Source organism: Leguminivora glycinivorella, chromosome 9 (genome assembly GCF_023078275.1).
Source record: "Leguminivora glycinivorella isolate SPB_JAAS2020 chromosome 9, LegGlyc_1.1, whole genome shotgun sequence".
Classification (NCBI taxonomy): Eukaryota; Metazoa; Arthropoda; class Insecta; order Lepidoptera; family Tortricidae; genus Leguminivora; species Leguminivora glycinivorella.
In genome coordinates, this window is record NC_062979.1 from 16,639,467 (window position 1) to 16,919,470 (window position 280,004).

Consider the following 280,004-nt stretch of genomic DNA (forward strand, 5'->3'; position numbering starts at 1 on the left):
GTAAAGAATTCATTATACGCGATATAGGTAATCCGTTTCCATAGTTTTATTTTATGTTAGGAAGTTTCACTTCTTCCGCGCGGAGGGAGTACTCCGCGCACTGTTTTTTAGTACGAATGGTTAAACAACAAACTAAGCCCCTTTTTCTCTAAAGTCAGGTGCTACAGGAACCGCTTTTAAGACGATACAGGAGGGGTCTATTCTCCATACAAACGCTCTCGACTATTTCCTCCCTGGTTTTTGAAGATAGAGCAATAATTTTTTCAACACAGATTATTATTATTTTTATCTGTGTCGGGCCGTTTTGATTTTTTCGATATTCTTATTTTTAAAGACGCTAGAAAAATTACCAAAAACGGCCTTATTGATTATGGCGCAAAAAAAGGTTTGGTATTCAAAATTGGTAACAATTAGTCAAAAAAACTAAACGGTCCGACACAGATTACTTCATTTGTTATTCAGATTCTCAAATTTCGTTACGATTGATTAAGTTTTGAAGGAGGAAATAGTCGAGAGCGGAACCTCAATTTAAAAAAAAATTTCGCAGTATCTTTTAACTGAGTTGTTCTGAATGGCCTATTTTTTTAGATAAATCTAGTTGATAACACTAGTATCATCATCCTCCTTGCGTTATCCCGGCATTTGCCACGGCTCATGGGAGCCTGGGGTCCGCTTTGACAACTAATCCCAAGATTTGGCGTAGGCACTAGTTTTTACGAAAGCGACTGCCATCTGACCTTCCAACCCGAAAGGTATCTAGGCCTACCCGAAAGGTAAAAGGTAAATAGGCCTTACTGGAATTAGTCCGGTTTCCTCACGATGTTTTCCTTCACCGAAAAGCGACTGGCAAATCGTCACTACTTTGAAATAATTTTTAAGAAAAAAAAAACCGCCTTCCTTTGAGGTTCTGGTGATAAATACTTTCAAATGTTGGATTGTGTTATCAATTCGTCTGTATATTTTTTAATGTTTGTTATTCGATATCTCCGTCATGTCTAAACCAATTTTGAAATTTGGATGATTCTGAAGTACGTACAGATGAGAATGATTATCAGAACGGAACTCTAACCAGGGGCGGCTTACTCTTCATCAGCAGTTCCACTGCACCAAATGTCACTGTTCTGGACGTAAGTGCATGCTGTTCTTATAAAAATACCAAAGTCACTATAAGTGTGCCGTTCAGATTTGAGGAGTTCCGTTCTGACCATCATCAGGATTTCCACTGCACCAAATGACACTGTTCCGTACGTAAATGCATGCTGTTCCTTTAAAAACACAAAAATCACCATATGTATGCCTTTCAGATTTGAGGAGTTCCCTCAATTTCTCCAGGATCCCACTACCAGAACTGGGTTCTGAGAAAAATGGGACCAATCTGTATGCATATAAATAAAATAAAATAAAAAAGCCTTTTATTTTTTGCAGACTTAAATAATAACATGCTACAATTTATCTGGTCAATATAATTAATTAACTATTTAAAATATTATTATTTTAATTAGACACATTCAAATAATTTAGTAATTCAGATAATTCTATCATTCAATAATTTACGTTAATACAAATATTATAATTTAAACTAGTTAATTTTAGATGATACAGTTTTGGGAATTCAGCTAACAAAGATGTTGCATGGTATATTAACATAGGTAATGCATTTATTATTTGGAAGAAAGTAGTCATCAATTATTATATTATATGTAAATATGTAAATTTATGTGTATTATATGTAAATTTATGCAGAACAAACATGTCATAGTAAAAAATAATTGAATAATTAAAGTAAAAATAATTAATTAAACTTGCTGAATTCATGCATTATGTAAAATATTTATGTTTATAAATTATAGGTATACTTAGTAAAATATGTCAAGCAAAAACCCCTCCTTGAAGGGTGAATGCATATACATTCAATCAAAAAAAAAACGGAGATATCGAGGAACAAACATTTAAAAAAATATACAGACGAATTGAGAACCCCTTCCCTTGAGATTTGGAAGGCGGTTAAAAATCTCGTATCTCATGCTTCTCCTCAAAGTTAAAACGCAGTAAGTCTATATGCATTCCATACATACTTACTACAATTTTTTTTCATTGACAGACGAAGATACAAGTTTTTTGAAAAGTAGGTGACGAAATATCAAATGACATTTCGCACATAAGTTCAGATAAACTCATTGGTATGACCCGAGTTCGTAATAACACTAGTATATTGAACTAAAATTCCCAAATTGAAAGGGGAGCCCCCCTTTCAATTTGGGAATTTCCGTTTTAGCATTTTCGCTCCTGTAGCGTCTTAAACCTGCTCCAGTCTTGAAGAGTGAGGTAATAATATTCTAATTTACTCCTTACAGAGCCGTTTAAAGCAAATTTTGGTATTTACTTTATCGAAATAGGTACCTTTAAATATTAAATGATGTTCATTACTACCCAATTAGGACAAAACATTTTATAGAAGTTTGAAAACAGGCACCATCTGTTGAATTCAAGAGTGGTTACTCGAATTAGTTAAGTGGGGACTCTGTATAATTTACCAGGCAATTAGACGTTTCATCATTTTCGTTTAGAATAATGGGACAGTAAAAATAAATGAAGAACACTTCTGAAGTTTAGATTCTGAGTAAGATTTATAATTTATCCTTTACAGCGTAATAGAGCAATCGTGAGGAAACCGGACTAATTCCATTAAGGTCTAGTTTACCCTTCGGGTTGGAGGGTCAGATGGCAGTCGCTTTCGTAAAAACTAGTGCCTACGCCAAATCTTGAGATTAGTTGTCGAAGCGGACCCCAGGCTCCCATGAGCCGTGGTAAATGCCGGGATAACGCCAGGAGGATGATGAGAGCGTAATAGAGCAACCTTTATTTATTTATTTCCATAATAAATTCATTACTCCTCATGCGTTTTCTTTTGCAATTTCCAAACTTCCCTCAATTCTGAAACACCTTAGAGTGGTGTATAGAAAATTTTCGCACACATCTAACAGGCCTCCGTGGTTCTGTTGGTAAGGGCGGCTGATGCATTTTTTTATCCAAGACAAAATTTGTATCAAACTACCCGTTTTGAATAAGTATTACGCCTCACACTGCTGCATAATTCATTCGATTAGTCCGCTAAATTCCAATATTTAAAAAATCTCGTCAATATCGCATGACGGCATGACCCTAATTGCGTTTTCACATTATCCGATCCGATATCAGAAGTCGGAAGGATTTCAATAGAAATAATTTTTAAGAAAAAAAAACCGCCGCTTGGGGTTCTGGTGAAAGCTACTTGCGAATGTTGGATTATGTAGAAATGTGTGGGTATTTTTTTAAACTGCTTTTAATGCTTTAATTATTTGATGGCAACAAAAATCAATATACGTATACCGTTAAGGTTTGAGGAGTTTCCTGAATTCCTCTGGAATCCGATTATAAGAAATCGAAGCTTGACAAAATTTGACTAGAAAACTCAATATGCTTAACAAACATAACTAAATAAATGTTACTGTTCTGAAGTGTGCCACTATAAGTGTGCCCTTCAGATTTGAGGAGTTCGGTTCTGACCATCATCAGCACTTCCACTGCACCAACTGTCACTGTTCTGGACGTAAGTACATGCTGTTCTTATAAAAATACCAAAGTCACTATAAGCGTGCTGTTCAGATTTGAGGAGTTCCGTTCTGACCATCATCTTGAGTTCCACTGCACCAAATGTCACTGTTCTGGACGTAAGTGCATGCTGTTCTTATAAAAATACCAAAGTCACTATAAGCGTGCCGTTCAGATTTGAGGAGTTCCGTTCTGACCATCATCAGCAGTTCCACTGCACCAAATGTCACTGTTCCGTACGTAAATGCATGCTGTTCCTTCAAAAACACAAATATCACCATATGTATGCCTTTCAGATTTGAGGAGTTCCCTCGATTTCTCCAGGATCCCATCATCAGAACTGGGTTCTGAGAAAAATGGGACCAATCTGTATGCATATACTATCAATCAAAAAAATTTTTCAAAATCGGTCCAGTAACGACGGAGATATCGAGGAACAAACATAAAAAAAATACAGACGAATTGAGAACCCCTTCCTTTGAGATTTGAGTCGGCGGTTAAAAATCCAAGATGGCGCCTGTAATGTATGGGATATCGGTTCGACATCCGATATCGGATCGGATAATGTGAAAACGCACAAAGAAATGATATTTTCATTCATAGCCTGGTGCGTATTAAGAAACCCTTCAATACGTCTCTCATCTCATCCCGTCACTTTAAAAGGTACATATATTGTTAGGTACATATTCATTATCCGCTTGAATTATGATATGAGGTATTTGTAAATGGAAAATGTAATATTTTCCATTATTATTTTGGAAGATATGTTTCAATATCTTTTCTCCTCATACATTATGAAGGTACAGTCGAGTTCGTAAATATGTGTACATTTCTTCACCTAAACTCGTTGCAATAAGGTGACAAAATGTACACATATTTATGAACTCGACTGTACTTACATGTAGTATGAAAGTAAAATACATATAGTTAAATACCTACTCGGTGAATAATGTACAACTTTTCCGCTAAAACTACGTCATCCGGAGGCTGGAGGCGTCCTCATTTGAGATTGTGTATTCGAATAAATAATAGTACATTGTGCAACAAGGGAGGTAAGGGGGTTATTAAATACGAGTGTCGTGATATATTCACGACAGCCGCAGGCTGGAGTGAATATAGACACGAGTATTTAATATCCTTACCTCCTGAGTTACACACAATGTTTTTCATCACATTTGAGAGAAAAATACAGAGAAAAAAAATCATAAGGCAAAACCTTCAATGAATGGCGGTGTTGTACTGCCCGTTGCTATGGCAACGCGATCGAAATGGCCGTCACAATTTCCTGCCAGATTGCAAATTATAACGATTTATCTTCGTGAAATTTACAAAATAAATGTAAAATACACTGAAATAATTGTAAAAAATAAATAAAATGCATTTTTCATACCGTATAATATTTTTTTATAGCTTAGTAGTCAAATTTTAGTTGTGCAAAAAAAATCCTTGGCTGATTGAAACATCCTTTGCCTGAGGTATTGTACGGATAGTATTAATTTTTAAAACTAAATCCATTATTCCCTTGGGAATAAAATGGTACATTATACTTCAGTACACGTAGGTGCAATGAGACCTTTAAACAGCAAATGTGATGAAAAATAAATTTGTTTTCCCCTCACTAGCTCGGAAATACGTGTTTTGTTAATACCAGCGGGTAAAAACACATCCACTAGTGGGTAAAATAATTTGACCTTGAATAAAGTCTAATTAACTACTTTAAAGTTGATAAAAGTAGGTGAATCTAGTAATAAAGATGATTTACCACCCTTGGAACTACTGGAAGTAGTGATAATAGTTATTTGTTATACAAGGGGGCAAAGTTGTATTTTAACGCCGAGTGTGGAATTTAAAAACGAGCAAGCGAAAGGATTCTATAGTTGAACCACGAGCGAAGCGAGTGGTTCGAGAATAGAATCCTGAACTTGCGAGTTTTTTAACACACGAGAAGTAAAATACATTTGCACCCGAGTGTAACACAAAACTTTTACTTAGGCTGGAGGATACTTTTGATGTTTTCAACTATTGTCGCTTGCTTACAAACTTAGCATAAGACCAAAAACTATAAGACGAATAATGAATGAGCCGAAAAAAGACAAACAACTCATATGACTAAAGACAAAGACGAAAACAGAATACGTCGAATTCCAGAACTTTTTATTGAAGTTACATATGGTTACATTAAAATCGATAGCAGAAGTAGTTATCGAGATATTTATGTGACAGACAGATAGATAGAGAGAGTCGCAATTTGTTCCTTTTGTAATTTTTTGGTACGGTCCCCTAAAAAGCATTGATGGGATGATCCCGCACGAGTTGACACGACACTGGTAATTCACAAATTATGAAACATTGTCACGGATTTATTTACGAAGACAAGCATGTAATGACTTCTCGCGTGATTAAATCATCTGCAGGCACGTGGCTCATATTTGTGATAAGATGAGGTAAGATGGCTTACATTTGACATTTATTTGTAAAATTGGTGCTTAAAACAAATGAGTCGCATTTATTACAAGTGCGTTACGTTACTAATTCACAAAAAAAATTATGTTGTAAGTACACAATGTGTTGTCTTCTTATGAAACGAGCCGAAAGGCGAGGTGAGAATACAACACTCGTATTTTAATGGTTCTTATTATGCACTAGTCACATAACTAAATATTAGTTCGCTTATGGATACTGACTAGAACTTCTAACCAAAATCATAAAATATGTAGGCCTTTTTATGATTAACCATTTGTTTCTGATCGTTGTTATTATCCTTCATTTTTTATCTCGGATGACTTTATCAAGTAAATTACTCGTGCTGAATCCAAAGACATAGCCACCTTTGAAATTTGATAAATAATATTTCGTTTGTCGAACCGGAATTCCTTTCATCGCGATATTTCAAATTAAATAATTCTGCATATTTAATATAAGTAAGAAATACTTTATCCGACAAAAATGTATAAATATGTGAAATGAGAGCCAAGTTTGTGGTTGACTTCGTCGACAAAAGATTTTGAGATCAAGGGTGCTACGCTAAGTTCTATGAATAACATATTTTTTTCCAATATTATCTGAAATATTTACTTTAATGTACGTATCAAAAATATATCTTTATGATCATACTCAAATTAAAAAAAAAAGATGTTCTGTTTTTTTTCAGAAATATTATTGTTGTATTGTTTTTACTGTTTAAATATATGTCCAGACTAAGGAATTAATGTAATGTGAATATTCGAGTATACGGATGTACTTGCGTTTCACGCTTAAGGCCTGATTTAGACGGCGTGCGAACTCGTATGCGATTTTAGTTACATTGCGGGCTTGTTCATGTTAGATACAATTTTGCACACCCATCAAATTCCGCAATGTAATAAAACTCGTATGCGAGTTATCGTACCGTCTAAATGGGCCTTATACGCTGAGGCAATTTATTTTATTCTAAATGTGACACGGGAATAGTCTAAGAGAGTAGATCACAGAGTGTAGGATATAGGATAGTTTTTGTTTCAAAATTTAGAGTTTAAGAGTTTATAAAACGTGGTGGAATATTATAGAATATAAAAAAAAATAATCACTGACCCGACCCGAATGAAAAATAACAGAAACCAATATACATAATGAAACCTGTGCCTGTGGATAAAGACTATCCACGTCAAATCTTGATCCTGAGATTCTTGGGTTCTAACTTGGCTTGGATCTTTTACAATAAAATAAAAAACTCCAATTAATTGGATGTTTTGTATGTTCCCTAGGAATTCCTAAAGCAATTTGATTTATTTTCACAGAAAGTTCCAAAGTCGACAACATCATCAAATATTGTAGGTTTTTAGTAATTGGGAATTTTAGAATAGGCTCTAAATTTATTGGATTTTTACAATTCTTATTGGGATAAAGTTAATTACTTAATATAAAAAGATGCAGGGTTTTTGTGTCCAAGGTATTTACCTATAATACTTTGTAATGTAATATAATTAAAATTCAATTCTTTGTTCCCATTTGTTTGTTGTGTCTTCATGGGATACAGGCGTGATTGTATGTATGTATGTATTCTTTGTTCAATAAGTTATTTACTCAAAACTCTTTTTGAAGGCAAAATTAATATGTATCTCCAACAATGTCGAAATAATCTTAAAAAAACGATAATTTGCTAGCTAAAATGGCGTTCTCTGTACAGATGTTATGAAGTTCTTTAATAATATTACCACGGAAAATTGGTATTGCGGCCTTTTGAGAGGTGGAGCCGAAGCCAATAGAGTCCATTTTGACACTTAAATACAAGCGACGATATACATACTTAAATATATAAATACATACTTACTTATATACATAGAAAACATACATGACTCAAGGACAAATATCTGTGCTCATCACACAAATAAATGCTTTTACCGGGCTCCGCAGGTAGGGTCACTATCACTACCGACTAAGCCAGACCGGTCGTCAAATAAAATGTAAAGGGTTCCGAGTGAATGCTATTATTGCCGATGTACTCGTAATGGGAGGCACGCAGATCCAGCACTCGCACGCCAGAGTTCAGGGAATATGACTATGAATTTGGCTATTGGATGAAAGTGATGGACAAAACGGAATCCTGTACGAAAAATCCTACGTTGCAAAGCATTTAGTAGACAGTGGCCGTCCGAGAATCATTCTTTTGATATTTTACATAATCTATGCGAAGAAAAAATGCGTTTAGGAGTTTTGGAGCCGTTAAAAATTGTTGAATGTTGCGACATCATTCGTCGTGATCGTGATGTTTCCGAGATACTTACGTTTTTTCTTAGAATTTATTTATCTTATAACGGTGTACTTATTTATTTTTCTTTGATGTGTGGTGACCTCCATTATTTTATATGCATTATTTATTAGATTTAGAGTGTGTGAGGTGACGGGTAGAGAACTTCACCACCCTCTTTCCTCACGTGAGTGTCACACTTAGAAGTCGATTATAGGATAAGGGTGAAATAGTGGTGTGGGCGATTGTCTAACAACTTGTCACTGAAATATCACAATTGCGTCAACTTTCACTTCCCCTTAATTGCTAAGTGTGGGTAAACTTGAGCAGTTTCATAAGCTCTGCCTGTCCCTTTTGGGAATAGCGTTAGTTTATATAGTAAATAGATCTAATAGTTGAGAGGTCTGTGGGTTTCACCATTAAATTCTCGTTCATATTTTAGTAGATTTCGATGCCCGCAAGCTCTAGTTGGCAATTGGCACGCCCAAACAACTTAGGAAGCAGGTAGTGCATGAACATAATGTATGTTGAATACTTTATTCACACTACCTGAGCTTAAAGCTTAGTTATTTCAAGCATTATCATCATCATCACCATCATTGGCATTTACGTCTATTACAGAATATTAAAACAGTGTCTTATCAAGTAGTAGAGCGGCAGCGTTGTTCATGGCAATCATGGCTCTGTAAGCCAATACGGGAGCAGACAACTCGACCACAAGCCATGCAAGTATAATTTGCTTGGCATAAGGCGAAGAAGTACATATTTTGGGTTAGCGATGCTTGGCTCGCTTGAGTGCGAGTGTCTTAAACCACGCCTCATCGTCTCGCATTATATTGTTCCCAATAGTTGTGTGGTTAGCTCAAACAAATATTATGTATTATTTTTTTGTAATTCCATAATTGGAGTATATCGGCTAAATAGTACATTACATCAGAGGCCGGGAAAATGAGGATTTCCGGCCAAGTGGTATACCGGATAGGGATACGAGGCCGGGAATCCGTTTTCACGCCGAGGCATGTATAGTGCTTTTCTCAAACATACAATGAAATAAATAAAAAATGCTCTAAAGGACAATATTTTATAAAAAAAAGTTACTTTGCAGGCCTAGGCCTAAAAAATAATATGAAATCCCTTTACAGTCCTCTCGAGTTGTTGCGCCCGAAAAGCGATACTTCCCAGCCCATTTTAAGGAACGTAAAGACAATATTTCATTGCATGTTTGAGAAAAAGTACTTTAATGGCATGGGTTTTATAATTGTATCATGTTTAACAGATATCAAATAGGTAAATAAGCAAGAACGATTTAATACTGGACTGACACAGCCCATACAAAAAAGCGTACCTCTGAAATGTATGGGGCTTTTAGGCTTAAAACTAGATGGCGTTGTTCGCAGCCTGGAATTGGCCAAAATCATATTTTCCCCAAATATTTTTGCGTGTTTTTGTTTTTTATAAGAACAAATGATATATTTTTTATTATAAAATCATGATAATTAATATGTCAATAGGTACACATTTTGAAAAATTGTAGGCATCATCAGTGTAGTTATGATAGTATTTAATAGGTGGCGCTAAAAAATCGAAGTGCGATTCTTAGTATGAAGTATGTAAAGCCTATATAAATAATACTTGGTATAAGTATATATAAATCCAAGAGTTATCGTGAATGACAATAGACAAGAATACATACAACACACCTACATAATCTATAATATATTTTATAACAACTTAAGTATAGAGGTTAAAAAACAAAGAATGAAAAACAACTACGAGTAGGTAGAAGAAATAAATTCGTTTAGAAAAATATAGCACTTTTAATAGATAAGACATTTGATTGAAGTCTAATTTCATATGCAACTCGTTCTCTCATATTATTCAAATACCGAGGGCATTTTGAGATAGACGTTTAGAATACATACCAACATACTTAATACATGTTGTGACATGAGGAGAGGCATTCTTGATCACATTTTAGGACTGAAATGGTATTTTCCTTTTCCCAGACGAAGCAAGTAATTCTTAGAAAAAAAAATCAACACAGAATTACTAACTTTTAAAAATAACATAAAAGTCTTCTTTCAGCAAAATACCTACCCTATTTACAATATTTAAAGCGCTTTCCCTTCATGTTAGTTAGCAAGTTGATAGTAAATTACCGTACACACTGAGTGTTATTGCTGAAATAGATCAGGGTTATTTAGGATAGTTGTATAGGGCCCCATACATTCCTCGACTCTTTTAATCCCCAACAAACTCTAATGGCAAAACTATCGGTTTTACATGATTTTGGATTAAAGCCAATGTCAAGTAAATGAAACCGTTTGTTACCAAGAATCTGCGGTCGATGCAAACAGCTGCCGTCAGTTCCGTCGACTTTAAGGCTCTCACACACTACGCAGATATTGAGGTACCTACGATAATATTTTTCATCCATACACATTTCCTTATCACGCCGGTGGGATCATAAAGGGGTAGGCATAGCACATGAAACTACTCAAGTTTCAGGGCCACTCCCGGCAATTAAGGAGTTGAAAGAAATCGAGATTGTGACATTGCAGTAACAAGTTGCCATCAGCCTCTCGCCTACGCCACAATTTAACCCATATCCCAGTCGCCTTCTACGAGACCCACGGGATTCTTCCCGGGGTTAAGGGTTATAAATTTTTTCATAAAACATCAAAGGTCCTGGACTTATAGCGTTATAAGCTACTTGACCCTTTATTAAAGTCTGCCAATTAACTGAAATAAAATATTAGGTACCATATTTTATTATGACCTAAAAACAGCAAAAAATACCTCTATTGTTTGACATGAAGTAAGGTCGAATTCGATAACGTACACTACATCGCTGATAGCGTTTTCGGTGGCCAAAATAAAAATAAAATTACACACATACACGTAGTCATCATACACTTTTAACACCCAAAATCTATAAATATTGTTTTTTTATGTCAAATACCACAGAAGACAATCATTTATTGTGCCAAATTCGAATTCTAGAAGCCTATTGAAGGCCATCCTACACTATCATTGCGCGTCGGTATCTAGTCAACAAAAAAGTATTCTGGGTATGGGTAACTCATCATACAAATAAATGCCTTTACCGAGAATCTACATAGTTGGTACTCATTGACAAGACCTGTGTGCGTAGCCGAATGCACAAACGCTCACGATAAATAATATTTATTTCGTAGCTATCTCTACCGCTCTTGCGTATTGGCGCGACAAAGCCAGACTACATTTCTGCGGCGTTTGGCGTCGCAGAAATGCCATTTGGCTGCGGGGCCTGACGTATATTTTATATAAAACCACATAATAAATGATAGAACATATAAACAGAGAGGACACTTCATGTTTCTGATGAATCAAGTTTATCTTATTTGTGGTAGTGCATACAAAGGGACGTCAAGTTGTACCAACCCTAATAATTGTTATGTTACAAATTACAATGCTATCCGAACGAATCCACAATCGGCCGCTTGGGACAGTGTCCAACCACAGACGAAGCGGCCAGATAAGATTTCTGCCTATGCCCATTATACGGGTTCGCTGGAATAATCAACTTCACCCTTTGTGGGAAATTGATTGGAACAGAACGCCTGCCAGCAATTCTCTCCGAGAAAACCAATTTTAGAAATTAATTAAGCCGAAATAGTTTCTCTTCATGAATTATTTGGAGGAAGATTAAAATATTTCGATGGAAATCTATTGCTTCTATTAATTAAATATCCAGTTATCGGCGAACCAAAGTCAAAGTTTACTATCTGTGTTATATAAAAACCCATATTAAAATACGTGGAAACACATAGGTTAGTTGGTAAGTTGGTATTAAAGAGATTGATAGAAAAGTTATCTTGAGTTGCTCGTTCAAGCAAGAATCTGAACGGAACGGAACCTGCCCCTCTAGCACAGCTTGCCTTGTCGCGCGCGAGTCCATACTTGAAGTCGCACTTGATGTATGGACTCGCGCGTGACAAGGCAAGTTGTGCTAAAGGGTCTGTTCCCGTAAGATTCTTTCTTGAACGAAGAAAATAATGTTAATGAAACTAAACGTCTGTACTATCGCGTATATTCCTGAGAATAACTTTATAGTTGGGTTTGTTCAAGAATAAGGAAACATAGTACATTACGTATAAGTGCGGAAAAAAGGGAATTCTAAAACACGACCCAAGGAAGTGTTTTAAATCGACACGAGCTAAGAATTTCCTTTTCGCACGTAAGCCATACGACGTTTTCAATACAGATGAAGTTTCGACCTGACAAGAAATGACACACTTCTTGCACTAGTGCGTAAAAAAAAACACTATCTGTAGTGAAAAATACTAAACAAATCTTTGGCTTCGCCTGGCCCGACAATTACAGTGATCTGAGACATTTCTTACTCTTACTACTGTCACCCCAGATTAACAGCGCCCTTCTGACAATAGTCATATTTATTTATTTATGTAATCACAGAATATATAATAGTACAAGTACAGAAGGCTCACTCCTTTGATGTTCACAAAATGCCGCCGTTCTAAATTCTTACCTACATATATTTAACGTTTCGGCCAGGTTGCACTGCCAGGACCACGGCCAGTGCAACCTGGCCGAAACGTTGGGAAAAAAGGTAAAAATAATGTTAATTAATCGCGTTCGACCTGTGTGTGACTTTAAATATGTGTACAAAGCGCGAGAACTTAAAGTGTTATCATACCTACATAACAAACGGACCGCACGCGAGCACCCGACACTGAATTCTGATGCGCCGCGCGAAGGCAGTCACCTCTGAATGGGCCGCGAACTCGCGGCCGCCGGCATGTACTTGTAGCGCGGCGATCGGCGATAGAATCGCGGAGTGAGCCACCCCTGATGTAACGGAGAACCAACAGCTATCAAACTAACAGTATACAACAAGATATGATTCAGAATGCCAATTACAGGACCCCACAGATAAATACAAAGTAATATTAATTAAAATAATGCTAGCACTTACACCAATGCACACACATGCTCACAAAATATACAGGGCGTATTTTTGATTTTACCTCAAATTTTAACCAGCCCAAGATTTTAGTGCTAAGAACCCATACAAAAAGTAATTATAACTTTGGGCCTGGCCACATGGGCGCGTTGCGGCGACGCACCGCAAAAATTCTGCGTTGCGTTGCCGCGCCGCCAGTTTTTGCGGCAGGAAATCTGCGGCGCGGCACCGCGACGCAAGAACTCGCGGTGCGTCGACGCACCGCAAAAACTCGCGGCGCGGCACCGCAACGCAGAATTTTTGCGGCGCGTCGCCGCGCCGCCAAAACGCTCGATAACTATACACAGTGCAGAACTTCACGATCAGTCTTTATCCAGACATGGATCCCATTACGCGCATTCTGCTCTTGCTCGTATTACGGAGGCGCTTAAAAAAAAGATGAGATGGAGACGAAAAGAAGATTCTGGGTCAACCCATATATATATAAAATGAATAATGACGGAACTCATTTTGAAAGGAAATATGCGGCATTAAAGACAAGTGAAGTGAAGTTCAAAGAATATTTCAGAATGACAATAGCAAGTTTCGAAGAACTGGTCTTTAAAATCTCACCTCGAATAAAAAAACAATATATATTTAGAAAACCTGTCGGACCTCTGGAGATGCTGAGATTAACTAAATATGCCGAATACCGAATATTTACCGAATATGCGGCCCATCTCTAATGTGGACAAAGGACGAAAGGACAGCCTTATAGACAGCAGGCAGGCAATTATGGTCGCGCGATAAATGATAAAAGCCGTCCCTATCGCACTATTTGTAAGTGCGATAGGGACTAGGGACGGCCCGATGTTTTATCATTACCATGCGACCATGATTGCCCTGCAACTTCTTATTGCTATCGGTGTCGAGTACTTATCCAAGCTAGGTATCTATTTTAAATATGACGGTGTAATTGTGTGCAGTACAGTACCTACAAAAAAAATGGTACAGAAATTAAAAATAATTACAGTACGCTGAACCAAAATAATATATTACTTACAATACTATATATCATATCATTTTCCTCAGAGCATTTTTCCTGTCTTTGTGTATACTACCTACGGTTGGCAACCCTACGGCCGTTTTCACATTATCCGATCCGATATCGGATATAGGAAGGATGTAAAATGTAAGATTTATGCGCTTCCAGGTTTTTATTTATGTATTTAATAGATCATTTTATTACTAAAAAACGATATAAAACGCAAAAATTGCGGATTTAATGCAGATGGCACTCTCCTAGAACAGTTTTTGTCCGAGGCACCACCGAACTGCCGATATCGGCAGGACGCTTCCGACATTTTTGGCATGCCGGACCCCCCGCCAGCTGTCGGCCGATAATATTTGTGTGTGTGCGTATATAATGTAGGTATACGTTTGTAGTGTAGTGTGCGTGACAAAAATGGCGTCCATTAAACAGCTGCTGTTCTGTTAATGATGAATTTCTGTTGAAAACAAAAAGATTGTAATTCATCGGTCCGAATTGCGGATACTAATTTTTTCATCTTTTAGTAGATATAGTTAAATGTAAAATTATAAGTATTTATTTTACTTGCCGCTCTTGAGTATTTTTAACCCCCGACGCAAAAACGAAGGGGTGTCATAAGTTTGACGTGTCTGTCCGTCTATCTGTCTGTCTGTCTGTCTGTCTGTCTGTCTGTCTGTCTGTTTGTCTGTCTGTCTGTGTGTGTGTCTGTCTGTGGCATCGTAGCTCCCGAACGGATGAACCGATTTAGATTTAGTTTTTTTTGTCTGAAAGCTGAGTTATTATGCTCGTTATTTTAATTTTACAATAAAATATTTGAAATATAGTGCTTATAATTATTAAATATAAAACTTTTTAAAAATATTTTTTGATACAAAATCATACTTCATTGATTTGGAACAATGCGTTTTATCGGACCGACATCCGACACTATCGGAAGCGTTTATCGGATGTATGATGTCGGTCCGACACCCGATATCGGATCGGATAATGTGAAAACGGCCTACACCGCTCAATGTGTAATGCTTTTACACGGGTCAGCTTTGGAATAGGTACACTAGGCACTCGTTCAATGCGCTAAGGGTACAATATAACAATGCCTTTCGTATTTTGCTGAAATTACCACGTTTCTGCAGTGCGAAGGGCATGTTTGCTGATGCGAGAGTCCCTGACTTCTTCGCCATTCTGAGAGCCAGGTCAGCTGCATTCCGGGCGAGACTGATAGCCTCTAGCAATGAAATTCTGTCGCTGGCAGCTAGAGACTACAGTGACGAACTTAATAAACATTGGCGAAAATTGCACCGGTCTGAGAACGGCCATCTGTAGTGCATAAGTTTGTGAATGTTTTATTTCATTGTATTAGGTGTAAGTTTTACTTTTTATTTTTATTTGTATATTATTTATCACTTTATTGTATATTTTTATTGTATTTCTGGGTTTCTTGCCTGCCAAATAAAGAATTATTATTATTATATAATGTGGCATTTGCACGATACAGCAACGTGCCGCGGCGGCCGGCCGTGTCGCAGTTGTTAGCTAAGCTACCCTTGTGTGCGTGCGTGATGACTGATGACACGATTCGCTGGTTGTTCTTTTAGGTATTTAAGTACTTTTAGGTGTTTAAGTACTTTTAGGTATTTAAGACGCTACAGGAGCGAAAATGGAAAGGAAAGGGAGCCCTTTCAATTTGGGAATTTTAGTTAAATATACTAGTGTTATTAACTAGATTTATCGAAAAAAATTGTCCATTCAGAACAACTCAGTTAAAAGATATTGCGAAAAAATTCTTTAAAATCGAGGTTCCGCTCTCGACTGTTTCCTCCTTCAAAACTTAATGAATCGTAAGTGCGTTTTCACATTATCCAATCCGATATCGGATGTAGGACCGATATCCCATACATTACAGGCGCCATCTTGTATTTTTTCCATTGAAATCCTTATGACATCCGATATCGGATCGGATAATGTGAAAACGGCCTAACGGAATTTAATTACTAACAAAAATAATTGATTAGTCTATAATTTGGATGTTTAGATTATTGCAATACATTAAGACGCTACAGGAGCGAAAATGCTAAAATGGAAAGGAGTCCCCCTTTCAATTTGGGAATTTTAGTTAAATATACTAGTTTTATTAACTAGATTTATCGAAAAAAAAAATTTCATTAAGAACAACTCAGTTAAAAGATATTGCGAAAAAATCTTTGAAATCGAGGTTCCGCTCTCTTTTCCTCCTTCAAAACTTATTTAAACGGAACGAAATTTGAGAATCTGAATAATTTAAAATGAAATAATCTGTGTCGGACCGTTTAGATTTTTTGGACAATTGTTACCGATCTTGAGTATCCCTTTTTCGAGCCATATTGAAAAATGCCGTTTTTAGAAATTTTTGATTGGATCTAGCATCTTTTAAAATAAGAATAGCAAAAAATATCAAAACGGTCCGACTCAGAAAAAATAATAATAATCTGTGTCGAAAAAATCATTGCTCTATCTTCAAAAACCAAGGAGGAAATAGTCGAGAGCGTTTGTATGGAGAACTGACCTGTATCGTATCGTCTTAAGAAATCTGATTTCAAAGGTTTAGGTAGGAAATCTAATCATCAATATTATTGCAATGTAAAATTATTTTTTTCTTTTTTCTCCGTGTTTTCTAACGCGCTTATTTTTAGGAAGCGTTTTTTTTTCATGGTTTGTTTAAGGTACACACCGACATGTTGTAAACATTTTTTAGTTTTTCGTAAATTAGTCGTTAACGGTGGTCTACAGCTAAAATTGATCTACGACAGAAATGATCTGTACATATTAAAGTAAGTAGGGAAGAAAACCGCCATGCTGAAGTGTATTTGTGCATGCCGTCTGGTCTGTCGCATGCATGGTGAGACGACTTGGACGCCTTTATGAGTGACTGCATGGCCGAAAAAATAACACCAGAGGGAGTTGAGGAAATCAAGGGGAGAGGCCTTTGCCCAGCAGTAGGGCACTATAACGGGCTAATTAAAAAAATCTGTACCAGTTTAATTTTAATCTATTTTTAAGAAAATTTCCTACTAAAATGTAGATTCTAGCGAAAAAACGTACCTAGGTTTTTCCAGTTGAACATTATTTTTAGCTGCAAGCCACTATTTACGATTTAATCGATTTAAATAAAACTTGCCTACTAAATTATCCATTTGCATATTGATCGTAGTGAAAACACGTACGAAAACGACGTACGTTTTTCTGTTTTACTTTTTTAAAGGCACAGGTCACACGTTTTTCATCAAATTTATATCGTACCGTTTTGGTTTTTTGGCTAATTGTTACCAATCTTGAGTATCACTTTTTTTGCGCCATGATGAAAAAGGCAGTTTTTGGAAATTTTTGATTGACTCGAGCGTCTTTAAAAATAAAAATATCAAAACGTTCCAACACAGATAAGATTAATAATTAATAACATTCTGACTGGGAACAAATCAAATTATTTTATTGAATATTTTTTTGATTTGTTATTTAATAACCTAACAATAAAATTAAAATTTTGAAAAAACTCCCGACCGCGACATAGTGGACCGATTTTCATGAAACATGGCTAAGAACACTCCCGACTAACTCGGCTTTCAGACAAAAAAACTAAATTTAAATCGGTTCATCCGTTCGGGAACTACGATGCCACAGACACACACACACACACACACACAGACAGACAAACAGACAAATAGACAGACAGACACGTCAAACTTATAACACCCCTTCGTTTTTGCGTCGGGGGTTAAAAATAGTCTTTCGCTATATCGTAATGCTGCAAATGGATTCATATAGGAGGTGCAAGCACTAATTGTTGCCTTGGGCCTTGTCGTTTTTTCTTTCGTGTATGATGTCTATTTCAATTTATAGAATAATCTGTGTTGAAAAAATCAGTCTACCTTCAAAAACCAGAGAGCAAATAGTCGAGAGCGTTGGTATGGAAATTGAACCGTCCTGTATCGTCTTAAATATATATAAGATTTTCGATTTAGCCCCGCTCCCCAGCTGCCAGCTTGCGGACCTGAGGTTGACTATGATAAGAGAAGCATCTTAGCAGGTTGCCTCAAGGGCCTACTCCAAAATCCTGCCAGATTTCCGTCCATAGTCCATAATAGTGCGTAATTTTATTTTCACGAATTTATCGGATTCGGTTCGGACGTAGTTCGAAAGCGCTCTATTTTTAACGTAGGTACCTATCGTCATATATTCAGATAGAACGAATATTTTCTTTACCTATGTATTTACAAATTGTCAAATCTTTTGGAAATTACATAAAAGTCATAAAATTAATTTTTTAATTAAATTTTGAAAAAACCCCCGACCCCGACATAGTGGACCGATTTTCATGAAACATTGCTAAGAACACTCCCGACTAACTCAGCTTTCAGACAAAAAAAATCAATCTAAATTGGTTCATCCGTTTGGGAGCTACGATGCCACAGACAGACACACACACAGACAGACAGACAGACAGACAGACAGACAGACAAACAGACAGACAGACAGACAGACAGACAGACAGACAGACAGACAGACAGACAGACAGACAGACAGACAGACAGACAGACAGACAGACAGACAGACAGACACGTCAAACTTATAACACCCCTTCATTTTTTGCGTCGGGGGTTAAAAATGTTATTATTTAAATCTACCCATCGATGTACCCATTGCGGAAATATAAATTATAGAGGCACTCCATTGTCAATAAACCCTTAATTGCATGGTTTTACTTTTTTTAACAATTTACAGATATATGACACCATGGTGGTATATATGCTGAGCACTGGAAAAATAATGAAAAAAATCTATCACCATTTTTTTAATATGAAACAACGTAACTAAAAAAGATGATTTTTAATAGCATATTGAAAAATTCGAATATTGCTTAGTATTTTATCGTGAAAAACTGTACTAAATCTACTATTGATTCAATTTTCGTGATGCTTGGAAAAAAATTCATCACCAAGTAAAGAAGGGTTAAATATAAACGACACGAAGTTTAATTCGAACACAACAGTTCACAATTGCGAGCAGCGGTAACGCACCGCCAGTTTTGGCGGCGCGGCGACGCGCCGCAAAAATTCTGCGTTGCGGTGCCGCGCCGCGAGTTTTTGCGGTGCGTCGACGCACCGCGAGTTCTTGCGTCGCGGTGCCGCGCCGCAGATTTCCTGCCGCAGAAACTGGCGGCGCGGCAACGCAACGCAGAATTTTTGCGGTGCGTCGCCGCAACGCGCCCATGTGGCCAGGCCCTTTGGTCCTAACTGCCAGAGCGTAATTAATTAAAAAAAAGTTATTGAGCAGCAATGTATGAATTCATCATCATCCCTTTATCGCCCACTGCTGAGCATAGGCCTCACTTTGGTTTACTGACGATTCGCCAAAAAACGTTTCCCAAAGTTTCACATCCCAAACTATTATTCCCAAATTATCATTTCCCAAATAAACGTTTGGCAAAACAACTTATCGCAAATTGACATTTAGCAAAACTTTTTTTGGCAAGTATTTGTTTCCCAAAATATTTACTTGGTCAAATTTCATTTTACCAAATATTATTTAGTCAAAGGTATTGTTAGGCAAAATTTCCATTTCCCAATATATTGTAATGAAATGGCGCACTAGAAATTTGTTTGTTGATTTTATACTTCGTGTCCAAGATTTGTGTGAAATAATGTGTATGTCGTACTTTTTTTCCTCCTGCTGCAAGCTGCAAATGTCAAGGATGACATTTTCACTTACATGTCCGGATACATTCTATTAATAAGAAACCTTATGTTTTCAAGACCATTATGTTCTATTAATTTTTAATTACTTTAACCCTTAATTTGGCAAAGTCCGGTGGGACGGACAGGTGATAAAAAAAAAATATTTCGCTTTTTAGGTAGAATTTTATTTAATTTAACATATGGAAAGAGACTCTTTTATGATACATGCTTTGTATAAAAATACTATTTGACCACTGTCAACACTCGTTTGACAGTTACTCGTCAAGATGGCACCGCATCAGAAGTCAACTGTTTTTAGCAAAATATTTATGCGTTTTTCTTTTGGTTTTTGTAAGAACAGGGTATTTCTGTTGTATAAATAATAAAATATATTACATAATAGTTGCAAGTGGTTATGTTTTCAATTTATTTCTCAATTTCTAATACTCATAATCATCATCTAAACAAGTTGTCCGCCGCACCGGACAGTGCCAAATATATACTAAATACGATTTGTCCGCCGTGGCGGACTATGCCAATGTTGCGGTGACACGTGTTGTAACAAATTATTATATTGTTTTGTTTATTATTTTGATTTTCTTGTTTTGGTGGCCTGCTTTTATGCTTAGATTTTTTATTTAATCCAACAGCGTGTGGTGCTGGACCAAGCAGTTAAAATTTTGGCACTTTTAGGTATACGTAGTGCGCGGATATTGTGAATGTTACATGTCGCGCGAGGTGCAATAAACATTAAAGAAAACCGGGTAGATCAAAATTTATAATTTCTTTGTCTGCCCCGAACATTGATATAATTAATTTCGGGTAGTTTTGTGTTGTTTACATCTTCGACGACATTATGCTAGGACATCACTGTCACATCAGTCTGTCGTGATCACGGCCTGTGCAACCTGGCCAAAAAGTCGGAAAAAAGTTAAAATAATGATATTTGACTATAAATATGTGTCAGTTTGATTTTCATACAAAATTATTATATTTGTTAATTTTTAAAATAAATATATGTTAAGAAATACTTGTTTATTTTAAATGACCGTATGTTTGGCAGTGTCCGCCTCAGCGGACATATTAATTTATCCCAATATTTGGCAGAGTCCGCTGTGGCGGACATATTTTTTTTCCAAAACTAATAAATCTAGATTTTTTTTAATATTTTTCGGACGCTTTAAAAATACCTGTTATTCAATATATTAAGTAAAATCGGAAAATTTATGTCACCAGAGTCTCTGCCAAATTAAGGGTTAAAAAGCCATTTCCGGTTTGTCAACCTAACACGCTCCTCCTCGCTTCGCTCGTCGTCGCACCTAAACTGTTGTCATACACGAGTTTTCTGTTACAGTGCTAATAAAATTATTACATTCCATTTATGCCTTGTAATATTTATTGTCAAACGTGGTTTTGCATGGTGTAATTTGTAGAAACATTTTTTGACATAAAAATAGTTGACTAAATAATTTTGTCAAACAATAAGTAGGTAATATTGATTTGACAAAAATAAAGTTGAGTTGAGCAAACTTTTCGTGTCCAACTGAAGCCTTGGGAATAAAACTGAAATTATCGTGTTGGCAAAAAAATCTTCGGTAAATTAAATTAATCCCGTAGAAATGAAAATGCAAATGCCTAAATATTTTCGAAATTTGCGATGTGAAATTTTGACCAAACATGTTTTTGGGATATAAGTTTTGCCATTAAAAACGTTTGCGAAATAAAGTTTTGTCTAAATAAAATTTGACTAAGTAAAATTGTGCCAAATGATAATTTGACCAAACAAAATCATTGCGAAACATACCTTTGCCAAACAATACTTTGGGAAATGAAACTATTGCGATATGATTATTGGGAAATGAAATTTGACGAAACGTTTTTTGGCGAAACGGCAGGACACCCCTCACTTTTAGTAGTTTTAGTACGCCACTTGTCCCAATCGCAATGTATTGCGTGCACCTAAGTATTTGATATCTCGAAGACGCGAAACGAAAGCATTCATTGTGTGCTGAATTATTTTGTATGAAAAAATAAAAGTAGGTAGTCTTTTATAAATATGTAAATTATATGAAAATATGCTCCGCAGGGTATTATACTAGAAACTCTTTAAATATCAGGCTTTAATCTACTATTACGACTACATTGCAGCTACCTCTAGTTAAAGTGGCATTGACCAGACCATGTCAAACGTCTCCGTATCTTTCTATACGAACGAACTAACTGTACAGTCAACAACACAGCTGTGAATACAGACAAAGTTCTAAAAACATGTATACAGAACTTTATTGTCTGTACACTGTGTCTGTACATTAAGATGTCTATACATTTTTTGGTGATTTGTCTGTACTCACAGCTGTGTTGTTGACTCTACGAGCTAGATGTATGGAACGGAAATTACGTACGTATCGAATCTGTCAGTATCACGTCAATACCTAATTTATGTTATAGAGCAAGAGTATCAGCTAGAGCTTCCTAATTTTCTAAAGGATGAAACTGTAGGATAATGTAGAGTTAGTATCGACGTTTAATGTCTATTATAGTTAGTTTGACCCGACTGTCATTTTTTGCTACAAGGTTTTACAATGGGAGGAAAGGAGTGGTGAAATTCTTACCCGTAAATATAATCAACATTGGTCAGTTACTACAATATACCTTGAGCGTGCGCAGACAGAGAGCGGTCTGGAGTTCTGCGTTCCGCGTTCAGAGTTCTGCGTTCTTTAGAATGTTCCGAGTCTGTAGCAACAACGCACACAGCGGGCAGTCTGACCGCGGCGGTTAAAGCGGAACGCCGCGTTCTAGCGTTCATTTCCCGCCGAGATAGAGAACGCCGGAACGCGGGGAAGTCTGAGGTTGTAAACACAGAAAAAATAATGAATTATTTAATAAATAATTACATACCCTAAAAATAGAGCCAGCCTTTATTTTGCTCCATTAATGAAACTATTCATCGATATGCGAATATAAATATCGAATCGCTCTGTTCATCTGTAAGGAAAATTTGATAGGTGATATTTTTTACTGAAAAATACTACAAATTTTGCCTTGTTTTTCTCGCATTGTGTTTTATTTTACCTAAGCTAAGCTCAAGCTAACTACCTAAGCTCCATCACAAGAGCAATAATTCCTCATAGGAAAACGAACTTTCCAGTGACATGTTGCATGTACAAAGACAAACGAAACTAGAACGCGAGAATATGATTGCACGCCGCCTGTTTGCGTTGGATCTCTTGAGCGGTCAACGGTCACCAGAACGTGGAACTCAGACAGAACGCAGACCGCTCTCCGAGCGTGAGCAGACAGTCTGCGTACAAGCTTTGCTTAGTTTGGGGCTAGGTTGATGTGTGTAAGATGTTCCCCAATATTTATTTATTTATGTGGATAAAGCATCCGTCACGCTTTGGCAAGTATGTCAGTGTGAGAGTGACAGATGTATACTGTGTGAGAGTGTAGAGTGGATACTTAAGTGATAAAATTGGAAGCATAATACGCCGGCAGCAGAGGTGTGATAATTACCACAGTTACCAAGTAGACGCCGGTTGAAGCGTGGGCGATGAAGCTCAAGAATGACAAGACAACTTATAGTGGGACACTCAAAAAAGGAAAAAAATATATAATTATTTATTTTATCCAATTGAGAATAGGTATTTCCTCTGTATTTGAAATTAATCTTATTAGAATTGATTACTCTGGTGACAGACAACATTTCATGACTCGTGAACAATGTAAGGTACTATTTTTAGGTCCCATTGTCAATTGTTAACGATATCACTCGGACAGTTCCGTTTTCTGTAAATATGAAATAAAATTGGAACCCAGATGAAAAGGTATAAAAGTAGGTAGGTATGTATATCTGTGAAGTGCATCTAATTAATATTATTACTGTACTTTATGATAAAAACGTCGGCTAATTTAAACCCCAGGCTCAAGTGGGACAGGGCAGGCCACATCTGCCGTATGCCGGTTGACATGTGGGCAAAAACAGCCACCCGTTGGGTGCCACAATTTGTAGCAAGGCTTAAGAGGCAGACCATGTCAGAGTTGGCGGGACGAACTTGATTCATCTGACACACTGGTGGAAGACTTCTTAGGACTTCAAATAATAAAAGGGAGTCCTTGCCCGCAGTGGGGCAATATGGGCTACTAAAATATATAAAGTATATGTAATTGAAAACCAGCACTAATATCATAATGGCATCTAAACCTTAAAATATCGTGGTTAGCCTCAGCTGTATTGGCATGAAACGCACAATAATAATAAACGACATCATTCAGATTTCGACGAGCGTGTGTGGGAAACGTTATGAAAGTGTGTGAAGCGAAAGTGGTTTGTCAGGATCGAAATCCGTGATCTCTGCCTACCCCTCTGGGAAACAGGCGTGATTGTATGTATGTACCTATGTATGTATGTATCATTAAGATACCGTTCCGATATACGTTTACATTGGTTCAGCCAATGCGACATCATTTTCCTGTCAATTTTGCAGCAAGTACTTTACGAGTATTATGTAAATTGACTATAAGTTGGCAGTATACCAACTTTTTGTTGGTAGTTTCACATAAATGGATTCTGTTTTCGTTATAAGGCGCAACTTCACTTATTATAGGAACAAGATACTTGATTTAATCAAATTAATAGGAAGGTTAAGACAAAACTAACTTTGCCCTTCGCAAGTAAATTTTAGGTAATAACTTTACAAATACAATGGAATCGGCTTTACCAGTTTTCGAGATTTAGCGCTCTGCCTTAATAGAATATAGTTCAAATCCGGGTATATTCTTGGGCAAATTATTGGGAATACTTAACGTGCCGGCCAAATCAAATTTACACCTAATTACATAGAACGATATCTAAAAGATGGTATTCAGTCATCGTGCGTCTCGATAAGGTAAGCGGAGTGCCAAGCACACGCAAAATTAACGATATTCGGATGACATTCTAAATTTCAAGATTATCAATTCGGTTATAGGTATATATATATATATATATGTTGTTTTTTTTTATTAATATGTCCATCCTATTTATGATTATATTTTTATTCAAACCACTTTTCGACTCATCGTTCATTTACATGCTCTCAGATTTAATTCCAGCATTTTAAAAGCACAGTCGTTTGAGAAGTCAAGAAATATTCTCAAACTTTATTATCCCTAGTATTAACACATTTATCATTCGAACATCTACACAAAGGACGCTTTGTTACAATTACAATCTTAAATCTGAGTATAAAAGGCACTTTGGGTAGAAATCTCTTTTGTTACGGAGATAGATAGCATTATAAACACGCAAAACATGATTTTATATCTAAATCTGTACCATACTTCATCCCTACTGGTTGTCCAAAAAGTGTACCTATGTACAGTATACCAGAAACTTATCAGACTACTTGTCAAAAATATTTAGATAAATAAACAAATAATATTATAAGTAGGGCATCCTCACGCAGATATATATGTATAATAAGTCAATACGGGTATTAAGTGTGTCATAACTGTCATAAGGAGAAGTATGTCTGGCTTTCACATTTGGCCTGTTTAAACCAATGATCAGTGTTTATTTAGAGTTCATACATTACCACCAATCGTGAGTAGCAAGTAGTAAAAGTATAAACTCACAAAAACACCTGTGACAATGAGTAAAAAGGTAAAATGTGAAGGACACACACACTCCTCCTTATGACACACTTACCCGTATTGACCTTACATTCTTTAACGCCACAACATATTACATACACTTGGGAATACCGAAATTTAACAAAAATGGACGCTAAAAATAGGATCCCGACCAATCCGTGGTGCTGGTATCCATGGGGACCTGCTTTAGTGGTGAAAAATTTTCCATCACGAAACAGTGAGAGTTTTAAAATGATTCACGTTTCGTTTTGCTAGACTTATGTTTGTAGTACCGGGATATGTGTCCTTATCCGTGTCGCCACAAGATATTTCATTATACATCCAACTATGTATATTGAAATATCGGAAGCTCGACAAAAAAGTAACTTTGCTAAAGCTAAATGTTTTGGTGAATAGGTAAGTCGTTCTTGGTTTACCCACCTAAATTATAAAACGTGTTTTTTGTGTGAGAGAACCTTAAGAACATAAACTTTAGTGTCAAGTATCTGACGACAATTTCAAAATAAATAACTAAAATAACATTAGGACGGACGTAGTAAAGGTTGTCATATACTTTATATTTTTTATAATAACTCAGTAATAGTAATAAGAGTTAAGTACCTAGACTTGGCTTACGAGATAACCGCCATGTGGGATGTTGATTCGACGATCATTGTCCCGATAGTCGTTTCAGCGAACGGTCTCATAGCGAAGAGTCTCGACCAACATCTCGAGAGACTCTCACTAGGTGGTTGGATCAAGGGTCAGATGCAGAAGGCGGTGATCTTGGACACGGCGCGGATAGTCCGACGGTTCCTCTCTCTGCAGCCCTAACCACCGGCAGCTTGGGCCCTGCCCCGCTGCTGGCAGCACCCTAGTCCTAGGTTAGGTTTTTTATAATGTGTTTATATATTTTGTATTGTTTTGTATGTGGTTTTGTATTTTACTTTTAATAATCATATTATAAAAATACCTAGCCTAAGAAAGAAAACAAATACTGAGAATAATAAGAGTTAAGACACTATACATGCTAATTACTGCTTACCATCCTCAAACTCCTCCTCAAATGTGTCTTCATTCACATCAACATCAGCAATGGTAGCCGTGGGATCGAAGATACTCCTCAACACGGCTTTATCGTGATCACTCAAGCCTTCTATACGATTTCTTAGAGAAATTTATTGTATTTGACCTTCTACTTAAGTTGACGGAAATCAATAAAAACAGATTTTAGGGGCAGGTACGGTTAGTCTCTTTATAAGATATAATCTTATTATTGATTAATTTTACTTATATTACTTTTACACACAGATATTTTTAAATGATGTAAATAAATACTAAGTTAAAAATAAATAAAAGCGCGATGGTGATGATGATGCATAGGTATGTACTCTCCTAGCCACTCTGTTAAACTATTAGATCAAATATAAAAGATATAAGAGAATGTTGGGAACATTCGGACAAGTTGGTGTGAAATATTGGCATTCAGATTTCAATTTTAGATAGCTCGATCGCACAAATCTACGGCATGCCAAACCTATTTTTCTGCTGCTGACATGAAATATGCCGTCCACTAAAAGAATGTGGCGGTTGAGATTATTAAGTTGTCGGAATGTTTAGCCAATATCTGAATATTCATGGCGACTCCTAGAATGTTAGACAGGGATCCGAACGTGTGAGTTTTACCCTATTGGTTTAAATATCAAGGTCACTTATTCAATGATCAAAACTGACTACATGATTTTTCGCGCCATCCAAGTAAGTAAAACTGACAGGCCGCATACGAGGGATTAAAGTATGAACGACGCTAGGACTACGATAGATGTGTATATAATATAATGGTGTATAAATAAAACTTACTTATGTAGATATACGGCTTAGATAATAACAATTGACAATTTACAGAGGCAGACATCTGACGGTCTTGTCGCTAAAGCGACGTCGTCCAGTCAACCAACCTGGTAGCTACAGCTAAGTAGTTGTTTTTATTAGCTTCCCTTCCCGCGCGAATCACCTAGTGCGTTTTACTGTTGATATTTTAGTTTTCAAAAAAAAACCGGCCAAGTGCGAGTTGTACTCGCGTTGCAAGGGTTCCGTACACTACAAGAAGGGCTTAAGCGCCTCTTTTTTAATAAGACATAAGTCATTTTTGCGAATAATCGATATTTTGAACAATACGAAACAGAAATGAGTTTATATGTAATATTCAAATGCGCTCACACAATTTCAAGAGATTTGGTAACTATTTGCAGCGGCAGTGAGTGAAATTCGTAATTTGATTTTTTTTCTTTTAAGTCCGACTTACGCTTTACTGTAGAATCCTAATAGGTTTTCCTGTAATCTATAGATTGAAAACTATCTCGTGTTTTTTTTTGAAAATTTTACGCTTCTTTTCGGAGATAAGGGGGTGGTCATTTTTTGCCTATTTTCTTAAATTACTTTACTAAAAATTATGAAAAAAATATATTTGAAATACTTATCCTATAAGGGTTCCGTTTTTCCTTTTTGAGGTACGGAACCCTAAAAATGAACAAAAATTCTCAAGATGCTCAGGAATCTCAGTTTTTTTACTTCTATAAGTCGTCTTGGGAGAGACGCGAGGGATCCGACAAAAGACATTCCTTGTGATCGTAAAAACCACATATACATGGAAATATGTTCCGAGCGGGGTGAAATGGCGTAAAATAAAAATAAAAACTTTAACTGGAAACTCCAATCCTCCATACCGACACCGACACGCGTATTGTTATTATACTTGAAATTTATTTCACTGTACTTTTGTCATAGTACTATTTTTAGTTTGTTTATTTTGCAGGAATAATACAATTGTGAAGCAAATCTTAGAAATTGAGATACAGAGCAATTCAAAGTTTCAAATCCAAATTACTTTTGACAAAATTTATAGGTATATCTAAAACTTTCGGTCACGTTGTTGAGCTCCACACTGTGGCTCCACATAAATTACAACAACGAGTTCATTAAGAGAAAACATCGGGTTGTGGTCACTAACGCAACATGACAAATTATATCAGTAAAACAGACGCCAAAGGCACAAACCAGATAAGGTCAATACGGATAAGTGTGTCATAAGGTTTAGTATGTCTGGCCTTCGCATTTGGCCTGTTTAAACAAATGATCAGTGTTTATTGAGAGTTGATACGTTTACCACTAATCGTGATTAGCAAGTAGCAAAATAATGAACTCACAAAAACACCTGGGACAATGAGTTAAAGGGTCAAATGTGTAGGCCAGATACCTTATGGCACACTTACCCGTATTGACCTTAATAAGGAATATTACGCAAAACTTTACTCAAAAGACACCATGTGCACATTATGCAGGGCCTAGGAACTTATTCGACGTGTTGTCCCTTTGTCGCACTTGTAAATTTCCACGCAAGTGTGATAGGGAAGCAACCTATGCGAACTTAATTTAGTCCTGGCTTCCGATGCGAAAGCACGCAAATTCTCTCTCCGCCATTTGTCTACCTAGAAAAAATGTTATCAAACAGTCAATTACTGAACTTCCGTCGATGTTGTTAATTTTGTTGTAGTTTTATTCAAATTAAATATTTTTCCGTCCACTTAAAATTAAAAAATCAATCTAAATTCAGTTGAAAATGTTTTTATGAAAAAACTACTTTACTGATTCAGTGAAGTTTTATGATGGGCAAACTGGTAAGTAATTTGCTAACTCTGCAGGAGTCGTGGTAGCTTGTGTTGATAACTTTTTTTTTTTTTATATTAAGGAAACAAACAGCGTGGAATGATAAGTCGGGCCCTGGAGAGAACTACCTTCAATTTTGTTCTTACCTTAAAAGCTGGCTAATTTTATTTAAAGAAGACAGTCCTTTATTTTTAAAAAGAAACAAAACTGTATTGCGACTTGTCTGGCGTAGTCCGTAGTGACCCTGGCTAAGCCGCGGTCCTGGGTTTGAATCACATCACACAAATAAATGCCCGTACCGGGCACGACCCGGACATTTATTTGTGTGATGACCAGATATTTGTTCCTGAGTCATGGATTTTTATTATGTAAATTATTAATGAATGGTATAAATATGTAATATAATGTAAATAGCTTTAATTAATAACATTTGCATGCCTACTAGTATAAGGTATTGACATTATCTGGACATAACACTAATGAGTCATGGATGTTTTCTGTGCATATATAAGACACTAGAGATTCTAAGATATTAGACGATATATAAGTATGTATATCGTCGCCTAGCACACATAGTACAAACTTTGTTTGCCCCATTATTTATTGATTTATTCAAAGATTTTATTTATTGATTTATTCAAAGATTTTATAAAATCCTTTTGCATTATTTATATGTGGACTAAATTAGTCCCGCGGTTTAAGCAAAAAGAGGTAACACACGGATAGACTCATTTCTTCTTTTATAATATTAATATTTAGTAAGGATAAGACTACAATAGTTTAGTCTTAAATACATTTCGAAAGGCAAGTCTCTTATCTCCTTCGCTCGCATAATTATTATTGGGTCCCCCTAATCCCTAAACCTTTAGGTCGAGCTGACTTAAATTAATGAGTTGTGGTTAAATCCCTTGAGCAGTTCGGGTTAGCTTTGTTGCTTTCATTTATCCGTGACATTTTCTTTCCCTGGAAACCGTTCAGTAATGTATTTATTTATACGGCTAGGTTTATAATTAATGCGAGTTCATTTCAACGCGCCGCATTTGATAGACCGAATGAATTGGATGTAACCACATGTAACCAAAGACCTTTACAGGGGACAGCGGAATCACATTTTTGCCATACGAAATTGAACCTTATCACTGAGACAGAAAGTCGATCGTATCAGACTAGCGAAAACGGTCCACATGAGAGGGCATTGTTTGGGCTGGTGTCCCTCTCGAACGTGTGGTCAGTGTTAATGAGGTTACCATAGTAGTGGTATTTTTACCTATATATTACCTGCATGACTTTATAACTTCTTATATTATTTTAGGGTTATATTCAAACTAGGGTTTCGATATATTTCAAAGAATTGGAAAATAATTATAATGTAATTATTTTGATGCCAATAAATCAAAGATTTGTATAATTAAAAATACCTTCAATTGGGTACCTATTAGTAGATTTGGTAGTAACTTTGAAAATTTACTGGTATCCCCAATGTATGACAGTGATGACGTCACTGAATAATGTTGACGTTGTCAGTAAGTGCGAGAGGGACACCAGCCCAAACAAAAAGTGTTGGGCCTAAACAATGACCTCTCATGTGGACACACTTTTTGACCTAACTACACAATCTAGTTTAATAATTCTAAATCTATGGATGTAACCTCAATAGTCCGCAATGTATCTAATAAAATCGCATGCGAATGTAAATGGGCTGATATCTTAATAGAACATTGTTTACTTATATTGTTTTGTTTGAGATAAACTACACAAAGTAGATTTAAGATACAGCGGGACAAATATCGACTGGGGGGAAGATGTAACTGGTCCTTTTTTCCATGTTTTACAATGTTTGTATTATTAAATATAGTGTCCACCGGTTATATTATGGTAGGCGTGTTCAGTGGATACATGTAGAACTCAATGTCATAGTGTAATAATGGAAAAAATGGATTAGTTACAATTGCCCCCAGTCAAGGTTTGCCCCGCTGTACCTTAATTACTTAGGTTTAGTTTGCAATTAACTGCCAACGGCCTGGCCGAGTAGCCATGAATACAAATACAAATATTTCTTTATTGCTCACCAATATAACAAACCGATGAACCTACACGGGTAGCATGGTCGCGGGATAGACGATAAAATATCAGGCCGTCCCTATCGCACTATGAGTAAGTGCGATAGGGACGGCCAGATACTTTATCATTTATCGCGCGACCATAATTGCCTACCTCAAATCCCGGGAAAGACATTTATTTGTGTGACGAGTGTTGAGTGTTGTTTCTATATATTTAAGTATTCTCATTTATATGTTAAGATGTCTGAGTACTAACCATTATGGGTTAGTACTCAGACACAAGGAAATTAACGACATAAGATCTTTTTGTGATGTATTTCTATTCCCAGCTTCTTTTAAATTGAAAAATATTATAATTGGTAGATTTTTTCGTAATAAAATGCGTATATAATTTAAAGCACCTAAGTCTGTAATGTATTCTGCTCGTTCAGATAGCTATCTGAACCATCTATCCTAATTCAGTTCAGATATTAGTTATCTGAATTAAAATTTAATAATTTTAACACAAGTCAGATAAAGGATAGGGGTCACATTGTCAAAACTGAGGTTTTAAATGTTTTAAACTTGTGCCGAGAGATCGCTGTCACTGTAGCTTGATTACAAATTTAACTTTGACCAAAATCCTCCACATATATCCAACAATTGTGATCGTCAGATCGGCAAAATAGATATTTTTTTTTTGTGTAAAACGCGTAATTATTGCTATTTTATTATTTCAACAGGTGTTAATAGATATATTTATTCAATTCCATATTACTCTTGAACCGCTCTCTGAATTAGTTTGTGCTTCATACATATTGTGGAAGCACATTGCAAGCACTAACCTTAGGCAGTACTTTCACCCTTGAGGAGGTAGCCATTAGCTATAGAACTGGAAGTGCACCCGCCGACCTGACGTCAGAATGGCGGGTATCATTAATTTATTAAATATCTCTGGAGTTTAAGATAAGATAAGATAGAAAGATACATTCTGAAGAAGATAAGATACATTCAGACGATCACCAACAATTGGATAATTATAAAAACAAATATCCATTCTCTTTGATATGCATACCTAAAATATAACAAAAATGGCTGTACGCCAAAAATAAAGCTATAAGTAATATTTTTCTCCGCTTAAACTGTCAACTTCGTAATAGATGAACGCAGGAAATATGACTTCCTTTTCTTAAACGCTTACCGAAAGTAAGGCAAAGGCACTAATAGTCTACGAGGAAAACAATATAAGCATCTTATAAATTGCGTTAACTTTAAGGTGCTTGCTATTCAGATTAAAATAGGTACTTAATATCAATAGGTATTAGGTATAATCATATCAATCTATTGAGTGTACGAACAAGTATGACTCGTTTGTGGTATAATATACCTAGTCTGACTCTGTCGCGCCAATACGGATGAACGATAGAGATAGCTAGATAACGATATTATCGTAAGCATTTGTGCGTTTGACGACCGGTCTGGCTCAGTCGGTAGTGAGTCGCCTGCTGAGCAGCGGTTCTGGGATCGAATCCCGGGGTAAGTGTGATGAACACAGATATTTGTTCCTGAGTCATGGATGTTTTCTATATATATAAGCATGTATTTAAGTATGTATATCGTCGCTTAGCACCCATGGTACAAGCTTTGCTTAGTTTGGGGCTAAGTTGATCTGCGTAAGGTGTCCCCAATATTTATTTATTTATTTAGCTACATACCCTGTACAGAGGGACAAAGCCAGATTGCGTTTCCGTCGCCACGTATTAACGTCAATGAACACTCACTTCGGCTGGGGCGGCAGAGCCGGTTACGTTTCGTTCGCTTATTGTGACTTTGGTTTGAGGGTTTAGGAAGCGGAAGTGCCCCGACACTTGACCTGGGAATGATAAGGGACAATCGGGGGCTTATTTCGCTTCCTTAAATCTGATTCACCAAATTTAATAAGATGAAAAGTGAATAGCGTATTCATACAAACGTTTTCCTTCTTTACCTACCTATTATTAAACTTAAAATAAGTCAAATTTAGTTCTTGGTACTCCATGGTATGAAATTAATACTTTGTACTCTTGTGGATAAAACGCAACAAGAGATCATTACCAGTTAAATCCTGACCAGAAATTGACTATTGTCAAGAAAACAGTTCTAATGAAATTCCGTATCATTAAAACTGTCTGATTGTGTGAAAAGGGATGCAGAATACCCATGAAAGACATAATTATATAACTCCGTATAGACAGATCAAGTCATAATATTTAAAAAAAACCGGCCAGGAGCGTGTCGGGCCACGCTCAGTGTAGGGTTCCGTAGTTTTACGTATTTTTCTCAAAAACTTCTGAACCTATTAAGTTCAAAGTAATTTTCCTATAAAGTCTTTATAAAGTTCTACTTTTGTGATTTTTTTCATATTTTTTAAACATATGGTTCAAAAGTTAGAGGGGGGGACACTTTTTTTTCCTTTAGGAGCGATTATTTCCGAAAATATTAATATAATCAAAAAACGATTTTAGAAACCCTTATTTATTTTTAAATACCTATTCTAAAATATATCACACGTTTTTACCCTAACAAAACATTTTTTTTCAATTTTTTATTTTACCACTTTTTCGGCGTGATTGACATACATATTGGTACCAAATTTCAGCTTTCTAGTGCTAACGGTCACTGAGATTATCAACGGACGGACGGACGGACGGACGGACAGACAGACAAGGCGAAACTATAAGGGTTCCTAGTTGACTACGGAACCCTAAAAACGTACCTCAGTACCATACAGAAAAAGGTACGGTGGCCTAGATGGCATTACACCTTTGGGGTACGCTCAGCTAGATGGCGCTTATATTAATATTTGACATTTTAACACATAATTATCAAGCTAAGAATATGGGCAAAATTGTCAAAACTGAGGTTCAAATGTTTTAAGCCTGTGTCAAGAGATGGCAGTGATTACACATTTTACTTCGACAGTAGGTAACTCTCTATAATACTCGATCCTCTTTGATACTCATATGGTGTAGCTATAACAAATCTAGGAATAAACTAGATATAATTTAGTAAATAACTAATGTATAAGAAATAGCCAATATTGCCATGCCCTACCGGGGTGCCATGCGACCTCCTTCATACTGTAACATCTGTAATGTAATACCATGGTTTGCAATAAATGATATTGATTGATCGATTGATATTGATATTTACTGATTATCGACTTTGAGGTAGAAACGTGACTATTGTGAAACTACTTACCAGATTTATTAGGTATTAAACTTTATCAATTTAGGGCCACTTGCACCAACGAAAATGGAGGGTTAACCCGAGGTTTAACCCACCCCACAGCCCACTAACCCCGAGTTAAGTGTTTGGTGCAAGTGGACCTTAGGGGCAGTAGGTAACAACATTTCTGATAAATTCAAATTACTCGTAAACATTATTTACATTGAAATGCGAATTGATAAATTAACTCTAGATACTAACGTTTCCTGTCAGATATTTCTGTTCTATCTATTTCGAAAACAAATAAATTGAAATGAAGGAAATGGTTTGTTTAGAATAAAATTACAAGATAAACGAACAACATCGACGAAATTCAAACATGATTTTGAATTATTAAGTCGAAAAAAATAGCAAAAAGTTGAAAATAGTGTCTTGTGAGGCCGTTGCTTCTACTCCCGAACTGTTATTCGTCATTTACAGGGTCGTGCATAGATCTTTAAAACCCTACAAAAGTCTATTCCCCAAAGCCAGCGCCCGCGGCTTCCAGCGCAAGCGCGCAGTAACTAAACGCATTTTTCAGTAAACAGATGGTGTTTTTTTACGCACTAGTGCGAGAAGTGGTTCATTATATGTCAGGTCGAAACTTCGGAGGCTCATCTGGGTGCGTAGCCGAATGGCACAAACGCTCACGAAACACTCACGAAACGAAACGCTAGTAGATATCTATCTCTATCGCTCTTGCATATTGGCGCGACAGAGCCCGACTATCTGGCGCGGCGTTTCGTTTTCGTTTGGCGTCGGAGAAATGCCATTCGGCTACGGGGCCTGGCCCCGTAGCCGAATGGCATTTCTCCGACGCCAAACGAAAACGATACGCCGCTGGCTCTGTCGCGCCAATACGCAAGCGCGATAGAGATAGATATCTACTAGCTAGCGTTTCGTTTCGTGAGCGATTGTGCCATTCGGCTAGCCACCCTGGGTGCGTAGCCGAATGGCACAAACGCTCACGAAACGAAACGCTAGTAGATATCTATCTCTATCGCTCTTGCGTATTGGCGCGACAGAGCCAGACTGCGTTTCGTTTTCGTTTCGCGTCGGAGAAATGGCATTCGGCTACGGGGCCTGTACTGAAAAACGTCGTACGATACACGTGCGAAAAGGAAATTCGTAACTCGTGTCGATTTAAACACTCCCTTCGGTCGTGTTTTAGTCTATCGCCACTCGTTTCGGACTTCCTTTTTTACGCACTTGTATCGTAATGTACTATTTTAGCTCTGTAACCATGGCAAAGCATTGCTATAACGATACTGCGCGCGTGCGCGGAAAGCCGGCGGGGATGGCTTTGGGTAGTTGCGCTGGCAGTGCAAACCTTTGCGTCAAAATACAGGAAACCGTGTGATTTTCACGAAAGTTGTTCTAGAAAACTATTATAAACTAGGTGTATGATCGTGGAAAAAGTATGCAATTGTATGCAACAGTGTTTAACTGAGTCAAAAAATACACACACACACTGCACACTAATAAAGATTAACATTTTACGGTTTCGCCTCAAATTGTTACCCACGCCACTCGTCTTTTATGACCTCCTTTAAACGCCTGTTGAATAAAATACTATTATGTCACTGTGGTTGTCCGACTTGTCCGTTACTTAATAAAATGCTGCTTTTGTTTTATTTTGATCCCATACCAATTTTCCGATTGCGTCTCAGGTTTCTGTTTACCTGACAATTTGTTATTGTTTTCTCACACTATTATGTATCAAGACAGTGGTCATACCTGAAAATTTAAAGGTTTAAGATTTAATGTTTATTAATAATAATTAATGTTTATTTGGGTTTAAAAACTTTATTACTTATAAAGAACAAAAGTTCACTTAATTAAGCTTAGCTTGAGATATAAACAAATTTCTTAATATTTATAGTTTTATCCAGCTAGTCTTTGATACTTAAACATTATCTTATCACTGATATATTTTTTTAAACTTGGTTTGTTTAACAACTTTAATGATTTGCTGTCTTTCACGTCACTAGGTAAGTTATTGTACATCTGTGCTCCCTCGGACATGATGTTTTATGAACCGTAACCTATATAACCTATATAACCTATATTTGTCTAACAATGCGTAATTTTTTTTTACCTAATATAATTTTCGTATGTACTTCATTTTGCAGCAATTATCTTTATCAGCAATTTTTTATCATCTATTTACTCTCGTTTCTCTCGCGGGGCAGCAAGTTACGGTCCACATACCGCACATTTACTTACATACAATGGAGTAATAGTTATTTGTTTTACAAGGGGACAAAGTTGTTGTTTAACCGCACGTGCCAATATTGACACCCGAGTGAGCGAAAGATTCCAATATTGAACCACAAGCGTAGCGAGTGGTTCAAAAAGTGGAATCTTGAGCGTTGCGAGTACACGTAGCGGTGCACGTAGGTTAAACAAACGTTGCCGCCGAGTGAAACACAAAAATTTTCACCACACCAACACGAACAAAAGACTGACTATAAAACATTAAACTAAATTAAATCCAGCAATATTTATGATGCATAATAATTATTTATAGGTAAATTCTACCAACCAGCTCAAGTCAACAAGTTAAAACTTGTATGAAATTACTTTGCACTCTTGTGGATAAAATGCAATTTTGCTATGCGTTTTCGAATAGCAAACTTGATCTTTACCGGTGTGGTGAAATAGTTATTTGTTATACAAGGGGGCAAAGTTGTATTTTAACGCCGAGTGTGGAATTGAAAAAACGAGCAAGTGAAAGGATTCTATAGTTGAACCACGAGCGAAGCGAGTGGTTCGAGAATAGAATCCTGAACTTGCGAGTTTTTTAACACACGAGAAGTAAAATACATTTGCACCCGAGTGTAACACAAAACTTTTCCCCTCAATATAGCGAGGAAACTACAACGCAAAAAATGCGTTTATCACTGCTTCCAGTAGTTCCACAGGTGGTAAATCATCTTTATTACTAGATTCACCTACTCATATCAATTTTAAAGCAGTTAATTTGAGTTTATTCAAGGTCAAATTACTTTACCCACTAGTGGATAAAATGCGTTTTTACCCGCTGGTATTAAAGGACAAAACACGTGTTTCCGAGCTAGTGAGGGGAAAAGTAAATTATTAGATGTACTCGAATTTAAGAAAAATAAATACTATCTTATTATTCTACAATGTTATCATAACGTAATTAGCTCGTAGATTTCAGTTGAAATATGTATAAGTAAAAGGAATCGAGGTAGACAATGTTTTAAACTTCAAGTGCGCGGAATCCTTTTTCAATTTAACTCATGTTTACTTTAGCTAAATAAAAGTAGGTAATTACCTAGATTGCGATAAAAGTGCAGAAAAGAGGAAGATCGAGACGAGTGGCAGCTCATACCGTACATAATTATGATGCTACGCTATTACAATAGTGTGAGAAGTGACTGGTAAATTTATGTTCCTATCGAAACTTCAAAGGGTCATACTGGAAAACGTCGTACAATTCACGTGCGCAGCGGAGTTACATCGTTAGTATTTTAATTTATTGCCAGTCGTGTCGGGATTCCTCCTTTCCGCACTTTAATCGTAATGTAATATTAACACAGTAATTTAGTGCCAGGGTACGTAGCCGAATGGCACAAACGCTCACGAAACGAAACGCTCGTAGATATATCTATCTCTATCGCTCTTGCGTATTGGCGCGACAGAGCCAGAGTACCTTTCGCGGCGTTTCGTTTCGTTTCGCGTCGCAGAAATGCCATTCGGCTACGGCACCAGAGCAGCGTGTGCTGCGTGTTACGAGCGTAGCCGATTATACATGGGGAAATGCGTAGACATGCTTCGCACCTACGCATTTTACACCTACGAACGAAAAGTGCCTACGAACAGAGAATCTGATATCAAGTCACTGCACTGGTACTGTATGTACAACGCGTTTTTATTGATTTTCGTTAACTTTAAAGAAAAGTTCAAAACAATTATTTTCTCAAAGAAACTAGTGTCTTAACTCTTACTGTTGTCGAGTTATTCAAGAATGTATTTATTTATTAAACCGCACGTGCCAATATAGCTAAAAGTGGCACAAACAAAATAAAGAAAAGCTTTAACATTGACCACATATTATTATAACCTTATCAGTATCAAATTCTGATTTTAATATCATAAACAATGGAGTATCCTACTCAGCAGCGTAAACAGCTTAATCACCTAAATCCTCTCCAGCGGAATGACGGGCAACGAGTCAGCGGTGGCCATATTTCTCACTACACTATTTCACTATACAACAGTCGGAGGCCCAATTCAGGCCTTCAACACGACTGCTCGACAGCTCGACACTAATCCGGTTATGTGCTTTGTCTCTCCAGTCAAAAGGCTACTTGACCCTTTTTAAAAACTGTCTTATATGATTAGTTAATACTGTCCAATTAGCCGAAATTTATTATATCTTAAAAACAGCAAAAAGTATACTTTTACGTAATCAGGCGAAAACAACTCAGTCATGTTAATCTATAGATTATCTGTGCATCAGGTCATTCTACTCGAAAACAACATTTTCTGACATTTTAAGTATGAAGGCATAAAGTTCAATATGTCAGTGATTGTTTTGACATGCAGTACCTAAGGTTCTAATTCGATGACGTCACTACATCGCTGACAGCATTTTCGGCGGCCAAAATAAATAAATAAATTACAAACATATTTAATCAAAAATACGTAGTCATACATTTTTAATACCCAAAATCTATAAATATTGTTTTTTTATGTCAAATACTACAGAAGACAATCATTTATTGTGCCAAATTCGATATGAGTCTAGTAGCCTATTTAGTGCAGATTCGCGTCGACAGCATCCCATCCCATCGATATCTAGTTAGGCCGACGGCGTGGCGTACTTACCATCTTCCTAAAAAGACTGTTTTCACTACGCAATTTCACAAACAATAACAAATTGTAAAATCTACATCAGCTTACAGTATAACAACTTAACCGCGTCAAGTTGCTAGAGTTAAACAGACTGATATATTGCTCACGACTTTTTCATGCCTCAGGCGCCGTTTTATACAATCCGCCGCGACTAGCACGTGTTGTTTTCTTTAACGTTGTATTTTCGTTTTTCGTCATGGAATTTAGGATGTACCTAATGTCAACATTATAGGCAGTATTTTGTTTTCTGTATTAAAACTCAGGAGTACATACTTTAGGGTTTAGTGGATAGGCCCAAGATCCAAAAGCAAATTAGATTGGCGTTGGCGAAAGCTGACGCGTTACCACCCCATACAGAACAAAGTGGCGTGCTCTTGTGGTAAAAGGACACTCATTTTTGGCATCGGTGCCAAAGAAGTAATTTATTGAAATTTTAACACAATCAGAAATTGTCATAAATATGCTAAGTAGGTCGTCTAGTGAGAGTTGGGTTCACACGAACGAGTCCGCAACTTCCGCAAGATTTATGTCGTTGCGTGCAAGAATACGACTCTAAAGCCTAACTAGGTCTAATAAGATTTCAATATGTTTTACACTAGTTCCAATTTTGACTATCACGTGAAATACATTAAAATAGTACATTACGCGATACAAGTGCGTAAAAAACCGGCCAAGAGCGTGTCGGGCCACGCTCAGTGTAGGGTTCCGTAGTTTTTCGTATTTTTCTCAAAAACTACTGAACCTATCAAGTTCAAAACAATTTTCCTAGAAAGTCTTTACAAAGTTCTACTTTGGTGATTTTTTTCATATTTTTTAAACATATGGTTCAAAAGTTAGAGGGGGGTATTGAATATAATGATAATGAGATATTCGATAGAATCGAGTTGTGCCTAAGAGGCCACAGTACTGGCTGTTGAAGGAATACTGTCATATTTTGTATTTGGTATAGCAACCGATTCTTTGATATGTTTGTTTACGTTTTGTAAGTCAGTCGGTCAATAACAGTTCTCATGTAAACATTGAATAAATTCCTGGTGTACACTTTCTTGGTTTCCTTGTGCTATAGATCTCTGCTATATAGTGTTAGACCTGTGGGATATCCCCCACAGGGGGGGGGGACGCACTTTTTTTTCCTTTAAGAGCGATTATTTCCGAAACTATTAATATTATCAAAAAATGATTTTAGTAAACCCTTATTCATTTTTAAATACATATCCAACAATATATCACACGTTGGGGTTGGAAGGAAAAAAAATATCAGCCCGGCCCCACTTTGCATGTAGGGGGGGTACCCTAATAAAACATTTTTTCCCATTTTTTATTTTTGCACTTTGTTGGCGTGATTGATATACATGTTTGTACCAAATTTCAGCTTTCTAGTGCTTATGGTTACTGAGATTATCCGCGGACGGACGGACGGACGGACGGACGGACGGACGGACAGACAGACATGGCGAAACTATAAGGGTTCCTAGTTGACTACGGAACCCTAAAAAGGAAGTTGGACACGAGTGGCGATAAATTAAAACACGACCGAAGGGAGTCTTTTAAATCGACACGAGTTACAAATTTCCTTTTCGCACGTGTATCGTACGACGTTTTTCAGTACAGATGAGCCTCCGAAGTTTCGACCTGGCATATAATGAACCACTTCTCGAACTAGTGCGTAAAAAAACGACCATCTGTACTGAAAAGATTATTTCACAAGCAAGATGTGGATCCATATCAGTCGTTGACAAATCGGTGTCGCATGATATGAAAGAACTCGAGTGAAATGATGATACAAAAGAAACTCGCTGAGCCATAGTTCATTTTTCGTTACTCGTGGTGCTGACAAAGCATATTTTGCATACATGTAACCATGTAACTTTCTTTAATCTTGTGGGTAAATGAATTTCAAATGGGTACAGGCAGATCTGAAACATAGAAATCCAAAACATATTTGTATTTATATCGAAGGTTTGTTAACCGTCTACCGCCGAGTTCAACGCCCCTGCTTTTCCACCCAGCCGACAGCATACGGAAAGCTCGTTCCAAGGTGGAAGTATAATTTATTTTCACCACACCAACTGGTACGAACTCTCTTGATTAGGTATTCTAAAACGGATAACAAAATTGCATTTTATCCACAAGTCTTCATACGAATTTTAACTTAATGTCTTATAAGCTTGCTGGTAGAATTTATCTAAATGATGATTATAAATTGATGGAATTGATTTAGTTTCATGTTTTACAGTTAGTATTTTATTCGTGTTTTTGTGGTGAAAACATATAGTACCTACATTACGATACTAGTGCGAAAAAAAGGAAGTTCGAAACGAGTGGCGATAAATTAAAACACGACCGAAGGGAGTGTTTTAAATCGACACGAGTTACGAATTTCCTTTTCGCACGTGAATCGTACGACGTTTTTCAGTACAGATGAGCCTCTGAAGTTTCAACCTGGCTATTATTTATTATATAATGAACCACTTCTCGCACTAGTGCGTACAAAAAACAACATCTGTACTGAAAATTATGTTTCACTTGGTGACAAAGTTTGTTTAGCCTTCGTGCCTTGAAATCCTCGCAACGATCAAGATTCCATTGCTGACCGAATTATTTTGTATAGATAAAATTTTAATTCCAATTCTAATAAAAAAAATAAAAAAATATTGGGGACACCTTACACAGATCAACTTAGCCCCAAACTAAGCAAAGCTTGTACTATGGGTGCTAAGCGACGATATACTCGTACATACTACATACATAGATATACTTATAGCATACATAGAAAACATCCATGACTCACACTAATAAATACCCTTACCGGGATTCGAACCCAGGACCGCGACTTAGCAGGCAGGATCACTACCGACTGAGCCAGACCGGTCGTCAAGTCAATTGTAAGTAAAAGTTATCTAATTACTGATTACATTTCAGTACAGGTGCCGTAGCCGAATGGCATTTCTGCGACGCGAAACGAAAACGAAACGCCGCGAAAGGTAGTCTGGCTCTGTCGCGCCAATACGCAATAGCTGTAGCGATAGAGATAGATATCTACGAGCGTTTCGTTTCGTGAGCGTTTGTGCCATTTGGTATATGTATCCTATACCTACTCAGGACCATTAAGAAATTCTCCCGTCTCAGATTTACACACAGTACAGTACCTATGATGGCTATTCTAGGAAACCCTCTGGAGCTTTCTGCAGCAGTATCAACCGCGGGTTTGTAGGCAGGTAATTCAGTTTTAGTTGGTTGCGTGTTGGTCAGGAAACTAGTAGTTTGCTTTTGTTGAACTTTGGTTTTAAACACCGACTAACATTAATTGGTTAGCAATTAGCTACCTAGCCATAACAAGCTACGAAAGTTAGAGTAGCCCTTCAAACAAGCTAATAAATTCAGCATATTCACAGATGATAGTTCCCCAACTGGGGAAGTAACTCCGCCTTACAGAAGACCGCAGCCAAATAGCACTAGCCTCTACTCATAGTGTTGTATTCCTGCCGGTAAGTAAGGCTGACAGAGCTCAACAAGGATGCAGTGTGCTGGCGACGGAAGGACCTACGGAACTAATTTGTTCCGTCTATTGTCCTTTGAGTCGTCAGCAACCCGAACCCTCCTTAGAACTGCACTCCTTTTTGCTGTGTATTTAACACAGCAAAGGGGAATGTACAAGTTTCTAATGGGTTGGCAACGCGTATGTGACACTCCTTGAGTTGCAGGCGTCCATAGGTTACGGCGACCGCTTTCCATCAGGCGGACCGTATGCTTGTTTGCCACCGACATAGTATAAAAAAACATACACTGAGAGAAAATACAACCAATTTTCATGTTCGTTCAACAAGTTTTTTGGTTAAAATAGCGCCTACGTGCTCTTTGGTTCAAACAACAAGCTACTTGTCATTTGAATCAACAATATATTTGAATCACCAAGTCGATTTTATAAAAACAACCTGACACATATTGTTTTAAACATACTGATTCAAACGGATAAACCGCAACAAGTCGAACTTGTTAAATTCACAATGCAAATTTCTCTCAGTTTATTTTAGTTAATGCATTAAAATCCCGCATTAAAACAGTATGAATCCTTCTCACTCCTTATTTGGTCGAATCAGGGGCGGCCCACTCCGCGATTCTATCGCCGCGCTACAAGTACATGCTGGCGGCCGCGAGTTCGCGGCCTAGTCAGGGGTTGCGCGCTTTCTCACGGAACGCACGTTCGCACTTTCTACTGTTACTGTACGTCGCGAGTATATATTAAGGTTTATTATGCGATGTCCGCGCGTGGAATGGCTACTAATGCTCAGTTAAATAGACATCATGAATAAAATAAACACCATAAGCCATTCTTATACAGATCTACTATGAATTAAGTCACATGGAAAATTTCAATAACCCTTGTCATGTTGGAACTTAAACAAAAATATATAAATACTGCATATATACCTACAAAGTATCCAAGACTTGAATATAATAGTTTAACATTTTATCTCAGTATTAATTCGTCTTAATCCGTAGGCAACCCTAATCGTCAGTCGCCGCGCACGTGCGGCTGGTTTCTTTGTAAGAATTATGTAGGCACTTAAAAAGGCGGCATTTTGTGAACATCAAAGCAGTGGGCCTTCTGTACTTGTACTATTATATATTCTGTGGTATAGTACTTAATAGTACCTATTAGGCTTGCCTACTTTATTTTTTTCTAGCGACCCGCCTCGGTTTTGCACGGGTATAATAAATATAAACCTTCCTCTTGAACTATGTATATATCTATTTAACAAAATGCATAAAAACCGTAGCGCGTTGCGTAGTTTTAAAGATCTATGCATACTTAGGGATGGGCCAGCAGACAGACAAGAAAGACGCATTAATAAATGAGATACGTACATATATCTAAACTGTAGTAGACTTTTTTGTACTTACACTAAACAAATATACATTATTCTACCATATTGTAATATATTAAAAAGTAGGTATTTAATTATAGTCAGCGCATTCGATAAAAGTTCTTAGGCAACTTGACTTCATTAGCACTATTTTCATATTTCAACTAATTTACACTAAAATCACAGAATATATAATAGTACAAGTACAGGAGGCCCACTGCTTTGATGTTCAAGAAATGCCGCCTTTTTAAATGCCTACAAAATTCTAACAAAGAAACGAGCCGCACGTGCGCAGCGTCGGACGATAGGGTTGCCTATGGATTAAAAAGAATTAATACTCAGATAAAATGTTATACTATTAAGCCTTGGGTACTTTTTAGATACAGTATATACAGTATTTATATATTTTTGTTTGGGCCCCAACATCACAAGCCTTATTGAATTTTTCCGTGGGACTTAATCATTAGTAGATCTGTGTGAGATTGTCCTATTTTGTCCATGATGTCTATTTAACTAAGCATTATTAGCCATTCCACAAGCGGACATCGCATATAAACCTTAAAAAAAACTCGCGTCGTAAAGCAACAATAGAAAGTGTGAACGTGCGTTCCGTGAGAACGCGCGCCAACCCTGATTAGGCCGCGAACTCGCGGCCGCCGGCATGTACTTGTAGCGCGGCGATAGATTCGCAGAGTGAGCCGCCCCTGACTATACTCTTAAGGCCATGCGTTTACCTTCAAAGCATAACCCGTTTGACATTATTAAATTCCCGACGGCGTGATCCTCGTAACAAACTCACCTCGGGGTGACCTAAAATTGTTAATAACTTTACTAAACTAGACTTATCACTAGACTAAGGTCCACGGGCCACGGTCGAAAAGGTCTACTAACTGTTAAATCAAATGTTCTGATTAAATTTATTGTAATTGTTGTATAGATAGGCCACATGCTTTTTGAGGTATTTCAAACGTGTTGTTCTATCACGAATCTATTTTTGATCACAACACACATATTTCGTAACTTACCAGTTAAAACCGGTTTATTTCGATTTTACTCCGAACTTTGTAAAGAACGCGAACGTTATGAGAACTTTATTTTAACCGAAATAAACCGGTATATTCGACGAGTGGCGAAACGCACCGGCGCCTCGTAAATGCCTACATTCACGCAGCGACTTTTTTGTTTGGTCAGAACAGTATTACCTATCCATGCTGCGGAATAAACCGGTTTATTTTGTTCTAAACCGGTAAATCGAACGAAACCTTTATGAAAGCGTTCCCCTAAAAACCGGTTTAAAAATAGCGGTTTTTCGAGCGAAAACGAAATTTAAAGGTTTTGCCGCAAGTACATGATAACAGTTTGAAAATTTTACCGGTATCCGAGCCCCTGGTCTTGATGGTAAGTTATAGGTACTAAGCATTCTCACGATTTCTGAAATAAATAAATAAATAAAATAAAAATAAATAAATATTATAGGACATTCTTACACAGATTGACTGAGGCCCACGGTAAGCTCAAGAAGGCTTGTGTGAAATGCTTTAATTTATTATTTATTTGCCTGTCATAAACATTTTTTGCAAAATATATTACTGGATTTAATTTAATTTTTACAGCTAAAAGCTTTTACGAAGGAATAGAAACACGTTTTGAGGTAAATTTCTTTTCTCAATCTTGCTTGAATCAAATTTCATCAAGTCAGGAATACTGAACGTGCAAAATTGATGTTGATTTACGTAATAATTAAATAAATATGAATTTGGTATTCTTTTTCAGCCTAACAATGTTTTGTAAGTACAAAATAGTTATTTGTTATAAAAGGGGGCAAAGTTGTATTTTAACGCCGAGTGTGGAATTGAAAAACGAGCAAGTGAATTTTCGAACCACTCGCTTCGCTCGTGGTTCAACTATAGAATCCTGAACTTGCGAGTTTTTTAACACACGAGAAGTAAAATACATTTGCACCCGAGTGTAACACAATACTTTTCCCCTCACTACAGCGAGGAAAATACAACGCAAAAAATGCGTTTATCACTGCTACCAGTAGTTCCACAGGTGGTAAATCATCCCTATTACTAGATTCACCTACATTTATGAATTTTATAGCAGTTAATTTGACGTTATTCAAGGTCAAATTACTTTACCCACTAGTGGATAAAATGCGTTTTTACCCGCTGGTATTAAAGGACAAAACACGTGTTTCCGAGCTAGTGAGGGGAAAACAAAGTAATACGTATGCAATAATAAAAATAATCTAGCGATACAACGAGGAAGGGCTATCATCTTATACGGAACCACGAATAATAAGTATTATACCTAATATAGATATTATAATTGTAGCTATTATTTAGGTAGGTACTTTATATTAAAATTTAGTTCTTATGAGTAGGTATAATTAAGTAATTGGTGAAAAACTAATGAATAAAGAACTGAAACTAGAGTAAAACCTATAATCAAGATGTTTTGACGTTATTTCAGTCACAGAAAATGTGTATTATTTTTTTGTTAAGTAGTCGTAAGTAGTCGTTTGGTGCGCTGTTTACTTTCTCCATACAATAAATGACATTTTCCGTGACATTTACGCTATCGAGCCACTTATTCTAAAACTTCAAAAAGTCAGAGGTTGGAAGGAATGGCATTTACCATAACATTGTCTTCAGCGTTCCATTTTAACATTTAAAGAAAAGTTCTGAACACGTCGATACTTATACTTCGAATGAAATCGTGATAATACACTTTGTTCCATTTGCAAAGGCGCTTAAGCGAAAGTTAAAATGAGAAAGTTTGTGAATAGGATTACTTTGATTCAATACAATGAGTAATGTTGAAGTAGCTGGTGTGCGATGCTAAAAGTTCTCATTTCTGAGCCTTTGGGCATTAAAATGTTAAATTTTGCAGTTCGTTTGAGTGACCTTGCTTTTATTCAGAGCTAGAAAGTTGATTTCTCGTACATGGGGGAAGGTTGCTATCATTGGACCACTTAACTTCGCTGCTCCATAATTTATAGATTTTATCTCAAACAATAAAACTACTTTGATAAGTTTTAACTCTTGACATGTAATTTTGAACTACCTTATTCACAATAAAAAAGTGTAATAAATTTAGAGAAAAATCGTAAAAAGGTTTTCATAGGCCGTTGCCATCTTTGGACCAGAGTAGCCTTCATTGGACCACAAAGTCGCCATTAATGGTCTTAGGTAATTTAGACCAATGGTCCAATCATGGAAATGGAAATCGATAAAATAATTAATGAAATATTTTTTATTCAAATTTTACAATTAAATAAATATATATATTATTTTCATATGTACTAGTTTTTTCTTACATGTTTTATATTTGCGCACGGGTGAAGTTATTACAAATTCTAAAAAAAAGTTCCATGATTGGACCGGTCCGATGATAGAACCCAGGTGGTCCATTGATAGCAACTAGGTATCATATATTATCACAAATAAAAATATAAACAATTTTAAATTTGCGCATTAATACATGTACGTCAACACACAAATTGAATTGCAAATTATGTAATTATACTTATGTGATTTTATTCCTTCGCGTAATTTAACTTCAACCAAAGAGGATCGAGTATTATAGAGAGTTACTGTAAAATGTGTAATCACAGTGCATAGACTGCCATCTTTTGACACAGGCTTAAAACTTTTGAAGCTCAGTTTTGACAATTTGGTCCATATTCTTAGCTTGATATGTGTTAAAATGTCAAATATTAATATTAGCGCCATCTAGCTGAGCGTACCCCAAAGGTGTAATGTCATCTAGGCCACCGTACCTTTTTCTGTATGGTACTGAGGTACGTTTTTTTCTTAGACTTTTTCTGTCTATACGGAGTTACATAATTATATTAATTATGTCTTTGACTTCAACTAACAGCGCTCGCAACACACTTGGACGCGTCACGCTTTTCCGGGAATCGAGGCGCGACTAGCAATGCACGGACGAGAAGTTTCCAAAGTTGCAGAACTTTCCTCATGAGAATTTTCGGTAACTTCTGAGAATGTTTTTGAGAACGAGAATTTATCAGAATACTTAGTAACTTCGTAATTTATACCATGATTTCGTAGGACTCAGCAAGACAAGACGTAGTCCCGAGGACGGATATTAAAACTGCATTAAGTTTATACAGCTCCAATATCCGTCTCAGCCATAAGTGAGGCACCGAATCTGTGCCTTCTTATAGTCAATCCAATCGGCCGAGATGGCCTTTTGTTCCGCTGAACTTGATGGCAGATGGTCATGTCTAATAGGAGCTCTTTAGTACCGCGGGACCCAACCCTACCAAAGACATTTTGAGCGGAAGCCAAAATATTGTTAGATTAACTTGACAAGCAATTTCTTTCACTACATAATATCAAAATAATAACCAGATGATAATGAGTACTTACCCAGGACGAAACTGGATTTTGATGAGGAGAATCGAAATTGTTGGTAAACCATTAACGTGCGTCCTTCCCCATTGACAAATCGTGGCAGGCTGAGGCGGCAGAGACACGCGGGGATCACGGGTGTTTGTAAATAAAGGCGCGTTCAAACTGGACAAGTCTGACAATTTTTTCGACTGGAAATGAAATTGCGCGCGTGACAAAATTAAAAAGTGCGTTCTCTCTATCAAAGATGCACGCTAGCTAAGCTGAATATGCACTTATATAGTATTAGTTATATACTTACTTATAATCAATAAAGAAAACTGGGGTTTGTCTGTAAATTATGGGAGTTTTGTAATTTTGAACTTCATGGTACGCCATTTTTGGTAAGAGGGAAATGAAGATTTCGCATGTTTTTTATTTTTATAAAAAAAACTATAAGAGCTAGCAAATTTCCAACATGCTCGCCTTATGTTTAAAACTTAAAATACAACTTTCAAAAATAACCACTTGTACATGAGAGTCATCTTAACGCTTGATCCGAGCTCAAACACCAAATCGGCACGAAAAGATAGAACGACCCAAAACATTTCTTTCCATTTTTTATTTTTGCACTTTGTCGGCGTGATTGATAATATATTGGTACCAAATTTCAGCTTTCTAGTGCTAACGGTTACTGAGATTATCCGCGGACGGACGGACCGACGGACGGACGGACGGACGGACGGACGGACGGACGGACGGACGGACGGACGGACGGACGGACAGACGGACAGACAAACATGGCGAAACTATAAGGGTTCCTAGTTGACTACGGAACCCTAAAAAGTACTTTATTAAACTTGAAGCGTAAAACTGATAATATAGTCTGTTACGTTGTTTTACGTGAAGTTAATTTTGTCATGAGCTTAATTCTCATCTGTCACTATTCTAAGGGTGCCTTCCCCCTGGAGAACTGACACGTTGGATGTGTTTGGTATCCACCAATCATGTTCATTTGTCGACATACCATAGCAATAAAGTAAATGGACTGAAGTAAGCTGATTGGTGGATAACATGTCATTTTTAGCTGACGCAGCCGGAGATAACTGCAGCAGGTAAATTCCATGTTACATTTTGATTTCAAAATGGCGTCCTTCTCAGTGTGTGTAGCCGAATGCACAAACTCTCTATAGTCTCTATCGCTCTTGCGTATTGGCGCGACTGAATTTCTGTTGGCGTCTATTCTGGCGTCGACGATTGCCATTCGGCTACGTTGGCAGGTGGGTTTCGCTCATACTTGTTCATATGTACATAAATTGGCGTGAGCGGGGTGCATGGCCATGAATATCAAACGGTCGGCCTAGCCGAAGTGACAATCGTTGACGCTAAGGTGCATTAGGGTAATTCCGAAAGTCGTCTAATTACGAAAGTCGCATAAAAATCACCATTATTTCCATCATATCAAGATTCCCCTTTCGGAATTACCAGAGCATTTCTGTTATTCGGAATTACCCTAATGCACCTTACTTGGTGACCGAAACGTTGCCTGGCTCTGTTGCGCCACTACAGAAGAGCTATGGGAGAGCTAGCTACGATACACTTACGAAACGAAGGCAATTGTGACGTTGACTAGGCCTGAATCCAGTCAAAGTGCAAGAGATCCAAGGCATATGTCTAATAAATATAGGCTCAACGCCAGGTGATCCATTGAAATCGTACCAATTAAGGGGTGTCGCCTTGCATCAAATGAGGTAGTTCTAATTTGTATTATATATTATTAGAGATGAAATAGTGATGTCGAATCCAAGTTTTCCACCTCGAAAGCCCATGGGGTCATAATTAAATTCATGAAAATCCATAAAATTTTAGGACCTTTTCTGACTTTTGTTAAATTTTACCACCAAGAACTTTTTTAACGGCAAAAATGGCTATGAACAATTTGATGTCTACTAAATAATCGTTATTATGAATATAATTTTATCTTGGTAAGCCATATATTTACTGAGATACGGTCATTGAAAGTTTTGCACAATTTCGATAAAAGGGAAAAGTAGTTGTAGCTGTTCGGAGGTATATAATCTTTTTTAATCCATACTGAATATAATTTTTTAAGGAGTCCACAAGGTTTCATTTCTCAACCGACGTTGGAACTACCAACTCCTCAGGTTCTGCTTAAAATGAACAATTTTCTGTACTTACAAAGAAGGTTGTAACAGCAGTTGTGATTGCGAGAAAGTAGGTATCAACAGCTCAGCTGTTTGCATCTACTGCAGTGGACAATTCTGCGGTAAAGTACCAGGTCTGGTGTGTGCCAATGCCAATGTTGATAAACCACTCGTTGATGATCCACCATCAGATGACGATTTTGACCTTCCTGATGATTAATTGACGGAGACATACTACCTCGGTAAACTTTCTCCTAAAGGAGTTCTGTAGATTCGAAGGTCCAGTCTAGTTCATTTATCGTTAACTATCTTTATTTCACCAACTAACCCTACTTCATATTGCAAACCTTTGAGAAGCCGAATCTTCGAAACTATTTGACGTACCAAGACCAAATTAGTCTCATTTTATTACAAATTTTGTCTACTTTAAGTTGTGTATTAGTTACTTTTGCTGTACCATGGGTCCTTTGTTGAAAAAAATCGCAAATACTGAATTTTTTTATGGTTTTTCGTGTATTTAATAATGACCCCATTGGCTTTCGAGGTGGAAAACTTAGATACCGCATCACTATTGCATATACAACAATATGAAACACCAATTAGAACTACCTCATTTGATGCAAGGCTGAATGTACGATTTCAATGGATCAAGATTTCAAGGTGTTTCATTAATCAGTTGAACGTGACTGAGAGCCTAAACAATTATGTAGGTGAGCTTAAAATTAATTGGCTTTAAGTGCCTAATCTTAAATAATCTTTATAATCCGCCCTTAAAATTGAGTGTTCCGGACCCTCACAACAATACGTACCTATAAATAGGTACACAGCAATTACGTCCTTTTAGGCAAGCAGATTTTACTAATAACTCAGAAAGCTCAGAAAGGATTGAAAAAATTAATGAAGCAGTGTTGCCAGGTCAAATTTGAAAACAACCAGGAGACATATGTCCTAAAAATCAGGAGAAATCAGGAGACATAATAAATGTCTCCAAAGTCATAAATTGATAGTATTATTCTTCTTTTAGTTTTTTTCAAAATCATTTCTAACATTTACATTAATTAAATATTTCAAAAAAAAGATGGTCAAGCAAATCTTATCATTAATAAAAAAGGGCACCAAATTCAAATTTCCTATGGCACAATAAATTTCGCCCTACATGTTTCAAATTTGGCGCTTTTTACACGACTGCCCCAAAAAAAGAGTGTATTGTTTTCAGCGTTCATGTTTGTAAGTAAGTATGTATGTATGTGAGTTTCTTTGTTCCACCATAACTTCTGAATGCCTTAACCGATTTAAATGACTGATGTATCATTGGAATCCTTATGTCACCCCAATGAACATAGGATATGTGACGTCACTTAAAATTCAACATGGCGGGCGTATTACGTCATAATGCGCAAACTTTAGAAAAACATTTTTTGCAAATCTATCGAGTGGGGTATCAAAATGAAGAGCTTTTAAAGGCGATTAATAATATATACACATTATATGCGTTTATGTCTTGTTTTGAGAGATTAAGAGTTTTCAAAATATGTAACTTAAACAAATCTAATAATAAAAACAAATATTATTGAATGAGACATTAAAATGAAGACTTTAGATAGAGGATAATAGAATCCGGAATAACAATAGGTGTTATTCGGGGACCTAATAGTTAATAGACTATGAATCGCGCGAATAGGGTTGAAAACGTTAAAACTTAATCTAGATAGGTACATCTACGTCTGTTTATTAGGCAACACGATCATAAAGATACCAAAAGAAATCTGCGTCGACTTACAGATCAAAGCAGGTGCCCGACTGATTTTCCAAAAAAATACAATCGTTTTCGGTAGACCAACAGCGGTTCGCCGACCGCTTCTCTGGCCGAATAACAATTAGAAGAATCTCATTACGCATAGTATAATATTCATCTGTAGTTGTAGATCATTTGGCATTAGGTACTGGTAGTTTTCTGGGACTCGCGTATAATTTGTTGTATGGATTCAAGAAGCTACTACCTACCTTTAACTTTTCTAAAAAGTTTCTAAATATCTGAGAGTTCTATACCTATTCAAAGCCATTTATTCCGAGCCTGAGATAGCATATTGACCAATTTCATGCGGCCGAAGGCCGGAAGGCGCCCTCATACATAGAGTCGTGCCACATAAAGATGCGTGATAAAGAGTACTATCGTACAGTATGGCCACTCCCGCTCCCCGCTGAAAGCGCCGCCCACCCCCTCTCGGCTACCTCACAGTTACCGCCCGTCAAAAACGCGAACAGTCGACCTGTCATATTTCACTCATACAAGCATAGTACGCGTTCACCTACACGAGTTTAGACTGTGTGCTAGGAACGCGCCTCTTTTATTTATATATTTGATCGCCAGCGTCCGAGGTGTGGTCGTGCGAAGCCCGACGCACGCGGTCCAAGACCGGGCGCCGACGGCGCCCTCATACTTAGAATCAGGCGACGCCTGAGGCAAGCGGTCCATGGCCGGACGCCGAAGGCACCCTCATACATAGAGTAAGGCGAAGCCCGACGCACGCGGTTGAAGGCCGGGCGCCCAAGGCGCCCTCATATATAGAGTCGGGCGAAGCCCGACGCACGCGGTTGAAGGCCGGGCGCCCAAGGCGCCCTCATATATAGAGTCGGACGAAGCCCGACGCATTCGGTTGAAGGCCGGGCGCCCAAGGCGCCCTCATATATAGAGTCGGACGAAGCCCGACGCATTCGGTTGAAGGACGGGCGCCCAAGGCTCATACGTAGAGTCGGACGAAGCCTGTCGCACTCGGTTGAAGGCCGGGCGCCCAAGGCTCATACGTAGAGTCGGACGAAGCCCGACGCACTCGGTTGAAGGCCGGGCGCCCAAGGCGCCCTCATATATAGAGTCGGACGAAGCCCGACGCATTCGGTTGAAGGACGGGCGCCCAAGGCTCATACGTAGAGTCGGACGAAGCCTGTCGCACTCGGTTGAAGGCCGGGCGCCCAAGGCTCATACGTAGAGTCGGACGAAGCCCGACGCACTCGGTTGAAGGCCGGGCGTCCAAGGCTCATACGTAGAGTCGGACGAAGCCCGACGCACTCGGTTGAAGGCCGGAGGCCCAACCCGCCCTCATACATAGAGTCGGGCGAAGCCCGACGCACGTGGTTGAAGGCCCTCATAGTTAGAGTCGAGTGAAGCCATGTACGCGGTCCAACGCCGGGCCAGGGCTGCGTCACTACTATTCTGCTGAGTTTTATGTGGTAACTCATTAGTATTAGTTAAATAAAGCGTAAGTATTTGTAGTTTTGCGGGCAAGTGAAGGATCTGTTTGTGTGCGGATGCAGAGAAAGAGTGTTGTTGTTACGGTGTGCCATTCTCTCTGTCCTCCGTAGCCGAGTTATGGCTATGCAATAGGTATGTTGTCAGTGCTTAAAGCACAGAACAAAAGTACAAGCGTCTAAAAGCGAATGCCGTTAAATAAAGTTACCTACACCTTTCATGCAATATCAAGAGCCAACAGTGGCCAACACCATGACCTAAATAAAATAATTATGGTTCGTTTGTGTAGTCACTAAAATGTAAGAAATAAAATAAATAATTTAAAAAATTAAAAACACGACTGCGGTTTTAAAGCGAACTGAAAAGATGAAAATAATCTTTAGATATGCTGGTCAGTTAACTTGATTAATATAAATTAGAATAATGAGTGTTTAGTCAGGTACATAAATAGCTAGAGCAAAAGTTAATGCTCATGGAGGATATCGTGACCGTACCTAGATATTTTATTTCGATTGCAGTCGGGGGACAATGGACAAAAACCTGACAAGAAGGTCCCCCGACTGCAATCGAAATAAAATATCTAGGTACGGTCACGATATCCTCCATGAGCATTAACTTTTGCTTTAGCTATTTATGTACCTGACTAAACACTCATTATTCTAATTTATATTAATCAAGTTAACTGACCAGCATATCTAAAGATTATTTTCATCTTTTCAGTTCGCTTTAAAACCGCAGTCGTGTTTTTAATTTTTTAAATTATTTATTAACACGCTTTTATTAGGTCGTCGTGTATGTAACTAACTATGTAATGGAATCTGCGGAGGCTAATTTAACCATCTTCCAAGGATCGTAGCGTAATGAAAATTGGCAGCTATATGTAGTTCCGATGACAATACAATAATATGGTACTGTTGAGCTGATCTGATGATGGAGTCGGAAGATATGAACTGGAACTAGATGATGGAACATCGTATCATAGCCGTTTTTGGGTATCTTAGAAAAGTCTTGTAATGAACTTTGACTACAATTAGGTTTCAAGGTCTGATGATGGAGCCGGAAGATATGAGCTGGAACTACATGATGGAACATCGTGTCATAGCTGTTTTTGGGCTTCTTAGAAAAGTCTTGTAATGAACTTTGACTACGATTAGGTTTCAAGGTCTGATGATGGAGCCGGAAGATATGAACTGGAACTACATGATGGAACATCGTATCATAGCTGTTTTTGGGCTTCTTAGAAAAGTCTTGTAATGAACTATGACTACGATTAGGTTTCAAGGCCTGATGATGGAGCCGGAAGATATGAACCGGAACATCGATAAGAACAGAAAGACTACGGGGGCCTGATGATGGTGCCGGAAGATAAGAACAGAAAAAGGGGGGCTCGAGGGGGAAGCATGAAAGAAAGATCAACGTAGTATTTAAAAAGTTGGGTTAGCGTTTTCTTGTGACCTTTCAGAGCAAACAAAGGGGGCTCGGCCCCCGGTCAAAAAGAAAGATAAACGTTGTATTTAAAATAAGTTGGGTTAAGCGTTTTCTAGTGACCTTTCAAGAGCCCCCGCAAAAAAAAGATCAACGTAGTATTTAGAATTAGTAGGGATAGCGTTTTCTTGTGACCTTTCAGAGCAAACAAAGGGGGCTCGGGGGCGAAGCCCCCGCATGAAAGAAAGATCAACGTAGTATTTAAGATCAGTTGGGTTAGCGTTTTCTTGTGACCTTTAAGAGCAAACAAAGGGGGCTCGGGGGCGAAGCCCCCGCATAAAATAAAGATCAACGTAGTATTTAAAATCAGTTGGGTTAGCGTTTTCTTGTGACCTTTAAGAGCAAACAAAGGGGGCTCGGAGGGCGAAGCCCCCGCATAAAAGAAAGATTAACGTAGTATTTAAAATAAGTTGGGTAAGTGTTTTCTTGTGACCTTTAAGAGCAAACAAAGGGGGCTCGGGGGCGAAGCCCCCGCATAAAAAAAGATTAACGTAGTATTTAAAATAAGTTGGGTAAGCGTTTTCTTGTGACCTTTCAGAGTAAACAAAGGGGGGCTCGGGGGCGAAGCCCCCGCATAAAAGAAAGATCAACGTTGTATTTAAAATAAGTTGGTTTAGCGTTTTCTTGTGACCTTTAAGAGCAAACAAAGGGGGCTCGGGGGCGAAGCCCCCGCATGAAAGAAAGATCAACGTTGTATTTAAATAAAGTTGGTTTAGCGTTTTCTTGTGACCTTTAAGAGCAAACAAAGGGGGCTCGGGGGCGAAGCCCCCGCATGAAAGAAAGATCAACGTAGTATTTAAGATAAGTTGGTTTAGCGTTTTCTTGTGACCTTTAAGAGCAAACAAAGGGGGCTCGGGGGCGAAGCCCCCGCATAAAAGAAAGATCAACGTAGTATTTAAAATAAGTTGGGATAGCGTTTTCTTGTGACCTTTAAGAGCAAACAAAGGGGGGCTCGGGGGGCGAAGCCCCCCGCATAAAAGAAAGATTAACGTAGTATTTAAAATAAGTTGGGTTAAGGTTTTCTTGTGATGCATAGGTCGCAGACATGCCGCTCACGAGCGGAACCTGCCACCCTAAAGACAGCCAGCGGGCGAGGGATGCATGAGAGCGCCCCCGCCCAATACGCTGGCTCTCGAGTTGGAGAGTGCGACCTTTGTGTCCAGGAAGCGCTCCCACAGTGAGGACCGGTCGGCTCATGGCCCGACCTGCGAGGGATTCTGATCCAGGATGGCCGCTGCGGGGCCGCGGATGGACACCGTGGGGTTTAGTGGGTAGGGGGGACTCTTTACAGCCTCGAGCCCTACATAACCGACCGGGTCGCCCACCACCTCAGACCCGGCGGTATGCGTAAACGCATTCCCCACGAAAAAAAAACAAAAAAAAAAAGTTTTCTTGTGATCCTTAAGAGTAAAGAAAAGGGGGCCTCGGGGGGCGAAGCCCCCCGCATGAAAGAAAGATCAACGTAGTATTTAGAATAAGTTGGGTTAGCGTTTTCTTGTGACCTTTAAGAGCAAACAAAGGGGGCTCGGGGGCGAAGCCCCCGCATAAAAGAAAGATTAACGTAGTATTTAAAATAAGTTGGGTTAGCGTTTTCTTGTTACCTTTCAGAGCAAACAAAGGGGGACTCATATAAAAGAAAGATCAACGTTGTATTTAAAATAAGTTTTGTAATGGTTTTCCTGTGACCCTTAAGAGCAAATAAAGGGGGTCTATCTTTTACGGATAACTTACTAGGTATAAACATTTTTATGATAATACCGTAATAAGAAGGTAGCCGCTGGTGATTATTAAGTAGCAATTAGCAATAAGTACACGTTAAGCCACAAATGGCATGTAAAATCCGCCTACTTGAAATAAATTTATGTATAAATTTTAAAAGTATTTCATTATTAATGACTAAAAAGTATAAAATAAATTAATAGTTTAAAAAACACTATAAAACACGCTTTTATAAATGCACGTAAAAGCCAAAAATAAATTATGGATCGTTCAAGTTGTCTCTATTTGTGAGCTGAAGTTTAAAAACTATGTGCTTTTAATTATAATATTTGATTGTAAAAGCGTGGGGCGCTGGAACAGGAAAGACTTTCTTGTAAACAAATACTAATCCGAACTTCCTGGCGAATGAAGTTGCATAAGAACATAACGTTTACATATGCCGCCTAAGGGTTACCAAAAAGAACCAAAGATATCTCGTCCACGAACAAGAACTCTGCATCCTGTCACTGTAGACACTTTCCCCTTTTGTACTTTGATTACCGGAAAAAAGCGGCGTTCTAAGTGTTGGTGACTGTCGACTCTCCTCGCTACTAGCGCATATTTTGTCTGAGTTCGACAAACTGGTACCTACTTTGAACACTGACTTTTAATTATTGATTTGACTGTTTAATGTAGAACCTACTAGTCATGCTGCAACTCCAGTTAGCGCGTCAATCTGTGTAACCTCCTTCCCGTAGCATAGCATAATTTGATTTATCAGCAAGTTATACAAAATGTCTTTCCTGTTCCAGCGCCCCACGCTTTTACAATCAAATATTATAATTAAAAGCACATAGTTTTTAAACTTCAGCTCACAAATAGAGACAACTTGAACGATCCATAATTTATTTTTGGCTTTTACGTGCATTTATAAAAGCGTGTTTTATAGTGTTTTTTAAACTATTAATTTATTTTTAGTGACAAGATTTGCTTGACCGTCTCTATGTATTAGTTTTTCATAATGTTACTGTTTTGAGATACTCTACTCCAAACTTGGTGTACTGTATAGTCTGCAAGCCTTAATTATCTCTCAGTACAGAAAAAAAAGGTAAATTTAAAAAATTGTTTCATGGAATATTTCAAATTTCGCGGATTTTTAATGACAGTTACAGCTGCAGATAGAAGTAATAAAAAATATGGAAACCGGCAACTAACAACTTGGGCATAACCCGCACTGCGTAGTAAACAATTTTATTTTTGACGTTACTTTCAGTAACTTTCTTAGGTTCCATACTGTACTTGTTTTACTTTGCAATAAAAAAGAAAATTTTCTTTGTTGATTCAATCGAACTTCGCATCAGATTGAGTTGGTTTTCGTTCAGCAACTGTGACTAATGAGGCATAAATACTATTACTACGACGTAATTAAGGCCTCCCTCACAGCCTACTAAGAAGATAAATACTACGTAAGTACAGATGTATCTAGTGCGAAAAGCTTTTCCTTCGTATTTTTACGGAAACGTTCGTATTTGTCATCTTGTACGTAAAAATACGAAGGAAAGTATTTTCGCACTACATCTGTATTACACTGCGATTTCATTTAAGGCCGCCATATACTCACTTCGAGAACTTTGAATAGAATAGAATTTTAACACCATAATCGTGAACACTAATAAATTCCTCACAAAAATCAGGAGATTTTTGGGAAAAATCAGGAGATGTTTAGAAAAATCAGGAGATTTTTGGTAAAAATCAGGAGATCAGGAGATGCACCTTGAAATCAGGAGATCTCCTGATAAATCAGGAGATCTGGCAACACTGTAATGAAGGATCATTTTTGTCTTATTTTTTATTATATCGGGCTCACAGCTTAAAAGATTAACTCATTTACCTCGCTTTAATTGCACTTTATCCAAGAAAACGGTGTTCACTATAATTATGTAATTAATAATTATAACTAGTTGCGTTTAAAGACGATACGATACCCCTCATTTCTCCATACAAACGCTCTCGCCTGTTTCCTCTCTGGTTTTTGAAGCTAGATCAATGGTTTTTTCAACACAGGTTTTTATTATCAATATCTGTGTCGGACCGTTTTGCTTTTTTAGGGTTCCGTAGTCAACTAGGAACCCTTATAGTTTCGCCATGTCTGTCTGTCCGTCCGTCCGTCCGCGGATAATCTCAGTAACCGTTAGCACTAGAAAGCTGAAATTTGGTACCAATATGTATATCAATCACGCCAACAAAGTGCAAAAATAAAAAATGGAAAAAAATGTTTTATTAGGGTACCCCCCCTACATATAAAGTGGGGGCTGATAATTTTTTTCATTCCAACCCCAACGTGTGATATATTGTTGGATAGGTATTTAAAAATGAATAAGGGTTTACTAAGATCGTTTTTTGATAATATTAATATTTTCGGAAATAATCGCTCCTAAAGGAAAAAAAAGTGCGTCCCCCCCCCTCTAAAATTTGAACCATATGTTTAAAAATTATGAAAAAAATCACAAAAGTAGAACTTTATAAAGACTTTCCAGGAAAATTATTTTGAAGTTGATAGGCTCAGTAGTTTTGGAGAAAAATACGGAAAACTACGGAACCCTACACTGAGCGTGGCCCGACACGGTCTTGGCCGGTTTTTTGATATTTTTGTTTTAAAAGGAATTAGAGCCTCTCAAAGTTGGCAAAAACGGCTTAATTGAATTTGCCAGAAAGAAAGGAGTGGTATTCAAAACTGAGACCAATTATCCAAAAAAACGAAACGGTCCGACACAGATAATTTCCTTGTCATTCTGATTTCCAAATTTCGTAACGATTGGTTAAGTTTTGGAGGAGGAAACAGTCGAGAGCGGAACCTCGATTTTTGCGGGTTTTACACGGGATTTCGCGCCTGAGCTGCAGTTGTCCCTATCGCACCAAATTTAGGGGCGGGGCTAAGTTTTTAAATACGTACACTAAAATAAAGTGATGGGTAATACTCGACATCTAATGTCGATAATCTAGTGAGAATTCTGCTAAAAAGTTCTAATTACGTACACTCTTGGAACATAATCTGGTGTCTGGTAAGTATAATAGGTACCAAATTGTCCTAGTTAAATTTTCCTACACTGTCATTTCTGTCAAACATGTGCAAAAAATAATGAATAAGATTCACATAAACTTTTGGTAGGTAGATACTGTCAACCGATTATGTAGAATCCTAGGCCACTCTAGAACCCTGTCGTATTGACAACGTGCTTTATTTGCTATAGAAGTCAGTTTTACTTTTACTGTGAAGTCTGTGAAAGAGGTCTACAGTGGCCTATGACATAGGATTCAGATTGGTTGACTGTACGTACCTACTCCTATAATATGGCTTCTCTTTGACATCGAAAAGGTGTTAGCTTTTTACATACCGAATAACTTTATTTCGCTAACATGACCCCCGTCAGCGCGACGGCGATAAAGACTTAAAAATCTCAAATTTGAATTCGTGCTTCGGTATCGTATCCTCTTTTATGGGCACGCTTTTGACATGATTCCTACACTTTATAGAATATATATGACATTAGGACATTTTTATTATGCTATTATTTTGAATAAAATTTCATTCATTTATTACATAACAGGTAAATTAAAACTATGCTTTACTACATTCAATTGTTTTATAGCCCATGATTTTGCATTATCAGCAGAAGAACCTCGAGACATCTAGGATTGCAAATAGACAAACGCTTTTTTTTAATTGTAAAAAAAACCTGCAAAAAAATCCTCGCATCATTGTATTTTTTTCTAAATATGTTTTTTAGATAAACAAATATTACTACAGTAAAATTGCTGTGTTCTAGACGTAGGTTTCTAAAGAAAACTCCAGATTTATAGAACACTGATGTGCTACGTTTAATGCTCGGACACAGACTGACATGGGTTACAACTACCCTCTATATGAAAACATAACAATTCCTCCACCAATAGTAAAGAAAGCTTAAAATTAAAATTAAAATATGACCTATCTAAGCATACTAATACATTAGAAAGGTTACACACTAACAAACATAGGCAGCAGTAGGTATTTATCTGTACACTGGGTTAGGATTGCGAGTGGCACGGATATTACGACGATCTGCATGCGTCATAGGGTCTAAGGTAGTCTCGGTACCCTCCGCCTCACCGTCTAGAAAAACATCATTCTGGGCCACCGATGTGGCAGCAGGCGGGACTATGGAGTCGGGGGGTACACCTTCCCGTGGTATCAGCGACTGGCAAGGCTCATCTAAATTATTTCCACTTTCAACTAAACTTGAGTCAGAGGTCTGGCCTTCAATCGCTGGAGGTGCCACTGCATCATGACTTGGAGATAATGACTCGTTGATTGTTATTTCCAGGTCAGATGAAATATCTTGGGTATCACTAGTAGTACCTACGCTATTATTACCTTTATACAACAGTAACTGATCTACATGTTTCTTAACTAATATATTTAAATCTATTATACGAACTAAGTACATTTTATTACCTATAAGTTTTTGTATACAACCTTTTTTCCATACGTGCTTATTTCCGTTACTAAATATATGTTTAACTAACACCTGATCTCCTTCCACAAAACACACCTTGCGCCGCCCTCCATAGTTCTTAGTTTGTGAGATCTGTTTAAAACAAACATTTTGGTTAGCTTCGGATGATAACGACATGTTAGGTGATTGTGAGTGTGATGAGTCATAGTTGTTGTCTAGCGACGCGTTATCGCGATGCAACAGATCGAGACGACAGCGGAGCGAGCGCCCAAGCATCAGCTGTGCGGGCGAAAAACCGGTTGTGCAATGAACGGAGTTTCTTATATTAAATAACAGCTGATGTATTCGCCTGGAGACAGGCTCCGTGTTGCTATTCGCCATTATTATTTTTATACCTCTTTTCAAAAAACCAATACTATTTTCTACTTGGCCGTTCGACTGCGGATGGTAGGGGGGGCTAGTCAAATGTTTTATGCCATTTGCTACGCAGTAAACTTCCATTTCTTTCGAACAAAAATTCGCTGCGTTATCGGATACTAAAACCTGCATTAATCCAAATCTACTATTTACTTCTACCAACCTATCAATGATCGCTTTTGTTTCCGTTGATTTCATTAGAAAACATTCGACCCATTTAGAGTGTGCATCAATGATTGCCAAAAATTGCGTTCCTTCAACTGAAAACATGTCCATATGCACACGACTCCAAGGTCGTTTAGGGTAAGGCCACACGGCAAGCGGTGCGCGCGGCGGGGTCTTACGCATTGCGTTACAAATACTACAAGAACCTATCTTTTGTTCTATGTGTTTGTCAATATCGGGCCACCACATTCGTGATCGGGCTTCGGTCTTCGTTTTGACGACGCCGAAATGTGAACTATGTAACTCGTCTAACATTTTTTCGCGAAGCTCCCGTGGAATTATTAATTTGTGACCCCTTAGAATGCACCCATTTTCGACATGAAGCTCAAACCTACATTTAAAGTACGGTTTCAAAGTTTCATTTTTTATTTTGCGCGGCCACCCATTTATGACGTACCGTTTAACCTCCTTGAGATTACTATCAGCTGTGGTCGCCTCTCTTACCTCTGATAACGTAATCGGCCTGAGCATGTTATCCGTAAAGTAATTAACGTATAAGCACGTATCTACGAGCTCACTATCACATTGTTCAACCCTTGATGAATAACTGGATATCGAGCGCGAAAGAAAATCCGCGATGTTTTGTTCGCTTTTTATATACTCAATATTAAAATTGTAACTTGATAAAAACAATGCGTATCGCTGTAAACGATTTGCAGCCATTTCCGGTATGCCCTTTTTATCGCCAAAAATAGTAATAAGTGGTTTATGATCCGTTCGTAAGACAAATGGCACGTCACGGCCATACAAGTAGTGATGGAATTTTTTTACCGCAAACACTAAGCTCGCAGCCTCCTTTTGTATTTGAGCGTAATTACACTCTGCTTTTGAAAGTGACCGTGAAGCGTAAGCCACTACGCGCTCCTCGCCAGAGGGCTGCGTCTGTGATAAGACCGCCCCGAGGCCGGCGGGCCCTGCGTCAGCTGTCACTATCGTCACTAACTCGGGGTTGTAGTGCGCGAGAACCCTTTCGGAACCCATCTCCTCCTTAATACTTTTAAACGCTTTTCCTTGTTCTTCCCCCACTCCCACTTTACGTCATTTTTTAAAAGTGAATACAAAGGCTTTAAAACGCTGGAAGTGTTAGGCACAAAACATCTGTAATAATTGACTAAGCCCAGGAAAGACTTAAGTTCTGTAACATTCTTTGGAGGCGTACACTTTAAAATGGCTTCAACTTTCTTTGGTGACTTATGCAATCCGTGTTTATCAATGATGAAACCGAGATATTCGACTGATTTTTTAAATAGATCACACTTCTCGCGTTTTAATCGTAACCCGGCATCCTCTAACCTACTTAAAACCTGTTCTAGCCTTTTTATATGAATATCGCGGTTTTCTCCGGTCACCAATATATCGTCAATAAATATACAAACGCCGTCTATGTCACCTAGTACGCTTTCAAGCGTCTGTTGAAAAATATAAGGCGCGTTCGTGAGTCCAAACACTAAACGGTTATAGCGAAATAAACCCTTATGCGTATTTATGCAAGTTAAGTTACGCGACTCGTCCAATTCCAGCTGATTGTACGCCCTAGACAGGTCGAGTTTTGAGAACTCTTCCCCTCCATATAGCTTAGCAAACAAATCCTCAATACGTGGAACCGGATAGTTATCAACATATAACGCCTTATTTAACGTAACCGAATAGTCCCCACAGATCCTAATATTTCCGTCGGCGCGCAACACGGGCACTATCGGCGTAGCGACATCGGCGTGGTCTACTTTCTCAAGGATCCCCAAATCTACTAAACGCTGAATCTCAGCTTCTATTTTACCTTTTAATGGCAATGGCACAGGGCGAGGCTTGAAAAACTTCAATGGCATGTCCGGTTTAACCTTAAGAGTGACTTTATATTTATTAAAACACCCCAGTTCGTCTGTGAATAACTTAGAATATTTAGTCATGATTTTAGAGCCTAAGTCATCTCCTACTATATTGTTAACGTTTTGTCTACAAATTTGTAAACGAAATGCTCTAAAAAAATCGCGCCCCAATAAAGTAGGTCGATCCTCGCTCTCCACACAAACATAGAACATAACCTGGTTAGTTTCCCCATCGTAGGTGACGGGTAAGCTAACGGTACCCTTAAGTGCCAGCTTACTTTTATTATAGCACCTTAATACGAGCTTCGGCGACTTTAACTCATATTCTGAGAAATACCTATCGTAGATGTCGTGGGGCATTAGTGACACTGCGCTCCCACAGTCAATCTCGCAATTAATAGGCTCGCTCGCTATCGTAACGATCTGTACCATCGGTTCACCATAAACTGTAACAATACTGTAAACACTCTCACCTTGAATGATATCGTCATCCTCCTCTGCTACAAAATAATTCCTTCGCACTTTGGTTTTACACATTCGCTTTAAATGTCCTTTTTGTTTACACTTTTGACATGTATAGTTAATAAAACGACACTGATCCTTTGTATGATTTTTATAGCCGCAAACTTCACAACTTTCCAAGTTACTACGAGGGTTACGTTGCGCGCGCGACGTGTTGACGGCAAACACTGGAGTTTCGGGTACCGCGGGTTGTGTTTTTTGCAACGCTATTCGCGCGCACCGCACACTTTGCGCTAATTCTAATGCCTTGTTAAATGTTAAAGTGTCAACGCTCTCGGCAAATAACTTTTCTTTTTCTTTTACATTTTCCAACCCTAAGACAAACCTGTCGCGTAATACACTGTCCAACTCCGTTTTAAAACCACAGTACTGGGCCAGGCTACGCACTCGTGCGGCCCAATCTGGCAACTCTTCACCCGGTCGCTGTTCAGCCTTATAAAAAGTGTAGCGTTCAGCAAATGTACTCTTCTTTGGCGTAAAATGCGTATCCAGATGTTGTAACAAAACCTTGTATTCTACGCTGTCAACTTCCTTTGGCGCCACTAAGTCTCGAAGAATGCGGTAGGTATCTTCCGATAAGGCCGACAATAACACGGCACGGCGTTTCACTTCTGACTTGTCTGTTGTTTCCGTAATATCATTAACAGTGCAGAATTGAAACAATCTGCTCCTGAAGATACTCCATTCGTGAATCCGATGGTCAAAATTGAGACTGCCGCCGAACATTACATTTGCACTTGATGTAGTCATTTTTTCCAACCAATTAATTGAAAAAAACGTTCTCTGCACACGTAGATATCGATCTCGTCGCCAATTGCTGTGTTCTAGACGTAGGTTTCTAAAGAAAACTCCAGATTTATAGAACACTGATGTGCTACGTTTAATGCTCGGACACAGACTGACATGGGTTACAACTACCCTCTATATGAAAACATAACAAAAATATTTTCGGGATTTATAACTTCTCAATAATAATGACGTACATTTTAATTCGATAAACATTACGAATACAAACATTTTTTGGGAGATCCCCGATGCGGCGTGAAAAGGCGGTGATGTTGCCAATAAAGCCTCCGCCACACATAAAGCGTTTTGATAGCGTAGCGTCAGCGGAGCGCAATGATAGCGGTGCGCCGGACGAACGTTGGCGTTCCGCTCGCAATCCGCGCGCGTCCTCTGGGCGCAACGCCAGCGTTCGTCCGGCGCACCGCTATCATTGCGCTCCGCTAACGCTCCGCCTACGCTCTCAAAACGCGCATGTGTGGCCGAGCTTCAATAGTAAACGGTGATAACTACCAACTACAGATTCCGTTAATGTTAGTTTTGTCAAAGCAGAAATTAAATTAGTTAAATTAAATTCGTTTAATATTTAGTTAACATAAAGTCTAACAAACCGTATAAAAGTACTAGTATATATACTGCCTTGCAAATTCTGAGATTTCGTACTTTAGAAAAGAAAACATATCCCAGAAAAACAACCCTAGAGACATCCCATGACTTTGTTAAACAAATATATACTTATTCCTAAATAAATAAATAAATAAATATTGGGGGACACCTTACACAGATCAACTTAGCCCCAAACTAAGCAAAGCTTGTACTATGGGGTGCTAAGCGACGATATACATACTTAAATAGATAAATACATACTTATATACATAGAAAACATCCATGACTCAGGAACAAATATCTGTGCTCATCACACAAATAAATGCCCTTACCGGGATTCGAACCCAGGACCGCGGCTCAGCAGGCAGGGTCACTACCGACTGAGCCAGACCGGTCGTCAAGAATCGTCAATAGAATCTTTATAGAAATTAATGAAATATCCAAATAATGAGATAGACGATAAAATATCAGGCCGTCCCTATCGCACTATTAGTAAGTGCGATAGGGACGGCCAGATGTTTTATCATTTATCGCGCGACCATAATTGCCTGCCTGGAGAGAAAAATATCCTAACGAAATTGAACGAGAGGAAATTTAATCGCTTAATAGCATAGAGGAATAAGTACCTAAGGGGAAGAGTTGTAACTCCATGCATACATCAGTAAATGCGAGTTATTTGTATAGGAATAGTTATAGACATCTAGCGACAATCATGCGTCAATTACGCGTCAAATAGCGTGAATTATCAGTACCACTACTCGATACTAGGTGTCAACAGTGTCTCGTCTGCCAAAAAATAAATATTAGAACAGTTTACAGCTTATATTACAAGCAGAAGGGATTGAAAACAGAATACTGATTAATACAATTGTAATATTAGCTAAAAATTGGTGAGCATAAGACTCTTCGTTCGTCGCGACATCTATTGACAAGTAGCAGTACTGATAATTTACGCTAATTGACGCGTGATTGTCGCTAGATGCCACTATAACTATGCCTATACAAATAACTCGCATTTACTGATGTAGGGAGTTACAACTTCCCTTACTTATACCTCTGAGGTCAGTGCGGCCAAGACCGGCATACTTTATTTGAAATAAAGTTTGAGTGGATTAAACTAGACTATTAAGGTAGTCTGGAGTGATCCGCATGGTCCTATGGGCTAGCAAATTTTATATTCTACACAGCTTTTATAATAATTTGGTGAATTAAAGTAAACTTATGTGATAAAAATCACTTTTTAAGGCTCGGCGGGTTGACCGGCCCCACGCGCTGAGTAAGGCAAGACCGTCTAGTGCTCGTTGTCGTGTAAATTCATATGAAAATAAGTATCAAAATTATATTCATTGTTATATTCTGTAATAACAGGGAGTAATGTGATAGATATTAAAACAAGTAACGTTGATATTTTCAACATATCAGCATTTTTCTATTTATAAGGCAAGACCGTCATATGTCCCGTAAATGAGGTTGATAACCTTCTTTTTTCAGGTCCAGACAAAAGCAAAGCCGAAACTTATAATTAAAATTAACCTACAACACCCGGTTAAACTCGACTTATTAAGGCACAATTTCGAAGTTACATATTTCAGAACATAAAACAATAAATAGAACGCGTTTTTAGAGCATTAATTGTACTAGACAGGAAGAACGATTATTAAATTACTACGTTACATACATAATGCACAATTTGCACAAATATTCCAACTGCTTTTATTTTATTTAAATTTTTTGCGTTACCATGTTGAACTCGATGGTCGAGTTCGAAACACGAATCTAGTTGTTTGTTAGCCCTAGGGATATCTATTGAAGACCAATGGATTAAGTATGAAAAACTGGTATACCTTCGGAGGTGTAAGAAGCGATAGATATATAAATAAAAAAGTTATATTCAGTAGACGGTCTTTCTGGGTAGGCGGTCTTCTCCACACTGACCTTATGCTTAATAGGTATATAAGTGTGTAATTCTAAGAGTTTCATTCGACATTTCGGCAACGAGAAGGTTTTAAACGGTAGCTCGTCAGCTCGTGAGCTTTGCCCTTAAATCCCTAAATAACGAGGAGCTTAGGAGATGCTTTGAAGACATGTCAGTAACGATGGAACTTTTATGGTAGGTATTAAGTATTCAAAACAAAAAAAAAGGCACGTATTTAACCGGGCGACTAAATAACCATAGAAATGGGTATCAAATATAATAGTTTGGCGGCTAAAATGGGGCCTCAAATTATTTAAATATGAGGTAGCATTTTAATGTCATTACGGCTACGGTTTATTCAGACGCGAGTACCAACTATTTATTTGGCAACTGAATTATTATATTGGAAACAATTTAAGAGAGACAGTTTAATAGGAAAACGGCTATCTATTAATATAAAATATACAGTTCTTTTAAAATATTTATATAGCAAATTAACATAAAAAGTACATTTAAAATTTATACATCGGCACTCATCACCTGAGCTGTCATTTTAATAAAAAAAAGGATTCTTATAAAATATAATGAATGGTCGACAAAATATTGTACTTATGGGTAAGAAATTAGGTGTTTGGGAGTGCTGGCAACTTCGTCTCTATACAATGAATTTAACTTTTCATGACGTTTACTCTATCGAATCTAAGGCCGGTCTTACGCAGTCTTAACGGCACTCTGAAAGATTCATTTTTTTGGCAGGAAAACCTTACTCAGAATATGCCTTGGCATAAATCGTTCCGCAGATTTTATAATATCCAATCTTATCCTGGCATAATGTTAATGAGCAAAATAATCTTCTAAATTAAGAGTACTTCCGTAGATTTTTGTTTGCATAATATTTAGGCAGTAAAAAGTTGTCCATCTTCTTCCTATTTCTGTTTTGATAGCGAGTCTTGTGTGTTGGGGATGCAAGATACCTAACACTCCTCCTCGCTTCGCTCGTCATCGTACCTAACGGTGCCTCTGGGACTGTATTTCATTTCCTTTTTGCTATCGTTGTTTTGTTCATACAAAGTACCTAAGAATTATGCCCTAGCAAATTTGGTAGGACTTATATTCTACTAAACAAAATAACCTAACACTAACCCACTTTTCTGCTAGCAGAAAATAATTCTGCTCCTATACCTCTAATATTATACTATACGATTATCACGGTAATTTTTTTTAAATGCCATGTCGGTGGTAAACAAGCATACGATCGGCCTGATGGAAAGTGGTCACCGTAACCTATGGACGCCTGCTACTCAAGGGGTATCATATGCGCGTTACCGACCCATTAGAAGCTTATACACTCCTTTTTGCTGTGTATTTATTATAAAATGATTTGGTACGCGTTTCCTTATAGAGATATTTAAATACTACTCGTGGTTTACGGGTCGCAAATACGATGTTTGAATAGAATAAGTAGAATAGAATAGAATAAACATTTATTCGTGAACACAGGCAAGACAAAATACACATAATAACATCAAGACGGAAAGGAATGAAGTGCCACGAAATGGCCTCATCTCAGCGTGTTGCTGGTGACTTCTAGCGCTGATTTTCCGATGGGACCATCGTTTCCATAAAGAAACGATTTTATATGTTTTTTTAAAAAACTACTGGGAAGTAGCCAGTAATTTTTTTAGTTGCCTCCGCAATTTAAATACTACTTTAAACGATGAGCTAAGTATAATTATTTAGGTGCTAACATCTATATGACTACAAATATTAAAAATCTTACGCTTTACAATACTAGGTGCCAATGATTATTTTAGTCGCCAAAGTATTGTTTAATGTTCCTCGGCAATATTTTTGTCGCTTGTGCTGCCGTTTTTTCAATAATAATGATGCTTAATATTTGAGGCTCATATATTTTTTTTGTCGCCACAATATTAAAACACAGCCAAATTATATTATTGTATGCCCGACTTAACTTCCCGTTTAATATTTTAGTTGCCCGGTTAATTATATGCCAAAAAAAAATCGTCTTTGTTTAATGGTTTGGCCTATGTGTGATTCGAGCGTATATAATTTTCATTGTTGCATGAGAGTTGGAAACGTTTCATTAAATAAATAGATCCATTTTTGTCATCGCTTACAGAAGAAACTACAAATGAAACTATGTAAAGTAGAGCTATGTAAGTTAGGTACTTAGGTACGTAAATAAACAAAAAGTACTACAAAAAAATTATTTTGTTACATATTCGTAATAACCGATATGGGTAGCGCATTCGAGAGAAGCTTGCTACTTCGGCAGCGTTTTTTTGGCCGACTTGATTAACACATAATGCCGTCAAATTTTAATCAATTTACAGAAAACCTTCACAAATTTATACACCCATACCTTTCTCAAGAATCACTCTAGGTATTTGTACGTGAAAACCGCATAAAAATCCGCTCAGTAATTTTGAGTTTATCGCGAACACACAAACTAATGGATGAAACTAAAATGAATAAATAAATAAATAAATATTGGGGAAACCTTAGACAGATCAACTTAGCCCCAAAGTCCAAACTAAGCAAAGCTTGTACTATGGGTGCTAAGCGACGATATACATACTTAACACTTTCGCTACCAAGAACCCGACTGTCGGGCACACCGCTCGTAGAAGCGTAGCCGATTACATGGGTTTCCCCGTATGTAGCGAAAATGTCGTAGCGCCGCGTAGAGCCCGGTTTCGAAAGTGTTAAATAGATAAATACATACTTATATAATAGATAAATACATACTTATTTATTTTGACGACCGGTCTGGCGCAGTCGGTAGTGACCCTGCCTGCTGCGCCGCGGTCCCGGGTTCGAATCCCGGTAAGGGCATTTATTAGTGTGATGAGCACAGATATTTGTTCCTGAGTCATGGATGTTTTCTGGATGCCACAGACAGACAGACGGACACGTCAAACATATAACACCCCGTCGTTTTTGCGTCGGACGAGCTCACGTTCCATGCGTCATGGTCATGTCATTAGATTTTAAACAATGTATTTTTTTCTCGCATATGGCTAAATTCTCTAAATATGTTTATGTCTGTAAGATCAAATACGTCCCATGTGTATTGGCCCTAATACGCAAATTGTATGAACTGTAAGCCAACTTTGCAGTTGGCGTGCAGGAAAACATTTTTAAATCTTGCTAACTTATAGTTCTGATACAACACGATGGCATTTAGAGGTGGATTTTAGGTGATGGTTATAGGTTTATGAGAATTATGAGTGATGAAAAATATCAAGGTGTCAGTGGTCTGATTGTGTTCGGCCCGAACTACAAGTGAGTTTAACTTTCATTGCTACGGACTCACACAGGGGTATTTCACTAAAAAAGCTGGCCATTACTCGATACAAATAAGAAAAAATAAATATAAATTAAAATAGTATATTTGGATTCACACAATGGAACTTCTTATAAAAATGTATATAAATAATTTTGGCCAGATTTTATAGTCAAATACCCCTATGTGGGACTTCTGAAGGTTCCAAACGTTCCTACCTAAATTGTAGATTAGATACTCTACCGTAATGATGCTTTAACTTGTTTAACGATGGTCCAAATTACACTGATACTTTAGACACTAATTAAAGTTGAAATGGATATGTCCAATTGTTAAAATTAGAAGTTACGCAGCTGGCCCTATCAGTGATCATTAAGTAGTCACTGCCCTATTTCAAGGAACCCTCAAACTTAAATATAAACGTTAGAATTCTGAGTAAAGAATGAGTAGGGAGATATTATTTTGATAAATTAGACGTAGTTATCCAAACGGGAACCAACCCACATTATAAAATCTTCATTGTAATATTTATATCATCATTATCATCATTTAGCGAGTCTATAACAGATTATACAAGCAATGTGACAAGTGGGGCGACAACATTTTTCATGGCTGTGTAAGCCAATATGAGATGGACAATAGTTATTTGTTATACAAGGGGGCAAAGTTGTATTTTAACGCCGAGTGTGGCTTGAAAAACGAGCAAGTGAAAGGATTCTATAGTTGAACCACGAGCGAAGCTTTAACACACGAGAAGTAAAATACATTTGCACCCGAGTGTAACACAAAACTTTTCCCCTCACTGTAGCGAGGAAACTACAACGCAAAAATGCGTTTATCACTGCTTCCAGTAGTTCCACAGGTGGTAAATCATCTTTATTACTAGATTCACCTACTTTTATAGCAGTTAATTTGCCTTTATTCAAGGTCAAATTACTTTACCCACTAGTGGATAAAAAGCGTTTTTACCCGCTAGTATTAAAGGACAAAACACGTGTTTCCGAGCTAGTGAGGGGAAAAATACATTTGCACCCGAGTGTAACACAAAACTTTTTCCCTCACTGTAGCGAGGAAACTACAACGCAAAAAAATGCGTTTATCACTGCTTCCAGTAGTTCCACAGGTAGTAAATCATCTTAATTACTAGATTCACCTACTTTTATCAATTTTTGAGCAGTTAATTTGACTTTATTCAAGGTCAAATTACTTTACCCACTAGTGGATAAAATGCGTTTTTACCCGCTGGTATTAAAGGACAAAACACGTGTTTCCGAGCTAGTGAGGGGAAAAATATTTACCTACCGTTTAAACAATAGACTTTGATTATTAATTTGTTTTGTCCTGTTTTCAAAAGCACATAAGTACGTCCAAGTAAATATGAAAATAATGACCACACGTATGTTGTTAAGTTAAGCCAATAACTATTATTTATTGTGTGTCATTTACAAAACGAAACAATCATGTTTTGTACCTTTGGGAGGTGTGCTGGCCTTAGCGGAAACCAAAACTCTAGTGGCCTCGACTTGCTCCACCTGAAACGTAATAAGGTACAGCGGGACAAATCTCGACTGGGGGCAATTGTAACTACTTAATCCATGTTTTTCATTATTACACTATGATGTTGAGTTCTACATGTATCCACTGAACACGCCTACCATATATAACCGGTGGACACTCTATTTACTAATGCAAAAATTGTAAAACATGGAAAAATGGACCAGTTACATTTATGATGTGATTTTTTGTTGTTCAGTCGAGATTTGCCCCGCTCCACCTTACTATTAAAACAACATTATGACAACATTTTATTGCACGTTTGACAATTTCTTTATTATGTAATACTAAACCACTGACTCCATAAATACTTACTAATGGGTACACAGTTTTACTTTAAACAAATAACGAAATATTTTAAACAAATAAACAACGAGCTTAATAGAACTTACGTTATTTCATTGTAATATTTTAAGCTACAATTAAATTGTTTGGTAGATATTTTTGAAATAGTTTTATTACTTACTAAGATTTTTAAGAAATATTTACGTTCTTAACTTAGAAATAAATTCGAAGTGGAATAATTCACCCCCACCACCTGTAACTTTTCTATCTAGCAGATACATTTATTTACATTCTAAATTCTACACTGGGATGAGTTAGAAATCACAAGATTTTCGGCGAATGTGAGTTCGAATTAAGTTCAGGGCAAACTTCTACAGTACCTAAGAATTATGTAACTACAGCCTTACGTCCCTTACAGCCTTAATACAAGGCGAGTCGATCCTTTAATTTGTTTGTGTTAATTAGTAGTATGTTATTTATTTATTATTTATTTAACCTTTATTGCACAACATAAAGTACAAATGGCGAACTTAATGATGAACTTATGTTGATTGTTATATGGATTTAAATAAAGCTTAAACGCACTGTTGATGCTGACTGTACGTGTGTACGTACGTAATATAAATAATATTGTAGTACTTAATAACTAATTAGACGTAGCAGTGATATACTTTACTAAACATTAGAATACAACTTAGTCACTCTGTTGAAATTGTACAATTTTACAAGTAAAAATTGTACATTTTGTAAGCTGACATTGCTTTTTGTAAACACATTGTAAACACACACTCAATATATCTATCTGTCCTTGGTAAGTTTGGACAAGTACGAGTAAGAATATAGATCGAAAGGCATTTTATTACGACTGCATTCCTCTATTATAACTACTGCGTCGGAATTTTCTGACCGCAATAGAAAAGGCTATAAAAATAATTTATAGGTTACGGAACGATTTTTTCTGCTATCACTCATAAAGTAAGGCACGCGTGACGATCACAAAAGAATTCGACGCGGGATTTTTATTTCACATCATATTATTTTTGGCAGATGTTGGAATATGAACCGCTTTAAATTATTAGGTCAATGGTACAAAAACAAAAATTAGGATAAAAACAAATTAAATTTCAGTATCAGCATTGCGATACAGCGAGAAAATGTCGCCAGTATCCTTGATACAATGCCTCAAGGGCCTATTTTAGACATTAGCTAGCTTTTAAGTTTAGTCTTATATAATTATGTTCATGTAAATAAACATTTGACTAATTAAATTTTAATATTGTCTTCGGTTACCGCGATTGTTACTCATGAAATAAAACTATGGAAACGGATTAAATCGCGTATAATGAATTTAAAATTCATCCCGACGTTTCGAACTCTTTACAGCGTTCGTGGTCAACGGGTGACTGAGGAAAAATTACAATGTGCAAAAGCTACCCACATACAAGAAATATTAACGAACCATGACCACAAATAATATAGATTTTTTAAGGCAGGTTCACACACTATTAATAAAGCTAGTTATACAATATTCAAAAAATTTACCATTACTATGATAAAAAATAATTAACCAATTAATCTACACAAAATTGACAAAAACAAACTGCACGAGGCATTTGTGTTGTATGGTGTTGGACATTTGAATTGACAATTTTAAATTCATTATACGCGATTTAATCCGTTTCCATAATTTTATTTCATAATTAAATTTTAGATAAATAATATGTATCAAATGTTTCATGCTCTGTGGGTATATTCAATTATTCACTATTTAGAATTTAGATAAGTTATTTTTCACATCATCATTTAAGAATGTATGAGGTAACAGGCTACAGAGAGGTTTGGAAGAGGGGGACATGCTACGTCAACCCTATATAACTGAGATAAGGGCAAGCCAATGAACATGATAATGATAGGCAACAACTCGTTTTACGATACGATACGATATTCGCAACTCGTAGTCATGTGTTATTTTAACGCAACACTTTGCGAGTGTACTATTTTATGCACGTGTAACGTGTACTATTTTATGTACGTGTGTTTATTTCAATATGCGTTACATATTTCATTATACGATTATACCAAAAGAAAGTTGTGTATACAATGCAGGCTTACATAAGAAAATTCTAATAAATTAGCACCTACTTTGATTGAACATTGTTTAGTAAATGGAGAGCACTCAAGCACTCTCATACTTAATTAGTATAGAGTTGTATTTTACGAAAAGGTTAATATACCAGTCCTCACGAAGCTCACCTCATTCATCAAAGTTTTAATTAAAACTGGTAATGGCTCTCTACGTTAGATATTTAAATAAAAACTTTTTTCAAAAAAAAAGAGGATCCGACTTCAAAAACAATGAAATAGTAATACATGTTATCATTTTTAAGTAGATTCGTTACCATACCATCGGATATGTTAGAAGTCGTTGCCAAGCCACGGGTGCTGGAGTACTCGCTAAACACATGAAATTTAAAAAATCATCATCATTATCACGAAAACAAGTATCATCATTAGCTCCACTTCATCAAATTATTGATTTGCGTCAAAAAATGATGGAGTTGCTAAGAAACCTACCAAATCACTATACCCTGTGCCTTTAAAAATTTAGGATTCCAGCATATCTTTAGGGATCCCATCCCATCGAAACAGCACAAGATTAATATGGACCACTACATATGACCACCTTGCACCTTGGAGGTAGCTCCTTTAAAAGGAATTATTCAAATCGGATCACGTGTCTCGAAATAATCGGTAAACAAACATAGTACATAAAAGAAAATACACACAAACCCGAATACAGAACCTCCTCCTTTTGGGTAAAGTTAAATTGGTTCCTTAAATATGTGTAAGGTGCATTAGAGTAATTACGAGAGTCGTCTAATTTCGATAGTTGTACAACAACCAACATTATTTCCATCATATCAAGATTCCTCTTTCGAAATTACCTGAGCATTTCTGTGATTCGGAATTACCCTAATAAGGTGCATTAGAAGTCGTTGCCAAGCCACGGGTGCTGGAGTACTCGCTAAACACATGAAATTTAAAAAATCATCATCATTATCACGAAAACAAGTATCATCATTAGCTCCACTTCATCAAATTATTGATTTGCGTCAAAAAATGATGGAGTTGCTAAGAAACCTACCAAATCACTATACCCTGTGCCTTTAAAAATTTAGGATTCCAGCATATCTTTAGGGATCCCATCCCATCGAAACAGCACAAGATTAATATGGACCACTACATATATGACCACCTTGCACCTTGGAGGTAGCTCCTTTAAAAGGAATTATTCAAATCGGATCACGTGTCTCGAAATAATCGGTAAACATAGTACATAAAAGAAAATACACACAAACCCGAATACAGAACCTCCTCCTTTTGGGTAAAGTTAAATTGGTTCCTTAAATATGTGTAAGGTGCATTAGAGTAATTACGAGAGTCGTCTAATTTCGATAGTTGTACAACAACCAACATTATTTCCATCATATCAAGATTCCTCTTTCGAAATTACCTGAGCATTTCTGTGATTCGGAATTACCCTAATAAGGTGCATTAGAAGTCGTTGCCAAGCCACGGGTGCTGGAGTACTCGCTAAACACATGAAATTTAAAAAATCATCATCATTATCACGAAAACAAGTATCATCATTAGCTCCACTTCATCAAATTATTGATTTGCGTCAAAAAATGATGGAGTTGCTAAGAAACCTACCAAATCACTATACCCTGTGCCTTTAAAAATTTAGGATTCCAGCATATCTTTAGGGATCCCATCCCATCGAAACAGCACAAGATTAATATGGACCACTACATATATGACCACCTTGCACCTTGGAGGTAGCTCCTTTAAAAGGAATTATTCAAATCGGATCACGTGTCTCGAAATAATCGGTAAACATAGTACATAAAAGAAAATACACACAAACCCGAATACAGAACCTCCTCCTTTTGGGTAAAGTTAAATTGGTTCCTTAAATATGTGTAAGGTGCATTAGAGTAATTACGAGAGTCGTCTAATTTCGATAGTTGTACAACAACCAACATTATTTCCATCATATCAAGATTCCTCTTTCGAAATTACCTGAGCATTTCTGTGATTCGGAATTACCCTAATGCACCTTATTATATATACAAATTTATCCACGATACGATTGCTTTACTGGTATCGGAATGTCTACGCGTTTCAAATTGGTAGCTTAACCTACTTCATATAATTGTCGTTTGTAAATACATATAAACTGTAGGTATATACATAATTTTTAATTACTATAACTGTAGAAAAACGTCATTAGACTGAAGATTTTAAGTAATAATAAAACTATATTCAATAAAAGTGATTAAATGAAAGCCTTGTTTCTCAGAAGACATTTTTTAATTGATTTGATTGATGGTCATCTATAGGTGTGTTTAATTCAAATTCAAGTCGTAAATTATTAATTTTGTCAACAAAGTAATTAATGAAAGGCTGAACCCTTTAATATAACCATTCATTAATATTCTTCCCTTCAATTATGAACGATGAATAGTGTAAATTAAATAACACACAATTTTAATAACGGGTATATTAAATACCCTGAATTTTAATTACTGCTACACTACCTAACAGTACCTATTTACTAAGTTTGTCAATATTTTAATCGCTACGTGCAAAAATCTATTTTAATTCGATTTCTAGGTAAATGTAAACCGAGGGTAAGAGGGTGTTTCGACGGTTTCTAAACAATGTTTCGTATATACTCTTTTTGAGAAAGAAATTTTAAAAACCGTGTTTTAGAACAATTGAAAACGCAATTAAAATCTCACCTATCGCAGCTGAAAAAGAAAATGTTTCCAATGGTCTCTTTGTTAAACTGAGACACAATTTTACTCGTATCAAATGCCGTTAATATTGACAATTTTATTTTTGGCAGAGTAAAATGTACGTATCGTTTGAGCAAATCGAATGGAACAGAAAAAGGAGGGTAAATATTTGTTTGCACGTAATATCGAATATTTTACCCTGTGCCTTGGTTGCTTCTATTATGTGCCTACATTCCCCTTACAAAGGCATAAGGCGCAGAAATATAAACGTACCTACCTATCTTTGACGTCTACACAAAGAGTTATTTAGAGGAAAGTACTTATGTCTTAATAAATACTATGTAATTACTGTGTTTTTAGGGTTCCGTAGTCAACTAGGAACCCTTATAGTTTCGCCATGTCTGTCTGTCCGTCCGTCCGTCCGCGGATAATCTCAGTAACCGTTAGCACTAGAAAGCTGAAATTTGGTACCAATATGTATATCAATCACGCCGACAAAGTGGTAAAATAATAAAAAATGGAAAAAAATGTTTTATTATGGTACCCCCCCCCCCTACATGTAAAGTGGGGGCTGATATTTTTTTTCTTTCCAACCCCAACGTTTGATATATTGTTGGATAGGTATTTAAAAATGAATAAGGGTTTCCTAAGATTGTTTTTTGATAATATTAATATTTTCGGAAATAATCGCTCCTAAAGGAAAAAAAAGTGCGTCCCCCCCCTCTAACCATATGGTTAAAAAATATGAAAAAATCACAAAAGTAGAACTTTATAAAGACTTTCTAGGAAAATTGTTTTGAACTTGATAGGTTCAGTAGTTTTTGAGAAAAATACGGAAAACTACGGAACCCTACACTGAGCGTGGCCCGACACGCTCTTGGCCGGTTTTTTTTGTTATTAATTGTACAATAAATAGTTTACTACTACTACTACTACTATATAGGTATATTAAATACGCTACTAGCTATTGGCGTTATGCTGGAAGGAATCGTGTAGTTATTACAATAGGCAGAATACAATAATTATACAAGTACCTACCTCTACCATTCATACGTGGTATTTACTACCCATAACAGAGTGATTATATTTTGTACATTAACATGTAGTTTTCCATATCTCCAATATCATCATCATCATCATGTCAGCCCTTTATCGCCCACTGCTGAGTGCTGAGCATATGTAGATTTCTCATATAGTACCACCATTTATCCCGGTCCTGAGCTAGTCTCATCCAGTTGTGACCCGCAATTTTGCGGATGTCGTCCACCCAACAAGCTAACGGATCCCAAGCGCTTCTTACATCTGTAAGCGGCCACCATTCCGTTAACATCTTAGTCCACCTACTTATACCATCAAAATAAGCCATTGCACACTTACAAAAGCATGATATTTCGAAAGTTCCAAAGATTAAGGTCACCTCCACCTTAGTGGGTTTTCACATTATCCGATCCGATATCGGATGTCGGACCGATATCCCATACATTACAGGCACATCTTGGATTTTTTCTATTGAAATATTTTGTATAATTATATAATTTGAAATGTATTTGTATAATTTGAAAATCCTTCCGACATCCGATATCGGATCGGATAATGTGAAAACGGCCTTAGGGGCCATTACCTACAGATTACGGCACAAAAATATACACACTTTTTACATTATTCCATTTTTGTCCGTCACTCATAAATAAATTACCTCTACATAACAGAGTTAAGTAATAATTCTGCAAAAAAAGCGTTTCTCCCTAAATTCTCCCCCTTATCAATCACAATTAGCATGTTTTTGTGAAAGTCTAACGTTTCACTCCGCTGTATTAGCGCGAGTGAGACGCACGATGACTTTATGACATCTTACATTTGAAATGGCCTGAAATAGTATATTATATAACGGTAACGTTATGAAGGCTATAAAAGTTGAGTACCGCGGTTAGGCCACGAAGGCTTGCCGAGTGGCCTAAGTAAGGTACGAGACTTTTATAGCCTTCATAATGTTACGATTGTATACTATACTTTTTCTACGACAGCCACATACATACCTATTCGAGAATAATAAAATGGGTTAGTTACTTACTTCATGTAATGAATGGGAATATTTGTGTGGATCGTCGTAGCATTGAGTATTCTGTCCACAATGTTGATGGCGAGAACTTGTTGCACAATTCTTCAAAATATGCCAACAACGCCGTTTCAGAGAAAGTTGAAACATTTTTTTGCAATTTCCATGTCAAAACAATCATAACATTTTTGGTACGCTTTATCTGACTTTTCATGTAACAAATTGTCAGTCACTTTGAGCGCCCATTTCTTCGGAAGTGCATTTTTCACCAGAATCACTCATAATTACTTATGTTTTTGCACAATAACGTCGAATTAAAACAAACTACACACCACCGAAATAGTTCAAATAGTTTCGTAATAAGTTTACAAATGTCAAACATACCATAGACAAGAGAAATAGAAAATAAGCCGGTTTTCAATTACGAAAAATGTGGTTGCGTTCAAGAATATTTAAATGTCGAATCAGGGGCGGCTCACTCGGCGATTCTATCGCCGCGCTACAAGTACATGCGGGCGGCCGCGAGTTCGCGGCCTAATCAGGGGTGGCGCGCGTTCTCACGGAACGCACGTTCGCACTTTCTAATGTCACTTTAGGGCGCGAGTTTTTTTAAGGTTCATATGCGATGTCCGCGTGTGGAATGGCTAGTAATGCTTAGGTAAATAGATATCATGAAGAAAATAAATACCAAAGGACACTTTACACAGATCTACTATTGATTAAGTTCCCCGAAAAGATTCAATAAGGCTTGTGATGTTAGAACTTAAACAAAAATATATAATTACTATAAATATACCTAGAAATTATCCAAGACTTGAATATAATAGTGTAACGTTTTATCTGAGTATTAATTCGTTTTAAGGCATAGGCAACCCTATCGCCGGGCGCCGCGCACGTGCGACTCGTTTCTTTGTTAGAATTTTGTAGGTATTTAAAAAGGCGGCATGTCGTGAACATCAAAGCAGTGGGCCTTCTGTACTTGTACTATTATACATTCTGTGGTCGAATGTAAAATTATTGAATAAACTTATGATTTTTACCTTTGTTTTGCAATATCTAATATGTAAAACGCATTTAAGTTTATTTTTTCATCTTGATTTAAATTATGAACCTAAATATTATATTATTTATTAAAAGTTACTTATTACTGTAAACGAAAACATACCTGATAAATGGAAGCACAACTTTTAAAAAAAAATTAACAGAACTCCTATATTCATATGATTACTGCTAGCAGTAATCCTATGAACCTATAGACAAATAGACTTTCTCATCGTTACTCAAATGAACTTAATTTGGATACCGCTGACAATAATCTAATTGACAGATTTAAGTGCTGGAGTAGAAAAACCTTTTATTTGTATTGCGCACTTACACAGTAGGTATACTCCGTAATTAAATTGAAGCAGCAGGCGAGCCAACGTAACAGCTTGCTTGAATAATATCTGCATTTTAGTTTCAGATAGTTTCAGATGCAGTTGGCGTTCTTGCAGTATTGGGAGGGAACAAGCGATTTCAATAAATACAGGACTGAAAAACAATACCTAGGTTCCATTTTGGGTTCCGTACCTCAAAAAGGAAAAACGGAACCCTTATAGGATCACTCGTTTTATATTTCTATAGACATTTTCAAGAAGCTTATCTATGTATAAGATGCAACTAGGGAACAAATCAAATTATTTTATGAAATATTTTTTGATTTGTTGTTTTTCAAGTAGTCACACTACTATGTATAAATAATAAACTGAAATGGATATCATACACGAAAGAAAAAACGACAAGGCCCACTGGCGGCCGGGCCGGGAATCGAACCCAGGTTTTCAGCTTACGCGGCTAACGTCCTTACCACTAGACCACCCGCCCACCGTGGTACCCGACGAAATTTCTCTAGTGTTTCTCAGATATGTATGTAGTGTATGTGTCTTATCAGAGATAACATAGGTACACTAGAGAAATTTCTTTCGTGTATGATATCTATTTCAGTTTATCTATGTAATTTGGTAGTTGTAATTTTCATACAAGCTAAATATCTCAGAATAAATAATGGTACCTACCTACAGAAAAAACCTTATTACTGGAGCGATGTTTTACAGCGATTCAGGAAGGAAGGAATTGGTTTGTCCTTTCCTAGTGGCACTATCACTTAGAGTTGTAGACACTCAAGTAATACCTGGGTACGTAGCCGAATGGCACAAACGCTCACGAAACGAAACGCTCGTAGATATCTATCTCTATCGGCGTGACAGAGCCAGATTACCTTTCGCAGCGTTTTCGTTTCGCGTCGCAGAAATGCCATTCAGCTACAGCACCTGGGGTTCATTTCTCGAAGCTACAAGTTACAATTTACAAGTGGTAGTCAATGTCTATGACAAGTTGGAAAGAGACTTCCCGCTAGTAACTTGTAACTTTCAGTTTTGAGAAATGGTCCACTGGTTCTCAGTTGTTGAGTACATGAGTACCCACGCCAGCGGACTTCAAGTAGTGCAATCATTTTTCGTTGCTGAACGGAGCAGAAAACCATTTCTCTGTCGCTGTTAATACGCAAAAAATGGGCATTAAGATGACAGCTGTCTCGTACCCAAGCGTTATGAAGAATATTATAAGCTGCACGTCTTTCGAAACGCACATACCACCTGCGCCCAGCTCCAACGTAGGTAATATTATGGATACATTTACCAATTCGATTGCATGTTATGTGTAACTTGAAGGCGACTCCAGTCGACGTATATCCTCCTGCACGGGAAGCATGGTCGCGCGATAGACGATAAAATAGCAGGCCGTCCCTATCGCACTATTTGTAAGTGCGATAGGGACGGCCTGATATTTTATCGTCTATCGCGCGACCATGCTTCCCGTGCTGGGTGATATGACGATTCTTCAAACAAAAACAAATCCGACCTATATTGTATTTAGAGATAATTTCTGTCTAAGTTCGAATTTTCCATATATTTTTTCATTAAATGTAAAGTTTATTAGGTATTTTTATTTCGTATTATTTATGAAGGACAAAAAATAATGTATTAGACATAGATTTAACAATGCAAATATTTACGGTGAAGTACTAAAATAAGAATCCCTTTTCTTCAGATCATTCACTTTCTGTCGAAGATCTTCGCAATTTTTCGTAAACAATTTCAGTTTCTCTACTAACTCCATTTTTCCCCTGTAAAAATAGACATATGAACAAAATTTATACAATATCATTGAAAACTGTTTGTACTAGGTATATATAGTCAGAGAAATAGGTTTAGGCCCATGACTACATATTCCCAATCCTACAGATTCTCTAATCTAGAGAGTCCCAATTTAACAGATAACCAATTATACAGATTCCCAATTCAACAGATAACCAATTACACAGGTTCCCAATTTAAGAGATAACCAATTATACAAATTCCCACTTCCACAGATTCTCTATAATACGGATTCCCAATTTAACAGATAACCAATTATACAGGTTCCCAGTTCTATATATTCTTTATTCCACAGTTTCTTATCTCTAAAGTTTCCCAATTATACAAATTCCTAACTGCACAGATTCTTTAGTTTATTTATTATCTATTATAAAACAGAGCCGCTTTCTTTGTAGTCAGATGAAAAACTTTGGTTAAATTTTTAAATTCTACAGATTAGCATCCTTCAAAATGACAGCCAGTAATTATATTCATCTAAACTAAAGAAACAGTTTTTATCTAATTTGATACAACATACTCAAATAACATATCATATTTTTATGATGCTATTATAATATTTAACAATATTGTATAAATATATGTATTAAGTAAGAGTAAAATTGAAAAAAATAGTATACATATTTTCAAATATGGCCGTACTAATAGTACTTACGTATAATCTGTAGAATTGGGAATCTGTAGGACTGGAATTCTATTGTACTGGGAATCTGTAGAATTGGGAGTTTATGGAAATGGGAGTCTGTATAATTACGAATATGTTGAATTAAAATTTTGTAGAATACTAATTATGTAGAATTGTGAATGTGTAGAATAAAGATTCTGTAAAATTTAAATTATGTAAAATTGGGAATCTGTAGAATTGTGAATATGTAGAATCAAGATTCTGTAAAATTTAAATTATGTAGAATTGGGAGTCTGTAGAGATAGAAATCTGTAATACAAATCTGTAGAACTGGGCCTAAACCCAAAAATACGGAAGATATAATATTATGAAAAACCAAACTGACGGAACTTTATTGGAGCATTCTCCTTGCACTACGCGTATTACCTTTACCTACATATCGTCACTACTTTTAAAAAAACTTGTATCTTCGTCTGTCAATGAAAAGAAAATTGTAGTAAGTGTGTATGGAATGAATATAGACTTACTGCGTTTTAACTTTGAGAAGCAGCGTGAGATACGACATTTTTTTTAAAAGTAGTGACGATATGTACCTACTGTAAAACATCCATAGTAATATTATAAATTGGAAAATGTGTGTGTCTGTTTGTCCGTCTTTCAATGCAAAACGGAGCGACGAATTGACGTGATTTTTAACACGCTTTTATTAGGTCGTCGTGTATGTAACTATGTAATGGAATCTGCGAAGGCTAATTTAACCATCTTCCAAGGATCGTAGCGTAATGAAAATTGGCAGCTATATGTAGTTCCGATGACAATACAATAATATGGTACTGTTGAGCTGATCTGATGATGGAGTCGGAAGATATGAACTGGAACTACATGATGGAACATCGTATCATATAACACTTTAAGTTCTCGCGCTTTGTACACATATTTAAAGTCACACACAGGTCGAACGCGATTAACGAAACGAATCACTGGATTGAGCTACACAAACCCAAAGTTCTTTCCACCGAGCGACACTATTATCCCCGGATTGTGAGGGAGGCGATCGAAATTAAAAAATATCCTAAAAACTTTAACAGGGAAGACGGGTATAGATTATCGCCAACATGGGGACCAGTGATTCAAATGTTCAAACCAAAAGATCTATCTTCGGACCAGTGCGCGGATGTTGTGAGTGCTGTGTGTCGTGCGGTGGGAAATAAACAATAACTAAAAGCGGGTAGATTATATTTATTTGTCTACCCCGAACATTTATATAAATTAATATCGGGTAGTTTTGTGTTGTTTACATCTCCGGTGACACTTTGCTGGGACGTCAGTCTTCCGCGACCACGGCCAGTGCAACCTGGCCGAAACGTTGGGAAAAAAGGTAAAAATAATGTTAATTAATCGCGTTCGACATCGTATCATAGCCGTTTTTGGGTTTCTTAGAAAAGTCTTGTAATGAACTTTGACTACAATTAGGTTTCAAGGTCTGATGATGAAGCCGAAAGATATGAACTGGAACTACATGATGGAACATCGTATCATAGCTGTTTTTGGGTTTCTTAGAAAAGTCTTGTAATGAACTTTGACTACGATTAGGTTTCAAGGTCTGATGATGGAGCCGGAAGATATGAACTGGAACTACATGATGGAACATCGTATCATAGCTGTTTTTGGGCTTCTTAGGAAAGTCTTGTAATGAACTTTGACTACAATTAGGTTTCAAGGTCTGATGATGGAGCCGGAAGATATGAGCTGGAACTACATGATGGAACATCGTGTCATAGCTGTTTTTGGGCTTCTTAGAAAAGTCTTGTAATGAACTTTGACTACGATTAGGTTTCAAGGTCTGATGATGGAGCCGGAAGATATGAACTGGAACTACAAGATGGAACATCGTATCATAGCTGTTTTTGGGCTTCTTAGAAAAGTCTTGTAATGAACTTTGACTACGATTAGGTTTCAAGGTCTGATGATGGAGCCGGAAGATATGAACTGGAACTACATGATGGAACATCGTATCATAGCTGTTTTTGGGCTTCTTAGAAAAGTCTTGTAATGAACTATGACTACGATTAGGTTTCAAGGCCTGATGATGGTGCTGGAAGATAAGAACAGAAAAAGGGGGGGGCTCGAGGGGGAAGCATGAAAGAAAGATCAACGTAGTATTTAAAAAAAGTTGGGTTAGCGTTTTCTTGTGACCTTTCAGAGCAAACAAAGGGGGGCTCGGGGGGCGAAGCCCCCCGCAAGAAAGAAAGATCAACGTAGTATTTAAGATAAGTTGGGTTAGCTTTTTCTTGTGACCTTTAAAAGCAAACAAAGGGGGGCTCGGGGGGCGAAGCCCCCCTCATAAAAGAAAGATTAACGTAGTATTTAAAATAAGTTGGGATAGCGTTTTCTTGTGACCTTTCAGAGCAAACAAAGGGGGCTCGGGGGCGAAGCCCCCGCATGAAAGAAAGATCAACGTAGTATTTAAGATAAGTTGGGTTAGCGTTTTCTTGTGACCTTTAAGAGCAAACAAAGCGGGGCTCGGGGGGCGAAGCCCCCCGCATAAAAGAAAGATTAACGTAGTATTTAAAATAAGTTGGGATAGCGTATTCTTGTGACCTTTCAGAGCAAACAAAGGGGGGCTCGGGGGGCGAAGTCCCCCGCATGAAAGAAAGATCAACGTAGTATTTAAGATAAGTTGGGTTAGCGTTTTTTTGTGACCTTTAAGAGCAAACAAAGGGGGGCTCGGGGGGCGAAGCCCCCGCATAAAAGAAAGATTAACGTAGTATTTAAAATAAGTTGGGATAGCGTTTTCTTGTGACCTTTCAGAGCAAACAAAGGGGGGCTCGGGGGGCGAATTCTCCCCGCATGAAAGAAAGATCAACGTAGTATTTAAGATAAGTTGGGTTAGCGTTTTCTTGTGACCTTTAAGAGCAAACAAAGGGGGGCTCGGGGGGCGAGGCCCCCCGCATAAAAGAAAGATCAACGTTGTATTTAAAATAAGTTGGGTTAAGTTTTCTTGTGATCCTTAAGAGTAAAGCAAAGGAGGCCTCGGGGGGCGAAGCCCCTCGCAAGAAAGAAAGATCAACGAAGTATTTAGAATAATCTGGGTTAGCGTTTTCTTGTGACCTTTAAGAGCAAACAAAGGGGGGCTCGGGGGGCGAAGCCCCCGCATGAAAGAAAGATCAACGTAGTATTTAAGATCAGTTGGGTTAGCGTTTTCTTGTGACCTTTAAGAGCAAACAAAGGGGGCTCGGGGGCGAAGCCCCCGCATAAAATAAAGATTAACGTAGTATTTAAAATAAGTTGGGTTAGTGTTTTCTTGTGACCTTTCAGAGCAAACAAAGGGGGGCTCGGGGGGCGAAGCCCCCCGCATGAAAGAAAGATCAACGTAGTATTTAAGATAAGTTGGGTTAGCGTTTTCTTGTGAACTTTAAGAGCAAACAAAGGGGGGCTCGGGGGGCGAAGCCCCCGCATAAAAGAAAGATTAACGTAGTATTTAAAATAAGTTGGGATAGCGTATTCTTGTGACCTTTCAGAGCAAACAAAGGGGGGCTCGGGGGGCGAAGTCCCCCGCATGAAAGAAAGATCAACGTAGTATTTAAGATAAGTTGGGTTAGCGTTTTTTGTGACCTTTAAGAGCAAACAAAGGGGGCTCGGGGGCGAAGCCCCCGCATAAAAGAAAGATTAACGTAGTATTTAAAATAAGTTGGGATAGCGTTTTCTTGTGACCTTTCAGAGCAAACAAAGGGGGGCTCGGGGGGCGAATTCTCCCCGCATGAAAGAAAGATCAACGTAGTATTTAAGATAAGTTGGGTTAGCGTTTTCTTGTGACCTTTAAGAGCAAACAAAGGGGGCTCGGGGGCGAAGCCCCCGCATAAAAGAAAGATTAACGTAGTATTTAAAATAAGTTGGGATAGCGTTTTCTTGTGACCTTTCAGAGCAAACAAAGGGGGCTCGGGGGCGAGGCCCCCGCATAAAAGAAAGATCAACGTTGTATTTAAAATAAGTTGGGTTAAGTTTTCTTGTGATCCTTAAGAGTAAAGCAAAGGAGGCCTCGGGGGCGAAGCCCTCGCAAGAAAGAAAGATCAACGAAGTATTTAGAATAATCTGGGTTAGCGTTTTCTTGTGACCTTTAAGAGCAAACAAAGGGGGCTCGGGGGCGAAGCCCCCGCATGAAAGAAAGATCAACGTAGTATTTAAGATCAGTTGGGTTAGCGTTTTCTTGTGACCTTTAAGAGCAAACAAAGGGGGCTCGGGGGCGAAGCCCCCGCATAAAATAAAGATTAACGTAGTATTTAAAATAAGTTGGGTTAGCGTTTTCTTGTGACCTTTAAGAGCAAACAAAGGGGGCTCGGGGGCGAAGCCCCCGCATGAAAGAAAGATCAACGTAGTATTTAGATTAAATTGGTTTAGCGTTTTCTTGTGACCTTTCAGAGCAAACAAAGGGGGGCTCGGGGGGCGAAGCCCCCCGCATGAAAGAAAGATCAACGTAGTATTTAGAATAAGTTGGGTTAGCGTTTTCTTGTGACTTTTAAGAGCAAACAAAGGGGGGCTCGGGGGGCGAAGCACCCCGCATAAAAGAAAGATTAACGTAGTATTTAAAATAAGTTGGGTTAGCGTTTTCTTGTGACATTTCAGAGCAAACAAAGGGGGGCTCGGGGGGCGAAGCCCCCCGCATAAAAAAAAAAAGATCAACGTTGTATTTAAAATAAGTTGGGTTAATGTTTTCTTGTGACCTTTAAGAGCAAACAAAGGGGGGCTCGGGGGGCGAAGCCCCCCGCATGAAAGAAAGATCAACGTAGTATTTAGAATAAATTGGTTTAGCGTTTTCTTGTGACCTTTAAGAGCAAACAAAGGTGGGCTCGGGGGGCGAAGCCCCCCGCATGAAAGAAAGATCAACGTAGTATTTAAGATAAGTTGGGTTAGCGTTTTCTTGTGAACTTTAAGAGCAAACAAAGGGGGGCTCGGGGGGCGAAGCCCCCCGCATAAAAGAAAGATTAATGTAGTATTTAAAATAAGTTGGGACAGCGTTTTCTTGTGACCTTTCAGAGCAAACAAAGGGGGGCTCGGGGGGCGAAGCCCCCCGCATAAAAGAAAGATCAACGTTGTATTTAAAATAAGTTGGGTTAAGGTTTTCTTGTGATGCATAGGTCGCAGACGTGCCGCTCACGAGCGGAACCTGCCACCCTAAAGACAGCCAGCGGGCGAGGGATGCATGAGAGCGCCCCCGCCCAATACGCTGGCTCTCGAGTTGGAGAGTGCGACCCTTGTGTCCAGGAAGCGCTCCCACAGTGAGGACCGGTCGGCTCATGGCCCGACCTGCGAGGGATTCTGATCCAGGATGGCCGCTGCGGGGCCGCGGATGGACACCGTGGGGTTTAGTGGGTAGGGGGGACTCTTTACAGCCTCGAGCCCCACATAACCGACCGGGTCGCCCACCACCTCAGACCCGGCGGTGTGCGTAAACGCATTCCCCACGAAAAAAAACAAAAAAAAAAAGTTTTCTTGTGATCCTTAAGAGCAAACAAAGGGGGGCTCGGGGGGCGAAGCCCCCCGCATAAAAGAAAGAAAAACGTAGTATTTATAATAAGTTGGGTTAGCGTTTTCTTGTTACCTTTCAGAGCAAACAAAGGGGGACTCGGGGGGCGAAGCCGGGCATAAAAGAAAGATCAACGTTGTATTTAAAATAAGTTGGGTAATGGTTTTCCTGTGACCCTTAAGAGCAAATAAAGGGGGTCTATCTTTTACGGATAACTTACTAGGTATAAACATTTTTATGATAATACCGTAATAAGAAGGTAGCCGCTGGTGATTATTAAGTAGCTTAAATTAAATTAGCAATAAGTACACGTCCACAAATGGCATGTAAAATCCGCCTACTTGAAATAAATTTATGTATAAATGTTAAAAGTATTTCATTATTAATGACTAAAAAGTATAAAATAAATTAATAGTTTAAAAAACACTATAAAACACGCTTTTATAAATGCACGTAAAAGCCAAAAATAAATTATGGATCGTTCAAGTTGTCTCTATTTGTGAGCTGAAGTTTAAAAACTATGTGCTTTTAATTATAATATTTGATTGTAAAAGCGTGGGGCGCTGGAACAGGAAAGACTTTCTTGTAAACAAATACTAATCCGAACTTTCTGGCGAATGAAGTTGCATAAGAACATAACGTTTACATATGCCGCCTAAGGGTTACCAAAAAGAACCAAAGATATCTCGTCCACGAACAAGAACTCTGCATCCTGTCACTGTAGACACTTTCCCCTTTTGTACTTTGATTACCGGAAAAAAGCGGCGTTCTAAGTGTCGGTGACTGTCGACTCTCCTCGCTACTAGCGCATATTTTGTCTGAGTTCGACAAACTGGTACCTACTTTGAACACTGACTTTTAATTGATTTGACTGTTTAATGTAGAACCTACTAGTCATGCTGCAACTCCAGTTAGCGCGTCAATCTGTGTAACCTTCTTCCCGTAGCATAGCATAATTTGATTTAACAGCAAGTTATACAAAAAGTCTTTCCTGTTCCAGCGCCCCACGCTTTTACAATCAAATATTATAATTAAAAGCACATAGTTTTTAAACTTCAGCTCACAAATAGAGACAACTTGAACGATCCATAATTTATTTTTGGCTTTTACGTGCATTTATAAAAGCGTGTTTTATAGTGTTTTTTAAACTATTAATTTATTTTAAGTGAAGATAATTGAAGAGATGGAGAGTGACATAGGCTACTTTTTGTGTCTTGGTACTGACGCATTACAATAAAACCCTGAGGGTTATTTACATAACCTCATCCTGTGTACCTCATTTTTAAATTCATACTAATATTATAAATCGGAAAGTGTGTGTGTCTGTTGGTTTGTCCTTCTTTCACGGCAAAACGGAGCGAGGAATTGACGTGACTTTTTAGACCGTTTTCACATTATCCGATCCGATATCGGATGTCAGAAGGATTTCAATGGAAAAAATCTAAGATGGCGCCTGTAATGTATTGGATATCGGTCCGACATCCGATATCGGATCGGATAATGTGAAAACGCACTTAAGTGGAGATAGTTGAAGGGAACTCTTTGTCTCTTTCTAACCCCCTACTTCCCTAAAATGGGGGGTGGAAGTTTGTGTGGAGCATTCCCGCAATTTTCGAATTTTACGCGAGCGGAGCAGCGGGCAAAAGCTAGTAACATATAATTTATTCTTCCACAGACTAAGCGGTAAGCTCAATAAGGCTTATGTTGTGTTGTGTGTGTATAAAATAACTCCAAATTCAAACCTTGAGTGTACTTTTCTTACACTTGAAATTGAACGGAATTCATTATATATCATGTGACAGCCGGAGCGCACGTAAAACGTTCTAATAGTAATAATCTCTTCCCTTTCCAGCATTATTCTTCCTCACAGAGAACCTCCTATAGAGTAGAAATCTTGTATATTTTGTTCGCGATACGAGTCACCAGTGTTTGGGGTGCGAGGAGCGGGCGGGGAATGTGTTAAGCGCGCTGTGATTGGCCGTTTCAAGGACGGCGGGCAGTCGCGCCAGATGAAAAGGGACAGAAGTATGACTGTCCCTCTACTGACGCGTAAGTGGCCAATGTAAGTTGACCTATGCCGGCTCTGAATCTTATACTATTAAACGAGCAATTCTTGTATATTTATTTATTTATTTATTTATTTATTTATTTATTTATTTATATATACCGACGATCTCGGAAACCGCTCTAACGATTTCGCTGAAATTTGTTTTGTGGGGGTTTTCGGGGTGAAAAATCGATCTAGCGTAGCCTTAGATCCCGGAAAACGCGAATTTTCGAGTTTTCTTGAGTTTTTCTTTCGCATTTGTAAACGTAAAATATGGTCCTTAATTTTGCCGCGCGCGCATCGATTCCGCGTAGCTCAGTCGCACGAGGTCGGTCTAATGTACGCAGATAGATCGTAGGTGTCAGGGTTTCGAATCCCGGCCAGAAATTAAGTTTTTGTTTTTTGTCTTTTTTTTTGTTTTTGTATTTATAAGAGTTTTTTTTATCTAAAGACGTGATATATTAAAATAGAACCGAGCGAAGCTCGGTCGCCCAGATATTAAATTATTAATATGACTTATTTGTGGAATGTAATGCCGTCTGTTTTTAAATTTGAGCTTCTTGTTACCTTTCCACACCATTTCACACTACAGGTGGACATCTTTAAGGCATCAAAATACCCTTTTCCAATTTTTTAGTGCGAAAAACACGCGCTGCTTTCGGGTCTGTTACTTGGTCGATACTGATCGGGCACGGCGAGCGCCCGCGCTTATATCAGTGCAAATACTAGGAAGGCTGGCGACCGCGAGTCGTCTTGTAATGGATGTCTATAGGGGTTGGTCTGTGTTCTTCCTGAACATTTTCTATAATGTATTGAGATTTGAACTCACATCACCAAAGGCAAGTTTTCAGGAATCTCCGGTTTCATAGTTTCAAGTTTCTTCCCCAGCTCGCCGACGATTTGTTGACGTCGTGTCACTTCGCCCTCTAACTCGGAATTCGTCTTATTTACTTCTTCGAATTCCCGAGTCATCTTTTCTTCGTTCTAAGAAATAAATAGAAGTTATAAGAATGGAATTGCTGAAGGTGACTCACATTTTCTAATCTATGCGTAACGTACATATTTCTAATGGTCATTATACTTATCAGATGGATCTTATTATACTATAAAATTACTGAATAATTTAATAATTATATAAGGCGCTTATTGAGGTGTTATAATAGGATTTTATAAGATTTTATACGAGTGTACTCGTACGTGTACATGTGAGCGAATTCCATGAAATGTTATGCGCATAAAAGTTTCGAGAAATGATAATAATATAATATCATGGTGAGAATCTCGTGAAAGCCGAGAAGGACAAGTCCAGTAAGTACCTAGATTTGGCTTACGAGATAACCGCTATGTGGGATGTTGATTCGACGATCATTGTCCCGATAGTCGTTTCAGCGAACGGTCTCATAGCGAAGAGTCTCGACCAACATCTCGAGAGACTCTCGCTAGGTGGTTGGATCAAGGGTCAGATGCAGAAGGCGGTGATCTTGGACACGGCGCGGATAGTCCGACGGTTCCTCTCTCTGCAGCCCTAACCACCGGCAGCTTGGGCCCTGCCCCGCTGCTGGCGGCACCCTAGGTTAGGTTTTTTATAATGTGTTTATATGTTTTATATTGTTTTGTAAGTGTTTTATTTTATTTTACTTTTATACTCATATTGTAAAAAACCTAATCTAAGAAAAGAGATAAATAAAGGATAATACCAATATCATGGAAAACATACATGTCGTCACTACTTTAAAAAAAAACTTGTATCTTCGTCTGTCAATGAAAAGGAAATTGTAGTAAGTATGTATGGAATGCATATAGACTTACTGCGTTTTAACTTTGAGGAACAGCGTGAGATACGAGATTTTTTAAAAGTAGTGACGATGTATATATCATAGTTCTCCATAATATGCTCAGGAGCAATAAGCAAATGGCCTATATTATAAAAATCTGTATTTGCTAGTGCATCGTAATTTTTACTGTTGGTACGACATCGGTTGCCGGTATTCGATATCCTAAAAACGTTATTACACAAAAAAGAGTCATATTGCGATGATTGCACTCTTGTGGATAAAATGAAACTTTGTCTATTAATTTTCAAATATAAAGAAGATAGCCTTTTTTTATATTATAAATGGGCTTACTTTTGGCCACAGACTAGCCGAAGGCAAAGACGTGGCCTACGATGGAGTGAGCTCGCCCAGAAGATACCTGTTCACTCTTGATTTGAAGGTTGAAGGTCTTTACCAGTTGGTGAAGCGAAAATAATAATTATATATTTTATTTTGATAAGGTAACGGACCCAATCATGGACAGTTTAAGATAAAATTTTTTTTTTTGGGGTAGGTGTGAAAAGTCAACACATGTCAGTTAAGAACTTTATTTAATTAATTTAATTTAAAATAACTAAAAGTATTTTTTTTCCAAATAAAAATAGTGCTTTTTTAGCCTTATAGTACATACCCTGTAGTGTGCTGGATCCTATGCACTTATAAGAAACTCAATATTCACACCTGCCGGTTGACCTTTGGACCCTAACTTCACTGACTATCACCAGTAGTTTTTAATAAAAGAAGCAAGAAAATGACTTCACTGGAGGCAGTCCTGCAATCACAGAAATCACTGGAGACTTCCTTTGCCAAACGGTTTGAAGAGCTGGACGCCGCATTGAAGTCCGCTTCAACTACACCGCTCACACATCCCACCATCAGTAGCTTGAGCGAGGAGGTTGTCACTTTCAAAACACACTTCAATGCTATGCTGCTGCTTCTCCGTCAGCAGATAGAGGTGATCAACAACACTGTTGACAATATTGAAATGAGGCACCGCAGGAAATATTTGCTGTTTGGTGGAGTTGCAGAGGCCGCCAATGAAAACATCTCCGAGGTGATTGTGACGGTTTGTCAGCAAGACATGTCATTGCCTGAGGTGACCAGTAATTCCATTTTAGTGTGTCACAGAATTGGTGGTAAAGCTGGCCGACCTCGCCCCGTCCTTGTCAGATTCTCTGACTATGCTGTTAAAAATGCAGTGTGGGCCAAAAAAACTGCTCTTAAAGGCACATCTGTAGTGCTGTCGGAGTTCCTGACCAGGCAGAGACAGTCATTGTTCCTTGCAGCCCGCAGGCATTTTGGAGTGCGCAGTGTCTGGAGTCTTGATGGTAACATCTATATAAAAGTATCCAGCGGCAAGAAGGAGCGAGTGACGACATCTGATCAGCTTCAAGCCCTGATCGCCCAGCATCCCTCTGAGCAGTCGTCCGGTGATGGCTCTGCACCTGCGCCCGCGCCGGCCGCCCTGCCGGCACCAGCACCGTCTGCAGCCGGCGAGCCTGCTTCAAGTCCTGCTCTGAAACCAGCCTCCCAGGCGTCAATGAAGGTTCCAGTCCCGAAGCAGACCCATGAACGTCGTGCGAAACGCGCGCCGCAGTGATACTCCTTCGTTTAATGCTTTGTTGCTTTTTACTTGTAATCGAGTAGTAAACAACATAGGTATCGTTTGTCACGGTAGGTTGTTAAATCGGCAGCTTCACTTTTAGTAATAATCATCTACCTCTCTTTTAGTTACTTAAGTAATGTTTTGATTAACTTTTCATATTATACCCTGTATTTTGTACGAATCGAATGTTCGATATAAAACTATCAAGTCAATACTGTCACTAGTGTCACTGTCATTAGTGTCATCTGTCAGATTTGTTTGTTCGGATACCTGCATAACTATGTTCTTTTTTTCTTCTTTGTTCGTTTTTACTTTTAAATTTTATTCTTTGGTACCTTTGAAATGAGCTTATCTCTGTTTTTTGCGATGAATGTGTAACAATCTGTTTTATAATTATGTTTTTATTGAGTAGTACCTATCACCTGTAAGAAAACGGTCAACCGGCGGGTTCTAACAGTGCCCTCCGGCTATCACATAGTTTGAAATTAGCTTATTTAATTTTGTTGTTATTTATATATACGTAAATTATTATTTATAATATTATATTAATATTTTATATGTATTTAATCTACATACCTGCACTAGTATAATATGATAGATGATGCATCATTTTACTCAGCTTGCGACTTGTCCTCGTCTTTCCACTCTCTCGATGACTCGACGTTGTCCGAGCCGGAAACGCTCGGTGATCTTATCACTCGTGAATTCCAGAACTCTCACAAATTTCTTAACATTTGCCATTTAAATGCTCAAAGCATTCCCAGCCACCATAGCGATCTCCTTGACACCTTCTCCACTGGCTGCGCTCATGCAATACTGGTATCAGAAACTTGGCTAAAACCAAATCTTCCATCAACTTCGTATGGGCTCCCTGGATACATTCTTCTGCGCAACGACCGTACGGGCAAAGGCGGTGGCGGTGTTGCCATGTACCTGCGCAGCGACATACCCTTCAATATTCTTTCATCGTCTCCTACTCAATTTTCTAACTCCATGGAGCACTTGGTCGTCGAAGTAAATATTAAGGGAGCAAAGGTCGTTCTAGGGGTAATTTATTGTCCACCTACAGTAGATTATTTCTTATCATTAGAAGTACTGCTCACATCTTTCATAACAGAAGGCACACACCACGTGATCATGGGCGACTTTAATACCGATCTCTTGAAAAATAATACCCGGTCTCGCAAGTTATTGTCCCTAATTGAATCTGCGGCCCTTAATGTGCTGCCTTTAAACGCCACACATTATAATACAGACACATCGGACTCTTGGCTAGATCTCATCTTGACCTCATCGAATGACTATGTGGGCAAAGTAGGCCAATTTGCGGCGCCTGGGTTCTCACGGCACGATCTTATTTACCTGTGTTACAAAGTTCGACCTCCTAAGTTGGTACCAGTCTCAATTAAACTACGTAGTTTCGCGAGGCTCGATGCTGATGCACTACAACGTGACGCCGGTGACATCGACTGGACACCGACACTTACAGCACCAACGGTTGATGACGCGGTAGATGCACTAAATGCGGCAGTTTTAAAATTATTTGACACTCACGCGCCCGTTCGTAACGTCCAAGAATATTATATACCATGGATATTGCGTGCCGAACATTACGTTGAAGCCAGAAAATTTGACCTTGAATTACGTCACGCCGGTCTTGCATCTCTTTCTTTAGGGTGTCCATGATTAAGCATACATTAGGGATATCCCGCGGAATTTGACGTATTACGTTTATACGACTGATTAATTTTGTAACTTATTAAATTCAAATCCGATCAATCGTTTTATCACGAAAGTGAACATCCATCCTCACAAACTCAAAAAGTAAGGTACATTAGGGCAATTCCGAAAGTCGTCTAATTAGGAAAGTCGCATAGAAATCACTATTATTTCCGTCATATCAAGATTCCCCTTTCGGAATTATCTGAACATTTCTGTCATTCGGAATTACTTTAATGCACCTTACTAATTTGTCAACCGCCAATAAGGTCCATTTCTATACCACTCTGCAGTTACTTTGCCTTACGCCACAAAATACGGTACAGTTTTTACCAGTGGTAAACTACTGGGATTTTTTTTTCAGAACCGTTCCAGAATAAGAGCGTGGTGAGTGTTGCAACACGAGGCTTAAAATATAACTTTTCTTTTACTGACACCTGTATTTATTAAAAAATGTTTCAGTCACTTTAAACTATCACAATAATATTTTGGTAGTAACTACTGGGAAAACTAATCCCAGTAGCTATCAACCCCGGTGTGGTAATTAACAATGTGGGGAAAATCCCAGTAGTTAGGACAGGTAAAAACTTGGTGGTAACTAGTGGGAATAGCCACAAAAATATAAGGGAAGTATTTGTCAATGGGGAAATAATGAAATACTAGGACGTTTTAAAACAGTATCTTTATTTTTAAGCGCCGCCCCAAATCTCAAGGAAGGTGGTTCTCAATTCGTACGTATTTCAATTCTCTTCGCATGTATATATATATATATATGTATCTCAATTTAATGTTTATGCCACGATATCTCCGTCGTTACTGGACCGATTTTTAAAATTTCTTTCTGTGTCATAATCTTCAGGCTTAAAGTGCAAATCTGCAAATTGTCGAACGCTCTGAAACATTTCCTTTTATCGGTACAATCGACAGCCAACGCTGCCTCCTTCCTTCATCTTTTGGAACACTGAAAAGTTTAATATTATTCATGTTAATTGTAAAGACATAAACAATAAAGTTGGTATTATTATACTGTGATATGAACTATGAACATAGAAACCGTACCAAGTTGATAGATTTAGCTCCATTCAATAAGAGTAAATACCATGCAAGAAAAAAGATTGGTCACCCTAGTCGTTAAACCACACATAGCATTATTTTTCTTTAAAGGTCATATTTATCGTTCTAAACCTATTCGTGGGAATTTTGATATAATTTGAGACAATGAAAACAATATAATGATAAGAACTAACCAAGATTACAAGCAAAATAGCAGAAAATTTATTGCCAGCGAGGTTTATGAACATTTTGGTAAAATAAGTACTTACTTGTGAAATTTTACGTCGGATTTCGGTTTCCATTTACTTCCACAATGGTTCACTATGCAATACATAGCGCAGAACTTAAGTAAATCGTCGAAAAACGTTTATTTCGCAAAATAAATATCTGAATCGGTGAATGACTTTTGACAATTCTGACATATCGGGCATATTTTTTTATTATTAGTGTTCCCATAGTACGCAGGAGGTAAATACCGGAGAAATAAGGTTTTTGATTGAGTTTTTTTTCGTATAATACAAAGAAAAGTAAGTCAATTTGATTGAAGAATGTTTTATACGTTTTTTTTAGTAACTAATCTGGCAATACATCACAGTGTCGGAAAGAGATAGAACATAGGAGTAAAGGTGAATGAACCTGGCTTCAACTCATTGGTCGGCACGCAAAATCCATGGTATATAATATTCTTGGTAACGTCAAACTGAAGCGGCCGCCCGCTTCGTGGATTACTCGATCGGTCCGTATTGCAATGACGACACGCGATCGAGCATTCGTTAAGTTTAAAAATCATCGGTGTGATGAAAATTGGACCGCTTACAAATCTGCTCGGAATCGTTGCAACATGATGGTACGATCTGCGAAACGGAAGTATATTCACAACAATGTCAATGTTTCTTCTTCTGCCGACACTTGGAAGTTTTTAAAATCAATTGGTGTGGGTAGCTCCCGTTCTAATTCGAACACCTTACCATTTTCTTTAAATGATTTTAATGCTCATTTTTCTAAAACTTCTAGCCTAGATCCGACTTCAAAATCTTTTAGCTTAGCACATATCAATAATTTGCCATCACTATCTGAAACCAAATTTTCTTTCACTCCGGCTACTGACGACGAGATACGTAAGGTGATTATTTCGGTGAAGTCGAATGCGATCGGACATGATGAGATAAGTAGGGCCATGATAGTACACATTTTAGATAGTATTGTTCCAATTATCACTCACATTGTAAATTTCTCTATGTTTTCGGGTGTCTTTCCGTCGGCATGGCGCAAGGCCTTTGTTATCCCCCTCCCAAAAACGTCTACTCCTACTCTTCTTAAGGAATTCCGTCCTATTTCCATACTTCCGTTCCTTTCGAAGGTCCTCGAGGCTGTGGTACATAAACAGTTATCCGCCCATATTTTTTCCAAACATCTCCTCTCACCGTTACAGTCAGGTTTTCGTCCCGGTCATAGTACCACAACCGCGCTATTAAAAGTAGTTGAAGATGTTCGGTTTGGCATGGAATCTTCACTTGTTACTATCATGGTCCTAATTGACTTTACGAACGCATTTAACGCAGTAAATCATGAACTCCTCCTTGCTGCCCTTAGTCGCTTAAATGTCTCGTTGTCAGTAGCGGATTGGTTTGCATCCTACCTGCAGGGGCGTAGCCAGGCTGTCCGAGCTGACCGGTCGCTCTCCGACTGGTGTGACCTTACTACGGGCGTCCCTCAGGGCGGTATACTCTCTCCTCTTTTGTTTTCCGTTTTTATTAACATGATTACTTCCAAACTTCAGTGTTCATACCATTTATATGCCGATGACCTACAACTATACACACAAACGCGGCTTGATGATGCCGACGAGGCTATCGCGAAATTGAATGAGGATCTCAATCGCATCTCATCTTGGTCTAAAGACTTCGGAATAGCTGTGAATCCTTCCAAGTGTCAGGCTATCATCATCGGGAACCCGCGACTGGTCTTAAATACCAATTTTGAGCTCGTTGCACCGATTCTCTACGAAGACAGTGTAATTCCATTCTCGACTAAGGCTAAAAATCTGGGGTTGATATTTGACTGTGGCCTGACTTGGGAGCCCCAAGTGTCTGATATGTGTCGAAGAATCACGTACACCTTGCGATCACTGTATAGGTTTAAGAATTTTCTGCCTGTGTCAACTAAAATTCTCCTTATTCAAGCTCTCGTTTTACCCATCTTTGACTACTGTGATGTGTGCTGTACGAATGTGTCGCAAGGTCTTCTGGACAAGCTGGACCGTGCTCTGAACAATTGCATTAGGTTCATTTTCGGCCTGCGCAAGTACGACCATGTGTCCGCCTTTCGCCGACAACTCAACTGGCTCCGCATTCGTGAGCGCAGAAGTCTTAGGTCCTTATGCACACTGTTCTCCATTTTATACGACCCAGCGGCACCCGATTACTTGCGGTCTAAATTCAAATTTGTTACTGCTCGGCCAGGTGGCGAACTTCGCACTGCTCGTAAGCTTGTTCTAGCTGTCCCACATCATCGTTCCAATGCCATGTCCAATTCTTTCACAGTGCAAGCCGTACGCCTCTGGAATGATTTGCCTCTTGACATACGACAGGCCGAAACTAAATTTACATTCAAGCGCAAGCTGCGAAAACATTTTGAGAAGTATCAAGACTAAGTATATTTAGAGCAGGTATATATATATATATTTAAATGTATATGTATGTATATATGTTATATTTATGTAAATCTATAATATGTAATTTATATGTATTTATTATTAATATATGTATTTATTATAGTTATTAGTGTCTTAAATAGGTAAATATATTTACATAAGTCCCTATTTTTTTTTCTATAACGTAGTCCAATAAAATCAAGTCTTTAGTGTTCTTTACATATCCCGCACCTTTTTTTGGTCTTGTCTGTTTGGCCTAAAGGTTGACTGGTAGAGAATGCCATGTAGCATTAAGTTCGCCTTTTGTAACTGTATATTTTTACTGTGCAATAAAGTTTAAATAAATAAATAAATAAAAAAATTTTGCCTATTTTTGATATTTCACTGATACGTGTATAAATTTTACCGCTTAGCGTGTTAAAACTTGAATGTCTTATCCTTCTTTTACATTTTAAGCATATTACAGAATAGATACTCCTATTGGTTTCTTCATAGTTAACAAATTAAAATGAGGTGTTTTTTCTCCAATCATGGACGGCAGTTCTCCAGTAATGGTTGCCCCATTATGGACAGTGAAATAAGTTTAAAATTTTACTTTTAAAGCCATCCATCTGATACTTAATTAGTCAATTTTATATACCTACCCAAAATAAAATTAGTTTGGGTTATTTTAACATAGGTATGTTTCTTGTAAATTTTGGTTTCGTAAATTGTTCCTTGTCCATCATAGGAGCTAGGCAGTTTTCCGGTTCCAGTTATGGACACTCGCAAAATAACACTATTTATTTATATTTTTGGAGTAACAAACTAGTATGTTTTATACCTTATCTCATGGTTAATGCAGTAAGTAAAACTCATTCAAGTTTACACCAAGTATTATTATTTTTATTATTTTTTACATGAACTCAACTCTCTTAGTAACATTACTAAGAATTCGTCGTGATCTTTTTTTCAGTAAACTGATGAGTTTTATCTTGCCGCAAAATCGTTCAGAAATAACCGAATTAAATGAAACTTCAAAATTAAGCAGATCTATGACTCTTGTTTATGGTACAATGCCGTCAGTTTTTAGAAACTAATTTTAGATACTTATTTTTAAGGATTTGTGTTTATTTTGTCCATAATGGCATCACCGTCCATTATAGGGTATTTTACATTACATAATAATACATATTACGGTCAATACTGAGAAGTAAGCCACGATACTCGCTGGTGGAAAATGTATAGTTAATGAGCACTGATCATCAATAAACCATTTTTGTCAAACCATCTTTTAAGTTAGTTTTGTTGAAGCGTACTTATATGAATGAAGATTAAGTATGCCATTAAGATATGCCTGCGATCCTTTGAAGAAAACTCGTTTCATTTGCTTCAAAAACTTACAATCGTGTTTTAATGCTTTTAATTATGTAGCAGTCACATAAAATACTAAATTAACATTACCGAATGTAATGACAATGTTACCCATGGAAACAACACAAAATTGCTTTGAAAGTTTACTTGTTTGTTTCATCCACAGGATCATTTAAAATTTCATTAGTACATTAAAATTGGCTTGCTTGATACTTTTACATACAGGCTGTAACTTTATACATTTTTATATTAAATGAAAAAATTGAAAAATTTACGCATCCGGCGGGACTTGAACCCGCATCTTCTGCAATCCGTGCATTGCTCTTAACCAATTGAGCTACGGAAACCCACGCATTACGGAAGCTTTTTATAATCGACTGGCTGTGTAAACATCAAATATCATATATCGCTCATTATTTTTTGCTAGACTTTATCCTTTTTCATTTTGTTTCAAAAATACTTTAACGAGCGCGCAATCACTGCAGTACAGCGCAGCGGTTTCGCGCGCGGGGCGAGTTGATTGGGCGATTCGGATGATTTTTTATTCATCATTTATGTAAATTGGAAAGTTTTGGATAAAATTGGATGGATAAAACTTATTTTTTTGCGTTCAATAGCAGCTATATGATGACCTCTTTTGAATCTTACCCGTTATAACAATTACAGCCTGTATAGTAACTGAAAACGAAGTTTCTTTGGTAACTTTGGAAACAACTTTCATTCTGTTTCTAAAGTCTTCTTCGTACATAGAGCGTCTGCTTTTACATAGAGGGAATTAATTAATCTGTATGTGTGTATTGTGTGTGCGATCGTGCGTGCGTAACTACGTATATAAATGCTTTTCCTTCAGTTAAGTACATTCTTATACAAAACCGGCCAAGTGCGAGTCGGACTCGCCCACCGAGGGTTCCGTACAAACTTTCAATGGTTAAAATAATCATACTACTCATACTCATATTCATTTATTCATATTGTAACGCCATTTTACACGTCAAGATTTGATTTAAAAAAATAATATTCATACAACAATAATACTTAGAGAATAAATAGACAGAAGATTGAAATTACAAAAAGTAAGGCAATATTCACATAAAAAATGCACAAAAATATTTTTCTAATTAGGTAATAAAAAAATTGTCATAAGTGTAGAACGGGTGCTCGACCAGCCAATTTTTTTAAGCGATAGGTAGGTACTTAAAGTTCGACACACTAGGCGCTTAAACCACATATTGCGGCAATTTATTATAGACGGCAGGGTCCATCACATGTGTTAATTTGACCGTAAATAGGATTTCGCCAATTTACGGTCGATACCTACTAACTTTCCGGCATTTCGAATGTTGTACTTGGAACACATGTTGTTAGTTTTGTCACAGAATATATGTATAATAGTACAAGTACAGAAGGCTCACTCCTTTGATGTTCACAAAATGACGCCATTCTAAATTCTTACCTACATTAACAAACGGACCGCACGCGAGCAGCCAACATTGAATTTTTCCCCTCACTAGGTCGGTAACACGTGTTTTGTCCTTTAATACCAGCGGGTAAAAACGCATTTTATCCACTAGTGGGTAAAGTAATTTGACCTTGAATAAAGTCAAATTAATTGCTTTAAAATTGATAAAAGTAGGTGAATCTAGTAATAAAGATCATTTTCATCACATTTGCTGTTTAAAGGTATCATTGCGTCTACGTGTACTGAAGCATAATGTACTATTTTATTCCCAAGGGAATAATGGATTTAGTTTTAAAAATTAATATAATCCGTACAATACTTCAGGCAAAGGATGCTTCAATCTGCCAAGGATTTTTATTGCACAACCAAAATTTTACTATTAAGCTGTAAAATATATTATACGGTACGAAAAATGCATTTTATTTATGTTTTACAATTATTTCAGTGTGTTTTGCATTTATTTCGTAAAATTTAACTCAGATAAATTGTTATAATTTACAATCTGACAATATGCTCTCTACTCGCGCTTGACCGCGGGCTTACGCGAGCCACCCACCGTTGCCTAGCAACGGAGAGTACAACAGATCAAAATAAAGTACAATTTTAGTTCAATTATATGATTTATATGCTTTTTTGAACGTTGCATTTAATTTATATGCAGTATTTTCGTGTTTGTTTTCGTTCAAAAAGTGTTTGTCATCAAAAACAATGGATTTAATATGAATAATCTGATGTAGATCAAGATACACTACTGGTCGCGCCGCCGGTTGAAGGTTTTGCCTTATGACTGTTTCCTCTGTATTTTTCTCTCAAATGTGATGAAAAACATTGTGTGTAACTCGGGAAGTATGAATATTACTAACTCGAGTCTTTAAATCGCTCCGGCAAGCCGTCGCGATTTAACTTACTCTCGTTAGTAATATTCAACTTCCTCCCCTTGTTGCACAATGTACTATTACCACCTGTGGAACTACTGGAAGCCAGTGATAAACGCATTTTTTGCGTTATAGTTTCCTCGCTACAGTGAGGGGAAAAGTTTTGTGTTACACTCGGGTGCAAATGTATTTTACTTTTCGTGTGTTAAAAAACTCGCAAGTTCAGGATTCTATAAATAACTCGCAAGTTCATGATTCTATAAATAACTATTATACAAATAACTATTATTTCACCGCGCGAAGGTCGTCGCCAATGAATGGGCCGCGAACTCGCGGCCGCTGACATGTACTTGTAGCGCGGCGATAGAATCGCGGAGTGAGCCGCCCCTGGTTTTGTATGCTGCCAAGTTCTCTCTTACATAAATGGCTACCTGCATGATAACTATTGCAGGCAGTGTAATGAGTGTAAGGATTCTTATTTTTAAAGAGTTCTTTGGCCGGAGTGTCTACTGTCTACAGGTACCTGAGCAACGATCCTGACAGCTCGTTTCTGAAAGCAAAAGACCCTCTCCCATTCAGCACAACGTCCCCAGAGCTCCGCACCGTACTGTATTAATGAATGGACAGTGGCGAAATAGCATGTCCGGGCTACTTCTGGAGCCACAGACTTTGCAACTCGACCTAAGGCAAAGCACGCACTGCCCCGACTACCACACGGTTTGTCTACTTGCTGGTCCCATTTTAAGCCCTGATCAATCTTTAAACCTAGGAAAGTAGTCGTGGATGCCTGTTCAAGTATTTTCCCATTAATTATGAACTATCAACGGCGTGGTCATGCGGCCCGAAAGATTAAAATGCACAAAGTGAGTCTTTTTGAGATTTAAAGCTAAGCCATTCCATGCGAACCATTGAGACAGCTGAGTTGTCGTTTCATTCAAGGCTCGCTGAAGACTTTCAGACGTTGGTGCAGTAACTATGGCAGCAACATCATCGGCATACATTAAAATGTTGGCAGCCTGTATCGCAACCGGTAGGTCGTTAAGGAGAAGTGAAAAGTATGTTAAATACTGACGATTCTTGCGCTACGCCCATATTAGTTGCCTCTGAGGGATCTGATCTTATTTTTTCACTATCCCCTACCACAATTGGTACTCATACATATAAGACTTGTCTAGAAGCACAGTATAATAAAGAGTACTATCGTACAGTATGGCCACCCCCACTCCCCGCTGAAAGTGCCGCCAACCCCCTCTCGGTTACCTCACAGTTACCGCCTGTCAATAACACGAACAGTCGACCTGTCATATTAAATTTCACGCATACAAGCATAGTACGTTCACCTACACGATCTAAGACTGTGTGCTAGGAATGCGCCTCTTTCATATATTTGATCCCCAGTGTCCGAGGTGTGCTAAGAAGCAAAGAAGATCGAGTATTATAGAGTTAGAATCAAAGTAAAATGTGTAATCACAGTGCATAGACTGCCATCTCTCGACGTAGGCTTAAGACTTTTGAACCTCAGTTTTGACAATTTGGCCCATATTCTAAGCTTAATATGTTTTAAATTTTCAAATATTAATATTAGCGCCATCTAGCTGAGCCCTTCTTCTGTGTGGTACTGAGGTAAGTAAGTTTTATTCTTAGACTTTATCTGTCTATACGGAGTTATATATGTCTTTGACTAGAAGTATAGGTACTCTAATGAGTATTATTGTATTTAGCGCCGTCTCTCGGCAAAATTTACTAAGTAATTTACGCGACTTGAGACTTGTGCGAACCTTTAGGCATGGAAAGTCACATGAAAAGTTGTCGAAACTAATAATAGATGGCGCTGCATTTGAATTTCTTGACTGATAACTCTAATACTAAATTGAATATACTCTAAGGTAGAGCAGAGTCTAACTGGGGAATTACCTCCGCTTTACAAAAGACCGCAGTCAAGTAGCACTAGACTTTACTCATTGTTGTGTTCCTGCCGGTGAGTAAGGCAGCCAGAGCTCAACGAGGGTGCGGTATGCTGACGACTGGAGGACCTACGGAAGTAATTAGGACAATAGATCCTTCCTCCTTCCTCCTTCCTTCCTTCCTTCCTTCCTTCCTTCCTCCTCCTTCCTTCGGTCCTTTGAGTCGTCAGCACCCAGGCCCCTTCTAAGTACAGGTTTGTACAAGTTTCTAATGAGTCGAGTCGGCAACGCACATGTGCCACTCCTTGAGTGGCAGGCGTCCATATGTAACAGTGACCGCTTTCCATCAGGCGGACCGTATGCATGTTTGCCACCTACGTGGTACAAAAAAAACTCTCGACGAATTCACCTTAAACATTAAAAACTAAATCAAAATCGATTGATTCGTTCGGGAGTATGATGCCAGACAGACATGTCAAGCGTCAAACCTATTATTATTATAACACTCCGTCGTTTTTGCGTTGGTAGTAAAAAACATGAAACCTCCTTCAAAACTATAATAAAACACAACTTTCTATGAAAATCGGTCAAGTGCGAGTCGGATTTCGACATTTCCATACAAAAAGGTCATGAGCGCCTGACGACATGTGATAGCAACGTACACTAGATTTGTACTTTCAAAAATTTGAGTACATTTTGGAAACTATAAGAGATAGAGCAAATAGACTTCAGATTTTGGTTGTCGGTGGCACAATTTTTTTGTTTTCATATATATACACCATTTTTAGTGCAGTTCTAAACAGTCTTAAGCGCCTCTTTTTTAGTAGGAACTTAAGTCATTTTGGCAAATGATTAAAGTTTTTAACAATTTCTAAACAGAAATGAATTTCTTTCTATCTGTCCATGGCGCTCACAAAATTTCAAAACATTTAGTAAGTACTTGCAGCGGCAGTGAGTGAAAATCTCAATTTGAGTTTTTTTCTCTGTCCGACTTACGCTTGACTGTAGATTTCTAATAGGTTTTCCTGTAATTGACAGGTAGAGGGCTATCTCGTGTATTTTTTTGAAAATTTTACGCTAAGTAGTTTCGGAGATAAGGGGGGGGAATGGTCATTTTTTGCTTATTTTCTTAAATTACTTCTAAATTACCAAAATAAAAACTATAAAAAAAATATATTTGAGATGCTTATAAAATGCTCTTTCATTTGATATGTAACACAATATAGTTCTAATAACTTTGATTTTTAGTTTTCAATTTTACCCCCCAAAAGTGCCCCCTATGATTAAATTTCGTTTAATTTCATTTAATTATATTACATGTCCATCTTTGGGCCACAGGTTTACATACGTGTGCCAAATTTCAAGTAAATCGGTCTAGTAGTTTCGGAGAAATCGGCTGTGACAGAGGGACAGACAGACACGCGAGTGATCCTATAAGGGTTCCGTTTTTCCTCTTTGAGGTACGGAACCCTAAAAATCTAGATATTTATTTTAATACTAACTCGGTGATATGGATTCTCAACACCAAAGCTAAGGGTTTCACGGTAGTTTTTATGAATATCATGAAACGTCTTGTGGTGAATAACTTGATTATCTACTGTGTTTCTCTCTCTCTCTCTCTCTCTCTCTCTTTAGCCTGATTCTACCCTTCGGGTGTAGGCCAACGCGCCACTCGTCACGGTTTTGTGCTATCTGTAGCCACTTCTTCCCAGCAGTCTTTTTGATATCGTCCGCCCAACGCATCTGCGGTCTGTGTTTCTACTGTGATATAAATGTTAACATCATTCAGATACTTATCACTACATGTAAGATACTTGTCTTGTTAAGGACTTACGTAAAAGCTCCGAGTCTGCCTAAAACGCTCCGCCTTCTTTCCCAGCGAGTCTTCGTAAGAACGTCTGTACGAATAAAAGACACATTATGTAAACATGTTATTTATGGAAATACTTTATAAACTGAAATTTGGAGTAGGCGCAGCGCAGGTATTTCAAACTCATGTTCAGGTTCAGTTACGGCACAGATCATTTAATACTGCAGGGATAGAAATGGTCTTACTACTACGCATTGTATGTTAATTTTGGGCGGCATTGGCAGGGAAATTACATTGATTATGTCGGCAATTATATGTCGGCAAGTACGACAATTACAATATACAATAGTGCGGAAATCCATGTTAATCATAAACTAGAACATTCCTTTGCTAATCCGCGAATAGCTATTCGCGGATTAGCAAAGGAATGTTCTAGTTTATGATGATAGACGGTGTCATTATGTGATGAAACAGTTTATGTTATTTATTTACTTTGATTATTTGGTAAATATTAGGCAATATAACCGACCCACTGATAAAATCAAACAGGAAACCTGGTGAAATTACATTTAATATTTAGTCAGTCGCAAAAAGGTGCACTAAAATAAGCATAACATGTTTTCGCTATACGGGTATTTATGTTATACATATTTAATAAGAAAATTACCTATTTGTATATAAGTAGTACCCCTAATTAATTAGTCTGTGGTAATTCGTGGAATAAGTATATAAAAATATTCATTTACGTAAAATGCAAGTACACAACCTAATGAATAAATAGTTTTAAGACTTTGTAATTATACCAGATTTATTATATAAGCATCTTTTTTTTAACTTATTAAAAGCACCTACGGAATTACGAGTGTAAGTTAATTTTCATATCGCCGATCGATAGCCGAGCCAAGGGGAGGGCGAAATAAAATGATTGATTTAGTAAGCCTCTCTTTAATAAGCCGTGGCACAAACCAGAATAAAGCTACTCAAGTATCAAGATCTTTAGTGTGTATAATTACGTAACAGTGTTGCCAGCATAGCGTATACTCTAAAGTTTAGAGTCTAAACTCTAACTAATCTAACAACAAAATTAAAATTTTGAAAAAAAAAATTGGACCGATTTTCATTAAACGTGGCTAAGCACTCTCCCGACTAATTCAGCTTTCAAACAAAAAAAAACTAAATCTTAAGCGGTTCATCCGTCCGGGAGCTACGATGCCACAGACAGAGACACACACACAGACAAACAAACAGACACGTCAAATTTATAAAACACCCCGTCGTTTTTGCGTCTGGGGTTAAACTTTTTTAACGACGACAGTGCCATCAATTCTCATAACTCTTCTCTTTCCAAACAAACTCTATTTATAATTAAGCCACGTACTCTCTCCTGCTCGTTCCTACATACACACGTGCGCTACATAGCGTTACGGTGCTGTTACACGGGCAACACAATTTCCAGCAACTCACATACCATTGCCGCGTTTGTTCAATACGCACCAACTGTCTCTGGAGCAAACGCTGCAATGGTAGGTACTTATGTGAATTTCTGGCAATGTGTTGCCCGTGTAACAGCACCTTTACAGTCATGTCCACTCGCCTGTGCCTTGTTCCGAGAGTTCAACTGACACACACCGATGTTATAGATGCTTACAAACAGATATAAACCACGTACATGTAACTCTCTTCTGCTCGCTCCTCATCCTTGATGAGGCCGATGACCCGGGCGCGGGTGTCGCGCGCCGCCTGCAGGGCCTCCGCCAAGCCCTCGCACTGGTGTTTCAGCTGCGTACGTTTCGCTGTCAGTCGAACTGCGAAACATTGAGAGGTATTTTGAAGTTGAGAGACAAGATACTTAAGAGTTGAAAATGTTTTGGTGGAGCAATTTGGTTAAATGTCTTGTAATACCTGATTTATAATAACTTAAGTAAATACAACGTAATATAAAGTGAGAAGATATTCTCACGAACAAGTTAGAACAAAATTGCTCACTTTAGATATACTTTTCGGCGTTCGCCATACAAACGTAGGGTTAATTTTGCTCACTGCATGCATTATTGCTATGCCAATGGACCTCCAGAAGACCTGATCACCCTTAGCGACGAGGCCAATAAATGGCTGATTGGACTTAATTTTAAACCTATGAATGTTTCTGTTCTTTGCCATTACGACTAAAAAAAAATATTTTCAATATTTTAAAACTAATCAATGTAGTTTATAGCTATGCCCTGATCTAATTGATCAAAGTAATAACATAAGTCTGCGATTTATGTATTCGGGCCGATTTTTGAGTCTCACGCGTTCGAATTCAGAAAATTGTCACTGAAAATAATAAGCAAGTCACCGTTTTCAACCGGTATTTTAGTGACAAAATCCCGTATGCGAGATTCAAAAATCGCCCTCATTGACCGTGACCAGATTCTATGATTAATTTTAGATCAGATTGAAGCCAATTTTTTCCTAGTTAAAAGTCTGGACGAGCCTTTAAGCTGATCGGATAAACTTACCATAAACTCAGTAAAAAATGTCTTGACCTTTTTTAAGGATATAATTTAAGAATCTGAATAATTTAACTTTGTAATTCAATGTGTCGTTAAAAATCTAATTTAGGTATATTCAATTCGGTTCAAATATTAGGAACTGAGTCACGCGCGTAGCATACTTCTTGGGAATAAATCAAAACTGCGGATTAATGTCCAAAATTAGGCCTTTAGTTTTGGAACATTTTCAATACGGATAAGTGTGTCATACAATTAAGTGTGTCTGGCTTTAACCAAAGATTACAATACAATACAATACAAATATTCTTTATTGTTCACCAATATAACAAGATTACATCACATAATTTTAATTAACTATGGTAGACAACAGGCGGTCTTATCGCTAAAGAGCGATCTCTTCCAGACAACCTTTGGGTAGTGGAGACAAGACACAAAAAACAACTTTGAGTAGGTGATGCAGTGAGTGATAGAAAACGTCAAATAATCTTAATACTAATAAACATACATAAATAGGAATTAAAATAAACCTAAATATACCGTACATATATAAATACTATAACAACACAGCTACGAATGTACATAGATCAAAAACAATGCGGCCAATAGCGATAGAGGAAAATGAAACAGGACCATCAATAAATATTGTATTATGGAATAGATAAATAATGTTCTTTTACTTGACTTTTAAAAATGTGAAGAGACTTAGCATGCCTGCCTGCCTGAACTGCCTGGAAAGTAAGATTATGGATTTAGTAGATATATCCATCCCATCCCATACAAAAAAATGCGACCGCCTAAAACCCCACCAAAAGTAGATGGCGTCACTACAAATGTCAACTTGCCTTGAGACCACTGTTAGATGGCGTTAAGTGTCACTTTCGAGACATAAATCTTTAAAAGAATGCTTTGATTAAAGTAAAATAGCGGAAGATACGGCACGTCATACTAATTGTCAGCTAATAAATGGCACTACACACTACTACATACAAGCAGACACACACAGCTATGTAAATTTACGCTATTGAACGACAGAGACACACCGATTTATTCCGACGGTAGTGTGAACGAGACAAACGCGCGCATCGAGAAGAGCCTCTTTCCTAGAGTCATGTCAAAGCTCTTTAATAAAGATTTAAAAAAAAGAAATGTCATTGCAAATAATCAAGAAGCGTCAGCAGACAAATTGGAGTATAAGAATTATGCAACATATTTTTTATGAAAACAAAATAAATTACGTATTATTTATTACTTTACTATTTTGCACTGTGGAGCGATGTTTGGTTTGGTGTAAGTAGGGTTACCAAAAAAAAAACATAATTGCAAGTATATTTTTTAATATTTATTACGTCTTATTTTTAAACTAAATTATGAACTTATTCACCAAAATTTAGATGAGTCACTTTTTGCCACAACTGTCAACAATATCTTATTTGATACAGACATTAGAAAAAAGCGCGTGGAGTTCCTCCGCGTGAAAGAAATGAAATTTCGTAAAATTGAGATGAAAATATAAGAGCTTGATGACATGTATCTCACTTAGGGTTGCAAAAAATACGGTTTTTTCTGGCTTAAAACAAACATGAAAAAAAACCGTGAAAAAAAAAGTTTTTTTTCTGGAGTATTTTTTTTCTAAAGTACGAAATCTCAAAATTTGCAAAGCAGTTAATACTTTTATACGTTTTTTTAGACTTTATGTTAACTATTAAACGAATTTTATCAAATTACTTTAAGTTCTGGTCTTATAAAAGTAACATTTACGAAATCTGTAGTTGGTAGTTATCACTATTTACTGTTGGCACGACCGCCTCTCCACGCTGCACGTAGCATCGGGGATTCCCCAATAAACGTTTGTATACTGAATGTTAATCGTATTAAAATGTACGTTATTGTTATTGAAACACGTTACAAGTCACGAAAAACCGTTATTGTCGAATTATTTGTTCATGTGAAAAACCGGCCAAGAGCGTGTCGGGCCACGCTCAGTGTAGGGTTCCGTAGTTTTCCGTATTTTTCTCAAAAACTACTGAACCTATCAAGTTCAAAACAATTTTCCTAGAAAGTCTTTATAAAGTTCTACTTTTGTGATTTTTTTCATATTTTTTAAACATATGGTTCAAAAGTTAGAGGGGGGGGGACGCACTTTTTTTTCCTTTAGAAGCGATTATTTCCGAAAATATTAATATTATCAAAAAACAGTCTTTGTAAACCCTTATTCATTTTTAAATACCTATCCAACAATATATCACACGTTGGGGTTAGACTGAAAAAAAATATCATCCCCCACTTTACATGTAGGGGGGGTACCCTAATAAAACATTTTTTTCCATTTTTTATTTTTGCACTTTGTTGGCGTGATTGATATACATATTGGTACCAAAAATCAGCTTTCTAATGCTAACGGTTACTGAGATTATCCGCGGACGGACGGACGGACGGACGGACAGACAGACATGGCGAAACTATAAGGGTTCCTAGTTGACTACGGAACCCTAAAAACATATTTAGAAAAAATATCATAATGCTCGGTTTTTTTTTTCATAATTCTGAAAAAAAAAACATTTGGTTTTTTTATTTGCAACCCTAATCACACTATTATAACTCACAACACACTATTACTTTTTGAAAATAGAATAGATGGCAGAAATTGATGGAACTAAAATAGTGACCTCATATTTTTTCTTTAAGACAAACTTTATTAAAATTGCTTACGATAGGGTATTTTCCTATACTTAGAATAATAGTTATTTACAAAACTTTTCCCCTCACTATAGCGAGAAAAGTCGAGGCGTCCAGTCTGGCTCTTGTCGTTGTTTACGCACTACAATACGCCTTTTGTGTCTGACAAGTTCATCTCCAGGAAAACTAGAAAACAAATAAACATATTTGGTGCGAGTGAAATAAAAAAAAATCTTGTTGATAAGGCAAGCATTTTTGCAACAAACTTTAGTTGATCATCATTTTATTATTTGTAAATAAAAATAACAAAATAATGTACTACTAAAGTTTGTTGCAAAAATGAGGTCAAATATTATTTAACAAAAAAATAATAGGCTACTTGACTCTTTTTCAAAATATGTCTTATATTATTAATTACTGTCTAATTAAACGAAAAAAAATAGTACCATATTTTATTACGACTTAAAAACCCGCAAAAAAATATTTAAAGTTTACTTTTACTTCATCAGGCAAAAACAACATCAGCTATATTAATCTATAGAATATCTACAAGTATAAGAATAGATACAAGTCTCTTTTATTTCGGAAATTCGATTAAAGACATTATAGACCAGGCTCAGGCCGACCTTAATCTACTTAATGAATGGTTTCAGAAAAACCTTTTGACAATAAACATAAATAAAACAAACTATATACTTTTCGTCGCTAAAAATAAAAAAGTTTCCGGTCATGAACCTTTAAAAATAAACAATAAAGTCATCAAAAAGGTCGACAAAGAAAAATATCTTGGCCTTGTATTGGACAAAAATCTAAATTGGAAGAGTCACATCGAAAAAATTAAGTCGAAAATAACATCATTAACAGGAGCACTCCGAAAGAATGCCCAATGTTATCCAAAACAAGTAAAATATACAATCTATAACAGTCTGATACAACCCCACATTAACTATCTCATTGAAATTTGGGGATCGGCCGCAAAGTGTCACCTCAATTTGGTACAAATAGCCCAAAATAAGTTAATAAAAGCACTATTTCAATACGATTACCGCACACCAACAAAAAAAGTCTATGCAGAAACAGGCATAATGAATATTCGCCAAACGTATATATACAACACATGCATTTTAATCAGAAAAGTCATTAATAATAATATACACGTGCAAATTGGTTTCACAAAAAAACAACATCACCAAAAGATTAAATTAAGAAATGCCAATGACCTTGTATTGCGTACGCCAAGGACTAACTACGGGAGAAAATGCATTCTCTACGATGGCGCAAAGTTATATAACGACCTACCAGCAAAGCTAAAGGAATCAAAAACTTTATACATATTTAAAAATGACTTAAAAAAGCACATCAAAGTAAAAATAAATTAACAAATATAAAAAACTTAAAACAATATCAATTTAAGTTACTGTATAATATGTATAATGGTTGTATGTAAAAAATAAAAATAAAAACTATTAATCGTCCAATCCACTATGTAAATATATATACACATTGACATAACATAATAGCAATTCTTGATAGAAAACTAAAATTTCTAATAAAATTAAAATGAAAATTATTTATCAATTCTAATATGTCCATTAATTCTTCTAAATCTATTAAATTTTAATTATTGGCCTACTAATAATCATTATACTCATATAATAATTGTATTTTAACGTAGGTATTCAATTAATAATTAATTGTAATGAAAACATTGTTTATATCAAATATATAAATAATAGATCGCTCATAAAATCCATACTGAACACCAGCTAATAATGAATAAATCAATGAATATAGTCTAGTCAATTATACATTACAATAAAAAGCTTATAATTAATTTATTCATATAATTACAAAAAAAAAAAAAACACTCTCTTAAGTGTTTATACTACACCCAATGAACGCAATTTACAGCGAGGCCACATCTAGTTGTTTCTGTTCAACGTTTTCCTTAGCGCCGGTCCGATCAACATGCGAGTGCCGCGCCGCGCGCCCTGTTGTCCACTTACCCTCAACCACAAATAATGATTCTATGTATCTACCTATGTGTGAATGTGAATTTTAAACTTGTCATTTTTATTTTTGTATGTAGCTCTTGTCGTGTATTTTGTTAGCATTAATAATATTTATATTCTCATTTTAAGTGAATTGTACAAATTCTTATGGGAATAAAGAATCTTTAAACCTATCTATGACATGACGTCAGTATATTTAGAAAAAATATTTCACATTGTCACACCCGTCAACGACTATGAATTTTAATACAATAGAGGTTGCTTCTATGGAGATCAGATTACTACCTCTAATTTCCATAGTTGATCTGAATTATGTGACGTCACTCCATCGGCCAACACCGTGTTCGGAGTCCATAATTAAAAAAAATATATACACACATCTTTAATTAAAAATACGCAGTCATCACGCACTTTTAATGCCCGCAGGCTATAAATATTGATTTCTTAAGTCAAATACTACAGAAAACAATAACTTGATGTGCTAAATTCGATACGAGTCTAGTAGCCTATTAATCAACCAGGTAAAAGTTTTATTATATGAATTATTTATTATGATCAATATTTTATGCTGACGCTACCGCGAAGGCAAATCTCAAAAGGCAATCTTTGAGCGTCATTAATGTATCATGCGTATTTGGTCGCACGTCAATGAAACTTATATTTCTATCCCGCTCTGCAAAATGGCCGTCAAAACAAAGACTGAATTTATAAATTATCTTAGAAAATATTTTTTTTCATGTACTTACGAGTGAAATGTGATTCCCTGCGATTTGTTTTTCCTTTTAGAATGGTTTGTGCAACGCATAAAAGCACACGAAAGCATTTTGGTTACGTTTTACCAATAAAAAATAATTTATAATTTCCTCACGTTACACGTCTCACGACATCCGATGCGCACGCAGTGCTGATTGCAACTGAAAGCAATCAAGCGACGGGAGCTTGATTTTTGAGGGCCACATTTGAGTGGCGCGTCACCTATCTTCCGCTATTTTACTTTAATCAAAGAAAGAATGTAATGAATTTTAGGACTCGTAACGCCATGCATGTACCACATTGAAAGTTAGTCTAGATATATTATTATCGACAATTACAAACCGTCAAGATGTTGCTTTATAATATAATTAATAAATAAAGAGTTTTTTTGTGTGTAGATTATTATAAAAAGGAGATTGTCCATTTTGGTTTCGCTCAGGAACCTTTGCGTATACGTTACAGACAGACAGGTGTAAATTATTTACGCATTTTGTTATGAAAAACGATATAATATACGGCTTAAACAAAACGGGGAATATAAATCCATAACAAAAAGGCCTTGTGTTGCTTAATTCCGTGATTCAATATAATATTTATTTACAAAAGCTTTGCCGCCATCGACGTCTTAATCAGCTTTGACATAAGACTGAAACTCAAACAGTAGTCTTTGGAGTCATAATGTTTTTACACTAATGAATGACAAGTCTAGGAGGTTTTCCACGAACGAGTTTGCGATATGTGGCTATAATATATATGTCACTCTATATGCATGAATAGGACTAAAAGAGAAAGATGTCCGCAAAATGTTAACCCAGGTGACAGCAAAAGGCCCTCTGTATTAACTGTCACCAAACTGACACTGATTGTCATGACCAACATGTAGTAGGTGGTATGCCCTACGAGCGTAGCTGATAAAATACGAAATCCCGTTTAATCTTTGTAGGTATGGAAAAACAGCGACCGAACCGAGGCTCGACCGTTCTTGACGTTTTAGAATAGGTTACTTGACAGGGTAAAGTCACGAATAATCCCTGTCACTTTTGGTTCTTTCATTTCCAGTAAATATCATCGGCGAAACGAAAGCCCACAGACTTCGCTGGTTCGGTCATTTGATTAGAATGGGAAACGATCGGGCAGTCAAGAGAGCGATCTTGTGTCGACCGGCTGGTGGCCGTCCGGCGGGTCGACCCAGGTATCGCTGGGAGGACAGTGTGGCGGCGGATCTGCGTCAGCTACACTACAAGTTGTGTCCGTCAGGATGGCGTGAGAGATGTCTGAATAGTCACAACATTTGCACCAAATAACTGTACCTAAACTGTACCTATAGCGAAGAAAACTGTACCTCAAGCAATTAAATATTAAATGGATAATCCTTACATAGGATACATCTAGGCTCCGGACATTTTTGTTTCCTCCTAGTCGCGATTCTAGACAATATTTACTCCACGCAGCTGAAGTTTACCACATGCGATATTCTTCACAGTCATTATTTCTACACGATCTTGACTCTACCTAGTCGCGATTTCACACAATATTGTTTCCGCACAACTGAAGTTTACCACATTCGCTATTCATCACAGTCATTACTTCTACACGATCTTGACTCTACCTAATCGCGGTTTCACACAATATTTATTCCACGCAGCTGAAATTTACCACATGCGTTATTTTTCACAGTCATTATTTCTACACAATCGTGACTCTACCAAGTCGCGATTCTACACAATATTGTTTCCACACAACTGAAGATTACCACATTCCTTATTCATCACAGTCATTACTTCTACACGATCTTGACTCTACCTAGTCGCGACTCTACGCAATATTGTTTCCGCACAACTGAAGATTACCACATTCGTTATTCATCACAGTCATTACTTCTACACGATCTTGACTCTACCTAGTCGCGATTTCACACAATATTTATTCCACGCAACTGAAGTTTACCACATTCGTTATTCTTCACACAATTATATTACTATACAATTGTCGCAACCCTATTAATGTACAACATCGGTCACATCTCTGATAGAAAGGCACCCATATGTGAGTACAAAGATAATAGAATTTCACTAGATATAGTTTACGGTGAAGGTTTATGGCCCCGAGTTTCCATGACGTTGATTTGTTGTTACGTACTCTTTCTCTTCGAATAATGCATAATGTTTTCATTCACTTGTGTTGATTTATAAGTACTCAATAAAGACAATTATTTGTATATGTCGCAGGGGAATGGCCAAACGGCCATGATGTCAAAATGGCGAATCCATTTCATCATTTCTCTAGAAAATTTCAGTCATTTGACTAAATCCCTGACTCTGTTTAGTTAAATCACAAAATCGCCCAATAGATACGCCGCGTTTCGTCATTTCCCTAGATTTGTTTAGCGATTTGATAAAATCCCTGAACCACGACAGTAAGTTGACGAAACGGGTTTATAAAGTCAACTAGTTTTATCATTTCTCTAAACAAGTTCAGTGAAAAGACAAAATGTTTTAATAAATAATATAATAATTTAAAATAAAATATTTTTAGTTTTGCTTCTTCACTTATTCTATTTTTTTCTTATTTATTGAAAAAAAAAAAACTCTTAAAACGGATTCAATTGAGTATAATGTCTTCATGGGTCAGATCAGATAGCGAGCTAAAATGAGTGCAGTGAAAATTCGCCCACTGATTTTACCAGTGCAGTCACTCATGTCAATGCAGGGCAGCTTGTGGCGAGCTGTTGAGGAACAGCGACCTCACGTACCCAAGTGCTCCTGGGGAGTTCTGTTATCCATGAGGTGGGTGGATGGGACAGTGCACTCTACCCTGTGGCTTGCCTGTACTGGCCGTCCAGAGTCATTAAGTCGTTTGCTCCATGGCCTAAGACGCGAGTTGGCACAGTGGCTTAACAGCTACTGGGTAGAAAGCGGAGTACAGCTCTCGATAACCTTGAGCTCTCACATCGGTTTTGCCCTTGCCGGAATATCAATAAAATACGGAGCTCGATTACATGTGTTTATTGTTCAAACGCAACTTACAGACTACTCAATACAAGGATGATACATGACATATATATCTATAGATACACTCATACACCACACTCAATAACCAAGTTCATTTTAGATTCCATTAACTCTCAAATAGTCCTTACACGATGGCGGGTGCTGCCTCTGCGTTCGTCCCATGACATGGGCAAGGGCAGCATCTCCTCGTAATCCCCTTGACATTTCATTAAAGTGTCAAAAGGGACTCTAATCGTTGGCTTCAGCTTCGCGCACGTCGCCCAAAGGTCCAGAAAACCCTATGGTTTCCGTGTTGGGGTAGACATACAAATAATTAAGATTCAGTTTACAAACACCTAATATTTGATTAAAATTTTTAAAAAGAACTTTGATACCTATTTTGACATTTTATTTTACCATGTCACTAATCCAGTAAGAGATTTAATCAAATCAAGTGAAAAAGGCAAGAATCTAATAAATCTAATTGGATATATTAGATTCTTGCCTTCGTCATTTCATGAAACAAGTTCAGAGATTTGTTCAAATCACTTACAAGTTGAGACTTTATCATTTCCCTAATTTTGTTTATCGAAATGTTAAAACGAATTGACTTTGTAAGTTCGTTTCGTCAACTTACTGTCGTGGTTCAGGAATTTTATCAAATCGCTAAACAAATCTAGTGAAATGACGTAACGCGGCGTGTCTATTGGGCGATTTTGTGATTTGACTAAACAGTGTAAGGGATTTAGTCAAATGACTGAAATTTTCTAGAGAAAGGATTCGCCATTTTGACATCATGCGTGATTTGATCATATCCCTTAGAGATTTGATCAAATCTCCGTTTTGGCCATTTCCTTGCGACATATACAAATAATTGTCTTTATTGAGTATAAATCAACACAAGTGAACGAAAACATTATGCATTATTCGAAGAGAAAGAGTACTTAACAACAAATCGACGTCATGGAAACGCGGGGCCATAAACCTTCACCGTAAACTATATCTAGTGAAATTATATTATCTTTGTACTCATATTTGGGTGCCTTTCTATCAGAGATGTGACCGATGTTGTACATTAATAGGGTTGCGACAATTGTATAGAAATATAATTGTGTGAAGAATAACGAATGTGGTAAACTTCAGTTGCGTGGAATAAATATTGTGTGAAATCGCGACTAGGTAGAGTCAAGATCGTGTAGAAGTAATGTCTGTGATGAATAACGAATGTGGTAATCTTCAGTTGTGTGGAAATAATATTGCGTAGAGTCACGACTAGGTAGAGTCAAGATCGTGTAGAAGTAATGACTGTGATGAATAACGAATGTGGTAATCTTCAGTTGTGTGGAAACAATATTGCGTAGAATCGCGACTAGGTAGAGTCAAGATTGTGTAGAAATAATGACTGTGAAAAATAACGCATGTGGTAAACTTCAGCTGCGTGGAATAAATATTGTATGAAACCGCGACTAGGTAGAGTCAAGATCGTGTAGAAGTAATGACTGCGATGAATAGCGAATGTGGTAAACTTCAGTTGTGCGGAAACAATATTGTGTGAAATCGCGACTAGGTAGAGTCAAGATCGTGTACAAATAATGACTGTGAAGAATATCGCATGTGGTAAACTTCAGCTGCGTGGAATAAATATTGTCTAGAATCGCGACTAGGAGGAAACAAAAATGTCCGGAGCCTAGATATATCCCGGATAGGATATATATCAATAAACTGTACCTCACTAAACTGCCAATAATAACATTTAAATCACACGTGATATCGGTCAAATCAACAACATTTTTTTACTGCTCTCATTTACTGAAATAAATGAGATGATGAAATGATAATATTATTACAATATATCATCATTAGGCCTTATGCATCTTTACAGATGATTTAAGCAGCATCTCTGATCGAGCGACAGCGCCGTTTGTGGCCATATCGATACCTCCTAAGTATACTGAGCTAACTGCAAAATCACAATTTTACAGGAGAGGCATTCAAAGGTATAATGTGTTGTAACTAAAGTATGCGTAAAGATATCTTTATCAAACTTATAAGTATTTTATATGAATATATCCTAGTCTTATCTGCATTCATAGAATATACCTATAAATAATAGTTTTTGAGATAACTGTAGATACTCCAGTTTACGTGTAATCGACTTGCTGTCATTCTTGGTATACTGGATCAAGTACCACTTGCTCCAATATACGTCGTGGCATAATAATAGAGGATAATCAATATATTTGTAAAATAAAATACTTTTTTTACATAAAATATATGACAAGGTACTTTGTTTGATATATATACTTGTATAGTAGGTAATATACTTGTATGTATAGTAGGTAAGTACTCGTTTTCCATTGATGTACTTACAATCATACTTACAATCACGCCTGTATCCCATAAAGGGGTAGGCAGAACATATGAAACTACTAAAGCTTCAGTGCCACTCTTGGCAAATAAGGGCCAAGGGGTTCCGTTGATGTGTTATATCTATAACGATTTATCTGTAATGTGAAACAGTAACTTGTGGGTATTATGTTATTTTTATTATATTTATATATATGGGTGTGTATATACAGATATGTATATTGAATCTGTTTCTATAATATGTTTTTTTTAATAAGTAAATGTTAAAACACGAAATTATATAGAATCAAAATCATTTTTTATTATGTAAGAAAATCAACACATTAATCACATACTTCATACATCATTCGTATGGTTGCATTTATGTTTTATAACAAAAAAATATACTTAATCAGATACTACCTACATATTGTTTTCTTAAGAACTGGATTTCTTATTTTAGTCAGTCAGCGGTAGGTAGCTACTAAAAAATACAACGCAATTCACTTTTGGACTGTATACATATAAATCAACAAAAAAATATATCGTTACTTCGAAACTAAACAACAGTTTTGCCTACATTTAATAAAGATATATTTTCTTATAAATAAGAATATAGGAACTGTTTCAATGGTTTAATTTAGGAATCTCAAAAGAGATCACGTTTTTTCTATAATATAGGTACCTTAGTATACTTAGTATAGGTACCCACCTATAGGGTAGACCGAGGCTATTCGGATGAGCGGGCAAATCGGATCAAGGTCCGAAATCTCTTAGTATATTGCAAATTTTTTAAAAGTAATCGATCGAAGACAAAGAGGGATAGTGTGGCTCAACTGAAGTGCGATTAATTTGAAGAGATTTTCAAAACACTAAGAGATTTTGGACCTTGATCCGATATACCCGGTGATCCGATTAGCCTCGGTCTACCCTATTGAAAGGATTAAAAACATAAATCTTTGTTAATTGTTTTAAACAATATATCTAACTTAAAGGTACTATAACTTAAAGGTACGTACCCTAAGAATTTAATCAGTCTTATTTGAGTATTATAAAACAATAATTATGGCACTCGATAGTAGGTAAATTACCAATCACTTTCGTTTTCCCACATGTTTGTTTTTAATCTATGTAGGTAATTAAACTGTTGTAAAAATCATGATATTGAGTTGGAATAGTACCACGTTGACATAAAATTTATTACTGGCGACTTTTCTTTTTGAACATATCGTTTTTCCGACTCAAGTCTTGGCTTGATCGATTTTTGTTCATGTACATCTGCAACTACCAATAATTTTTCATATTCCACTACATTTAGGTGAGGAACAGCTGCGCTCCACTGAAAAATCATCGAAAAGTACACTTTCAGAAAAGTCCACTGGCACTAGAGGTTCCAACTCAATTCCAAGTCTTGGCGAGTTTTGCGATATACAGCTTTGATCTGATGCTATATCTTTGAAAAGTGTACTTTCAGTACTCAATACTCCCTGTTCTATATGATCTAAGTTATATTATAATCGTTATCGGCATAATCTACCCCATAGTGTTACGTGAAAACAAGCGCCTGTTGCAAATTGATCGGCAAACATACATGTCATTCATTGAATTATATGAGAGCAGTAAAAAAAAATGTTGTTGATTTGACCGACATCACGTGTGATTTAAATGTTATTATTGGCAGTTTACTGAGGTACAGTTTAGGTACAGTTTATTGATATATGTTCCAGAACATAGTTCCCACACGTTGCGGCGATACACGGCTATGCGCGCCAAGCTGACGTCAGAACGGCGTGTCTATGTAACTATCTATTTAATGCTTGATTGCTTGAGGTACAGTTTTCTTCGCTATAGGTACAATTTAGTACAGTTTAGGTACAAGTATTTGGTGCAAATTTTGTGACTATTTAGACATCTCTCACGCCATCCTGACGGACACTACAAGTCGGTGACTGGCAAGAGGCTGCGCAGGATCGGGACAGGTGGCAGTCTCTCATTTCGGAGGCCAGGATTCGCTTTGGAACGTTGAGCCAAAATATTTAGTTTAAGTACCTAGTTTATTTCAAGTAACCTTTTGGGAGCGCTGTTAATTTTCTCTTTACAATGAATGTAATTTTCAGTGAACTTAATCTAAGACGTCAAAGACCATGGTAAAACTTCGGATCGGGATACTGGCAGACAATGTTTTAACAAAGGCTTCTCTTTTATTTTCAAGCTTTAAAGTAATTCATGGAATCGATGTTTTTCTACAGTATTAAATAAATAAAATCTTAATCCAGCTTAGCAGACAAACTCTCAAATAAGTACAGTACCGGCCAATAATTTGTGATTATTCCTTTGAAATTGAAATTTATTTCAGGTCTATCGACCCATATTTTATACAATTAACTTAAAACTAGGTTATTTATTTTTTATTATAGATTAGGCACATACAATTTAACACTATAATACAATGGAATTATTAAAATAAAGTTTTTTTTTTTTATTTTGAATTACATTACGATTCCAATAAAATTAATAAAACTAGTAGCCCTTTGAGCTAGCGATAAAAAAAGCATAAATTGCAGAGTATATAGAAATTATTTTATTATTCCAGCTTTTTGAGTAATATGCTGTCTTCTATGTATTTTGGGTCCATATTGGCTCATATAAAATTATTGTTTATACCGATTTGTGCTCCGAATGATCATTTCTCATAATTTTACTTATCATAATTTTGTTTCATTATTATCAATAGTACTACTATCACTGTTCATAATAATTATTTAGCCGAAAATTTTTAATCATAAATTCTATACAAATATTTAATATCATTCATAACTTTGTGTTTAAGAAAATCGTTCATCATAAAATTATTTAAAAAATTTTGGGGAAGTTCTATGAAAAGTTTGTGCCATTTATAGAAGCGCGTTTGGAGCTTTTACAGTGACATATAGAATCTGCATTAAAAAGTCGTTTCTGGTTTGCTCACGGTCAACCTAACACGCTCCTCCTCGCTACGCTCGTCGTCGCACCTAACTGGACTGTAAACTCTCACCACCATCTTTAATATTTCCTTTGGCGAAAGATCATGGACCCAGGCTAGCCTACCCATCAGGTTAGGCGGCTTGGGCATCCGTAAAATTTCTAGTGTGGCGCTGCCTGCGTTCTTGGCTTCTGTACACGGTGCTCAAAACCTCATCGGGAAAATTTTAGCCCCTTCCATTGGGGTCCTAGAGGCTGCACACTGTACCGAGGCCAAGAATGTTTGGCAGCTAACATGCCCAAACACAGACCTGCCTGTCAACCCATGTTCGCAAAAGCAGTGGGACGGGCCTCTCTGCCATCTAACAAGGGACCGTCTCCTGGAGACGGCTCTTGATTCGGCGGATCGGGCTCGCCTCCTCGCTACCGCGGAATGGGAGTCAGGTCTGTGGCTACATACACTCCCATCCACCACAATAGGGACATTGCTGGACAACACCACATTCCGATTAGCCACCTGTCTCAGAATAGGGGCATCAGCAAACGTGCCTCATCGCTGCCAGTGCGGAGCTACGGTGGACAGTCTTGGCCACCACGGCCTCTCATGCAGCCGAAGTGCCGGGAGAATTCCTCGCCACGCTAGCCTCAACGACGTCATCCGGCGGGCCCTTGCTAGCGCAAAAGTGCCGGCCGTCCTCGAACCCAACGGCCTGGCCAGGGTTGATGGCAAGCGGCCTAATGGGATGACGCTGGTGCCTTGGAGTATGGGTCGGCCGCTCGTCTGGGATGCTACATGGAGCTAGCTCCGTCCCATATTCCAAGCACTAAAGTTGGTGCTGGTGCGGCTGCATCCTCGGCTGAAGACCTCAAACGTCGCAAGTATGCCAACCTCGGAAGTAGCTACATATTTGCGGCGTTTGGGGTTGAAACCTTGGGGCCGTGGGGGCCTAGTGCGCGTCGCCTCTATGAGGAGCTGTCCAAGCGCCTCATAGACGCATCTGGTGACCAGAGGGCTGGCCAGTATTTCGCTCAGCGGATAAGTATAGCTATCCAGCGGGGCAATGCGGCCAGCCTTCTGGGCACCTTACCCACTGGCGACGATTTGAGCCAAATTTTTTATTTGTAGATAAGTAGTATAAGTTTGTATTTGTAAGATTTTTAGTATAAGTGTTTAGTAGTAAGTTTTTTAATATGTTGTACCTAATTAATTAATTGGTTTTGAATAAAATATTCTCCATAAGTATATAAACATTAACATTAGTATAAAATGTATTTATGATGAATGACATTAACCAATAATCTATATACCAATTTTATATGAACTTTGGCGCACCCATGTATTTTACTACGTTTAATTGCAATATTCATCAGTACAAAAATACTAGTAAAAATATGCAATTTACTAACCATAAACGTTGTAACGTTGCTTTGTCGCTATACATGCTCATAAAAAATAATCACAATTGTTATAGGTAGGTACTGAGTTGATATATTATTGGCCAGCACTGTACTTCACATTTTCTTTCTCCAAGTTAAACTAAAATGGAACACAAAAGAACCGTCTACACTGACGTGTACGTACATTGCTGACATCAGAGACGGCGGCGGGAAACTGCCCCTGCCTGACGCTATACAACACGAGTTCTCAAATACATTCGCAAATATTTTATTTCCGGTGGGTAAATATTTTCCAACGCTAGCTTTTCAATTGTTGATAAGTACAGTCGCGTTCAGTTACAACAAATTTACGCGAACAAAAAACGTTTGAAAACGATTCTAATACTATGAGCATAAATGTGTGTTTTGATATTTTGTCCGTGTAACTGTGTAGATAAATAAGTAGAATATGTGCAAGTATGATGATGATGATGATGTCCTCCCAGACGTATCCGTCGACGGCGACATCCTGACAATTTTTAATTAATTTATTAATATCTGGGCGACCGAGCTTCGCTCGGTTCTATTTTAATATATCACGTCTTTAGATTAAAAAAAAAACTCTTATAAATACAAAAACAAAAAAAAGACAAAAAACAAAAACTTAATTTCTGGCCATGATTCGAAACCCTGACACCTACGATCTATCTGCGTACATTAGACCGACCTCGTACGACTGAGCTAAGCGGAATCGATGCGCGCGCGGCGAAATTAACGACCATATTTTACGTTTACTAACGCGAAGGAAAAACTCATGAAAACTCGAAAATTCGCGTTTTCCGGGATCTAAGGCTACGCTAGATCGATTTTTACCCCCGAAAACCCCCACATAACAAATTTCAGCGAAATCGTTAGAGCGGTTTCCGAGATCGTCGGTATATATAAATAAATAAATAAATATACAAGAATTGCTCGTTTAAAAGTATAAGAATAAGATTACTATTTATGAAACTAAATTGTTACGAGCATGAGCACGAGCGTGACTTGCAAATCCGAATTTGGTTTTGAAAGTCCGACAGTACGGAGCACAGTAGAGCTGCCCAGAAGAGTTGAAAGTGTAGTTGTAGGAGGGCTTGGACCAAGATTTTCGGAGCTGACGTTTGGCGTCAAGGTCTTCAAGTCGGGTTAGCTCAAAGTTATTAAGTCCCGTATTGACAGCAATTCGCCAATCCGATCTCCGAGTTGCAAGCTCCTCCCACGACTCGCATGATATGCTGCAGGCCGACAGGTGGCGTTTTAGAACGTCTCTGTAACGAAGGTACTGCCCGCCAGCCTTGCGTTTACCTGTGGCCAACTCAGACTAAAAAACTGCTTTAGGCAGTCTCGAAGGCGCCATACGTACAAGATATCCACACCACCGCAATTGGCCTTTCATGAGCAGACACTCCTACCATGCCCGGGATGCCCGTTCGACGAAGAACCTCCGAGTTTGGAACACGGTCCTGCCACTTCACTCGTAATATTGCTCGAAGACATCTTAGGTGAAATGTGTCTAAACGTGTAGTATGTCACCTTTGTATAGTCACCAGTCTCCGAAGCATAGAGCAGCACATGTAAAATAAATGATCTATAGACGGCAAGCTGTGCAAGTATACCTACGGGACGATACACGATGTTGCCTACGATTGTACTATCAGCTGCAAAAGTCCATGGAGAAATTATGAATGAATTAATTGATTAATTCGCCATGCACTCTTGCAGCTGATAGTACAGTCACGAGCTTTAATTTGTGACCCATTTTCGTTAAATGTCGTTAGAACATTCATAATGCAATAAGGTCGAAACTGCAATAATGTTGAATGTCAAGCTATGACATAAAATGTCTTATCTAATCGACCCTTGAAATGATAACCTTTTTGCAAAAAGCTATTATTACCCTTAGTCTATGATCATTACGATTTTCTAATTACGAACATATGTCGTGTCAGTGTCAGTCAAGAAAATAGTTTATTGCGACATTTTAAGAAAATATAATTTTGCAATTAATAAAATGCTTGCGGCTAATCGTGACCAAATACGACTACAAGTTATTGATTTGCACGAACAAGGAGTAGGAATCCGCGAGATATCACGACAAATAAATGTGACAAGGAACACAGTTCGCCGTTGGGTTCGACGTCACGGGAACGAGGAAAATATTATAGACTTACGTCGAAACAACCATCGCCCGCAAGTTATAACACAAGAGCAGAGCCGCCTGATGCAAATGCAATATATTATGGATGCCTTTACGCCAACGAGGCATTTTGCAGAAGAATTTGAAGTCCACCCTTCAACAATTAGAAGGCACCTTCACGCCATGGGCGTGCATCACAGGCGGCCTGCAAAAAAAATTGCTTTGACGGATGCCCATAAAGCTGCTCGACTTATTTTCGCACGTCGATATCTAAATTTTGATTGGACGACTACGGCTTTCATCGATGAAAAGACTTTTCAATCTTCCCAAACAGGCAGACTGCATTTGTGGAGGATCGACAGGACGCGATACACCGAAGACCACGTCTTAGCTAACAACGCGTCTGGTCGCATTACAGTTAACATGTCTGGCTGGATTAGTTCAGCCGGCATTGGAGAACTTGTCGATTTACCACCCAGGGCCACTGCTCAAGATTATGTCGATTTATTAGACGAGAGTGTCCTTCCAACATTGCAGCTATATTATCCACAAGAGGATGATGCTCCAATAAACTTTGTTCAAGATAACGCAACCATTCATACGGCAAGAATCGTTAGAAATTGGTTCCACAATAATAGAGCAAATATAAATCCTATTCCGTGGCCTGCAAAGAGTGCCGATTTAAATCCAGTCGAAAATTTATGGGGCTTAATGGTCCAAAAATGGTCAAATCGAAACGAAAGAACTAGAGAAGCACTTATGGATCATTGCCACATGGTTTGGGAAAGTTTTAGGGGTACTGACATATGTGAGAAATTGATTGGATCCATGCGTGACCGGCTCCAGGCTGTCATTGATAACTACGGTGGATATACGCGATTTTGAATATTTGGTTAAACATTTTACTGAAAAGATGTAAATTAATTTCGTTGTAGTCTTGAGTCATGTCTTAATAAATAATTATAAAGAATAAAAAAGTTTGTTTTGACAAAGATCTTAATACGTCAATTGATTTATATGAATATTATATCAATTGAAACTTTATTACTTATTGTTTATTTCCGTATCACAGATTTAAAAAAAAATAAACCACCGGACCAAAAAGTTTGTTGTTCGTTTGCCCTCGTTCCGGTTGACGTTTTTACACGGTTGCCCCTAGAAACGTAAAGTTGTCGATGGTAAACATTATGACATTGACATGATTGAGCTTTAAAATGTTAGCTCTAAATAGCGAAAGTTTGCTACACGATATTCAACCTTAGGTGGGTCCCAAATTAAAGCTCGTGACTGTACATAGAACTAGGGAACTAAACAAATCAATTCGATTTGTTTTTAACGTTTTCGTACCAAAAAGATACACAAGAAACTCTCTCTGTTGCGACTCTGTTCGTCCGTCCGACTGGCACGCTAAGCTTATAGGCTTAGTAAATATCTCGAGAACTTAAGTACCTACTTACGCTATTGATTTGAAACTTGGAATAATTATGAACATTGGTAACCTCTACAAATTCAAAGTATATTTTTTAAATAGCCAGCAGTCGTTAATACCTCTAGCTAGACCACCCGGCTGTCAAGTACCTACCTAACTTAGGTGATTAATTATCATCATCAACTTTATGATTACCTTTAAGTACAGTCACGAGCTTTAATTTGGGACCCACCTAAGGTTGAATATCGTGTAGCAAACTTTCGCTATTTAGAGCTAACATTTTAAAGCTCAATCATGTCAATGTCATAATGTTTACCATCGACAACTTTACGTTTCTAGGGGCAACCGTGTAAAAACGTCAACCGGAACGAGGGCAAACGAACAACAAACTTTTTGGTCCGGTGGTTTATTTTTTTTAAAATCTGTGATACGGAAATAAACAATAAGTAATAAAGTTTCAATTGATATAATATTCATATAAATCAATTGACATATTAAGATCTTTGTCAAAACAAACTTTTTTATTCTTTATAATTATTTATTAAGACATGACGCAAGACTACAACGAAATTAATTTACATCTTTTCAGTAAAATGTTTAACCAAATATTCAAAATCGCGTATATCCACCGTAGTTATCAATGACAGCCTGGAGCCGGTCACGCATGGATCCAATCAATTTCTCACATATGTCAGTACCCCTAAAACTTTCCCAGACCATGTGGCAATGATCCATAAGTGCTTCTCTAGTTCTTTCGTTTCGATTTGACCATTTTTGGACCATTAAGCCCCATAAATTTTCGACTGGATTTAAATCGGCACTCTTTGCAGGCCACGGAATAGGATTTATATTTGCTCTATTATTGTGGAACCAATTTCTAACGATTCTTGCCGTATGAATGGTTGCGTTATCTTGAACAAAGTTTATTGGAGCATCATCCTCTTGTGGATAATATAGCTGCAATGTTGGAAGGACACTCTCGTCTAATAAATCGACATAATCTTGAGCAGTGGCCCTGGGTGGTAAATCGACAAGTTCTCCAATGCCGGCTGAACTAATCCAGCCAGACATGTTAACTGTAATGCGACCAGACGCGTTGTTAGCTAAGACGTGGTCTTCGGTGTATCGCGTCCTGTCGATTCTCCACAAATGCAGTCTGCCTGTTTGGGAAGATTGAAAAGTCTTTTCATCGATGAAAGCCGTAGTCGTCCAATCAAAATTTAGATATCGACGTGCGAAAATAAGTCGAGCAGCTTTATGGGCATCCGTCAAAGCAATTTTTTTTGCAGGCCGCCTGTGATGCACGCCCATGGCGTGAAGGTGCCTTCTAATTGTTGAAGGGTGGACTTCAAATTCTTCTGCAAAATGCCTCGTTGGCGTAAAGGCATCCATAATATATTGCATTTGCATCAGGCGGCTCTGCTCTTGTGTTATAACTTGCGGGCGATGGTTGTTTCGACGTAAGTCTATAATATTTTCCTCGTTCCCGTGACGTCGAACCCAACGGCGAACTGTGTTCCTTGTCACATTTATTTGTCGTGATATCTCGCGGATTCCTACTCCTTGTTCGTGCAAATCAATAACTTGTAGTCGTATTTGGTCACGATTAGCCGCAAGCATTTTATTAATTGCAAAATTATATTTTCTTAAAATGTCACAATAAACTATTTTCTTGACTGACACTGACACGACATATGTTCGTAATTAGAAAATCGTAATGATCATAGACTAAGGGTAATAATAGCTTTTTGCAAAAAGGTTATCATTTCAAGGGTCGATTAGATAAGACATTTTATGTCATAGCTTGACATTCAACATTATTGCAGTTTCGACCTTATTGCATTATGAATGTTCTAACGACATTTAACGAAAATGGGTCACAAATTAAAGCTCGTGACTGTACCAAAAAAACAAACGATCAATTAACATTTGCTAAGTGTTTTGAGTTAGATTCACGCCTCAAAAATCATTCTGTATATACTTACATAAGTTAGAAGTTTTACTTCAAAAGTCAAGGTAAAGTATTATGATAGAAATGTGAGTGTTGTATGAATTTATAAGTAAGTATTAAATGATTAAAGTATATCACTTATTATCTAATTTCAAAGAAAAATATAATGAGAACCGCCAACTATTTATTATCCCAGTAGGTACATAATCTATTCAGTAAACTGTAAATCTTAATAAACTGGGTAAGTGCAATATAAATGGACTAGTACGGTTTGTGAATTGTTTCCTGGCTCGGATATCAGCGGTCTTGTGCACTTATATAATAAACTAAGAAAATAGACACACTATTGTGAACAACTAGCGCCTTTTCCATGATATTTGACATTTTACAATACGATAGCGTAAACGTTGTGATAAATAATATATAATGTTTAGTTTTGGTAGGAGAAATAAGTAACAGTTTGGTAGCGATGTTTATACACTATCCGGGTAACATGATCTTAAATTAGAAAACTAATGATAGAGGCTTAGGTTATGTGTGGTTAAATCAAAAGTTCTAACGTGTTTAAAGTAATATTAATTGTAACTTTCAAACGTCTTTCCATTTGATCTGTCATCAAGTAGGATTCAAACATCGTCCGAACTGACATTTCAATTACCGCGGGCTTTGTAGGTTATAGTTTACTGTCTATCGGCTGAAGCTAAAGGTAATGGAGCTTAAAGGAAACAAAGAACCAAGTGTACGATGAATAATGTTCGGTTCTATGCATCTACATACGACTTAAGCTTTAAATTAGTTTCTGAGTAACTCTAGATTAAATTGAACAACAATAGATAAATACAGAGTGTTTTTGCTAGCGGGTCAGTACGAGCAGCTATGCGAAAATGGTCTAATGAACCCTTTCCTCGATTTCAAAATGATGAGAAATGGCATTTACAGATTTTGGAAAAAATTATTATAATGTATGGGAAAAGTTTTTCACGATTTGTGACTTTTCTAGCTGGATTTTTTTGGTCCCATACAAGCTTTTGATCCTTGATAGAAATGGGATCAATTGACGTCAAAAAAAGTTTGTGAAAAATGACCTTTTTCTCGCATCCTGTATGTTTTTTTTCCAAAATCTGTAAACGCCAATTTTCATAAGACCGTTTTCGCATAGCAACACGGGATCTGGTAGCTGCCCTCACTGACCCGCTGTCAAAATACACCCTGTATAATGCTTTGTGAACCTCTATTACCACAGCTATTACTCTTAAATGAAAGGTGACTATAACGTTGTTGTTATAAACTGAAATACACCACCATAATAATAATAATAATAAGCCTGACATTGTGATAATAGATCGACTGCAACGCCGGGCAGTGCTCGTTGACATCACCATCCCCCATGATGAGAATCTCGTGAAAGCCGAGAAGGACAAGTCCAGTAAGTACCTAGACTTGGCTCACGAGATAACCGCCATGTGGGATGTTGAATCAACGATCATTGTTCCGATAGTCGTTTCAGCGAACGGTCTCATAGCGAAGAGTCTCGACCAACATCTTAACACGTTCGCGGACGCTCAGTCACCCCTCTGGGACACCAATATTTTGTATGGGAATTTTTCGACTGCTATAGCATACCTGTCCTTAGACACCTTATATTAGGGTTATTATGTGACGAGGAATGCCATAGCATTCGGATGCTATAGCATACCTGACAAAATACAGAGGTAAAATGTGATCTTACGTGACACCGTATGCTATAGCATACGATGCTATAGCATACCGTGACACAATACTGAGTCAAAATGTGATCTTATATGACACCGTATGTTATAGCATACGATCCATAGATGGTGATACAGCAGATTCATTCTGTAGAATCATATCAAATAAAACATTTAGTGTTTCTGGCTGCGGGGATGATGCCCACAAATAAAAGTATAAAGCTTGTTCACGATACAGAGTTTTTTGGTACAAGAAGAATTGTCTAAATGTGTATCTCCTACAGACTCTTTTGGAGTACCTAACTTTCGTCAGAACTGTAGTCACCCGTTTCGTCATTGAGACTAGAATAATGTTTGTTCAAACCTGCTGTTGTATAGGTGCTAAAGGCCTTCGTTTGGTGCGATGATTTCTGTGTAGAACTTATCCACTACCTCTCACTACGCGATGATTCGCCCAGCTTTATATACTATTTTACAAGCATCTAAACCAAGTTCAAGTAGTTAAACACCAACAAAATTCACTCAAAAAGACATAATTTAACGTAAACAGTCAGTATCAACCAGAAATAGGGTTTATTCACAATTATATAAGCAAAGCAATGACTAAGTACGAAGGAAATTACTCAAATAACAGGTATAAACATGCCTCGATAGAATAGAATAGAATAGAATAGAAAAGTTTTATTCGTAAACACACACAGACAGTAAACAATATTTATGAATGACATAGGAGAATAAAGTGCCACGAAACGGCCTCACCTCAGCATATTGCTGGCGACTTCCAGCGCTGGTCTTCCGGTGAGACCATTAAGTGAGAAAAATCACGGAAGGCAACAGACAAAACTAAAGAAACACAAGGCATAAAGAACAAAATACAAAAATAACGAAACATACAGCATACAAAAGTTATAAATAAAACATTGACAATAATAATAATAGATGTGGCAATCGAACCTGCAATAGTCCGGTCGGACACAGGGTGGTTTGACATTAAGCGTTCGCATGTTACTAGCGCCAACGGTCGCTACACAAACTAAATGACAAATGACAGATACAGAACGAAATTTACAATGTGTGAAGAAATAAATATTAATTACAAAATAGCACCATACAAGATTAATAAATTGTCTATATTATCATGGACGGCACGACAAGCTTTGCTGACATGACTCCCAAGCAGAAGGAACAAACATTACGGTAAGTAGAAAAAAGTATCGACTATAGGCAACTCGTGTCATGTGCGCAGGATTCTTCGTCAAGCTGGTGATTGAGCAAATACTGTTTTAGCTTTAATTTGAAACTGTAAATACTTTGCAGGTTCCTCAATGGGGGTGGGATCACATTCCAGCAGCGCGATGCAGAAAACCGGAAACTGCCTCGGAAAGCGGCTGTGGCATGACGCGGCGTTAACAGTTGAATCTTACACTCACGTCGTTCACGGAGTTTTATGCAAGATAGTTTATTGAAGAGATATGCAGGGGCTTTATAGTTCAGTACACCGAAAAGCAGACACGCCAAGTGTAGTTTGCGACGGTGTTGCATTTTAAGGATCGTATGGCTATTCAGATACGGGGTTACATGAGCTCTCAAAGGAATGTTGAAGCAGAAGCGAGCACATGCATTCTGAACACGTTGTATGAGTCTTTTGTTTTCGCAAGTAGCCTTGGCCCAAAAACAACATCCATGTAATTGAACTTTGATAGAATAAGTGACTCGACCAATTGAATGCGCAGATTTTCACATAAATATGGTCGAATTTTGTATAACACCTTGAGTCTGTAAAAGCAATTTCTAATAGTCTCAGCAATATGTTTCTCGTATCGTAAACCACTGTCCATGAGGAGGCCCAGATTACGCGCTTCATACACCCTGTCAACTGGTACATTCATCAGCATGACATCCTCTGAAATACTTACACTAGATAGTTGATGTTTGCTGCCAAACACAAGGTATTTAGTTTTGCTAGGGTTAAGCACCAAGCAGTTTTCTGTTGCCCATGCTGATATTCTGGCAAGATCCTGATTTAGTTTCTCTATGGTACTGTTGATATCTGAGGGCTTACAGGAAATATATACTTGTATGTCATCTGCATAAATATGGTATTTGCAGTGCATGATGCGAGACACAATATCAGCCGAATACAATATAAATAAGAGTGGTCCAATAACAGAGCCTTGCGGGACTCCTCGATTCAACTCAGCTTTTGCCGATTGAACTAAAGACCCATCATTGAGACGTACCTTTACAATTTGAGAGCGGTTACACAGATAACTAGCAAACCACATAACTGTCTTGTGATCAAACCCATAGTATGCTAATTTAGACAAAAGCAGATTTATATTTAAACAATCAAAGGCCCTAGAGAAATCTAGGAGCACTAAGAGAGTGCACATCCCTTTATCTTGGGCGTCTAAAATATTGTCTGTGACATCAAGCAATGCAGTCGTCGTGCTACGTCCCTTCCGGAATCCTGATTGGACATCTGGCAAAATATGATTAGTTTCCAGGTAGCTGGTTAACTGAGAGCAGACCACTTTTTCCATAATTTTAGATAGACAGGGCAGAATGCTTATCGGTCTGAGGTCTTTAAGATCAGATGGGTTTGGTACTTTAGGTAAAGGGTTTACTAGAGCCAACTTCCAGATATCTGGGACAGTGGAAGTAAGAATTGAGGTATTTATTAAGTTAGTTATAATATCAACAGTGTAAGGGAAAGTTGAAATGAGCATCTTTAAATTTATACCATCAAAACCCTCAGCATTTGATTTTATACCCTTTACTATTTTAATAATATGATTAGAGTTAATGGTCTCTAGGTGGAAAACAGAGTCATGGTACCTATGGAACTCAAAATAGGTCAGTTGTGAAATTGTGACCCCTGTGGTCCCTGGTAGCTCCAGAAAATACCTATTTAAAATATCAGGATTATTGAATGAAGGAGGTAAATCATTATTCTTCTTAGGTAATACAGTAGACTTCAAGTTTTTCCACAAAGCTCTAGGTTCATTTAACCTGTTATTTATATTTTGACTGAAATAAGCTACCTTTTCATAATGCAAAGCCTTGCTTACCACAGACTTGAGGTCTTTGTAATAGGCCTTTTTACCATCACTTTGATTTTTGTGATATTCTGCCGCAGCACTGTCCCGCAATTTCATCATGAGTTTGATGGTGTCAGTGATCCAAGGATAGGATTGAGTTTTGACCAGGGATGTCTTAACAGGGGCATGCACATTAAATAAACTAAGAACCCGTTGGATAAAAGCATCCACCATATCATTCAGATTGTCAAGGCTCAATATCACGTCCCACCCCATGCACCGCAAGTCCGCATCAAAGTCTTTGTCGCAAATACTATTGAAGGACCTATAGGTAATATAGTAGGGCTTTGACATCTCTCGCTTAACATTAAAGTCGCACACAACAAGACAGTGACCATACAAGGAACCAACATGGGCAACAGTAGTGTTATTGGCCTGCATGTCCGAGCAGACAACATCTATCAGTGTTTGGCTAGTGTCAGTAAAATGCGTAGGCTGAGAAACCAACTGTGATAATCCTGTACTGGTTAAAAAGTTATTAAACTGAGCGGTTTTTGTATCTGTACTGTTCAACATATTTACATTGAAGTCACCAAGTATAATCAGATTATCATAGGTGCGAAGTGAACTAATCGAGTCAGTTATGGCATCAAAAAATAATTGTAGACTCATCCAAGGTGGTCTATATGCTGTACCAACCACTAGCTTCTTACCATTTAGAGTGAATGTAATCCACATCTGTTCAACCAACCTATGCAGTGGGTCAACAGGATGCGGCCAGGTCCGAGCATTGAGATTTCGCTTAACATAAAAACCTACGCCTCCACCGCGCGACCGGTCACCCTGCGGTCTGGGAATATGCCGAAAACTGTATCCTGGAAGTGCCGGAGCCCGCCCCTCCTCGCCCGCCCTTAACCACGATTCATTTATTGCAAGCACGTCAACATCCTGCCTATCTGCAGCCGCTATAAAGTCATCATGATTTGTGCCGAGAGAACCTGCATTGTACAAACCTATTCTTAGTTTTTTCTTTTTACCCATACTTTTGATAAGAATCTTCCTGACAGATGACAGTAGTTTGACATTGACAGATAACATTCCAGCCTAACGTAGACAACAAAAACCACAGATTACAAAAATAGGTATGACAATTACAGTGAGCATTAAGTGAAAACATATTTACCAACATAAGAAAAAATAACCGAATCAAAAAAACATTGCCTTGCCACAGTACAACACTAGATTTAATGAAATTACATTCAACCGCCCAGTCTTCAGACAGAGCTCGTACCAAAAACACGATGTAAGTCTGCTTCGGAGCGTATGGAAAGAGCGGACTTTCCCTCTGCCTGTCGAATAAAGATTCGGCCTCGTCTTGTCCATGAGAACCTCCACTGGTGCTGCCTACATGACTCACGAACCTTATGGAATAGCAGGCGGTTCGTCCGGGTGAGCCGCTCATTGATGAAGATGCGACGCGGAGGGCTTGGAAAATTGTCGTCGGAAAAGGTGAAATTGCGCCGCACCCGGGCGGCCTGCAGCAATTCATCTCGCAGTTGTCGCTGCGCCAACCTAACGACGACACGACGCGGCCGGCCCCCAGCCCCAGAGTCTGCTCCTTCCTCGCCCCTGTTCACTGCCCCAACCCGTTCGGCGAACACCACGTCCCGTTGCTCCAATGTGACACCTAACTTGGCCGCGACAAGGATAACTGTGTGAACAGCATTTTCCCCTTTTGCCTCCGGAATATGACCAATATCGAGGTCAGAGAGCAGCGCGTCCTGATCGCGGTCGTTCAGTTCCAGCTCCAGGCGCGCAACCGTCTGCTGAAGCTCCACCGCTACTCCTGCCGACGACTGGCCATCCGACTCGCTGCCGGCGGAACCCTCAGGCCGCTCCTCCAGGCACCTGACCCTGTCCTCCAGAGTATCTAGGCGGCTATTGATGCCACCCAAGGTGCTGTGTAGGCTGGCCACTTCGACACGCAAACCCGCAAGTTCGCTCCGCACAGCCCCAAACTCAATACGAAGCAAGGACAGCTGCTCCGCAACATCCAGCTGTTGGTCAGCTGGCGCATCATCCTCGTCGGCAACACTCTGCTTCACAGGCGTATTGTCGGAGTTGTCGCGCCGACAGCTGGCCGACTTGCACGTCGGGCAAGCCCAAGTAACAGGAACGCGGGCATTTGGGCCCATGTTCACACAGACTTTGTGGAAAGTCAGCCCACAGCTGCATTTGGCGACACCCGTCGTGCCCATGGGCTTGCCGCATGCCGCAGCGCAGACAACCATTTCGCTCACTACGTGAATAGGGGCTTTATCGTAAGTCAACCACAACAGTTCCAATATGAGTTACTAGATGGCGCTAGCCGTAGCACCAGAGTCTTAAATTTTATAAAGTTATTTCACATCTACCCGCCACACGTAAAATGTCACTTTGATACACAGCTATAAAAAGCACTATAAACGCACTATCCCAGTGCGCGGCAGAACGCACACACTAACACAGGCTAATGAGGCACCAGTGCACACATTGATCAGCGCAGATGAAGGTAAATCGTGAGATTACTATTATTGTGATAACAAAAAAGCGCGAGCGTAACAGTGTGTGTTACCGTCCGTGACGTCACTCCAAATAAAGGAAATAATAAATTCTTTATTGTGCACCATACAGAAAAAAATACACAAGATGGATCACGCTTAATAACTAGGTAACAACAGGCGGTCTTATCGCTAAGAAGCGATCTCTACCAGACAACCTTTAGGTAGCAGGAAACAATGAATATAGATCATTAAACGGGTAGTGCCGATATATATAAATTACAATGAATAAAGTATTATATATAATATAGTAAATACATACATAAAGATATATAATAATAAATACCTGTATAATATATAAATACTATATACCTACTTAAATACGTACATATACATAAATATATTACATTTAATAAGTAAATAAAGGCAGATTAAGGCAGCGACAAGTAATGAGATACACATACACATACACCAAAGGAAAAACAACCAAGTCGACTGGTAACCGAGCCGGGTATCGAAGCCGCGTCTTCAGCCTATGCGGCTAACCTCTATTAAACTACCCGACCAACCTACCGATCGAAATGTCTCTGGTTTAAGTTACCTGTGTAAGGCCGCTCTAACTTCTGAGAAACTTATGACGCCGGGGCTTGCGAGGACGACGGATACGTGACGACGAAATCAAACCTTAGATCTCTATGGAAGTGCCTGGTGGACGACGTCGATAAAGTATTATTTATTTATTTATTTATTTATTTAACCTTTATTGCACAACATAAAGTACAAATGGCGAACTTAATGCCTTAAGGCATTCTCTACCAGTCAACCATTGGACCAAACAGAAACTTACAATTGGTGCGGAAAATAAAACAGAAATTTAAATAGATATAAGTCGCTATCTAAATACTATACCTAAGTGAGTATGGATGGATGGACGCGACCTTCCCCGCAAGCCACGGCGACCACGGCGTTACTCACCGTTTTCCTGCTTGAGCCTCTCGATCTGTTCGTTCTGCGCGCGCGACACCTTCAGCGCCGTCATAGTCTCCCGGTACTGTCGCTCATTCTCCTCGTCTAGCTCCGGCAGAGCCGAACGCTGGAGATTTATAAGCACAGTATAGTTATTTGTACATCTCTTGAACATCTCTAGAGACTTGTACATCTCTTGAAATGTGTAATTTAGCTGTTCATTTTCTGTATTTTTTTTTTGTATTATTTGACAAAGGTTTTTACTTTTAAATATTTTAATTTTATAAAATTTGACTTTTGGAGACGCTATACATCTCCATGGATTATTTGATTAAGTATAATATTTTTACTTGTAATATTCAGTCTTTTACAACTATTGAAGTATTATAGATTTCTTTTATCTTTGTATCTGTTTGCACTTTCTTTATGTATTGATTATAGTTAGTAATAATATGACATTTAGAGACTTTATACATCTCTAATTCTATATCAGTGTATAGCTACTTTGCTTATGATTAATATTTTTAGTTAATATTTCTATTAATTTCATTTGTTTAACTTTAATGAATACTCTGTAATGTTGACATGTAAAAGTGCCCCCGTGGCCTATTTGCTGAATAAATGATTTTGTATTTTGTATTTTGTATTTGGCATAGAGATGGGCCAAATATTCGGTAAATATTCGGTATTCGGCACATTCGGCAAGTTTTTCAATGTTCGTATTCGGCCGAATAGTAGTTATATTGCCGAATATTTACCGAATAATCAAAGTAAATAAATAGCGTAAGTTTTTTCGTAATTCATCGGATAATGACATCCTATTTCAGCATTCTAAGAAACCACCAAAAGTAGTTAAAAATGCGTTAAAATATAAGTACCTACCATAATTAATTAATTATGTTAAAAATTAAAATAACGTAGCTTAAGATATACAACCAAAATTTTTTTGTGCACTAAATTATACAAACATTAAGAGCCAAGGTACCTACCCATTACTTACCATTACCAATCATTGAAAAGTTTTTAACTCTAAGCCAGGATTTCAAATATGGCGGAACCGAATATTCGGCCGAAAGTTCGGTTCGGTAACAGCTGAACCGAATGTTCGGCCGAATATTCGTATTCGGCAAAGTCCTTATTCGGCCCATCTCTAATTTTGGTACAATTTTGTACAGTCAGCTGCAGAGAAAAGGAGACTCCCTGCCATACAAATTTGTATGCAAGGGGGTCTACTTTTCTCTGCAGCTGACTTACTAAATATTGTTGAAAATCACGACAATAGGTAGGTAATCCTCATCTTCAGTGATTTTCTTCACCTTCAAGACACGATTCTGAAGAAACATCTCTAAATTCTCTAATTGAATATTTGAAGTGTGATTTTATAATTATACTTCTAAGTGACCCAGTTTATTTGATTAATATTTGTAGCCTTTCTGCTTGCTTTTCAGTTTCGCAAATATTACGAATGATATACAAACTCGACCAATCAGGAATTGAAATTTATGATTCCGCAATTTCCGCAAGTTTATTTTATAGAACTGTAGAATACAATATCTATAATACCTAATACCTACCTATTGCTAAGATTAAGTATATTATATCATCCAAGTACAACCTTAGTACCTACAATGTTACACTAAAATCTAATATTGAACGAAGTCATAGGACCGTCTATTGGAAAAATAAGTACCACTTAACCTTACCTGAACAACCAAGCTACTTTCGATTTCTTCCAAATTGGATTTAAGTAGGCATATTTGTACTTGCTGGTCTTCAGGTGACAACATTTTTAAATTATTGTGATCTTTATTGTGCTTTAAAGAAATGGAAACAATACATTAAGTAGAAAATTGGGAAAAAACTATCGCACCTTTATTTTATAAGCAGACAAGTAGTGTTTATGGCTATTTTTTTTTTAATTTCCCGCCAAGTGAGCTATATTTTTTTTAATTTTATGTCCTCTTCACACGATCCCGCACAGGTCCTGAAAGTTGGAAAAATAGGGTTGAAAACTTTTTTAACCTTAATACTTATAAGTATAACACTTACACACAAAACAAAATTATACACATTAGGTGTGCAAATACTACTCTACGAGTTAATACGTGCAGCTTGGTGCCAAAGTTGGCAACATGCGATACTAGCGCCCCTAGCGGTATGAGTTGATCAAAATAGTTTAGTTCATACAGTATAAAATTTAAAAAAGTCACACATTCTTATTTTTTGTTTTATTCCGTCTAAAAATATTAAAGTAGATCAAGTAATCGCATTTTCTATTTTAATTTACTAAAATAAAAGTCTGGCAAACTACTTTGAACAACTCGTACCGCTAGATGGCGCTAGTAAAATTGTTGCCGCTCCATTGTATGGGAAACGTCAGAAGCTGCACGTATTAACTCTAGAGTTTATATAGTATTTGAGGTGTGTCAGTAAAAAATTACCTACAATTTTTTTGGGAGCTGGTTCTGCATCATCCAGCTTGTCGCATCCTGTCAGCTGAATGTGCTAATGTAAATGTGATCGATCACGAATAAGACAAACCTACATATGAAGTTGGTCAAGCAAATCTTGTTAGTAGAAAAAGGCGCCAAAGTCAAATGATCCCATTTCCTTTTTCCCTTATATTTCTCAAATTTGGCGCCTTTTTAGTGGCAAGATTTACTTGACCGACTATAATAATACACGACAGATGCTACGAAAAGCCACGGGATCCAACTCAATTCCCTACCATGTAGTTTCAAATTGAAATTCGTACTACATTTTTAGTAAAGTAGGTAGTAAGTTACAATTTTACAAACAAAATAGACAAATTCGAACCAATATTACATTATGACCAAACACCAATTGTCATTAATGGATAATTTATTGGACCAATATTGGATCAAGGACTTATTGCGTATCGGCTACTAATAATAATAATTATCCCTTCGCGACAAGATTTGCTTGACCATCTATTTATCCGGAGTCCGAAAATCCGGATAATTCGCTGATTTTGCGATCCGTTTCTAAATCCGGATTTTAAAACCGAAATCCGGATTTTCGAATTTTTACTTTTACGTCGCAATTTCAACCGAAATAAAGGACACAAGTTATGTTTACTAGCAGAAACGTCTGCAATCGATGCCACTAAGCTTAGAATAAATTTAAAAGTGGAAAATGTGAGTTCAAGTCTCACCCAAGGCAGACATTTTCCACTTTTAAATTTATTCTAAGACAAGTGTTTATGTACGTGGAATCCAATGTATAAGCAACTGTAAATAAAAAAAAACATCCGTTTACACGTCATCAGATGTCTTGAGAATGCAGGCAAATTTAAGTTTAAATAGTATACGAAAAATGTCCATAAATACAGGGTGTAATGTGATTCCTGGTATCTATAATACTTATGTAAACCACTTTGTATACCATGGTTTGCAATAAATGCTTATATTATTAGTAGACGAACCAAACATCCTATTGTTAATGAATTATATTAAGTAGAATTACAATCATAACCACATAACAACACTGTCATCAAAGTTGGTTATATGTTAGAACTGATGCACTTCAATACATACTATAATTATGCTGTCAAAGTCGATTAGGCTAAGTTTGAACTGCGACCTCAACAAAACTTGTTCAATGTTAATGTAGAAATTTGACTAAATTGGCATGTTTATAAGATAAATGAATAATACTAAATGGCTTGCTGCCTTCATATTCGGAAACACTATTACTGTCGTAAAACATATTTTATAATATGCTTTTCATCACACTCTCTCGAAAACGGTGTTATTACATTATGATACTTAATGAACTATTTTACCGCCCTGGGGCGGTAAAGTGAATACCAGGGTGGGACCTTCCACGACCTGTCAAAAATTACAAGATGGCGGACGAATGTTCAAAATGTCAGCGTAGATATTTCAATACAATAATTTAAAATTTGGTTATTACTTCGCGAGTGTGATGAAAAACGTTGTGTATATCACGGGCGGCTGAAGGCTTCACTTTCCGCCCTCAATCTTATACATATACCTTTGTATTATTTATTGTTACGTTAGGTATACAATTTAAATTGCTGTAAAAAGTAATACTATAAAACCAAGTCTAGTCTAATACCTAACTAGTCTTTCTAAAAAAAGCTGAAATTAGGTAGTAGTTTTTGCAGAACCTTCACTAAAACCAAGGAAGTCATTACAGAGTTTACAAAGCCAGGCGGAAGTACCTATTCAAAGCGAATATACTGAGTTTTACGGTAGGTTACATAATTGTAGTACTCGTACACTCAAAATAAAATGGTATTTCATTATTTTTCCGGGTATAATTCTTCTTCCACTACCTTCTACCGAAGTTCGGTATACCTACCTACTAATATATAAGTACACCGGGACTTAGATGACGATCTTTTCTTTTTTTTTTTGATAGTACCTATATACAATTATACATATATATATACCTACCATCATTTTTGCAATTCGTCGATAAGTATCGCTTTTGTCGGACATTGCTAGGGAAACTCAAAAGCCCGCTCCAGACTATGCGCGCGAATCACGGCGCGACGCCGCGAACGCGAGTGTCGATTCGATACGCAGAAAGTTCCACACTCGCGTTCGCAGCGTCGTGCGCATAGTCTGGAGCGGGCTTTTGAGTGTCTCTAAACAAAGAAGACGAATACACGGTGATATTATTATAACATGCATTCAGACTTGATTCCGACTCCGTTCACTACCGTTAATTATTCATTAAGCTTCCTACCGTTATTTGAAGCCTATTTTATTATATTTGAGAGAGCAATCCTGTTAACAGATGACGTAGCGGTTCACATATTAGCTGACAGTAGTCGCCATTATCCCCACCACCAGTTTTACCCTTCCAGTTTTATCCCCTCACCACCGGGCGGTGGCGCCTACGGGCGCCGTTTGCCACATTGGCGTTCTGTTCTTCGGAGCGTACGGTTCACTACAAAAAACTCTTAGAATTTCTGAGATTCTTAGAATTTTTTGTAAGTAAAAAATATGTAATATTTTACAAAATATTTCATATTTTAACGGTTTTACCGTTCGATTATAAATAATAAAACGTGACGGACATTCCTTGTCCGTCGCAATATTTTTAGATAAGCTAACATTTCGAGCGCAGCGAAGGCGTCGCGGTAAGTAAGCGACGAGCATTTGTTTTACTTTATTTACAGTGAATCGGTTCGCCATAAGCACGGATCAGGTCATTGAGAATTGAGACAGTTTAAATTAGACCACGATTTCATAAATTGTTCGTTAGTTATAAAAAGAAAGGCGCATCTTTGTCGTCATAATTTATAAGTTGTTAAATGGTCGCGGTCTCATTCCTGAATGAGCATATTTTGCAGAAATGTCTGTTTGATGCAAAGTTTACGTTCTTAACGGTTGCTAAGTAATTAAACTTTTTGCACAAGCTGCGCAAGGATAAAGTGCATCCTATTAGGATACTTGATTACTATTTTGTGAGGGACGCTTAAATTTTTATGACCTGATATTTTCCGTGCATATCCCCAGTATTATTACTATGCAGGCTATGGCGTGTAACATTGCTTTCAAAATTTTGATAGTCTCGCAAGAAGCTAAGATGCAATTCATTAACGATTAAGTAGATAAAACCTAGGACACGTTTTAAAACCTTGTTGTATCAACTTGTAAAGGTTCTAGTGTCATATTGGATTCCCTATTGGGGTCCAGTCTATTATGCTATTTTCTTCATTCTTAATTAAAGAGTGCCTACTATTGATGCATCGTTCTAAGTGTAAGCGTTGAATAAAATTCCGGTACTAATAATAATAATAGACTTACTGGAAGTTTGCTACTCTAGCTAAAGTAAAAGATTTTGAGTGAAACCCCCGTATGTGATATAAAATTGTAATGTGATATACATGCTTTTCTATGTCTAAAAAATGGCTATTTCACCCTATGTCTATAGTGTGAGGTCTGAGATTTACCAGAATAACCATTATTATTTAAAGTAGGTACCTACTCTGTTGTAAATTACCACATACAGGAGAGTCACTATTGATCTTTTGCTTCTATCCAAATTAGGATTTATAAATAAATAGTAAGTAGCTGTCTGCTGATTTAAGTACACAAGTTGTTGTGCAATAAATTTATTATTATTCTGCTGCGCAAGCAGATGTGTTGACTATGCAGTATTTGTATCAGCTCATATCCTAGATTTGGCGTTACAAAGAAAAGACCCGAAATTTGTATTTTATTCGAATATCTACTCTAATAATTTCCGCTTGCGCAAGGCGTAAAGAGACATCATTATAATAACATTGTTGCTTGGGATATCCATTGAGACCATTTGCGAGGCTGGGCAAATGTTAGCGGGAAATCCGTGTAAATAGGAAAGTTTCCGCCAAGCCTATGTATCTAATCTTAATTACTCGTACTTCCGTCTGCGCAAGACGTGTTAGTATTTCTACTTACCCAACAAATAACAAGCCGGCGCAAGGCCTTTGTTTGTTATTTTTTGTTATTTGACTGCTACACTAGCAGACGAAATAAAAGAGGCTCCTTCTATGAGACTATCTATCTAGTGTAATGAATTACCAATAATATAGCAAGCCCGTCCTGGCCTGCGCAATGTAGCGTGATCATAGAACTTGCCTTTTTATAAAATTTTATCTGCCATTCCATAATATTCATAATTTGCCTGCGTAAGGCGTGTGAATATTATGAATATATTGTGAATATTTAGCCAACGAAACATAATCTCTGAAGAGATTTTGGCCGTCACGGCTGTAGCCTCCGCAGGGCGTGTTAAACTTACAACTCAGCTCTCTGCTAGAACTATCAGGAACCGGATATTCTTAAATTAATGTAAACAGCATTCTTAAACTGTTTTTGCAGGGTTTAAGTAGGTAAGCAAGATATGATAAAACATATGTATTAGCCTGTTACATATCGCTAAACAAGTGCTTTGATAATGCAAGTAGTATTTGCTTCGGCAGTACATATACTTAAATTGGAATGACAGAATATTAGCATAGCCCCTGCGTATAGGGAAGACCCGCAAAGTGGTTAATTAAGCGTCTGGCCATATTACAATAACATAAATATATGCTTCCGCAAAGCAACCACAAGTCATATACTGTGTATTATTGCGTATCGGGCTACTACCACGAAAACGCATGCTATTAAGTAAATATACATTTCAAATACAAATCATCATATTCATGAAATATCTAACCTAACCTAACCTATTCAGCCGCCAGCGACTAGCTAAGTGAACTTACTGGTCAATGGCTCCTTTCAACCACATATGTATTGCCGGCTCCGCTAGCAGCGTGAAGCTCGCACTAGCGCTGAAACCAGCACCAGGGGCGGCTCACTCCGCATTTCTTCCATACATTCCGGCGGCCGCGAGTTCGCGGCTCATAAAGTTTGACGACCTTGTCGCTGCGCAATAGAACTCAATGTCGTATGCAGTCCATTGACAGGTTGTTGACAGTGAGCCTTCTGTACTTGTACTTTTATATATTCTGTGCCAGCACCAAATCAATGACTTTGAATACAAGTCACGTGGAACGGGATGAGCCTAGTTCCTTATTAAATAAAGGTTGGATTAGTGGGTGTAATCTTCGTAATCCAGCTTGCCTGGTAAAAGTGGTAAATAACCAAATTGTTCCTATATCTAAGATTGTGGTAATCTATACTGGAACTGAGTAATTGGCTTGCAAAAACCTGACAATTTGTGTTGACTATCAAATTCACGTCATCAAAGACTCAGATCTTTAACCCTTTATTAATTTCCTATGAGTTAGACACTTCACTTCCTTCTGTGGACATAATAATATATAAGGTTGTACCCCGCTGTATGTGAATATAACGTTGGAATTCTTTAACCTTCCACGTATAATATATATAAGAACAATTTGGATGTTTACCGTATGTAAATACCTATGACCCACATAGGGTATGATATGATCAGAGATGAATAAAATTTATCTGTACGGTACCTGTCCGAACGACAATAAGCCATGCTATACAAGGCTTTTAAATCAAATGATTGATATCGATTCCAAATCAAGAACCTTCTAGATTTCCTAGACAACTTGTCTAACATCCCACAGAAACCCGCTCTCTGGGTAAGAAGGAGGCCAAAGTTCTTTTCGAGAAAAGGGATGCACCGTAATCCTAAATGTGACGTTAGAAGAATGTACATACAACATGTACCTCTTCATTAGCTTGAATCTGCTCCTAACGCTAAAAGACGGCTCTTTAAGATTTTTAGTATCAAACACTAATTATTCTGGGAGCTTCATTCAGGTAAATAACCGCGAAGGTTATTGCTGCAAGAATATTACCAATGTTCAACAAGAACTGATCGCCGAGTCTGCCTACATTCTTCCCTTGTTTTTGACAAAAATAAGTTATGAATTATTTAGTGTCTTGCTTGGCTACTCGTCTAAAATACATAAAATGTACTAATATTAGAGCTATGCGCCTGTGACATAACTAATTTATGGGGCCAAATCAATGCTAAAATCTATTTTGGAACTATTTTTAGTCTTGTTTCAAATATAACTATAGAAAACTTCAGTTAGGCCTACAGTCCAAGTTATTTATTTATCTTACCATAATGGGTATCCAGCAGATATAGTTGGTACTTATATATTACAATGATAAGTGAAAACCAGTGTTTTTCTAGCTATACTACAACTTATTAGCAAAGGTAGTGCTGCTTACCATATCAACCCAACTAATTGCAAATACGTATATGTACAACAAAATGAAACCACTTATAGGGTGGTACATATTAAAAATGGACTGAAACGAAAATCTTATAAATTAAAAGATAATTTATTGCCTAAATAGCTGCGCTCTGTATACTACTATTATTCACCTTTAGGTGGGCACATGAAATTCGTCTTTTGTTCGTATATGCCAACTTAAATCGGCCTGGAAATACAATGCATGTACATACTGTGACATCACGCAATGATCACCTTTGTTCAAATTTGTACGTACACACTTGACATTGTTTAGCCATTATATACTAACAACAAAGTAAGGAAATATTGTAGTCGATTTTATATATCTTCAAGGGAGATCCCGTTGTTTTTGTAAAATGTTGTATAAGTGCACTTTATTCCTCATAAAGACTATGAGAACTTTCAAATAAATATTAATACAAAGGAATAAGCCATGAAGATAATTTTGTGTCTGTAACGTAACCTAAACAGTATTATGCCTTAGTTATACTGAGATCTATAGATCTAACATATATGCTTTGCTGTGATAAAGACAAATAGCATTGTGGCTTGTAATGCCTCAACAAGATTTCACTTTCTTTTTGCGAAGTAGATCGATGCATAATGATAAAGGATCCTGAAATTAATAGAAACAGACAATACCGAAAATTATGATTTGATGGGTGAAATGAAATAAAAATATGAACTCGCTTTTAGAAATAAGATTTAATCTTATAACTTGATTCACATTGATTTATTAAAAATACAGTATTCACAAAAATAGTAACATGTATCACTGCAGATTCCACTTAGTTGGTTGAATTGAAATGATTCACCCACACACGCAGATTATTAAGTGCACTAGTTGTTTCCACCAGTTTCACTAATGATGAGGAATTAATCACATTGGCGTTATGCTGGCCACCAGGCGGTCACAGACAGGTCTCAAATATAATAAAATAGGCTTCAAATAACGGTAGGAAGCTTAATAGCAGCGTTTTACCTTACAATAAAACGCATATTAAGCGAAGTACCTTATTTGAAGCCTATAGTTTTTAGGCCGCCAGTGGCTAAAGTACTCCGTTGCAATACACCACTTTACTTTTATTACACCCATGGAGGGTAGGTTTAACTCACTAATGTATTTTATCACCTTCACCATTCAGGTTGCAAAATCCAACACCTATACACTCCAATGTATACTGATATGTCCCTGTTTTTATTTAAAATGTACATAATTAAAATAATTATTGCAACCTTTTTAGTAAATTGTACACTTATTGCAACTTTGTTTTGGTTATAATTTGAGAACCAATGAGGCAAACGGCGCCCGTAGGCGCCACCGCCCGGTGGTGAGGGGATAAAACTGGAAGGGTAAAACTGGTGGTGGGGATAATGGCGACTACTGTCAGCTAATATGTGAACCGCTACGTCATCTGTTAACAGGATTGCTCTCTCAAATATAATAAAATAGGCTTCAAATAAGGTACTTCGCTTAATATGCGTTTTATTGTAAGGTAAAACGCTGCTATTTATTCGGTGTATAATATACCCTGGCACAGATACCTTGTCAGTGAGAAAAAGTCAGCAAATAAAAAGGGAACCCAAAGATTTGACGGATTTGACCCACTTTTCTACGGATTATTGGGTCTTTCAGTATAATCGTGTAATAAAAAAAAAGTAACATTGTCTTTGATTTTATTATGCAGTTTTTGTTACGATCGTGCAGAGATCGTGCGGTGGCCTGTGGCCTCAACACAACTCGAGTTGAGTCGTGCGAAAACTGCTTAATAAAATCGAATATTTGCGTTTACTTTTTGATATAGCCCCGTGATATTAAAAAAAAAACAATACAAAGAACCACAGAACTTAATTTAGATAGAAGAAACAAATTCATATATTTGTATAGGGGCCGAGCGTGTCAAATTTTGTACTGAAGTTGATTCTTGCCTGTAATTTTAAATATGTCTCAGGCTCTTGATTGTTCATAATTTTTGTGTTGTTGCAATTGAATATCACGTAACGAGGCATTTTTTATGTTTTGGTTGACTTCAACTTACAAAAATTGACGCCCGAAAGCTGCAAGCTGCGAGTAAAGACGGACAACTCAGTGGATTTCACTGAGTTCATTTGACACACTAAGTAGATACGTTTGCTTGATCTATGGTATATATGACATCTGTGCAAAGAACTCTGCACGTTGTTTATTGCATCCAGACCATAAAATATTATTCTCGCTCATCCGCTAAAACATGACAAACGTTTTTATGATTTATGTTTCACGATAAGGAACAGCTTGATGACATACTATATTTTTGCTGCAATAAGGTGAACATTGCCGGGCAAATTGGAAAAAAATAACCTTACCTATAACTCCGCCTCATTCTACTTCGGTAATTTTCCTTATTTCCACAGTACTTTCCGTCAGCTTTTCTGTTGCTAAGTATGTGATTCTCTTGGCCATATGGAGAACAGGTAGGTCACATTCATAAAAGTGCTACGCCACACACTATAAATTCATAGTAAAAACGGAATGGCGGTGCCAGTGTACAGTGAGCTGCCAAAGTGCATGGCGAATTCATCAATGAATTCATTCATAATTTCTCCATGCAATATCACAGCTCATTGTACCTATTACATTGTACCTATTTATCGAATTGTAAATGCTAAGATTGCGTCACAGTCACCGTGTCACAAAAACTCTGTGTAAATCTGGTAAAGTGTAAAGTGTAAATCTGAAGCCGATCATTGTCTAAATAATATCTATCCAGATAAAAATTATATTCATAGTATTTTTTAACTGCGATGAGTTAGTTCTTTGCAATCATAGTATGCATGTTTCGGAAATTTTTCAAGCCTCACAGAACTCAGTAATTGAAAAATACATAGAAAGTCGCATAAATATGTATTAATCTTGCGTATGTGGGTGTGAACTAGCACAATGACGCTATATGTATTCTCATTGTTATGTTATGAAGCTACCATTTCACGTTTCTTGCCCATTGTTAGACAAACTTTCAGCGTGAAAGATACGTCCCGCATCCGCCCGCACGCCGCAATGGAATCGCAGCGAACTTGTGCATCTGCCAAATGGAAATGGTTTCATATATCTTACTTACATATTGTCCGAACTGCAAGGGAAAATTGTCTCTTGGTCTGTTATACATAGCAGTTGACATACCCACCTACAGAAAATATACCTGAAAGTTGCGCTACGACATGGGGTTCTTCAAGAAGCAAGTATTTAGGGTTCTCAAAGGTCGGCAACCCATAAGTGGCTCCCCTGCTATTCCTATGACTTCCCATCAGGCAGCTCGTCTGCTCGTTAAAGACTATGTTCCGAGAAATTTAAAATAGATCCATAATATTTATCCGATATTGTATGATTATTAAATTTAGCACTTGTATTCAGTAATCATTTCATTAAACAATAGCGTTGCCGTGTCATTCATCACCCCCCGTCCACGACAAATGTGCCAAAATAGACGCGATGATGGATAGCGATAATTATCTTGACATACCTATATTGCCATAATGGCATACCTCCCATTATGGCATGGCAGGGTATGGGCCATGTTTTGATAATTTTGATAAGTTATATATGACTGTATTAGTAATTCGTTTATACTAATGTACTTATGTGATAAGTATACGCAGATTGTGAGAAAGTGCAAAAATAAAAAGTGGAAAAAAATGTTTTATTAGGGTACACGTAAAGTGGGGAGTGATTTTTTTTTCATTGCAATCCTAACGTGTGATATTGTTGGATAGGTATTTAAAAATGAATAAGGGTTTACTAAAATCGTTTTTTGATAATATTCATATTTTCGGAAATAATCGCTCCTAAAGGAAAAAGAAGTGTGTGTCCCCCCCCCCCCTCTAACTTTTGAACCATATGTTTAAAAAATATGAAAAAAATCACAAAAGTAGAACTTTATAAAGACTTTCTAGGAAAATTGTTTTGAACTTGATAGGTTCAGTAGTTTTTGAGAAAAATACGGAAAACTACGGAACCCTACACTGAGCGTGGCCCGACACGCTCTTGGCCGGTTTTTTAAATTTCCGTTACATTCGACACGTCGTTTTGCTCATTAATTACACTACCGTCAAAAAGTTTAAGACCAAACACGATATATGCAAATAATCAACATTTCATGAAGTTCCTATGAGAATATTACTTTTCAGTAAAAGTAATTGTAAAGCGGGCGCAGCCGCAGAAAGTGCCGAGATTTTGAAACGTAATTAATTTAATACAAAAGTCTTGGCACATTTTTGTACCTTTTGGCGTAGAAACTCTAGGTAGTCTAGGTCCATGGGGTCCCAGCGCGAACAAGTTGTTCACAGAAATCGCGAAGCGTCTGGTTGAGGTAACTGCATGGTGACCGAAGAGCTGGCGACTTCCTCGCACAACGTATCAGCATTGCGATACAGCGAGGAAATGTCGCCAGTATCCTTGGTACAATGAGATAAAGAACCTTTCTTAAAGTTAAAGGAAAACCAATAAAACAGTTTCTACAAGTATACTGCGGTGAGTTCCAACTCCCAGCTCATTAAATTAAAACATTCACTCAGTCAAATAGAATTGCGGTACAAAATTTTATGATTAAAGAATAAATTTTCCGATATACCTATCGTATATTAAGGGCAAGAAGTTTGAGAATTTTACCGTAGGCAACTAACCAAATGGAACCATAAATATATTTCGGTAGGTTATTATTAAACATCAATATTGTTTAGTGCTAACGAAGCACGAGTTATATAAAAAATGTTTATGACATCGATACCATATCGATATTCATTCGGCAATCAATCACGGTCGGTGTCCTAAATTCAGTTCGGTTTTAGTAAAAAAATTTTCGACAGTTTGAAGTTTTGACATAGGTACAAGTTTCAACATAGGCAATTACAAAATAACACCATATTTACTGAAAAATTTGACTAGTTAGACACTAGTCACCGAGGCTCGCACGTAAATAATAGTAACAAACCAGGGCACCGGGCCAGCTATACTAACAAGGCGAGCCTCTCGACGCTCTCGTGACTCTCGACCCCGCTTCTTAAGAGTTTTGTTTAGCCACAATTAGGCGAATGCACCGTTTGAGTGCACTTTATACTCTCGGAAAAACAAACCTATGGAAAACTAAGCTTGCATGTGAGAGAAGTTTTGAAAAGTTCGCTTAGTTTCCGAGTGAGATATTATAATATAATCTTTTAACCTCTGTGATTTGGGTACCATTTTTTATGTTATTATCTAATTAAAAACAAAGTTCAAACATAAAAAAATATAGATGAAATATTTCTGTTTGTTAATCATATTCGATGATGCATGACTCCTTAATATCTACAGATAATAAATAATAATTACTCTGAACAGATCGACATTTACAGAATTCCATGTAAACGGTAATACTTACATAATTTTATTAATACCTTCGAGAATGATGCTCACAGTGGGCTGGCGAGGAATCAAGGGATATTAAAGATATATTCTTGATTATTTAAGAGCGCTATGACAAAAAAGGCGATATATTGTAAAATGCACAATATTTATCGACAAAATTGTACACTTTACTCATACTAAAAGACAGTGAAAGTACTTGTTTCAGTTAGAACATCTTATTAACTGTCGGTTAAATAAAAAACATATGAAAAAAAAAGCTTTTTCAATTAGTAATGATTGTTTTTCTGATGCTCGTTTAGGAAAAACCGCGTGAAGCACAGAATTCGGAGCTCTTATTATGTACAATTTGATAAGATCACTCTCATAAATGAGGTAAATTTAAGTTCCAAATATCTTGTACTTAAGGCCCATTAAACAATATTTATCATTTAATCCTTTGAAATTGAGAAATTGAAAGTAAAACGAACTCAATTTTGTCTTGAAAATACATCGAAACAAGTGATCATTTCTCCGAAAATCTACATGTTATCGAAGTTATTTTAGTATATAAATAATCTGCACAATGTGCTTAAACTGCTGTTATCCATTTGTCGTTATAATATTTTATCATGATTTTTTGCCAATTTTTTGAAAACTAGCCTTCCTGTCGCTATTTTACCGGCGACGGACGCCTGCGATTTCAGTGCCGCGCCGGAGCTCGAGGAGGTAAGACGTATGTCGCTTTGGTCTCCGAGTTTTCATCGCAAACGTCGAGAATATTTATTGTTGTGTGGGTCGGACGCCTTGTTTCTACACGGGCTATCCTCGCATTGTGTGTGTGTAAACAGCGACCAACGAATTTGATCCTAGATCCGTAAATATTTGCTTTTGTAATACTTTGTTATGTTTAAATGTTAAAGTATTACAACGTTGTGATGATAAAAATGTGAAAATTACAATACGGTCAAGATGATAAGACACATCAAGATGGTACTCGGGATCTGATGATGGAGCCAGAAGGTGGTCACCAGTACCAGTGAACCATGTAAGTAAACGACTTCGTGTTTAGGCTCGTTGGGTTCGTCTCAACAAGACCTTTGACAAGAGGTGGTACTCAGGGTCTGATGATGGAGCCAGATGGTGGTCACCAGTACCAATGAACCATATAACTAAACCCAGAGATGGGGAAATCGTAATCGATTCCGGATTACACGATTACTTGATTTTACTTTGTAATCTGACACTACTGGGTGTCAGATTACTTGTAATGTAATCAAGTGAAACGGTAAATTACCATTACATGTAAAGGAATCACTAATCATCTATACAATCATTACTATTACCAATAATTCGGAATCATAGTCGATTCAAAATAACTGAAATTATTGACTTGATTACTTTCAGATTACGAATATGTAGTACCTCAGATTGCTGACTGTCACTTTGACACAAAAGTCGTCATGGGTGTCGTAAAATAGGTTTTAGGAGGTGCTGATTCCAAAATTAATGACTAATGTTCAATCTGACATTGCTGACTGTCACTCTGACACAAAAGTCGTCATGGGTGTCGTAAAATAGGTTTTAGGGGTGCTGATTCCAAAATGAATGACCAATTTGGAATCTGACATTGCTGACTGTCACTTTGACACAAAAGTCGTCATGGGTGTCGTAAAATAGGTTTTAGGGGGTGCTGATTCCAAAATTAATGACCAATGTGGAATCTGACATTGCTGACTGTCACTTTGACACAAAAGTCGTCATGGGTGTCGTAAAATAGGTTTTAGGAGGTGCTGATTCCAAAATTAATGACTAATGTTCAATCTGACATTGCTGACTGTCACTCTGACACAAAAGTCGTCATGGGTGTCGTAAAATAGGTTTTAGGGGGTGCTGATTCCAAAATTAATGACCAATTTGGAATCTGACATTGCTGACTGTCACTTTGACACAAAAGTCGTCATGGGTGTCGTAAAATAGGTTTTAGGGGGTGCTGATTCCAAAATTAATGACCAATGTGGAATCTGACATTGCTGACTGTCACTTTGACACAAAAGTCGTCATGGGTGTCGTAAAATAGGTTTTAGGGGTGCTGATTCCAAAATTAATGACCAATGTGGAATCTGACATTGCTGACTGTCACTTTGACACAAAAGTCGTCATGGGTGTCGTAAAATAGGTTTTAGGAGGTGCTGATTCCAAAATTAATGACTAATGTTCAATCTGACATTGCTGACTGTCACTCTGACACAAAAGTCGTCATGGGTGTCGTAAAATAGGTTTTAGGGGTGCTGATTCCAAAATTAATGACCAATTTGGAATCTGACATTGCTGACTGTCACTTTGACACAAAAGTCGTCATGGGTGTCGTAAAATAGGTTTTAGGGGGTGCTGATTCCAAAATTAATGACCAATGTGGAATCTGACATTGCTGACTGTCACTTTGACACAAAAGTCGTCATGGGTGTCGTAAAATAGGTTTTAGGGGGTGCTGATTCCAAAATTAATGACCAATGTTCAATCTGACATTGCTGACTGTCACTCTGACACAAAAGTCGTCATGGGTGTCGTAAAATAGGTTTTAGGGGTGCTGATTCCAAAATTAATGACCAATGTTCAATCTGACATTGCTGACTGTCACTCTGACACAAAAGTCGTCATGGGTGTCGTAAAATAGGTTTTAGGGGGTGCTGATTCCAAAATTAATGACCAATGTTCAATCTGACATTGCTGACTGTCACTTTGACACAAAAGTCGTCATGGGTGTCGTAAAATAGGTTTTAGGGGTGCTGATTCCAAAATTAGTGACCAATTTGGAATCTGACATTGCTGACTGTCACTTTGACACAAAAGTCGTCATGGGTGTCGTCAAATAGGTATCCGGAGGTGTTTGAAAACTAATGACCAATTTGGAATCTGACACTGTTGACTGTCACTTTGACACAAAAGTGATCATGGGTGTCTTCAAATAGGTTTTCATGGGTACTGATCTCAATATTAATGATCAATTTGGAATCTGACATTGCTGACTGTCACTTTGACATAAAAGTCGTTATGGGTGTCGTCAAATAGGTTTCCTTTCCAGGGGTACTGTGCAATGTCAGGTTCCAAATCGGTCATTACTTTTTAAATCATTTCATTAATTTTGGAATCAGTGCCCCCTAAAAACTATTTGACTACACCCATGATTCCTTTTGTGTCAAAATTACAATTAGCACTGTGAGATTCCAAAATAGTCGTTAATTTTGGAATCAGCACCCCCGGAAACCTTTTTGAAGACACCCATGACGACTTTTGTGTCAAAGTGACAGTCAGCAATGTCAAGATTCCAAATCGGTCATTAATTTTCAAATCAGCACCTCCGGAAACCTATTTGACGACACCCATGACGACTTTTGTGTCAAAGTGACAGTCAGCAATGTTAGATTCCACATTAGTCATTATTTTTGGAATCAGCACCCCTAAAACCTATTTTACGACACCCATGATGACTTTTGTGTCAAAGTGGCAGTCAGCAATGTTAGATTCCACATTGGTCATTAATTTTGGAATCAGCACCCCTAAAACCAATTTTACGACACCCATGACGACTTTTTGTGTCAAAGTGACAGTCAGCAATGTCAGATTCCACATTGTTCATTAATTTTGGAATCAGCACCCCCGCAAACCTATTTGACGACACCCATGACGACTTTTGTGTCAAAGTGACAGTCAGCAATGTCAGATTCCACATTGGTCATTAATTTTGGAATCAGCACCCCTAAAACCTATTTTACGACACCCATGACGACTTTTGTGTCAAAGTGACAGTCAGCAATGTCAGATTCCACATTGTTCATTAATTTTGGAATCAGCACCCCCGCAAACCTATTTGACGACACCCATGACGACTTTTGTGTCAAAGTGACAGTCAGCAATGTCAGATTCCACATTGGCCATTAATTTTGGAATCAGCACCCCCTAAAACCTATTTTACGACACCCATGACGACTTTTGTGTCAAAGTGACAGTCAGCAATGTCAGATTCCAAATCGGTCATTAATTTTTAAATCAGCACACCCGAAAACCTATACTCGTGGTATATGCACTTGAAATGTGAAAGTGAAAATGCTAGAATGACATGTAAACCACGAAGTTGTATAGTCATATTGTTCATTGGTATTGGTGACCACCATCTGGCTCCATCATCAGACCCTGAGCACCACCTTGAAGTAATTAGAATTGTATTTGTCTTATTTTATCATCATATTAATATAATTATACTTTACTCTAATACTTATCATATAACAAAAGCAAATATTTGGGATGGGATCTACTTTTATAATTATTACTTTAATTTTTTAAATAAATTTTAACATAATTGATATTATTTCGCGCTATATTCTCGTATTTTCGTACAAAATAATGTTTATTAGAAACCAAAAGTTTATATCGAGATAGTAGATTGTGGTTGTTATCAAAATTCCATAGAAAGGATCAAGATTGTTTTGTCCATTATTGTAGTGCGAGCGAGTGATAAGACGTGCTAGAAAGGGTCGGCATATTGGGCTCGCGCGGCGGGTAAAATACCTAATTTCGCCCGACGCCGAAATGTTATAACGCTCTTAATACACACATTAAGTTTCTGTTCAATAAACTGGTGGACCACGTCGCCGCTGTTACTGACGCTCGCTAGTAACGGCTTTTCCTGCTTTCTCTTTTTCTGATTTGTGTGTTTAAACGATGAACTCTTCTTTACACTTCCGCAACTACCAGGCGACAATTTTGGTTGCCCGTCGTTTATCTCGGCTTCAAGTTTTTGCCTGGCAACCGGATCATGAAGCAAAAGCAGCGGCACAAAAAAGTTTCTTTTAATGTCATTGAAGGCTTTCCTCTGATTTTTATTAACACTTTCTCCACTGTCAGAATCGTTGTCAGAGTCCTCTTTATTTTCTTGACTGTCCTCTTTATTTTGTACGTGTACTACTGGTCGTTTTTTGTATATTCTTGTGGCCAATGTGCGCCTTCTAAATCTCTGTTTTGCAGCAATATATATTTGTATATACACCATGGTCATTATTACTAGTGGAATGAAAAATGAGCCAAGTGCCGAATAGATTACGTAGCCGGGCTCTGATGTTAATTGACAGGGAGTGTCTTTTGTGAATTCCTCTGGCCAATCGTTCCATCCGAGCAGGGGTGGTGAACTAATAACAAGCGACAACAACCAAACTCCGGCAATTTGTAACAGCACTCTTCTCAATGTCCTTTTGTTCGCATAATTTATTGGGTCCGTGATCGCCCAGTATCGATCTAGTGCTATGGCACATAAGTTTAGTATGGATGAGGTGCAGCTCATGATATCACAAGTCAGCCACATCTTGCACAAGTGTTTGCCCCAAAGCCAGCGGCCTAGAGTCGAATACGCGACGTTTAAGGGCATCACCAACACCGCTACGCCCAAATCTGCTACAGCTAACGACACTATGAAAAAGTTTGGCACTATCCGTAGCGGTTTGTGGGTAAAGACACCCAGTATAACTAAAATGTTTCCGAAGATGGTTCCTAGAATAACGGCGGACAATACGACGATAGTAGTTAACGCTTCCCATTCTCCGACAGCAGTTTCAATTCCCAAACTAGTATTGAAAAGGAAAGTTTGAGTTGTTTCGCAAACAGTCTGTTCGAAGAAACTCGAGTTGAAGATGAATGTGAAATTATCATCCAAGGGGTCGCCGGAAATGTTATAAACGAAATATTGAAAGGCAATCATTCCGTTATTCATTGTAATTAATGTTCTTTTAATTACTTGGAAAGCTCGTTATTAACAACCTTTCCAATTTAGAATATTCGTTATTCGTCCGAGGGCGTAATCTGAAACAAGAATTAAGATTGATTGCTTATATTTACTTAGACACACATTAACTTCAAGTGGCAGGAAACCAGCTGTGCGGATTTTTGATACAAACAAATAAATAGGCCTATACGTACACGTATACGCGTTAGACAAACAAGAGAAACCCGAACCTTATAATAATTAAACGGATAATTACAACTCGTACTCCATACAATTTGCTACAAACTGATGAACAAAAACAATTTTCCCCTCACTAGCTCGGAAACACGTGTTTTGTCCTTTAATACCAGCGGGTAAAAACGCGTTTTATCCACTAGTGGGTAAAGTAATTTGACCTTGAATAAAGTGAAATTAACTGCTTTAAAATTGATAAAAGCAGGTGAATCTAGTAATAAAGATGATTTACCACCTGTGGAACTACTGGAAGCAGTGATAAACGCATTTTTTGCGTTGTTGTTTCCTTGCTATAGTGAGGGGAAAAGTTTTGTGTTACACTCGGGTGCAAATGTATTTTACTTCTCGTGTGTTAAAAAACTCGCAAGTTCAGGATTCTATTCTCGAACCACTCGCTTCGCTCGTGGTTCAACTATAGAATCCTTTCACTTGCTCGTTTTTCAATTGTACACTCGGCGTTAAAATACAACTTTGCCCCCTTGTATAACAAATAACTATTAGAGGCCCATTCTTTCCCTTTGAGTAACGGGTCCCTAAAATAATACCATTTATTTACTGTGACGGATTTACAAAACGTTGTTATCTAGTGTAAATATTGACTGTCGTATTCGAACAAACTGTCCCTCCTCCCATGGCGTTCAACGCGTAACACAAATACAATACCTACCTATTCGTTGCCCCGACAATAAAATAAATCAGTTCGCTACCGTTACACCCAAATCAATTAGCCTCTTAACTTACTGCTGAACAACCTTAATATTATATATAGCTGCAACCCGATACATTTCTAACCTCTCCCTATATCTCGAGAACGGCTAAACCGATTTTCACGGTCGATGTGTCGTTGTATAGAGGGAGTCGGGAGACGTATGGGAAAAATATGGGATCTGGTCTCCGAGTCCTGGGTCAAAAGTCTACGTGTCCTGTTCATCAAGTTTTATTGTATGTGTAATTGTGTAGGTACTTTGTATGGGACAGGTACCGTCAAACTTCCTTTAAATTAGGTTGAATAAGGACGTAACTTTAAATGAGATTTTCCGGCTATTATTTGTAAAATACTGCAGAAATATGTTATCAGAATTAACATTACTATTGTACTTGCATTTGTCAGGTAAATTATATTTTATGTTTCGTCCCTATTTACCCCATTGAATGGTAGTCCTTTTGTTCATTTGTATGTTACCTACTTCAAATGATTCAGACGATAATAATCAACAAACAACAGAGCTTTCCCGTTTTCAATTCAATTAATTTCCCAAGGTTCGAATCCCGTGGCCTAAAGCTTCATAGCGCGCTATGCCAATGGACCTACCTCCAGAAGACCTGATCACCCTTAGCGACGAGACCAATAAATGGCTGATTGGACTTAATTTTAACCTATGAATGTTTCTGCTCTTTGCCATACGACTAAATAAATAAGCTTCATAGCGTTGGTATTAATTAGTTATACCTATGGTTATACACAGATATTTATTCTGTACTATCAAAAGTTTTATAACAACTACCCAGAAACCACCTAAAAGAAGTTTGAACTAAAACTTTGTTAAAACTTATAAGTACATAATTATTGGTGGATAAATAATTAATTCTTACCAAGACACTAGATAATCCGAGTATTACGTACAATATAACGATAAAACTTTATATGCAAACGCCTTATTTTTCGCCATTTAAATAATTAAATTAAAAATTCTAACCGCTCACGGGAGACAGAGACAGCTTATTAAAAACGAGGTCAGGAAAACGTACCTGCAGAAACACATTTTCCATTTTGTTTTAAGGTTTCAGTGTCCATGTACGGAATTACACAAAACAGGCAGACGGAAGATTCACTCTTTCCGAGCTTTTGCCGCGGACTGCGGAAACATTTAGCAAAGACTCCGTCCGTGCAACCCTTAGGCTATATTTAGCCAAGCCTAGTCACTATATAGCGAAACAAGGTATCTGCCTAATCTAGCGAGGATTTTACGCTACAGTAGATACGCAACTCTTATTATTTTTCATCACACCCGCACTTTAAATGTGTTATTGCACGCAGGCGGGGCGTGAGTTATAGAAAAATCGTTCTCCCAAGGGAATAATGAAATTTCTTGTGCCGTACTTAACTTTTTACATCTATTTACATATTTTTTACATTGCGAGTGTGATGAAAACCATTGTGTGTAACTCGGGGAGTATGAATATTACTAACTCGAGTCTTTAAATCGCTCCGGCAAGCCGTCGCGATTTAACTTACTCTCGTTAGCACAGATCAATACAACAAGATGGCCCTTACAGGGCGACTCGCGGTCACCAAGCATACGACAAATCAGGTTTATAAAAGTTTGAACGCGTGCGACACCGATCAGTAGCGCCCAAGTATACGACCCGCTAACAGTGTCCGTGTCCGCTCGGGAAAAAATCTTAAATAATCAATTTTGGTTGCAAACAATGGTCTCTTACAGCATAAAGTGGTGTGGCAAGTCTTCTAACACTTCTACATGTAAAAAAGATGGAACAACATTCCACAGTTAAGTCAAATTAATTATTTTGTTGAATATTGTTTATTGTCCGCGGAGTTCATTTATACTGGTCAATATGGTTGTGCTGAGCGGCGCCGAGGCGCGTCCATCCCTCTTTACCGAGTTAACAATGTGATATGCTATCCCTTTCACGTAAACGACTAGGCATGGGGCCATGTTAGTTTATGTCTGTTGCGGGAACTTCGTACTGCCGTTCGTACCATGTGCTACCATTTTATGAAATATAAAAGAAAGCAGATTTGTAATAGTGAATAATTATCTAGAATCTGTAGAGTCTGTAGTGGTATTTAGTTCATTGATTAGTTTAGAATATTTAGTTGGTTATTTAACTTAGTAAACGTAAGTAAAAATGCACAGTTTAGTTATTAGTTACTAGAATGATTTTTATTGAGATGCTATCACAATTATCATCCTCCTTGCGTTATCCCGGCATCGGCATTCGCCACGGCTCATGGGAGCCTGGGGTCCGCTTTGGAAACTACTACCAAGATTTGGCGTAGGCACTAGTTTTATGAAAGCGACTGCCATCTGACCTTCCAACCCGAAGGGTAACTAGGCCTTATTATAATTTAATTATAATATTATAATTTTTTGCAAAACAAATTCACCACAGTACTGGTACCGGTACCATTGTCTATAATAGACATGTCCCATTCCCATCCCTACTGCTAATCATAAAGGCGCGCCATTATTTGAAACGACCAATGGCAGCACCGTGCGCGCCCGCTTCACCCCGCAAGGATTGGTGATTTGCGTCTCGAACAATATCGCTTGCATTTGGCTTCTAGTGGGGTGTTCTGTGCTCGTTAGTAATATTCAACTTCCTCCCCTTGTTGCACAATGTACTATTATGCTTTTACTCGAATTTATATCTTCGAGGAAAAAGCTTATCTTAGCCCATTAAAGCCATGGCCGGGTTTTTAAAAGCCCATGACCCCAATGTATGCTGGCCCCTTGGCATGACAATTTTGGTGTAGGTACTAGGTACTCTTATGGGAACGGCATTTTGGGTAGCGGTAGTTACCATTTTCCGTCGTCAAATAATTATTTCACTGGGGCCCCTATTACGCTCGGGTCTTGTGGGTCTAAGCGGAAATCCGGCACTAATCAGACCGTAAACGCTTTGTTACTTTGAATTTCTAGGAATAAATTTTTTTATCAAAGGGTTTCCGACAGGTCATGTGGCTTGGTTGCGTCAAAGGGTTCGTTCGTTAGGTAACTATACTTAGGTATTGAGTGCGTAAAGGGTATAATATCATATATAATATAGGGACTGTGATAGAGCCAAAATTTTCTATTTGTAGAATTGGACGTCTAATTGAGTGTTTTGAATCATAAATATAAATTGACGAATTTGATGTATTTTGGGGTTTCACAGTTAGTATTTTCCCCTTGTTGGTGAGGTGAACATTTTTGTGTAGGGCGCAAAGCCTTGAATTCTTTGAAATGAAACCCTCGCAACACAAGATTCCACATTCTGAATCACTCGCTACGCTCATGGTTCAATATTGGAATCCGCTTGCTCGGCTATTAATATTAGCACGAGCGGTTGAACAACAACTTGAAAAACAAATTTAATAACTATTGCAGGTGATAGTGGGTTATCGGTGTATTGTATTATCTGTGGCTGTAACCAGCGAGAACGAGAAACAAGGTATCCAATGTCGTACCTACCTACCTAATATGCAACTATGTCATGGGAAGAGTCTTTTGAGCAAGGTATATTTCCAACTTCGTTGAAGAAATCTATAATCAAGCCAATTTTTAAAAAGGGTGACAAATTAGAAGTAAGTAATTATAGGCCTATAACACTTATCCCCGTAATTTCAAAAATCTTTGAAAAGACCATGTATAACCGAATAGAAAATTTTTTGAACAAGAACAATATATTAAAACAAGAGCAGTATGGTTTCAGAAAGAATAAGTCTACAACACTGGCAAATTTTCAATTAAACAATAAGATTACCGAATGCATTGACAGAGGTATTCCTGTGGGAGTATTGCTGCTTGATATGACAAAGGCCTTTGATACTGTTTGTCACCGTAAGCTGCTACTAAAGCTGGAAAATACTGGAATTCGCGGTCTTGCCCACTCATGGCTTAGAAGCTATTTGACTGACAGAATACAATGCACACAGATAGAAAGAGTAGAAAATAATGAACTTACGTCTTTCAAATCAGAGTACAAGTTGAATTCTTATGGCGTCCCACAAGGGAGTATTCTGGGCCCTCTTCTATTTCTTGTTTACATCAACAATCTACCTGATGCAACGAAGCATGAATGCATCCTTTTTGCTGACGACACGACAATCATAATTAAGGGAACCGATGTTAAAAATTTTCAATTAGAGTTGAATCTAGCTTTAAAGAACATAATTACGTGGCTCAATCAAAATTGCCTTACAATTAATTTAAATAAGACAAAACTGGTGCAATTCAATTCTTACAAAGCAACAAAACAAGATGTAAAAGTAAGTCATGACAACATCGAGATTGAGGAAGTCAATAGTACACGGTTTCTGGGAATAATTCTTGACACATACTGTAATTGGAAGGATCAAGTCGAGTCTGTCTGTAAAAAGGTTGACAAATTCTGTTTCGTGTTGTGGCGACTTAAAAAAACAGTTTCCATGAAAACAGCACTCATGGCTTACCACGGATACATTGCATCTGTGTTAAGATATGGAATTATTATGTGGGGAAATTCCGTACATGCTGATCAAGCTTTTATAGCACAAAAAAAATGTGTTAGGGCTATATATGGTGTCCGCTATAGGGAATCCTGTCAACCCCTGTTCCCTAAACTTAATATACTTCCACTGCCTTCCCTTTACATTTATGAGGCCTCGATATTTGTAAAACTAAATCCTGAACTCTTTCCTTCACAGGGGAATCTTTCCAATAGGCCCTTAAGACAATATCAAATGCCAATACCGCCACATAGCTTAGTAGTCAGGAAAAAGAGTGCATACATTATGTGCATTAGAATATTTAACAAAATTCCTGTAGCTCTAAAAACCTTGCCAATTCAAGAATTCAAACGTAAACTCTATGAAATGTTATGTAAGTGTTGTTTTTATAGTATTAATGACTTTTTAAATTATAAATTTCAATCAAAATTTTAACTTAAATTTTTATGTGTATGACATTATTTTCGCATTTTTAATTATTAGTCTATATATTCTTTTTTTATTGTTTTGTAATTTCTATGACATGTTTATCCCTAATTTGTTAATAATTTTGATGTATAATTGTATTATAGCCTCATATTGTAACATTTTATAATAAGTCTCTTTATATGTAAGTTTTCTGTTATATGGTGAAACTCTATTACTATTAGTAGCGAGCCAAGCCAATATACAGTGCATGTACACCTGTATAGGTAGAATCTTGGAGATTCGAATATAAAATATTGTACCTAACACCTAATAATGTAAACCCAATATTCACATGCAAATAAATCATTCATTCATTCATTCATTCATTCATTCATTCATTCATTCATTCAAGAAGCTTTTCAGAAAATTGTTTTCGTTTTTTGTAGGTGTTTGACTGTTTGTATAGAAATTAATTGCACTAACACATTAGTGTCAATTAGTTAAATGTTCATCTAGTCATAAATTAAAATGAACATACATACCTACATACATACATACATACATACATACCCACATACATACCGGTCAAAATCATAACCCTCCTTTTGCGTTGCCGTAGTCGGGTAATTAAATCTATGATCTTGTTTTCTTCTATTGGCAACGTGCGTGATCGAGTAGCGCAGATTTTTTCATGCAAATGAACAGACAGGTCGCCTGGTGGTAAGCGATCACAGCACTGCCGCCCATCATGGGCGGCCCATGGATACCCGAAACACCAGAAATACCAGAAGTGTTGAAGGTGCGTTGCTGGCCTTTAAGATGGTTGAACGTTCTTTTCTTGAAGGTTTGAAAGTCGTATGGATCCGGAGACAGTTCATTCCACAGTTTACTTGTGCGATTGTTAACCGACTTCAAAAAAAAAGGAGGAGGTTCTCAATTCGACTGAATGTTTTTTTTTTTTTTTTGTATGTATGTTCCTCGATATCTCCGAGAATTGTGGACCGATTTTCAAAATTTTTTTTTTGATCGAACGGGTATAACCCCGAGATGGTCCCATTGGCACCTAGTCAGGGTCTGATGATGGGATCCTGGAGAAATCGAGGGAACTCTTCAAATGTTATAGGCACATGTAATGTTTTCAGTGTATTTTTCAAAGGTAAACCAGTATTTACGCCTGATGGTAATAATTTTATGTGGCTGAGCTGATGATGGAAGGTCAACTCCTCAATGGTTAGGAGTTAAAGGATAATTCTTTCACTAGTGTACATGTATTCGGACTGATACATATAATATCAATAGGAACCACTAAAAATCAACAAATAAATAAACTTTTTTAACAAAAAATAAAACCGCCTTCAAAAATAAGCGCGTTACAAAACACGGAGAAACTAAAAAGCAAAAAATAATAAACCTTTGAATTCAGATTTCTTATCGTATTGCAATAATCTAAACATCCAAATTATAAACAAATCAATTATTTTTGGAGTCGGTGCCTGGGTCGTTCTATCTTTTCGTGCCGATTTGGTGTTTGAGCTAGGATCAAGTGTTAAAATGACTCTAATATACAAGTGGTTATTTTTAAAAGTTGTATTTCAAGTTTTAAACATAAGGCGAGCATGTTAGAAATTTGCTAACACCAATACTTTTTTTTATAAAAATAAAAAACATGCGAAAACTTCATTTCCCTCTTACCAAAAATGGCGTACCATGAAGTTCAAAATTACAAAACTCCCATAATTTACAGACAAACCCCCAGTTTTCTTTATTGATTATAAGTAAGTATATAACTAATACTATATAAGTGCATATTCGCTTAGCTAGCGTGCATCTTTGATAGAGAGAACGCACTTTTTAATTTTGTCACGCGCGCAATTTCATTTCCAGTCGAAAAATTGTCAGACTCATTGAGTTAGAACGCGCCTTTATTTACAAACACCCGTGATCCCCGCGTGTCTCTGCCGCCTCAGCCTGCCACGATTAGTCAATGGGGAAGGACACACGTTAATGGTTTACCAACAATTTCGATTCTCCTCATCAAAATCCAGTTTCGTCCTGGGTAAGTACTCATTACCATCTGGTTATTATTTTGACATTATGTAATGAAAGAAATTGCTTGTCAAGTTAATTTATTATCATTTGGGTATGTCTTCATTTGGCTTGCTTGGTGGCCTTGAAGTCCGAGAGACAGCGAAGATATTTGAAATAAACGTTAAAACTTCATTCCGCTCCAATTCATTTCCGTCCATTTCCTTCCAATTTTGGCGTGGAAGGGAATGAATCAGTTTGGAAGGAAATGACAATAATGGGGCTACAGAGGGGGAGCCAGGCTATCCGCGTACCGTTTCAGAATGCTACGTCTGTTTCAGGCACTTGAGCCATCCACCACCGTGTTGGACCAACGGCTATCGGATCAGGTGCGTGTCATTCAGCAGTCAAAGCGGCTGGATGACGCCACACTTGATCGGCTTCGCTAGGCAGCTCTCGCTGCTCGCGCGGACTCCGCTTCTTCCTCTCCGCGGAACTTCTGGCTGGCAACGCAATTTCAACAAGCCCTCGATATTGGTTCCAACTGGTGTTACTTTCCTGCTCTATAAGTCCGGTAGTACCACGGAAGCAAAAAACTATAGACCCATTACGTGCTTGCCTAATGCCTACACTATACAAGCTCTTGAGAGCAAACATTAGCGCGCACATTACCTCTAACAATATTTTGGCTTCCGCTCAAAATGTCTTTGGTAGGGTTGGGTCCCGCGGTACTAAAGAGCTCCTATTAGACATGACCATCTGCCAACAAGTTCAGCGGAACAAGAGGGCCATCTCGACCGCTTGGATTGACTATAAGAAGGCACATATTTGGTGCCTCACTCATGGCTGAGACGGATATTGGAGCTGTATAACTTGATGCAGCTTTAATATCCGTCCTGGCCGCATGTATGAAGCAGTGGACCACAGTCCTTCGTCAGCCAGGAGACAGGGATGACCCCCTTGGCCCACCGGACTTCATACTGGAATATTCCAGGGTGACATTTGAGTCCATAGTGGTTCTGCCAAGCTCTGAATCCTCTCGGCACTCTGCTGAAGGATTCTGGGCTAGGTTGCCAGCTTCAGAGAGAGGGTGAAGTCATTTCTCACCTTCTGTACTTGGAGGATCTCAAACTATTTGCACCGAACACCCAAGATCTGATGGTGCTATTGAAAACCACAGAAGTTCTCAGTAGTGTTGGTGTCGATAAGTGTGCGGATATGCATGTATAGCGGGGGAAGGTAGTAAATTCAGAAAATCTACACCTTTCTGAGACAATGTCGTTCAGATCTATCTCTGAATCAGAAACCTATAAGTACCTACCTTGGTATGCCACAGTCGTTGGGTATTGAGGATGATGACATTAAATGGTCGGTGAAGGAGCGTTTTTTCAGTCGGCTCACAAAAGTCCTTAACAGTATTTTGTCAGGAGGCAACAAAGTGCGCGTCTTTAGCCTGGGTAATGCCCCTACTCATATACTCTTTTGGCCAACTAAGGTGGACCCAGACCAAGCTGGACGCCCTGGATCGGAGGGTCCGCCTACTGCTCACCACACATCGTATGTTACACTCATGAGATTGTACATCCCACGGAAGTGCGGAAGTCGAGGCTTCCTAAACGCCAAAAATCTCCACAACCTCGAGGTGTACTACCTCAGGAATTACTAACTTAACAACGAGTGTGGGATGCATCGTGATGTGGTGGCAGTAGACAGAAACCTCACGCCGCTCTCCTTGGCGAAAGAAAACTGGCGCAAACCTGTGGTACTAAGTACTGCAGACCGCAAGGCGGTATGGGAGAGCAAGCCGCTACAAGGGTGGTTCTACAAGGCCCTCACGGGACCAGATGTAGACCTGGTCGCATCATTGAACTAAGCAATTGCGGACGAAGTTATGATGACGAACAACTACGGAAATATATCCTGAAGGACGGTACGGTCGACATTTGTCGGGCATGCTGCCGTCCCGGAGAGTCATTCTGGCATATCATCTATCATCTCGGGTTTTGTTCTCATCTTGCTAACGGTGAGTACTTGTACAGTCATAATCTTGTAGCCAGGATTATTCACCGGCAAAATTCTCTAGTATCTTTCCATACAAGGCTTTACCAACGAAAATTTTCACGCCCCGCCACTGGTAGACCGCACCGAGTTTGCTGTTCAATACGGTCTTGTGGACCGCGAAGTACCATACTGCCGTCCTTAGTGACTGCGCCAGTTATCGAAATCGGTCATGCCACGCTCGCTCTATTGGGATCGATCTATTATCACTGACAGGACTATTGTAGCCATTAAGCCTGACATTGTGGTAACAGATCGACCGCAACGCCAGGCCGTGCTCGTTGACATCACCATCATAACCACCCCCCGTGATGAGAATCTCGTGAAAGCCGAGGACAAGTCCAGTATGTATCTAAACGGCTCACAAAAATTTGGAAAATATCAAACAGTTGATTATTATATTATAAAACAGGTATTTACTCGTTTCATTTTAAGCCTCCATCTTTGAAAATATAATCAATTTCATTTCCATCCTTACGTGGTTCATTACCTTCCAATGGATTTTCATTTCCATCTACGCCTTCATTACAATCCTTACTTTTTCTTAGAAAGTAAAACTAGTATAAAGGTGCCTTTCACTAAAACATAGTTACTATGTGTATCTACATTCGCAATATCAAAATAACGACCATACCTTTAAAAAAAAAGTTATCACAAAAAACGCCAAATCGGCACGAAAAGATAGAACGACCCATTCATAGAGTAAGACTTGACCACCTAGACGCGACACTTTTAGTGTAGACCTTTGTTTTATACTTTGTGTGTGAAATACTAGTTTAAGTTAAGTAGTTTACTTTTAGCACTATTATACATTGTGTTATATTTAATTTCTACTCAGTGAAATAAAAGTAAGTAACTGTTTTTTTCATAAATTTTAATTTCCTTTGAATAAAATTAGTTTTGTAAGTTTCTGTCGCCCAGAATAATAATCGCGCCATTCACCTTGTTTTACCTCCCTTAAACACCGGTTGCATTAAATATTATTTCAGTTTTGGTGTCACTATTTTTCGTCAATAATGAGAATTATAATTCAGAAATAATTCAAAATCATGCTTATTGTATAATATTATCTACTAAAATTCGTATTAGAACCGTGTAATATTCAAAACTATAAATTGAAATAAATATTTTTATATTATATATTGGACTTATATTGACCGGGATATAGACGCCACTACATACCGAGATTGGTAAGAGAAGCCATTGAGATTCACAAATATAAAAATTTCAATCGTGAGGATGGCTTCAAACTATCTAATGTATGGAATCCAGTGATTTGTTTGTGTAAAAAACCGGTGAAGTCAGAATTGAACAAACGTAGTGACACTGTGAGTGTAGTGTGTTTGGACAGACCATCGAGTGTGAACGCGACCAGTGGTAACGCTGAAAGTGAACGCAGCCGACGCGCGCGAAGGAGGGTAGATCGCGCGCTGTCTATACAACTTTAACATCCACCCGCCTTCGTCAGTTTTCCGTGATCATGATGCATGCAACTGCGTCGAAATATCGGGAGCTCGACAAAAATCAAAAAGGTAATCACGGTCTATATCCCGGTCAATATAAGTCTAATGAAAATAACCGTGAATCATTCAAAACTCTTATATTATATATTGAAAACAGAATATGATCACAATTATTATACCTTATTACCTACATGTCATGTCTGCGCGATTCATCTATGATTCCAGTTGTCAAAATGGCGGCCATAGCATCGCGTTTAAGGAGCCCGTCCCTTCATTATAATAATTACTTAAATTAAGTTAGATCAAAATAGCTTGTCTACTAACCGATGAAATGTGACACCGTCACTTTTATTAGATTTTCTCATACGGCTTCAACAGTATCTATAGCACAGGAAGGCATTTTTTCATTTTATTTGTGTGCAGTCAGAGACAACCTCCTCCCACTACGCGCAGTGACTGACTGAGGCAACATAAGTCCACTGGACTTATGTTCGTGGCGCAAACTTTTTGTTCGCCGTGTCCTCGCTAGTACATTATACCTCAATGTATTAAAGGCGTGTTCTCCCTCGATTTCTACAAGTTTCAAATATACATAGTGAATCAAACAAAATATAAAAATCGTTGTTTTAACCAAGTACAAGAATAACCAAACCCAACTTGTAAATAGAAAAGAAACGCGAAATTCATGTTGTTTATGGGATGTCCCTCGTCAGACTTTAGTTTTAGTATTTTTATTTACTGACTAATTATGTTTGTTACACTATAAGTAAATCAATCAAACGTGATGATGCGTGCAATACAGTCATAATGTCCGCTCATGTGTTTTAAGCCTTAACAAAATAATCATTTCGCATACATTTTCTAATCTGTTCCGTCACAGTTTAGCCAACATAACTGGCATACGGTAACTAAACGTCAAACGTGAAGTCTTCGTGATTACTTGTGTCGTTTCTTTGCCCTATCGACGACAGCATACAAAATCATGTTTATTTATGTAATAGTTAATCACACCTAGTTTAGAGCTGTTGTAATTAGTGATATTCGACGAATACCCGTCGCTTTATGGTAGTTGGAGCATCAACATGGGCTGTTTAGCTTGGATTCGAGGTACTTAAAACATCGCGTCCAACCTTGGACACTTATTGTGCTTGAATATACGCAATTACCAGGTTTATATGTTGTCAATGCGCTAACATGATTGCAAAGTGCTAATACTTTACAACGGCTGATAGTGAAATGTGAATATTGACGTGAATACCAAATGTTGAATAACCATGAACGTTTATGCACATTTTTAGTACGAACTTTAAAGTGTTCGTATTAATTTAATATTTGAAGTTTTATATGGCTTCGTAGTGACATCTAAGCTATTGCGGTTATATTTGTTTACACAATATTCAGCACGACCTCCCTCAAAGATACACCCCCTACATACGCCTATTTATAGTTCTGTCAGATGATGTATTATAGCGGCGATAAGTCCTAATTAATTACTTAGCGTCTAACATTGTTTTCATATTTTGAGCTTGTTAGTGCTAATATTTGTAATTTGTATACTTATGTGAAGGATGTGGACGGTCTGACTGAAACAAAGCTTAATAATTATATTCCACGGTTTTATTTTATGTTTAGCAATAGCCATATATATATTTTCATGTTATAAATACTTCAATAAGAATTAAAATCAATATACAATTAACATATAACAAAACTGTGTAGGTCTATTATAGTAACTAATAGTTATTTAGCGCATATATAACATACCATGTTCTATTGATTCAATATGTATGTTGCAATGAAATCAAAGTGATCCAAGACAGGATATTATACTCTAATCCGTCTGCATGTTCTGCTTGTGTTGTATTCACTCACTATTAATTTCATGTATTTCCTCAATATTGCTGCCTATTGTTTGATTTATAATTCTATGAATAAGGGATCTGACTGTATTAAAAATAAATAATTTTACACCAAGCATTAAATAAAACTAAAGATTAATAAAGGAACATACAGAGCTGTGATTTTTATATACAATTTAATATCTGTCCTACAGAAGTTTTATGTTAAGATTTATCATCAATAACATCCATACTAATATTATAAATGGGAAAGTGTGTGTGTCTGTTTGTCCATCTTTCACGACAAAATGGAGTGACAAATTGACGTAATTTTTTAAGTGGAGGAGTGGCATAGGCTACTTTTTGTCTCGTTCGAACGCAACCGATGCCGTAGGAAAAAGCTAGTATTAATGTAAAGAAAAGTTCTGTCTATTTCTAACAATAGATAGATAGATTTATTTTTTTATCATTTATGTATACTATGATACAAATCAAAGCATTTTCTGGTGTAACAAAAATATAATAACAATATACACATACATATTCAATATTTTATTTATTTACAGGCTTAAAAATAACCCTTCCATTCAAAGACAAGGAATTGAATAAAATAGCGGCTTTCTTCAACGTGACCACCTTCCTCCTCACCTGCGCTGCCCTCGTGCAGCCCAGCTGGTTCAGGATAAAGGGGCTGCACTGCACTCAAAGCCTGTCGCTGTCTCAGTTCTTCTCCTTTGATGAAGACGATGACTATGATGATCAGATTAACATAGATCAGGGGGGAGACTTTGATCCGATGAAGAGGGATTACCCTGGTGAGTTAAAAATCAAGTTTTTTTTTTATTCACAATACGAATTGATGGTTGTTCTCTGCCAGTGACCAGCACTTGACTGATTGTTTAGTCAATAATTGACAAGATACCCAAGGTTAAACAATGCCTTTTCTTGCACAGAATTTAAATTGTATTTGCATGTTTCATATTATTTAATATTTGCTGAAGCCATTAAAAAAAAAACGTATCTCAAGTCACAGGCCTTTTGCTTAAAATACAACCAAAAACATAAAGTGACTGCTATAGTATGTCGAAATTGGCCTTTCTTTAGAAATGTGAAAGAAACAAGTTGGAAACAAGTGGTAAGATTTTTTTTTCTGCAGGGAGGCCAATTATTTTAGCAGTAAAAGGAATTATTTTTAATTGGCCAAATGTTATAAGATAAGCTTAGAAGGAAAATTTATAGCCAGTGGGGTTTCCTGTTGGGTTATATATACAGGCTGTAATTTTTATAACCAGCAATATCTAAGAAGGTGGTCATATAGCTGATACATAACCCAATACAATTAAAAGAAAAGTAGGGCTAAATTTTTCATAAAATATGTACACCGCGCGCGGCTGTGCATTGCAGTAAAAAATTGCATGAATCACTAAATCAACAAATGAAAGGTAAAGTGTAGGTAAAATAGAATGAAATATTAATTTAAATAAATGTTTTTTTTATACAGCAGCCCATCACATCCAGGAAATATAGACGTTATAAAAATTACACCCTGTCATAGTTAGGACATTTATATTATAGTGTCTAAATAACCATTAATTTATGTTAATAATATTTAGTAAGTCCTTTTCTGGATATCCCACACTATCAGAAATTTGTTTAAGGAATTGTCCTGCTTTAAAATAAGGAAATAGCATATGTTAATATTATTCTTATTCCTGTATAATAATGTATTGTAATTTTCATATTTATTTCAGTAATATTTTCCTGTATACATTTGAATTTTGAACTTAATGCAATATGATTTTCCTTAATATTCATCTTTCTTTTTTCATTTCAGGTCTACCACCATGTACAACTCCAGAGACCATCACACTCATGAGAGTGCTCATCCTATTATGCTTCATGGTGCTACTATGTTCCTCCATCGGAATCCTCATCAACATTACCACGTTAAACAGCAAAGCCATCAAGATGCTCCGGAGAAACGCCATCCCGAGCATAATGTGTGTGTTCTGGGTGATCGCTATAGTCGGTGTGTGCTATTACACCACTGTGGTGTTGGGAAATGCGAACAACTATGATCCTAATACAATACAGGTGGATTATGAGTATGGCTTCTACACGATAACTGGCGCGGGTGAGTCATTTATTATTGTTTTATCTGGTTACATGAAACAGAATAGGACTTTAAATATCCAAACATATGCCTCTGCAGTGGTTTTGGTACTATGAGTTGTTTGTGTTACTAATTAATCGTATCTAACATCGGTATGCGTATTGAAACAGTAAAGGCGCCTTTGCTACGAAAAAGGTTGCTAAAAAAGCAAACCAAAACCACTACTCATGTTATGAAATAAAAATGTAAAAGTAATATGACTGTATAAGCAAGAGGTTATATCAACCGAATATCGAAAAAAAAAGACAGTTTATCAAATACCCCACCGGAACTCTTTCACGTAAAATATTATACACACATAAACCATACCTGTATTCCCAAAATGGATAGAGCACATAAAACTGTTCAAGGTTGGAAGTAAACGAAATCGCGATATTGCAGTGACAGGGTGCTAGCTCCACACACAAATTAATATGTTGTTCCACATGAATTTTGCAATAAAATGTCAACTTTAATCGTCAAATTTTTGAGTTGGCATCTTATTGCAAAATGCATGTGGGATAACACATTATTGCGTATCAGCATCCTGTTATAAGGTTCGTCCTTTAGCGACAATAGTAAAGAAACTCTTTGAATATGTGTAGGTGCTCTAGCATTGCTAGCATCGGCCGCCAACTTATGGGGGGCGCCACTCTCCAGCGATGAGGACATTCAGCGGCGAAACCTCATGGAGGATTGGGACGGTTACGAGGCTCACAGGTAAATATCTCTTGAATTCTTCAATTAATTCAAAGCATGATAGAACACATTATGAAACATCTGAAGTTGGTCGTAACGAATATTAATAGGTATTTATCATATTAAATGGAAGTCAGTGGAATGTCATATGTTACTCCATTTAAACTAATAGAGGCAGTATCGACACAATCGCAGTGAAATACGTAACCAGAACATCATGGGATCTTCAGTATGTACTTCCCACAACATGTACATTGATAAGATGACCAAGAGTATCAATATCACTTTAGATTTTTTTAGACCCTCTAGCCCGTACACTTCAGTAAAAGAAATACTGGACTGACAAAGCCCATACAAAAAAGCGTACGCCTGAAATGTATGGGCCTTTTAGGCTTAAAACTAGATGGCACTGTTCGCAGCCAGGAAGTGGCCAAAATCATATTTTCCCCAAATATTTTTGCGTGTTTTTATAAGAACAAATGACATACTTATTTATTATAAAATCATGATATCACGTCAACACATTTAAAAATAAATACATTTGTAAGCATCATCAGTGTAGTTATGATAGTATTTAATAGGTGGTAAATCGTAGGGGAAGGGGGGGCCAGACGGGGTGGGGGGCAAGACGGGGCAGACGGCTTAAATCACGACAGAATTAACCAATCAGGTGCGTGTTACCACCTGACGTCGCGCCGCCATCTTGTCTATCAGTCGGCAAAGTGCATACGGAAGTACACCACGCGGTTTGTATTTTTTCTGGAAAAAACGATTTTTTGCAAATATCTAGCGATTTTTTCACATAATTTAGTGCGTGTATGTGTACTTAAGTAACAACATTTCAGCCAAGACTTAAAGTTATTCACATGTGACGATATCTTCGCTAACAGGTAAGAACTTGTTTTTCAATGTATTGCACAATGCTTTTATCCAGTATTTTTTTAAATTCAAAATGACCTGTCGGGGCATGACGGGGTACCAATGTTAGGGGCAAGACGGGTAGGTACCCCATCATGCCCCACTGAGAATACCGTTTGTTTGAGCCTGAACTCAATGGTTTAAATAAAACAGTATAAAATATTACCATTTCTTTTAATGGATTTTAAATTACAGGTTTTGTCTAGGACACGCGACAGAGAGAGTTTTCGATTAGTAAAAAAAAGGGACGCTGGTGCCGCGCACCGTGCTTTTATATGTTAACGCCCTGACTGGCAACACAGACAGAAGATTGCAGGAGGCTGGATGCTTCAGATTGTACTTACGATCAGAAGCATCCAATGTTGTTACGTGCTAAACACACACTAACTAAACTCTTTTAAGGTGAAATTTGGCGCTCCTTATGCCGGCTTCGGCGTAACCGTTGAAATTTGGCGCGTAAGCTGGTGCGAATTTGAATTTAATTCCTTGACCAGCTGCAAATTCAGAGAGGTCACTTTCATATAACTTAAAAAAATCATTAATTTCTTTAGCTGCAGCTACAAAGTTTCTACCATTATCGCAAAACAATTCCGCAGGTCTGCCGCGCCTAGCGATAAACCTGCGGAGAGCTAGCACAAATGCATCTTTAGATAAGTCGCTCACAGCTTCTATATGAACACATTTATATCTTAAGCATATAAACAGACACAAGTAACATTTGGTGATTTTGCATCCACGCCCCCGGCGATCTGTTATTAAATAGGGCCCTGCCATGTCTACAGCTGTTGACGTGAATGGAAAATCAGCCTTAATTCGCTGCGCTGGTAAATTTCCCATAATATTTTTTAAAGTTTGGCCAGCGATACGTTTACAGGTGACACAATTGTGGGCCGTGCTTCGTGCCAAATTCCTGCCTCCGATCGGCCATATCTCGTCTCGTACTGAGGCTAGCAATGACTGTGGCCCTGCATGTAAGAGACGTACATGTTCATGTGTAAAGATGAGTTTAGTTAGTGTGTGTTTAGCACGTAACAACATTGGATGCTTCTGATCGTAAGTACAATCTGAAGCATCCAGCCTCCCGCCTACTCTCAAGAGGCCTTGAGAGTCGATGAACGGGGCCAGGGTTAGTATGTGTGACTTGGGACTCAACCTGTGACCTTTGCGAAGCGTTTCAAGCTCTGCAGAGAATGACTCCTGCTGTGCAAGTTTAATTAAAGTGTGAAATGCGTCTGTAAGCTCCTGTGCTGAAAGTGCACCAGTTAATTTAGGCCCACGGGGCTTACAGTTATTTATGAAACGACGCACATAGGCCATAGTACGTTGTAGCTCTGTATATTTTGAAAATCTGTCAAAATCTATAATAGATGAGGTGTCTGTGTTAGTAGTGAGCATTGTTGTTACTTTAATTTCAGGTAAGACCTCCGGCTCTACAGCGCTTAATTCTGGCCATTCATTTTCAGGCTTTAATAGAAACTCGGGGCCTTCCCACCACAGAGCTGTCCCTGAGACATGTTGTGGATCCACACCACGAGTTGCAAGATCACTTGGATTTTGTTTTGTAGGTACATGTCTCCAGGTGGCTCCGGGAGCAAGGCTGTCTATAGCTGCTACCCTGTTGGCCACAAAAGTTTTAAGCTTTGATCTGTCTGTTTTTAGCCAAGCCAAGCAGCAGCTAGAGTCAGTCCAGAATATTGTGCGAGAGACAGGACGTCTCCAGGCTCGTACTACGGCTGCATATGTTTGGGCTGCTAACAAGCACCCGGCCAATTCAAGTCTAGGAATAGATGTGCGACGGATTGGAGCAATTCTGTCCCTCGCACACAGCAAATGTACTTTCTGTTCACCGGATTCAGAAATAGATTTAACATAAATGCAGGCTGCATATGCAGTCTCCGCCGCGTCAGAAAAACAGTGTAACTCTATTGTGCAGGTTGCCTCACATAATACATATCTAGGTATGCTAAGTGATTTTATGTGATGTAAGTTTTTAATGAATTTTGACCAGATGTGCTGTATTTCAGGAGAGACTGGCTCGTCCCAAGCTTTGCTTTCTTTCCATAAGGTTTGAATTAATATTTTAGCTTTAACTGTGCATAAACTTAAGAGTCCTAATGGATCAAAGACTTGGAACGTGTCAGATAAGATTTTTCTTTTTGTAACTATTTTATCAGAATGATCATTTTTAATGGAAAAGTTTAGTACATCTTGGCTAGGTTGCCACCCTAGTCCAAGTGTTTGGCAAGCTTGACTCAATGCTAAGTGATCATCTTTATTAATATAATCTGACTTTAATAGCGCGTTAGAATTCGAGCGGTATTTACGTAAATTGAAACAACCAGAGGCTAAAGCCTGTGAGACACCTGCTTGTATACGAAGCAGCTCTATTTCAGAGTCTGCGCCTGTTAATAAGTCATCACAGTAAAAGTCATTTTGTATAATAGTCCTAACTAAAGGATCCTTGCTTTCAGCCCCTAACTGCCACAAACAGCGTGCTGCTAGCCAGCTCGATGAAGCAAAGCCGTACGTAACGGTATTTAAAGTTAGTGAGCGTATGGGTAAGCGCTCATCTTCGCGCCATAGAATAACTTGTAGGTTTCTATCTATTTCATTCATCATAATTTGCCTGTACTGTTTTTCTATGTCACCAGATAGCACGTACTTGTACTGTCGGAATCTAAGCAATATGTCAAACAGTGGGCTTTGTATGTTAGGGCCTACAAGCTGAATATCATTTATTGAATACCCAGAAGAGGTGGGACAGCTAGCGTGAAAGACTGTGCGCATGCGTGTAGATTCACTCTCCTTCATCACGGGGTGATGCGGGAGGTGATTAGCTTTGTAACATCGCTCAGACTCCGACAGATGCCCTAAGTCTCTATATTCATTTATGAAATCAACATACATTGATTTTAGTTCAGGTTGGTTACTAAAACGTTTCTCTAAACTGAATAAACGCTTTTTAGCTATGTTAAATGAGTTGCCTAAGCAGTCCGGCGAGTCCTTTAGAGGCAAGCGCACAACGAATCTGCCGTCAGATTGGCGGTAAGTGTTTTCAACAAAGTGTTGGTTTATAGGGTGAGACTCGAACTCACTCCCATTTTTAATGGAGTCCGTTTCAGACGGTAGCTCCTCTGTTTCCCAAAATTTGGTCATTTGGGCCGACAGATCAGAGAGACAGAGGTGGCTGCGCGTGTTCCCTGTATGTAAATGAGCCGAGGCTCCCTCTACCGGTCCCGCTATTAACCAGCCTAATTTAGATGGGATTAGGAAGGTGCGCTTGCTCGTTGGCAATCTTTTTGCAGCACCTGTCACAATAGTCCAAAACATTTCCACTCCCAACAGCATATCTATTTGGGATGGAACGTTAAATGTTGGGTCAGCAAGCTGCACAGAGGCAGGTAAGTTAAGGTGACTAATGTCTACATAGTTTTGTGGAAAGCGACTAGTTACTTGATCTAAAACTAGAAAGTCAATTTTGGCATTAAAATCACTGAGTTTAGATTGAATATGAGCTGCACAAAGCACAGGTTGATAGGTCAGAGGCGTATTTCCTATTCCTGTTACATTTGAGGCAGTTAGAGGCTGACAATCAAGATTTAGTTTTTGTCTCAAATTATGAGATAGATAATTAGACTGTGAACAACTGTCTACAAGACATTTAACCGTTTCTTTTTTGTTGTTCACAGGGTTGATCACTTCAATTAGAGCTGTTGAGAGCAATGACTCACTAGTGCTAATTAAAGTGCTAGCAGTGAGGGTGTTTTGCACCGCTGCACTGTCAGAGGTTAGCATAGTCGAGGAGCAAGCCACATCCGACCTAGCACTATTTGCAGGTTGGGCTGTTTGTTCCGTGCTGGCTCCTGGTGGAGAAGTGTTGAGTGTTTGTGTGGTATGTAGGTATGTATTGTGACGTCTCTTACATACCCGGCAACCGTTCAGCTTGCACTGACGGGTCTCATGGTCCGGTCGGAGGCAGACATGGCACAGCTTCAGACGTGACGCCTGCGACCAGCGCTCGTCGACTGACATCTTTTTAAAGGCTGGGCAGTCGTACACTCTGTGATCACCATGGCACACGATGCACGGCCGACCCTTGTGGTCATCTTGTTTCTCTGAAATCACGAATGTTTTTATGTTTTTATCATGTTTAAATGAAGTTTTATTGGCCACAGGCTCTGGCTTGTGGTTAGATTGTTTTTCTCTCCTAGAGCGATACAGATTTTCTAAGATGTCTGCACGATTACTAAGAAATCCCCTAAAGTCATCGAGTGATGGCCACTCTTTGAGAGTGTTCCTATGTTCTTCCCATTTTGCATTAGTATTGACGTCTAACTTAGCCGTCAATAGGTGAACTAAAATTGTATCCCAATGCTCTGTCGGTTGACCTAATGTCTTTAGGGCCCGGAGATTTTTAACTACATGATCATTAAGGAATCTTAAGGCCTTATCCGATTCTCGCTGTATGGGTTCTAAATTAAATAGAGAATTTAAATGGTTAGTAATCAGCTGTCTTTTATTACTGAACCTGTCACACAAAATTTTCCAGGCTTCAGTATAATTGTTAGCGGAGACTTCTAAGTTTGCTATCACTCTGGCCGCATCCCCTTCAAGATAAGAGCTCAGATAATGGAATTTGTGAATAGGTTTAATGTGATCATTATTGTGAATTAAAGATTCATAAAGGTCCTTAAATTCCATCCACTTATAATATGAACCATCAAATTTAGAGATTTTAATTTGAGGAAGCTTGAAGCCGAGATGCTCAGAATGACAGCCGTTCGATGAGCATGTTCTGACAGAAGTCTCTGGAGAGGGTTTTTGAGCTTGAGAGCGTTCAAGAATACACTGAGCTGCAGCTATAGCATTATTGATATGGGTTTCATTGTTGTCCCGTTCTGCAAGTTCAGTGTCTAAATTTTCAAAATTAGCAACTTCGATTGAAGTTTGCAGCTCGTCAAGTCGCGTGGATAACTCTATAACCTTGTTTAATCTTAAGGTCAGCTCATTGAATTTAACACCTGATAACACTTCATCATCTGAAATTTTGTCTAAGTAAATGCGGAATTTGGAAACTTGACCTTTAATCGATCCGCGTTTAGTACGCAATTCTGCTAGAAGAGCCTCCCTTTTAGCTGCCTCAGCCATGTTGAATTATGTTTTTAACTGGGCTAGCAAACAAGTCAAATACAATTTTAAAAAATAAAATGTCAAGTTTAAAGTTATCCACGTTAGAAATAAAAATGTGAAAACAGCTTACGCGCCTTTTAAACTTCAACAGCTAGGCCGAGGTGTGTTGCGGCAGCAGTCCCTTGGACAACTTGCCACGTGGTGGCAGGTATGGGCGTGGCACTACAGATGTGGCACGCGACACGCACTGCGACGGTTGTCCACGGAATCCACTGAAATTGTGCAAACGAAACTGTGCATAAGCGAACACAAACCAAGATGCAAGCAGGCGCGATGTTAGAATAGAACCACTTTGCGTCAGCGTAATTAGAAAGAAATAGATCCAGTTGAGTTTAAATTCACCTTTTTTTAAAGAAGAAAGCAGTGCCTTTGATTGCAAATGAATTTATCACCTTACGTTTTTATCACAAAATAAGAATGGCATATGCAATTTCTATTAAACTTTAAACGAAACTCAATTTTAAAATTAAAAGTATGGAAAGAACAATGCACTTTACTGATTTAAGCAGAAAAAACTCGAAATGCAGTATGCGTTAAGCTAGGCTATGGAAACGTTTATATGTCAGCGTGGCTTTTGAGGTTAACTTCACACTGACAATTTGCAGATGCGTTCTGAAACTAAAACACAAATGAAGGCAATAATACGCAGCGAGCTCTCTCCTAATTTTAGATTGATGGGGAACTAGTGAAATTTGAATTTAAAGTAAGGTTGTCAAGTCAGTACGGGTAGAGGTCAAATAGAGGTTAAGTTGTTTACGAGTTCAAAGTTGAGTAAGTAGGTAGATATATAAATTGATGTTAACTAGGTTGGGTTGGAATGAATTTAAATTTAAGGTTTGTAAATTGGAAAATGAATTTAAATTGGAAAAAGACTAGGGCTATTTATAGTATTTGGGGGAAACAGAATTAGGTGGGTATGGGCACTTCTCACGGCACTTTCCTTAAAAACTCGCCAGCCGCCACACGCTGCCGCCGGGTGCCGCGCCTTCGACGCTCGTCAGGTTTTTTCTTTGTTCGCCGCAGCTGTCCCCCAGGAGACTTCGGGAACTTGATATTCGGCTGGCGGCGATGTCCCTTTTCTGGCTTGCGACGTCTTCTTCTGCTCCAGGCCCAACCCGTTCCGCCAAGATGGCCGTTGTCTTGAGGTGGCTATAAAAATTTAGAGTTCCTCTCTCCGCACGTGTCCTGTCTACGGTCGCCAAAATGTTTGAGCCTGAACTCAATTGTTTAAATAAAACAGTATAAAATATTACCATTTCTTTTAATGGATTTTAAATTACAGGTTTTGTCTAGGACACGCGACAGAGAGAGTTTTCGATTAGTGAAAAAAGGGACGCTGGTGCCGCGCACCGTGCTTTTATATGTGTCGCGACGGGGAAACCGCGGCGCTTCAGTCTTCATTCCTATTGGTCCGGCAGCTCGAGGCTCTGGCCGCTGCTCATTGGATCAGCGGGGTGACCGGAGGTTGGCTATCCTGTCTGTGTTGCCAGTCAGGGCGTTAACACCGTTTTAAAATAACTCACACCAGACAAATAAATACGCTTTATCTTGTTCTAGCATGGTGAGAAACTATAAAAAAAAAACTAATAGAGGTGATTGGTCCGATGAGGCAATGAAAGATGCGGTCAAAGCTGTGATGGAAGGACAAATGGGCTATTTGTTAGCAGCCAAAACATATTCAGTCCCACAGACAACATTGGAACGAAAAGTGAAGGCAGCTCGTGAAAGTGCAGATAAAAATGAAACGATAGACAAATTCAAGGTTGCGTTAGGACCAAAACCGCGAGTTTTTTCTGATGAAGAAGAGCAAGAGTTATGCAAATATATATTAGATATGGAGCAATCCCTGCTGGATCTTTAGCCAATCCTGAAAATTTGACTACAACCTCGGAACAAAATAACCAGACTACGAGAAATTCAGTTGAAAACATCTCTGTTTCGGCATTGCCGAGTAGTTCTGTAGCTGCAGCTGCAGCGTCTGTACCTGCTGTGGTTGAAACAGATGATTCGTTGAGACTTGAGACTGATATTTCTACAGCGGCCTCAACCACAGTTGCAGATGCAGATGTCACAGCACATGGCATACCGTCTACTTTAGTATCCGCTACAGCGTCATCCCCTGAACCGGGTTGTTCAAGTTGGCCCGATAATAGGTCACGAACTCCAGATGAAGCGATTTTTTCAGTTGCAAGTCCGCAGCAAATAATGCCCATTCCAACAACGCGAAAAATTTCCCGTGTGAATAGGAAACGAGGAAAAACCGCCATTATAACATCTTCGCCATATAAAAGTGATCTAGAAGAAACAATCAAGAAAAAAAAGCTAGCAGAGGAAGATAAAAAGAGAAAGAAGGATATCAGGGAACTGAAGAAAGCCCAGAAGATAGCCCCTAAAAAAAAAGGGACAAACAAGAAAAAGACATCGAAGAAAAGATCAACTACTGAAAACAGTGACAGCGATTCTGAAAATACGCCATGTTTATATTGTAAAGGCTTATATTTGGAGTCGAATGAAGGTTGGGCTGCTTGTTCGGCGTGCGGAAAGTGGGCTCACTGCAGCTGTGCCGGTGTAGACGACGAAGATGCTGATGCAGTCTTCACTTGTGAATATTGTGAGCAGCAATAGTCGTTTTGCTATGTACCCCATCTTGCCCCTAAAGTGGTACCCCATCTTGCCCATAAGGGTGCCCCATCTTGTCCCATGTATGGGGCAAGATGGGGAGAAAGGACTTTTTCTAGTTTTTTAATTTTTGAAATTTTATTATGTTAATTAGATTCTTAAAATGACTTTAGTAATGAAGACTGATTACCAAAGTTGATTTTTAAAATAAAACGAATCCTTAAAATACAATATGGTCAATTTTATTGGGCATCAAACCTTAACTACCCCGTCTTGACCCCCCTTCCCCTATATAAATAATCCTTGGTGTTTGCATCTAATTTTTCGAAAAAGTTTTTCATAACATACCTCTGTTGATTTTTGTATTTTCCGACACATAACATTAACAATAAATTTGTAAACTGGGAAAATTGAAAATTAACTCATCCGGCAGGACTCGAACCTGCGAAATAATTTGCTTAAAGCTATTTGATATAAATAAATGATTGACAATGACGTATCCCTTTCAGCGTGGGCCCCACCCCGTGCGTGCCGGCGCTGCCGCCGTACACGCCGCGCGCCGACGGCGCCGCGGACGACTACACGGCGTCGGCGCTGCCGGTGTACGCGCCGCCCGTGCTCGGCGCGCAGCAGTACTTCCCCTTCGACGACCTCTCCATACTGCCGCCGCCGCCGCCTTATACCCCCTAAGGTTTTTAGCGTTTTACATCTCTCCTTAAGGTGCGGCGTGAAATAGTAGAAAATATATGAAGCCGCCGTTTTAACGGTCACATTTTTGATCTAATACTTATATGGCAACAGTTAGTCACGGTACGCATGCCCCCGTTTGAAGGTCGATGTCCCGTAAGTCCCGTTGAAAAAGGAGAATTGTTCCAGTCATGTCTCTCTACTACAGTATGGTATATCCATTTTATATAATTTCTACTATTTTATGTCAAACTCTATATGCGAATTGATTTGTAATAAGTAACATTGATTCGCGTTTAAGTAGAATCGCACTTATAATTTATCACCGCCATTTTTGTCACTGATCCGGGGCAATTCCTCTGCCGTTCGCAATAAAATGCGGTCATTGTTAATTATTCTACAGTTCTTTCATTCATTTTGTTTATTCATTCGCAAGTAGGTAACAATTTCCATGTCAGTATTTATGTTAGTTTAGTTATGGTAATGGTACTTGGTTTTTGACTATTATTTGGTGATTTTCCTTTGCTTCGATAGTCGTAGGTAATTTGCCTGTACAATAAACCGACAACGCCAAATATTATTTTACCCGCCGATCGCGATAGCAAGACGTAGGTCGGTTGCGTCGGCGCGCAGCGTGTATTCATTATACTCATAAATATCGGCGTCAAATCGGGAATGGATCTTTACTCTTTTTTTATTTAAACATTAGACTCTGCATATAAAATGAAGAAATGACAACGCTTATTCCCAAATTATACCGATCTTGATGTGTTTTATAGAATAAACGGGCCCATTTATTTTATTTATATATTTAAGCTGAACTTAGGTAAAATTCGAATCGTGTATTTAATAGTACTGTAGTGTTTTATTAATTTCATATTTCGATCTCGAATATTATGTGAGTCTCTTCAGATTACATCAATAACTCCAAAACCAGGTGGGCTACTCACTCCATATAACATGATGTAGGTTATTTAAAAAATATATAAAAGCGTGGAGTTATAAATGAAATTAATTGTTATTTACGTGTAGAAAGCATAATGTTCTCTTTTGTATATGTGGTTGTGAGTTTATTAACACGTTCACTTCAAAACATGTGATTTGCCATTTTAGTGCCTATTCATGTCGTACTTCTCAAAATGCTTTAAAATTATATTTAAAAATAATGAAAATTCGGTTCGTTGTGTACATATAGCTATATAGTTTAACCCTATAATAGTATTTTTATTAGTGTAAGTCATGGACGAAATATAAAGCATTTTCTTAAAATAGCATTAATTAAGTATATATGGAATAAGTATTGATTATGTTAGTATATTGTAATAGTATTTATTTAAGTACGTTATTTTTTACCTTATACAGAAACTCCTTAATGTTACAATTGCCCAGTGGCCTAAGCTGTTATAATTTATAGCGCCCATTGTTGGGCACCTCTGAATCTGAAATATTTAATAATGAAACCTCTCGAGGCCTTAAAGTGGATCCTCAGATGGCAATAAGCAATAATGATGAATTAAACGAGAGTTTACTAGAAATAACGTTTAATTATAAGCTAATTTATAAAAATACACTCGTAAAACATGTGTCACAGAGTAGCCGCTTAAACAAGACAAGTGACATGACATTGACGTAAGGATCGTCAAGCGCGAGACGGATTCGCAAGGCGCGAAATTCGAAATTGACATTTAACACTCCCTTTGAATTCGAGCCTTACAAGTTACTCTAAACAACAATAATACAATATTTAGTTTTAACAATAGTGCGACTGTAACATAAGCACAAGTTTAAACAAAGAAAAAAAAAATTAATCATATAGCTCCAAGTGAACACATTCCAAGTTTGGATCTGAGAAAATTAAATGTATCTTTTGACAAAGCTTTTGTGAGAATATCAGCATATTGATTTTTGCTGCTAACAGCTTTTAAAGTGATAATCTTTTGCTGATACTTTTCCTTAATAAAATAATATTTCACTTCAATGTGTTTACACCTTTTATGAAAGTTCACATTTTTGATAACACTAATGGCACTTTGATTGTCTAAGTGAAGACACAGAGAATCTTGTTTGTATTCACCAATGTCGCTGAGAAATTGTTTGATCCACATTGCTTCCTTAGTAGCTGCGCAAGCAGCCATAAATTCAGCCTCGGTCGTTGAGAGGGCCACGGTTTGCTGTCTTTGACTAGACCAAGTTACTGTAGCCCCACTTTTTATAAAGACATAACCGGTTACTGAACGACGGGAGTCTAGGTCATTAGCATAGTCAGCATCACTATAACCGGTAACTTCGGAGGACTCATTAGACTTTTTGTAATAGAGACCGTGGTCTTTAGTCTCTTTCAAATATTTGAAAATTCTTTTCACCGCATTCCAATGTGTTTGATTATAGCAATTAAGAAATCGACTCACCAGGTTGACGGCAAACATTATATCTGGTCGACTCACAATTGCCAGGTGCATGAGGGATCCCACTGCTTCTCTATATGGCAGACTCCTCTCAGGCTCTTCTTCTCCTTTTTGCAACTTCATGTGAGGGTCGACCGGAACACTGTTGGTATTAGCATCATGCATGTTAAATTTATTCAACATTTGCTCTATGTATCTTGTTTGATGAATAAATATATAGTCATTGGACCTTTCAATTTGCATCCCAACAAAATTGCTAGGCTTATCCAGAATCTTAATTTTAAAAACTTTATTCAATTCGGTAGTTACTGTTTTTAAAACTGTTTCATCTGTCGAGAATAATAATCCATCATCAACATATAGACATAGATAACATTTCTTATTATGAACTTGACCAATATAGACACACTGGTCAGCTTTACTATTGACAAAGCCAAACTTTTTCAACACTGAATCAAATTTGCTGTTCCAACATCGGGGCGCTTGCTTTAAACCATATAATGATTTGTTAAGTTTACATACCATATTTTCTTCATGAGGAAGTCCTTCTGGGGGAGTCATGTATATGGTTTCTTCAAGCTCACCATAAAGGAAAGCTGTCTTGACGTCTAGTTGAACCATTTTGAGGTTTTGTTGAACAGCCACAGAGAGTAGTAATCGAATAGAATCATACCTTACAGTTGGTGCGAAGGTTTCTTGATAATCAATACCTGCTGTCTGTGCATATCCCTTAGCACACAGGCGTGATTTGTAACGCTGACCTGTTGGTTCTTCTTTGACACGGAACACCCATTTGCATCCTATGACTTTAGCATTTGGGGGTTTTTCTACCAATGTCCAGGTATTGTTTATCTCATGAGCATCCAATTCTTCTTTTATGGATTTTCTCCACTTTTCTGCAGCTGGTGACTTGATCGCTTCTTTATATGAAGCAGGAACATTTTCCGGAGGTATGGCTTTTAAGCACAGATAAGTACTTTCTTCTGATCTCTTAGTACCCTTATTCTGTCTAGGTCTCAGCTCCATCTTATTGACTATCGGTGTATCCAGAGAAGTATCAGGTACATAGTCACTATCTGAGGTGGATCTGTTTTCACATACTGTATCATATGAGGTGTCAAAACTTGAATTATCTGTATCACTGACACTTTCCTTTGACATCTCATGAGTATTATTGTTTTCTGCCGAATCTTTTGAAGATATTTCAACAGGAACATAATCTCTCTTGACAGTAAACTCTAGAAATATAGCATCTCTGCTCTTTATCACTGTAGTAGTCCCCGGTACTATAAATCGGTAACCTTTAGAATGATCACAATATCCTATGAAAATCATTTTGTGTGCTTTGGGATCCCACTTCTTGCGTTTCTCCTTGGGCAGGTGGACCATAGCTTCACAGCCAAATATGCGCATGTGTTTCACATTTGGCTTTCGTCCAGACCACATTTCTTCAGGAGTTTTGAATGATAATGACTTAGTCGGAGAGCGGTTGATCACATAGGCAGCGGTGTGAACTGCGTCAGCCCAATATTTCTTTGGTAAGTTGGCGTTCTGAAGCATACATCTTGCTCGTTCGACTAAGCTTCTGTTCATTCGCTCTGAGACCCCATTGCTCTCTGGGCTATACGGTGTGGTTGTTTGGTGTATGATACCTGCACCTTTCAAGTAGTCGGAGAATTTCTTGTTGACATATTCGGTTCCACCATCCGTACGAATCACCTTGATCCTGACATTGAGCTGATTCTCTACTTCATTTCTAAATTCTTTAAATTTTTCTAAAGCATCTGATTTGTTGTGGAGAAAGTACACATACACTTTCTTTGAGAAATCATCAACAAATGTAATGAAGTATTTGGCTCCACCAAGCGACGGAGTTTCCATGGGCCCACATAAGTCAGAGTGAACCACTTCTAGTAAACTTTCAGCTTTGGGGCCTTCACTTTTAAAAGGTAATCGGGTCTGTTTACCTTCCTTGCATGTTATGCATGTCAGATTTTCTATTTTCTCTGAGAAATTTACATCTTCAGCATTTTCAGTCATTTTATTTAGACTCTGAAAGTTAAGATGTCCCATTCTCTGGTGCCACCGGTAAGTATCCTCTTCTTTTTCAACCTCAGACATGCATGCATAGCCTTTTTCAGGCATATCTAGCCGGTACATGTTGTTGATGTGAGTTCCTGTAGCTACTATCTGACCTCTCTTGTTTGTTATAGTACAGCCTGTGTCGTGAAAATTCACTCTGCCTCCAGTTTTTGCAATCTGACTGACGGAAAGAAGATTGTTAGCCAGCTCAGGAATATACAGTACATTTGTAAATAGCACTTTGTGCTCCTTGGCTTTATCATCACAAGTATCTAAAGTTACTTGTCCTGAGCTATGCACAGATACCACTTCTTTGTTGGCAACTTTAATATTCTTTATCACAGGGGTTGTCTCATTTTGTAGCAAATTTTTATCCTTAGTAAGATGATAAGCTGCTCCTGAGTCTATATACCACACATCATCTTGACTTGTTGTAGCTATGAACACTGCAGCGTATGACGCACTGCTTGACCTGTGACTATGATGCTGTGCATTCTTTGGCTTTTCTTTGCACTCTGGGCTTTTATGGCCATATTTATTGCAAGAATAACACCTAGGCCCTTTAGTCTGCTTCTTGTTACTTCTATGTGTCTTCTTATTAGCAAGAAATACTGTTGAATCCATCTCAGTACATCTGACATCTTGCAATAATTTTGATTTCACATCATCATTCGCCTGCCCTTATCCCATTCATTTGGGGTCGGCGCAGCATGTCTTCCGCTTCCATACCTCCCTATCATCCGTCATTTCATCATTCACTTGCTTTCGCTTCATATCATCTCTCACGCAATCCATCCACCTTTTCCTCGGTTTTCCTCTCCCGTTACTTCCTTCCACACTCATTCGCAATGCCTTTCTCGTCACATGACTTTCATCCCTTCGCATCACATGCCCATACCATGCCAGACGATTAGCTCTTACTTTTTCTACTATCGGTGCAACTTTCAGGCTTCCTCTTATATACTCATTTTTTATCTTATCCATCCTTGTCACGCCACACATCCATCTTAACATTCTCATCTCTGTTACATGCAATCTCTTTTCATCCATCACCTTTAGGGCCCAGCACTCTGATCCATACATGACGACAGGTCTGATGATGGATTTATAAATTTTACCCTTCAATCGAAGAGGCATCCGGGCGTCGCAAATAGTTCCCGTAACCTGTCGCCATTTCATCCACCCTGTGCTAATCCGGTTTTTCACGTCCCGATCGATATCGCCATCGCACTGTACGAGCGAGCCAAGGTACTTGAAGTCGGAGCAGACCGGCAATAAAGTGCCATCGAGTTCTATGGCAGCAAAACTAGAGAGACCGCCGAAATCACAGAACATATGTTCTGTTTTAGATCTGCTGATCTTCAAGCCAACATTCTCCAGCCTTTGCCGCCATGTCTCGAGTCTGCTCTGTACCTCGTGTCCGTCTTCACCGACAAGCACAATGTCATCGGCGAAAAGCATACACCAGGGTACCTCCTCCTGTATGTCCGACGACAAGGCGTCCATAATAAGCAGGAAGAGGTACGGGCTTAGAGCCGATCCCGAATAATTTTGATTTCACAGAGTCAGAGGTAATTTTCATGCCAGAGCTTTCAATAGCTATGATCATAGGCTGATACGATTCTGGTAGACCGGAGAGTAGCAGTGTTCCGAGCCATTCATCATCTACTTTGAAGCCTATGTTCCGGAGCTTATGTGCAGTGTTCATAATTTTGCTCACATATTCTTCTACATTTTGACATCCATTTAACGAGGTATTACAAAGATCACGCAGCAAGCCGACTCGGCGTGTCAGCCCAGAGTCGTCGAACGCACTTGACAGTTTCTCCCATACTTCTTTGGCGGTGCTGGCCTCCTGAATGTGCACATAATTTGTAGGATCCACAAGAAGAATTATCTTTGATTTTGCTTTTGTGTCTAGTTTTGTATCTACTTTTGCACCTTCAGCCGGTTCAACACAATCCCACAACTCTTCGTGTTGAAGATAAGTTTTTACTGCAAATCGCCATGTAGCGTAGTTAGCACGGCCGGTTAATTTTTCAATTAATGCCATTTGGCTATTCGATGCCATTTTCAAGTGTTTTATTGGTTAACACAAACGAAATAACACTTATTTGACGAAATAAAAACTGCAAGTCACTGATTGTTCTAGGCCGATTTTTATGTCCACAAATTATCACTTTTTCTGAGAGTTATTGCACTGTCTTCTTTTCTGGGCTTTACTGGGCCCATAACCTGATGAATTAAACGAGAGTTTACTAGAAATAACGTTTAATTATAAGCTAATTTATAAAAATACACTCGTAAAACATGTGTCACAGAGTAGCCGCTTAAACAAGACAAGTGACATGACATTGACGTAAGGATCGTCAAGCGCGAGACGGATTCGCAAGGCGCGAAATTCGAAATTGACATTTAACAAATAACCATGCCTGTAGGAATTGCATAATTAGGAATAAAATAGAACTCTAGTAGGAATGTACAAGTAGCGGCATCATGTAACTCTAGCGCTGACCGTTATTGCGCTGAAGTCAAAAACAGGTATCTCGGGGGATTACAGGGGGCGAAGGGTATGCGTCCCCATGCGCAGCTATCCCCTCCACATTTCACTCAGCGCTAAACTTACGTGCCACCACTTACAAAATATCATATTATGTTTTTTAAATTCATATCATGTCCTTTTATTTAGGACACAGACTACACACTCATACACAATTTCACATAAAAGAGTACCGGGATATCACACATAAGTTCAACTTTACTTGCGAAAATCACTAAATTACATGTAAAAACAAAATCTTAATTTCGCTGTATAATATCCCAAGTTACGTAAATTATTTTGAGTTCTAATTCATAATTGAAATAAGTCGTGGCGATCCCATTCATCGTTTGTATATTTTATTATTGTTTGCACTTATAAATCTGGTCAATTTTATTGTCTTAATGTGCTCCGTCTAGTAGTTGAGTTAGTCTGTTTCAAAGATTCATATACTTACTTACTTACATTTCTAGCAGTTTATTACAGTTCTAAAATGTGTCAAATATAAAAAGTAGTTCATACATGTAACTAAGGTATTCATTTGTAAACAAGTCATTTCAGATCATGAATGGTCAGACGCAGATAAAGTGTCTCCTATATATAATTACTAATGCCCACTTGCACCAACCACTGGTTAGTGGGCTGTTACTCAGGGTTAGTCAAATTCCATATAAAATGGTGGATTAACCCTCCATTTTCGTTGGTGCAAGTGGCCCTAAGAGGTGTACCGGACTATTGCGGATAAGGTGCTGGGGCGTAAGATGGTCCGGTTGTTAAGCTTTCAAAATTCCATGCGTTTGTAAGTGTGCATGAGCTTAAATTATCTGTCCACGTTCGTTATTAATAAGACCATAATCAAAACTGCAAGTTTATGTTAAAAATCAGAAAATAAAGATCATGTTGGGCCTTGGGCCATCTGAGGCGCTGGTACCAGGTACATTCTCTTTATCATTACATTTTCGGTAATGCATAAGGTGCATTAGGGTAATTCCGAAAGGGGATGATATGATGGAAATAATTGTGATTTTTATGCGACTTTCGGCATTACCCTAATGCTAGGTGCATTGATTGATGTTGATTATCTTCTGTTGATTCACCTCCTTTTTCGAACACTCACTTACGTGTATTTCTTTGGCACACATTGCACCCAAACGACTTGACGAGGCAGCTGTCTGACCGTCGACGATTAACGAAAGACTACGATACTATTTTTTTCAGTCGGAAAATATTTAATGATTATCGTGCATACACCATGTGCCTTTTTTGAGCGCAATAATAGCCTAAAGTAAGTCGTTTGCTCGCCGCCGGTCAGACTTGAGCCTAAACATGTGACGTTTCATGTGATCCTTGTATTCGTTTTAGTTGTAGAACACCTAGGTCTAAGTAAAATATTAGATGAATTTATTGGAATTGAATCTGTTAATACTAGTTTCATAATATCAGCAGCACAGTTACACAGGTCCGAGTGATCTTTATCAAAGAGCTTGTAGCATAAAAACTTTACATTTTTGTAATCTTCTTTCATCAAATTGTGTTGCAGCACTGTGAACCAAACTCATTTCTTAGTAGGATTTACTTTTTCAAACATGTAGTACCTAAACGTTTATGTACTTCTTAAGATTCATAACCCTTTGAATACTTGGCATTATAAACTAAAATGTTACACATAGTAGGCATAGCTGGGCATTAACTCGTTAATCGTTAATTAACGAAGTTAACATTTCGATTAACGGATTAACTTGAAAAAATGTTAACGGACTCGTTAACTTCCGTTAAATTTTTCCGAGTCCGTTAATCTAGTAGGGCACAGGCGCCAACTGCGCTGCGAAAAACACGATCTGAACGCTACTATAAAAGCCCGAAGTACGGCAAATCCTATGATTTGCCGGTAAATCTTAGGTTTAACCGATGTCGATTGCTAAAAGTCCGAAATATTACCTAAAAAAGTATTCTTCACGTGGATTTGCTTTTACTAACTTTGATTCGGTGAATCCTAAGCTTTACCATGGCGACTGTTGTAGTGATAGGGCAGCAAATTCGAGCCATTTACGACCACATTCGCTTCCCTAGCCTCTACCGCCCAAAGTGCCACAACAGTCCCGTCACCGCCAGCATCTCTCCTGACACAGCTCTTGGCAGTAGCTCAGGCGATCACTGCCTTCCACGTGCAGCCTAGAGTTCAATAGGCTAGCTGTACTTCGGCCTTTTACAGAAATATAATACGTTATAGTGGATACTGATGCAACTAAATATTTAAAGAAAAGTTCATTTTTTTCACATGTTAACGGATTAACGATTAACTTTAACTCACGTTAAATTTGTCGAAATGTATCGCTTTAACGATTAACAAAGTTAACTTTTTTAGTAACGGATTAGCGATTAACGAAGTTAACTATTTGATTAACGGTGCCCAGCTATGATAGTAGGCCTAGGTCACGAGCGCAACTATAGTGGAAATCTTACTTGAAAGTGTGGAGGTTACTTATACAATGTATGGTCAACCAATTTGCATCCTATTTCACTTTAGAACCCTGTCTCATTGAATCCGTGCTTCGTTTGCAATAGAAATCACTTTGATGTTTACTGTGAAAAGGTTTTATGGTGGCCTAGGACTCAAATTGGTGAACTATACACCACAGAACTTATAAGTGTTTTTAGCTCTGTGGGCATGGCTAGTAATGTCCCCTTTAGGTGATCTTGGCGTTCAAAAGGTTAATATTAAAGTTAATTTAAGTGACCATATGTATGTAATAACAATATTTCAACTAGAATAAAATAACAATAATGTGTAATGTTGTAGTGCTGATAGTGTTTGCTGTAATATTCCATGTTACCAAAAATATAAAATTGTTGTTAGTTTAATTGATTGTTAATGTATGTATAGATTTCTTTTAGGTGTAAGATATAGTTATTCCTGGTTGAGAAATTGGGAAGTTTATTTTTACATGTAAAACAAGAGTACGATTTTATTTTTGTGTAAGACCAATATGCAATAATACATATCTATATAAGAAACTGGAGTTTTATTTCTATAAATAATTTCACCAATAAAACTATCAATGAACACAAAACAATTTTCTAATTTTATTATTGACAGTCACCCAATATATTTTCATATTCTCTAGGGCAGGACAGATGCTTTCATAAAACTTAGTGGCTGCACAATTTTTCTTGGGATCCAGTAGACTAGTAACCAGGGTTCAATTACCATGCAATTAGCTAGCAACTGGCTAAAATTAACTTTCCTCCATGTTGTCAATCACATTCCCTATGTCAATGAATATTTGTTTTAAGTGCTAATTTCGCAAAGCTGTTAAGTCAAAGGTAGGGTCAACTGGGCCTGCTGATGTGGTTGGTACAGGTATAACAGGCACTCTCTGTGCTGATTCCATCGGCAAACTCTCAGTCCCCATGCTTAAGGTGGAGAAGTTTTGATGAAAGTCACTTGAAGGGAGGTTCAGGTACCTCACTCTCTCTTTTTCTAAATAATTCACCCTCTCTTTTAATGTGACATTCTCATCTTTTAGGACTTCCACTTGCAGTACTAATTGTTCGACTAGAGAATGCAGATTTTGACTCAGTATTCGTAATTCTTCTATGACTGTTTCATGTGTCTTCTCTGTCTTAAAACCATCTGTAACATCCCCAGTAGGGAGTATTTTGTCTCTTATTAGCCTTTGTTCTACAGGGCTATCATTTGCATTAGATAAAAAGTGTAATAGAGAGTCTGTTTCATTTATAGCTCTGAAAATTGCAACTTGCAGCTTTGCATACTCATGACCCTGAAGATTTGAGAATGGATCCTTGCCAAGGCATTTGATAGTGTCCATCGCCTTTTTGACGCGCGCGTATTGATCTTTCTTGATTTTAATAAGGTCTTTTTGTTTGAGGTGATAGCTGTGTTGAAGTGTTATGGACTCCAATGCTACTGAAGACGTCGTAGATTTCATAGCGTCAAGCAACAATTCAGCAGCATTGTGATGGCACTGCATCGCTTCATCATATCGATTGTTTATTAGATGAGCTTCAGCACGACGATGTTGTTGATGTGCCTAAAATAAAACAGTAGTCTTAGAAAAATCGACGTTAGAAAATGTATGCAGAAAATATAAACGCGTAGTTACCAAATTAAGGGGATGAGACTCCATTGTTCACCCTTCCTAGACAAAAGCTAATGAAGATTATTCAATTCCGTTTTTAGTAGTACACATTTCAAATAAACTTTAAACGTTTACTTGGTTTTTATTGTGATTTGAAAAATGTTCTCTCAATAACAAAGATTGTTTCCGTCTCGTGTCACTTTCCATTTTCCAATTATGTCAATGTCAAACAAATGCGCGTTCCAAACCCACCATTCAACTTATTTAAGCTAGGAACATACTTCGCGGACGTCCGTCGTAAATCGACCGCGGACGGGAATCTGGACAATGGAAATACACATAAAGCTAGGAACACACTACGCGGACGTCCGTCGTAAATCGACCGCGACCGCGACCGATCAGTGTGCACGGAACAAAACATCCAGCGAGCCAGATTTCGATCGGACGTCCATGCGCTCAAGGCCACGTCCACGTCCGTCGACCGATAGTTTGCACGGCTATGTGTAATTTCATTGTCCAGATTCCCGTCCGCGGTCGATTTACGACGGACGTCCGCGTAGTATGTTCCTAGCTTAACCGTGCAAACTATCGGTCAACGGACGTGGACGTGGCCTTGAGCGCATGGACGTCCGATCGAAATCTGGCTCGCTGGATGTTTTGTTCCGTGCACACTGATCGGTCGCGGTCGCGGTCGATTTACGACGGACGTCCGCGTAGTATGTTCCTAGCTTTATGTGATCGAGTAAATGTAATGGGTCTAACACACCACCGGACCATCCTGAGGTCATCGATAAGTTATAGCGAAAAAAATGTAATCTCTTTCTTTAGGGTCACGTTAGGACTATACAGTATACAGCCAAATTAATATGATTAAGAAAATCAATCCATAATACAATTAATATTTATTTTATCCAGCAGAAAAAATACGCATGTATAAAACTACCTTTAGCAGCCTTCGTTGTAGTGTTTCGTGTATACCCCGTGTGCACCCGTGTGTCGTATCGAGTCGAAATGTAAATGTCAACTTGAATGAATATTGTCCAAAGTGTCAAAGAATATTACACGCATTGTGTAAATGTGGTTAAAATTTGCAATATCAAGAAATATCACAAGATGTTTCCGACTACGTAGGCTTCGTTACCTAAATTAATCTCTCCGGTAAGTCTTTACATACGATACACAACCATTAATGAATACATTTTTACTGTACATATCTCTATATTCAGGCCATAAATTGATGTTTTTGTTTTTAGGAAACCTATGGAGTAAAAATAACAAACATGAGGTGTCGTTAACTAATATTCCAGAATTAAAAAGAGACAATGGCGCGCCATAGAAACTTTAGAAATAGGAGTTATTCCTACGACTACGATGACGACGAATTTTACGGGCATTCAGTGGAGGAAGACAGCTGTTTGTCGCCGAATGATTCTGCACAGTTCTTGTACGATCGCTCCCGGAATCAGCAAGCTATATCTCACTTTCTAGAAAGTCATGCCAACATTGAGGAGGAAACTGAAGGTGAGGCAGATACCTCGCGGCCGTCGCTCGAGCGCAGCGAGTCACTTGACATTCGCTCTTTAAATCTCTCTGAGCTCGACGAAGCCAAACTTATGTCATGCTTAGATGAGCTGCGAAATGTCTTGGCTGATACAGTACCAGAGAACATTCTCATGGAAGCTGCATTAAAGCACAATTTTGATTGTAGTGTAGCCCTTGATAGTATTTTGAATGCTAAAAAGTGTGAACAAGCACCCAAAGTAAAGGACACTCCTAAACCAGTGATTACTGTCAATATTCCCAAGGCTGCTGTCATTTCCACAATAGATGCACCAAAAGTAATAACCACAAATCTGGAGCCTAAGTCTTCAAGTGCTATAAAGGGATTTAATGTAGAACAAGAGAAAACTACAAGCCAGCCTCAAACACCTCGAGATCAATCACCCGCAGGAGTGAGAACTTTGAAGAGTGATGTACCCGATGAAAATAAAAGCTTAGGAAAATTAAAAGAAAACAAAATTGATCCTAATGTTTTGTATTCAAATGAAAGAGGTGCTGATAAAGATCATCTGTACATAGTAGTAATTGGTCATGTTGATGCGGGTAAATCAACTCTCATGGGACGCTTACTCTGTGACCTGGGTGAAGTCAGTCAGAGAACCTTACACAAATATGAACAGGAGAGTAAAAAGATAGGGAAGCAAAGTTTCATGTATGCTTGGGTGCTCGATGAAACTGGCGAGGAAAGAAACAGAGGCATCACAATGGATGTTGGCCGAGCACAATTTGAAACTAAAACCAAAAGAATTGTGATTTTGGATGCTCCAGGCCATGCAGATTTCATCCCAAATATGATAACTGGTGCGGGGCAAGCTGATGTTGCCATGCTAGTTGTTGATGCAACTCGGGGTGAGTTTGAATCTGGGTTTGACCTTGGGGGTCAAACTCGTGAGCATGCCTTACTTGTGAGATCCCTCGGAGTCAGTCAGCTGGCTGTTGCTGTAAATAAACTTGATACTACTAACTGGTCACAGGAGAGGTTTAATGAAATTTCAAAGAAACTTAAAGCATTTTTAAAACAGGCTGGATTTAAGGATTCTGATGTAACCTATGTTCCATGCTCAGGACTAACAGGCGAAAACTTGATTAAACCATCAACTGAACCAGAGTTGCTAAAATGGTATAATGGCCCTTGTCTATTAGATGTAATTGACAAATTTAATGTCCCAGAGAGGCCTGTATCTAAACCCCTGCGCATGTCTATCAATGATATATTCAAAGGGACTGGCTCAGGTTTTTGTGTAGCTGGGCGGATCGAAAATGGTATACTTAACAAGGGTGATAAGGTTATGGTATGTCCCACAAAAGAAGTTGCCGAAGTGAAGAGTTTGGCTATCAATGACGTACCAAACAATGTAGCTTTTGCTGGTGACCAAGTTAGTGTCACGTTGTCTGGGATAGATATTCAAAATGTTGCAGCTGGGTATATATTGAGTGATCCAATCCAACAGGTGCCGATAGCCAGTCGTTTTGAGGCAAGACTTGTAGTTTTCAATGTGAAAGCTCCTATAACTAAGGGATACCCTGTGCTTTTACACCATCAGTCTTTGGTAGAGTCTGCTCATATTGTAAAACTGAAGGCTCTTTTGAATAAAAGTACAGGAGAAGTGATTAAGAAAAAGCCTCGTTGTTTGGGGAATAACTCGGTGGCGATAGTGGATATAGAAGTGAGCAAGCCCATTAGTATAGAGCGCTATAAAGACGTGAAGGAGCTGGGGCGGGTGATGCTGCGCGTCGCCGGCGTCACCGTGGCCGCCGGCCTTGTTACTGATGTATTTAATATATAAAAAGTTACAAACTTTCAAATGGGGTGACTTGTAGTAATACCTTGATTGTTTTTAAATTATTATAATAACATAATTATTCTTGGGTAGCTAAACTGTTTGAAATTTAAAGTACCTGTAGTTCACATTAAAGTGTTATAGTTGCCTCCTTTTCAAAGTCACCCCATTTTACTGTACCTATCTTATTATAACACTGTGCTTAAATTAATTTTATTACAATTTTATGCTAATTTTTAAATTGTTAGCTTACACCACAAACAATTAAAAAACGTGAATACACCTAAGGAATTTTTAACTATTGTATTCAATTGATTTATGGGTTCCTTTGTCTCAATAATAATTTTACTGGTGATATCTGTCAGTAATCGGTTTGTGGTGCTGTTGACATTGCTGTTGATATCACCTTTTCAGAACTTGTTAGCTCACTGACATACAATTTGTGTAAATATTATGTTTAAAAAATATATAAACTTTAATTTTAAAATCCCCCTTTTTTACTTTCTCTTCGTTCTTTATGAAATACATATGATTGTTCGGAAAGTGAAGAGTCGTGAAATGCATCCTGGGGTGATGGGGTCCAACCGTGGGGTCCAATTTGTCCAATACATTCCATGACTCTTCACTTTCCGAACAGACTATACATACCTACTATACCCGTCCTTAGACGCATACAGGATACAGGACAGGTGTATACTGCACTTTATGGGCTGACAGTATGTCAAGCAGAATGCCTGTCAAACATTTGTATGGAAATAGTATTTATTTTCCGCAAGTTACACAACTTTGGAGTAAGCAAATGAATTAAACGGTTCATAAATGTTTTTAAATAAAACAATCCACTATGATACGAGAAAGGATTTGATATGTCAAATCCAAAATTCGTAAAAGAATGGACTAGACTAAAGGACAAGATTTTAAGAACTCCTCAAGAATCTGTTGCAAAAAAGGTACTTGCGTACAAATTGTATTTAAGACCAATCCTTGTACTCAGTTGGCTTGAAAACAATAACAGAGACCTAAAATCATTAGAAGTGCAAGCTCTTAAGGATATATTTGGTAATCTTAGAGAGACAAGATTGTATGAAAAGTTTACAGATTGCGATGTTACAAGTTTTGTAGACGTTCAGCAAATCAGGTGGAGTAGCGGTGCAGAAAGGCGTCCGCCGTTTGTGGTTGATTTGTTGAAGAATTTCTCTAGATATCCAACTCAGTATTTTAAAAGTACTACGCAAGTTAATAACTTTATTAGTTCTACAAATAGAAGTAAGAGAAAATGTAAATGCAATTCAGAAGCGAAAGCTGGTACGTCCAAGAACAAAACTACCAAAAACAAAAAATCAAATTACAGAGGTACTCAGGGTAGATGTAAAGATGCAAGTATTTTAAACAGTCCGTATTCGGACAGACCTGAAGCGAGTACATCAACAGGAATAAATAGAAAAAGAAATATGCCAATTTCTAGCACTTCCATCTTTATTTCTACAGACACGAGTGATGATTCTTCAGGATGATGTAGTTAGTTTGTAAGAGGAGTGATGAGGTGGATCTGTGACTGTGACTTAAATCGTGACGTTGTTCTAATGTGTAAAGTTTTAAAAAGAGAAGAAGCTTTTGTAAACAATCAAATGATTACTGAAACGTTTCTTGATATTATAAAATTTTATTTTATAACAATTGTCATGTATATTGGCATCTAACTGCTTCCAAAAGTTGCAAAGGCAACTTCTAAAAGTTGGGAGGATAGTACTTACCCTTGCCACAATTATGACACGTGTCCAGCACATCTCACCCTGTCATGGTATAGTTATGTTGATTAGTTCGAGACAAAGCAGGATGTGCTAGACGTGCTGTTTTTTTCGTTTCGATAGTTTTTTAGAGCTATATTATAATTATACAAAATTTTGATAATCAAATTTGGCGCCACCTAGAACTGTACAAAGAATTACTATTAGCGCCACCTAGTATTGCACGCGGAACTGCGTCGCCGCGACCGGACCGCAGAGGTTCTTGCCGCGCATCCAATCAGAGATGGAGAACCGGTGGCGACTCAGGCCGGCGTGCGGGAGGAAGTTGTTGCCGTCGGCTTGCTCGTACAGCAGCGTCATGTAGCGGTGCGGGCCCGTGCTGACAGGTGGCGCTGGCAGTCTGTAAGCTATATAAAACACGAATCAAATAATCTTCTCAAAATCTTTGAGTAATTATGTTAACTAGAGAGGGCACCTCAACTTGATTTTGTGTAACAACACTTAGAGCTGATCAGCACAAACGCGCTTAGTCTGTGCCGAACGGCTGTGGTAGATTGACGTATCGCAATGAAAAATATTTCGTCTAAATAATGCCGTCATGTGTAGTGAGGTACTGTACAAACTCAGGAAAATGTAACAAAAGCCAAGGAGTGACTTTTCATACGTAGGTTTACTGCATTTTTGTTTAAACACGCTTACTTTTTAAAAAATGTATCAATATAAACTCATGCCGAAGCGCCATGTTGCGGCGGCCATGTTTCGTTGAAACCAAAGAGTAAAAAATGCAACAAAAGCAGACGTGACAATATCGCAAGTTAGTTCAAGTTTCCTATCATACATTAAATTATATACATTTATCGACGCAAAAAAGGTTATTTAATTATTATTGTCAGAATTGCAGTTTTCCGACATGTCGGTCTATAACAGATTCTCAATACGCGTGTCGAATTTCATGTGAGTATGTAAATGTAAGTGCAGTACCTAACATGCCTGAATGAATTTGGGTAGGTAGACGGTCAAGCAAATTATGAGAGTATAAAAACGCGCAAAATTCAAATTTTATATGGGACGATAAACCCGCGCCCATACATACATGGATGTAGATAAAGTTATGTGTGCGACTATACATAATTAGGCATTAAAACACTCATGTTATCTTATTAACACAACAAAAACAACACTTATGTTTTAATGCCTACCATTATGCAAATGTCACATAAATAACTAATATCCAGTTGCGGCTACGTGTACACATGTACGCTCAGTCCGTATGCAGCTTTAAGAAATGTGGGCATTTAAAAAAATTGGGACTCACAGAGTTGTTAAAAAAAAGTTAAATCGCTGTCAGTTTTGCAACGATAATTAAGCATGGAATTTCAATAAAAACATCGTGAATTATACTAAGCTATAATCTAAATTTAGAACGTGAAAAAAGTTTTAAATACAGATTTCAAGCTTGATTATCATTACAAAACTAACAGCGATTTATGTTTTTTGTTAACAACTCACGCTAATTGAGTCATAAATTTAAAAAATGCCCATGTAAACCCATGTCACTTCTATACTACGACTTCTAATCTATGCACTCTATGCAGGGCTCATCATCGCGACCGAAAGGTCGTAAGCGCCGAGTAAAATCGTAGCGCTTGCGACGTTACGGAAGCAGGCCATTGGTTCACACCCCGCCCCCTCGCCCCGCCTTCAGCTTACAGGCTGTGACACGTTCGTTGTTTGCTATAGCTCCTCTATACGAAGTAATAATTACTCAATGCTCAAAATAGGGGTGATAACTTGATAAGGGTTCAAATTGAATAGTCTTATTTTCCTAAATTCACTGCTTATGGTCTGAGATAAACTTCCTTTAGATAGGTAAACTTTTTGTATAATTAGTATTAGGGTAGGCGTAAAGTGGTAAAGGTAACAACTAAACACAAGATCTATAGAAGTTACTAAACTATTTCGAGAATTATAACTAAGTATACCTGTAGGTACTTAGTTAAAATTTTCGAATTTTTTTGTTACTTACGGCGGTAATCGACTCCATTGGTTTTACTGCCCTCCTTAGCTTTTAAAGCCGAGCCCTGTCAAAGAAAAACTATTAGTTGAAAACTACCGTAAGAAATATTTACTATACACAGATGAGTAACTCTGTGATATGACTTACTGGAACGTTGAATTTCAACATGTGAAGGAAAAACTCTCCGTCCAACTGCGGTGGAGCATCTGGGTCCACCATAAAGATAGTGTAGTACTTTTTCTGCAAACATACATAATTACGCAGGTAAATATGTAAACACTGTCAAGGATCTTGTTTGTTTAAAAGGCCGCTTGTTCAAAAGGTAAGTACCTACTAGACTTAATCTTAACATTCTGAGATTACATTTTACACAGATTTCATTTTTAGGTACTTTTAGGAGTGTTTCCCTCAAGTTGGTGTGTTGAACGTTTTAATTTTTCACTTGGGAGCAAAGTTTGTCTTGTGCCTTGAAACCCCCACAAAGCTCAAATTTTCACAACGGTCTTGGTTCATTTCTTCACGCATCACGCATAGGAACATTAGGAACAAGTTAATCGGTTCAGTAGTATCGGAGAAAATTGGCTGTGACAGACAGACGCCCGAGTGATATTATAAGGGTTCCGTTTTTCCATTTTGAGGTAAGTACGCTAAAAAGGGTTAAACTAAACAACGACTATATTAATGTCCCGTGAAACAAATGACTACTTCGATATAATTACTTAAGCGTTTTTAATTTACTTTGCATGTAAGACTTACATGCAAAGTAAATTAAAAATAAGTACTTATTTAAGAGGTTGTCACACTAGGTACTTACCGAGTCAGCTAAGTCATATTGAAACAGTGGCTCCTCAATAAACACTTGCTTCGGCAGCAGCACGTCACAGTTGTGATCGTCAACTATCGTCCCCCCAACACTGGTGATGTTCAGCCCCGTCAAGTGATCGCATCCTTCCAGTAGACTCTTCACCTCCGTCAGAAAACACTCATCAGACAATCCGTAAACAGAGAACAGGAGCAATAAACCTAGATTACCATTCATAGTGCAAGGTTCAACTAAAAATTGGAAAGGTACTAGAGAAAAGAATGTTGGTATTAGGACGTCCTGTTATGGAAACTTGCATAAACTAAGCGGCTACGTTGGTGATAAGGGGTGTAAACAATCCTTTTTACAACAACTCAAAGTATTAGGGTACAGTCCAAAGCAGACGTTGATTTGTAAATAGAACCCTTGTTCAAGGGTTCCATGCTAATTTTGTTTAGAGTCAACAAGTCTTACTTTATCAAAGCTACTTAATTATCTACTTAAGTACTTACCTATAATTTTGGTATAGGTAACTATAAGTTCACCAAGAATGTTGTCTCCATATTCAAGTTATATAATTGGGCTACGTCTGTTCGGCACAATTGAAGGTCCAGAGTTCAGACCTTATTTCAATCACGCTGAAACTATTAGGGTGATGCGTATTTATCTTTTGGGTTCTTAAGCTCATTGTTGCGACCTTCATGTCGATAATCATTTAAGTATTTAAGTACTCTTTGGTATTATTCTCTAGGTCGGTGCTGCTCTTTGGTTACTTTTGACACTAGAAACGAACTGTCAGTACATTGCAATGCAACCAAAACGATTTTTGGATTCAAGAGCAAAAGAGTCCATTAGAAAGCAAATGGAATTCCAACGTCAGGATCATTTGTTATCGCCGAGGCAAATGTCGTCAGAAATCTGCCTGCGGGTTCGATGTGCTCGTCGCTGGTGTCACGACCACTGGAGTCTGTTGAGTAACCCAAAATTACCCCAAGAAAACAAATACCAACTTTACAAATGCTTCATCCGACCAATCCTCACTTACGGCTGTGAACTATGGACTTTAGACAGTCGGAACAAGAGAAAGCTCCAAAGATTTGAACTTTCAATCTTTTCGGAAATCTACAAGTCGAAGTACCCTCGCCGACACCCTAAACGATCACGGCCGAATCCTAAGACTGTATTTGCCGATTATAAAGATAAAAGAATTATTGATTATCTTAAAACGGAACGGCCTACGTGGCGTGACATTTGGCGCATTGAACATAGAATTCTGGATAGCATAAAGAGGAGCACCGACAAGTCAAGTAAATCGGTGCGTTATTCCTCGAGCACAAAACGCCAATAATAAAAAAAATAACGCGCTGAAAGAAAATGGTGGGCATATTTGTAGTTTCATACATATGTAGTCTACTGACATGTAACTAAACTAATAATAACGGAACGGAACTTAAAGAGTAAGTACGACCTGTACACGTAAAACTAAGTAAATGTTACTTATAGACTGATTTATAAGTAGTGAATCAATTTTAAATCGTCATAAAATTTTGTGTCCTAGTCCTAGGAATTTGTTTGATTGTCCGTATAGGGGTACCCTTTTATTACGAAAGAATCACGCTCCTCGGGCTATGAAATCAATGAAATGAAATGAATTTACGGCATTTTTATTAGTTCATTTTTCTCTCCGCTTGTAATACATTTATAATCTAATTCTGCTTCATCCATTCACATAAAATAAAACTAATCGTTTGACCTGAGGTTTAAACAGACGTTATAAAAATAAATTGCTTATCTTCGGACCCCTCGGGGTGCCATAATACCGAGTTATTAGTGTGGAGTGGACACAAATTGACCATCCTGTGTAATCGACGTGTCAGGTGACGTAAGCGACTCATCAGCTCTGCACCTCGGGCTAATTGGTCCCCATATGTATACGTATAACTAACTGCAGGTAGATATACGGCATAAGCTTGCAGTTCACTGTCAAATCGACAGTTTAATTAATTTACAAACAGGCAAATACAGCTCATATAGTAAAATCACAGTACACCTACACAATCCACACAGTTTCCATTAATGAATGAATTAATTACTTATATCTGTTGCTCAGAATTATTACTGTATTATATTATATACATAAAGAGATTAAGATAGATTGTAATTGAAAGTAAATGATGTCTATTGTATGTATTAATAATAAATAATCTTGCTAATTATCAAATATTTAATAATTCTATAAATTAATTTGTGAAATGATAATGTGTACCTTCTACCTAGTCTACCTACCTATATTTTTGAAGGTCTTAATATTTGTATTCATTTTTATATTCGGTTGTAATAAAAAACATGTACTTACCTAATACTTATTAAGAAATAAAGGAATCTGAATCTGAATATAAGTAAAGTTGCACGGTATCGGAGGCTAAACGTATTCTTTGCAAATGGTTACTGTCACTTGACTACCATGAAACTGAAAACTTACTTCAATAGGTAATTTAACAATAAATTTAACAATAATTTTAACTATAACCATACTATAAAATAACTTCTGCAAACTGTAATATTTTGGGCAACAGAATCAATGTTTAATAACTGTTCACACTGTACTTTTAATTATATAGTTCAACAGACTTCAATGAAACTGAAAACTTACTTCAATAGGTAATTTAGTAATAACTTAATTATAACCATAGTATAAAATAACTTCTGTAAACTGTAATACTTTAGACAACAGAATCAATGTTTAATCATTGTTTACACTGTACTTTAATTATATAGTTAACTTGTTTTTCTAACTGTCATGACATATAAATGCAATACAGGTCTCCCGCGATACAGGCCGCCTAGCCTAGTGCGGGGACCCCTGGAAACTTGTGTTAACAATAATTAGGATATGCACAAATGGATGTAAATTTTACCTATCTTTTGTAACAAATGACTTTGTGTTTATGTGCAACAATAAACGATTTTTACTTTTTTTTTTTTTTTAAGTAAAATTTTAAATCTATCAGTTTCAAGTTACATGAAAAGATTATTTGCTACCAATTATTAAGGTACAGTTTATAACTTAATGGCTATTTTTTTTAACTTAATTTGGGCTAATTGTCATATCAGATGAATTCGTAGGTAATATAAATCAGCAATTCCCGTCAACTTTGTACAATGACACGTCAGCAAATTTTAATTGATCCTATTTTGTTACCAACATTTAGTAATATAATTCGACTTTCGTAAGATATATACAGGATAATTGTTATAATTAAGAAAATATAGATACTAGAGAACCTTAATGACGAAATAAAACTTAATAAAATCTCAATTCATCAACAAAATCTTGGTAACAAAATAGGAATTAATAAAAACAAATTTAACTTTTCCCTTAATTTTTGTACAAACTTTTCGAGAACTGCTGAAATATTGTATGGACCCATCGCATAAGGCCCGATGGACTGTCAATGTTACTAAATTTAGTTTTTATTATTAGCTATCGAAATAGTTAACTAAAAACGAGTTTCGGTTTAGGAATGAAATACACGGGTCGATTCGGTGCAGCATTCCACGATCTCGTCACAAACAACATCTATATTTACTTTATAATCTCATATAAGGGCAGTTTCACAGAGCGTAGTGTGTATGTAAGCGTCCCTGGCGATAGTGAAAGACTTAAAATAAAAGTACTACCTAATAGAAAATATTATATGAACAACAATTGTCAGGATGGTTACCCGCAGACAAATTCCATCATTTATCCAAAACAACTATAAGTAGCCAAAGGTTTATCGTCAACAGCCTTCGCATGATCCGTACCTTGTTAATACGACACCTACAGTGACCAATCAGCAAAAATTAGACCAATCATTCTCTAAATAAAAACACCAATAAATTATTAAGAGTACATATTGATAAAGGCAAATCCCGATGCCACAGTCAATTTGTACGGCGCCAGACGAGCACTCGACCGATAGCTGAAGTTACTTAACATATTGAAATCTCTGAATGGGTAATTAAACCAACACTTACGGGGCTCATGTCAAAACACCTATCTTTTGTTTCTTTTCTTCGGGCGTCGTAAAATACGGGCACGAGCGGCGTAGGCTGGACTACTGTTCCATTCGCAAGCGAGCTTTCGTCTCAATCTTAGCGCTTCAGGGGCCTAGGCTAAAATGAAAATAGTTTTCATATGACGGTATGAAACACTCTTTATAAGGCGTCAGAACATAATAAATTTCGACTTTGCTGATACTGCGTTACAGCAACGGCAAACCTGCTATGTGCATACATACAAATACATACAATCACGCCTGTATACATAATTTTAGAACTATTTAAACTGGACTTTATCGCGTAAACACTTAGTACGGTGCATTAGGGTAATTCCGAAAGTCGTCTAATTACGAAAGTCGCATAAAATCCCCATTATTTCCATCAAATCCAGATTCTCCTTTCGGAATTATCTGAGCATTTCTGTCATTCGGAGTTACCCTAATGCACTCTACTTACTTTATTAAGTCCCGTTTAGTTCTAAAATTATGAGTGCAAATCGTGTTAGTTTAAATCAATATACGCCTGTATCCCATAAAGGGGTAGGCAGAGCACATGAACTACTCAAGTTTCAGTGCCACTCTTGGCAAAAAAGGGGTTGAAAGAAAAGCTGCCATGTTACTGTAGTTTTTACAGATATTTACAGAGATTTTGTAGCTGTTACAGATATTTGTTCCTGAGTCATGGATGTTTTCTATGTATTATAAGTATTTATATATATTATATATATCGTTGTCTGAGTACCCAAGCCTTCTTGAGCTTACCGTGGACCTCAGTCAATCTGTGTAAGAATGTCCTATAATATTTATTTATTTATTTATTTCCTTAATAGCTGCTGCGGATCAAATGTCTATTTTAAACCAGAAACCAGATTTAAAATTGCAAACGTTCAGTTTAAGAAACACACGCGAATATGTATATGTCTCAATTCTATCTAAATTAACAAACGTTATAAGTACGGTTTGTTCATACAGAAGCTACGGGTGCTCGCTAAGCGATGGCAACACCGGCCCTTGCGCACGCGACGCAGCCTCTCACCTCCGTCCCACGCGCGCAACCTTTCCTAATTTATATAAACAAATTATTTTCTCATCTCATACCAACTACTGGTTTTTTATCGGGTGATTTATGCTTGACTGACACACGAAATAAAAAGCGCTTACGGCTATTCGCTTGCCGCTTTCAGTAAATCATACTTTCATGCAACATTGCCAAAATAATGCCTGCATCGTGTGGACACTTCTGAGAATGCGAGAGGCTCGGGTGGTCCTTCGTTTATAGGTGCTTGCTTTTAAAGTATTACGACGGTTTTCGAACAGAAATATTGGGTGCATTAAAGTATGATACCTACTTAACTGAAATTGCTCTTCGTGGGGAAGAGCGGTGAAAAAGTTGAGTTCATCTTCATATTTTTGCGATTGAAAAATACCAAGCGTAATTTGGATGAGGGTTAATATTCACAGCTTTAAGTATATCTGTAAGGGCCACTTGCACCAACGAAAATGGAGGGTTAACCCACCATTTTATATGTAATTTGACAGATGACAGCCCACTAACCCTGAGTTAAGTGGTTGGTGCAAGTTGGCCTTATATAACTTAATTTTCAGTACAGATGGTCGCTTTTTTACGCACTAGTTCGAGAAGTGGTTCATTACATGCCAGGTCGAAACTTCGGAGGCTCATCTGTACTGAAAAACGTCGTACGATACACGTGCGAAAAAGAAAATTCGTAACTCGTGTCGATTTAAAACACTCCCTTCGGTCGTGTTTTAATTTATCGCCACTCGTTTCGAACTTCCTTTTTTACGCACTTGTATCGTAATGTACTATTTCAGTACAGATGGTGTTTTTTTTACGCACTAGTGCGAGAAGTGGTTCATTATATGCCAGGTCAAAACTTTGGAGGGCCATCTGTACTGAAAAACGTCGTACGATACACGTGCGAAAAGGAAATTCGTAACTCGTGTCGATTTATAAACTGTTTGTCCCTTTCTATCACACCAATACGTCGGAAAGGGACAAACGAACTTTATCGGCTTGATAACTTTAGAGTACGTTTATGAATATTAGGGGGTAAAGATATAATGTAAGTATATAGCCGTGTAAACTCGTGGTAATGCTACAAGTAACCTACGACCGGTCTGGCTCAGTCGGCAGTGACCCTGCCTGCTAAGCCGAGGTCCTGGGTTCAAATCCCGGTAAGGGCATTTATTTGTGTGATGAGCACAGATATTTGTTCCTGAGTCATGGATGTTTTCTATGTATATATGTATGTATTTATCTATTTAAGTATGTATATCGTCGCTTAGCACCCATAGTACAAGCTTTGCTTAGTTTGGGGCTAAGTTGATCTGTGTAAGGTGTCCCCAATATTTATTTATTTAATTAGATAACATGAACAATAATGTCAATAATATTCACAAAACATGTTTCTCATCAGGGGTCTGAATAAAAATCCCAAATCTCAAGCTCTCCATAATTTAGAGGAATATTTCCATTACAGGAGCGAATGTAACTCTTCTGTGCCTCTAGCGTAATAAGTATCAGATATCAAGAAGATTCCATCACAATCAACGGATTATGATCACAAGGTATGTACAGTATTTAGTTTAACGGTATAAAGTTTAATTTTATTCATGCGCTTGATAGAGTCTCACCCGTTTCGTACAAAATCAATTTTTGTCAAACACAAACATCACTCTAATAACGCCAAGTTGCGGAATACGACTGGACAAAGTCGTCCCATGACTCCTATGCTGATGCTGCTTATAATGAGGAAATATTTAACTACAATAACACGACCGGTTCTAGTAAGCTCTTCAATTGAGCGATTTTCACAAAAAATCTCCCAATATAACTTATTATAGGTAACACGGCTTCGTTATTAGAATCTGTGATGAAGCGTGGGCCTTAAACCTCCTTAAATTTTTTCGGAAAATTACAAGGGCAATTCTATATAAAAATATCTGTTTATACTCGTAACTTGTTTACTTTAGCTGACGCTTGTACAATAAGTGAATTTTCACATTATCGGATCCGATATCGGACGTAGTAGGAAGGACGTCAAAGGCAGATGTCAAAAATGGCACCTTTAATGCATAGGATATCGGTATTGGTGCTTACGTGAAAACGTTCTAATCCATTATTTGTATCGACGACCGGCAAAACGTTCCATTATGTCGATTGCCATGAAGACGCTTTGACAGATTATTCGTATAAAGATCGGATGTAGGAATATGTCATGGCAAATGTTAACGATGCCTACTTAAAAATATATAGAATATCGGTCCTACATCCGATATTAGATCGGATAATGTGTAACGCACTTATTGTAAGTGATAATTTGATAAAGTAGGAGGTTTAGCTGGCATATACTTTACCATACCTGTAGTCGCTAAATCATCATCCTCATCATCCTCCTTGCGTTATCCCGGTATATTGCCACGGTTCATGACGACCGGTCTGGCGCAGTCGGTAGTGACCCTGCCTGCTACGCCGCGGTCCCGGGTTCGAATCCCGGTAAGGGCATTTATTTGTGTGATGAGCACAGATATTTGTTCCTGAGTCATGGATGTTTTCTATGTATATATTTATATATTATATATATCGTTCTCTGAGTACCTGCAACACAAGCCTTCTTGAGCTTACCGTGGGATGAGTCCATCATGAAACATGATGAGTGACTGAGGTCAATCTGTGTAAGAATGTCCTATAATATTTATTTATTTTATTTATTTATTTATTCATGGCCTGGTGTCCGCTTTGACAACTAATCCCAAGATTTGGCGTAGGCACTAGTTTTACGAAAGCGACTGCCATCTGACCATCCAACCCAAAGGGTAACTAGGCCTTATTGGGATTAGCCCGGTTTCCTCACGATGTTTTCTTTCACCGAAAAGCGACTGGCAAATATCAAATGACATTTCGCACATAAGTTCCGAAAAACTCATTGGTACGAGCCGGGGTTCGAACCCGCGACCTCCGGATTGGAAGTCGCACGCTCTTACCGCCAGACTACGAGCGCTGTTATCTGTACCAGCGCTGTAGTCGCTAAATGTTAGGTAGAAAAATGTTCTATACAACGAAATCTTCCATAGACATGAGACCTTACTTTTCTAAGAGCTACTCTGAGTAATGATGACCCAATGATGTCACTCTTAGCGCCGTTGGATCATTCACTGATGGTCCTGGTGCTTTGTGACCACAAACCGCAAATTAATTCATGTCTTCTTTTAGCTTTTTATTTCGATTTGAATAACCGGTTGTTTGTAGTATTTTTCCTGGAATGGATGTTGTGATATTAGGTTTAGTTTCTTGTTGTTTTATACCTGTTCTGGTTACCTAAAAATAGGTTTCGTAATTTGGTACAAAACTAATATGTAAATACCAAGCGGAAATAATCATATGTACTTACCTAATCGTTTTGCGAGGTACCTATAATTATAAGTAGATAAGTTCGTTATGAGACCTACTTTACGTCCTTACTATACATAACCTTGTGATAAGAAGTGTTAGACGTTTTTACAAAACAATACTAATTGGTAGTGCATCGATCGATTGTACCTATAACATCTGTTAATTAACATGATACCTAATTGCTTTGAACACAGGTACAATTTTATTATTAAGTATAAAGGAAATTTCCACAAGTTAACTTCAACATAAATGCTAATTTATTCATAGCGATCATTTTAATAAAAAGTAAAAAAGTTAGGTATAAAGCCAATCAACTTTACTTCCTTCATATCGTAGACAAAAAGGGGTAAGGTCCGACCGAGATCTCGGTCTCGGTTTTCGGCCAAATTGGGCCGAGATTCTCGGTCAGACCGAGACTGTGATTTTGAATTTATCGCGAAATGTTAGCGTCTGTTTTTAGCCAGTTTTTGGTCGCATCCTGGGTGGCGTGACATTTTTCGTGATGTCAATTTAATTTTTAAACCCGTAACAGTCAAATACTAGTAAAAGTATATATCGTCACTACTTTTAAAAAATCCCGTATCTCACGCTGCTCCTCAAAGTTGAAACGCAGTAAGTCTATATGCATTCCATACATGCTTACTACAATTTTCTTTTCATTGACAGACGAAGATACAAGTTTTTTTAAAAGTAGTGACGATATAGAGATTTTTTGATTATTTGTAAAATTTTGATTATTTAATTTTTGCGTAAAATGTGTTTTTTCTCTGTTTTACTAATTCTCGGTCTCGCCTTGGCAAAATATTCGTAACTCGTATCGATTTAAAACGGTCGTGTTTTAATTTATCGCCACTTGTTTCGAGTTCCCTCTTTTCCGCACTTGTATCGTAATGGGCTATATTAGCCGGGTCCACACCGTTCCTGTAGACGTGGCTCGGTCGAGCACCACGCACATTTTGCTCGGCCGAGCAACTTGCCTCGACCGAAGCACGTCTATATAAACCATTTGGCTGCGCGAGCAGCGAGCACATTGCTTCGCCCTGTGTGGACACAGCTATTCGGCACTGTCCCTTTTTCTGACAGGCCAGTACGATATCGTCCGACGATTACGGTTCGTTACAATCAAATGTTATAATACCATGTTCTTAGAATGTCACACGCAGTGTTAAAACGGATTAGTAATAAAATGTCTAAAATTACAAAAATACCAATTTTCAAAATTCAAAATGACACTTTCTCAGAATACCTAAAATTTAATTTACAGTGTGCATTATATTCCTTGCACTGTGTTTTATTATTAGCATAACTATTCATTTAGTTAATTAATGCTAATTATTTATAAAAAAACTGTAAAAATATAGCTTTCATGGAAACTGCATTTTAGGCATTTTGAGAAAGTGAAGTTTTGGTTTTAAGTTAATTTGACTTTTAGACTTTTTAAGAATACGGTTATTAGAGAAGTAGGTTTAAGTCATTTCAAGTTTTAGACATTCAGTTCAGTTTTTAAAATTAAATGGCTTCAGTCCATTGGGACTATTTCGCCAGTGTCAAGGTGATATGAGCTAATATTGGTAATTTTTGTACGGTAAGTACGACATTGTACGGTGACTTAGCACTTGTAAATTGATAGCTAGATTTTACAAGAGCACGTGGACTACCGGTCGTTTACGACAAAAAAGAGGCTAAACGCGTTTCGAGAACAATTCTTCATCAGCTTCTCACTACACCATTAGTTTACTGCATGATAAGCTATCAATATTACACTTTAAACAACATTAATGAGTAAAAGAAAAATAAATTATTCACGACACGAAACCGCTATGATGGCGTCCCAACCGGAAGTCAGTTTTAGACATTATGAGACTAATCTGTTTTGGCATGGCGACGTTTTAGGAATATGGTCAACCATAATCCGTCCGACAAGGATAGTTAGCAGGCACCTTAAGGTATGAAATGGATACTCTTGTACTCCACGCACTCGAGTCGTGGTGTCTTTTTGACAGGAAGCCCATCTATCGTAAATTAATCGACATGGCTGTCCCAAAGATTTTAAAAAGAAGGACAAGGCAATTAATATAATTTCGATTGAACATGCATGAGTTATGTTACTGGTTACGTACTTTGAACTTTTAGGTTCCTACTTAAAAAAACGTAAACAAATTTTTTTTTACATCTGCTGGTACATTTGTCGGTTACAAAAGCAAGCGGATCTAATGGTCGTGTAACGTTTTCATTTATCCTCAAATAGCTTAAGGAGTATTTTGAGGGTAGATTTTGCTTTCATTTATTTAAAAACCTAAAGACACAGACTACAGCCTCTATGCCCCCGTATACCACGTCCTTACAAAATAATGTATAAGTGAATGGGCTGTCCAGAAACACCAAATTATGGAACCGGTTTGGCGTGTGCGCGTCGAGCGGCCGGAAATGCTCGCGTGGAGATCGGCTGAAACCGCTTCTGCGGCCATTCGGCTTGTCGCCCTCTAATCCGAATCTAACTTTGACATCATTCATCCTTGTGTAATCCCGGCATTTGCCACGGCTCATGAGAGCCTGGTGTCCGCTTTGACAACTAGGTAGTTGTCAACTAGGTAGTTGTCAAAGCGGATTAGGTAATCCCAAGATTTGGCGTAGGCACTATAGTTTTACGAAAAGCGAGTGCCATCTGACCTTCCAAACCAAAAAGTAACTAAGCCTTATTGGGATTAGTCCGGTTTTCTCACGATGTTTTTCTTCACCGGAAAGCGACTGGCAAATATCAAATGATATTTCGCACATAAATAAATAAATAAATAAATATAAATATTACACACCTTACACAGATCAACTTAGCCCCAAACTAAGCAAAGCTTGTACTGTGGGTGCTAAGCGACGATATACATACTTTAATAGATACATACATACTTATATATACATAGAAAACATCCATGACTCAGGAACAAATATCTGTGCTCATCACACAAATAAATGCCCTTACCGGGATTCGAACCTGGGACCGCGGCTCAGCAGGCAGGGTCACTACCGACTGAGCCTGACCGGTCGTCAAAGTACATAAGTTCCGAAAAACTCGTTGGTTGTACGAGCCGGGGTTCGGACCCGCGATATAAGGATTGACAGTCGCCCGCTCTAACTGTTGGGCCACCAGCGTTTCTAACTTTGACATCATTACATAAAACAAAGTCGTTTCCCTCTGTCTGTCAGTCTATCTGCCTGCGCCTTTGTCCCTGTTTGATTTAGACCTTTAAAACTAAGCAATATAGTGATTCAAGAGCCGGGGCTGGTTGTGGATCACTAGAAGATTGTTTATTTCGCAGGTACGTCGTTTTAGTTTTCGGTCATGTCGTTGGGTTCTTTCTAGCGTTAAATGCCATATTTTAAAGGATTAGGCCTACTTAAGGAAGGAGGAAGAAGGAATAGCGTCCGTCTAAGCTAAAAGCTTTTGCACAATACGTGCAAGCCCCATCAACACCATCCTAGATTCATAGACCTCAAGTTTGTTTGCAAACGAAACTTTACAACGTGTCAAGCCACTTCTTACCACAATATTCGGCCTTATAAAAGTTACGCTAGCTAATCCAATGTCAAACATGTTTACGAGTGCGACGCAGGCGCCAGTGGAAACTTGGAAAGCGAATACCACTAGTAAACACACAAGGGCTTAACTTATCAGCAAGCAGTAGGCAGTTAGAACCTTGTGAAATTAATGGCGGAATAGATTTCCTTCCGGTCGCCCACTCGACGCCCGCGCACGCCCTCGCGCTATAACCGAATCATTGAATTAAACGAAAACCATTCGTATGATAATAACCATAATGACCATGGTAGTTCGCTGACACCATTAATTCGCGGTAACTTAGGCAAGCGGTACACTTAGGCCACAGACATAATAATACGTCTAATTAGAGGTTACGAGTAGGGCACAGGTGGGAAAAGGCAACTAGGTATATTTTTCCGTGTGTTTTCATTCAAGTTGAGGGATGGGTTTTATATTTGGCAAGCAGATTCGGTTAGGTACCCACCAATTACCTCGCAGAAAACAAAAACCTGATCTCAATTAGTGTAAAATTGTAGACAAAAAAACCGCCTAGACTTCAGAACATACTCGAAATTTATTGTATAAATAATATGCACTAGTATGCAGTCAAATTAATATGCTACTACCTACTTATACTGACCGGGATATAGACCGGGCCCCGAGCCGGGATGAACTGAAGATCTTCTTCAGTTTTCCGTGCTTATGATGCATGCTCGAAATATCGTTAGCTCGATAAAAATCAAAAAGCTAGGTAATCACGGTCTATATTCCGGTCAATATAAGTCTAATGAAAATAACCGTGAATCATTCAAAACTCTTATGCTACTACTTATCATCATCCTCCTTGCTTTATTCCGGCATTTGCCATAATTTAGGCTACTGCTACTTATTTACCTACCAGGACTTTTTAAAGTGGGGACACGGACACCATTGGGAACGAAGGTCAGTTACACAGTTACTGTACTTGAAGAGACTTCCTAAAATATTTTCGGAATTGTTTAAGTGGTTCATGACTACAATATGTTTAAGTACTTTTAGATTGGGTTTCGGAACACAAACGTATGGAATAGAATAGACTATGTTTGCCAATTCTACAAGTCGCATACGTCTACGAGGACAATTAAGGACTAAAATACAGATAGTTGATTGGGCTTTGTTCTTTTCGAATGTCCGCCATAAACATAAATACACAACAACGCGGCTAGCGGTACGCGGGTCGCGTTAATAGTTTTCAATTATAATAAACCTCGGACGGGAAGGCGAATTTGCGATTAGAATTTAGTATCCCTTTAACAATTGGCCGTCGCGACAAGGTGCTACCAAATATCTGAACAAGGCTCTACCTGTTGCCAAGGCTATACAGTATACAGGATAGTATTTTTGAGTATATTTTTATTCTAAATGGAATTGTGACGGTGACAACTTGACAAGACTGACAAGGACTCAAATAAGTGTTTTGTAGTTTATTACATGCATGGTCTATGTATATCTTCAAAACAAGAGCCGATCTATAATGTTGATGAGCACAGATATTTGTTCCTGAGGCATGTTTTCTAGAATTTCTATGTATAATTATGTACATATTAATAACATCGTTGTCTAAGTATAGGTACCTACCTACCTACAACGCAAGCCTTGATAAATCATTATGTACGTACCTATTTATCAATTATTACTAAATTTGAAATGGTAAGGTTTTTGGACATCATGTTCGTATAATTCCATGTGCAAGTTGTCCAGAAATTCCATGATTGACTTAACACTTTTCTTATCAAAATGATTGCCTAAGGGCGCTTTCTAGCTAGTCGCTGGTCTAGCCGCCTAGTCATACATACACATAAGAAAATGTAATACTTAAATAAGAGGATCACCGAACCGAACAGTATGTATAACCGTATAGAATCTTCATACTCCATCTTTATGCCTTACTTAACCTCACCTATTACACAAACTCATTGCTTCGCGCTAAACAAAAGCTTCTAACAATAACCAAGTGTTGCAGTAAAACTAATAACATGTAGCTGCAATTTGCCAGGATCGTGTAATTCGCTGTGAGGTCAGGTGCGCGTGCGCAACGGTCTAGACGCTGACGAAACATAAGAGAGTCGGAAATAAGGCAAACCAATATAAGAACTGTATAATAACAGTCACTTTATAATGACAGTACTACTAATACTACTACTGGCCTTAGCGTCTATTTCAGACGATTTATGGTGCAATATCAGAGACCGCTTTTGATGACTAAAGAGACCTATGCGAGAGCGACATATTTTGCCACATAGCTGCCAAGGGAAGCTTGCAACCGATTGTGACGTTTCGCTATGGTGTTTTCCTTCCCTTTTGTCAGCAAGTGCCGCAAACCAGGTCTCATCGACGAACTTGCGACCATCCCCAACGCACTTTCGCCACTCCGTCCGCTTCTCCGCAAGCTTCTCCCAGTTTTGGTAGTCGATTTTAAAGGCTGCCATGTCCCTCTTGGCGCAGTCTTTGAAGCAAAGCATTGGTCTCCCAAGATCTCTTTTGGCATTCGCTAAGGCACAGATTAATAATTCAGGTACTAAAGTCTGTATTGGCGTCTTTTGTGCGTTGATATCTCCTCAGCGCAATGAAAAATTACGTCGCGAGCGCTCTGAAGATGCTAGTGAGGGTTTAGTATAGAATCACATCGCTACATGCAGAGTAGCATTTTTTGACGACGTCAACGAGCTTTGGGGGTTGTAGTGTAAATCTTGAATAGATGCAATACGCTTGAGAAATGAGATGATGATGGTTAGCGCTGCGCCGGTGCTATGGCAACATCTTTTTAAGGCGCTAGCGTGGAGTAAGATCATCAGAGCTATCTCACACTGCATAGTGTTTCTCAAACGTCATCGTTTAGTGATGTTTATGCTGCTGTGCTCGTCGCAATGTTGCTGTGACTGCGCACTGACGCTCAAAAGACGCTAGTGTGGTGTATCTCTTAACAGAAAAATCTTGAGGTCAAGTTACAGTATTCGGAACGAGAACTCGACTCTAGTTGCCAACGTTGCCATGACAACACAGCCTCCATTGAGAGAGTTTCTAATGCAGTCACCGCCTAATACGGCGCGCCGTTTGTCAATGCTCGGCCGCGTGGCTACGTCATGCTTAAATCTGAACGAAGGCTGACTGGAGGCGTTCAATTAATGGTAATCCTTTCAAAATTACTTCGATCTTAATGTGGAAATCGGATACGGTAGCGCAAAATGTAGAGTGGGATTTTGTGTCATCCTAAGTCATACGACCCGAGCTCTACATCCAAAGTTTTAGATGTATAAGTTGCGAATAGTTCTTAGAAACTATATTTTGGGAAATAGTTCCGAAGGTATTCAAAAATATCGGAGGACTTTTTTTGAAGGTTTTATAAACTTTCCATAACTAGCGCGGATGCGTATTATCTATAATCGTAAGATTCGTAAGCTAAGCTACTTGCTAATGACTGTATTCCCAAACGGGGTAGGCGGACGATATTGTATCATTTTTATTTATGTTAAACAAAGCATTAAATTATGAAAATTATGTGTTTGTGTTTACCAATATATTTTACTCATAGACCAAATATTATTGACCTTCCATCTGATGTTACTAAAAACAACACACAGACGTGGCGCCACTGTCATATTTTGTCGATGATAATTTCCTCAAAACAAACTCAAGCCGTATTTTATGAACGAAACTTACGCAACGCTACATGTATGTGTGTCGATATTGACAGCTACCATTAGCACAATCAAGTATCAAGCGTAGCGCGGCAGTGCGGCCGTGACATACTACCGTACCGATATGAAAAGACCAGCCTCTATACAATTTCCGTATTGATATAAGACTTTTTGGATGAAGACGGCGGCAATAAGATGTTATTCCAAATGTGCGCGCAAAGTAAGCGCTTCGAAGAACCAACATAATAACGTCCCGCTAAAGATACAGTTGTCACGAATCACCAGTGTACACTGTAATGTAAGTGAAGTGGTGAATTAAGAGCTTAAATCGCCCGCGCTCTCCAAGCAAAGGGAACACGTCAGTGCGTACGCCTCGAATTCGCGTCCATTCATAAATACACCCACGGAGGCTGGTCCCATTCACCGGCTTGCGCAACACCCCCGCTAGACCTTCGGCGGACCTTCCTAGTGTCACGTGTCAGGTTTAACCTTTAGGATGACACTCGGTGTCGAATTTGCTCTAAAAGCCTCATTGTTTTAGATCAATAATGCCCGGAAACTTTAGACTGCTAATGTTTTTTGTTAGTTCGTTCTAAAGTTTTTGTTACTGTGAATGTTTATGCACGACATATAGTTACATAGACATAAGTATGAGGTCTGTTTCTAATCATCTATACATACAATATTTGAACAATTATTTGTTCGTACTCGCCTTGGTTTCAACTTGCAAATCACTAACGTGACAGAGATGAGAGAAAATTGTAAAATTTTAATTTTGAAAAGAAAAACCCCCGACAAGTGGACCGTCGTATCGGGGGTTAATAAAACATAATTTGTTTCAATACATGATGTCATCAGTTACCGAGCTATCGTATTACCGAAGGGATTATGCCGACGCAGGGAAAATAATATAAATTGATTCGAAATTTATACGGATTACGACTAATAGCATGCACTACATTTAATGATAAGCTTGGATACTTACACCAGACTACAGAGGAATCAGTGACTATTATAGACTGTTAATATTTTGTTTAAAATAAAATGGAATAAGATTCATAAGACATATTGACCGGGATATAAACCGTGATTACCTTTTTGATTTTTATTGAGGTCCCGATATTTCCACGCAGTTGCATGCATCATTTTAATGGCCTCAGTCCATTGGTGGGACTATTTTGCCAGTGTCAAGGTGATATGTATAAGCTAATTGTTATTGATTTTGGTAGGTACGGTAAGTACGACAGTGTACGGTATATAGTTGGCACTTGTAAATTGATAGCTAGATTTTACAAGGGCACGTGGACTATCGGCCGTTGACGACAAAAAAGTGGCTAAACGCGTTTCGAGATTAATTCTTCATCAGCTTCTCACTATAACATTAGTTTACTGCATAATAAGCTATCGATATTACACTTTAAACAACATTAAATGAGCAAAAGAAGGAGAAATGCATCATGATCACGGGAAACTGAAGATGTCAAAGTTGCGTAGACAGCGCGCGATCTACCCTCATTCGCGCGCGTCGGCTGCGTTCACTCTCAGGCCTCTCAGCGTTACCACTGGTCGCGTTCACACTCGTTGGTCTGTCCAACCAAACACACTATACTCGCCGTGTCACTACGTTTGCTTAACTCTGATCGCACTGGTTTTTTACACAAATTTATCACTGGATTCCATACATTTGATAATTTAAAGCAATCTTCACGATTGAAATTTTTATATTTGAATACCGATGGCTTCTCTATAATATGTATATCCCATAAACTATTAACCGTAAATCATTTAAAACTCTTATTGGAATAGGATTGTGATTTCGTTTTTATTCGAGATTTATACTCACGCACCTTTTTTATACTACATCGATGGCAAACAAGCATACGGGCGGTCTGATGCTTTTTTCATGATTTACTAAATCAGGTACAAACTTCAGAGGGCCAAATCATGTACCTACTGTAATTGTCGTTTATGTCGTAAGTGCGTTTTCACATTATCCGATATCGAATGTAGAAAGCATGTCAAAGGCAAAGGTCAAAGATGTCTCCTTGAATATATTTAGAGGTATGTATGATTGGTCCTCTAACTCATGTCGATTTAAAACACCTGTTTTAATTTATCGCCACTCGTTTTCCAATTTCCTCTTTTCCGCACTTGTGTCTCAGCTCTATTACTTAAGTGTAGAGAGATATAAGTGCGCCATGAATGATTTTGTTTTAAACATACCATAATGCATGTACCTACTCCACAACGGAATTGACATGTCAGTCAACAACGTTGCCGTCAACGTTCCTTTGAGCCCCGAAGGTGCCGTAGCCGAATGGCATTTCTGCGACGCGAAACGAAAACGAAACGCCGCGAAAGGTAGTCTGGCTCTGTCGTGCCAATACGCAAGAGCGATAGAGATTGATATCTATGAGCGTTTCGTTTTGTGAGCGTTTCGTGAGCGTTTTTGTGCCATTCGGCTACGTATGTAACTCACCAAACAAGCAAAGTTAATTTAATGAAAAAGAAATGCAAATCAAGTATGCGTGTTTGGTTTTATTCGCTTTCGGTTGGCTACTTAAGTTAATTAACGTGTATAATCGCCCGTGTAAATGGAGGTGCACTTAAACGCACCTGAACCAGTTTAGAATTAAGAACACATTTAAATTCATTAAAAAACGTTAAACTTTCGACGAGCTGCGGCAGGCGTAGGGGAAATGGGGACAGGATGACATGTAGGGGTAAAATGACATAGCAAGCTTATTATTTCAGAATGGAGGGCTGTCTGTATGTATGTATGTATAAGCTTTATACATACTTACATACTAATATTATAAATGGGAAAGTGTGTGTCTGTTTGTTTGTCCGTCTTTCACGGCAAAACGGTGTGACGAATCGACGCTAGTTGTACATAAAGGAAACAAAAGAGACACAGTTACAGACAGAGTCAGTAATATACCTCTAGAATGTACTTATCCCTTAATGGGATCTCTTCCAGTCAACCTTTGAGGAAATGAGTAGAAATTTAAAAACGTACAACCACTAAAAGAATGAAATGAATATTTTTTATACACATGGTAAAAGACAGTCAGATTATCGTCACAGTTGCGATTTTTACAATCCTCTGAGACGTAGAGCTCACAAAGTCAAATCAAAATTTGTATTGCTGCTTTCTTTGTATGTTGTGACATCAAAAAAGGCATATCACATTAAAAAAAAAACGACGCCATGTAAAAACATATATCGGTGTCATATTGAACAATGAAAGACTAATTTGTATTTTGATTTTCAGTGGTAATGAATGGTTATAAATAGCATAATAGTTATTTGTTATACAAGGGGGCAAAGTTGTATTTTAACGCCGAGTGTGGAATTGAAAAACGAGCAAGTGAAAGGATTCTATAGTTGAACCACGAGCGAAGCGAGTGGTTTGAGAATAGAATCCTGAACTTGCGAGTTTTTTAACACACGAGAAGTAAAATACATTTGCACCCGAGTGTAACACAAAACTTTTCCCCTCACTAATAGCGAGGAAACTACAACGCAAAAAATGCGTTTATCACTGCTTCCAGTAGTTCCACAGGTGGTAAATCATCTTTATTACTAGATTTACCTACTTTTATCAATTTTAAAGCAGTTAATTTGACTTAATTCAAGGTCAAATTACTTTACCCACTAGTGGATAAAATGCGTTTTTACCCGCTGGTATTAAAGGACAAAACACGTGTTTCCGAGCTAGTGAGGGGAAAAAAAATTAACCAGTGGAAAACATGAAATGTTGCCACTTAAGGCGGTGATGATGATAGTTATTTTTTATTTTTATTAATAGGTACAATAACATAATGCAGGCAAAAATCATTATAAATTATTCCTTACATTCGCAACTTATATATTACTTACATTACGATTATAATGAACCAATTATGAGTATATTAATACTCAAACATATTACTTATACATATATGTATAAAAAGAATTTAAACCGATTATGATTTCCTTAAAGAAAGAGATGTGTCTCTAAAATAACTAAGCACCCTGACATGTTGTCCGTATTTCCCCTAAGTGGAGAGGCCAGTACTAGAGTACTTTGTAACTGCATTTATGTATTACTTAAGTGTACGTTAGTACGTAAGTACTACTTTAGTTTTCGAGCTACAAATCAGTTTTAATGCAATTTTCTGAACTATTCATATTACAAGTGTATGACATAAAGCGAAATAGCCGAGTATTAAATCTAGTTTAATGGTATTTATTTGCTCTTAAAATAGATTGTGTTCTTTGAAATCAAATTAAACTGTTTTACTGAAAACGATATATTTTGAAATAAGCATAACTGTGGTACCTGCTAAAGGTTTTTGTTTTGTGACAGAAAGAGATTTGTGGTAATGGGCGTTGGGGCCACATTTTATGTTTATTGCAAATGTATGCCTTCCGCAATTTAAGAGGGGTGTAGCAACACTAGCAACTAACAACATCGCGATTTCCACGTAAAAGTAGCAATTTTACTTGATGTAATATATTTAATTCATGATCATGTAATATAAAATAAAATGGCCTATAATCTTCTTTCGAAGTCGCCTAGGTTTAGATTAGAGTTACTATTGCCATAGGTACACATAAACTAAGTAGGTACCTACCTATCCTTATTGACATATATCAAAAAGTAATAACTAAACATTTGATAAAACACCATGTATATGTCCAGAATTGGAAGTTATGAATTATGATATTGATTTTACTTACTTACTTACTGCGATGGCTCAGCGACCCGAAGTGGATCTAGCCTCCGACACAATATTCCGCCATTCGCTCCTATCTTGTGCGATCGGATGCCACGATTGATTATTGATTATTATTGATTTTACTTAGATCTTTTAAATGTAACCAGGTTATTGAGATTAAGCGTTTATGCTTACTTTAACCTGTTAGAACAACATTTTGTGTAGGTTTAAGGACTTTAAGGTATTGACCGGCAAGACCTGCTATTAGAAAATCTAACTATGACGACTCTATCTAAGTAGGACGAATTTGATTGCATTATTTGTATTTCGTTGATAAAGAGACCTTTTGGTAAAGAGAGCTGCCTTTCTATTTACAAAATAATTAGCCTGGCCGTGAGATTTGAATCGCAACTCGCAAACTACTACATATTATGTTACGCCATCCTAGTCTAGTATATAGTAACCATACCCATTACCCATGTCATGTTAGCCACGCGTAGTAAATATGGTAGGTACAGACGGTCAAGCAAATCTTGACTGGTCGCTAAAAAAAGGCACAAAATTAAATTTTCTATAGGGCTTTGGCTTTAGCCTATCAGTCTATCCTATAGCCCTACTTTATAAAAATTCGCCGCCTTTTTTAGTGGCATGATTCCTTGACCGTCTATGGCAATGATTCTTATTTACACGATATCTAATAAACTATTGTCCTTCTAGTCAAATGAGCTTTTTTTTAAGAATTGGAAAAATTAGTTTGAACGATTTTGCTAATATGGATTGAATACATGAAATTGAGTTGAGTGATGTCACGGTTAACTAAGCGGTAGGTTAGCTGGAAGAGATCCCTTATACGAATAAGCTCGCCTTTGTATCTCTATTCCTGCAAATTGTTTATAAACTGTTGTACACAATAAAGTGATTACTACTACTGCTACTACTACTTAGACAGAAAACTTCAATTAGAAAATAAAAAAAATGTTGACAAAATGTTTTGACGGACACGTAAACTAAGTTCAATTGTATTCTTCTTTGAACATTGCAGTATTTTAAAAGTTTGTTGATTTATATAGGTGTAGATAGACTACTGGTCGTGTGTTTTTCTCTCAAATGTGATGAAAAACATTGTGTTTAACTCAGGAGGTAAGGATTTTGAAAACTCGTGTCTATAAATCTCTCCAGCCTGCGGCTGTCGCGAGTTATTAACACTCGTTGACAAAATCCCCCTTACCTCCCTTGTTGCACAATGTACTATTATTTTAGGTACAGTGAAGTTCCCTATTTCTGACAAAGCATTTATCGTTTCTAATTGTAATGCTCCGTTCCGTAATACATTTTTGATACTTGTTTTTACATGTTTACATATTTTACGTCTTCGGTCCGATTCGCGTTACTTAAGCAGCGACCTTAAATATCCAATAAATCTGGCGGATGATTCACTAAAGCTCCATGTCGCTTTAAGTGTCAAGGCTCTAGACCGCTTCAGATATTAATTCAAGTGCCCGGAAGGCGCCATCATCTAATAATATTTATTGACACAATCTAATCATCATCATTCCTAAAAAATATATCCTTTATAAAAAAAAGTCTTAGTTACGATACAGTTAGTGATTATTTGGCATATTTTCAATACCTCTCTATCAAAGGCAAAAACTAAAGAAAATGTAGAATTTGGCTATCCTTGGACTAGACGAAATTAGAATTAGAGCCCCCTGGACTTGACCAAATAATATTGGTACATTTTCTGTGATGTTATCGAGTAAATTATTCTATGTAAAACGTCAAAACCTTACGTTAGGCTTAGGTAATAGGTCATGTCATATAGATTTATTAAGTCAAAGTCGGTTCTTCTTTCAATTTATGCTTATAGTACTTAGGTCAAATAAATGACTTTACTACCATATTATTTATAAACTGAAATAGATACCATACACCTGGGTAATTCCATGTAACAGAGTAATGTAAGTGACCAATTATTTGCATGTTTTTTTATTCATGGTGCTAATTTAAATATCAATATATCTAAGGATTAAAAGTAGGCTTATCTAGAGATAAATTAAGATTTCAATTTGCATCATAAATAAAAAAACATGCAATGAAGTGGTCACTTACATTACAGTTACGTGGAATTGCCCCACTAAAGAAAAAGCGATCAAGCCCACTGGTGGCGAAGCCGTGAATATTTAATAAAATAATTTGATTTGTTACCTACAACCATATTATTTCTTACCAAAAGTATAACTAAAAATATTAAAACACTAGCTTTTGCCCGCGGCTTCGCTTGCGTTACAAAGAGACAAAAAGTAGCCTTTATCACTCTCCATCCCTTCAACTATCTCCACCTAAAAAATCACGTCAATTCGTCGGTCCGTTTTGCCGTGAAAGACGGACAAACAAACAGACACACACACACACACTTTCCTATTTATAATATTAGTATGGATTATGACGACATGTGATGTGAATGATGTGATGGTTATATTTCAGTCTTAACTCGTTTAATACGAGGTGATTGTCAGGTCATACTGTTATTATGTACTTGCAAGTTTACGACTACGTTCAACGTAAATATAACATAATATTACTACGATAAAGCGATATTTAGACCCGCCAATAACCATTTATTAAGAATTTCACGATTTGAACAGGAAACCAACAAAGCTCGATGTTTAATAACGTATAATAATAAGCTGCAATGAGCAGGCACGATACTTATTAACGTACCTACTGGGAACTGTTTAAATATATTAACAAGAACAAACTGACAGAAGTCTTGGAAGGCTAATAACATAATCAAGGAGATTAACAGATTTTCTTATATCAAAGCAAGAGATCTACAGAATCTCCTGTATGAAAGCGGTCTTAATTAAGGTACATCGGGACAATTTCGACTGTTTGCCCCACAGTGACATGTAAAGCATAGTTAACATAGTATTGGCACGCGTTTAGCGACGAATAAAAAAAATATATTTAAAAATTAAAAAAAACTGATAATCACATCTTAATTTTAGTACGTTGATAACTCTATATTAGAAATTTGGTTGATCTTACTTTTTGCGTTTGTAAGTTATTGATGATGGACGTTGACCGGCGAAAATGCACTGTGAACAAATACGTGAAAAATCCCCTTGGTCTGGGTCAATGATTGCTAAATTGTTGAATTTCCAGAAAACTACTAGGCAATAATTATTGCCCAAATCATTATTTCATTAAAGGACAATTAAATAATAGTGGCAAAATAATTCAAAATATCCAATCCTTGCGGTCCACACGGAATCAACAGACAAAAAAGATGGATGAAAATCTTGTTCAGAGGATGATGAATACTATTTTCAGAAAAGTCCGTAATTTTGTGCATAAACATACTGAATGATTGAAATATATGTGACACGCTATAAATTAATAAACGATCTTTTATATTCTGCAATAAAAAATATTATTTACTTTTTTCTTTTCATTTAAAAATTAAATTCCTCCCATCGCGTACCAATTCTAAATTAACTATGCTTTAGTATAATAAAGATGACTGGAAGAAAATACTAGTATGTCTATTTCATGCGTTTGTTGTGATTAATAGAATTTAATAGCTTCAATGGCTAACATAGTCTCATGTAACTAATCCAAGCCAAAATTTAAGGAAGTTTTTGGAAAAATAAATAAAATATCAAATGTCATTCTGAATTATACCCACTTTTCCTACTGTGTGTTTACTTTAGTAGACACACAGGAAAAAGCTTGGGTTAGACAAATACCTTCAGTTTGCAACTGAAAATGTTCCTCCGAGATAAGCAGCAATATATAAAGCAGATGAAAGCCATACACACTACTACATTGCATTTCATTCGTATTTTAATTACTGTATGATCAAATTTGTCCAGAGCCAAAAGTTTTGATATTTATATTTATACCCATGTAAAAAAATAATTGTACGATCATTGATATGTTATTGTTAGTATATTATACGTCATGAAATTAGCTAAAAGTTTTCCAATACAACAAAGAAATTATGATAGTAAGTTTATTTTATACGTCGGTGCATGATGCATTTTGTCCAGCACTGTATGTTGCAAGTGGACACATACAGTATCACTCTATTTAATAGTTTAAAACGGGGGAAATCTTTCGATTAAGTAAGTAGTTGAAATTTTCTCCTGTCGATAGTTGTCCGTGTCGTAGCTCTTGACAAAATACATTGAAATTGTGCAATAACAATTTCAGAATGTAATAATATGTGGAGAAAAATGAAGTCTATTACGATTACACGAAGAACCTCCCCTCTCCTTTCCTCTTAATTGTAAGTAATCAACGAGCAGTCGTAGGCAGGAAGTGAGAGGCAGCCGGGGATCAGACAATACTGTATTGGCAAATAATGCGTCTGTTCGGCGCGTGCGTCGCGGGGGCGGTTCTTGAATGGACGCGTGATTCACGTGAGCCCATTCACAGCGCGCGAGCGTCTCTCTAGTATACGACATGGGTATGGATTTTTTCAGTCTCCTAGTCTTTCGATGTCATTGGTTATACTATGATTATACACTTTTTTTATTATAAATGGGCTTACTCTTGGCCACAGACTAGCCAAAGGCAAAGACATGCCTGTTCAAACTTGATATACTTTGTACTTCATTACTTTTTATTTATTCTTAATATTTGATGAAATCAGGAAAATCCTGAAAAAAGGCTAGGTCAGAGGAACAGTATTTTGAATGTTATGAAACAACCGAAAGAGATATGACAGGATATCGTAGCATATAGAAATCCATCTCTGCCTACCCTCCCCGGCGTTTGGCCTCAAGAGCCTTGGAACTAATTTCCTTGGTTGCTAATTATTGAGGTGTCCCATGCATCCAGATCCCAATTAACCCCTCGTGTGGTAAGAATGCTTCAAAATGGACGCTTTCCAAGTCCGAAGAACTTGGCGCCCCGAAGATTGCACGTATTGCTTACAACCCGAAGGGCTGATTTTACTGACTGACACATGTATTTTTTTGGAATTTTGAGAATCTTGGTTGTCAGTTAGTAACACACACAACGGTGACTACTCCTAAAATACTCTAGATCATTGTTTCACTTTCCTAAATGTCGACCTTCTGTTCTGCAGGACCTGTTAGCTATTTCAAACACAGATTCTCGCAGTAATCCTGATTGTATTTTTAGATTCACTCTGCATACGTGTTCCGATTTTCCCCTTTTTTTATTCCATTTTACATGACATTCCGCCCACAATTATTACAATACGGCATTAGATGGGACTATCATTGAAAATAAAAATAGTTATGTAATTATATCATTATTTTCTTTTACGTAAAGTTTATCTTTGCGATGGACGAGGGCTCTTAATCTCTGTGTAAATAAGAAAATATCATTCCTCTATATATCGTTGTGTTGTGTTGGTGTTTGTAGTGGTGTGGGCGGTGGTGACAATTTTATATTAGTCCAGACTCATACTGCTTTCTTACTTTTTTATTTCCGTGTGTTTTGCCTTATGTGTTGGCAGGCCAGTCGGTCACGAACAGTTTTTCGAAATCATCTTCCAATATATTGGTTCGGTACTTCTATTTGGTACTTCTTTTATACATAATGACGTGTAGAAATAGAAATGAGGATCCTTTCAATAGAAGTGGGAGGACGTAGGCTGGCTTGATTGATATTGATCTCCATGATTGATGTACGCAAACCTTTGTCAGTGGCTGCAAATCCGATGTATTTTATCTTACGTACATTTGCAAACAATTTGAAGTGGGTAATGTTTAAATAAATATTCATCACAAATAGCAATCAAATAGAATATTGCCGTTGTTATATGACTTCAATATTTACTTAGGTATTTACCTAGGCTGCCCTGAAAATGTCGGGAATGTCGGGAATAACTTATTTCTGACATGTGTTATACCTTTTTATTACCACCATAGTTTAGTTATCCGAAAACAATGACGACTTAAAAAAAATTTCATTTTTCAATTATTATATTAAACATAAAGGAGAATAGGTACAGTCAACCAATTGGAACCCTAGGCCACTCTACAACCATGTCAAAATGACAAGCACTAAGAGATTTCTTACTATCTGAATTATAACCTCACTATGACATAGTTTCTACAGTGGCCTAGGGTTCCAATTGGTGGACTGTACCTACTTTGAAAAACAATAAAACACTTCTATTTGATTTGATCGGATATTATTTTCAATTAAATAAAAAACCGAATTTTTCAAGGCAACCTACATATGTAGAAATATTGACCGTAATAATTTAGCAAAACGTTTTCGCCACACAGCTAAGTGTTCGCACTGCTCGCTAAGTGTAAACGGTCTCTGTAGCGGTCAGTATACACTTCCATATAGCCTCAATACGGTTGGCTCCACTCGAAGGCAAAAGGTTATGAGATTTCAACCCATAGATTTGCTGATAGCATTTAACCGGACGGGTAATTGTTTGGTGAACTGGCTATTAATTTTGTATAATGGGTTTAAGTCCACATTTAAGTTACCTAACGAAATTATGGTAACATGCCTCGATACGAGATGCTATTGAAAAGTTTTAAATGCTCGGCATGAAACACGGCCAACTTGTTTTGTTTGTTCGTGCGCTGCGATCCATTCATATCGACCTTTTTATAGTTGTTCTACGTAATAAATATAAATAATAAGCCGCGGCTCGTTTAGGTCTGTTGTCTCTCTAAACTATGAATTATATTTCCAATTGCACATTAACATAGTTAACTCAGGTTTGCGCCGGACAAAGAACCATGTAAACTACATTAAAACCGATTCCATATTCGTTCACGTAGTTACAAGCGATAAATGGAAATAGTACGAGATACCTAATCTGACAACCGGCGATATATTTACAACTGGTCATTTGCATTCAAAAACAATCACAGGTTGCGCAAATTGAAGATATCCTACAGAATCAGCCTAACAAGGACTGTCGTATATAAAAGGCGAGTTAGATAAGCGATAGGAGAGGTAAACAATAAATAGCGTCTGGTCGGTCCAATATGTTTGCAGTTTAAATAGGGCTGGTAATCGCGCCGCTGCTGAATATCTCGCAGTGTAAACATGATCCGATTAGATCCGTCCGGATAATCTCGCCTTATTTATTGCGTAACACCTGTTGAAGGAACGATCCAATCTTCATATTTCATTCGAGGAACTATGTGGATCGCCGTATCATCTTTTACTTCAATCTCTCCCCGGGGGATATGTTGACATTTCGTTTAAAATGAACATTAATATTATTCAATTGTGCTTTTGAATGGACGCTCTTAAATAACTTAACACCTATTAATTTCGTTTGAACGTAAACCAATATTGTCAGTTTGACTAAGTGTTAGTTTTGTAGGCGATGAGGAAATAAACAAAGCACCGCTATAAGTTATAACATTAGAAAAATATTGAATTTAAATGGGCAGTAAAATAGCCCCTATAACAGCCTTGAGAGTGGTTCCATTAAAATTATATACCTACTCTAATGCACCTACATATTACCTGACTACTGGTAAATTTCCATTTCCATTTGTCTTATGTACAATAAAGTGTTTACATACATACAAATTTCCACTAATAAATAGGATACGTATAGGTAATATTTTCAGTCATGTGATATTTTTTCTTGCAAAACTATATTGTAAGCATAACCAGAAAAAACAACGATGACTCAAATATAGGTAAGACCAAAATACATTTTTGCGAGTTTATTCCAAGGAAATATAAACAAGGTATTTTATAGGCGATGACCAAGATCCGCGCGGCGATGGCCAGTGGCCGAAGGCTAGCAAGGCGATAAACTTGCTCAATAATTTCCCTACATTATAGTTTTCCGTGTCTTACCTAAAATTGCAATCTTAGCTAAATTAGTTTAAGTCATATATCGTCGGGAATTATGAAAGTGGTCTTCATAAAGAAGGCACTAGGCTGGGATGGGTTATTCCCACTATTAACCGCCATGTTCTTATAGTCGTACATTAGCTAAAATGGCAGTGATAATGATGTAACGGCTGCGTTACAAATGTCATTTTCAAAATATCGTCATCAAAATAGTTGCCAAATTAACTTGGTCTGACCCTTCTTGTAACTATTGGAAAGAAGCATAACATTTATCTCTCTCCCTGTTAACTTAACCATTGTATAACCTTTATTGTATCCAACATTTATCACAATTTTCAAAGCTTTTAAAAAAGAAGCTCGAACAGCTCCAGTTGTCTAGTCTATGGCATCCGGTACGACAAGTCATTAACTTTTTTGTGCACCAACATTGTCACGTTACTCTCAGAAAATCATCAGAAAATATTGTTTTATTAAATTGTTTAAATAAATATGCAGTGAATAACTATGTCAAAGTTATGTAGACAAGTGATTACAGTGAAAATGAGTGTGATTGACAGGCAAAATCATGTTCTTAGCGGTGATCCGCCTAATGTAAACAATGCGCCGGCGGCGGTCCGGCGCTCACTCCACAGCGACTCGTATTCAGTTTTGGGACTTATGTTTTAAACAAGTAAGGTAACAAGAACCTCAGGTATGTTGCGTTTATTGTTATATAATAACCAAACAAGATTATTTAGACAAATCTCAGTGTCATACATTCATATATCGAAATGGCGGAAGAGTACAACTTCCGTTTTGTTTTACTGTCAAACTCTATTGTTTGGATCAACACCGTCTCATGGACAGAGTATCATACCGTCTCTTTCTTTCGCTGTTATTAACCATACTTTAGAAAGAGTGGGTTATACTTTACCGTACTAGTAATACTGACTGACGCTTTATGTGTGCCAGACTTTATGACCAAAACGTTTGAATTGTTTATATATATATTTTTTTTTTTTCTATGCTGGCACTTTCCGGTTGCCCATAAACTATGTTCGTTTTTTCTCTCGTTTGAATACTGGTCTCGAAGTAAAACTATCGTTAACAAGTGCGTCGAAATTACTCTTATTTTTTCGCGAGTGCTGTTAAAATGGGAAAAAGGAAGAGAGATAAAGAAAAAGATGAAGTTTATATTAAGAAAAAGATAAAAAAACTTCAAGAAAAGCTGCAAAGACATTCCGTCGAACCAGATCGCAGTTCTACTCCTCCTGTACAACCGCAGTCGAAGACTCCGCAGCAGCCGCCGACAGAAGACTCTTCACCATCACCGGCGTCTTCACCGTTGCATACTAGGTCACACGATGACCCTGATATAAATGCAGGTGCGTTTATGGTTAAATATACATAGTTCAGATTTATACTGAGGCTTCTTCTTGTCAACATCTCATACATATTAAACCGACCAATATAAGATGTAGCAAATACTGGCTAGGCAGAGTGGATATAAGACATGCCATTGACTATTATATCTTGTTTTATAGCAGGCGCTATCACAATGCGGATAGACAATGCTAATACAATATACAACTTTGCGCTATCACTTGCGGATAGACAGTTTAATACAAAATACAGCCGAGCCTACATTCATGTACAACTTTGTCATAATATTACCTATTATTACAGAAATTGTGGACGATGAACTCCCTGAGGAGTTCCTACTTGCTCTGGGGACTGAAGGTCAGGAACAGGCAGAAGTTGGAAACCCTATCAGACCTGAATTGGCCTCCCGCTGGACAAAAATTATGAATGACGGCTTGGGTAAAGAGGCTAGAGAAGCAATTGTGAAAAAATACCCTCCACCAGCCAATTTTTCTGCTGCAATAGCACCGATAATTAATCCAGAGATTGCGTCTACACTCTCAGATCCCTCGGTCAAAAGAGATAAAAGGATTATGATAAGACAGGGCTTAACAGGCACATTATTGTCTTGCCTAGGAAAATGCTTAACTGACGTTTTACTAGGAAATATTAACTCTAAAAAGTTAATTGAAGAAATCAATGACGCTGCGAAGTTGGCTGGGGAAATCCACCACCATGATTCAAATTCGAGAAAATTCTTTTGTTTGGCTGGAGCGAATAAAACCATCCAAGATGCTATTCGTCATCAAAAGACCGATAAGTTTTTATTTGGTACAGATTGTGCTGACAAGATCAGAGCTGCACAAACAATCCAGAAAACTTCAAATACTATTAAGAACCATCCAGAGAAAGAAAAGAAGCAGCAGAAACAAGCAGCAAATAACAAACAGTTCAAGCAGTTAAACTGGAAGAGCCCACCACAATACAGTCAGCAGTATCATCGGATGCGTGGTGGGCAACAATACCATCAACCCCGGAAGCACTACAACCAGCCTCACCGGAAAGAGAGACACAGCTCCCACAAGCAGAGGTCCAGATATCACCGATAGAACCTGAGGTACATGCAGGTAGACTTAAACATTTTATTGACAATTGGCTTGAGATTACTGATGATCCAATAATTTTGAAATGGCTGGAAGGGTACGAAATTCCATTTCATACTATTCCTCCGCCTCATGAGGCAATACAAAAAGTGTGGCATGGAAAGGAAAAAGAAAGTATGACCTGTGAAATCCAGAAATTATTTAAACTTGGTGCAATTTCACAGTGTTCTCCAGACCCCAATCAGTTTACATCTCCAATTTTTTTAGTACCAAAACCCAATGGTTCATTTAGATTTATAATAAATCTAAAAAAGTTGAATGAATATGTAATAACACATCATTTTAAACTAGAGGATATTAGAACTGCTTGCAAATTGATATCAGAAAACTGTTTTATGGGTTCCATTGATTTGTCAGAGGCATATCTTTCCGTGCCAATTGCGGAGACACACAGGAAGTTTCTAAGGTTCCAATTTGATGGACAATTATTTCAGTTTAACGCTTTACCGTATGGCCTATGCTCAGCTCCCTATGTTTTCACTAAATTAGTTAAACCAGTTAGTACCTACCTCAGAGAACAAAATATAATTTTGACATGCTACCTAGACGACAGTATTTATTTTAACCAATCATATAATGGATGTTTAAATGATATCAAAGTAGCATGTAAACTATATCAGGACCTAGGGTTTGTAATTAATTTTGATAAAAGTTCTTTGACCCCTAGCAAAACATGCAAGTATCTGGGATTTAATCTTGATTCTACTAACCTCTCCTTATCAGTTCCACAGAAGAAACAACTTAGTATTCTGGAAATTATTCAGCAGTTCAAATGTAAAAGATCCTGTTCAATAAGGGAATTCTCCCAATTACTGGGAAAACTTAACTCTGTTTGTCCAGCTGTTCCATATGGCTGGGTTTATACTAAACTACTAGAAAGAGAAAAATATCTTGCATTATTAAAATCCAAGGAGAACTATGAAGCCAACATGATTCTTCCTAATATTATTTTTTCTGAACTTCATTGGTGGAGTCAAAATTTACACAAATTCAACATAATTAAAAATCACGATTTTTGCATTGAAATTAACACCGATTCGTCGAAAACGGGCTGGGGGCAGTATGTGCATCAAATAGAACATCTGGATCATGGTCAAAACTTGAACAAGAAAGTCATATAAACTATCTAGAGATAAAAGCAGCTTTTTTAGGTCTACAATGTTTTGCTAATAATTTACATGACTGTGAGATTCTTTTAAGAGTTGATAATACAACTGCAGTAGCTTATATAAACAAGATGGGTGGCATTCAGTTTCCTCATCTCAATCAAATTACAAGGGAAATGTGGAAGTGGTGTGAGGAAAGAAATATTTGGATATTTGCTTCCTATATAAACACTAACGATAATTTTGAAGCAGATGAACAATCCAGAAAAATTAATATTGAATGGGAAATTTCCCAGAAATATTTTGATAAAATCATACAAACATTTGGCCACCCTGATATAGACTTATTTGCGTCAAGGATTAATAATAAATGCCTGAAGTTCATTTCCTGGAAACCTGATCCATATGCTTTCACCGTAGATGCCTTCACTGTCAATTGGAGTGATATTTTCTTTTACGCCTTTCCTCCTTTTTCCTTATTGTTAAAATGTCTAAACAAAATTAAAAGGGAAAAAGCGGAAGGTATACTAGTGTTCCCATATTGGCCCTCTCAGTCATGGTTCCCTCTTCTAAAATCATTGTTAATTACAGACCCTTTAATATTCAAGCCTAATAAAAATTTACTGTCGTCTCCTTTCAGAGATGTCCATCCCCTACATCGTCATCTTACCCTGGCTGCCGGGCTGCTATCGGCGAGGCGTACAGTAGGCGCGGAACGCCAAAATCAGCAATTCAGATAATGTTAAATTCTCTTTCAAATAACACGCTGAAACAGTATGATACTTCTTTCAAACAATGGTGGCTATTCTGTAAGCAAAATAAGATTGATGTTTATCAGGCGTCTATACCATTCGTACTTAAGTTTTTAACAGAGCGTTTTGAAAATGGAGCCTCTTATGGCACAATTAATAGTACTAGATCCGCTCTATCTCTTCTTATTGGACCTAGAATAGGAAATGATGATAGGATAAAACGGTTTGTTAAAGGAGTATTTCGATTAAAACCTCCTACTCCAAAATATAATATAACATGGGACCCTAGCATTGTCCTCAATTATTTAAAAGGCTTGTACCCTAACGAAGTTATAAGCTTGGAACAGCTTACCCATAAAGTGGTGATGTTACTTGCCTTAACGACAGGACACAGAGTCCAAACATTATCCTTAATTAAGATTAATAATATTCAATTTACTCATGAGGGAGTTCAAATTTTTATACCAGATTTAATTAAAACTTCAGGAAAAAACAGTAAACAACCATTATTAAATTTAAAAATATTCAGTAATAAGATTGAAGTCTGCCCAGTCACTACTTTAAATTCTTATATCAAAAGAACACAGTCTATTAGAGATACTAACAGTCTTTTAATTACGCATAAAAAACCTCACCATGCTGTTTCTACCCAGACTATAAGTCGCTGGATAAAAAATGTACTTAAGGAGGCAGGCATAGACGTTAACATCTTTACAGCCCATAGCACTAGACACGCCAGCACATCAGCTGCAAGCAGATCTGGTATATCCATAGATATTATCCAAAAAACAGCTGGTTGGTCAGAAAACTCTATTTGCTTTGCTAAGCATTATAACAGACCAATTTCTTCAGAACCTGACCAGTTTTGTAGTACGATATGTAACTTGATATCAGACTGAATGTCATGTTGATTATAATTACATTGTTATCTTAAATGTTACTGATTTAATAAACAGCTTTATTTCTTAATCAGATTGTATGATTATGTACTCGCAACCCTATCTTTGAACATCTACAATGGTTAAGTTAACAGGGAGAGAGATAAATGTTATTATTAGATTAAACGAACTTACCTTAAGTGAAGTTCTATCTTAATAACATGATTCTCTCTCCCTGTTAAGAGAGTCCCATCCCTTCCCTTGTGTATATATGCTAATATACTTTTCCCATTTACAGGGTTGCTCTAATAATCTACTGAAATATACTTTAAACGAAATGACTTGTCGTACCGGATGCCATAGACTAGACAACTGGAGCTGTTCGAGCTTCTTTTTTAAAAGCTTTGAAAATTGTGATAAATGTTGGATACAATAAAGGTTATACAATGGTTAAGTTAACAGGGAGAGAGAATCATGTTATTAAGATAGAACTTCACTTAAGGTAAGTTCGTTTAATCTAATAAATATATGTAACCGACCATTATTAAAAAGTTAGTTACGTTACTGAAATTCTAACCGAGTTATACATAATACTATTTCAATAAATTCTACTGTAACAATTGGAGTGGTAACTACTCGGAAAAGATCTACCTTTTTACTAGTGGTAACTACTAGGAAATGCAAAGAAAAACTCCTATATGTTACAACTCTTAACAACTGTGAAAACTGAGAATAAAATCGAGAGTATAACTAGTAAGAATTTTGTGTATTTTATCTTCTTTATACAGCAGGACCTCTTTAATTCGGGCCCTGAAAATTTTACCCCCGTTCGGATTAGTGGAGCATTCGGATTATAGTATAAAGGTTATTTTGTATGAAAGTAAACAAATTATGTTGTGAAATTTAAATGCGTATTCATCTGTAGACGTAATATTTATGAAATTTTCTTTAAAAAAATCTAATATCTTACTTTATCGGGTAGCATTTTATGTCAAATAAAAAATTGGTTTCGTTTATCCCGTAAAAGTATTCGAGGAAATTGACATTTCATATTTTCGAGTACTACTTTTTATTGTTTGGTTTGAAGATACACGTATTTTTTTATTTTTCCAAAAACTGCTATTTTAATGAGAAAATCCCTTCTTATTACTACTTCGAGCAGAAAGAGCGTAAGTTACAAACGTCAAGACACAGCTTTATGACGTCACATGTGTTGTTTCATACACCTAAGAAAACGACAAAATCATTTCTAAAAAAAAAGTTTTAACAGTCAGCTTAAGCAGTCCGGTATGTCTGACTGTCAAGTGTCACTGTCAACCAATAGTGAATGACTACGAACCATAGACTAAGCCATGAAATTTATAATATTTTTGCAACGAACTGTGATAAGTGTCACTGTCAAACTCAAGTGACATCCCAACTGGAAGATTATTTTGTTATAGTGGCAGCTCTAAATCAGCTATTTGACGTCACTTCCCCTTTAAACAATTTTTAAGATTTTTTATACTAAAAATACGGAAAAAAAAATTTATGTGATCTACAAGCGTATATCTCGAAATGGTTTTCGATTTAGCGACATTGAAAATTTTGAAACGTTGTCAATTCAGGATTCGAGGAAGTGCGTTCGGATCACGGAGGGGTTCGGATTAAAGAGGTGCTGGTGTGTATATATATATATATATATATATATATTTAGTCTGTTTTGTATTGTGCGATAAGTTTATCTCTTTGATTTTGCTGACACCTACTGACATAATGTAAATTTATCAATTTCAGCTACCTTAAGGTTGTCTGGAAGAAATCGCTCTTTAGCGATAAGACCGCCTGTAGTTTGCCTTTGTTCGTGTTGCTTCTTTATTTTGTATTGTTGTATTTTATCAAGGTGTACATAAAGAGTATTTCGTCACTACTTTGAAAAAAACTTGTATCTTCTGCTGTCAATGAAAAGAAAAATGTAATAAGTATGTATGGAATGCATATAGACTTACTGCGTTTTAACTTTGAGGACCAGTGTGAGATACGAGATTTTTTCAAAGTAGTGACGATTTGTAAGTATTGTATTGTAAGAAATGTCAGAATGGGTTAAGCTGAGAAAATCTCCGAACAGTTTAGCACTGCTGGCAACAACGCGGAAAAACTGGGAAAAAGTTCTTGTAGTAACTAGTGAGAATAACCCGGCGTGATGTTATCGGCTAACTAGCGGCGACTGGAACACGGTTGTTCTCGGATGACAGTCCGTTTCCGTTACCTTTTACGGTTTTCCATTCCACATGTAAATGTCAACCCGTGTTTTAATCATTTCTCGGGTTGGCCGTTTTGGAATTGATCGGGCAGAAAATTGAACAGTTTCCCTTATGTTGTTTATTTGAGATTACATGAATTGTGAATCGTGAGACGTTTGGTGTAATCTTAGAATTTGAAGAGTTGGCTGCAAAGATATCTTGACGCCAATGTTCTTCCGTATTGTGTAATTGTAGCTCTTCTAGATATATAAAATAATTATGTATCAGATGTCATGCTTAGAAAGATTTTAAGAAATATGAAAGTGAGTTTCCATGCGGTGCTTCATCGTTTATTTTGATAATCCATCAGTCGGGAGAGAATTAATTCAATCTTTCCTAAAGCAATGTAAAGTAGGCTTTAAAATGATGGCCATAAATATAAGCAAATACATATATAACTCCGTATAGACAGATAAAATATAAGAAAAAAACGTACCTCAGTACTATACAGAAAAAGGGCCTAAATGGCATTACACCTTTGGGGTACGCTCAGCTAGATGGCGCTAATATTAATATTTGACATTTTAAAACATATCAAATATGAGCCAAATTGTCAAATCTGAGGTTCAAAAGTTTTAAGCCTGTGTCAAGAGATGCCAGTCTATGCACTGTGATTACACATTTTACTTCGACAGTAACTCTCTATAATACTCGATCCTCTTTGATATAGGTTAATGATTTCATAATTATGAATTATGGCAATAAATATCGGCATGGCATCATGTTATGGTTAATTGGCGACCGGTCTGGCTCAGTCGGTAGTGACCCTGCCTGCTGAGCCGCGATCCTGGGTTCGAATCCCGGTAAGGGCATTTATTTGTGTGATGAGCACAGATATTTGTTCCTGAGTCATGGATATTTTCTATCTATTTAAGTATGTATATCGTCGCTTAGCACCCATAGTACAAGCTTTGCTTAGTTTGGGGCTAAGTTGATCTGTGTAAGGTGTCCCCAATATTTATTTATTTAAATTGGTAGGTATATTTGTAGCAGAACTAGTACACTAGACACCAGCACTGTAGCGTTTGAACAGTATCGACAAGCGTTTGTGAATGAACCACGATCCACTGATTTGACTGCGACGCACCCACCTTCGCCAACTCATAAAGGGCTTTACACACTCGGCTATTCCATTCACATAGGCCGTTTGCACACGCAACACTGCTTGCAACAGTTCGCCTACGTAGCCGGCTGGAGGCCGCCAACTTTCATTCATACGAAAAACACCCAATGGAAATTAATTCTACATCTGCTTCAATAAGCAATACAACTAGTAAACTAAACACTCAATGCATAATTTAATCTAAATTGCTGCCATTTGGAAGTCTGGCTGTCTGTGTCTGAGTAGAATTCTCGGAATGAGGGATATAAGCTTTAAATAAACAGCAAAATATAGGCAATAAATAGGTAATTCATAGTCTATTAACCTGAAATTACTACACTTCGGAAATATAATCTGGTACAGGACGGGTCAGTAGGAACCTAAAGGTCACTTACCGTTTAGCGTAAGTGGCAATATTGCCAGTATTTGCAACCTTACCTTCATATACTATGGTGAAAGGTTGTCCAGAAAAATTATAGTTAAATTGATAACTATCACCTCAGTCAATATAAATGATGTTTATATTTTGTGCTACTTTTGGTTCGAAATATGTATTACAAACAATTTTTACCAACAATATGACTGAAGCAGACTTTTAATATAAACTGTTGAAATCAATTTTTACGTGAGTCATTTTCATTTTATGTAAGGTAATAAATATGTCTCTGATAACAAAGCGTATTTAAACAGACAGTGCGACCACCAAAGCAGTGTAGTAACAAGTTGACATCAATAACACAAACATTTTAGCACTTCGCCGAGCAATGTTTAACATTATTGTGTAAACAAAATGAGTCTTCGACATAAAAGCAGGCATTCAATACAAAACGTATTGAACGAGACGATGTTTATGGGTCCTCACGAGTAATATTACTGCACCTATAATTATACCATAGAGTCGTATCAACCCATTGGAGAGCACATTAAAAATCAATGTAACCAATAAATTGAGCGATACCAAAGCAAACAAGTTCATTATCTTTGTTTCAAAACTCAAAAGCTTTAATGATAGGGAATTGAAAGTTTAAAGAATATTTCAAATTATAATTGACACAAAATAAGTATTCAAACGAGCGCCTATTAAACCGTTTAAATCATCCAGCGGGCCGGCCGGGCTGGCGAGCCGTCCGAAATACTCCAGGCGTTCATTGACACGTGCCAAACCTGTTTCGGGCGAGTTTTTCTGAATGGCCGCTTCCTTTGTGATGCTCCGTCTTGCGTGAGCGACGGGCGACGCGACGCGACGCGACGCGATGCGACGCGATGCGACGGCGATGGCTCAAGGTCATCGCGTATCCATCGCGCGAAACTTCGGCACTAGCATTTTGGTGATTAGAATCACAAGATTCGCCGTCTTTCACAATGTGCAAATGGTCTAGCGGGTTTGACTTCTAGGTGGAATCGTTTGCGCCATGAGAGTCGTGAGTTCGAATCTCGGCTCACGCAATCTTTTTGCATTTTTATTTACTTTTTTCTTTTATGTTCTACTAGCTTTTGCCCGCGGCTTCTCTTGAAAGACGGACAAACAAACAGACACACACACACTTTCCAGTTTTATCAGTATGGATTATTTGATTTTGTTTACCTGCTTATTTCTTTCTCTAAGATTCTACTTTCTTATTTTTTTTTAAGAACTCCGGGTTTTATACTAACAAGGAAAGTTTTAAGTAGCACACAATAATACTGCATTTTGTTTTTATGAACTTAATGTTTATTTTAATCCATACTAATATTATAAACGGGAAAGTGTGTGTGTGTCTATTTATTTGTCCGTCCTTCACGGCAAAATTGAGCAACGAATTAACGTATACTATTTACTTATAACGAATGCTATTTACTTAATGTTGAAATGAAAAAATGTCATACAGTGTAACCCAGTGTTTTTAATGCTGCCATCTAGTGTCGACTGGCATAACCACTACACTAAGAGCCCTTATTCCTTAGAGCGTTCATCAATTTCGTGAAATAGCCATTGATAGATGGCGTTGGTGCTCGGTACGCGAGCCACCGGTAACGCAACACACAGGCAAGAATGATCTTGATAGTTTTGAATTTAATTGCTAGTAACAATTCTTTTGGTTTCATGTGTTAACTTTTTTGTAAAGTTTACAAGAGATAAGAATATATTATTATTATATGGTACCTACTAATTGTAAGTAACTTAAAATAAACAGTTTCAAAGAGCTGAGCTGTGTGCATAAAATTACATGTGTTATTGGCCCGGCTAATGAGATCAAACATGGTCGAGTTACGATAAGTAGAATAGCAGTTCTGTTATTCATTTCCTGACTCGATCATGTGACCTTGGACATCATCGAGATCGACGCTGCTCATCAGCCCAAATGTAATAAGCCCAAACATAGTGGAGTTATTATGAGTAAAATAGCAGTTTTGTTGACCATATCCTGACTCCACCATGAAAACCAGAACCTCATCCTGGGGGCCGGTTTTTGAATCTCACATATGGGATTTGTCACTAAAATACCGGTTGAAAATAGTGAATTGCTTAGTATTTTCAGTGACAATTTTCTGAATTCGAATGCGTGAGACTCAAAAATCGGTCCCCTGGTCCCGAAATATAATAATAATTCAAACTCTCATCAGATTTCAAGTAAAATTTCTTGGATAAAATTGCATGTGTACAAATCAGGCGGACCGTATGCCTGTTTGCCACCAACAGGATCAAGATTTGTTTAGTCGCAGTACCTATACAGCACTTCTCAGAACTATCTACCTGCTTACGCTTACGAGAGCACGGTGCGCCGGACTATCGAACGTAGGTCCACTGTCTATGAGCGCTGTATATTTTATTCGAATTTTATGTGCTTTAAAATAGTACATTACGATACAAGTGCGTAAAAAGGAAGTTCGAAACGAGTGGCGATAAATTAAAACACGACCGAAGGGAGTGTTTTAAATCGACACGAGTTACGAATTTCCTTTTCGCACGTGTATCGTACGACGTTTTTCAGTACAGATGAGCCTCCGAAGTTTCGACCTGGCATATAATGAACCACTTCTCGCACTAGTGCGTAATAAAAACACCATCTGTACTGAAAAATATCTATCGACACAAAGGTATGTCTTATATGTATTTTTTTTTATATGGCAACAAGAAGTTCTGGTTTAGGATAATATTATTATTTAAGAGTTACAATAAATGCAGGAATCGCAGGAATTACAATGAACGCCCCTTAAAGAGTAGTCTAATTATATTTTTTTTGTATGGGTACCTTTCCTTGTTAGTATAAAAGCCGGAGTTATTAAAAATAAAATAAAAATAAGAATGAAGATTCTTACAGAAAGAAAAAAGTAAACAATCAAATAATAGAAAATAAAAGAAACAAAAATAAAACTGCAAAAGCACGCCTCAGCCGAGGTTCGAACTCACACCGCTGGCGCGGCGTCCAGACGTCGAAACCGCTAGGCTACGAGCCCGTTGTAATAACTAGTTAATTTTGTGATCCTATTCACCAAAGTCAAGTGCTAGTACATATATCGTAAGGTCATCGCACTAGTGTTTCATATTTTTAGTTCACACTTAAATTTTAATATTTTACGCAGACAATCTCGTATCACCGTGCACATAATCAAAGGCTGTCAATACAAGTTACAAAAGTTGTAATTTCCTTACTTTTTAGGCACATTACTCCTTTGGTCAACTTATGTTAATTTGAATATTTTGAATTTTTATTATAAGAAAATATAAAGAATGAAATGTGAGACTAGTAATCAATCGTTATTTCTCTAGTCCGACCTCTCTACGTATTGAATTTGCTTCTAAAAATCAAATAGCTTGATCGCGCGCCCATCGCCATCGCATCGCGTCGCATCGCCGTCGCGGGCCGTCGCGGGCCGTCGCTTACGCAAGACACTCCCATATGAACACAGCGGTTTGATCGCATCGCGTCGCATCGCGTCGCTTAACATTCGCATGTTCATCGCTAGTTCGTCGCGTCGCATCGCCGTCGCGTTCCGTCGCCCACCTAAGACAAGTCCATAGAGATAGAAGGTTTGATTTCGTCGCATCGCATCGCATCGCATCGCCGTCGCGGGTTCGTCGCTCACGCAAGACGCGGCGTAAACATATTCAAAGGTTGCGATTAATTCATGGCTAGATAGTGCTGGTTTTATGAATGGAAACCGTTGCAGCTGTGTGCGTGCCGCTCTAGTGGCTCATGCATATTCACACATGCACACTCATATTTGCATACTGACTGGCGAAGGCGCGCCACGTGCCTTCGTTTGCTGCACAGTTACTTCATAAATATTAAAAAAATTAAGTTTTAATTTACTGTCAATACTTCAATATTGACACATCGTTAAGAGCTTGTGTATTTAAAATTGTCGGAAGAGATTCGGTAAAACGGACGCTATGGAGGACAAATAATACTAAATGCACTAGCTTTACTTAATTATGTTGTCAGTATGTGGCGTCACATTATGTTATGTATTATGAAAATTCTTTGTTTTATTTTATGTACTTTAGTAAATGCAGCTAGACAATTCATATTTGATTTTTATTAAGTTCCTACCTAATATTGAAATCACTTTTTTGTGTTCATTAGCAAAAATTATGTATGTTTTGTTATAATATGTCCTTTGATATCGAATATTATTAGTCTTTACTAAGCCTCTATCGTAGATATTTAATAGAATTAAAATTATATATTTTTTTTTATACAGTACCGTTCTTGCTTATTTTGAACCACAACTAAACAACTAATCAAGCAGATTATATGAATAAGCAAAAAGCAACCAGAATGAACTGAACACCCATCGACTAACATACAAAACAGACTCCTTTAATAGTTCGTTAGTCATACAAGCCATTAGTCTGATCGCGAGTATATTGTGCAAGTTCTGCATTAAGCTAGAGATATCCTCCTACTCAATACTTTATTCTGTACAATAACATCATATGAGATGAGATGACTCGACCCGATAGTCTTTTTGATACTTGATCCGTAATGATTATTATGCTCCACTTTATTGCAATTGTGAAAATTGACAATGATAAGAAAAATTACATACCTACACAAAAGTGAGTTTCAAAGGTAACCGTAAGAGTTAAGGTTTTGCCTCAGACCTGTTACTCAGAATTCGGCATTTTGTTTTTGGGTTAGGATTTCTTAGTTACATAATCAAATTTCAAAATTATGATTAAAAAAAAGATACGAAAAAACAATTCTGCTTAATTTAAAAATGTGTAATTGAAGAATGGTCTCTCCGCGTGATTCTTTTGACAGAAAAATAAGCTGATGAACGGGAAGTGAGCGTTGTCTTAAAAACTGTCTTGTGAGGTAATCTATAATGTGTACAAAAGGACGAGCGCTTTGCATTGCCGACAAGAATACCTTGTTAATATGATTTATAACTAATGAATGATATACACTCGCAACAGGTACTCGATAAGTAGGCTCTCGCGTAACTGTGCAGCATAAAATAATAATTTATTAGCAGCTTAGAAGGTAGATAAATAGCGGAATTATGTAAGTAGCTAATGAAGATCAGGTAATGAGAACTGGCTTTGAAAAATTTGCTTGTAATATATGCCTTCAACTAGAAATTAATCTTGGTACTAGATTAGTTGGATACGGACACAACATTAATTTATCTTAACTATGCCAAGTACCTGGCTTAGAAGTCTTAGAACCAACGAGGGACTTGTACCTAGTAAATAGTGCTTTTCGAGTTGTGGCACGGAGCACGGAGTAAGGCAGCTCTTTAGGGTTATCTGTAAGCTTATGCTCACGATTTCATTTGCGTTGAACTAACGTCTTCATAATATCTCCCGTGTTTTATGTTATGTCCATATTTCTTATTCTGTTTTTAGTTATTAACAAAATTATTGTGTACTGTGTAGGTATGCAACATAAAAATATACAAACAATTCACATTTAGAATATTTACATTCGATTCTAAATAGTTAGGTTAGGTATATCTATTATGTCGGTATGCTTGAAATTTTCTAAGCTAACTGTTTATAAACCTCTCGTATGCTTAGGAGCAGATCTTCTCCATATCGTTTCAATTTAAATATGTATTTATTATCACTGATATATGATTGACAATTTTTTGACAGGCGCATACGAAAGGTTAATACGAGTTCTTATAGTCCTTCACGTTTAGCTTAAATAATTTCATCTATAGGTACTTACAATATCAAACAAAATGTGTAACGCTAACATTTCACAAAGTTACATTCTTATGATATTAGCAGTAGGAGGTTAACGACACGGAGATAGCGATCCTTGTTCCAAATCTGGTTTGAACAAATCTCGATTGTAGGTAGTTCAGAGTGACTATATTTGACTAAGCTGCCAATGGCATTGTAGCAAGATAGAATTTTAAATTTTATAAGGGCCACTTGCACCACCCGCTTAACTCAAGGTTAGTGGGCTGTCATCTGTCAAATTCCATATAAAATGGTGGGTTAACCTTGGGTCAATCCTCCATTTTCGGTGGTGCAAGTGATTGATCTCATGTTCCTTTGCCTTCCTAAAAATATTTGTCCCCATAATACCGTTCAATACATAATTATTTTCGGTTTAGTTTGTAAATGCTAAAATACATTAGCTTCTTCCTTTACAGGCTTTGTCTTCTAGTAAAATGCCAAGTCTTAGCAGCAATGTCATTAATGCTTTGTAAAAGATTACTTGGATTTCTTAATTGTCTTCAATAATTTTACGAAGAGTTTTGTGTTGTCTCCGTGACCTTGACCTGGCAGTACTTAATCCTTCCCACTCGCCTAGTGCAGGACAAACCACAGTTAACACCAAAACTGATGTAGGCGCCATTTAATTATCGCTATACATCATTTATGCGAAGCACGAAAAATTGCGCAAATCGGCGCATTACGTTAAGAGGCAGACGATGCCTGAATCGCACACTTGTCGATCTGTATTGGAGTATGATATAAGTAGCACTATAATAGGCTAGTTTCCTACTAGTCAAATCAGCTTCTTTTATAGAACTGTCAAAACGATTTGCTAATATGGAATTACTATGACAATATACTGAGGAGTGACGTCATGGTCAATTCCTATACTTTATATCTTTCTCATTGATTATTAAATAGAAATTACGTTTAAACATAACTACTGTCCATATATTTTTTCTAATTATGTGGTGCTTTATTTCGTGCACTGCATAAAATATTTTATTTTAAGTATAGGAAATAGCCTCTTCCTTATCTATCATTTATTTGCTGAATTTATACACCGTGTTTCACTTAACACTAAAAACCTGAAAACTGTTCAGAATCGAGAGTAGAATCGATTGAGCTATATCTTGATGGGGGTAATATTTTTTGTTTTAATTTGTATTATTATAGTTTACGTGCCCATTCTAAAAATTCGCAATACAACATTGTGCATATCATATTGTTAGAGGTTGTATACCTTTTTCAGTGTTTAAGGGTATTAATACTGGCTGGTTACTTGGACGATTATTTTTTCCGCTCCGAGATAGACGTTGTGCGTCAGTTTGATTTTAAAGTTTATGATAAGTCATAACAAATTGAACTCGTACCTAATTACAACCTTGTCATTTTGAATGTTAGGTTTAAATTTGCTTACTGCGTCACCTATCCAATTTGAAGTTTACTGTGACACAGGTTAAAGTGCTTTACAGTGACATAGCTGCCTATTGGTAAACCTTATGTCGTTGCAGTAACGTACACAATTAAACAGTTTAAGGGTTTATTATGGTAGCTAGCAATTATTTTATTGAGTGTAGAGTTAAAAGCCGAGTAGAGCTGCACAGAAAATTAAAAATTCAATTTAAAAAAATAATAATCATCAGATTAAAAAATGAACATTCTAGATACGTTTAAAAAAATATAAATCAGTTGGGGTGTCTGAGGTTTTGAGTGATACCGGAAACACGGTGTATTTAAGAAAACTACGGGCATTTAAGCAAATATTGTTCTCACAAACAGGAGAAAACAATCATTAAACGTCGTCTCGTCTTCGATAACTCGTTGGTGTTTAGAATTTCTAGTTTAAACAAATCTTTTTAAATAGTTTCCATCAAGCCGATTAAGGCCAGTCACAAATCGAGTTCGTCTTATGTTATTTGAAATGTAATGAATAGGTATTAACAAATAGGTGCTTTGTGCATAACTAAAACTAAGTTTTAAATAAAAGGTAATTTTTTTGACTAAGTGCTCCAAAATGACCATAGATTCGAACTGGTACCTACGTAATGGTGGGTTTTTTTCCTTTAATTATAAAAACTGTTTGTTTTAGACTAAAACAAACATTTTGGAGCACTTAGTCAAAAAACTTACCTTTAACTTAAAATTAGTAGTAAAAGCGAGTATTACCTACTCGCAGATGTTTTTGCATGATAAAAATAGATCAAACAGTTATTCTTATAAAAACTGCTTAAGCAACATCAAGGTCATTGTAAGTTGTCAGCCCCTTAACGTTAATCCACCAACACACAGCCTTGTTTCTGAGTCAGCCTTTATGAAAGTGACGATTATAAATTAGCAGCGATTCTTCTCCTTGCGACACGCGTCGCCCGTCTGCAGCCATAGATGAAATAGAAAAGAACTGCTAATCATTTTTTCTTAGCCTTTTTGAGTGTCCCACTGCTGGGCAAAGGCCTCTCCCCTGGCTCTCCATGACTCCCGATTCACCGTTTCCTCCGGCCATCTTTACCCCGGCTCATCATTATGGCAGTAATAATGTAAAAATGGAAGTAGGCTTCCGTTTTATAAAATATAATCTAAATAGTCTAAAATCAAAGATACACAGACGTGTACGAATAAGTAAAGCACGTCCGTCAGCTACAAAATAAAATTAATTTGTATACTATTTCCATTTATTCAGGGTTAAAAAAAAACAATAAAATAAAAATCAAAGTCATAACCAAACTCAAAAACCATACCACCTTTGTATACCTACTTTTCTAATTTTAAAATTTATAATAATCTCTAATTTAAAATTTACAAATTATTTATTTCGTTAATAAAATTGAGCACATCATACTTATATGATCTGTAAGATATAAAAAAAGAATGTTTCCGCTTAACGAAATTGTCCCTTTTGCTACAGAATTACATAGATTCAACCCTCCAGAAATCCTTCAAACAGTTTTACAATAAAATCTTTTAATTCGGCATAATTATAATCCTATAAACGTTCACAACGCTTCATACCCCAGCGAAGGCTTCTCTTGATTGTCTAATCTTTGTCTACAGCCCCACGTTAGTCCACCGGAAATGACTCGCGGCTTGCTCATTCGAGGCCTGCGCGAGCGCACGCGATCCCATCTATCCAGCTTGTGTGCCGTACATAAGCGCCATTATACCGCCTGACAGCGAGACAATACTTCAATTGCTGTCTACGGTAGATCTGAAATAGGACCCTGTAGATCAAGCAAATGTGAAATCGGTTTCATGGCCTTGGGTTATAATTTGTACCTACAATTCCGAATTATTAAAATTATTATTATAAAACTCGTTTTCATTAAGAGGAGGGGGACGAAATTTTATTATTTCATTTTTTTTTTCTCTGGGAGACAAGAGATAAAAGGCACTTATCGGACAAGGCAAACTTGAGTAACTCGATTTTCATTGTACCTATAGCTGTCATACAATAAATAAATTTCATTCATCTTAAAATGATGAAGAATAATAAAACCTACGACAAAAAGTGATACTTTTGTAACCGTTTATCAGTTCGGAATCAACTTAAAATATATTGAGGTTAATGAGCTATGCCTAGAGGCTGTGTCACCGTAAGTCACGACTATAAAGCATGTGTTTTGAATTAATTTCTACGCAACCTGTACAGTTTCTCTTTTACTTTGTTGTGATGTCCGCAATTCCTCTTTCCTCTTTAGTTTTGGCCTTTTTAATTAAAAGTGTTGAGTGTTCAATGATTTACGATTCTTATGATTGTGGTGGCAACACTGCCAACACTGGCAACCCTTTAAGTAGATTTTGTAATCTTTTGTTGATATTTGCGGTAATTATGTCATGTCTCCGATTTATTCAAAATGTTTGTTGCCATTATGTGGAAAATTTCCGGGTCTTATTTTATCGGAGACCTACTTTAAAATCTAGTTACTATATATTTATTATGTGTACTTATTACATTTTTTAAGGTGAAATTACATAATTATGTAGGGATTTATAAACCTAAACCAAGATTACAGAAGGTTTTGGACTATAGTTGGATGGTTTCATGTTACTAATTTTTATTAAGTGACGAAGTAGGTGATGTCGTTTACATTTGGTATTTTAAGATGAAATCAAATAAAATCTCTGATTAGCATAAATATAACTCTTAAATCATCGATTTTATGACTTTTGAAAGAAAATTTTGGCGCCATGTCTTTATGGTGGATCTAGGTAAATGATTTTGATTACCAAGTATAAGCTACACTGTTGAATGAAGCTCATCGGATTCGGTCTGTGGGCGGGTAACGGGACAGTGGCGCCAGCGCAGAGCCAATTCTCGATGGCTCAGCATGCGGGGTCTAGTATAGTTCTTGTGAGAACCAGTGAGATGTGACCTGGTGATTAGAAATAGCTAGAAGTCATCGCGGAGCTCTATTCTTATAGTAGTTACTCCGGGAAATTGACTCACGATTGCTTGGTTAGCGTTTATAATGTGTTTTATGCGCTTGCGGTGCGATATCGCTCTGCAACTGTATTGTACTACATTCAAAACGTCTTAAACTCAACAGCAATGATGTGACATGAGATGTTCTGCGATAAAGCGGTGCTGAAGTACTGTCTCGCAATTAGAGGTGTCAGTTTTGGGATGTCAAGTGGCTTAGGGCATTTGTCTTGTTAAGATGAAGGTAAAATCAACGTCTCATGCACTTGGAACTTGAAACAAGTTCAGTTTGTGTTAATGCATGTAACAGTACTTTAAATGGCTTGGAAAAATAAATCAAATTTATTAGATGTCTACGTTTTGCGATCTTATCTGTATTATCTGTATTATTTTGTATCAATGTCAAGGCAAAGCAGCTGGTATAGTATCATCAGAAGTTGGTACCTATTCAAATAAGTAAATATGTACCTAGTCCTCCTTAATACATACTCGTATGTACCGTCCATTAGGAATCTATTTCAAATATTTTATTCGAGCATTCAATGAAATGTGCTTTTATAACATTTGAAAATCAAAAGCCTTTTCAGTTCTTTGTTTCGTTCTAATCAAAGTGTGCCTACGTAGGCTGCAGAACATCTGTTCGTGGTTTCACCACCGGCTGCGTATTCCTATTGATGCGAATACGCTAGTGTAGTAGACGATCCAGTTTAATTTGACCGCGAGGGTAGTAACGATTATGGGAGGCAACTGCACTTGTAAATGAATAATATTAAGGACATCGTTATACTGTAAAACCCCACAGTAAGCTTAAGAAGCCTTGTGTTGTGGGTACTCAGACAACAATGTTACAGGTATAATAATATGTAGGTAAGTACATCTACTGAAATACCTACATACATAGAAACATAAGCATCCATTAGCCGTATCATGGTCGTGTTTTTGTCACTTGTCACATCTCGCGTCACTTTCGGACTTACATACTTGTTAGAACGTGACAGACACGGTGACAAATGATATTATACAGCCATCCATCTTCGTAGTCATGCAGGGGACTAAGTTCTGTGTATCATCAAACAAGTAAATGCCCTTACCGCGATTCGAAGATGACCATCGGCTTCGCAGACCGTCACTAAAGTCGGTCCAATTAAGATGAGTTGGCAACCGTTTTGCCCATTTTACCAGAGGAAATGTTATTTTAAACGTCATATTTCGATGACATTATGGATTTAAATTTTTAACTCTTGCAGATCAAAATCAAAATCAAAATCGTTATAAACATAAATTGTCCTGCCTCTATTCTACACACTAGACCAGACCCCGCGACGACGATAGACGGATTTACATTTAAGAGTACATATACTGGTTAGGATGACTTTGACTCATTGCGCATTTGGACTAAGACTGAGTTATTGCCGGCGCCCACATCGCTAGTACGAGCTCCTCACACAATGTCTGCATACTAACTACGCCTAATGGGTGATTACGGATATGGGTCACATGTTATTTATGTCATACAAAGGCTTATGAGGCTTTTGTGGGATTTCGCAGTGAAGGGGTCCCATTTTACTTCTAGTTCTAACGTCTTGAGCTACTCACATGAGTCACATGCTTTTGACAACTGTAGGTGCCAGCTCTCACCTTTGTTTTACACAATACTAATGGTCAACCAATTAGAATCCTAGGCACTCTAGAGAGAACCCTGTATTGACACCAACACGTTCTATTTGCCATAGGAATCACATTGACGTTTACTGTGTAATGGTTCTACGGTTGCCTAGGATTACTGTATTATTACTTAACGAATAACCACGAACCAACAATCCACTGAAAATTATCAAGCATGTCAGTAACTATACTATAACTAAATCGATCTACATTTAAGGACTGTATCGTTAAGTATAAGGACAAAACAAACCTCGTCTAAATGTTCACATGTGCATAATTTTGTATTATTATGTTCCGAGAGTATGATCTTAAGGTATTGGTAAGTACTATTTGATATAAGAAGGTTTATTTTAGGGACTTTATGGTACTTTCATTAAGGTCTAGCAAATAAATTTCGGACAACCCCTATCTGGCTTAATTTGAGAATATTTCAATGACTCTTTGTACGATTTCAACAAACAAAGGTTAATATGCTGCCAAAATATATTCTATAAGAGTCCTCTTCATGGTTTTTCCAATTGGGTACTTGTAGAATAAATGCGGCGAATTTATATAATTTAAAAAAAACGCAATATTGAGCAACGTTCCGGATTGCCGTAAATTTTTGATGCTAGCAGGATGAGAGAAACAGATAAAAAAATTAGCCATAGGCCAAAGTCTAATTGACATTCATGGTGTTTGAACAGTGCTTAAACCAGATCGATATAAACAATGTATGATAGTCAAATTCGACATCAAAGTCGGAGTTAGAGTAAGCACCATGCCACATTCTCTAAATGACCGCCATACACAGATCCTGAACTATATATTTTTAAAATAACAGGGGCTAGACTATGTCCAGATATTCTGCTTTGTGGATCATGTGTCGTTGAGGTTCGCACCATACAATTTTTTTCGCAATCGTATCGTCTTTTACGCACTTTGTGAATTTTCTAGTAGCATTTGTCCGGAATCGTAATTGGTACTCGGGAGGATAAGTCAATACTGTCTAAACCATATGCTTTACGTCGAGTTTCTAGGACAAAATGTGTACCTTATTATGTGCCTTATTAAGCCCATGGCTTGTTATAAGAAAAAAATATAATAGCAAATAAATACGGCTACTCAAAGTTGTCTTCATACTTAACGATACAGTCTTTATGTAGTACAACTTAAAGCACTGTAAAACCTATCGCTGCAGTTTCTATTTATACTTAATGCAAATAAAATGGGTACAAAGTTAAAGTAATTACCCAATTACGACTAAGAGACCTACTCAAATAAAAACAGAAATAATAAGGGGTACCTAGTTATTTCCATCTACTTATATAATGATGTCTCACTTGAAGCTATTTTCGTAGAGGTAGGTACTGAAATAATAGAGGCAAATTAATTTGTTGAATCAATTAGGTATTATGTAGGCAGAAACGCTAATTTTATTATATTCCAGACACTGTATTTGCCCTATTTATGACTTTCATTTCAACTACATAATTATTGGGTTGGCACAAAAGTAATGAGACACTTGGTTTACGTTTTATATTTTTTATTATTATTACAATACAAAAAGCTTAGTTGATGATGTAATCACCATTAGCATCTATGACTTCTTGCCAACGATCCGGCAAAGTTTGGATGCCTTTCGCCCAGAACTCTGGTGGCTGTGCCTCGAAAAAGTTGTTAAAGTTGTTGAAAAAAATTTGTACATCATGGAAATCATTGAATTGTTTACCCCGCAAATGTCGTTTCAGGGCTCTAAACAAATGAAAGTCTGATGGTGTGAGGTCTGGAGAATAAGGTGGGTGGGGTATCGTCTCCCAGCCCAAGTTCTGCAGCTGTTGGCGAACGGTAGATGCGACATGAGGTCGAGCGTTATCATGTAGTAAAATTACAGTGGCTCGTCTTCGTCGTTTTTTCTTGATAGCAGAAGATAGTTCGGTGAGCTGTGTTGAATATTTGTTAGCGTTTACAGTTTCATTGTGTAATAGTTCATGAAACAGCATGCCTTGCGAGTCCCAGAAACAACAAAGCAAAACTTTTAAGCGGTTCTTTTGACTCAGCTTCGGTTAAGTTGGTGGCGTTTCTTCTCGAGGCAGCCAAAAAGCACGAAGTGTATCGTTCTCATAATAAATCCGTGATTCATCTCCCGTAAGTCCCGTAACCGGATCAGTCAAAAACTCTTTACGTCGGGGTCGCAGCAAAAGTGATTGACAGATGGCGACACGGACTGCACGACTGGCGTCGGTAAGGATGTGCGGTACCCATCGAGCCAAAACTTTTCGATACCCAAGCTCATGCAGATGGTATTCCACAGCGTGGTGACTGCAGTTAAGTGCTTTCGCTAATTCACGAGTAGTAGCATCAGGATTCGACTGTAGTTTGCGGCGTAAATCGTCATCATTGAATGCAGGTGGTCGCCCTGAGCGTGACTGACTTTCAAGGCTCCTGTCTCCTGATTTAAAACGGTCAAACCATCTGGACACCGTGGCATGGCTTGTACTTCCAGCGCCCAATGCAGTGTTGATATTGTCAGCCGCAGCCCGCGCACTGTGGCCTAACAAGTACTTGTATAAGTAAAGTGTTCGAACTTGTCGCTCGTCCATTTTATTTCAATCTAACTAAACCAATCACGAGGGCGGCCTTATATACCCTCACATTAGAAGTACCTAGAATGTTCTACAACATACTAGAATATTATCAAAAACAATTAACTTAAGAAAGGAAATGTATAGAGTTTTGTAGAGTGTGTCATTACTTTTGTGCCAACCCAATAGATAGGTAAGGTCAATACGGGTAAGTGTGTCATAAGGAGAAGTATGTCTGGCCTTTGCATTTGGCCTGTTTAAACAAATGATCAGTGTTTATTGAGAGTTCATACGTTTAGCACTAATCGTGAGTAGCAAAGTAGCAAAAGTAAGAACTCGCAAAAACATCTGGAACAATGAGTTAAATGGTCAAATGTGAAGGCCAGACACACTTCTCCTTATGACACAGTTACCCGTATTGACCTTACATCAATAATTAAGTAGATAAATGATAATAATAAGTTCACCAAAATGATATATTTGAAAAATTTGTAAAATTTATCGTTATTACTAGTAATGTAAGATGTATATCGTCACTACTTTTAAAAAAACTTGTATCTTCGTCTGTCAATGAAAAGAAAATTGTAGTAAGTATGTATGGAATGCATATAGACCTACTGCGTTTTAACTTTTTTTAAAGTAGTGACGATATAAACAATGTTTTGTTACACCCTTTCCAGGGTCCATTATGTATATGCCCATGTAACATATTGGAATGTAAATAAAGATCTATCTATCTATCTATCTATCTAAATCATAATCTTTTATAAAAATATTTCTGTTACTAGATAGCTTTTATTTTTAACGTTACCCACACATTATATCATTATTAAATCTACCTACATTTGAACTTGTAGTCTGTCTGACTGAAGTATCCAAAGGTGAGAGAAAGGACTTTCTTTGCTTTTTATTGGAAATAGATAATATCTCAGATCATATTATCATCATCATCCTCCTTACGTTATCCCGGCATTTTCCACGGCTCATGGGAGCCTGGAGTCCGCTTTGACAACTAATCCCAAGATTTGGCGTAGGCACTAGTTACGAAAGTGACAAAATCTCAGATCGCAACATGATAATTAGAATACTTAAGAAAAACTTCTCGTTGGGTGGACGACATTCGAAAAACTGAGGGGCACTTCTGGATGAGATTAGCCCTGGGGGCCGATTTTTGAGTCTCACGGCGTTCGAATTCAGAAAATTGTCACTGAAAATAATAGGCAATTCACCGTTTTCAACCGGTATTTTAGTGAAAGTGAGATTCAAAAATCGGCCCCCAGGACCGGGATGGGATGAGTGGCGTACACGAAGGGAGGCCTATGCTCAGCAGTGGGCGATTAATGGCTGAAATGATGATGATGAAGAAAAACTTCTAACTAGTGGCATTTGGACACTTTTACAAAATCAACAATTAGATTTTCCAGCATCTTCAATCCTTTTTTCTTCCATTTTGATTAGGCCGCTTTCCGGGGAACACGAATATTTAAAGTCAAATTACCTATAAATTTATTTCATAACATAGTTGTAAGTGCTATTAATATTCAACTAACACGTTATTAACTTGTATTAGATCGTTGGATTAGATTTATTTCATAACAGCACGCATCAGAAACACTATCTGGTTTCATCATATTCATTTATACATTATTTTGAGAGCTTAGGCTTTCGTAATAAAGTCGTGTTACGTATTTAACAATCCTGTAAACTTGCCAGTGAGACGTGTCTAGTGGTGCAAATGGTGCAATGCAATTTCGCATGTGCATCTGAGCCTCTCCAATAGGCTGGTTTCCTACTAGTCAAATCAGCTTCTTTTTAAGAACTGTCAAAACGATTTGCTAATATGGAATTACTATGAAATACTGAGGAGTGACGTCACGGTCAATTCATTTACTTTATATCTTTCTCTTTGACTTATTAAATAGAAATTATGTTTAAACATAACTACTGTCCATATTTTTCTTCTAATTATGTGGTGCTTTATTTCGTGCACTGCATAATAGTTATTTGTTTTACAAGGGGGCAAAGTTGTATTTTAACGTCGAGTGTGGAATTGAAAAACGAGCAAGTGAAAGGGTTCTATAGTTGAACCACGAGCGAAGCGAGTGGTTCGAGAATAGAATCCTGAACTTGCGAGTTTTTTAACACACGAGAAGTAAAATACATTTGCACCCGAGTGTAACACAAAACTTTTCCCCTTACTATAGCGAGGAAACTACAACGCAAAAAATGCGTTTATCACTGCTTCCAGTATTTCCACAGGTGGTAAATCATCTTTATTACTAGATTCACCTACTTTTATCAATTTTAAAGCAGTCAATTTGATTTTATTCAAGGTCAAATTACTTTACTCACTAGTGGATAAAATGCGTTTTTACCCGCTGGTATTAAAGGACAAAACACGTGTTTCCGAGCTAGTGAGGGGAAAAATATTTTATTTTAAGTATAGGAAACAAGCCTAATATAGGTTTTTGACGTTTTATTTAAATTACTTTGATCAATAGTGTAAATTCATTGTTGGTATCGAGAAAGTAAACTCGAAACGATTACTTACTAGAATCAAATTAGCGTAAAGGTTTTGGAAAATATATGTCAGTTTTTTATGACGTTTACACTTTACACCATCGAGTAACGTATTCTAAAGTGTCGGACACTTATAGTAGAGGAAAACTGACATTATGTACAGATGTATGCAAGCGTGACACATTAATCGTTATTATATTCATGTCGAACGTTCGCTTCCGAATACGGCCCCAGTTATGAAACAGCTGATCGCATAATGAGCGGGGGCGTTACGTAAACAAAGAATTGGGCGGACCTGCCACCGGGCGCCGCCTCCTCCCCCTCCCCTTGCATCTCCCCTCCACCTGCGCACCCGCATTTTCGCAACCACCGATGTTGCGAAGCGGCTGGCGCCGGTTGGCCAACACAAAAAAGCTTGGCGCCACTAGTTTCCAAAATGGCTTGCACAAGATTGCTACATACCTACTTGAATTGTCCTCGTTTTTATGATTTGGAAACACTTACCATTTATTTTGAAAAGGGGTTGATGTCTTGATAGATTACCTTAATTAAACACTACCTACTTAGATGCTTACAAACTAGTTATTGCTTTTAATATTTCAGATATCACACAATCTTATAGGTGAATTGAATACCTAATTCACATGAAACTCCTACATTTCTCATATTGGTTGAACGTCGCATATTCCAAAACTCACCAACAACTATCGATTTCGAGAGTTTAATAAACGGAAAGTTATCGGTAGCCAACTGTGGAAAGTGTGGGCAGGTAATTAGGCTACGCGCCTAACTTAGAAGCCAAAACTAATCAACCGGGAATGGTGAACTGAAAACAAACACTTGTCAATACCATTATGAACTGGAAAACGATTAATACAGTCAGCACAAGAAATACAGACAGAAAATGGGATCATATTATAGTTATAGTAACCTCATGTTATTCTCAAAGGGTGTCGAAAATTACTCTAAGGTCAGTGTCGATTTTAATTTTAAAATCTAGTTAAGTCGAAAGTATGTTCGAAAAAACCTTTTCACACTGTATTTTTTTAATTATATTTTACTGCTCACCATACATTCACATAAAAGGAGTCTAAAGCTAAGTGAAAAAGTAGGTAAACAATAATGATTTGGTTTCCTTTGCGTAGAGCATTAACGAAGTGTCAGACACGTTAACGCCGCGACCACATACTTACCTACGTGAATAGCGCCAGCAATGTCAGTATTGCCAGATTTAGTGTAAATGGGGAAATATACAAAATATACTAGTTCAGTTATATTCAGTATAAATTGAAATATTTATCATAGGTAGGTACACTAAACAACTAATTGAGAGCATTTTTCATGTCTATCTCGCGCACTACGGGTAGTGAAACACACGAGTAGCTCTCCTAGATGATATTAAAACATTTTTTACTTAAGTAAGTACCTAAATAAACAACAAGCATTCAATGGTATGGTGTGCAAACCGGTTAACCGGTTAACCGAAAAACCGGTTAACCGAGACTTTTTGGCCTCTGTTAAAAACCGGTTTTTATAGTCTCTAACCGGTTAATAACCGAAACTGTATTTATTTCTCAAAATTTGCAAAATTAGCCATAAAAAGGTTCAAAAATACGTAATTATTTAATGTTTTGTATTAATAAAGATTTATTAATTACTTTTCATTGACAACATTATTATCTGTAATGATTTTATTTTAAAATTAGTCCCGAGTCTACTCAATTATACTTTTTAATACAATAGAGTAGAGTCCGGTTAGTTTATTACGACGACTCCGCATAGACCTAACGTCCAACCTCTTACAACGACATAAGCACAGGTATTTATTTGGTTTTCGTATGTGATAGTATGAAAGTACATCCGTTTATTACGACTCCTATTTTAACGACCAGCCGCTTTTTACGACACATTTTACACAGAATCCGTCTGGTTGCAACGACGAGCGAGAACGTTTTTAGTTTTACTAGTAAATTGAGGAAAAAAAGCAACTTCCACCCGAGCACGGCCCCCTGTCTTGCCTACAACAAGTAGCAAGATTACATTGTGGCCATGTAACTTTTTGGAGTATTGCTTTTAAAAATTTAACAATTTGTTCGCCTCGGGTCTAATCTTATAAGCTAAATAGAACCCAATTTGTATTTTTCGATTGCGTATAAACTAGCTTTACTTACAAATGATGAGCAAGCACGCAAACTAAAAATGACTTTTTCTAACTAAACTAGTCACAATAAAATAAGGTATTAAAATACTATGATAATAATACCCTGTAAATAAACCTATTGATTGAAATGTTTTAGTAATAGAGATGTAGATATTATTTTTAATAAAAAGAAATGAAATTCGTTTTGTACGACATCTGGTTAGTACGACGTAATATCAGCTGTCCCTTGAGCGTCGTTGTAACCGGAGTCTACCGTATATTTTAAACTATATTTTTTAAAAGAAAGGTAAAATGGAGATCTTGGTTTTCTTACATCAATTGTTTTTATTACTAGGGGCTCTGAGAGCTGTAGACCTTCGCCACATGCCTAGAAAACGCAAAACTGACGTCACATTCAAACCACACAAGCCTTTTTTTGCAATTTCCTCATTTTACAAAATATCCAAAAACTGGATAAAAATGATGTTCATCGTGCAAGTAATACCTGCTACGATATCATCAACATCAGAATTCCTAAAGGTAATGGTAATTATTGCGTAGTACGGCCATTTACTAAAAATCCTCAAAACCGGTTAATAACCGGTTAACCGGTTTTGAAGGAAAAGTCTCGGTTATTAACCGGTTTTTTAAGTTAACCGGTTTTTGCAAACCCTAATCGCGGCGCTATGCCGCGAACACGAGTGTGGATTCGATACGCTGAAAGAATCCACACTCGCATTCGCGGCATCGCGCCGCGATACGCGCGTGAGTGTAGAGGGCGCTTCACATCAGCTTAGAAAAAACTAATCTGGCAACACAACACGTTTTCGACGCCGCGCCGCGCACTAATCAAGCGATCCACAAATATATCGCCTTTTATGGTCGCGAACTGGTAGTGCCCATTAAGGATACTTGGTAAATAAAGGATCATAGAAGATGAATCAGCTTCGATCGTGATTAGGCTCGATTAGCATGCGCGGACGCCGGCACGTGGGTGGTGGGAGGCGCTCGGCTATTGTCTTAGAACACGTTATACCATTATAATACTGCATTGCACACTATTTATGTTAATCCATTGGAGAATTCAATTTGTCTAATACAATGTATGTAGTTATTCACGGGATATTAGTTATCATTATCACAGTGATAATGACGCAACTGCGTCACTAACAAAGTATTGGTGTTACAGAGGCTATAAAGCTAAAACAATATATATTATTTTCTTTTGTATTTTATTGTAGGTAAGTACATTGTACACGTACATTAATTTTCTAAATTTATAGACAAGGTAACTTTTCTCGTACCATGCGTTATCCCGGCATTCGCCGCGGCTCATGGGAGCCTGGGGTCCGCATTGACAACTAATCCCAAGATTTGGCGAAGGCACTAGTTTTACGAAAGCGACTGCCATTTGACCTTCCAACCCGAAGGGTAACTAGGCGTTATTGGAATTAGTCCTGTTTCCTCACGATGTTTTCCTTCACCGAAAAGCGACTGGCAAATATCAAATGACATTTCACATAAATTCCGAAAAACTAGGGATTCGAGCCGGGATTCGAACCTACGACCTCCGGATTGCAAGTCGCACGCTCTTACCGCTAGGCCACCAGCGTTTAATTTATTTCGTACCAATACTACTAATATAACATTAATAGTACATTTCGATACAAGTGCGAAAAAGAGGAAGTTCGAAAGGAGAATCGACACAGTTTTTTTTACGCACTAGTGCGAGAAGTGGTACATTATATGCCAGGTCGAAACTTCGGAGGCTCAACTGTACTGAAAAACGTCGTACGATACACGTGCAAAAAAGGAAATTCGTAACTCGTGTCGATTTAAAACACTCCCTTCGGTCGTGTTTTAATTTATCGCCACTCGTTTCGCACTTCCTTTTTTACGCACTTGTATCGTAATGTACTAATTTGATATAGGATGAAAATGAAAATGCGAGTATGTAACAGTTTCATGTCAGTGTGACGTAGGGTTAGTTTAATGACTTCCTTCCTTCCAGTAATGTAAAAATAAACATTAGCTTAGTGTTGTTATGACTAGCGACATTTATACCAAAGAGGATAGAGTATTGTAGAGAGTTACTGTCAAAGTAAAATGTGTAATCACAGTGCATAGACTGTTATCTCTTGACACAAGCTTAAAACTTTTGAACCTCATTTTTGACAATTTGGCCCATATTCTTAGCTTGATATGTGTTAAAATGTCAAATATTAATATTAGCGCCATCTAGCCGAGCGTTCCCCAAAGGTGTAACGCCATCTTGGCCACCGTACCTTTTTCTCTATGGCTTTGAGGTACGTTTTTTAGGGTTCCGTAGTCAACTAGGAACCCTTATAGTTTCGCCATGTCTGTCTGTCCGTCCGTCCGTCCGTCCGTCCGTCCGTCCGCGGATAATCTCAGTAACCGTTAGCACTAGAAAGCTGAAATTTGGTACCAATATGTATATCAATCACGCCAACAAAGTGCAAAAATAAAAAATGGAAAAAAATGATTTATTAGGGTACCCCCCCTACATGTAAAGTGGGGGCAGTTTTTTTTTTCATTCCAATCCCAACGTGTGATATATCGTTGGATAGGTATTTAAAAATTAATAAGGGTTTACTAAAATCGTTTTTTGATAATATTAATATTTTTGGAAATAATCGCTCCTAAAGGAAAAAAAAAAAGTGCGTCCCCCCTCTAACATTTGAACCATATGTTTAAAAAATATGAAAAAAATCACAAAAGTAGAACTTTATAAAGACTTTCTAGGAAAATTATTTTGAACTTCATAGGTTTAGTAGTTTTTGAGAAAAATACGGAAAACTACGGAACCCTACACTGAGCGTGGCCCGACACGCTCTTGGCCGGTTTTTTTTCTTAGATCTTATCCGTCTATATTACGGAGATATGTAACTCCGTCTTTGTTTACACAAAATCACAAGTCCATCCTACATTTATTAGGAAATTAACCTCTAAATAGATTTGACATTTAGGAATCTTGAAATAAATACTTTGGTGTGTCTTTATCAAGTACATTTTTCCTTATTTTGGGAGTTTCCTTGAATCAATTTGTACCGAGTACCTACTCGTCTTAATACAAATTGCATTGCGCTTGCGTGAAATATTGTCTTGATCCGTAGTCAGGTCAGGGTTCGTGGACGGTTTCCATTTGTCCTGCAGCGGGGTACGAACACACGGTCTACTACCTACGGAAATCGTTTATCCCTCACGCTCTTGCAATATCAGAGTGACAGCGATGGAGATACAAGTGTTTCGATTTTCGAAGTTTGCGTTTAGCCCTCCAGATATCCAGGTTTATTGTTTCATTGTTAGCGTAATGGATGACCGGGGCGCGCGATGGTATCGGCCGAGTATCATCCACTGCGGCACGATAACGGCACGTGTGACTGAATATCAGCCTGAGTTATCGACGGCACCTCACCTCGCCACTTCGCGCCGCGCGTGCCCACAATTTCCGACTGTTTTATTAGTTTCGGCGCCACAGACAACTTTCTCTCGCAGACAATGACACTCAAATTGGAAACCAAAATCATTTTTATAACTTGCAGCTAGCTGCACGATTGTTACACGTCTAGACGTGTAACAATCGTGAGGCGACGGCTCAATCGCGATCGCCTATTAAGTGAAGAACTGTCGTAAATTCCAAGCGGACAGCCACTTAACGCGGGAGCGATATTGGGACCCGGTGGTGTTTGCTCGTTACCGTGGAGTAGGTGCTTCTAACGAAGGCACAGAAACGTTCCCACAGTCGTCGATCACCGCGGAAAAAACCAATAGTGTCTACGAATTAACACGTCCGCGCTTTGTGTATAGGAAAACACTCCGCGGCGCGCCGAGGGCCCTCGTGCTGACGGAGGGCCGTCGCCGACGCCACTACAGGCCCGGCTGCGCGTAAGATAGTTGTTCAATGTCTTTAATTTACTTTAATTTTAACACTCGAGATTACAGACGCGAGCTCGAGAACCATCGAGCGCAGATTGCTAGTCAGCGGGCCTGGCGTTGTTTATGCGTCTCAAGAGCGGTAGTCGCCATTCAAAATCAAATACGATGAAGTAACAAAACGCGGAACACGTCGGTCATCCGTCGAGTGTCGTTCAGTTACCTGCAGTAAAACTTCGGTTCGCGACAGTTACCGCTCGCCACTAATACCCTAAGCAAACACGGGGACTGTTTGCGTGTGAAACTCGGGCCAGTTCATATCGTACATGCCGTACGTACTCGTTAATACATAGGGTAAACTTCGCTTAATCTTTCACTTTGTACCGCTTAAATATAAATTAACGAAGAAATGCTAAACAAACATGAAACACCAGGTATATTAGCGAGCTCCGCCTGATTGCGGGAAATGGGCCTTTTGAGTGTTTAATCTGTGTCAATTTATCATGAGAATATTGGCTCAGTCTGTTGAATACAGCTCTAAATGTCAGCAGATTCTCACACTTCTAAATTGTCCCATCATACAATAAGACATGCACAAACAAACCGGTATGCTAACACAAACACCGGACAATTTAATCTTGCCTATTGGGTATCCTACTATAGATATGAGCCGCGCATCTTATATTACTTTATGGTGCAATCAGCAGCAATAACAAGTCTAGGTGCGCGACAGGGCGCAGCCGACCCTACACTCTTGCCGTACATTCCAATCAGTTACGCGAGACCAGGAGAATTGAATTCACAACCCGACCAGCCTGGGCTGATCTCAAAATCTGTAAGAATTATATGCAATCGGAGAACATACTTAATAGTTTTTCTCAGAACTTTCGTTTCGCTTGTGTTCAGTTAACGCAAGGAACTACTCTCCAATGCATGCGCTGGCCAGAAGGCGCATATAAATCAGCATTTGCCGGTAGATGGACGGTTTAATTATTGATTTATTGTGCAGCGGCCGGAGCAGGGCGCCGACTAATTGGTCATGGCGAGCGCTCGCGTGACACAGCTCTATGCTGAAATTATTGAGACAAAATCATCCAATATTGACTGCAACACGCCTTGCACACTTTGCGACTTCGTTACGCTAATCAGGGGTGTTATTCCCCAACATGAGCAAGTCGAACGACAGAATACCAATAACGGTTCGCTCTTTCATAAAGCTTAGTTGTTACGGATATCGAAGACATTGTTGAACTGGATATCCTAAGTGCAAATTTCGTCTGCGATGCGTAGTAAACTCAAAATGGGTGCCTCTATATTACCTCGCAGCTTGCACCAACGAGTTTAATACACCGGGAAATATATTAGGTGAACAATGAAAGCGTTATTTATTCAGACAGTCGAACACTGTTTGTCAGCTAGTAAAACGTTGAGAATCCAAACAAGAACAGTTCTACTAATTGAATTTCTTAGTCATAAAGGGAAGGATGTTTGCTTGTCACGTCATTCACTTCGGAAGTTGACTGCTACGTCAGAGTGGTCGGTCCACAGAAACTGGTCGGACCGGCGTTTCGCAGGCCCGGCGGGGAACCAGGCCTGTAGAACAAACATGTGTGTGAGACATTCGTTAGCCTAGCGTATGATTGTGCATACTGAAAGCTTAGAGAATTTTCCCTCTGACCACGCAATCATTAAATGGCAAACACACTTTTTCCGTGAAATTTTGCAGCTCGCTGTACATACTGGAATCATGTTTCAAGGTTTTACCAACCCCAGGAAGTCATACATCTAGGTCACCTACGGTATTAGTTGCACCCAGCGTCACCTACGGTATTATTCTATGGGCAAGATTAGCTACAGGTTCTTCAGGCGCAAGTAATGAAAGTTTCCTCCGAGATACGTACATACATACAACATACATACAATCATGCCTGTATCCCATAAAGGGGTAGACAGAGCGCATGAAACTACTAAAGCTTCTGGGCCACTCTTGGCAAATAAGGGGTTAAAAGAAAACGAAATTGTGGCATTGCAGTGACAGGTTGCCAGCCTCTCGCCTACACCACAATTTAACCCATATCCCATAGTCGCCTTCTACGACACCCACGGAAAGAAAGGGGGTGGTGAAATTCTTAACCCGTCACCACACAGGCGAGATACGTAAAACTGAAATAATCCAGTGTCATGTTTACTGTTTCAAAATCTTAATAATAACCAACTCTTTTAAAACTCATATTTATTGAGAAAGGATATTACACCGGCTAATATAGAAACTACCTATGCTAAAATAAATATATTTCTTGGGACACTGCAGACTAGCAACCGAAATTAGCTACCACTGGTTCCCACATATGACGCGTCAGTGCGGAGACGAGCACGCACTCCACGCTCGTTTCAATATTTTAGTAGCGACACAGAACAAACAGAACTCCTTTGTTGGAGGTCAGGCGTGTGTGAAGAGAGTTTCCATGTCACTCCGTTGCTTGGTTACACATTAGCGCAGACTCTGACAAATATTTTTTGTTCCCCCATGATCACCATTAGGTACGAAGTACGGAGCTCGCGAGTATTTGTTGTTTAAACGGTATGCCGTTTGGACATTTTCGGTTCGATGACATTGGAACACTTATCAGTGATGCTTTCTCGTGGCGATTAGACATCATTATGGATAAATAATAAACAAACCTGAATTCGAAGGGTATAAGATTACTTATCTTCAATTAGAAATTTAGACATTTTTAGAATTCCGTATCTCAAAAGGAAAACACGGTGTTTTCTGTACAGGTGCCGTAGCCGAATGGCATTTCTGCGACGCGAAACAAAAACGAAACGCCGCGAAAGGTAGTCTGGCTCTGTCGCGCCAATACGCACGAGCGATAGAGATAGATATCTACGAGCGTTTCGTTTCGGGACCGTTTCTTGAGCGCTCGTGCCATTCGGCTACGTACCCTGGTACTAGAGTTTGTTTGTCACCAACAAGGAAGCATAGTAGCACTAGGTAATTGAGTACAGAATAATTGATATCAAATATATAAATACTGTGTCACATATAAAACTACACAAACAAACGATATATATGTACTAAGAGCGTTGAGTAAAGTGGATTTAATTTTGCTTGCATTACCTATTTAATGTGATATTTATGGTAACCGAAAACAAAAGTATGCAAAATATCTGACACAACAGAAATTGAAGTGAAGAAACGTGACAAAAAAAATGCTTTATGTAAAAGAAAACTTAGAAAAACTGTTAAAACAGCCCCGGGAACCGTAACTTTCTAACAACTTGTAAGTAAACCTTGAAGGGTATTCATGAGACAACACTTGCCCCATTGAAATTTCCATTTAATTCGCGAGTGGCATATCTGCCACAGATTACGTAACTCGCGGCACAGCCTCTGAGATAAGCTATCAGCCGACACGGTGGCTTTACGATCATTGATAGCGCCGCGCCGCCGATTTACAAACATTTTGATTGGATTGTCCGCTAAGAATTACACGTGATACCATCGGCGATACGATCGGCGGCTGCTTAACAAGGGGAATATGCTTTCAAATATTGTAAACCAATCACAAGTCGTGTTTACCGGTTTAAATTATAGTTATGCGTTTAACAGCTATAGGTGCCTAATTGTATTAAATTTTTACTAGTAATAAAATTTCATTCTTATCTTTCTACATTTTTCAATTGTTTGGTGACATCTTACGAAATAATAAGGAACTTAACAATAAATATCTTTACGACTATAGTTACTTACCATAAGTTAGACACTGGCGTATTCGCTATCGTCTGCGCTGCGACACTTACGTTACGCCACGCCAGCAGGGCTAGCACATGATTGGCGTGTAAGGACATGTGACCTGTCTTTTTGTAATTGTACTAATGGCATAAGGTCTATGTTGCGGCGCCACAATATCGTGCTAATCATGTCTACTAGCCCTGCAGTGCCAGAAGGAGCAATATCCAGAAAACGCTACAAGCTAGCGAGTACCTAATATAACAAGTTCAAGTCTTCATACTGAGTAAATGTATTTAATCAAATAACCCCCGCTGTCAGTAGCGCTGCTTTCTGGTCACTGTTTAGTTGTTTAGGGGAACCTCCACACGAGTGCCACATAATATAATCAGACGAAGAGTCTACTAAAATATATCATCTGGGTAAATATTCATAAGTTACCAATATCGTGAAACTGCAATAAAAGCTAAAGTATTAGGATAGAACTGGTTAGTATCTGCCTAGTTAATGTCACGATAAAGTGATACCAATACTTACTTAGAGAGTCGATAAAACTCGTCTAGGCGATAAGTCCTCTGCGTTAAACACTTTTGCAAAATGTGTTTCTGATTATTTGGTCGTTTGGATTGGAACACTATAGATTCAGGCCCATTTCCATTAAAACTTTAGAGACATTTCAAATTACTTTTATGCTTGTATCGGAATCAAGAATTATGTTCCAATAGTCTGTTCTGCTTTATAATTGAATAAAGTCTTTTAAATTAAAGTAGGATTGCCAAAGTTTAGCAGTTTGGGAGTACCGCAGTCCATCATCATAAGACATGTGATTACTTACCAATAGACCACTACACGTGCCTCTATCAGCTGACCTCGAGTCGCGATACTCGCATTATGCTTAAAAAAATCGAGTATTTTATCAACAGTCATCGTAAAAAATCAAAATTGCGACATTTTTAAGATGTCTTTCATCGGTTCGCATCGTTGTCACAATTCACGATGATCGCACCAGATTTATAATCAAAAAACCAGTCACAAAATTTCACAACTACCAGGCGACAAGAATTGCAACCTGCAGAGAACCTCCTGATATACAAAAGCAAATTGGCCGAGTTAAAACGTAGACTTAAAACCACATAAATATTACTTTACTTCAAGACCTTCAAGTTCTATTTTTACAAGACTGGCAAAATTGGGTCAAAATAGTGGATATAGAAACGGAACGGAATTAAAAAAAAAACCCTAGACAAACATAGTGGGAGTCGAGGGTATTTCAGGAGCAGTAACAATATTGTGTTATAATATAAAAATACGATTTCTCATTAGGGTACCTTTTAGACGTACTTAACTATTTATAAGTGAGGTCAAATTTTATTTGTATAGGACGCCGTCTGAGGGCTAAATATAACAAAAGTGTTTTTTATTTTAAAACAAAGAAAGACCCGCGTAAGCAACAAAACATAACCTCATTTTACTTCAAAGATATTGACATTATAGAAAGTATTAATTGTAATACAATTAAGTACACGTAAACCCACCTCAGCTCAGCTATGAGCCAGGAGCATTTGTATGAAAATCGTTTCCTAATTTTAAGAGTAGTCAATAAAATTGTAAAAAAAGTGAAAGAACTATGTGTATATAACCTAATGTATATTATATGAAGTGGTTGTAATAAATATTTTCAGAGTGAGAAAAGCAGTTCGGTATGGTACACCGCGTTATGTATGGAGAAGAGGCCATACGAAGCGTATCAGAACTACAATAACTAACTCCATGTCAGTTTGATAGGCACCAGTGGCACTATAAAATTCACGCACATTTATATTATTAAATTATACTTCTTCAAATTGTACCAGTTATTGTTTATCTACCCGCGCCGCGGACCTTCGCGAGCAAACACCTGCTGCATGCCTCGCGTCGCATACTGTCACCATCTCGCACTCAATAAAGTGCTTTAGCTCAGATAAAGCGGTCTTCTCGGAATACTATTCCTATCTCACCCTATAAATAATTGATATTTTAATGTCACAAATGATCTGTATGTAACTATGAATACTTCAGTTAAATAAACATCTTTATTCATTACAGCTTCCAAATGATTTTATCGTTTATTTTGCAAGCGCGTAATACTGAATTGGCTCGGGTTATAAAAGCTAGTTGCGTCGTTCTTATTTTGAACCGTTCTAGCAACATGTTTTTCAAGCGAGTGCCGGAGCTAGTCCATAAGTTATCGCATGTAATAAAATTAAATGTAACACATTTCTCTTTTTCATGTAATCTTCATAATTTATACACATTTTTAGTTCGCGACGTGTATCGGCGCCTGGGGGTACGTGCCTTCGGTTGTGGCTCACTTTGTCCCCGTTGGCTTGCACCAACTGTTTCGGAATATCATTACATGGTTATAAATTTATTTTCGACGTAGACAGCATAAGTTATGCGTGTTTGCTTTGCGTATTGAAACCGTGTTTAATTAAAATGGTTATTGGTTTGCTTTCATTGTCTTTGTCGCATTTGCATGATTAGAAGTAATGTTTTTAATTTGAATACTCACGAGTTACTTATCATGTATAATATTGTCGTTATTCAATACACCTGTTAAAAGTCCTCGAGAAAAAATATAAACCTGATCTAATAAATGTTCAGAAGCGACGATCGAGCTAGTTGGACAGTCAGAGGTTTTTACTGGGACGACATTTATGGAAATTGCTATACCTGTTGAAGTGATAACTTTGCACACTTTATTGTATACCGGGTGGGGCCTGTAACAAAAGCAAAAAATTAAACTATAGGCTGTACTCCTTTCACAGACCAACATTTGTTCAGCGACTTTTAAAAATAACTTGTATTTTGTTATTTATCACCCTTGAAAATTTTTCCTAAGAGGTAATGTATTGCGAATTCTGTTAAGTCTAAAGTGTGACTGACAACGTCAATGACAACAATAATGGCGTCCATTGAAGCTAATATTTATTTTGTATGAAAAATAAGAAAATTAAAGACTTCATAATTTTTAAAAGTCGCTGAAGAAATGTTGGTCAGTTTAAGGAGTACAGCCTACAGTTTAATTTTTTGCTTTTGTTACAGGCCCCACCCTGTATAAGATATAATTTTTATTTAACTAGTGGCCTTCACGACGACCAGTCTCCAAAAAGAGACATCTAACCTATCTCATAAAGTCAAATTGTGTCCATGACAATTATATTCGTCCCCTAACTAGTGTCTGCCTACACATTTATGAGCTACGCATTGCACAACATCTCATATTAATATAATTAGGTTGCCAGAACTAAATGTCACTGAGTCGAGACCTGCTCCCATTCTCGCTTGATATATACGACTCGCTTTTTATTCTGATTTGCATTCGTGATAATGAAACATGTTAATTAGTAATACTGTTATTGGCATATTTGTCAGATTACGATATTCATTATTATTAGTGAGGCGTGAACTTGCTACCGGGAAGAGAGCCGTTAAAATAACTTAAAAGTGGGCAGTTCAAGCAATTAGTTTCGGTTTTTAATTTAGTCCAATTAACCTAAACAATATAAAATATGTGTAAGACGGTAGGATAATGATTTTTAACATGCTTTTCTTCTTTTTTTTTGGCATTCTACTTTTCGGTATTCTATTCTACCTTAGATAGGTACTTTACCTTCCAAAATTACTTAATTAATATTCACTTAGTAGGTACGTTGCACACAAACAGAAGGTCACTTTTCTCTAATGATAACACCAAGGTATAGTGTATTCCTATGATGTATCAATGCTCGTGCGATTTAAATATATTATTTATGTATTATTTATACCTAGTCTCCGACTCTACACACTTACAGTCAATATAACAAACATCGTTACAAGCAAAGATGTCTAAAATGCACTTACACGTCTCTAAGACAAAAACTCTTCGAACGTTGATATATAAAGATGTTTTCATCACACCCGCACTTTAAATGTGCTATTGCACGCAAGCGGAGCGTGAGTTATAGAAAAATCGTTCTCCCAAGGGAATAATGAAATTTCTTATACCGTACTTAACTTTTTTACATCTATTTACATATTTTTTACATTGCGAGTGTGATGAAAAACATTGTGTGTAACTCGGGGAGTATGAATATTACTAACTCGAGTCTTTAAATCGCTCCGGCAAGCCGTCGCGATTTAACTTACTCTCGTTAGTAATATTCAAAAAACCGGCCAAGAGCGTGTCGGGCCACGCTCAGTGTAGGGTTCCGTAGTTTTTCATATTTTTCTCAAAAACTACTGAACCTATCAAGTTCAAAACAATTTTCCTAGAAAGTGTTTATAAAGTTCTACTTTTGTGATTTTTTTCATATTTTTAAACATATGGTTCAAAAGTTAGAGGGGGGGGGGGGACGCACTTTTTCCTTTAGGAGCGATTATTTCCGAAAATATTAATATTATCAAAAAACGATCTTAGTAAACCCTTATTCATTTTTAAATACCTATCTAACAATATATCACACGTTGGGGTTGGAATGAAAAAAAATATCAGCCCCCACTTTACATGTAGGGGGGGGGGGGGGGGGCTACCCTAATAAAACATTTTTTTCCATTTTTTATTTTTGCACTTTGTTGGCGTGATTGATATACATATTGGTACCAAATTTCAGCTTTCTAGTGCTTACGGTTACTGAGATTATCCGCGGACGGACGGACGGACGGACGGACGGACAGACAGACATGGCGAAACTATAAGGGTTCCTAGTTGACTACGGAACCCTAAAAAAATAGTCACTAGACTAATATACAGAAAACAAAATAATAATAATAATAATAATGTGATGTATATTATCTAAATTTACTTTTGATTATAATGCTAGTTACATTAATGTAATAGTTATAGTAGCATGATGTTTAAATAAAAAGTATATAATTATAATTTTCTTGTAATGTATAATTGTAAGTTTAGTTAATTAAAAACTGTTAATTACTTTATAAACAATTATAAACTGTAGTACTTACCAATAGTGGAAGAGCGGTATTCTCTTAATACAAGTATTTCAAATACTTAAAAAGAGATACTAGCCCAATTATGTAAATATTGTATTGCTACCAAATAAATAATTTTAATTTTTAATTTAATTTTTTTAATATCTGACCGAGCTGTACAACGTGTCTTTCACGATCACGCGCAGATTTGTCAAATCTAACCGTAATAGTATGACTTTACGAACTAGCCACACGTCTTCGAGAACGAAAGAATCTCAACAAGTTTATGGAATATCTGTTATGACAAGACATATTGCCCTTGTTTTTTTTTCAGATTACGGTTACGGTAGGTATATGTAAAATGTGAAATCCTTAAACAGGCTACAACGACACGTAAACATAAATACTTATAATATTCCTGGGAATACATTTATATATAAAGAATATTTGTACAGTAATATCAAGCACATCACTAGTCATGATTTATGTGGTGATGGGCCTGCCCGGGCGCATGTTCCCGGAAGAAGCAATAGAGCCTCCTGCGGGGCCGCTACTCGCCGTCAGGTGGCGCGCACAAATACACCAATAAATACCCGCTTATCGCCAATCAGCTCGTCTCCGCCGAGCGATTTATTCATGAGCATCGCGCATATGCTTAACCCTCCTTACATTTATCATCGACGCGTACTTCAGTCAATTAAATTAAAACGGACCATCGATGATAGCGCCCTCGGACCAGATACAAGATTTTCCCATACGCACGTTATTTATGACCCTGTAATTTGTATTTGTATGATTGTCTCGATTTATGGTAGATTTATCGACAAATAGAGCGCTGTTTGATGATGCCGACTACAGGGTGAACAATACTAATGGGTTTGGATAGGAAGGTGTAATAACTAGGTACATATAATACAGACGTAGCTGTTACAAGGAATACGAATAAAAGACTAAGGGCCGGTTGCATCAAACCGTCTGTCACCGTTAAAGTTTCCGTAAAATTTTATTGCATGAAAGTTCCATAGACGTCTGCTGCGTGACGATGATGTGTCTGTCAAATGTGGTTGATGCAACTGGCCCTTATTATTGTAGATATTCAAACGTTTTTTAAACCTCGTATTCAACCTACTAAATCTAACGGTACAAAAGAAACAAAACACCAGAAGCTTTTTGGCTCAGAAAATGGAAGTAATAAATAAATGTAGAACAACTACCTAAAAATATAAATCGTGACATTTTATTTAAATAAAACTTTGCCCACGAGCATCGTACACAAAACCAAAATATAAATCGTTTCTTAGAAGTTACTTATATTTTCTACTGACCCGTTGGGATTACTTATCCTGTATGCTATTACAAATCTGAATCGTTTCTGCCATTGGCTGCGCATGCGCAAGGTGACGTGGACCTGTAGATTTGGAGTGGCGATAAACTCCTGTTAGCCTCGCTTTGCCCGTGAATGGAGTCATTTATTTTCTATGTTTGTATGAAACTGGGATTGAGATAAACGCCGGAACAACGGTGTAATTTATTTGTCTTGGACATACTCGTATGTGTTACTTCTGACATCAAAGGCTCTATGAACTAAAGGCTCACAGACTAGTGGTAAAAGGTGTTTCAAAACCCAAGGTTACTAGGTACTAGGACCATTTTAATTTGATGAGTATATCCGTTCTGGATCCCGCTGGCCTGGGAGAGCCAAGTGGGTATGCCTGTCTCTCACGGACTTAACTCCCTGGGGTGTTAGTAAAGTAACATTAGTTAGTGACACCTTGGGCAGACTAGTCGTCAATTCTGAGCGTCTCCAGATACTTCCTGCCTCGCTGAATTGTTCAATCTGCTGTATTTCCGGATCGAAACGTTCTTAAATTGTAAAAAACAGTGTGTTCCGCTTCTTTTCTTCTTATCTTAAGACCGCTTCTTTTCTTGGTGATGTGGGTGTCCAATAAGTATCCATGGGTGGGTACTCGCTTGGTAACCGGTGATTCGTCTGTTCATTTAACTCCTATATCTTAAAATAACATTAATCCCTATTTTCTTTCACCTGCTGAGAACATATCATATTGCTTTGCTATTGGAATTGATGTGACTGTGAAGGCTACCTGGGAAGCATTTTTGTCATTTCATATCACATCACATGGTCAATGTAATTCACAGTTATTCATCATGTTGCCTTTCTGTCTATTTGATGACTATGGGAACAGATCACCTGCTGCCGAGATGGTTGCCACAGTCGAGCTGTCAAAGGCTTCTCATTACGCGTCGCGTCGCGTCTCAATAATAAATAATTGGTCGTTCGCCACTCACTGTCAATTGTCAATGGGAGAAATTATTTAAATGGTTATCATTTCTCGTATTCAATTAATTCAATCAGACTTTTTAAATGATGAGTCCAATGGAATGGTGGATGGTTTCATCAGCTTCATGTTAATGATCATGTTTTGTATATGAAGTAGGTAATACATTTACCACTTTGGCTTTAAACAGGTACTGATGGTCAAATGTCCAACTTGTTTGACAAAAAGGACACAAGCATATCATTTGAATAGTCTCGTAATTTATATTGCATTTTTGTTAGGTTAGCATAAGTTTCAGGACCTTTTTCAAAAACACGTATTAGGTAGTTCTAGTGTTGTAAAAAATTACCATCGTTAGTTGTATTGGTTTATAATACCTTTAACTTTAATGCAGCATGCAACTTTTAATGGAGATATCAAATTAACATGCAATATTTATTTCATTTATAAAAAATTAATGACTGGTAAAAATAGTTTTCGATCGACACAGAAATGTTGAAAATAAAGTAAAATATTTTAGTAAGTAATTAAATTAGTTATTTACAACAAGATTGAGACTGAATCAAAGGGGTTGTGTACTTGGTTGCCGCCGCGGGCCCGCTTTAACCCGCTAAACGCTTTATACGTTCATCACAGCATTATACTTTCGACACGGTAGCACTAATTGGATAAAACGTCTCGACAAAAAACGGCAAAGAAACAAACACTTTAGTAACGCGGATGGACGTAATTTCGTTTTCGAGGCGCAAAGGGAATTCCATTTAACATGTGAATTGGATCCGGTCGGCGTAGGGCTATCAGATACCTACCGGACCCGAGTGATATCGATTTTTTTTTTTCAAAAATGATGACTGAGTTCTGAGCATTTGTAAATAAGCCTTTTCTTATTTCTCGCTTTTTAATTTGTACTAAATGTATTAAATTAAATTAATTTACATGCGATAAATACAAATATTAAATTAATATGTGTTTGAATTTTCATGTTAAATTTAATACAGTCAAAACAGTTAGGTATACTGTTTTATTTTTCTACTTGTAATGAAATTTTGCATTTTAGTTATGGCTGTACTCCTATTACATTAATAACTTGACAATAAAAATGACTGATGACAGTGATGACATTTAAGACCCCTTATTCCTTAGAGCGCTCATCAATTTCACGAAACGGCCATCGATAGATGGCGTTGGCGCTCGGTACGCGAGCACCGGCAACTCAACGCGCGTTTCAACGCAGACATGAATAATCTTGATAGTTTTGAATTAAATTTCTAATAACATAATTTTAAATTTTATATGGGGACTCTTTATTTAATTTCATATTCATGGTATGGTAGTAGTAAATAAGGTATATGAATGTAGTAAAAGTATAGTATTAGTCTACATATACATATATAAATTCAGGTTTCCTAATTGATTGATTCAACAACCAACACCGCTAAGCCGAAACTACGAAAGCTAGAAAGTCGAAATTTGTATAGATTGCATTAACAAAATTTCGAAGAGATAAGAATTGATTATGAAAATTTACACCCCTAGTAGAGGGAAAAAGGGAGTGAAAGTTTGTAGCGGGATCAATTTGTTTTTTTTTATTAGGAAAATTTTAGTTAGGAACTTGAAATTAGAGAATAGTTTAATAGTGATTTCTGTTTTTAGGGTTCCGTAGTCAACTAGGAACCCCTATAGTTTCGCCATGTCTGTCTGTCCGTCCGTCCGCGGATAATCTCAGTAACCGTAAGCACTAGAAAGCTGAAATTTAGTAACAATATGTATATATCAATCACGCCAACAAAGTGCAAAAATAAAAAATGGAAAAAAATGTTTTATTAGGGTACCCCCCCTACATGTAAAGTGGGGGCTGTTTTTTTTTTCATTCCAACCCCAACGTGTGATATATTGTTGGATAGGTATTTAAAAATGAATAAGGGTTTACTAAGATCGTTTTTTGATAATATTAATATTTTCGGAAATTATCACAGTTATAGTGACTTTCATATTTTTATAAGAACAGCATGCACTTACGTCCAGAACAGTGACATTTGGTGCATTGGAACTGCTCATGATGTGTCACTTTTTATGAAGTTCTCAATTCGTCTGTATGTTTATTTTAATTTTTTTATATTTGTTCCTCGATATCTCCGTTGTTACTGGACCGATTAAAAAAAATTGAATGTACATGAATACAGATTGGTCCCATTTTTCTCAGAACCCAGTTCTGATGATGGGATCCTGGAGTAATCGAGGGAACTCCTCGAATCTGAAAGGCATACGTATGGTGATTTTTGTGTTTTTAAAGGAACAGCATGCATTTAGGTACGGAACAGTGACTTTGGTGCAGTGGAACTGCTGATGATGGCCAGAACGGAACTTCTCAAATCTGAACGGCACGCTTATAGTGACTTTGGTATTTTTTATAAGAACAGCATGCACTTTCGTCCAGAACAGTGACATTTGGTGCAGTGGAACTGCTGATGATGGTCAGAACCGATCTTCTCAAATCTGAACGGAACACTTATAGTGACTTTGGTATTCTTATAAGAACATCATGCACTTACGTCCAGTCCAGAACAGTGATATTTGGTGCAGTGGAACTGCTGATGATGGTCAGAACACTCAGAACCAAACTCCTCAAATCTGAACGGCACGCTTATAGTGACTTTGGTATTTTTATAAGAACAGCATGCACTTACGTCCAGAACAGTGACATTTGGTGCAGTGGAACTGCTGATGATGGTCAGAACCGAACTCCTCAAATCTGAACGGCACACTCATAGTGACTTTGGTATTTTTGTAAGAAAAGCATGCATTTAAGTTCAGAACAGTGACATTTATTTAGTTATGTTTGTTGGTATGGGCCACGCTCAGTGTAGGGTTCCGTAGTTTTCCGTATTTTTCTCAAAAACTACTGAACTATAAAGTTCAAAACAATTTTCCTAGAAAGTCTTTGTAAAGTTCTACTTTGTGATTTTTTTCATATTTTTAAACATATGGTTCAAAAGTTAGAGGGGGGGGGGGCACTTTTTTTCCTTTAGGAGCGATTATTTCCGAAAATATGAAAATTATCAAAAATCGATCTTAGTAAACCCTTATTCATTTTTAAATACCTATCCAACAATATATCACACGTTGGGGTTGAAATGAAAAAAATATCTGCCCCCTACTCTTACATGTAGGGGTACCCTAATAAAACATTTTTTTCCATTTATTATTATTAACGACCTTCCACATATTTATAATGAGCCCAAACATGATGGGGTTATGATGAGGAGAATAGCAGTTCTGTTGACCACCTCCTGACTCCATCATGAGAACTTGGACCTCGTCTAGTTCGATGGTGCTCGTCAGCCCAAATCTAATGAGCCCGAACATGATGGGGTTATGATGAGGAGAATAGCAGTTCTGTTGGCCACCTCCTGACTCCATCATGAGACCCTGGACCTCATCTAGTTCGATGGTGCTCGTCAGCCCAAATCTAATGAGCCCAAACATGATGGGGTTATGATGAGGAGAATAGCAGTTCTGTTGACCACCTCCTGACTCCATCATGAGAACTTGACCTCGTCTAGTTCGATGGTGCTTGTCAGCCCAAATCTAATGAGCCCGAACATGATGGGGTTATGATGAGGAGAATAGCAGTTCTGTTGGCCACCTCCTGACTCCATCATGAGACCCTGGACCTCATCTAGTTCGATGGTGCTCGTCAGCCCAAATCTAATGAGCCCAAACATGATGGGGTTATGATGAGGAGAATAGCAGTTCTGTTGACCACCTCCTGACTCCATCATAAGACCTTGACCTCATCTAGTTCGATGATGCTCGTCAGCCCAAATGTAATGAGTCCAAACATGATGGGGTTATGATGAGGAGAATAGCTGTTCTGTTGACCACCTCTGACTCCATCATGAGACCTTGGACCTCATCCAGTTCGATGGTGCTCGTCAGCCCAAATCTAATGAGCCCGAACATGATGGGGTTATGATGAGGAGAATAGCAGTTCTGTTGGCCACCTCCTGACCCCAAGTCATGAGACCTTGGACCTTATCTAGTTCGATGGTGCTCGTCAGCCCAAATCTAATGAGCCCAAACATGATGGGTTTATGATGAGGAGAATAGCAGTTCTGTTGACCACCTCCTGACTCCATCATGAGACCTTGACCTCATCTAGATCGATGGTGCTCATCAGCCCAAATCTAATGAGCCAAACATGGTGGAGATAACTCCACCATCATATAAATATCATAAGATAAGTAGAATAGCAGTTCTGTTGAACATCTCCTGCCTGACTCCATCATCATGAGAACCAGAACCTCGCATCCTGGTCCCAAAATATAATAATAATTCAAACTCTCAACAAACTTCACGTATAGGTAACTTAAAATCCAAAATCATATGAAAAGCATGTCGAATGCTAAAATTGCATAAGGTGTAAAAAGGATCAAGATTTGTTTAGTCGCAGTTTACGGCACTTCTACCGGAACTATCGAGCTGCTTACGAAAGCTAGGTGCGCCGGACGATCAAACGCAGGTCCGTTGTCTTCGAGCGCTCGGCGCAGACTGAGCGGCTCGCGTTAGCACAGTGTCTTTTATTCGAATTTTAGGTGTTTTAAAAACATATCTATCGACAGAAAAGTATGTCTTATATGTATGATTTTTTTCTTATAGGTCAATAAGAAGTTCTAGTTTAGGATAATATTATTTAAGAGTTACAAAAAAAATGCAGGAATCGCAGGAAAAATACATAATGTAAACCTCTTGTTATCGAAAAAATGGGGAAGATACGGAAGGTTATTTATCCACCATTTCAAGTAAATCTTAAAATGTCAAAGTATTAGCTAACTCGTACAGGATATAACAAATAGGATTGTGATCATTTATTACCCCAAATAACATTTTTAACAGCACAATCACGATTCTAAACGAGCTATCCCACTACGAAATTTGAAAACGTCTTCCGAAAAACTGATTTTTCGGAAGTATAAAAAGACATATTTTAAAGTAGTACCAATTGACTTTCTAGCTTAAGATATGTACTTTTAGGAACATTATCATTTTTTTAATAATTATTTATAGTTTCTTTATAATTTTGAATGAAAAAAGGTTCCATTTTGCAAAAAACGCTCGTCTTTAGGAATAAGGCCTCTTAACCCTTGATCTTCGCGAAGTGTTGCCGCTGCATCGATCGGTCCGCCTGTTTTAATGATACTCATAAAATAAACACCTCGGATAGTATCAAAAGAAACCAAAGTAACTAAACCATAAATATCATAATATTACTTAATTTCCCATTTAATGTGTAGTCAATCATAAGAAGTGTGTTTGA

At 37.6% G+C, this 280,004-nt stretch overlaps 8 protein-coding genes and 1 long non-coding RNA gene across 13 annotated transcripts; 5 read left to right on the forward strand and 4 right to left on the reverse strand.

Annotated features, from left to right (window-relative positions):
* Positions 1-61,111: 61,111 nt before the first annotated feature.
* Positions 61,112-65,016, reverse strand: LOC125229587. The gene is made up of 2 exons (XM_048134462.1): positions 64,725-65,016; positions 61,112-61,915 (listed from the first exon to the last, which is right to left on the reverse strand). The coding sequence occupies exons 1-2, from the start codon at positions 64,740-64,742 to the stop codon at positions 61,340-61,342; spliced, it is 594 nt and encodes a 197-aa protein (XP_047990419.1). The 5' UTR covers positions 64,743-65,016; the 3' UTR covers positions 61,112-61,339.
* Positions 65,017-83,110: 18,094 nt separating this feature from the next.
* LOC125229868 (octopamine receptor-like) lies at positions 83,111-161,066 on the reverse strand. Its single transcript, XM_048134806.1, has 8 exons — positions 160,977-161,066; positions 157,833-159,070; positions 140,840-140,950; positions 139,146-139,263; positions 109,384-109,519; positions 107,739-107,802; positions 92,298-92,452; positions 83,111-83,244 (listed from the first exon to the last, which is right to left on the reverse strand). Exons 2-8 carry the CDS (start codon positions 158,979-158,981, stop codon positions 83,130-83,132), a joined length of 1,848 nt encoding a protein of 615 aa, XP_047990763.1. The 5' UTR covers positions 158,982-159,070; positions 160,977-161,066; the 3' UTR covers positions 83,111-83,129.
* A 10,261-nt stretch (positions 161,067-171,327) lies between these two features.
* On the forward strand, positions 171,328-185,996 carry LOC125229696 (transmembrane protein 127-like). Its single transcript, XM_048134598.1, has 5 exons — positions 171,328-171,500; positions 172,798-173,046; positions 174,066-174,365; positions 174,989-175,103; positions 184,319-185,996. Exons 1-5 carry the CDS (start codon positions 171,476-171,478, stop codon positions 184,497-184,499), a joined length of 870 nt encoding a protein of 289 aa, XP_047990555.1. The 5' UTR covers positions 171,328-171,475; the 3' UTR covers positions 184,500-185,996.
* On the reverse strand, positions 175,721-182,710 carry LOC125229693. Of its 3 annotated transcripts, XM_048134594.1 has the most exons (3): positions 182,444-182,710; positions 181,533-182,339; positions 175,721-181,402 (listed from the first exon to the last, which is right to left on the reverse strand). In XM_048134594.1, exon 3 carries the CDS (start codon positions 181,146-181,148, stop codon positions 176,388-176,390), a length of 4,761 nt encoding a protein of 1,586 aa, XP_047990551.1. In that variant the 5' UTR covers positions 181,149-181,402; positions 181,533-182,339; positions 182,444-182,710; the 3' UTR covers positions 175,721-176,387. The 3 variants fall into 3 exon arrangements, with proteins under 3 accessions (XP_047990551.1, XP_047990553.1, XP_047990552.1); XM_048134596.1 differs by lacking the exons at positions 181,533-182,339; positions 182,444-182,710 and having other exon boundaries at positions 175,721-180,115; positions 181,265-181,526; XM_048134595.1 differs by lacking the exons at positions 181,533-182,339; positions 182,444-182,710 and having other exon boundaries at positions 175,721-180,115; positions 181,261-181,526.
* A 6,605-nt stretch (positions 185,997-192,601) lies between the features above and the next one.
* On the forward strand, positions 192,602-194,537 carry LOC125229698. Its single transcript, XR_007177441.1, has 2 exons — positions 192,602-193,191; positions 193,946-194,537. It is a non-coding gene; the product is annotated as an uncharacterized LOC125229698 (long non-coding RNA).
* Positions 194,529-203,808, reverse strand: LOC125229697 (protein D2-like). 3 transcript variants are annotated; one of them, XM_048134602.1, is made up of 5 exons: positions 203,543-203,808; positions 202,876-202,968; positions 202,738-202,792; positions 200,925-201,118; positions 195,438-195,574 (listed from the first exon to the last, which is right to left on the reverse strand). In XM_048134602.1, exons 1-4 carry the CDS (start codon positions 203,765-203,767, stop codon positions 200,925-200,927), a joined length of 567 nt encoding a protein of 188 aa, XP_047990559.1. In that variant the 5' UTR covers positions 203,768-203,808; the 3' UTR covers positions 195,438-195,574. The 3 variants fall into 3 exon arrangements, with proteins under 3 accessions (XP_047990558.1, XP_047990556.1, XP_047990559.1); XM_048134601.1 differs by lacking the exons at positions 202,738-202,792; positions 202,876-202,968; positions 203,543-203,808 and having other exon boundaries at positions 194,529-195,574; positions 200,925-201,060; XM_048134599.1 differs by lacking the exons at positions 200,925-201,118; positions 202,738-202,792; positions 202,876-202,968; positions 203,543-203,808 and adding an exon at positions 195,647-195,837 and having other exon boundaries at positions 194,529-195,574.
* Positions 196,465-199,465, forward strand: LOC125229695 (protein HBS1). Its single transcript, XM_048134597.1, has 2 exons — positions 196,465-196,780; positions 196,876-199,465. Exon 2 carries the CDS (start codon positions 196,945-196,947, stop codon positions 198,967-198,969), a length of 2,025 nt encoding a protein of 674 aa, XP_047990554.1. The 5' UTR covers positions 196,465-196,780; positions 196,876-196,944; the 3' UTR covers positions 198,970-199,465.
* A 29,047-nt stretch (positions 203,809-232,855) lies between the features above and the next one.
* On the forward strand, positions 232,856-234,173 carry LOC125229870. Its single transcript, XM_048134807.1, has 2 exons — positions 232,856-233,087; positions 233,389-234,173. Exons 1-2 carry the CDS (start codon positions 232,856-232,858, stop codon positions 234,171-234,173), a joined length of 1,017 nt encoding a protein of 338 aa, XP_047990764.1.
* On the forward strand, positions 234,053-237,474 carry LOC125229807. The gene is made up of 2 exons (XM_048134747.1): positions 234,053-234,191; positions 235,974-237,474. Exons 1-2 carry the CDS (start codon positions 234,186-234,188, stop codon positions 236,982-236,984), a joined length of 1,017 nt encoding a protein of 338 aa, XP_047990704.1. The 5' UTR covers positions 234,053-234,185; the 3' UTR covers positions 236,985-237,474.
* The last annotated feature ends 42,530 nt before the right edge of the window (positions 237,475-280,004 follow it).

Excerpts from the sequence above, each read along its gene's own strand:
- LOC125229868 (XM_048134806.1), bottom strand. The coding sequence starts at position 158,981 with ATGAATAACGGAATGATTGCCTTTCAATATTTCGTTTATAACATTTCC. Across the intron at positions 107,803-109,383 it reads CGAGCAGAAGAGAGTTACAT|ACGTTCTTACGAAGACTCGC; the intron begins GTACGTGGTTTA and ends TTATTCGTACAG. Across the intron at positions 83,245-92,297 it reads GAAAACTTGCCTTTGGTGAT|GGGAAAAATGGAGTTAGTAG; the intron begins GTGAGTTCAAAT and ends CTATTTTTACAG.
- LOC125229696 (XM_048134598.1), top strand. The coding sequence starts at position 171,476 with ATGGGCTGTTTAGCTTGGATTCGAG. Across the intron at positions 173,047-174,065 it reads GATGAAGAGGGATTACCCTG|GTCTACCACCATGTACAACT; the intron begins GTGAGTTAAAAA and ends TTTTCATTTCAG. Across the intron at positions 175,104-184,318 it reads GACGGTTACGAGGCTCACAG|CGTGGGCCCCACCCCGTGCG; the intron begins GTAAATATCTCT and ends TATCCCTTTCAG.
- LOC125229693 (XM_048134594.1), bottom strand. The coding sequence starts at position 181,148 with ATGGCTGAGGCAGCTAAAAGGGAGGCTCTTCTAGCAGAATTGCGTACT.
- LOC125229697 (XM_048134599.1), bottom strand. The coding sequence starts at position 195,670 with ATGGAGTCTCATCCCCTTAATTTG. Across the intron at positions 195,575-195,646 it reads AGTCTCATCCCCTTAATTTG|GCACATCAACAACATCGTCG; the intron begins GTAACTACGCGT and ends GTTTTATTTTAG.
- LOC125229695 (XM_048134597.1), top strand. The coding sequence starts at position 196,945 with ATGGCGCGCCATAGAAACTTTAGAAATAGGAGTTATTCCTACGACTAC.
- LOC125229870 (XM_048134807.1), top strand. The coding sequence starts at position 232,856 with ATGGGAAAAAGGAAGAGAGATAAAGAAAAAGATGAAGTTTATATTAAG. Across the intron at positions 233,088-233,388 it reads TGACCCTGATATAAATGCAG|AAATTGTGGACGATGAACTC; the intron begins GTGCGTTTATGG and ends CTATTATTACAG.